Source organism: Pristis pectinata, chromosome 1, assembly GCF_009764475.1.
Source record: "Pristis pectinata isolate sPriPec2 chromosome 1, sPriPec2.1.pri, whole genome shotgun sequence".
Lineage (NCBI taxonomy): Eukaryota > Metazoa > Chordata > Chondrichthyes > Rhinopristiformes > Pristidae > Pristis > Pristis pectinata.
The window spans coordinates 69,944,686-70,233,043 of record NC_067405.1 but is presented as its reverse complement, the minus strand read 5'-3'; the positions used below and the strand labels follow the sequence as shown (position 1 = coordinate 70,233,043).

At 41.0% G+C, this 288,358-nt stretch overlaps 2 protein-coding genes across 2 annotated transcripts; both read right to left on the bottom strand.

Moving 5' to 3' along the window:
• Window positions 1-14,317: 14,317 nt before the first annotated feature.
• On the bottom strand, window positions 14,318-31,061 carry LOC127573223 (UDP-glucuronosyltransferase 1A1-like). The gene is made up of 5 exons (XM_052021239.1): window positions 29,593-31,061; window positions 28,928-29,059; window positions 25,701-25,788; window positions 20,236-20,455; window positions 14,318-19,119 (listed from the first exon to the last, which is right to left on the bottom strand). Exons 1-5 carry the CDS (start codon window positions 30,442-30,444, stop codon window positions 18,831-18,833), a joined length of 1,581 nt encoding a protein of 526 aa, XP_051877199.1. The 5' UTR covers window positions 30,445-31,061; the 3' UTR covers window positions 14,318-18,830.
• Window positions 31,062-59,894: 28,833 nt separating this feature from the next.
• On the bottom strand, window positions 59,895-262,230 carry LOC127568815 (disco-interacting protein 2 homolog A-like). The gene is given in 41 exon segments (XM_052013011.1): window positions 59,895-61,470; window positions 63,480-63,603; window positions 64,256-64,430; window positions 67,166-67,240; window positions 68,086-68,143; window positions 75,932-75,993; window positions 78,021-78,191; window positions 78,451-78,619; window positions 80,403-80,533; window positions 82,485-82,594; window positions 83,075-83,186; window positions 89,087-89,208; window positions 91,720-91,843; window positions 92,967-93,047; window positions 94,563-94,672; window positions 95,864-96,065; window positions 97,439-97,553; window positions 98,693-98,820; window positions 99,523-99,603; window positions 101,492-101,628; window positions 104,794-104,933; window positions 105,443-105,557; window positions 112,823-112,942; window positions 116,395-116,488; window positions 122,361-122,425; window positions 123,305-123,335; window positions 123,337-123,408; window positions 129,836-129,906; window positions 129,909-129,944; window positions 130,796-130,919; window positions 131,046-131,156; window positions 132,828-132,860; window positions 132,862-132,920; window positions 133,129-133,326; window positions 139,535-139,654; window positions 140,643-140,774; window positions 155,097-155,306; window positions 164,967-165,086; window positions 173,479-173,619; window positions 196,034-196,105; window positions 261,880-262,230. Coding segments are annotated over 41 exon segments (4,683 nt in total). The 5' UTR covers window positions 261,959-262,230; the 3' UTR covers window positions 59,895-61,217.
• Between the last annotated feature and the right edge of the window lie 26,128 nt (window positions 262,231-288,358).

The following is a 288,358-nucleotide window of genomic DNA, read 5'->3' as shown; positions in this document are numbered from 1 at the left end:
CAGTTGATCTAGATCCTGTTGTAAACTTAGGCAACCTCCTTCCCTGTCCACCACACCACCAATTTTGGTGTCATCTGCAAACTTACTAATCATGCTGCCTACATTCTCATTCATTAACATATATGACAAAGAACAGGGGATCCAGCACCAATCCCTGCGGCACACCACTGGTCACTGGCCTCCAATTTGAAAAACAACCCTCCGCTATCACCCTCTGACTCCTTCCACCGAGATAATATTGTATCCAATTTAGCTCACCCTGGTTCCCAAGTGATCTAATCTTAATGGTTTGGACATCTGGAAAATTTTCCTGCTGTCCATCTACCTGACTGGGCAAAAGAGGACTAGATTGTTATTGGTATTGGTTTATTAATGTCACTTGTGCCGAGGTACAGTGAAAAACTTGTCTTGCATACCAATCATACAGGTCAATTCATTACAAAGTGCAGTTACATTGAGTTAGTACAGAGTGCATTGAGGTAGTACAGGTAAAAACAATAACAGTACAGAGTAAAGTGTCACAGCTACAGAGAAAGTGCAGTGCAATAAGGTGCAAGGTCACAACAAGGTAGATCGTGAGGTCAGAGTCCATCTCATCGTATAAGGGAACCATTCAATAGTCTTATCACAGTGGGGTAGAAGCTGTCCTTAAGCCTGGGGGTACGTGCCCTCAGGCTCCTGTATCTTCTACCTGATGGAGGAGTAGAGAAGGGAGAATGACCCAGGTGGGTGGGGTCTTTAACTTCTCATCTTAAACAGCAGTCTCCAACAGTCCGGCACTATTTCAATTCTGGACTGGAGTGTCAGTCTGGATCTTGTGATCAAGATTAATGGTGATATTTAAAACCACGATCTGACTCAGCCACCACCTTTTAAAAGTAAAGCACCTCCTTTAAAGTTCAGTGATAGTTGTAATTTAGGAACATAACTTGGCTTTGTATCACATAATCAGGGAAACTCAAAGCATTATGCACTGTGTGAAAAAAAAACATCCTATCACTGACGCCAAGAGTAGTTTTGTCATAGCCGCTTGTCACGCAAGGGATTAATTATTCAGAGAAGGGTCAGGATAAACTGTGCACAATACTATATATCTTACAGGAGTATTTAAATTACTCCGAAAGATCTTCTTGAAAACCATTGTTATGTCTAGACGACAGCAGCATGTAACGTGATAATGTGTCGTATTAACCAAAGTAATTAGGAACAATAAGCACCTATTTACAATGGAAATCACAGAAGGTTAGTCTAAGTAAGATTAGAGATCTGCACACAGGAGTTGAATTTAAACTAATCATGCTATCATACTGCACGCTAGCATTCGTCTAAACATAATATTATGATTGGCAAGGAGATTGGACGTAGTGATTTGGCACTACTGAAGTAAGAGAGTATAGTGCACAGCTTAGAGATTTGTGTGTGTAATCAGAATTTTGTGTCATCTACTCCCTTATCTACACAATTTTCCATTTAGGTGACTAAATCACTATAGACTTCTGCATTTTAGTTCCCACATTGTTCAAGAAACCTTAGGGAACAGAGAACATAAACACACTGTTGAAAACTGGGATTCTATGGAACGGTCACAAACATGCACCTTGGAATTGGCTCCGATTCAGTTGTGTATAAAAGTCCTGGAACCAAACCTTGTTCATCAGGCTTAAATATTGTACAATTATGAATATAACCAACATCCTGCCTTGCAGATTTTGAGCTGCAGGCGAGGAACTGGTTCCAAAACATGACATTTTGTAATTTTTATGAAAACGTTATGTCACAGACTGGCACAGAGGTGCAGCTGTTACTGCTGCTGCTTCACAGCTCCAGGGACTGTTTTGATCCTGGCCTTGGGTGCTGTCTGTTTTGCACATACTCTCTGTGACCAGTGGGTTGACCCCTCGGTTGCTCCAGTTTGCTCCCACATGCCAAAGACATGCTCATGGGCTAACTGGATACTGTAAATTATCCCGTGGTGTAGGTACGTGGCAAAAAATGAAAGGGGAGTTGATGGACATGTGAGGGAGGCAAGTTACAGGAAAATAAGCAGAGGGAGAATGGGACTGCTGGGATTGCTGTGTTTGCAAGGAAGGAAGAAACACTCTTTGACTTTGGAACATAATTAATAATCCAGTAAAATGTTGAAAATATGCAGTTGGACTCCAGCCAAGAAAGAAACATAAGAATCTGGTAGCGTGCAAAGTGACAATGTGTTCAATTTATGCTTCGCTGCAACATGCAAATCTGAAATCTTACTTACTCTACCCTGCTGTATTAAGCATTATAAATGGGTTTTAGCATTCCCAATATTGTTAGAATTGTTATGTACTGCAAAATTTTAATGGCAAACAGCACTATAAAAGACAGACCAAAGGAACAGTAGCTAGATAAGAAATGGAATTTGACATACGGGATTAGGAATTTTGCCAATTCAAGCACAACCTGGATATAATGTCCCCATCTCAAGTGGTTGCCTCTTTTGAACTTCCCGGGACTCCTGTTACAGATTCCCTACCCTGAAAAGTTGCTTCTCTATGAGCACAAGCAGTACCTCATCCAGCAGAGAAAAGTTACGACCTGAGTCCAGGGACAGGACAGTTGTGTCCAAAGCATTCAGCAACGGTACTGTGTGGTGGAGAATCAAATCACTTTCTGTGCACAAAGAGAAATCTGCAGCATCCACTTTAAACAGGAACAGGAGGAGGCCATTTGGACGTTTGAGCCTCCCCTGTCTCTCAATATGATCATGGATAATCCTCCATCTTAGGATCATTTTCCTGCTCTCTCCCCATACCTGTCATCGCCTTTTGTGTCCAGAAATCCATTCATCGCTTTCTTAAATACATTTTGCAATTTAGATTCCACTGCCTTCTGTGGTCGAAAGTTCCACTGGTTCATCATCTTCTGAGTGAAGAGAATTCTCCTCATCTCGGTCATAAATATGCATCCCATATCCTGACTGCTGGTCCTAGAACCCTCATCCATCCTCGCTCCCAGCCAGGCGCTGCACTGTCCTGGCTTCCAGCTTGCCAAACTTAGTCAGAATTTTGTGGGTTTCAATCAGATTCCCTTTCATTCTTCCAAACTCCAGAGAATACAGGCCAAATCAACCCAATATATCCTCCTATGACAGTCCTGCCACCCAGTCTGGAAGAACCTTCATTTCACTCTCTCTTACTTAGATAAGGACATCAAAACAAAACTCCAGATGTGGTCTCATCAAGTCCCTGGATGACTGTAGCTAGACGTCCTTGCTCTGGCTCTAAAATCCTTTTCGCAATGAAGGCCGACATACCAGTTGCCTTTACTGCTTGGTACACCTGCAAGTTTGTATTCCAATTTTCTAGCTGTATCAGTATACTACACACATCCCATGTGCTTTAATTTTCCACATTAACCTTTTAACCAAAGGCCTTCTTAAAATCCAAATTTGCCACATCCACTGATTCTCCCTTCTTTATTCTGCTAGTTACATCCTCAAAAAATCTACAGTACATTTGCCAAACATCATTTCCCTTTCATGAATCTATTTTGACTTTATCTAATCTGTTGATATTTTCCAAATACCCTGGTATCACATCTTTTATAATAGAATGGAGCACCTTCCCTACTCTTGATACAGGTGATCCCTGTGTTACAGTCGTTCGGGTAACAGAAATTCGCCCTTACGGAAGTCACAAACCACAGCCCAAAAATTTGTCATATGGAAAAAATTCACTCTCGTGGAATTTTCATGGAAAAAAACTAAATAAATAAACATAGTGTAGCAACTCACCATCCAAGCAAGCGAACTGGCTCGGCGGTCGGGTCGCGCATCGTCGGAGTGGCAAGGTCCAAGATGGCGTTGGGCCTTCGTCTTCCCTGAGCGACGGGGAGAACCCGCGTGCGGGAAAAGTTTGATGACGTAGCGTATACGTCATTTCCGTTTTCGGTGGGCGGGAACCATTCCTCTTAAAAAAGGCCCGTGCAAGGATGGAAAATAAATGAGTTTTTGTTCTGCAGCCCACCGACTAGTGTCTTGCTTTCACATCGTGGTAGCAGCTGCTACATTGGTGACCCCAATGGTCCAAACGGATTTTGGACCCGCACAATGGACGACAACGCAGCAGCCAACGCAGTGGCACTCAAGCTGCCCACCTTTTGGATGCTTCGGCCCAGCGTCTGGTTCGACCAGGCTGAAGCACAATTCCTACTTCGGCAGATCACCTCCGACTCCACAAAGTACTACCACGTGGTCAGCTCTCTGGACCAGGAGACAACCGCCCAGGTCGGAGACTTCATCCAGTCTCCTCCGGAGGAGGATAAGTACCCGGCTTTCAAAGACCTTCTTATTCGGACCTTTGGCCTCTCCCGTCGCGAGCGCACCGCCCGCCTGCTTCATCTCGACGGCCTGGGGGACAGATCCTCATCGGCCCTAATGAACAAGATGCTGGCCTTGGCTGAGGGACACAAGCCTTGCCTAATGTTCGAACAGGCCTTCCTTGAACAACTACCTGATGACATTCACCTGCTGTTGGCTGACGCCGATTTCAGCAACCCACGTGAGGTAGCTGCCCGGGCAGATGTCCCGTGGAAGGCCAAATGCGAGAGCGGGTCGTCCGTCGGCCAAATCGCCAGGCCACGAGCCCAACACCTACATAAACCAGTTCCAGCAACCAAGCGACCACACCCCAGAAACACAGACGACGACACTGGCGACCAGCTGTTTTTCTACTATCAGAGGTGGGGCGCGGAGGCCCGTCGATGCCGCCCACCCTGCAAGTTTCAGGGAAACGCCAGGACCAGCCGCCACTGATGGCTACGATAGCTGGCCACCAACACAGCCTCCTATTCGTTCGGGACAAGCAGTCCGGGCGTCGTTTCCTCATCGATACTGGGGCAGAGGTCCATTTTGCCCCCAACCGGCCGCGACACATAACAGGCAACAAGATCCTGTACTTGATGCTGCAAACATCGCAACGATATGGACTTTCGGTACCCGTACAGTTCAGTTACAATTCAGCGACAGCCGTTTTACCTGGAACTTTACCCTTGCCGCTGTCACCCAGCCACTCCTGGGAGCTGATTTCCTTCAGGCTCACAGCCTGTTAGTCGACCTGCGAGGGAAGTGGCTAGTGCACTCCAGAACTTTCCAAATCTACCCCCTGGGAGAAGCCAGACTACCAGCCCTGCACCTGGACTCCATTTCCCTGTCTGGCAACGAGTTCACCAAGCTCCTAGCTGAGTTCCCATCGGTTTTGGCAACTCAGTTTACAAATTCGATGCCCAAACACGGGGTGCAGCACCACATCATTACCACAGGGCCACCCCTTCATGCCTGAGCACAACGACTACCTCCAGACAAGCTCCACCTGGCAAAGGAAGAGTTCTGTAGCATGGAGGAGCTGGGGATCGTTCGCAGGTCAGACAGCCCCTGGGCCTCCCTCCTGCACATGGTCCCCAAAGCCACCGCCAGGTAGAGGCCCTGCGGCAACTACCACAGGCTGAATGATGCCACCGCCACGGACCGTTACCTTATCCCTCACATCCAGGACTTCGTGGCGAACCTACACAGGGCCCACACCTTCTCCAAGATGGACCTCGTCCGGGGATACTGCCAAATTCCGGTCCACCCTGACGATGTCCCCAAAACTGCACTTATCACTCCATTCGGCCTCTTCGAATTCCTTCGAATGCTGTTCGGCCTTAAGAACGCCGCGCAGACATTCCAGCGGCTGATGGACGTGGTAGGCCGAGACCTGGACTTCGTGTTCATTTACTTAGATGACATACTAATTGCCAGCCTTGACCGCCAAGAACACCTTTCCCACCTCCGCCAACTGTACTCCCATCTCCGTGATTTCGGCCTCACTATCAACCTGGCCAAGTGCTAATTCGGACTTGACTCTATCGATTTCGTCGGCCACAGAATCACCAGCGAAGGATCAACACCCCTAACCGCCAAGGTAGACGCCATCTGCCATTTTGCCAGTCCCAACACGGTCAAAGGCCTGCAGGAATTCCTCAGGATGGTCAACTTTTACCATTGGTTCATCCCTGCAGCAGCCCGTATCCTGCGCCCTTTGTTCTCGCTGATGTCTGGCAAGGGCAAGGACACTGCCTGGAACAATGAGGCTGCGGCTGCTTTTGTTAAGGCCAAGGATGCCCTGGCAGATGCCACGATGCTGGTACACCCTAGGACAGACGTCCCAACCGCCCTCACGGTGGACGCGTCCAACACCGCAGTTGGTGGAGTACTGGAACAACTAATCGAAGGCCGTTGGCAACCCTTGGCATTTTTCAGCAGGCACCTTAGACCACCTGAACTGAAATACAGCACTTTTGATCGGGAACTTCTAGCGCTGTACCTGGCAATCTGGCATTTCCGGTACTTTTTAGAAGGCAGGCCTTTCACCGCTTTCACTGACCATAAGCCTTTGTCCTTCGCCTTCTCCAAGGTCTCTGATCCCTGGTCAGCTCGTCAGCAGCGACATTTGTCCTACATTTCTGAATTCATAACGGATATCCAACATGTCTCCGGAAAGGACAATGTCATTGCTGACGCGCTTTCCAGACCGACCATCCACAGCCTGTCCCTGGGTGCTGACTACACGGCCCTGGCTGACGCACAGCAAGCTGACGATGAGCTGCCCAGCTACAGAACCGCAGTCTCGGGCCTGCAGCTCCAAGATTTCTTAGTCAGTCCAGGTCAGCAGACCCTCCTTTGCGACATCGTAACAGGTCAGCCCTGCCCTATAGTTCCTGCAGTCTGGCGGAAACGCGTTTTCGACTCGGTACACGGGTTGGCGCACCCGTCCATCAGACCGACTGTTCGACTGGTCGCCAGCAAGTTCGTCTGGCACGGCCTGCACATACAGGTCAGTGAGTGGGCCAGGACTTGTCTGCACTGCCAGACATCAAAAATCCAACGACACACCAAGGTCCTGCCACAGCAGTTCGAGCCTACCCGTAGAAGGTTAGACCACGTCCAAGTCAACCTTGTTGGTCCTCTGCCAGTTTCAAGAGGAACCCGCTACCTCCTTACCATCGTGGACCGGTTCACGAGGTGGCCAGAGGCAACCCCTCTATCCGACCTCACGACTGATTCCTGCGCCCGGGTGCTGCTCGCAACTTGGATCTCACGTTTTGGTGTTCCGGCCCACATCACTTCAGACAGGGACACCCAGTTTACCTCCAGCCTCTAGTCTGCATTAGTGAGCATGCTAGGGACGCAGCTGAACACCACCACAGCCTACCACCCTCAATCAAACGGGTTGGTGGAATGTTTCCACCGCCATCTAAAATCAGCCCTGATGGCCCGCCTGAAGGGTCCTAACTGGGTTGACGAACTGCCTTGGGTCCTGCTCGGCATACGCACTGCACCCAAGGAAGATCTCCATGTTTCATCAGCTGAACTCATGCACTGTGCGCCCCTGGTCCTCCGAGGGGATTTCATACCCGCCCTTCGGAGCCAAGAGGAAAAACCCACGGCAGTCCTGGAAAGACTGCGCGAGAGGCTGGGCAGCTTGGCACCGATTCCCACTTCGCGGCATGGTCAAGCCCCATCCTGTGAGCCCAAGGAACTATGAGACTGTAAGTTCGTTTTCGTTCACAGGGGCACCGTTGCAACAACCATACGAGGGGCCGTTCCGGGTCATCAGGAATAATGGGGCCACCTTTATTTTGGACGTTGGGGGCAAGGAAGAGGTCTTCATGATAGACCGCCTCAAACTGGCCCACTTAGATCTACAACAACTAGTCGAGGTCCCAACACTGCGATGCAGAGTCCGACCTCCTAAGCAACGGCTAGCACAGCCCGCGAACGTTGGGGACCGTATCGCTGGTTCTGGGGGGGGGGAGGGGGGCGTTGTGTAGCGACTCACCGTCTGAACAAGTGAACCGGCTCGGTAGTCGGGTCGTGTGTCGTTGGAGCGGTGAGGCCCAAGGTGGCGTTGGGCCTTCGTCTTGCCCAAGCGACGGGGAGAACCCGCACGCAGGAAAAGTTTGATGACGTAGCACATACGTCATTTCCGTTTTCGGTGGGCGGGAACTGTTCCTCTTAAAAGGCCCGCGCAAGGCAGGAAAATAAATCAGTTTTTGTTCTGCAGCCCACCAACTAGTATCTTGCTTTCACATCGCGGTAGCAGCCGCTACAATAGCTTCTTTTTTTCAACTCGCGTTTCTTGATGCACGCGCTGAAGATACAGGTTTGTGTTACAGAAAATTGTGATATGGACTGTCTTCTAAGACCTCAACCCTCTTGTAATGTGGAGCGTGGACTGTATTAGACTAACCTGTCTGTAACTCCATTTTCTCCCTCCTTCTTTAAATATTGAGGTTATATTTGGCATTCTCTGGTCTCCAGGCCCGTAGATTAGAGAATCCTCTGTTACGCTGCTGCATCTTTCTCCACACCCTCTTCGCAAACCCACAGCCCGCAAAGAGATGGGCGACCATCTCATCCCCAGCACAGTCCTCCTGGGGGCAGGGGGCATTGGGAGTGATGTTCTGACCGTGTATGAAGGATCTGACTGGGAGGGCCCCTCTTACCACCAGCCGAGCGAGGTCTTGGTGCTTGTTGGTGAGTTCTGGCAATGAGGCATTCTGCCAGATGGTCTGGACAATCTGCTCAGGGAACCACCCCACAGTATCCATTGAGTCCTTCTCCTGCAGTGTCTGCAGGATGTTCCATGCTGACCACTGCCTGATGGACTTGTGGTCAAAGATGTTGGTCTGGAAGATGTTCTCCACGAAGGACAGGTAGTGCGGCAGCGTCCAGCTGACTGGGATGTTGTGTGGCCATGGGGCCAGGCCTATCCTTCACAACAGCAGGGACGGGTAGAACCTCGGTACGTAGTGACACTTGGTGCCCACGTACTTGGGTTCCACACACAGCCTGATGCAGCCACAGACGAAGGTGGTCATCAGGATGAGGGCGACATTGGGGACACCTTTACCCCCATTGTCCAGGGACTTGTGCATGGTGACCTGTCAGACCCGCTCCATCTTGGATCCCCAGAAGACAGCATGGGTGATTTCCAAGCTGGAGGAGCAAGGAACAGGCCACACCTGCGCCAACTACAGCAGCCCTGAGAGCACCTCACACCTGATGACCAAGTTCTTCCCAGTTACCGATAGGGAGCACCGTTCCCACAGTCCCAGTTTCTGCTTCACCTTCCCAATCCGCTTCCGTCAACTTTTGTTGCACGCCCCAGCTCCTCTGAACCAGATCCCCAGCACCTTCAGATAGTCGGGCTGTTCCCAGGGACACACACAGAGACGGACATCAACAGCTGCTGGAAGGTCATCAACTCGGTGAAAGACGCCCTTTGGCCTGCCCGAAACTTGTTGGTCTTGCAGCACTGCAAGATGTCCGTAGGGGAATGCTGCCGATTGGCACATTCCAGGCTGCAGGTGTACGTGCTGAGGGACGCACTGAAGCTGGGTGCAGCCAACGCAAAGGCTCGGTGGGGAAGGACTACAGTTTAGGGTTCTTCTGCCACTGGAGAGGGAGGGGTGGAGGCAAGTGAGAAAGCCCCTAAATATTGTAAATATGGGACTGGGTAGCCCCCAGGGAGCCACACGTGTGGCATCGGTGCTGTTTTTTTATATAAAAAGGTAACACTAATGAATGATCTGTACAAGAATGTAAAGGCTTGCACTGTTTTATAATTGTTTCTCTTTTATTATGAATAAAGTTTATTTTGGAATAAAAAAATTCTCTGGTCTCCAGTAACGATTCTGTACCCTGTAAAATTAAATAAAGTAGATGGCATCCAATGCATCAACTATTTCCATGACCATCTCTTTAAATACTCAGTCATGCAGATTATCAGGCCCTGGGGATTCATTGTCTTTCAGTCCTTCAGCAGTGCAATTGTTTTTACTAATTACTCTTGGCTCTCCAGCATTTCTGGGAGCTAACTGCATCCTTTTTCATGAGAACGGAATCAAATTATTTGATTAATTGATCTACCATTTCTTTGTTCCCCATTAGAAATATTTCTGTTTCTCATTTATATTTTTTTTCCTGCATATTTGTAGAAGCTTTGACAGTCTGCCTTTATGTCCCTTGCAAGTTTACTTTCGTACTCTTATTTTTGCAATCTCAATCTCTTGGTTCATTTTTGCTGAATTCCAAACAGCTCCCAGTCCTCAGGTTTGCTACTTTTCCTAAAAATTTTATATGACTCCTCTTTGGATCTAATACTGTTCTTAACTTCTTTTGTTAGCCAAGGTTAGAACACCAATAGGGAAGTCAGAAGCTATTCAGTCTTAAGCCTGTTCCACCATTCAGTTTTATCATGGCTGCTCTGTATCTTAAGCAGTTTATCAATCCTTATGACTTTAACCCCAAAAACATCTGTCGATGTCACTTTGAAATTTCCAGTTGCTTTCTAGCATCATTGGCTATTTGTGGATGAAGTTTCTGGAGTGTCAATCACTTGTGTGCTATGGACATTAACCTGAATGGCCTTTCTCTCTTGTTCTGTACATCCCAGTCAGAGAAAAAGAAGATTCTATCTATCCCATCAAACCATCCTGAATACCTCAACTAGATCCCCCCCATAATTACCTCTATTCTATATAAACCTAGTCCAGGCAACTTGTCATCATTAATCAATTCAATTATTCACCCCTATCATAACTCTGAGGGCACCTTCAACTTTTTAGCATCCTAGGTTTGCAGCGAGGATGTTCTTAGCTGGTGGTGTGTGTGGGAGCCGAATTGTGCATTCCCACTGCCCCTACACATTACCTGAGTTGGAGAAAAGTTGGGAATGTGTGCCAGTCAGGGTGCAGTGGAGTTGCTGCTAGAGTGAAGTGCGCGGCTATGATTTCAAGGGGCATAAAGAAGTAATGAGATAGAGGTGGGGGAGAGTCATAATCAGTGACCATGGAAACAGGCCCTTTGGCCCACCAAGTTCGCACTGGTCATTGACCACCCATTTGCATTAATCTTACTTTTTATTCTCCCCACATTCTCAATAACTCCATCCAGATTCTCCCACTCATATACATGCCAAGGGTAATTAACAGCACCAATTAACCCACTAACATCACGAGTTTGAGATGTGGGAGGGAACTGGAGCACCCAGGGGAGCCTCACTCAGTTACAGGGAGAAAGACCAAACACCACACAGGCAGCACCTGAGGTCAGGATTGAAACCCGTTCTCTGGTGCTGTGAGGTGGTGGCTCTACCAGGTGAGCCACTGCGGCACCCTTAGGTTGGTGAGTGCACAGATGCAAATGGTGCAGGTTTGCGCAGACAATTACAGAAGGATTATAACCTTAGCAACTTTGATTGCTTTTATTGGCCACACAGCACAAGTCCCGGTCACTGTTCTCTTCACTTCCCCCTGCTCTGTCACTCCATCCCACTGTCATTAGGAAGATTTCTCATATGTCCCAATGACATAGGAGGAGGTCATTCAGCCCATCAATTCTATGCCAGCCCTCAGAGCAATCCCATTCCCCCAGTTATTCCCCCATAACCTTTTCACTTTCACATGCCCATTAACTTAGCCCAGATTCTCCTGCCACTCACCGAAGGAGTGAATAACAGTTGACAATTAGCCTAACAACCAGCATGGTCTTTGGGATGTCGGTGGAAACTGGAGCAGCCGGAGGATACTCAAATAGTCACAGGGAGAACATGCAAACACCACACCACTGTGCACCAAATCATTTTGGAATCCACTGGAAAAAGCAACCCACCTCTACCTGGTACCCTCCTCCAGCAGCACTGGAGCAGTGACTGAACATTGGGGAGGTTTTGCTGCATTAGCTTTGCTAGTGATTATTCTCTTTAATCACAGCATTGAGCATTGCTCACAGCATTTATCTTCCATCCCTAATTGCTCTTGAAAGCAGGTGGTGAGCCACCTTCTTGAACCTTTGTAGATTTATGAACAAACTCCCATCCTGTTGTTAGGTCAGGAATTCGAGTATTTTGGACTGGTTACAATGAAGTAATAGCAATATGTTTCCAATCCAATCCAAAGTGCTTCTTGCAGATGGGACACACCAGGAGAGGTGGCAAGAAGTATTTAAACTGGAGAATAAGGAACCACACAACTGGGTTGATTTGTCCTGGATTATGCTGAGCTCTTTGAGTGTTGATGAAGCTAGACTTCTTTAGGCAATAGAAGAATATTCAATCACATTCCTCATGAGCCTTGATGATATAGTGGAGAGGCTTTGGCAACTCAGAAGATGATCCACATCACAGGACTCCCAGCCTTTGACATGCATTTGCAATGCATTGTTACTTGTCACACATTAGCCTAAGCCTGAATGTTGCCCAAGTCTTGCTGCTTGTAGGCTCATGAGTTGGGAAAGACACTGGCCATTACACAATCAGCAGCAGACATTCCAGCTTCTGATCTTATTTTGGAGGCAAGGTCTTTGATAAAAGAGCTAAAAGTTGATTGCTCTGGGACACTGAGATTTGAGACTAGGATCTGAGGAATTCCTGCCCTGACAGCCTGTTATTCCCCAATGCTCAAATTCAAATCAAATGAAAGTGGTCAAAGGAAACCTCCCATTTAATAGGTACAGGAGACGACTAAGTGACACCATTGCTGCCTGTTAATCTTGCTTCACCCTAATCGGTGGTATGCCTATAAACAACCAAGTGATGTTTGCTAATCTCGGCCAACTGAGGCACATGCTCTAGCTTCACACATACTCCTCACTAATGACACACGCTGAGGACCTTTCAGTTGCTGCAACTCTTTTTTTGTCCTCTTTGACTGGTTCCAGGTGAGCCTCAGTTCATGCTGACGCTTGAGATTTAGTGGAGGAAGAAATCATTGTCCAAAATTATGGCACTGCAGTAAGGCTTTCCCATATTAATATATAAGTTGACCGGCAGCTTGAAGGGAAATAGATGCCCTTTGAATTACTGAAAATTACTGGCAGTTTTGTAAAGTTTCACAGATAGCTTTAGGAGTTTCATGTAGAATTTGCATTTAGACATAAACTTTAGTTAAAGGGTAAGAATAGCATGGAGCCATTTTTTAAAATGACTATCTAACCTCTTCTTTTACACAGAAAATAAATATTTAAATGGGTGCTCTGATTGTTTTAGGTTCTTTTGCTGTTGAAGATGTAAAAAAATATTTTTAATATGTTTTTGTTTCCTTTTTTTCTTCTCTTACTCAGTTTATCTTTCCCTTTATTTTACTTTCTTATTGAGTTTACATCACCATATTTCCTTCTTCATTATTCCTTTTTTTCTTCAATTCTTAAATTTCAATAGTTAAGGGAATACACTGCTGGTTCCATCATTCTCCAAGCTTTCAGATGCTCTTTGCCTTCATGGTGACATTATCAGCTCACTTCCTATAGCTCCGTGGGGAAGATACATTTAAGCTGAAGTATGTGAAAGCAGCGCTCACTAACAATGAAAATTCTGTGCTATAATAACTTCAATTAGAACTTAGTTGGGTTTTAGTGAACTATGTGTAATGTAAAACAGAAGTTTTGTTTGCACAGAATTGTACTTTAATAATAGTCTGTTCTGCTAACTGGGAATGAATCTTTCATTACAATCTGTTAAACAGCTGTACATCTGAGTTCTTGAACAGGTTAGTATCTGTGAAGAGTGGGTGGAAAATATTTAACAACTTAAGCAGGTGTGTACAGAAATGGTCTGATAATTTAGTGGTACCATGTACTGTTCCTCAATGTTGATGAAGTCACAAGTATTCCATTTGGTTGAAATTAACTTTCATTCCAGCACAAATTTGCTACAACTTGTGCAACCCAAAGACATGAATGTTATTGACAGTACACATGTCTTCACAGCTTTTATTTTCATAAACATTAAAACAATAAATTGAAAAACAAAAAAGAATCAGCAGATGCTGGTGATCTGAAAATATGAATAATGATGAAAGGTCATCAAATGAAATGTTGATTCTGTACCCCTCCCCACCGATATTGCCTGACCTGGTGATTATTTCCAACATTCTCTGTTTTTAATTAAGATAGCAAATAGTTGTCGTGTTTATAAATTAAACCAGGGTTTGCAATTCATTTGAATGCTTATGGGTTTAATTCAAAATCCATGTTATATATTTACCGTGTAAATATGCTGTGATAAGGTGAAAGCCTTAGATACTTAGCAAATCCATTGCTCCCTCACACATTTTATCCTATTTTTATCCCAGATCTTAAAGTAAAATTAGCACTCCTTATTTTGATATTGTCAGAACATTTGTCGTGTGCAGTAAGTGTTGATTCTTGTGACTGATATTGACTGATACTGCTTGTCACTGATCCAGTGGAATAGCCAAAAATTAATGTAAAACAGAAATGTGGTTTGCACAGATTTATACTTTATTTGTTTAAGTATTAAGGCACAGATTGTTCTGCCAACTGGGAATGAACCTTTCTTTGCAATCTGTTACACTCAGAAGCATGCAACATAGGAACAGGCTATCTAACCCAGTTTGTCTAGGCTGTTGTGTAAGTGTCTCACAGGCCGCTTCTATCTAATCCTTTTAGCATAATATTCCTTTCCATTTTCCCTCATGTGTTTATCTAGAGTCCAATCAAATCCAACAGGCAGGTACATTGCAAAATGAAATAATGGCAGGTAGAATTCCCATATTAGTTCTGTCCACATAGCAAGCCTAATTAACAGCAAGATGTTTCCAAGTATCATTATTGGATAGAAAAACAGGCATAAAAATATCTTTTATAACAGTGCTGATTGTAACTACCCAGCTGCTTGTTTCCACCCTGTAAAATTGTCATAAAGAAACATCAACTGGCTAGATTTATCAATTCTACTAGAGTCAACTTTTCGTGAAGGAATTTGGAGGCTAGAATGTCAGAAATAGCACAACACTGGTTAAGATAAAAGAGGCAAAGATGTTTTTCTTGTCTTTTGGCGAAAGGGTCCTTCCTCCAAAAGTTTGGTGCTCCCTGTGGAAAACTTGATCATGTATAAGAATGGATTTGGACACTGTGATGAAATATCAAAATGGCAAGGAATTCATCACAGCAAGTTTGTAGTAGGAATAAAACTCAGCAATAAATACAGGGTCAGTCAGTTATCAATTTTTATCACAGCAAGCTCCTACATCAGTTTTGTGTTGTACAGCAAATGCTCACAAGTATTCTGCAACAGCTGTGGAAAGTTTCTAATATAGAATGTAGAACAGTACAGCATAGGAATAGGCCCTTCGGCCCACAATATCTGTGTTGACCATGATTGCAATTTAAACTGGACATCTGCCTGCATGTGGTCTATATCCCTCAATTCCCTGCCTGTTCATGTTAAAAATCAAACTAATTCTTTGGGAAAAAGACATATCAATGACATAACTTTGTTTCATTTTGCAAATATCTTCTCTGCTGTAAGACATTGGAAAAATCTTTGTTTCATAGGAAGAGAATCGGACTGCGGGCACATTCACAACCAGGACCTTTTTCTCCCCTCGAGTTTGTCCAGCAAAGTTTTCCAATTTAAACTGTAGCTTTGATTCACAAATACCACGTGCCTCCTTCCACAGAGGTATGATAAAAGAACTTACCAAGTTTTCCACTGCATGCACTCGTGAAAGGTGAATGCTGTCTTACAAAAAAAAGCTCATCAGCTCATTGACAGAAAAGCCTAACTCATCTGGTTGAGTTCTAATTCCCACTGAATTCAAGCATCTGCCAAATGTAATAATGGCAGGTATAGTTCCCATATTGGTTATGTCCACAATACAAGTTTTAAATCACTTAATTGCACAAATAATGACAAGATATTTCTGAGCATCATCATTGAATAGAAAAACTGCAGTCATAAAACTGTCTTGTATAACAGTAAGTTGCTAGAATACAGTGGCTTTAATGCAGTACTACTTCCCAAGAAGAGAGATACAGTGGAAACAGCCTTTCGGCCCATCTCAACCTATTGGACTAAATCCACACTGACCATCAACCATTCATTCTCACTAATCCTACATTAATCCCAATTTTTATTCTCCCCGTGTTCCCATCCACTCCCCCCAGATTCACCCCTACACTAGGGACAATTTACAGTGGCCAATTAATCTATCAGCCTGCACATCTTTGGGATGTGGGAGGAAACCACAGCATTTGGAGGAAGCACACACAGTCACAGGGAGAATGTGTAAACTCCATATCAATGTGAGGACAGGATTGAATCTGGGTCTTTGACACTGTGAGGCAGTGGCCACTGTGTTGCAGCAAGTCATGTGAGGAAATATTAGGACAAGACTAATAGCTGGGTTTAAAGATGGAGAGGGGTAGAGAGGTTCAGGAAGGAAATTCCAGAGGATAGCACCCAGATAGTGAGGGCATGGCAGCAGAGTGAAGCAAAATAGTTATCAACAATCAAAGAGCTGGAAGTGGGTGATTACAGGTATCTTTAAGGACCTAGGGCACTAAAATTACAAGGATAAAAAAGATGCAAGACCAAGGAAAAGTTTGAAAGCAAGAATAAGAATTGTAAATGTCATTGTTGATCAGTGATAGGTGAACTCTATAGTAGTTAGAATATAATAACTTAAATTAGCAAAGTCTCCCAAGGCACTTCGAAAAAACATAAAAACAAAATTTGAGAATGATTTTAGGGTGGATAAAAAAATGCTTAGTCACAAAGGTAGGGTTTTAAGAAGCAGATTAGGGGAAGAAAAAAGGGGGTAACAAGGCTGAGAAAGTCAGGGAGGGAATTCTTGCTTATGGCCCAAAGGGAAAAACATTTACACCATTGATACAGTGATTAAACCTGGGCAGGAGCAAGAGGCCAGAATTTATGGAGCACACATATGTCAGAGAGTTACAGGAGGAAATTACAGAACTAGAGAGGAGAGAGGCTGTGCATGGGATTGGAAACAAGCATGTGAACTTTAAAATTATGGCTTCACTTAAAAGGAAACATATGATTGTCAGTAAGCCAGGGGTAATGGGCAAACAGTTGGTGTGAGTTCAGCCACAGGTCACAGAACTTTGGACAGCCTTTACAAAGGATAGAAAAAGAAAGAGCAGTTATGAGTGCACTAGGGCAATCGAGTGCAGAAGATGAGGACAAGGTGTTCAGTAGCAGGTGAGTTGATTCAGAATTAGAGTCGACTGAAGTTACTAACTTCTTGTCAATGGTCATGGATGTATTCCCATGAGTACAAAGGCTTTCCTCCACTTGCTTTGTACAGATGATTGTCTCCTGCATCAAGTCAAACAGTGAATACTACCAAACTATCTGACCATGGGAGATTGTGAGGTGGTGGGGAGGCAGAGGATATTGTAGCTGAGTTTGTCCTCACCATACACCTGCATCACAATCCTTTAGTTACAAATAATGGGTTGGATCATTTAACCTGTGTTGAGACGGTTCCTGTTGTAATCACCTGAAGTTACTATAATTTCATGTCAGAAGTTGGATGGATTCAGGTCCTTTGGTGATCACCAAATTGCCAACCTCTGCCCTGACTGCCTGTCAGAGAAACTGAAGCCTTGCCATGACACGGGGAGCTGAATCTCCAAGAGCTGGCGCTAGCCAGTAGCCTCCTTTACCAACAGTCCATGTAGTACTCATTGATTGACTTTCCGCAGATGATCATCCGTATGGAGCGATTAGAGGAAAGCCTTTGTACTCGTGGGAACCACACTTATGTTGAAATTGACAAGAAGTCGGTAAACTTGGCCGATTTCCATCCTGAATCAACTCACCTGCTGCTGATCACCTCATCCTCAATTGTCCCAGTGCAATCCTGGCTACTCTTCCTTTCTCTATCCTTTGTAAAGGTTTGCCAAAGCTCTTCTGTCTGCGACCCAACTTACAGATGATTTTTCACTGCACCAGACTGCAGATTTTCAACCGGTAAACTATAGGTGCTACCCCATTTGTTTGTTTAGCAATTTAACCTACCATTTTTAATTTATGACCTCGTCATAAACTTAGACATAAGGTATACTTATCAAATAACAAACCCATTTTCTGACATTTTCCATTAAAATTCAGTTTACTTCTAAGTTATTTCATATTTCTATATTGCCATTTCTTTCCATAGGTATTTTTGGGATGCCTTGGCTCCCTGTTTCTTGCTTTCTCTTTTGACAGTGTGGCTATCATTTCTTCATACAGATTTCCCATTACTTTGGCCCTCAGTTTAAACTTAGCCTCAGTCAAGCACAATGCAATTGTCTCATCTTCACAGTAGCACAAGAGAGGGTCAGGTAAACAAGAATATCATGACTCTTTTGTGACTTATCTACAAAACTCATTAAAATGTAATAATAATACCTTTGAAAGTACATCTCATAGGGGCATTAAAAGAAAGAGCCATGGTGTCTAATGTAATTTATTTCTAAGTGCAGTTAAGAAATCTACGCAGAACAAAATCTTATGAAAGTCAAGTGCAACAGATTTTAAAATGAGAATTTGCTGAACTTGCTCAGTAAACCTGTTACTATTACTACTTACCTACTTTCCAAGTTCTTTTAATACATTATCTTGTGAAATATATAATGTCAAAAATTAACAATCACAAACAATATCTCAAACGCTTTGGTTCATTCCGCTCATTCCCATGGTAGCTATGTCAAACAGAAATTTAAAAAATTAGTTTTTTAACATATAAAATCTAACAAGAACAAAGAGAATCCTGATGCCTGAAACGATTACACTCCCTCAATCACCACTCCTACCACCAGCCTACTAATTCCTTTCCCCATGCACCCTCTATTCCCACATCCCAACCCTTCAACTCCTATCATTCATGAAATAGGAGGAATAAGCAGGCTTTATTTCTCATGGACTGAGTTATCTTGTAACCAATGATAGTGACAAGCTAATCTTCAGATACTTAGAAAATGATTAATCTCCACTTCACTCTGATTTTCTCTTCATCAAATTCCTGTCTCCATACAAATATCTCTTGCAACACAATGAGCAACATTTAACTATTATGTATATGGAAGCCACCATAGAGACAAGCAGCACACCAATGACATCTAGACAGTGGTACTGAATCCAGTTAAGGTCATGAGCTGCAGGACGTAAGTGTTCTGCCCCTTTGTGCTTCATCACAAATTCCACCCAATGGACAGAGAGTTCCATCGGCTCAAATAACCGATCCTTATGCCTTGCAGATAACATCATCATGTTTTCTTTGTACCTACAGTAGAGAAGGACAATCAATATTGGCTTGAAGTAATGGGTATAAAGTTGCCATACAGGGGAATATACTTGAAACACAGGAGAGATATAACAGACTGCAACCACAAAGCTCACTTTGACAAACAAGTAATGAAGTTAATCTCAAAATGAACCATGGCCTGCTGGGGGATCTTGTTGTAATGTAGCATGGTAAAATAATGCTTCATGGATCATTGTTTGGACATAGCATAATAGATTGAGTAACTGCAGTCCCTTTCCCCCTGGCTAAGGGACAATAGGCTTTCCCCAATACAGAGAGACTGAGAGACAATATACTTAAGATAGAGCATTATTACATTTCATAACTGGGTACCTACGAAGGAACCTACAAAATGATACCCTTATATTGATTGAGAATTAGCACAGTGCTTCTTTGAAATTTAAGGATTCACCACTAAAGTTATTCAAACTTAGAATGGATGGAATGAAACTTTGGATTAGCTTCTTACACATTTTATTTCAAAGAAATGGATAAAGAAACTTGCAGAAAAATCTCTCTGTTTGCACATGAAGATACCCAATTTACTCCACTATAGTTAAACAGTCTCCAGTAAATTCAAAGCAGCTTTTATTAATCTGTGTGATTCTATACTTACATTTTGTTTTAAAATTGAATCGGTTAGTTCCTTGTTACAGGGACCTTTTCACGCATGAACTATGGCTCAGTGGAAAGCATTCATGTGATAAAGCCACAAAGTGAAAGTTACAAAGACAAGAACCTCGGCTGGCAACCCACTGCAGTACTGGGGAAGGTATCACTTTCTGGGTAAGGTGCCCCCTCTGAACAACATGAAGGGTCCCAAGACATTACCTGAAGAGTGGGTTTTCCTCAATGTCTGAGCCAATACTCCTCAGGCAACATCACTAAGAAAACTATCCAATCATTATCACATTGTCATTTCTGCACACTTGCTTTGTCTTAATATGATGTTCTTTTTCCTATATGTCAACATCTCTAAAAATACTTCATCAATTGGAAGCAACTTGGTATGCCCCAAGGTCATGAAAGTCACTAAATGAATACAAATCATTCCCTTTTCCTAGAGTTAAGAATGGAATAATTCATTTCACTGACCTGGTATCGTTGATAACTGCGTTCAAAGCTTTTACTAGATCATGAGAGCTCATATGCTCTATATCCAGTTTGATTCCAGCACCATGATCTACCATGTGTTCTACATTATATCCTTGATCCCCAAATAGTGGTAGCATAACAGATGGTACACCATTGCAGATGGCCTCATAGATTCCATTGGTCCCTCCGTGGGTGATGAAGGCTCGTGTTTTAGGATGTCCTGGTTCATAGAAAAGTGAAGCAAACAGAGTCAAACATTCATGTGACTCATTAAATCCTGGCTGCACAACAACTTTCATTGGAAACACAAGAGACTGCAGATGTTGGAATCTGGAGCAACAAGACAAGCTGCTGGAGGAGCTCGGTGGGTCAGGCAGCGTCTATGGAGGGAAATGGACAGTCGACGTTTTGGGTCAAGACCCTTCATCTGGCGTCTATTTCTCAGGTGAAGAGTGTCAACCTGAAATGTTGACTGTCCATTTCCCTCCATAGATGCGGCCTGACCCACTGAGCTCCTCCAGCAGCTTGCCTTTTTGCTAGCGATTTTCAACAATTGATCAAATCTATTGCAGAAAGAGGCTGGGCTATGAAAAGTAGCAAGTACGTTTAAACTAAGTTAGAAATCTTATACAGTCAGCTAATAATTGTGCTTCCTCAGTCAACAGCTTCGCTAATTCAAGGCAGTGGGGAACTTACCCGATCCCTTGAAGCAAATTGGACATTAGTCATTCCAAAGTAAAGCTAGGCTATATAGTCTAGATCTTAGGCAATTCCCTGGAATTGAGGATGTATTGTTCCCACTCTGACTTTGTGTGTTGAGTTGGTTAATGAGGCCAGTGTGGGAACTGTAGACCCTTCCACAGCTGGGGCAGGATGTCATCAAAGTGTCTGAGTTCCTGGGCTATGACAGCAGAGCGGTGTTAAGGGCTGTTGCTGTTGGGACTGTTGGCAAGGCATCGAAGACAATTGGACACCAGGCTCAGCTGCATGGGTAATACGCTCATACATAAAGGTGGACACATGCAAAAGTGCCACCCGGTACATGCGCACTCGCTACAGCAACACTTGCCCACTGCCTCCCTCCTTGGTCCTCATACTATCACCAGCTTCCAGGTTCTGCCTCATATGGATGTCATTCCCATTCCCCATGTAGCCATGGGTACTCACATGGGCCCCAGCTACTCCTGTCTTTTAATTGGCTATGTGGAACAGTCCTTATTCCATACCTTCTCTGGTACCACTCCCCAACTCTTTCTCTGTTACATTGATGACTGCATTGCTGCTGTCTCCTGCACCAATGCTAACTTCCACTCTCAAGTTCACTTGGACCACTTTCAACACCTCTTTCTCTTTTCTTGATCTCTGTGTCTCCATCTCAGGAGATAAACTATCCACTGGCATTTGGTATAAACCCAGTGACTCCCACAGCTACCTGTACTACACCTCTTTCCACTCCATTTCTTGTAAGAATGCCATCCCTTTCTCCTAATTTCTCCGGGTTCGCCGCATCGACTCTCAACATGAGGCTTTCTACTCCAAGACATCTGAAGTATCTTCCTTGTTCAGGAAATGCAACTTCTCTTGCCCTGTGGCTGATGAAGCCTTCGCACATTTCCTGTACTTCTGCTCTCCACCTCCCTCCAAACAAAACAGAGATAGAGTTCTCTGGTACTCACCTTTCACCCAACTAGCCACAGCATCCAACACATCATCCTTTGTCATTTCTGCATTCTGCAATGGGATCCCACCACTAGCCACATCTTCCCCTCGCCATCCCTTTCCGCCTTCCACAGGGACCACCCTCTCCATAACTCTTTGGTTCACTCATTCCTCTCCACCCACCCCTCCCTGACCCCTGGCACTCTCCCCTGCAGTCACAGAAGGCGCAATACTTGTTCCTACACTTCTTCTATCAGCACTACCCAGGGACCTAAACAGCTTTTCCAGATGAGTCAAAGTTTCACCTCCTCCAATGTTGTCTACTGCATTCAGTGCTCCCAATATGGCCACCTCTACATCAGTAAGACCAAGCGCAGACTAGGCGACCAGTTCACAGAGCACCTGCACTCTGTCTGCAGTGTCAACTCAAGCTCCTGGTTGCATGTCATTTCAACTCCCCTTCCCATTCCCACACCTGTCTGTCCTCAGCCTTCCCCACTGCCAGGGTGAGACCCAACGCAAATTAGAAGCACATCTCATATACGGCCTGGGTAGTCTACAACACATTGGTGTGAACATTGAAGTTTCCAATTTCAGGTAGCTCTTACCTCCTATATTCCCCTCACCCTTTCCTTCCAATTCACCTCTGGTCCTTCCATTTTTGGTCCCTTTCCCATTCTCCCAGCTCAGGTCTCCCCATCACCCATTTTCATCCCCCTTCCCCTCCTGGTTCCATGCACCTACTACCCACACATTTCACCCACTGGATCCCCTCCAACATCTGGTTCCGTCTGCTCTTCATCTCTCCCCTAATGGTTCCCATTATCACCTTACTTACTTATCAGATTCTAGCACCTGTAGCCTTTGTGTCCCCACATCAACCTCTGTCTCTGCCTTCACCCTCCCCTCCCCTCCCCTCACCTGGCTCCACCTGCCTCTCCTTTTTTTCCCTTATCTGATTTCACTTATCACCCACCTGCCTCTGTCTCCCAATTCCAGCCATGGGGAAGCTGTCTATGTGGGGTTGCACATTCTCCCTATGACTGTGCACTCCGGTTTCCTCCCACATCTCAAAGATGTGCAGGATGGTAGGTTAATTGGTTGCTATAAATTGTCCCTAGTGTATAGGTGAATGGTAGAATCTGATGGGAATGTGGGAAGAACAAATTGGGATTAATATGGGATTAGTCTAAGTGGGTGGTTCATGGTCAGCACGGATTCAGTGGACTGAAGGGCTTGTTTCTGTGCTGTATCTCTCTATGACTACATGAGATTAAGTGCTAATTTGATACACTGCCCAGACATGCAAGACATCCTGGGGCACATTTTTGATGTGGGGTTAGGGAGCTGCCTTGAGTTCTCCTCCAATTGTTTATTTTTCAAGGGAAAACACCATGAGCAAGTTATTTGTTTAGTATTATTTATTGACTTTGTAAAGAGTAAAAGGATGGCTAGGGAGAGAGTCTGTCCCCTTATAGATCAGCAGGGCTCCCTATGCCTCGAGCTGCATGAGATGGGTGGGATTTTTAACGAATATTTCTCCTCAGTGCTTACTGAGGAGAAAATCATAGGTGCTCAAGAGATAAAGGTAACTAGTGGAGATGCTTTGGAGGAAATCTGTATTACCAGGAGGATGCATTTGCAGCCCTGCAGCACATTAAAGTGGATAAATTCCTAAAGCCTGACCGAGTACATGCTCGGATTTTTTGTGGGAGGCTGGAGAAGAAATTGCGGAGGCCCTTGCAGAGATAATTGCTTCATTGTTAGCCACTGGTGAAGTTCCCGAAGATTGGAAGGAGTCTAATGTTGCTCCCTTGTTTAAGAAGGGTAGCAAGGACAAGCCAGGGAATTACAGGTCAGTCAGCCTGACATCAGTAGTGGGGAAGTTACTGGAGGGAATCCTGAGGGACAGGATCTACCAGCATTTGGATAGACAGAGTCTGATGAGGAGGAGTCAGCATGGGTTTGTGCGTGGAAAGTTGTGCTTGACGAATTTTTTAGAGTTTTTTTGAAGAGGTAACCAAAAAGGTAGATGAGGGCAGGGCAGTGCATGTTGTCTATTTGAACTTTAGCAAGGCCTTCGACAAGGTCCCGCGTGGTAGGCTGGTCTGGAAGGTTAGGTCCCCTGGAGTCCAGGGAGAGCTAGTTAGGTGGATTCAAAATTGGCTCGGAAGTAGGAAGCAGAGGCTGGTGGTTGAAGGTTGTTTCTCAGAATGGAGGCTGGTGGCGAGTGATGTGCTGCAGGGGTCAGTGTTGTTATTCGTTGTTATTCCTTGTTATTCGTTATTTATATAAATGATTTGGATACAAGTGCACAAGGTTTGATCAGCAAGTTAGTGAATGACTTGAAATTAGGAGGTGTTATTGATCGTGAAGAAGGTTATCGTAGATTACAGGGGAATTTTGATCAGTTAGGGAAGTGAGCCGAGGAGTGGCAAATGGATTTCAATACAGGTAAGTGTGAGGTGATGCATTTTGGAAAGTCAAACCAGCGTAGGACTTATACTATGAATGGTTGGGTACTATGGAGTGTAATGGAACAGAGGGACCTAGGAGTACAAGTGCATAGTTCGTTGAAAGCAGCATCACAGGCAGACAGGGTGGTGAAAAAGGTGTTTAGCATGCTGGCCTTCATCAGTCAGGGCACTGAGTATAGGAGTTGGGACATTATGTTGCAGTTGTACAAGATGGTGATGACGACACACTTGGAGTACTGTGCACAGTTTTGGTCACCCTGTTATAGGAAGGACGTGGTTAAACTGGACAGAGTGCAGAAAAGATTTACAAGGATGTTGCCAGGACTAGAGGGCCTGAGTTATAGGGAGAGGTTGGCCAGGCTAGGTCTTTACTCCTTGGCACATGGAAGAATGAGGGGCAACCTTATAGAAATGTATAAAATTATGAGAGGTATAGATAAGGTGGACAGTAACAGTCGCTTTCCCAGGAAGTCTATAACTAGGGGTTATAGATTTAGAGTGAGAAGGGAAAGATTTAAAAAGGACCTGAGGGGCAACTTTTTCACACAGAGGGTGGTGAGTGTATGGAACGAGCTGCCAGAGGAAGCGATTGAGGCAGGTACAGTAGTATCATTTAAGAAGCACTTGGATTGGTACATGGAGGGGTGGGGCTTAAAGGGAATATGGGCCGAACGCAGGAATTGGGACTAGCTGGGTGGGGCACCATGGTTGGCAGGGACTGGTTGGGCCAAAAGGCCTGTATCCATGCTGTACTGCTCTATGACCACAGTGGTATTGTGGTGGGCAAAGTAGGGCAGAAGTTTGTGCCAGGGACGTGAGTTCAATCCTGACCTTGAGTGCTGTTTGTGTGATGATTGCATGTTTTCTCTGTGACCATGTGGGCTCCCCCCCGGGCACTTTGGTTTCCTCCCACATTCCCAAAGTGTGCTGGTGGTTAATTGGCAACTTTAAATTCCCCCTAGCTAAGGTGGGAGGTAGAAGAATCGGGGGAGTTGATGGGTACGTTTGGGAGAATAGGTTAAAGGGAAATAAGTGGGTAATGGGACTAACGGGAATGCTCTGAAAACCCATATACACTCAATGGGCTGAATGGCCTCCTTCTAATTCATAAGAAACTAGGAGTAAATGAGAATATCGTTGTTTGTGGGACATTGCTGTCTAAGTTTCCTATGTTACAATAGTGAATATTCTTCAGTATTATTTAATTGGGCATAAAGCGCTCAGGGACATCCTGAAGTTCCCATTTGCTAACCAAAATGATTTAACCAAGTACTTCCCATTAGAAAGATGTTTTGCTAAGTCCAGATAAATATTGGATTAGTATCTTACCCAGTAGATCATTCTGTGGTAACCACTTTACTAGTTTTGTATTTGGTGACAGCGTAGTGGGGACTTCTCCAGTATATCTCCACAGGACCTTTAACAAAGCAACACTGAGTTACCAACAAAGGAAAAGAAAAAAGAGAAAAATTGAATTAAAAAGGGAGCAATGAAAGTGAACAGATATGTTGGAGAGGAAGTAGAGGAAAAAGCTGGCATTAAAGAACATCAGCAACTTCCTATTATATAATACCTTGCATGTTGCAAGAATGCCCCAGGGCACACTAGAGAAGTGTCAGTAAACTAAAAAATCAACGGAAAGCTGCATAAGGCAACATTGGGGTAGGAAGAGTTGCGTCATCAGTAAGGTGGTGTTGCAAGGAGCAAAGTGGTGAAGAGGAAACTGCAGAACGGGAGAGTGGAGATTTGTGAGATTAGCAAGGAGCCGAAAGAGAGAAATGTGGCACAGGACGAGGAGAAAGCAACCAGGTCATGCAGATCCAGGACTGTTTCCTGTTTGTCACACCTACTCTCCTCCAACCTGACTGAATTGAACCAACATCAGTCTCAGGAAGGTGATGAGGATGTGTGCCGACACTGAGTCAGATCCGAATCTTGGCTGAGATGCAGACCTGCTGCCATTCTAAGCCTCTTCATGCTCTGAGAGTGGATGGCAAATCAAAGTAAACCTCAGCTTTCAGAGGAATCATGTTAGCATTTGATTTGCATTCCATGCCCTGCAGAACTTGGGATCATTTATCCATCATCCCTCCCATTTCCTGTACCCTGCCCTCTGCTTCCTCCCTTCTTCCTAAGCCCTCCCCATTCCCTCTCTCCACCTTCATCCTTTCTTTTTCTCTCTCTACTCACCTCATCTTTCTGTCTGACCTGACTCCTCCTCTCTTACTCCCTCAGCACAACTTCTGCCTTTCCTCACCCTTTCTCTCCCTGTTCTGCAGTTTCTCTTCTTGACATTTTTTCTCTCTGCCCTTTCCTTCTCTATCTCTTTTCACTCTTCTGTCTCTTTCTCCTTTATTATCCTTCCTTCTCCTTCTCTCTATCTCAAGCCTCACCTTTTTCTCTCTCTTCCTCCTCATCCCACCACAATATTCAAGAGAGGAAATATTCTTCAGGTGTTGCCTCACCAATGTGCCAAATTTGTCCATTGTCAGGTGCAAAGCAAAGCCTGCAAGTGGAGCTCAGTATGATCCCAAACCCTTCCTCGAGGAGTGGGCATAGCGAAAGGGGTTGTCTAGACTGCCACAAACGACAGGTTCAAGCCTCAGATACTACAGTACAGCTCCATTTGTGTGTCTGCTTTTGAGTAGCAGTCTTGTCTACAGCTTAGGCCCTTCCTGGGAGTCCATTTGTCCTCTGGAGTAGCTGTCATAGTGCCTATGCTCACCTCACTCAAGATCCCAATGCTACACCTGCCACATCTCCTCAGGGGATGTTCTAGAAGCAGTGCTGGCTGCCTGTATTGCCATGAGGAAGCTGCTCAGTTTTCTGCAATGACATGTCCATGCAGACTTTTTCTCATATCTTCTGTTTGCCGTTTCCTTTCTTCTTGGCCAGCCACAGCTTTCTTCAATGCCTAGTGATGCTAATCCAGTGGGGAAGTACACATATTGACATTCACTGACTTAAGGCAGGCAATGATAACTCTGCAGCTAACATTCAGCACCAGGTCAATTATTTTGTGTGGGCAAATTTGCCATACCAAGCAAGCATTCTTGTTACTGGAGTAACACTGGATCAATGCAGAGGAGGAAGTGAAGGACTAAAGGCCATTTCGCTTGACAGCACAGCAGGAAAAGTCCAAGCATCTAATAGTGGTAACATGACATTTAGAAAAATCATAATATGACAGGGCAGAATGAACATAGAATTGGAAATTATATTTGACAATTTTTTTCTGAGATTGTAACAAGCAGGTTCAATTATGGAGAACCATTGGTTGCAAATGTACTCAAATACATTCAATAAGGAGTACAGGCAAGCCCTGCATTACAGGGTTGGGGGTTACATTCCTAGAAAACGGTCTGTGTCATGATTTTCCGTGATGTGAAGTTGCGTCATCCACGCATGTGTCAAGAACCGCGAGTTGAAAAAAAGATTTTATGTTTATTTATTTACTTCTTTTACCCACATGAATTCCCTGAGAGGGAATTTTATTCCATGTCGCTAATTTTTGGGAAGTGATTTGTGAATTCTGCAAGGGCGAACTTCCGTTACCCAAACAGCCATAATATGGGGGTCACATATATTACACAAAAGAATGATTCATGGGTTTGAGTGCGATATACATGTGGTTTAAGGACTGGTTAACAGAAAAAACAGTGGGAATAAAAGGGTCATTAAGAATCAAATACGACATGATCAGAATTTGGCATTTATGATCCCTACCATGTGTAAATTATCCAAGTTTGTCGCTTCAAAGCTAGATGGGAAAAATTCAAACTGTGAAGAACAAGTTAGGGAAGTAGTCAAGAACATGGCAGATGGAATATAATGTGGAGAAATGTGAAGGTGACCACTTTGGAAAGAAAAATAAAAAAGTGGATTTTTTTTTAAAGGTAAGAGATTTGGAAATGTTGGTATTATAGAATATGAATGCACAAGAATCACAGGAAGTTAACATGCAGATACAGCAAGCAATCAGAAAAATTGGGATGCTTGCATTTATGACAAAGAAATTTATGTAAAAATATAAAGAATTTTTACTGCAATTATAATAGAAGCTTGTTAAGATTATACTTCAGGAACTGTGTAGTTTTGGTTGCCTTACCTAAACAAATAAGATATGCTTGCTTTAGAGGGATTACAGCAATAGTTAAACAGACTGATTTTTAGGATTGTTCTAAGAGGAGGGATTGAACAGCTCCAAGTTCCCTTGGTTTAGATGAATAAAAACAATCTCATGGTAACATGCATCTTTCTTAAAGGGCAGGACTAATGCTGTGAGAATATTTTCACAACAGCATTTTCATTAGTGCGGCAACCCTGCACAGCCAGAGAAAGTCCAGATTTGGTACCCAAGCCTTTTCCATGGGACTTGACTCTATGGTATTAGGAGCATTAGTAATAATACTAATTAATAATAATTAGTCATAAATTAGTAACAGCATTAGTAGTGTAATAGGATGTTTAGCGAGGTTGTAAAGAAGATTAGAATTGACTTGAATGCTTATCACTTTCATAAACTAGTATTTTTATTCAGTGTTACTGAAACTCACCTTCTGAGGAATTTGCCCAAATGCATCTGCAATACGATTGGCTATTACAAGAGGAATTTCTGATACCATTGACCCAAGGGTAAAGATCACAACCCCATGCTCTCCAGAACTGGTTACAAATTCTTCCAACTCCTGCAACAGGTAAAATGGAAATTTGGTTCATGAATAGTATTCACAAAGTTTCAGGGACATGGAGTTTGGCAGATGCTTTAGCATCTTCAGGCATAAAGTGATCATCAATGCTCGCAAAGGAAGATGTTATTATATATGGTTTCCAACAGGTCCATTATAACATTTTTTTTAAACACAGAGAGTGAGTAATATCTGGAACTCGCTGCCAGAGGTGGTGATGGAATCAAATGTAATCACTGCATTTAAGATATTTGGACAGACACTTAAAGAGGCAAGGCAATGAAGAATATGGTCCAATTGTGGACAAATGGGATTTGTGTAGTTGGGCAAAAAGGTTGGCATAGACATGGTGAATCGAAGTACAACTCTATGATTCTAATACAGTTTAGTGTCTAGTGTCCCTTAATATTAATTGAAGTACTTTCCCGGTACCTAGTTTCTGCTGTAATTAATAGTGGAAGAAATTCGGGGACAACCTCCCCTCTCCCCCCCCCCACCTAATTTTTCATCAATTTGACAAGCACTGCTCCCACCTGGGGCAAGGGTTTCCTCTCCTCGCAGTTGACGCCTCCAACAAGGACCATGTTTGGCATCAGGGGTCTCGGGTACTCCATGATGAAGTCGTATCGCAGTAGCCAGATGGAAGACTGGCCCAGCAGCTGGACGAGACTCACATCTCTCTGGAGGAACCTGGTGGCCAACTCTTCGAACGGTGAATATAGAAAATGGCACATCCACGGCTCCAAGAAACTAACCAGCAGGTTTTTTGTCCTTTGGAGAAAGTTCATTCGATCGGTGTTCCCCGTGAAAAATCTGGGCACGTACGAGGGTGGCCTGGGGCACTGAGTGGCTGAATAATCCAAGCCGCAAGGGATTCCTCGCAGTAAATTGACGGTGGGGAGAGAGAGGTACTCGGCAACGATCGCACCGCAGGGGACGAAGGGGTCCGTCAGCATAGCATCGAATTTTCTCTCGGCCAGCTCCCGCATCAGCTCCGTGCTGTTCAGCAGACTCTCACAGGTGGTCAGGAAGAAGTCCCGAAGACTACCCGCTTTTCGAAAAATACCCGCGACTTTTTGGAACAAGGACGTGTTGGTTACAATCGCTGGTTTCATGCTCTCTAGTTCTCTCCTGCCGTACGGGACGGGGTAAATCTTGGTGGTGTAGTGCGGGGACGGGCCCATTCTCATGTTCACTTCGGGCACTACCACGACCACACTGTGACCTCTTTTTCCAAGTTCATCCATGAGCGCCTTCATGCTTAACCAGTGACTTCCATCCACGGGTACCACTAAAAGATCTCCGCCCTCAGCTGCTCTCCAGAGAGAGACGCCGAGAAAGAGCAGGCATCCCGCTATGTGCAGACCGCGAGAAGCAATGGCCATTTTACCAAATAAAGTTCCCAAACAGGGCCGTGGCCTGCGCAGCTTTTCGAGAGAGATTCCGACTCAGATCAAACTAGATACAAGCTGCAGCCAAGCGAAATAAAGCCCCCATAAACTGCCAGGGCGCCTTCTTATCTTGAGATTCGCTGCGTTGCATCATCAGCTTTTAACCATCTGCGGACAGCTCATTTTTCACGAGCAAGAGCTGCAAAAACCAAAAACGAGGTTCCCACGGGAGTTCTTGGCGTGCTTACAGAAAAAAATTTAGCAAGTAGCTTGCAAGTAGAAGGTTAAGCGAAGCTAGAATGACCTGGCTTCCAAATTCAAATAAAAGGGTTAGTAAACAAAATCAAAACTGCTGAAGGAACTCAGTGGGTCGAGCAGCATCCGTGGAGGGAAAGGAATAGTTGACGTTTCGGGTAGAAACCGTCCATTAGGTCTCCTCCCCGCCCAGCCCCCCAAGATACTGTTCGACCTGCTGAGTTCCTTCAGCGGGTTGCTCCAGATTCCGGCATCGGCTGTCTCTTTTGTCTCCAGGATGCAGAGTTAGCTCGTCAATGGTTGAATATTCCGAACCATACGGGCTGCTTGCGAGAGTGCGAATGCAGCTTGGCCGGGCAGAAACTTTTAACGCGATTTTGTTTTGCTCTCACCTTGTGAAAGTACAACTGCGCGATTTCCCCAGAGCTATCTTCTTTATTCCGCTAATAAAAGGGTAAGTGCACTTAAAGACGTCCTGGAGGGCTCATCCAGCCAGGCCATATGGGTAGAACTCAGGCATAAGAAAGGAGCAATCACCACTATGGGTTATGCTGCAGAGCTCCCAACAACCAGCAGGACAAAGAGGAACGGATAAACAGGCAGCTCATGGAAAGATGTGAGAACAACTAGCTGATTGTAGTGGGTGATTTTAACTTCCCCCAATATTGACTGGGACTTCGTTAGTGCCAGGGCTTAGATGGGTTAAGTACAAACAGGAAGGTTTCTTAAAGCAGTGTGTAGATGGTCCAACCAGGGATGGGTCCTGTGAGACTTATATGGGGGAAATCAGACGGACCAGTTGATTGAAGTTTCAGTGGGGGAGTATTTTGGGAATAGTGATCATCATTCTGTAAATTTTAAGGCAGTTATGGAAGTGAAAGAGCTAAATTGGGGAGGTGGGAGCGAAGGGGAGGCTTATTGCAACAGGATTAGGCCGGGACTGGAGAAAGTAGATTGGGAGCGGCTGTTTGAGAGTAAATCCACATCTGACACGTGGGAGTTATTTTTAAAGGCCAATTGATTAGAGTTCAGGACTAGCATGTTCCTATAAGGATGAAAGGATACCAAGTTTTGGGAGTCTTGGATGACATGTTGTCAGTTTGGTCAAAAAGAAAAAGGAAGCATTTGGAAGGTTTAGGAAGCTGAAATCGGACATGGCCCTTGGATACAAAGGAAGCAGGAAAGAACTTAAGTAAGGAATTATGAGGGCTAAAAGGGGTCATGAAATATCCTTGGTCAGAAATGTCCCATGTCCTTGGGATTAAGGATAATCACAAAGCATTTATATTTATACTATATATTAAGAGCAAGGTGGTAGGAAAGGAAAAGGTAGGTCCACTCAAAGACAAAGAATGGAATTAATGCATGGAGCCATTGGAAGCAGGCAAAGTCCTAAATGAGTATTTTGCTTCAGTATTCCCCAAAGAGAAGGACATGGTTGACGGTCAGGTTAGAGAGGAGTATGTTGATATTCCAGGGCATGTCAATATTGGGATGGTGGTGTTGGGTGTATTGAAAAATATTAGGTGGATAAGTCCCCAAGGTCTGATAGAATCTATCCTAGGCTGAGGGAAGAGATTGCTGGGGCCTTGACAGACATCTTTGTATCCTCTTTAACCACAGGCAAGATCCCAGAAAACAAGAGAATAGCCAATGTTGTCCCTTTGTTTAAGAAAGGCAATAGGGATAATCCAGAAAATTATAGGCCAGTGAGCGTCACATCAGTAGGAGGGAAATTATTGAAGAAGATCCTCAGGGACAGGATTTACTCACATTTGGAAAAACATGGACTTTGTGGGGGGGGGGGGGTCAGTTCCTAAGGAAGTGACGAAGATGGACATTGTCTACATGGACTTCAGCAAAGCATTTGACAAGGTCGCTGTTGGTAGGCTGGTTAAGAAGATTAAGTCTCAGGGGATTCACAGTGAGTTGGTAAATTAGATACAAAATTGGCCTGGTCATAGAAGACAGGATAATGGTGGTGGGGTGTTTTTTGACTGGAGGTCTGTGACCAGTGGTCTTCTGCAAGGATTAGTGCTGGGACCTCTTGTTTGTAATATACACAAAATATATACAAAATAATTTGGATGAAAATGTAGGTGATCTAATTAGTAAGTTTGCAGATGACATGGAAATTGGCAAAGTTGTGGGCAGTGAAGAAGGTTGTCAGAGAATACAGCGGGATACAGATTAGTTGCAAATTTGGACAGAAATAGCAAATGGAGTTTAATCCAGACAAGTATGAGGTGTTGCATTTTGGGAGGTTTAATGCCACAGGAAAGTAGACAGTAAATGGCAGGACCCTTAGGAGCATTGATGTATAGAGGGTTCTTGGGGTGCAAGTCCATAGCTCCCTGAAAGTGGCAACACAAGTGGAAAGGATAGTAAAGAAGGTGTAAGACATGCTTGCCTTCATTGGTTGGAGCTTCGAGTATAAAAGTTGACAAGTCACATTGCAGCTGTATAAAACTTTGTTTAGGTCACATTTGTAGTATTGTGTGCAGTTCTGGTCGCTGCATTACAGGAAGGTTGTTGAGGGTTGGGAGACGGTGGAGAAGAGCTTCACTAGGATGTTGCCTGGACTGGAGAATATTAACGATAAAGAGACACTGGACAAACTTGGATTGTTTTCTCTGGAGGGTCAGAGGCTGAGCAGTAACCTGACAGAAGTTTATTATATGAGGCACAGATGCGGTAAATAGTCAGAATCTTTTTCCCAGTGTGGAAATGTCAAATACTAGAGGTCATAAATTTAAGGTGAGAAGGGGGAAAGTTTAAAGGACATTTGTGAGGCAAGTGTTTTTTTTTACACAGAGAATAATGGGTGCCTGAAATGCACAGTTAGTAGCAGATATGACAGCAATGTTTAAGCGGCACTTAGACAGTCACATGAAAAGCACAGGATAGAGGGATATAGACCATTTGCAGGCAGATTAGTTTAGATTGGCCTCATAGTCGATGTAAATATGGTGGGCTGAAGGGCCTGTTCTTGTGTTGTTCAATGTTCTGTGACTTTGATTATTTCATGAATTAATCTGGGCAAGTTTGTGAGCTGTGGATAGACTGCCACCTAGTGCTGAAAACACAGAAGACAGGCAGAGGCAGAGGACACAAAGTGCTCAAATGATGGCTCTGGAAATCACGAGTATCTCGATTCAAGGCTTCAAAGATGTAGCATGGGAGTCCCACAACTACCGAGTGACAATCTTCCATCTCATCCAGACACATTCCATGCAACACACATCCGGAATAAAATGACAGCAGTGTAAAAAATGATCACAGGCATATCTAAACCTTTCTCCTCAGAAATTCTAACTCCTGATTTTAATCTCTTACAGGTCTTCTGTGGTTCTGCTAGAAGGCAGTGGCAGCATAATGGCTTGAAGTTCACTCAGAGTACACACAAATCATGTCTGCTATCCACCAGCACAGATACTTGAGTGTTATCTTGCTCTTGCTGCAGGCAGGAGTGGACTGCTTTGTTTTCTGAGGAGTTGTAAATGGGACTAAAATTGTTCAGTCATGAGCAAATATCCACACTTCTGACTTTACGATGGAAGGTCAGTCACTGATGAAGCAGCTTAAGATGGTTCGGCCTAGGAACTGCCTTGAGGAACTCTTGATGTGAGGTCATGGGTTGAGATAAATGGTCTCCAAAAAAACCACAATCATCTTTCTTTGTGGTAGGTAGGATTTAGGATTCCAACCATTGGGCTATTGTCTCCTTGATGCCTACCTGGTTCCAGTTTTACCAGGACTCTTTGATACCACACTTGGTCAAATGCTGGCTTGATGTCAAGGGTGGCCATCCTCACCTTGCCTCACCTCTGAAATTCAGCTCTTTGGCCCATGTTTGTAGTAAGGTCATGAAGAAGCCTGCAGCTGATTGATCTTGGTGAGACCTAAACTGAGAATTGATGAGTAGGTTATAGGTGAGCATCACTTGATAGAACCATTGATGACACCTTCCACGACCTTGCTGATGATTGAGAGTAGACTGATTAAACAGTACTTAGCCTCATTAGCTTTGTCCTGCTCTTTGTAGAAAGGACACATCTGAGCAATGTTCCATATTGTCAAGTAGATGGCAGTGTTATAACTGCACATAAATAGCTTGATTCGAGGCACAGCTAGTTCTGGAGACCTAAGTACTACAGCTGGAATGTTGCTTCATCCCATAGCCTTTGCTCTATCCAGTGCTCTCACATATTTCTTGATATCATGTGAAGTGAATCGAATTGGTTGAAAACCAATTTCTGTGATGGGGGGGGCGGGGGGGGATCTGTTCGGCTGAGATGATCATCTTCTGGCTGAAGAGAGTTGTGAATGTTTCAACCTCAGCTTTAGCACTCACATGTTGGGCTGTGCCTATGTGGAGGATGGGGATATTCTTGGAGTCACTGACTCCCATTAGCTGTTTAATTGTCTACTAGCTTTCACAACTAAATGTGGCAGGACTGCAGAGTTTTAATCTGTTGGATGGTAGATCACTAAGCTCTGTCTATTGCATGCTATTTAGCATGCATGTAGTCCTGCAGTGCAGCATCACCGGGTTGGCACCTATATTTAGGTAGATCTAGTGCCACTGCCAGCATGCTGTTCTGCAATTGTCTTGAACCAGGGATGATCCGCGGGCTCAATCATAATGGCAGAGTGGGGGGCACGAGGTTATGGATTGTGGTAGTCCATTTCTGCTGCTGGTGGTGATCCACATGATTTCACAGTTTTGGGCTGCCACATCTGTTCTGATTCCAAACAGAGGGTGTGAAAATGGGATTTTGTCTCCACAAGGACTGTGTGGTGGTCACATCAACTGAGGCTGCTGTGGACAAATGCATTCACCACTGGTAGATCAGCGAGAGAGGATGAATGAATCGTGGATATCATGCACACCTCTGGAGAAAATGGTTGTAGGTCAACAAAACCTTGGAAGCAAAACTTAATAATTACTCCTGGGGTCTTCTTTATAGCCAGGAGGGAAACCAGAGGGAAGACGGGATTTAAATCAGGTGCTTACTTATTCTGTCTGGCTTCATCAGTGGTGGTGTGTGTTCCACTGATGAAGCCAGACGGAATAAGTTCTTGAAGGAAAGTCATTTATAACTTGCCTGATTTATTTACACGTGACTGACTTCAAAGTCCTACAAGTATCTCCAGTACAGACCTGGAAGAATTACAGAGCATGGAAGTTTGAAGCTGTAGTCACAGAGCGCTTACTCATTAGGTTCAGCAGACATCCAGCCAGGTTCTAGGAAGTGGAAAGACTTCCCAACGAGTGCCTGAGACATGGCTATTTTGTCTTGTCCGGAAAACTCTGCACCTCCTATGTGCAAGGAATGGCCTCTTGCAAGCAGCACCTCTATCGTGAGCCTCTTCTGTATGCAGCTGCGTAATGGTCAGAAGTGATTGGTTACTGCACCAATAGTCATTCAGCCCACTATTTGACTGGGTCCCACCGTACTGTTGGATAAGATAAAATAAGTTAAGATATCTTTATTAGTCACATGTACATCGAAACACACAGTGAAATACATCTTTTTGTGTGGTGATTTGGGGGGTAGCCGGCAAGTGTCGCCACGCTCCTGGCACCAACATAGCATGCCCACAACTTCCTAACCTGTACGTCTTTGGAATGTGGGAGGAAACCGGAGCACCCGGAGGAAACCCATGCAGCCATGGGGAGAACGTACAAACTCCTTACAGACAGTGACCAGATTTGAACCTGGGTCGCTGGCGCTGTAAAGCGTTACAGTAACTGCTACACTACTGTGCCTGCCGTACCGTACTGTACCGAGCAGCATCCAGTACAATAAAATTCCACTAATCCATCAACCTCGGGACTTTAGCACTGCCATACTAGCAGATTTACAGATTTTTGCTTGTTGCTCCTTTTAATTCTCAAACACATTTTTATTTTACACATTACACTTACTCAGGAGGCTAAAGAAATTTGGTTTGTCCCACTTGACTCTCAGCAACTTTTAACGATGCACAATAGAAAGCATCCTATCTGGATGTATCACGGCTTGGTACGGCAACTGCTCTGCCCAGGACCGCAAGAAACTGCAGAGAGTTGTGGACACAGCCCAGTACATCACAGACACCAGCCTCCCCTCCTTGGACTCTGTCTTTACCTCTCGTTGTCTTGGTGAAGCAGCCAGCATAATCAAAGACCCCACCCACCTGGGACATTCTCTCTTCTCTCCTCTTCCATCGGGTAGAAGATACAGGTGCCTGAGGGCACGTACCACCAGACTTAAGGACAGTTTCTATCCCACTGTGATAAGACTATTGAATGGTTCCTTTATACAATGAGATGGACTATGACCTCACGATCTACCTTGTTGTGACCTTGCACCTTATTGCACTGCACTTTCTCTGTAGCTGTGACACTTTACTCTGTACTGTTACTGTTTTTACCTGTACTACATCAATGCACTTTGTACTAACTCAGTGTAACTGCTGTGTAATGAATTGACCTGTACGATCGGTTTGTAAGACAAGCTTTTCACTGTACCTCGGTACAAGTGACAATAATAAACTAATACCAATACACGGTAGTATAATGCGTTTTCCAGTGAAGCTGGTTACTTTAATCAAATATACAAGCTCCAGACCCTGGCTCTAGCCACAGACCCATCCATGCTCCCGACTCCTGGTGTTCCAGACTCCATCCGCCGGCTCTGGTTGCACACCCTGTTTGCACTCTGGATCACCGGCTCACATTCTGGACAAGTGAGTGAACCAGATGCAGGACTGTCAGGATTTTTGAACAATCAGTTTTTTACTTGTGCTTTTACTTCTTGGAGCCCTGATAACTGCAGAATGTAACAGCACATTTACAAAAGGGTTGTAACTGAACAACAAAACTGACAAAGTTGTACTGATCCTCTTAAAATTTTCTCCAGAGTTTACCATGAACCAAGGCAGCAGCATTTACTGCCAGATTAGTCTGTCAGCTCACAATCCCTGTGCAATGCTGCTCTGTACCCATTATAGTTTCACCAGCAAATTTCACAGACCTCTGGAGTTAATACAAAAGCAGCTGCTAAATTCATTCTTAATAAGCTATTAAGATTTTAACTCAGCAACCCACTCCTCCGATTGCTGTCTGAGCACTCAGGTTAATTTCAGAAGCTGCTAAATTTACAGTATACCAGTTTTCTGATCTGCAGCCATGGAATTTATATATCCCTCTGCAAGACACACCCAGTCTTGGGATTAAAATTCCACACCAAAGTGTCACTGGTCTTTGCATCAAGTCTGTCTTGCGGGATGAGGAAAGTTTATATGCAGTTATTGTCACTTTCTGCTTCCTAGAACCTGGCTGGATGTCTGCTGAACCTAATGAGTAAGCGCTCTGTGAGTGCAGCCTCAAATTTCTATGCTCTGTAATTCTTCCAGGTCTCTACTGGAGATACTTGTAGGATTTTGTAGTCAGGCACATGTAAATAAATCAGGCAGGTTATAGATGCCTTTCCTTCAGGAACTTATTGTCACTGCACTGTGACCCAGCTTTGTATCATCAGTAAGCTGAGATATATCGCACTTTGTTCCCTCAGTCAAATCACTGATCTAGGCTGTGAACAATCAGGCTCCAGCACTACTCTGGAAAGTACTCCATATTCCTCCAACCTAAAAATTACCCCTTTATTCTTAATCTGTCTAATGTCCATTAACCAATTCTCATCCCCAGCTGGTATATTACCCACAATCTCAAATACACTAATTTTGTTTAATAACCTCTTAGGGCAACACCCTATTGAAGGCCTTCTTAAAGTCCACATTCATCACATCTGCTGGTTCACACTTTTCTATTCTGTTAACTCAAATTAACAGATTTGCCAGAAGTGGTTTCCCTTTCAGGAATTCATGCTGATTCTGCCCAATCCCATTATTATTTTCTAAGTGCCTTGTTCTACTTCCTTAATAATAGATCCCAATATTTTCTGTTACAGATGTTTGGTTAACTGCTGTGGTTCCTTGCTTTCTCCTGCCCTTTCGTAAATATTGAGGTTACATTTGTACAAAAACGGAAGGAATTTTGGGAGATGACAGTAAATCTACACCATCGTTGCTTCTTCTTTCAAACCTAAGTGAAGTAGGTCAGGTACTTATCAGCTTTCTATATTTTTTTAATTACTTTCAACTCCTGAAGCTCTCTCAACCTACTGTTCTCCATTCTCTCTGGGGAGACTTTTGTGTCAGAAACTGGATCAAAGTATTATGTTTGATTTTCTGCCATTTGCTTATTCCAAAATATAATTTTCCCTTTCTCAATCTGTAACTGTCCAAAATTAACCTTTGTTCATCTTTTTTCATATCTATAGAAACTTTTACAGTTTTGTCCTGTTTCTCACTAATCTATCCTAGCCAACTCATGCCTAACACCTTTGTTGTTTGCTTTTTTTTTAGATTTAAGACTCTAGCTTTAGACTGACTTTGATCAAAATGGTAGGAAGTGGTTTGTTCTTTTATTCTTTATCTTACATGTTTTAATTAATTTCTGTCTTTTAAAATTTATTTTTGATTTTTAGTAAATTTATTTTAATAATGTTTTCATTATTTAAATTCTTTTCAACATCTTTGATCATCAGAGACAATCAACAGCTTTTGATTGCAGCAAGCTGTCAGACGGCTATCAGGACTATCTGAGGGTGGGACATTAGGATCCTCCTCCTGATGGCTAGTTACTGATATTGGCCTGCACTGCTTTGCACAACAAGATCTTCTATATAGGGCAGCTAAATGTAAGCATGGCTGCTGGATAGCATAGGTGGCCAGCCAGACCGAGAACAATCAATCTCACGATTAAAACATTTCCATAAATTTCCAGCTGGCAGCAACAGAACTTAGGAGCATGTAGTGACATTTATTATTGGCCCAGCAGGTTTCTTAAGAATAACATACCTGCTCATCATGGATTTTTCTCCATACAGAATCTAATGTTTACTCAAGATCTATGTTATTTTGTACAATTTCTCGTAATTCCATTTGTCAGAAGCTAGTAAAATCATATGTTTTATTAAAATTGATAGATAGGAAATCTATCAATCTCAATAAAATATCCTGGCTAAGGTGATTTTTAAAACTTCAGATACATATAACTTTTCTTTCAACCTGGATGTAGGATACACTTTTGACCTGTTAACTATAAATGGGTGCTGAATCTAGTACACACTGTCTCTTGAGTAATGTAAAGCCACTTTATTTTTTTTTACAAATTTCTAATTACAAAGTAATTGCTTTACACAGGGTCAGATTTCATCTCCAGAGATGAGGGTAAAGACTGGTAAGCATGTCAAGTCTTAGTCTTGGGGAGTGATTATCACTAATTTTGATCAGAGGGGTGACCTATTTCAGTGTGGATCTTGGACATATATACACTAAGTAATGAATACTAGTCCACACACTCAAATGTTTACCAATCTTCTGAAAAATGAGAAATGGAGAGCAATAATTTGGCTCTACATTTTGCCACAACTGCTAGCAGCAAAATAACTTGCCCATTTGTGATAAAGGAGTCTTGGCATTTTTTAAAACTCATTTTTGGGATCTGGTATTTGCTATCAAAGCCAACATTTATTACATATCCCTGAATATCCTAGAGAAGGTGCTAGTGAGCAGCTTTCTTGAACCACTGTTGTCCTTCTCATGTTTAGATCCAGTGGTAAAGGAACAGCAATATATTTCCAAGTCAGGATAGTGATACTTGGAGGGGCATTTCATTGGTGGTGTTTGTGTGCATCTGCTGCCTTTGTTCTTCTTGCTGGTGGAAGGCACAGGTTTGGAAGATACTGTTGGAGTGGCCCAGGTGAGTAATTGCAGGGCCTTACGTAAAGAAAGATGAATGGAGATCAGAAATAATTATTTGACTTGAATTTCCCAGATCTTTGTCTTTCCATCAAAGAGGAAATACAAGTAGAAAATGCAGCTTAATTATAATAAGGTGGCCCCAGGAGAACATACTTAATACAAAGATTGTGAGCCCGAGTTTCAGTTTTTCTTTACTCATCCAAAGACTGTGGCTCATGCCAAGCTATAGGTGCACCACAGATCTGCCTTCCCACTGCCTCAGTGAACAGTCTGCTCTTCATGTGTTGAGACAGCTTGGTAGTGTAGCAAATTATTTAATCACAGGGAGCATCACTGCATAGCCTAAACCTATCATAAAACGATGTTTACAAACATGTGCATTCTCAGTGGAAATACCTGACAGTGATCAAGAACTGATTTTTTTTGTCTCTCTAAGCCAGTGGACATTCAAACCAATACTGGTACAGCATCCCTGCCCCAACATCAGGCAAATGGGCAGAGATGCTGTACCAGTATCTTAGAGCCGTTCTGGTGTACACAGGAACACGTGGGATTCATTATCTCACCAGTCCTCTTCTAATAATATAATCTTATCAACTAACAGCCACTGTCTTAGACATTTCCACAAATAGAATTTAGTAAAGTGAAAATTAGTGTGTTTACTCAAGAAGCATGTGAACAGTGTGATTACATTATTGTAAACGAGAGCAAGGAAAGGATTACATTTGCTTGTGGTTAATATTCACAGTTAACTATTTTATATAAAATTTCAGCTAAGCACAAAGGAGTAAGCATGGCTGGATTCAGAATATTGGTAGGATTATAGATTCGAGTATTTTATATACTGATAATTTCATACATTGGATAATTCTGGACATTGTCATGGTGAACAAGTGCCTGAAATATTAGTAAAGCTTGACCAGATCCCTTCATACCATAAACATAACTGGTCATTATATCATTGCTGTCTCTCTGAGAGCTTGTTGTGCAATATTTACCAGTGGTGTTCCTCATGTAACAACAATGGTAACATTTCAAAAGAACTCCATTGGTTATGATATTCTTTGGATGTCCTGAAGTTGTGAAAGACACTATGAATGCAAGTCTCTTTTCCTTTTGTACCTCTCAGACAGAGTGACCCTAGAACAAGATGGAGCCAACTTATTATAATTTAGCTGCATTTTTTTAATGTACTTTTTGTGATGGACAGACAAAGATCTGAGAAATCCAAGTTGAAGGGTAGCTGAGTGATTATTTCTGATGTCCATTCATCTCTGACATAAGGCCCTGGCATTGGTTGTCTGATTACATAGAACAGCACAAGGTTTGTTGTTTAATCTAGGCAAGTGTGAGGTATTGCACTTTGGGAGATCAAGTATAAAAGGGAAAGTACACAATTACTGGCAGGACTCTTATCAGCATTGATGTACAGAGGGATCTTGGCATCCAAGTCCATAGCTCCCTGAAAGTGGCCATACAAGTTGATAGGGTGGTAAAGAAGGCGTATGGCATGCTTGCCTTTATTAGTCGAGGCAATGAGTTCAAGAGTCAGGAAGTTATGTTGCAGCTTGATAAAATTTGGCTGCATCTGGAGTATTGCATTCAGTTGTGGTTACCCCAATAAAGGAAGATGTTAAGGCTTTGGAGAGGGTGCAGAAGAGGTTTAATAGGATGCTGCCTGGACTAGATGGCATGTGCTAAAAGGAGAGGTTGGACAAACCACAGTTGTTTTCTCTGGAGTGGCAGAGGCTGAAGGAAAACTTTCTAAGATTGGCAGGGGCATAGATAGACAGAACATAGATAGACAGAACATAGAACATTACAGCCCAGTGCAGGCTCTTTGGCTCCTGGTGTTGTGCCAACCTTTTAACCTACTCTAAGATCAATCTAACCATTCCCTCCCACATACCCCTCTTTTTTTTTTATTATCCACGTGCCTATCTAAGAGTCTCTTAAATGTCCTTAATATATCTGCCTCAACCTGGCAGCGCATTCCACGTACCCACCACTCACTCAAAGAACTTACCTTTGATATCCCCCTGTTCTTTCTGCCATTCACCTTAAAATTATGCCCCTCATGTTAGCCATTTCCACCCTGGGAAAAGGTCTCTGGCTGTCCACTTCGTCGATGCCTCTTATCATCTTATACACCTCCGTCAGGTCACCTCTCATCCTCCTTTGCTCCAAAGAGAAAAGCCCCAGCTCACTCAACCTATCCTCATAAGACATGCTCTCCAATCCAGGTAGCATCCTGGTAAATCTCCTCTGCACTGTTTCTAAAGCTTCCACATCCTATAATGAGGCAACCAGAACTGAACACAATATTCTAAGTGTGGTCTAACCAGGGTTTTATAGAGCTGCAACATTACCTCGCGGCTCTTGAACTCAATACCCTGACTAATGAAAGCCAACACACCATATGCCTTCTTAACAACCCTATCAACTTGTGCGGCAACTTTGAGGACTATCTATGGACTTGGACTGCAAGATCCCTCTGTTTCTCCACACTGTTAAGAATCCTGCCATTAACCCTGTATTCTGCCTTCAAATTCAACCTTCCAAAGTGAATCACTTCACACTTTTCCAGGTCGAACTCCATCTGCCAATTCTCAGCCCAGCTTTGCATCCTATTAATGTCCCATTGTAACCCTCGACAACTTTCTACACTATCCACAACACCACCAACCTTCGTGTCATCTGCAAACTTACTAACCCACCCTTCCACTTCCTCATCCAAGTCATTTATGAAAATCACAAAGAGCAGGGGTCCCAGAAGAGATCCCTGCAGAACACCACTGGTTACCGACCTCCAGGCAGAATACGCTCCATCTACCACCACCCTCTGTCTTCCATGGAATCCTAACCCTAACCTGAATCCACACAGCCAAGTGTCCCTGGATCCCATGCCTCCCGATCTTCTCAAAGAGCCTATCATGGGGAACCTTATAAAACATCTTACTAAAGTCCATATACACCACATCCACTGTGCTACCCTCATCAATGTATTTTGTCACATCCTCAAAGAATTCAATCGGGCTTGTGAAGCATGACCTGCTCCTCACAAAGGTATGCTGACTATCCCTAATCAGACTATGCTTCTCCAAATGCTCATAAATCCTGTCCCTAAAAATCTTTTCCAATAATTTGCCCACCAATTAATTAAGACTCACTGGTCTATAATTCCCAGGGTTAACCCTACTCTCTTTGTTGAACAAAGGAATAACATTTGCCACCCTCCAATCATCTGGTACTACTCCCATGGCCAGTGAGGATGCAAAGATCATCACCAAGGACTCAGAAATCTTGTCCCTAGCTTTCCGTATTATCCTGGGGTATATCCCATCCGGCCCCGTTGACTTATCTATCCTAATGTTTTTCGAAAGTTTCAGCACATCCTCCTTAACGTTGACATGTTCTAGCTTATCAGCTTGTTTTACGTTGTCCTCACAAATGTCAAGGACTCTCTGACAGGTGAATACTGAAGCAAAGTATTAATTGAGGACCTCCCCGACCTCATCCAACTCCAGGCACACGTTTCCTCCTCTATCCCTTATCAGTCCTACTTTCACTCTAGTCATCCTCCTGTTCTTCACAAAGGAGTAGAACGCCTTGGGGTTTTCCTTAACCCTACTCGCCAAGCCTTCTCATGCCCCCTTCTAGCTCTCCTAAGTCCTTTTTTAAGCTCCTTCCTGGCTACCTTGTAACTCTCCAGAGCCCTGTCTGATCCTTGCTTCCTAAACCTTAAAAGCAAGCTTCTTTCTTCCTCTTCACTAGATATTCCACATCTCTTGTCAACCATGGTTCCTTCCACAGCTGGTATCTTTTTCCCGGGGTCAAAATGTCTAATACTAGAGGACATGCATTCAAGGTGAGAAGGGGAAAGTTCAAAAGGAGACATGCGGGGTAAGTTTTTTGTTTTTGCAGAGAGTGGTGGGTACCTGGAATGCACTGCCGGGGTGGTGGTGGAGGCAGATACAATAGAGGTGTTTAAGAGACTCTTAGATAGGCACATGAATATGCAGAGAATGGAGGGATATGGGCCATGTGCAGGCAGAAGGGATTAGTTTAATTAGGCATCATTAGTTTAGTTTGGCACAACATAGTGGGCTGAATGGCCTATTCCTATGCTGTACTGTTCAATGTTTAACAAAAGAGGTCAACTTTCCACATAGCCTGTCTTGCATAACAGCCCCCTTTGTTGTTTGTTGTGAGAAAACTGTCATTTTGCCTGAAGGACAACTAACTTTCAAACTGCAAGTAGCCACCAAGCCAGAGCCCAGCCCACAACATAGTATTAAGTCAAAGAAAAATGCTGGTGATCTCTCTCTCTCTCACCAAGACAAGGAGTTTTTGTTGTTGATGAGGAAGAAAGTTGGACAAACTATCAATCTACTGGCTGGAGAATTTAAGTATCATGCACCCTGGGCTTCATTCCCAACACTTAAATGTGGATGCTGCCATTGCATGTATGTGTCAAAAACACACCTATTTATAAACTACTGGGCTATCCAATTATCCTGACTAAAATGATTCACAGAAAATGGTAGGCTATCTCATCTCCTGCTTTAAATGTTTAATTGTAAATACACCACAAATATATTGAACACAATTCTTCCCTGCAACCCCATGGCTGCCCATTTTCACTCTCCCCATTCACTTGGATGCTATCCAAGAATCAAGTGGTGCTGTGCTTAAAACTACCAAAGTAAGTAAATGCAGGGTAATACAAGTAGTTTCAGGAGTTCCAGAGGACAGTCCTTGCATTACGCCAAGGGAGTGCGAGCCAATGGCCTGTTTTTGCTCCAAACAATGATTTATTCTTCCCAATAGAAGAAGCAACACTTGTATTCAGTTAGTACAAAGCTGTCATGTAAAACAAGACACAGAGGTACATGATCTGAGGAATGTAGAAAAACAGACAAGCAGACTGCCTCTAGTGATGGCATGAATGGGGTAGACTGTGTAGAAATATTTAACAGATCATATGACAAAAAATGGGTTATCAATTGTAAAAGACTCTCTTGTAATATTTGTAGCCTATTTAGTATCTGCATATTCAAGTAAAAAAAGGCCCTTTATCATTATGATCTAACATCAGAATGTTTTGCACTCCTGGTATTTCACAGATATTGCTACTGTCCAGCCTGTGACAGGATAAACTTGTGATAAATGGACAAGCCAGCACAGTCCATAGTGTTCAAATTTTATTCAAAATCATCTACTCCCTTTCGTGATGCTAATACATCAATCTCATTTGCAACCACTAGATAACTCTAGATGAAGACAAAGTCAGCTTGTAATTATACAGCACGTAATGGACACATGGTAAAATATCTCAAGGTGTTTCAATGATTAATAACTAAATTTGATTTTAAGAAACTATTGTAGGATGGGTCAGCAAAACCTCAATGAGGTTTGTTTTAAGGAGAAGGGAGGGAGGTAGGCAGAGTGGTTTAGCATGGGAGATCCAGAGCTCAGGACCTGGGCAGCTGAAGGCATGAAAAGTGCATCAATATAAGTGCAAAGAAAATTAGGAAGGTGCAGGGGGCACGAATTAGAGGAGTTTGGATGTTGGACAGCTGGAGGAACTTATGGAGACAGAAAAAGCCAAGCCCATGGAAGGATTTGAAAACATGGATAAACATTATGAAATTGGAAGCCTTGCTGGTTTTAGGTGCAAGTTAGAGTATGGATAGACTTGCAGGTAAACTCAATTTTATGATGAGTACAAGGTGTAAGAAAGGCCAGAGAGCATTGGAATTGTCAAGTTTAGAGGTAACAGAGGCAGAGATGGATAATCTGAGGCTAGATGAAGATGGCTAATATTAAACAGGTGGATGCAGTTTGTTTAACAATGAAAATGACACAGATTCAGAAGCTCAGCGTGGTGTCAAATAGGATGCCAAGATTATGAGTGTCACAATTATCTCAAGAAGTAGCCAGGATGAGGTTGGTTAGGGGTCAGAGATTATGGCTGGGAGTTAAGGCAACGGCTTTGGTCTCCTTACTGTTTTACTGAAGGAAATGTCTCTTTCTGGACAAGGACTGAGGAGTACTAGTTAGAGACACTAGAGAGGTCATGAGAGTGGTGGTATTATCAATGAATGTATGAAAGTTGACATGTCATTCAGAAGCATGTAAACAAAATATAGGAAAGACCAAGGAGTGATTTGTTGGGAATGTGAGAGATCACGGTGTGACCTGCAGTGAAAAAAGGAATGTCACTATATTTTAAATTGCAAGACCTGGAGGGGAATTCTCAGGTGTCATTGTTCTTGTGTTATTCTTCACGAAGTGATAAAAGGTCCTGAGTTTTGGGGTGCTGGATTCATAGAGATATACAGCATGGAAACAGAGCCTTCTGCCCACACCAGCAAGCATCCACTTACACTGATCCTGCATTCATCCCTTTTTCTGTTCTCCCTTCATTCCCATCAACTCGTCCACCACAGACTACTATTCACCTGCACTAGGCACAATTACAGTGGCCAATTAACCTACAGACCTGCACATTTTTGGATGTGGGAGGAAAGCAGCACACCCTGAGGAAACCCATGTGGTCACAGGAAGAACATGCAAACTCCAGACAGACAGCAGAGGTCAGCATTGAACTAGGGGCATTGGAGCTGTGAGGCAGCGGCTCTACTGTCTGTGCCACTGTGCTGCCTGAGCAGTGATCCGAGTGCTGTCAAAGGAGAATTCGCATTGTATAGATGGTACACAATGTGGCCTCTGTACACTGCTGGTGAAAGAAGTAAATGATTAAATTGAGGGGATCTTAATCAAGTGGGCTGCTTTGTCCTAACTGTTGTTCTGGTCTTGTTGCTCGTGAGCATGAATTGCTTCAAATTTGTGAGCAGCAGCAAATCGAACCAAAAGTATAAGCAAATATGCATTTCTTATATTAGAGGGAAGTTCATTGATGAAGCAGCTAAAGATAGCTGGACCAGGACACTGTCCTGAACAACTGATCCATGTAAACTACTCATCACCTTTTCCTGGGACAGTTAATTCTCAACCTTAGTCAGTTTATGACCATGTCTCTGCAATGACTATTCCCATTTGCTTTTGTGCACCATTAATTCACCTATCTCACCATGATTGCTGTTTCAATTTGTCTTTTTAACCATAGTATCCCAATCTGAAGGCATTCCCTTATACATTATGTAGGATACATTATTTCATATTAAAAGGTATCATGACAAGGTTATCTTTTGTCAATGACTGGACAATTGCAAGGCTAATTACTTTTGAGGTGAATTTCGCAAGGTATATATTTCTTATATTTTTTTAAACCACTAGTAGTCTGCATCTTGTAGTTTGTCCAAAACCACCTTATCCAAATTAACATAATATGATAATTTCTTCAAAATATAATAATTGCAAAACTCAGCAATGTTAATTTTTGTAAAATTCACAGCTAATAATTTTCTTGCCAGAAGTCCCTTATTCATAAAGCTATCAAAACTGAGATCGACTGATGTTTGTTAAAGGTATTGAGGAATATGCAAGATAGGTAAAGATTACAGATCAGTCATGATCTTGTAGCAACTCACCGTCTGAACAAGTGAACCGGCTCGGCGGTTGGGTCACGCATCGTCGGAGCGGCGAGGCCCAAGATGGCGCTGGGCCTTCGTCTTCCCCGAGCGACGGGGAGAACCCGCGCGTGAGAAAAGTTTGATGACGTAGCGCATACGTCATTTCCGTTTTCAGTGGGCGGGAACCGTTCCTCTTAAAAGGCCTGCGCAAGGCGGGAAAATAAATCAGTTTTGTTCTGCACCTCATCGACTAGTGTCTTACTTTCACATCGCAGTAGCAGCTGCTTCAATCTAATATTATCTAAAATGTAATTTCCATTGTAGTCATGGCTGACATATGCAAAATCGGAAGGTGGCAAATACCCATCATCCTGCTGTCTAAGTTGCAACTCCTTTCCAAGGTCAGTTTTCAAAGGATTGGTTTTGAATTTACAAGGCAACGTGAAATCACAAACAGTCCAGCATATAATTGATATATTCAGGATACACAGAATTCTATGAAGTCGGGCCTTGCATTTTAAAATGATAACAAATTTACTTAGCACTTCTAATGTAACAGAAGTTCAAGGCACTTCGTGGCAGCATTAACAAACAAAATTTGACAGCAAACCACATAATAGGGCAGGTGACTAAACCTTGATCAAAGGAGGTGGTTTTAAGGCATGCCTAAAGGAATGGAGAGACAGAGAGAAATACAAGAAAGAGAATTCCAGAGCTCAAGGTTTTGGCAACTGAAGGCTTGTTTCAATTAAATTCAAAGGTGATCAAAAAGCCAGAAATGGAAGAGTACACATATCTCAAGACAGCTAGAGGGCAGGAGAAGATTATGGAGATTTGTGGTGGCAGACGGGAGAAAGGAGGAGGGAGGTGTTGTGAGGTGGTCCAAAAGCAGAGGATTTGAAGACTACTATCTTTCATTTTTACTAAAGTTCACAATGAGCAAGCATTTCAGTAAGAGAAACAACAATAACAAGGGCTGCAAGTGTTCAGGCAGAAGGCTCACTAGTTTTTCCAAGGATATGAGGATAGATAGGAAGTGGAATTTTGCCATGGATGCCCACATCCCAATGTTTAATATAAATGTTATGGAGATTTATGCATTGACTTTATAAAATTACATAATCTATTTCTGGTTCTATAGCATCTTATTGGAAATACATTTGATCAGGTTTACATTGTATAAACCAGGACCAGCACACATTTTCTGCTTTGCAGAGTGACAGAAAATAAGTATATGTGTAATCTTGCACTGTGTAACATGATCTGAGCTTATTATGGATTTCAGACAACACATTCAATACAGCCGAAAATATAAGATACAATCTCATTTTGTAAGATGTGGTTAACTATTGGCAATAATTGTCAAGTTGTTTAAGAAAGGCTGTGAGTACCTACTATTTACAACTATACTGTCTTATAGATGAAATTACACTTAAAATGTGCCACTTAAGCAATAGTGCATTATGCTGCTACCCTAGAAGACACCTGGTATGACCCTGTCTGTGCCCACATCTTGAGGTCTTAGGACACTGCCAGTTCTATAATGGTTTAGACAGATTTTTATTTTATTTATCCAAGAAATGGAACTTACTGTAATCATTCATTTTAAGCACATCATTTCAAATAAACTTTCCAAAACAGAATGTTATTTAAATTCAGAGCCAGTGCAACCTCCACTCAGATCAGGGGCCACTAGGAAAATAAGGACAATTGTGAATGCTGATTTTAGCCAGAAGAAAACACCTTTACATATCACAAGCCAAGACATATCACTCTCAGTTCATATAATTGTAAAAGGATATGGCAATTCTTCACATGTAAATCTGCGGCTGTTTGAGCTCAAGAATATGCCGACTGCTCCTAACACTTTCTGCAAGTATATAACCACCACCCCAGTAAGGTCACAATCTGCAAGAATCAAGGTCAGAGAGATTTAAAATTGATTTATCTGAAGTAATTTTGCAGAGATACCGTCTGGTATTCAGTAATTTTAAACAATTAAAAATATTCCTGTTTCTGGTGAATAAAGAACAGGACAAAATTTTATTTTAAGACACCTGAGGTGTATTTTGCAAGTTTCCTCAGACATCAGTTTCTAATTATAACAGTGTTTAGAATACTTCTTAATTCTACCAAGTGTTTATAATTGAGAAATTATGTATACACAATGGTAAATGCATGTTTAACTTCTCAATAGCCTTTTCATTTTCTGGGTGTATTTAATTAAGCTATATTACTGTGACATTTTTTTAAGAAGTATAGTTACCTGAAGTGGTGAAAAACACATGGAGTGAACTATCCACTTTGGTCCCCACCTATATGCAGCTGTCACCACTGGCTCCAAGTAGCTTCCACAACCTGGAGAGCCATTTTGTTAAACAGAAGAAAGAAAGGTATGGATATTGCCTTTGCCTAGCACGTGAAGACAGTGCTGGTGAACTAAATAGAAAATCGATGTGATTCAATGACCATGAAGGGAAGCAGAGTGCACAAGATATTGAAGATTGATTGGAAATATATTGGAGAATAAATTGCTGGAATTGCTGGTTGGAAAACTACGGACATGATTCTTTTATGTAAGGCATGTCCATGAAACCTGCATGGAACAGAACATTGTCAAGACAGAGCAAGCAGTGGTGAAGTGGATTCTAGGGAGAGGAGCAGATGAATTAGTTAAAACCTTGAAGATTGAAGCCCACCCAGACATCCTCTCTTCTTCCCCCTGCCATTGGGCAGAAGAGACAAAAGCCTGAAAGTACATACCACCAGGCTCAAGGACAGCTTCTATCCCACTGTTAAAAGACTATTGAACGGTCCTCTTGTACAATAAGATGGACTCTTGACCTCACAATCTACCTCATTATGGCCTTGCACCTTAATGTCTGTCTACATTGCACTTTCTCTGTAACTGTGACACATTACTCTACATTCTGTTATTGGCTTTCCCTTGTACTACTTCAATGCACTGATATGATAAAATGATCTGTATGAATGGCATTCAAAACAAAGTTTTTCCACTGTACCTCGGTACATGTGACAATAATAAGCCAATATACCAATTTAGATTGAGTGGCGGTACTGGGCGGGGAGGGAAATAGGAATGGTAATTGCAACCATTGTGTGTGTGTGTGTGTGTGTGTGTGTGTGGGTGTGGGTGTGTGTGGGTGTGTGGGTGTGTGTGTGGGTGTGTGTGTGGTGGGGGGTGGGGGGGGGGGGTGGTGGGGAGAACAGAGAATCCAAAATGTACTATCGCTGATTGATTGGTATCATAATTCATAAGTGGTCCATTCACACACCATGCATGTTTAAGTAAATGTTGTAGAAGCAGTATCCAAATGAGATTGAACATTCCATACTTCAAGCACCCCTGAGCACAAGCATGCCATGTACTTGGATAACGTGGAAGTAATTTGGTGACCGTCACGCAAAAAAAAATGTGCAAAGGCCTTACGTTATGTGAAGAAATTTCTAGGCCCAAGTATTTTGGAAATTGTTGGTATAAATCCATCTTCAACCACTCTGCCAAAAAAAAAGGCAAAAAAGCTCAGTTCGACAACTTTGTCGGCATGGATGAGTTGTGCTGAAGGGCCTATTTTCTGTACTATACAGCTCCAGGACTCTAATACCTCACATTGCTTCATTACTATCATGTTGCAAGTTATTGTTTTGAAAAGAACAGATCAGATCTCAGCAGAAAATACATTACAATCAATCCACCTTGACAACTTGCAATGATAAAAAAAGGTTGAAATTAATTGTTCCATTCTAACAAAAAGGCGGAATGACTGAACTTCAATAACAATGCCTTTGCAAAGTGTTCTATAACAAAATTGTCTATGAACGCTTATAATACTGAGCAGAACAGAGTGCTTAAGTGTTGCGCTATCTTGAGTATCAGAATGCAAGTGTCAGAAACCACATTTTTGACCACAACTGCAAGCTGGAAGGAGCAGTTAAGTATGCCTTTATCCAGCTGCTACTTATTCAATGAATTGTCTTCTTGAATATATAAGGAAGTTGGACACCTAACAGAAAACAATGTCACTTGTGAAAGCAGTACAATGCTTTAAAATAAGTTTCAGTTTTACATTTATGTAGAGACTGCAGTTAACTCTTCTAACATGTTAATAGAATAAAAATAGAAAAATGTCTCTCAGTTTGAAACAGATTAGCCAGAACAGTGTTTGACAATGGATTAAAAACATCCCTTTTTGAAATAGTATTACAGGCTCTTCAGCAAGGCAAGTAGAGCAATTAATTGTGGTGTAGATGTGTGAACTTGATCTAAAATCCAACTGCCCATAAAAGGAAATTGTCACGTTGGGAAAAATGGCTGAAAAATGGTCTTTTAATGTTTACAAGGGAATGCCACATCCACAGTTTGTTCACAAGAGTAAAGATCTCAATAGCTAAATAATTAAAATGTAGACTACATGGATCTACATTCGAACAAATGAGTCAATGATGGCTTGGCGATGATGGTGGGATACATCCCACCTTGCACCTCCACTAACCCACTCCCAACCCCCTTTATCCCCTTCCCCCACCCTGACCACTCCTCCTCCTACCTCTCGTTCCCTCCCCGACATCCACCTCCTATCCTACATTTCTCTTCACCCCTTAACCACCCCCAACCCCTCACCCGTTTCCTCTCACCAGCCCAGCCCCTCCACCACCCTTCCTCTTCTAGCCCCAACTCTAACCCCTACCGTGTCTTTACCATCCCCCTTGACCTCTTCCTCTGAGGCTGAGCAGTCTGTTCTCAGCAAAGGCCTCACCTTCGTATCTCTACGCCCCCTAGCTCAACGAATTCCGTGCCCAGCACGATGCTGAGCTCTTTTTCCGCCGCCTCCACGCCTTCTTGTTCGGTAAGGAGTCCTCTCCCCTTCTTAATGACCCATACTCGCACCTCCAGCCCTCTTCTTCCACCTGGACTCCCCCACTGGGCCTGTACCTTCCCTGGACCTATTCATAGCCAATTGTCGGCGTGACATCAGCTGTCTTGACTTTTCTGCCCCCCACACCCACTCCAACCATTCTGAACGCTTCACTCTCCACTCCCTCCGCACTAACCCAGCCGACAAAGGTGGAGAATGCCATGGTAGTCTGGCACACTGACCTCTACCTTGCAGAGGCCAGACTCCAACTCTCGGACAATTCCTCCTACCTACCCCTGCATGACTCCACCGAGGACCACCAGAACATTATCTCCCGCACCATCACTGACCTCATCAACTCGGGAGATCTCCCCCCCCCCCCCCCCCCCCACAGCTACCAATGTGATAGTCCCGCAACCTAGAACTGCCCATTTCTATCTCCTTCTCAAAATCCACAAGGAGGACTGTCCCAGCAGACCTATTGTCTCCACATGCCCTTGCCCCATGGAGCTCCAATCCTCATACCTGAACACTATCCCGTCCCCCGGTCCAATCCCTTCCCACCTACATCCGTGACACATCACACGCCCTCCACTATTTCATAGCTTTTTCTCCAGCACGCACATCCTCATCTTCACCATGGACATTCAGTCCCTATATACCTCCATTCCCCATCATGACAGCCTCACCGCTCTTCGTATCTTTCTTGACCAGACACAGAACCAGTCCCCTTCCACTAACGCTCTCCTCCGCCCAGCTGAACTTGTCCTCACCCTTAACAACTTCACTTTTGATTTCTCTCACTTTCTTATAGACCAAGGGCGTAGCCATGGGGAGTAGCTATGCCTGCCTCTTCGTTGGCTACGTTGAACAGTCTCTGTTCCAAGCCTATTCCAGCCCCATTCCTCAACTCTTTCTCCGCTATATCAATGACTGCATTGGTGTCACCTCCTGTACCCGTGCAGAACTCGACAGTTTCATAAATTTCACCACTAATTTTCACCCAGCTCTCCAATTCACTTGGACTATCTCAGACACCTCTCTCTCCTTTGTCAATCTTTCCGTCTCCATCTCAGGAGATTCCTTATCCACTGACATCTTCTACAAACCCACTGATACCCACTGCTACCTCGATTACAGCTCCTCCCGCCCTGTCTCTTGCAAGGATGCTATCGCTTTTTCTCAATTTCTCTGTCTCCGCTATATCTGCTCCCATGATGAGGCTTTCCATTCCAGGACATCCAAGATGTCAAACTTCTTTTCTAACCGGGGCTTCCCCCGACTGTGGTCGAGAGAGCTTGCACCCGTATCTCTGCCATTTCCCGCACCTCCGCTCTCACCCCCACCCCTCCCAGACCCAACAAAGGTAGGGCCCCCCCTTGTCCTCACATTTCATCCCACCAGCCTATGTATCCAACACATCATTCTCCACTTCTACCATCGCCAACGGGACCCTGCCAAAAAGCACATCTTCCTCTCCCCACCCCTTTCTGCCTTTCGCAGAGACCGCGCTCTCCGCGACTCCCTAGTTTATTACCCCCCCCACCCATCCCGCTCCCACCCCAGGAACTTTTCACTGCAACACCTGCCCCAACACCACCCCTATCACCTCCATCCAGGGATCCAAACAGTCCTTTCAGGTGAGACAGAGATTCACCTGCATCTCCCTTAATATCATTTACTGCATTCAGTGCTCCAAGTGTGGCCTCCTTTACATTGGTGAGGCCAAACACAGACTAGGTGACCGTTTCGCAGAACACCAGTGCTCTGTCCATAACTGTGATCTGCATCTCCCCGTTGCCAGTCACTTCAACTCTCCCTCCCACACTATCACAGATACGTCAGTTGTCGGCCTCTTCCACTGCCTGGAGAATTCCAAGCGCAAACTGGAGGAACAGCACCTCATTTTCTGACTTGGAACTTTGCAGCCTACTGGCATGAATATTGAATTCTCCAATTTTAAGTAATTCCCACACCCATCACCCCACACCGCACCCCGACCCCAACCTTGCTGCTTCTTCCCTTTCCTAGCCTCTCTTTTTTCTACCCCACCCCGCCCTTTTTTCTCTCCTTACCTTTGACCCATCCCCTGGTGGATCTGCTCTCCCCTCCTCCCCCGCACCTGCCTATCACTATCTCTTACCTGCATCTACCTATCACCACCCTGTGCCCACCCCACCTCCCCTCTTTTGTCCACCTATCACTGCTCTGCTTTTTCCTCCTATACATTGGGCTTCCCCTTTTCCCATCTTCAGTCCTGAAGAAGGGTCCTGACCCAAAATGTTGACTGCCTGCTTTTCTCCAAGGATGCTGCCTGGCCTGCTGAGTTCCTCCAGCATCATCGTGTTTTTCATCTGGATTCCAGCATCTGCAGTCCTTTGTTTGTCTAGTCAATGATGGCTCATCCACTCATTCACTGAAGCATGAGACCCTAGGCCTTGCACTTAACATCTGAAAGACTAATTCTATACCAACCTATCCCCCCACACCACACTATCCTCTGACGTTAAAAGTTCCTGGTGAGATCTGGAAACCTCAACCACTTCCCATATCACAGAAGCCACCTCTTGAAGGTAGATATCTATCCGAAGCCCTGTCATGGCAAGAGATTACCAAGCAGATAGAGGAAAAGATTCAAGGATGTGTTCAAAGCCTCCTCAAAGAAATGTAACAATCCCACTGACTCCTGGGAATCTCTGGTCCATGTCCACTCAAAGTGGAGGAGAAGCATTAGGGATGGCATTGAGAACTTAAGCTGAGAACTGGAGGACACAGAAGCTATGTGCAAGCAGGAGTGCACTAACTAAAACTCCCCACTCAGCTGCCATGTCTGGCACCTCCTGTGCCAATTGTGATTCCCATATTTTCTTCATCGGCCTCCTTGGTATCCACAAAACCCAATGGATTGCCTAACAGATTGCAAAAAAAAAAATCCCAAAACACCAACACCTTACCCTCAGTAAATACCCCAAATTCTAGGGTGGGATATCTTGTGGGGAGGAAAACATGATGGTGATATTCCTATGCCTCTGCTGCATCTGACAGTCTAGAACAGTGTTTGGGAGGTGCTGCTTAAGAAGCCTCAGGAATTTTCAGGAATGCCTTTTGTTGATGGTACACACTGCTGCCACCAGGCATCATTACTGCAGGCAGTGTACGTTCATGGTTTTGAGGCTATATTCTCTTGCATGCCTTGGAAATTCTTCAGTCTTGTTGGATTAAAACTCATCTTAACAAGCAGAGAATATTCCATCCCAACTCTTAGATGTTGGAAAAGCTTTGCAGAGTTGAGAACTGAGGCAGTCCCTGTTGAATGCCAAGACTCTCACTTGCTTGAGCCTCAGTAGTGTGTGTGGCTGGTCAAGTTAAGTTTCTTATCAATGGTACTCAAAGATGTTGGTTGGAGACTTGGCAATGTAATGCCATTAAATGCCATGGGAAGAGTGTTTTTTCCTTGTTAGAGGTGGTCATTCCCAGTCACTTGAATAATGCCAATGTTACATCCTGCTCAAATCTGAGCATGTCTAGGCTTGTTTCATCAAGCATAAATTGTTTCAATATCCAGCATGTTGCATGCGGACTTGAGGAGCATATGAATTCACAGCAGAAGAGCACTTAACTCCTCAAGCCTGTTCTGCCATTCAACAAGATCTGAATGCAACCACAACTCCCCATTTTCTTCTACTTGCAGTAGCCTTTCACTCCCTTGCTTATCAGGCACCAGCCTATCTATGCCTGAAAGAATATTCAAAATCTCTGCTTCCACCACCCTTTGAGGAAGACAATTCCAAAAACTTATCAACTTCAGAGAAGAAAAATTGCAATCACCTTAAATGGGCAACTTTTCATTTTAAAAGCAGGCACTAGTTCTAGATTCTCCTAAAGGTTTGGGAGATGTCTTCATAAGTTTCAGCAGTGACTTTTAAGCATTGGGCAACCTTTCTAGTGGGAATGAATGGTTAGGTTTTGAATGCCTATGTTCTCCTGCATGTTGTGGAACAACTTGAGTGTTATTGGACTAAACCATATCAAGGCAAGTAGAGAACATTCCATCTTAGCTCGCAGACACTTGAGAGCTTTGGAGACTCAGAGTGGGGTGGGTACTATTGAATGCCTAGTCTCTGACTTACTTAAGCCACTTACTTATTTTGTAGTCATAAGTGTAGATCCTCATTTGTTACCTTGTGATAATGGCAGGGTCATTGATTTGGCAGCAAATGATGATTGGACCTATGACAGCATCCTGACTAAATCACGGGGCAGAGGTGATTGGCCTCCAATTCTTTACTGCAGTTGGAGAATATTCTGCTTGATTCCCTCTAACTTCAATTTATATGTGCTCCTTGTTGTTGAAGGCCATCACACCCATCATTAGAATTCTGACTTTTCTTCATGTTTGGGCTAATGTTACAAGGAAATCCTGGAAGTCCCAGACTGATCATCATTACATGCTGTTGAGAAGTGTAACTTGATAGCACTGTCAACCACTTCCCTCAGTTTCTTGATGATTGAATAGACTCATGAGGTGGTAACTGATTGCCTTTGGCCTGTTTCTGTGGACAGGACATAACTTTGACGTCTATCTGACAAAGTGAAAGATTGCAAAGTTTTACCTGTGCTGGAACTGGACTTAAAGGCTCAACTAACCCTACAGCAAATGTTTGGTATGCAGCTGGGATGTTTTTAGAGCCTACTGTTTTGGCTGTACCCAGTGCAGTGTACTGGTTCTAGATATTACATGGAATGAATTGTATTTGCCGAGGATAAGGTTCAGTGACAATACCAAGATTGATAATCCACTCTGCACTTTTGGCTGAAGATATCTGCAAATGCTTCAGCTTTACCTTTTCCCTTCATGTTTTAAGTTCTGCTCTAGTTGAGGATGGCACAAATCTTCTTCTTTCTGTTAAGTCGTTTCATTATCCAACACAATCAGTGTCTGGATGCAGCAGGATTGTAGAACTTCAATCTGATCAACTGATTGTGGTTTCACTTAAATATGACCATAACATGAACTTTTAAGACCTGCTTATGGCTCAATTTTATCAACCTTTGTACCATCAGCAAACAGTGCTTTCATCTTAGGCATATATTTAAAAAAGCTGAGGTCCATTACTGATATCAGTACTAGCCTGCCAAACTCAAAGTTACCTTTTTCAGTCCTTTAACCAAACCAGTATCCAAGCTCCCAGCCCTTTTGGCTTGTGCATCATTTGAGGTAGAAATGCTCCCTGAAGACATGTTGTGAGCTTCATCTCCTACACAGAGACCTCCTTGTGTTCAAGCCGATCTTGTTCTCCCATGCTCCCAATCTGGACAGTCATATAAGATCATCTATAAAGGCAAGTCATCTATGCCCCAGGTACCAGGAAATGAGGTGCCAGGAAACAAGATGTTCCGGCAAAGCCCTCTCAGCATTCATCAGTGTTACTCTCACCCACAACATCTTGAGGATCATAATTTACCAGAATATTAACTGGACTTGCTATTTAGATACTGTAGCCACCAAAGCAGGTATCCTGTGGCAAGTGACTCATCTTCCAACTCGTGAAGCTTTTCCATCCACCTATAAGGCACGTCTCTGGATTGTGATATTATACTCTCTATTTGCCTGAATAAGTGAAGCTCCAACATCCAAGCAACCTGCCACTATCCCAGACAAAAATAACCCCGCCCCAATATTTTTGGCACCTAATCCACCCACACAAACATTTCATTCCTTCACCACCTGCACACTTTTATTGCAACATGCACCATCTACATAATGTACTGCAATTTACTCACCAAGGCTACTTTAACAGCATCTACCAAATCTATGGTAGTTACTGGAAAGCATTTTAGGTGCATGGGAACACCATCTCCTATAAATTTTTCCTCTATCACTTGGAATCATACCAACTTGGAATTTTACCACTTTCTAAAATCTAAATCCCAGAACTTGTTATACAACAGTACTGTGTGATCAACTTCGCCAGAAGGACTGCAGTGATTTAAGGCACTATCTCACCATCAGCTTCTTAAGGACAATCATAGAGAGACAAAAAATACTGGACTTGCAAGAGAAACCTCCATTCCACAAATAAAAAAGTCACAACATAGGTTAAAAAAAAGACTTTCAGGAATTAAAATTAAGTCACCTCAGACTTAGAAAAAAATACACCTATTGCCTCAAATGACAAACCAATAACTAAACTATTTGAAATAAAAAATATAAAATGCTGGAAGCACTTAGCAACTTAGCACGTTTAAAGTGTGTGGAGAAAGAAACAGTCAACAGAGAAAGTCAGAACTGATGTAGGGTCACTGACCTCAAAAGGTAAATGAAAATCAAAAATACTGCAAATACTGGAAATCTAAAATAAAAACAGAAAATGCTGGTCTTTGACCTGAAATGTTGACTTTGTTTCTCTTCCCACAGATGCTGCCTAACTGGCTGTTTCAGGAGTCTGTTTTTGTTTCAGATTTCCAGCATCTGCAGTTTTTAGCCTCAATTAAACAGCCTGCACTGCATGTGCATTTTCAAGTCATAGCACAAGTTTAACAGTGGACTGCAACATCTGATCACTGATCCATAAACACAGGAATCCTGTTGTTCAAATATCTGAGTTAGCCCGAGACCGAAAGAGGCTCACTGAGTTTCTAGATTTCTACATTGCAGTTAGAATTTGTGATGATGTTCCTGTATTGCTACTAAGTTATAGATTGCTTGGGTTAAAAGAATACTCTGACCAAGTTGCAAACATCACAACACTGTGAAGCATTATTATTTCATTCAGTGCTGATTATTCACTTAACAAGATTAAAAAATGACCAAAAACACAAGGGTGAAATGGTTTTCTTGGGAAATGCACAGTAAGGATTTAAGCAGGTCTTACTTGCGACAAACAAATAAAGCAGATGACTGCTTATAAGCTGTTGTTCCACCAGGAAAAAAAAATATTTTAGCAAAATCTGGAAATGTGTGAAATAACTTTATTTATGCAATCACCAAGTTGTGTTATATCTCAAGACCAAGAATGCAAGAAAAGCCAGCTGGGTACGCAAGTGCACGCCAGCAACATGGTGCAAATTGTAGCAACTGGCAAATGTTGGATATAATCAAACAGAAAGGATTCATTTCACACCAATTCAAACCCTTTGTAACTTTCTGAGGAAAGCTACTCAAGATTAGGGACCCCTCTGAATATCCTCATGACAGAAGATCTACTCCTGCGGCATTTCAAGGTCTGACATAACATTGACTGTTTCCTTCCATAATTTTACGATGGCAGTACTGCAGTTCGATTCCGTGGATGAAATGACACATGGAATGAAAATATTTTATAAAAGGTATCAGATAGGATATTCATTAAAACAACAGGATACTTATTTTATTTATTCTTTCTGGAGAGATAATGCTCCTAATGTAGGTAGGGGTGGTCTGATTGTGGCTTTCTGATGCTGGGGCCAGATTATCATGGTTAGTGGGCAATCACAACAATGAAAATTTGGGAAGATCCTCACCAGCTCTGCAGATCACAATACAATGGTGGGATTAAAAACTCCTCCAAAGTTCCACTCACAAGCCATTAGTGCGGACATCACAGGGCAACTTAGAACTCAACATAAGCATTGTCCTCAATCATTCTCCCATTACTTCTCAGCGATGTGAATTGTGGATTAGCTTGAAGATGAGCACAACTTTAAAATGCCTGCCCTACCCCACCCCTGGCTCTTGGATAGATCACCTGTCCATCTATCCAATTATATCCACTCATTAATAGAATAAATAGGTTTTAAAAAGAATTTCCAAATCCACAGCCACACAGAGAGTGTGACGATACAAACTGCGAAGAAAAGCAGGGATTTAAGAAAAAGGTAACACTGGTGACTCAAAACTCAGAACTTATTCGCCTCCCATTCTTGCAGGAAGTCTGATAATGTATGAAGAAGATATGTCCTTGTTGCAGATGCGTAGTCTCTTGAACGTGTTGTGATACAGTGGCGTTTCTAGAACACTACTTCACATTTAATATGGCACCAGCAGTGGTGTAGTAGGCTAGCCTGCTGTCTTTTGACGCGACAGCCTTTGGAGCTCTGCAGAACACATCATCATGAGAAATGGACGACAGATCATACTGGATGTATGGCTTTAATGCACGCAGCACCGCCTCCCAGCATGGTCTGGCTTTCTCTTTGTTCTCATTCTTAGTGCAGCATACAAGATCGATGTGGACATTCATGGCACCAGCAAATACTGTCACTGAGGCAGCAGTAGCGATAGGCAGTCAGAGCACTAGGCTCACATATTATAGGCCACATAAATGGGATCAAGCTGATCAGCTAGGAAACCATCCCGAAGGTGCATCCGCTGCTTCTCACCGCGAGAGTTGATAGGAATCACCCCAGGGTCCACCACAACTACCACTCCTACAATCAGGTAATGTTCTTCCAAAACAACATTGGTAACCAAGGCAACCAAGTCCAATGCTTCCTGCTCAGAACCGTCCAATTCAACCACAACAACGAGCAGGTTGGTCCATGTAAAGACAGCACTGCGGAAGAACAAACAAAAAAATCAGAAACATGCAAGAAAAGCATTGTGCTGCCTGCAGTGTTTTAAGGGAGCTATCTTAGAGCCCACAGAGTTAAAATTCAATTATCCATATCACATCATGAAATATCTTTTATTTATGATTGAGAAGATGGCTAGTAGGTTGGTAATTCATGATTGACTTCTCTGCTGTACCGCCATCCATTGGTATCCTTCGCAGCTGCTGAAGGAAGACCCTGATAAATGACAATGTAAAGCTCTCTTTAAGGGCGCATCACCCAATCATTTGGATCCTTTACCTGTACCTTTAAACAGTTGTGGTTGTGAACACATCTGCATTCCCAAACTCATCTGGTATGAGTGTGCTGCTTTGCTGAACTAAGCTGGAAGGACACATTAGATTGATTTTCATTGGCACTCAATCTCCACAAATGTAACTATTTCCTCCGGCATACAATATCAATTACTCAATTTTTGACTGAATTTCAGTTTTTATTGTGCTGTTGTGTTGTATCCTTGGAAAGAAATTTCTACCCTTCCAAATCAAATTTCACTTCTTCACTGTCAACACTTTGAGATTCTACTTTCTTTCAGATAGCCTCTAATGCACCAGATGATGAGCTGTGTAAGCTCAATTTTTGTTCCTCCACTCAAAGACTTCTCATTCCTTGCTGAGCTTGTTTTCATCCACTCTTGTCAGTTTCCATCTTGCACTAGGTTCTACTCCCAGGTTACTTCATTTCTCTGCTTTGCAATAATCCATTTGCTTCCCATGACCACTGACTCAGCACTGCTCCGTTCTCTTTAGAACTCTTCGATCTTACAAACAAAATTAATACAGGGCTTGACCAGCAACATAAGGAGTTGATCTTTTTCCCTGGGTGGGGGTGTGAAGGAATGAAGGGCCATGGTCTCAAAATATGAGTCAATCATTCAAGACTGAGATGAGAAGAAATTTCTACACCCTGATGGCAGTGAATATTTGAAGTTCTGTACAGAATTTGTACAGAAGAGGGTAAAGAAAGGTCAGTCACTTAAGAGCTTGAGATTTTTTTTAGCATATGCAATTAGTACAAGGAAATGGCACCGGAGATTTAAAAAAAAATCAGCTGATCTATTTGAATGGTGAAGCAGGCATGAAGGATCAAATGGTTTACCTCTGCTTCTAATTCTTATGGTCTTATCCCAACTCCTGGGGCTCTTTTCCCCGGGTTTGAATACTTTCCATAAAAAGCATTCTTCAGATGGTATCTCCCACATGCGCAGCGACATAGTGGGTTGACTTTTCACTTTCACTACAAGTCACTATTTCATTTCCAGTGCTCTGTATGCTAAAGGCCCAAGGAACCTATTGCTTTGAGCCCACACCTAGAGGCCTTGTTGCACCTCCATTAAAGAACACTTTCATTTTATGAATCCTTGTACTTGGATTACACTTGAGTAGCACAGGATTAACTCTCCACTTCTCCTCAGCCTTCTGGTTCCATAGAACCACCACTTATGATGTTCCCTGACACCGTCCTCCTTCGATCCATTAGATTACCACATGGAATAAGAACCTGGAAATTGGTTTATGCATACTTCAAGTGACAGTCTCCAAGCTGACTTCCTCCCACTCCAGTGCCTCAGAGATTCTTCCTAATATTCTAATTACATCCACAATGTTTCTCTTGACATCTGCCTTACCCACATAACCATGACTCTGCAGGTTCATTCAGCTAATTCTATATGCAGCTTTTCTATTCTCATCTCCTCCTCATTTCCGAGATGTGTCATCTTTTATTTCTCTCCTTTCACTTATTTCTCACAATTCTTTCCCGACTCATTACTCTCTTGTCACAAACCCACTCATTAAGCTACTGTCAACCAAAATAGAAGTTATCTGACATCCCAACACACAGTTTACACATGATTTTGAAACATGAATTTTAAAGCAAAACTGTTAGTGAATAAAGCTTCCACCAATTCATCATTCTGATAGATAGGTAATTCACATTATTTATGCCCTACCATTCAGCAATGCTCTTGTGTGATCTGAGCACCGAAGTCTCAATATCAATTGGATGGTAACGCATTCCTCTCAGCTCTAGAGTCTCATCCAAGGATCCCACCACGTATAGGGCATCATGACGTTCTGCAACAGGAAATAACCATCATGTATCTAGAGAATTCAGTTTGAAGCTAGCTCAGCGAAGCAGATGAAAATGTTCCCTCTGAAGTATATGAGTATACGAGTGGTTTTCATTTCCTCAATTACCAATGTCATATTTTGGTGTAAGCACTGATGCATCCTCCAACAGTCCCAAACTTCTACAGCTTATTGGTAGTTGCCACAGTACAGTATATCCCTCACCTCACACAACCCCACAAAAAATATTCCTCATAAATATATTTATGACTAATTAATTTAAAAAGCCAAACCCATTTCACATCGCATTTCCTTTGCCTTGTATAGATCTGAGAAAGGTTTGATACAAGGTCAACTGCAATACAAAGTGAATGGTTTCCTGTTTACTTCATATTGGAAATTGATGAACAAATTTTCTCTGAAAATACAATTTTTTTTAACAAGTTACTTACTCATCCATGTCACAGTCACAAATTTCATGCACTTTAAATCCTTGTAATAGTAGAAACTACTCTGAAGTTTTAATACCTAAATTTCTAATAATGGTCCCATTCTACCAAAATGCTTATTGAGACATCACTGAAATTTAAATTCATAAACTATAATAAACAAATTAAAGAAATAGCATTTATTTTTCTTGAAGCACACCAAGTCTCACCTCCAGTTGCGTCAGTCAGTTCTGTCCTGCGAAGAAATCCCAGATATCCTGTTCGCGCCCACAAAGTCTGTGTATCTCCAAAACTGAGTTTGGCATTGAAGTGGTCAGCATGCAAGGACTCCTCCCCGTAAACAGTGTAGTACCCGGTGGCATTATGTGGACTGCTCACCCAGATCTGTGCAAGAAAGATGTCACAATCATTAGTTCCTTCAATGAATCAATATGAATTTAAAGTTAAAAATCAGTTTAATTCACAGTCCTCCAAAAACTAAAGTAGGTACACTATGTTTGATAATAGATACTTATTTCTTCATTACAATTTTCATACATGAACTAATCCTGCAGGACAAATACAATCTCGGCCAGATTGAAGAGGATGCCAGCTATAGTGAATAGGTTCTGCATGCATTAACCCCACTGGTGGTGCTGTAGCACTCATGACTCTCAGGCTATCAATTTTATTCATGCCAAAATTCAGGTATTCCCTGCAAATTATTCCAGGTTTCCATTATTCCATTATTTTCATTTTACCAAGGTTTAATTAGGTTTCTTTCAGCAACAAAAAAATTGGTTCCCAATCAACACCTCAGTGAAGGGTTGTCAATTCCAGTTGAATGCTTTCTTTGAGCCTTTAACCATAAAACCACCAGTTTCCTAGCACTCCTCATTGTCAAACAGCTTTCCCTCCCCACTATTTCAGTGTCCCCAAGGGCTAAATGGGGAAAAGAAAGGATATTTTCCCCCACCCTGCTCACACTTGGATCTAGATTCATTTTCAGTTTGTAAGATTCCAGGGCAATAACGCTACCCTAGTGCCAGATATGTATTTTTGGAAGAGCTTGCAAAGGAATAAAACAGTAACTACAACTTGTTACTCCCCAAAATTCACTTAAAAAAATAAACTGGAAAGGTTTTTACCACCTCACAGAGTTTGATTTCCTCCAAAGCAATTGGTGACGACTCCCTCTGGCCTCCACCTCCTGACCCCTCAAGTAACCTGGTCAAAGACCCATTATAAGTTCTGCTGCCTAAGGTTGCTCATCCTGTTTAAACGTCTAACTCAGAGAAGGAGAAACACACAGTTTCTACACTTTATTAACAATGCCATTAGATTTCTTGGGTGCGCTCATTTCACTGGTGCTACTTTATCAGACGCGCAGGGGATACAACTTCCTGCCAAATGATACCATCAAAGCAAGAAGCTGGGGCCTGATAGATCTGACGAATTTCAAAACACCAAGTACAAATGATATAAATACACTTTATATTAAATGCCATTAAAGGGGAGCAGAATTAAAACTATTAAAGAAATAACATTGAAATAATGTGATTTACCAGTTCCATTCACACTAACATTAAAAGTGTAAAAATAGATTTTATTTTAGAAAGAGGCAAAGCTGTTCACACAGAGAGCAGGAACCTCCAAAAGGGAGAACAGAAAAAGTTTGGGAACGTTCATTCCAATCCTACATTTTGACACAATATAGAAGGCATACTCCATTAATGGACCAGACGCCTTTTGGATCAGATAATAAATTGATCCCCGATGTGCCCCACAATGACATAAAACATCTCATGCCACCATTTGTACGGGAGACAGTGAGTTCTCCCTTCATTCTGCACAGGACTCAGCCTATGGGCAACAGCCCAAAACTGATCAATTATTCATTCATCTTGCTGTTGTTTGTGAAATCTTGTTATGCCAATTAAGTGCCAGTGTGCTTTCATGCAACAGTGCACCTTTTGATGAGAACAACAAAACTTATAAGTAATTGTGGAAACCATACATGTAGAGTCACCCAGTCTCTAGATTCAAACCAACAAGGCAGTTTACAGCACCCTGTGATATATGACACAAGCGTCCAAATGCTGCAGGCGACTGACAATTAGGTGAAGGATGTCAGCAGGCATCAACTTGTAATGCCCAGAAAACAGAATTGGAACCAAGCCAGGGGTAAATTTTCATTGTGTTACTTGCTTTTGTTTCAGAAAATACACCGTGGTTAAGATTTGCTAGCTCATGCCAAAAGTAGTTGCATTACTCCTGCTCTTCCAATAAATTTTTCTGTTGTGAACAACCCCAAACAGGAGTTTCATTTTGGCAAGTTAAACCAGGGCAGGATTTGCACAGTAAATGATAGGGCCTTGGACTATGTTGTAGAACAGAGAGACCTAGGGATACAATACATAGTTCTCTGAAAATGATGGTACAGGTAGACAGGGTGGTGAAGCCACCATTTGGCATGCTTCCCTATCAGATAGGGCATTGAGTACAAGTGTTGGGATGTCATGTGACATTGGTGAGATCACACTTGGGAGAATTGTGCACAGTTCTGGTTGCCCAGCTATAGGAAGGATGTCATCAAGCTGGAAAGGGTTCAGAAAAGATTCACGAGGATGTTACAAGGATTGGAGGACCTGGGTTATAGGGAGAGGCTGGATAGGCTGGGACTTTTTCTCCCCTGGAGCGTAGGATGCTGAGGGGTGACCTTATAGAGGTATACAACATCATGAGGGGTGTAGCTAAGGTGGATGGTCACAATCATTTTCCCCAGGTAAGGGAGTCTAAAACTAGATGACATAGACTTAAGGTGAGAGGGGAAAGAATGAGAGGACCCAGAGGGCAACTTTTTCACACAGGTGGTGGTGGGTATTTGGAATGAGCTGTAAGAGGATGCTGTAGAGGCAGGTATAATGCAATGATTAAAACACATTGGGACAGAATACAAAAAATTTCGAGGGATATGGCCAAATGCAGGCAAATGGGACTAGCTCGGATAGACATTGTGGTCAGCATGGATGAGTTGGGCCGAAGGGCCTGTTTCTGTCCTCTATAGCCCTACATATTTTTAAGTTGTAGAAAATGTGGCATCTGGTTTTGATTGACATTTGAGTGTTTCCCAATCTCACCTCTCCAAGGTGTGAATCTCCCAGCGGGCCTTTTGTCTCTGGATTAGTTATGATAACTTTTACTCCGGGGAGAATCTGCAAAAGAGATAAAAAAAAGATTGAGTTTAAGATCATTATGTTAATTCAGTTGCTTTGCTTTTGATTCTGATGCTTGTTAATTCAATAGTACTTTAAATCTTTTAGGAAGAACTCAGCCAATCATAAAATTCAAGAGAAGCAGACTTCAGGCCCATGACCATGACATGTTGGAGCAAAAGTTAAGAGTTGATGCATTGGGTTTTATTGCCCATTTTAAAAATCTTTTCAATCTTATTTTATTAGTAACACTGGGACCTGCAGATATTTGCATCAATGTGCTAAATAATCAAGGTAGTGAAGTATTTATAAAAGGCACAAAAAAAGTTACATGGCCCAGTGTTCTCCTACTCAAAAGATACCCAGTGCATTTAAAGCCTTTCTTTCATCACAGCTATGCTTCCCACTGATTACTGGAATGAGCATGGCTAGTGCTTCTCTCAACTTAAATGAAAAAGAGCACATGGGAAACACTCTGCAAATCAGGCAACATTTGGAGGAAAAAAAAGTGAACATTTCAGGTCAAAGGCCCTTTGTTAGAACTGATGAGGGGTCCTTGACCTGAAACATTAATTCTGTTTCTCTTTCTACAGATACTGCCTGACCTGCTGAGCATTTCCAGAATTTTCTGGTTTTATTCTTGATTTTCAATTTTGCTTTTCTCAACTTGTCTCTTATTTCTCCTAAACATCTCATAATGTTGGCAGCACTTATTCCTGATTTATCTGCTCTCCTTTTCAACTCAACCTCCCACATTTTGAGCCTCGACTGCTCAGGCTTGTTTTAAGGTTGAGATTTTTCACTTCTGAATAGCTTTCTCCCTTTCAGGTCTCTCATGCACATACCTTTCCCGATTCCATTAGTGGAAGACTATGTGGGGAGCCTCTCTCTACCAAACGCACCCTAGAACAAGAGAAATTAGTTCTTTAAAAAGCCTTCCATTCAATTTAATAAAACATATTGATAAAATGTACCTAAACATTCTCTCTCACAATTGGAGTTACTGTTTTAAAAATAGCTTGCTTTTGATCATGGTATTTGGGCTATTCAATATAATCAGAGGAATATATTCAGCATCTTATGATCTGAATCGCAACACCTTTATTTACATTCCTTCAAATGCTACATAACAAAGCCCATGTGCTATATCCACGTACTTATGAACCAAAAGAATTTTCAAATGCAAAATGTATAGAACTGAAGAACAGCAAAGATTGGTTATATGAACAAACTACATATCAGGCATAAAGCAAACCATTTTAAAAGCCAGCACATTTGTTTTCTACAGCTAGTAATCTTCCACATATGAAGTGGAACTGTCATTGCTAGGCTCCAGTGGAGATAGTTATTACAATGTTTTTTCCATGAGACTAACATTAAGTAGTAAATGTAAAGTAAATAAACCCCCCTTTTAAGTGAACAACATTTATAAAGAATTCTTCCATTTGCTAATTTTATAAGCTGAGATGACGTGGAGAGGATGTTTCCATTAGTAGGAGAGTCTAGACATGGAGAGAATGCTTCCATCAGTAGGAGAGTCTAGGATCAGAGGGCACAGCCTCAGAATAAAGGGAAGTCCCTTTAAAAATGAGATGAGGAGCAATTTCTTCAGCCAGAGGGTGGTGAATCTGTGGAATTCATTGCCGCAGAGGGCTGTGGAGACCACACATTTTGGGTGTATTTAAGGCAAAGATTGATATGTACTTGATTGGTAAGGGGGTTAAGGGTTATGGGGAGAAGGCAGGACAATGGGGCTGAAAAAAATCAGCCATGATTGAATGGTGGAGCAGACTTGATGGGCTGAATGGCCTAATTGTGCTCTTGTATCTTATGGTCTCTAAGTGCAAGTCAATGCAGGACGACACAGTAGCTCCCAAGTTAATCATGACTTTCATAGAACAATTTGGTAGCTTTCTATCCATAAACTGAGAAAGGAAAACACACCGTGAATCCATTTAACAAGACACTATAAAAAATACTACCTATATCAAATATTTTATTTTCGCATGAAATGCCTATCCTTATTGGTCTGTGCACACTAAGCAGAAGGCCCTAATATGTCACATTCATATTGAGAATTTAAATGTAGAGAAGCTTCAAAGTACTTAACAGGATTATTAATAAACAAAATAGAATTTCAAGCTGCATGTAGGGATTATAGAACTGGTGATTAAAAGCATGGTTAAAAAGGCCATCATTAAGAAAGCAGAGAGAGAATTCCAGAACTTGGGACCAAGGAAGCTGAAGGCATAGCTGTCAGGTGTGAAGCAAAGGAAAATCAATAGACACAAGAAATTAGAAATGGAGAAATGTAAAGTTTCTAGAGGGTTGTAACAGGTTAAGGAGCTTACAGAGATGCAGAGAATAAGCTACAGAGCGATTTGAATACAACAGTGAGGATTTTAAACAGCAGTGACAGATCAGGAGCCAATGTATATCAGCACGAAGACAGTGAAAAAATGAATGGGACTAGATTGCACCCAGTGGCTGACACAATGCTGTAGTTTGCATAATGAGGGTGCCACACAAAAGTTTCCTTACAATTCCCTTAGAGGACTGCGACATTAAGATATTTATTTATTAGTCACATGTACATCGAAAAACACAGTGAAATGCATCCTTTTGTGTTACTGAGAATGTGCTGGGGGCAGCCCGCAAGTGTCGGCACTCTCCTGGTGCCAACATAGCTTGCCCATAACTCCTAATCTATATGTCTTTTGGAATGTGGGAGGAAACTGGAGCACCCAGAGGAAACCCATGCAGACACGGGGAGAACATACAAACTCCTTACAGACAGCGGCTGGAATTGAACCCGGGTCACTGGTGCTGTAATAGCGTTACGCTAACTGCTACACTACTGTGCTGCAAGGGAAAGGAATGCCAGGGAAGAATTCTTATAAACTTTATGAGCGGTCGCAAGATAGAGAAAATCTAGCGCAAGTATGATGTTGCTTCTGCTTTAGCAGGTTCAAAAAGGAATGTCACTCTTTTTTAAGCAGCAGCAGTCTCTGTACAACATTGGGATTGGAGAGAGAATATTTTGTCTTTACTACTTCACCTTTCGTTGTTTTACTTGCCCAATTATTATATAATTATTATTATAATTATTATCCCCACTTGCCTTGTATCATCGGTGTTTTAGTCATTTAATCATTTCTGCCCTTGATCCGTTCACAGACTTTCCCATTTGTTCTTTCCTAACCACTTTGGAAAGCTATACTGTGGCATGTGGCTGCCTGTTTACATCATCTCTATTCTAATATCCTTTCTAGTTGAGTTTGGTGGTGGAGCAGCAGCACCATGGGGGATATAACACTGGCTCTTCACTGTTATCTCACAGATAACCTATTGTCTCAGAAACCTTATCACAAGAGACAAGATTAGAGTTGTTATCATCTGAAAATGATAAAACTGAAAGGAAAACAGCAGGACATCTCAGAATTGGTTCTTTAACAGCATTTAATCAACCCCACTGTTACCCAAAATAGCTGTCACCATAGAACATTCAAAATTACAGAGCTATCAAAAGCTCCGTTTATACATCAAAGATTCTTACAAAGCACTGTTTAGACATTCATAGACACCAGAGCAGCTTGCACTTGAAAAGTCCCTTGATGTGCTGTTTATAAGGTATTTGAAAAAAGATCAACACTCCCTAATTTGTCAACATATCCTTGTTTTTCCTCTGACTATTAATATGACTACCTTTCCAATAGATTTTATGTAAACAAATAGAATAATATGTAGGGAAATTTAAGTTAAATCTCTGGGAGAGTTGTAATACATTTTCTGTTGTTTGGTATAGATTCCAATCAGATTTTAGATGCAGTCTTACAATAACTGAGGCAACACTTCCATGAAAATAGTCAGAAAGGAATTTCAATCGAGCATTAACTCAAGAATGGCCCAGATTTTAAATTTTAATCAGTGTAAAGGGAAGTTTTACTATTGACTGATATTTCCTGTTTGGAACAGTAATAGTACTGAGCATACCTTCAAGTGATCTCCCATTTTCTCAAGACATTAGGGCTGACAATCTAAAATGGATGAACCAGAGTAACTAGGTTTACAGGAGCTTGGGGCTGATGCACAAGCCAGCAGTGAACTTCCAGAGAACCCACATTTCACCACAATGATTTTGGATTATGGGTGCCTTTGCTTTTGCCATATTTTCTAAGCTTCTCTATTCTTCTGTTATCATTAACACCTTTCCCCTATTTCATCGCTTTATTAATCCTATTATCATTTCAACTTGCCTGCACCATCAATACTTTGGTCATCTAATCACTCCCATCTTTTATCTATTCACAAATTTTTCAATTGTCCCTTCCTACCAACATTCCCCATCCACCTACCCATCTTTTCCCTGCCTATATGCTTAAAAAACTGAACTCTATTTTAAATATACATCCAGAGTCTGACTGGGATCTCTTCCATGTCTGATGAAAGATCATTGACCCAAGTCATTAATGCTGTTTTTTTTAACTTTTCTCTCTGCAGATGGCTGACCTGCTGAATATTTCCAGCATTTTCTCTTTGTTTCAGATTTCCGGCATCCACAGCACTTTTGTTCAATTAACAATGTTTTCATATGAGCATACTGCACCAAAACACTCCTTGCTCCTAAATCTCTATGAATACATGAAACCAAATGGAGGAAAACATACAAATGCAAACTCTTAAGGCTCCATTTAGCTCGACCTCACAGCAATAAAAAGGCCAGAATAATTAAGTGATTACTGGCAGGGATATTAAATATTTTGCTTTTCCCAGGGAACAAATATGATGAGCAAAAGGTTTAAGACAGAAAAGGGGACAATAATTGATAAAATAAATGTAATAAAGTGAATAATATCCTGGTCCTGTGTCACAGCATATGCAATAGGAAGGAAGCAGCAAAGGCAGTATTGCACAATGTCACAATTCAATGGAAAAGTGAACAGTGCCAGAGGTTTGGCTGACAATTAATGGAATTTCTTTACATAAAGCGAAATGGAACAAATCCATGCAAGTGTAGATCAATTAGCTTAACATTTGTGGCAGGAAAGATAATTGAAACCTTGCTCAAACATAATAAGCAAGCAAACAAGCAGGAACTCCAACTGCAACAGATTAGAACGATAGACTAATCAAAAGAGAAGTCAAAATGGCAGTCTCACTGAATTCTTTATAATAACTGGGAGGTGAGAAAAGGGTAATGCAGTAATTGTAATGTGTCTGGAATCCAAAAAAACATTCAATAAGGTACAGCAGAGTTGAATCAATGAATGTGAGAACATGTTGAATCATGGGCTCAGAAGCAGAACAAGAGTAAACTGGCTACAAAATAGATGTCGAGAAAGTAGGGGATTAAAATTAATTACTCAGATTAGCAAAAGATCGTAGGTGGTGTTTCACAAAATTAGTTTTGGAACTATCTTTATTTAAAATTAGTGCAAGCAAATTGGACAGAAACTGTCAAGTTCGATTTAAAAATTTTTTACACAGTGCCAAAATTTATATAGCACCCAGGTTAGGCCGTATTTACATATAAAGCATTGGAAATGCAAAAAATTATCTACATAGATGTTACCAAAAATGAGGCTCTTTGCATCAGGAATGAGTAATCAGACTGGGTCTTTTCACAAGAAAAATCACAATCACATAAATATCTTAAGATTATGAGGTCTAGGAGATACACAGAGAAAGCTTCCACTTGCAGATGGGGCTCAGTCTAAGGTCTATAAATCTAAGATATCCAATAAGAAATCCAAAAGGGAATTCAAGAAACAGTTTTTTACTTAGAGGTTGGTTAGAAAGTAAAACTTACTATTATAAAGAGAAGCTGAAGTGGCTGTACTGAAAGGAATGAGAGCACAAGGCTACATGAAGGAAAATGGGAGGAGGTTCCTGCATAGTGTAAAAGCCGACTGGAACAACTTCCGTGCTATTAATTGGGAAATAACTTGTTCAAACTTCCAATCACTAGGATGCTGGAGGAAGTCAGCAGGCCAGGCAGCATCCATGGAGAAGAACAGGTGGTCAACATTTCGGGTCAGGACCCTTCTTCAGGACTGAAGATAGGAAAAGGGGGAGCCCAATATATAGGAGGAAAAAGAAGAGCAGTGATAGGTGGCCAAAAGAGGAAAGGCGGGGTGGGCACAAGGTGGAGAAACGTAGATGCAGGTAAGAGATAGTGATAGGCAGGTGTGGGGGAGGAGGAGAGAGCAGATCCACCGGGGGATGGGTCAGAGGTAAGGAGGAAAAAAAGGGGGTAGAAAAAAGAGATAGGCTGGGAAAGGGAAGAAAAGAAGAGGCATGGTGGGGGGGTGGGGTGTGGTTAGGGAAGAGGGGTGGGGATTACCTAAAGTGGGAGAATTCAATGTTCATGCCATTAGGCTGCAAGGTTCCAAGACAGAAAATAAGGTGCTGTTCCTCCAGTTTGCTCTTGGAATTCTCCTGGCAGAGGAGGAGGCCGAGGACTGACATACCTGTGATGGAGTGGAAGGGGGAGTTGAAGTGACAGACAATGGGGAGATGCTGATTGCAGTTACGGACGGAGCGCAGGTGATCTGCAAAACAGTCGACTAATCTGCGTTTGGTCTGACCAATGTAGAGGATATTAAGGGAGGTGCAGGTGAATCTCTGTCTCACCTGAAAGGAAGAGTGAACTAGGGAGCCGCGAAGAGAGCGGTCCCTGCAAAAGGCAGAAAGGGGTGGGGAGAGGAAGGTATGGTTGGTAGCGGGGTCCCGTTGGAGATGGTGGAAATGGCGGAGAATGATGTGTTGGATACATAGGTTGGTAGAATGAAATCTGAGGATAAGGGGGACCCTTATCTGGGAAGGGTGGGGGTGAGAGCAGAGGTGTGGGAAATGGCAGAGATACAGGTGCGAGCTTCTCTTGACTACAGTCGAGGGGAAGGCCCGGTTAGAAAAGAAGTTGGACACCTCAGATGTCCTGGAATGGAAAGCCTCATCAGGAAAGCCTTGATCAAGAAAAAGGGATCGCATCCTTGCAAGAGACAGAGTGGGAGGAACTGTAATTGAGGTAGTTGTGGGTGTCAGTGGGTTTGTAGAAGATGTCGGTAGATAAGGAATCTCCTGAGATGGAAAGGTTGAGGAAGGAGAGAGAGGTGTCAGAGATAGTCCAAGTGAATTGGAGAGCAGGGTGAAAATTTGTGGCAAAATTTATGAAACTGTTGAGTTCCGCACGGGTATAAGAGGTGGCACCAATGCAGTTGTTGATATAGCAGAGAAACAGTTGAGGGATGGGGTTGGAGTAGGCTTGGAACAGAGGCTGTTCAACGTAGTCAATGAAGAGGGTGGCATAGCTGGGGCCCATGCTTGTGCCCATAGCTATGCCCTTGGCCTGTAGGGGAATCGAAAATGAAGTTGCTTAGGGCAAGGACAAGTTCAGCTGGGTGGAGGAGAGTGTTACTGGAAGGGGACTAGTTCTGTGTCTGGTGAAGAAAGAAGTGGAGGGCGGTGAGGCCGTCATGATGGAGAATGGAGGTATATAGGGACTGGTTGTCCATGGTGAAGATGAGGTTGTGCGTGCCGGAGAACTTAAAGCTATGGAAGAGTTGGAGATCGTGTGATGTGTCATGAATGTAGGTGGGAAGGGATTGGTCTGGGGGGACAGGATAGTGTCCAGGTACGAGGATATGAGCTCCATGAGGCAAGAGCATGCAGATACAATAGGACTGCCGGGATGGTCCATTTTGTGGATTTTAGGGAGGAGATAGAAATGGGCAGTCCTAGGTTGCGGGACTATCAAGCTGGTAGCTGTGTGGAGGGGTGGGGGCAATCTTCCGAGGTCAGTGATGCTGCAGGAGATAATGTCCTGGTGGTCCTTGGCAGGGTCATGGTTCAGAGGTAGGTAGGAGGAAGTCTCCAAGACTACCACAGCACCACTTTTGTCAGCTGGTTTGAAGACAATGTCAGAGTTGGTGCAGATGGAGTGGAGGGTACAGCGTTCAGAATGGGTCAGGTTGGAGTGGGTGAGGGGAGCAGAAGAGTCAAGGTGGCTGATGTAGCGCCAACAGTTGGCTATGAATAGATCCAGGGAAGGTAGCAGGCCTGGTGGGAAAGTCCAGGTGGAAGAAGAGGGCTGGAGGCGGGAGAACGGGTCATTAGAAGGGGAGAGGACTTCTTACCGAAGAAAGCGGCACGGAGGCGGAAGCTGCGGAAAAAGAGCTTGGGATCGTGCCGGGCTCGGAATTCGTTGAGGTGGGAGCATAGGGGTATGAAGGTGAGGCCTTTGCTGAGGACAGACTGCTCAGAAGAGGGGAAGGTCGGGGGGGGGGGGGGGGGGGGAATGGTAATGACTCGGCATTGCTTAGAGTTGGGGCTAGAAGGGGAAAGGTGGAGGGGGGTAGGGGGCTGGGCTGGTGAGAGGGGTTGGGAGTGGTACAGGGTTGAAGAGTGTGATCTAGGATAGGAGGTAGATGTCGGGCAGGGAACAAGAGGGGGAGCAGGAGGAGAGGTCAGTGTGGGGGGAGGGGATAAAGGGGGCTGGGAGTGAGCTGGTGGAGGTGCAAGACAGGATGCATAATTAGAAGATTCCAGCATCTGCAGTCCTTTGTTTCTCTTCCAATCTGTCAAAATTAGATACTCCATACTCACCTGAACGGGATATTGCTAGAAATAAAGTAACAAATACAAGGAGAGACTGCAACGAAAAAGCAGCCCAAATTAACAGTATCAGTATACCTGTCATGGCGGAGGGCCCTCATATCCACAAAGACTGTAGTTGGATCAGGTCCAGATGTTCCCTAAAAAAAAAGAATAGGTATTGACATCAACATTAGAAGTGTTAAAGAGTAATGGATGCATTGTCATTAATTCAAGTAGTTCAACAAATGGAATGCACCATATTTCTCAAAATACATGGCTTATGGTATGGTGTCCTGCCAAACCAAGATTCCACAATACGTTTTAGTACAAAATATTCGAAATTACAGGGTACCATTTATATAACGAAGATCAAATATCCTTAGAAGCATAAATACATATTTAGCATTACAGGAACAATCAAAATAGATGATACATTCATGATGATAAGTCCCTTCAGCAATTATAAAATAACATTTGGATTCAGGAGCACGTTTGCCTTTCTATACTTGCTCCTCCAACTAAACCTTTGTTTATTTCTTTGTTGGAAATTAGTTTGTATGGCAAGTAGTCACCACCAATTTGCAGTGGTTAAATGAGATTGTGCTCTGTATGTAAAATAACTTTATTCACTGGGAAAGCAGTCTTCAAGAGAAAGAAAGCGTGAGAGAAATAGGTACAGACACCACTGAAAGATACTTGCTGCTGATCTAACAGGAGCTTGGAACTGAAATTGAAGTTGATATGATTTCCTGTCTAATCACACAGAACAGTATCTCTTTATAAGGCAAGTCCAAGTGGGACTGAAATGTTTGCCTGCCATGTATATTCTAATAATGTACCTAATTTAGTGTTCAGACACAACCATGACAAAATTCTGTGCAAACATATTTTTAGACTGTCAACAAAGTTATGGTATCTACCATTCATCAGTGGAAAAAAAGGAGGGTTAACATAGGAGGTTAAGTAACAAAATAATAGTTCAAATTGGCATATGCATGTATGATGACACAATAGAAGGACTATGATTGAGTGCAGTGTTAATAGATCGCTGTTACCATTAAAACAATGGATAAAAATTATTTTACCCAACGCCATTCTATCAGCAAGTCACACGTTTCCTTTTGCACAATGAATTTCCACTTAAATGTTTCTTTACCAAATTGTTCAGGTCTCAAATTAAGCAGTAATTCTAAGCTTTATCACTTTGCAACAAATAAATTTTAGATAAAACTTGCCAGCTGGCTTAGACAGAGATCTGGGACAAAAAAGACACAAAAATTACTCTACCTGCTCAGCCAGCTTGCCCAGCCTGTGTGGCTGAGTGTATGAGGGAGGAGGAAACGAGGAAAGGAGATGACACAGGTCAGCCCAGAGAGAGGAAGGGACAGCCAGATTTAAAAGAGAGAGAAGCATAAGCAAGAGACAAGAGACAAACAGAAACAGCAAAACAGTTACTGAAGACACTGGATTAGTGGTTAGCAAAAAAAAATTACACTGCTGCTTAAGTACAAGGATCCAAAGGAAACTATAGACAAAGCACAGCCATTAATTAAATCACAGTGGTGCTTTAGTGCTTTGCAAGAAGCCAATGACAAGGGCATACCACATTAAATAATCATGTACATCATAAGCAGAACTACTACTTCACAGCTCCTTAAATAGTTCCCTCTCTCAACCTCTATCAGCCGCCAAGTCCAAATCAATTGCAAATCGAGAACACAAATCTGGGACTTTGCTCCAAAATCCCAAATGTGTCCCACATGTAAAGTTCATTATATAGGAATGGCAGTGTCAATTATGCTAACATCACATTGACATGGTGGTGATCTGATCATTGGTCCTTACATCTACAACCCTCTCCCACACAAGGAAACAATGATCATTTTGCAATAGGTCCACGGCTCTGGATTAATCGGAGAAAAATGGTAGATATAATTTCCTAAGGTGCATGATAGTTTTACCACAGATTCATTTCTTGTGATTTTCTGGTTAAATCACTTTGGGCATTCAGATCAAACTTGCAGTTTTGCCCAAGATAAACTTGGAGCAGCTACGTATTCTTCAGAAACAGGACAGAGTTAGAAGGCTGCAGCACTGCCCAGGCAACGAAGGGTTTACTCTTCACTGGAATGTAATGACACAATGCGTTTTCGGTTTAATTTGGTTTAGATGATGAAATTCTCACCTGTAAGCAGATGGCCACATTGACCCTGCAGCCAAAGGTTGTACTGACAGCTCTCAGAGATAGTCCAAGGTCCTTAAATAACTTGGAGAAGGACTGCGTAAGTGCTATTCGTGGGCGCTCCTCTGCAACTACCATGCATGTTCGAACACAGGACAGATTCACACCTTTTGCCTTGGAAAAAGAAAATATGCACTGAAGATCATAACTGTGCACAGATTTTAAAAAAGATATCATTTCTTTGATTTTATAAACAAAAGCTGAAGTGGTTCCCATTTGCAAAATATGCCATCTAGCATAAATCTCAACAAGATTAAGTATGATTTGACTAGACAAAATGTTTGTCACTGAGCTATCACAGCATCCTTCAATAAATGACCCAGTCACTAACACAGTTTGCCCAGTAAACTCCAGACTCATTACTGGCTCCTACCTTGAGTGCATCTGTTTGTGCACCAAGTCCTTTGGTGCACATCTCCATTACAGAGTAGGAACAGAAAGTCACACGCACTTTGTACTGACTAACTGCAGACAGCCACAGAGAGACATTACTCTCCAATTCAAGTGGAGGGACCAGGATGGATTGATGACCAGAATACACACTTGGAAAAGAAAACAAAATAATTATGAAAATTTATATCTGGCATCTTAAATGTGTGCACAGTGCAACTTTAGACAATTCACCAAATAAATCAGTCAAAAAATAAATGTAAAAAAAGAGATCAACTTTACTTTTCTTTCACTTAATTCGTTCTTTCCATGCTGCTCAAAGCTGCTGAGAGGCCCGTCACAAGACCATCTTAAAGCTGTGAATATTGCTCTACATTTTTTTGATGTTTCCCCTCAGCTATGCAGCAACACCAGAAGTTCGGAAACCAAAGGTTAGTGAACTGAACTCACACCTCACCATTCTATGTTATCACAGGTTAAGTTTCAATATGCTGACTTGCCATGCTCTGAAATCAACCATATTTTAAAGTCAAACAAAAAAAGACAATTTTGACTTGGACTGAACATTGCACATTACTTGCAGCTCACTTAATGAAACCAAAAATGTGTTTTTTACTTGATGTTACATTGAATCATAAATATTGAACAACAGTAGTTAAAGATTATGCTTTAATAAGCATGCTTCTTCTCAACAGGAAGTGGTTGTGCACAGGTGGCATTATGATTTCTATTGTCATGACTGGTTTGCTCACACAAGGACTGTATATTGGCATAAGACAAGTACAAGTTTTAGAACAGTCTTTTGGTCTCACAGTCATTATCACGAATTTGCATGAAAATACAGTTTTTTGCACCTGCAAGCACTTGCTTTGGTATAAATTGATGTAATTGCCATGGTAGAATTCATTTCCTGTTGTTCAGTTCCTGCCACAGAGTCATACACCATGGAAAGAGCACATTCAGCCACCATGTCTACGCTGACCAGTGGGCACCCATCCACATTAATACCATCTTCCAATACCTGACCTGTAGCTTTCTATGCCTAAGCAATTCCGGTGCTTGTCTAGATGACTTCTTAAGTGCTTCCATCACACTCTCGCACAATGTATTCCAGGTACTCAGCACTCTCTGGGTAAAGGTGGTCACCCTCAGATCCCCTCTAAATCTCTTGCACCTTACCCTAAATCTATATCCTCTAGCTTCATCTACCTCTGATTTGGGGAAAAGTTTTCTGTAGTCTACCCTATTTTTACCCCTCAGTTTTATATATCTCAGTCATGTCTCCTCTTAACCTCCTCTGCTCCAGGGAGAGCAGACTCAGCCTCTCCAGTCTCTCCTTACAAGTAAAACACTCCATTCCAGGCAACATCCTGGTGAATCTCCTCTGCACCCCCTTCAGCACTATCACATCTTTCCTATTGAGTGGTGACCAGAACTGCACACAGTACTCCAGATGGGGTCCGATATACCTTCTTAACCATATTATCTACCTGCGCTGCCACCTTCAAGGACCTTCGGACTTGCAAGTCAAGGTCCCTCTGTTCGATACTCCCTAGGACCTTACCATTCATGGTGTACGTCCTAGCCTCATTAGTCCTCCCAAAATGCATCACCTCACATTTATCTGGATTAAACTCCATCTGCCATTTCATAGCCCATTTCACCAACACATTGATATCATCCTGTAGACTAGGACTACTCTCTACACTTTCAACTCCACCAATTTGAGTCTTCTGCAAACTTACAGATCATGCCTCCTACAACAACATCCAAATCATTCACATATATTACTAACAGCAAGAACCCCAACACCAGTCCATGTGGAACACTGCTAGTAACAGGCATCCAATCACAAAAACCTACCATCACCCTCTGTCTCCTATTGCCTACAAATAGTATCCTATGGATCAAAGACTTTAGGAACAGTTGTCTTACCTGCAGAGGCACCAGAGTGCAAAACCAAGACCACAGTAGGGATCAAGGCAAACTGCAATCTGACGTGAGGGGTAGAGTTCACACTGCAACTTGATGGAGCGACACATAGCACTAGTTGCTTCATGGGACATCTGTTGACGATAAAAGACAATTCTCAAATGAATATGTATTCATGATTGCATTAAACCATAAGAAAGCAGGGAAAGTTAAAAACATTTACAACTGGAGGTCTGCTGTGAGATTCTAATCACATGAACACTTAATCATAGAGTTATACAGCACAGAAACAGGCCCTTCGGCCCAACTGGCCCATGCTGACCAAGAGGCCCCATCCAAGCTCGTCGCATTTGCCAGTGCTTTACCCATAACCTTCTAAACCTTTCCAGCTGTCTTTTAAAAAAGTTATTTTTGTACTTGCCTCAAACACAAAAATGAATGCAGATGCCTATACTCTGTTGTGCAGCAGTCACAGGAAGAAATCAGCACTTAATGACACACTTCTCATGCCAGCCACATGCATTAAGGCTACCATGGAGGAGAGAGAAGCAACAGGGAAGAGGGAGGATAGGATAAAAGCTAGGAAAATAAAGCTTATTCAGTGTCTGCTGCCTCCTTCTTCTCCTTTCAGGCCAAGACAGTCAGGAATAGGCAGGAGACCACTACTATGCGGTTGGGGTGGGAGCAGAGCATGTCATTGCACTTAATAGTACCATCTCAGAAACTAGTACCACGAGGGATGAGCAAATTAGATTGGAAAGATACAGATCACAAGGAACATTGCCAGACACTAAGCCTTGGGGACCCTGTGCAAGGGCTCACTAGAAGGGAGTCTGGAGAGGTGGGGGATGTGCAATGGTGGCAGTCCAAATCCACACTGCCTTAGTGGATTCAGATGGGATGCTTTCCTGACAAGGTTGCATGCACAGTGAGATGACCAAATGCACAAGGTGACAAGGATCATGGTAAAAATCCATTTCCATGCCCTCCTCAGGAGGTTTTGCAGAGTCAAAAGACCATTACCTCCCCTCAGAAGTTTATTTCCCCCCCACCACTGAGGTGATATATTAAACCCCTACCCTCTTAGGCAGTACTAAAAGATTCCATGGCATTATTCATAACAGGTTACATGTTCTCAGAGTCCTGCTGAATGTCTACCATTAATATCATAAAGAGCAGACCATCTTGGACACTACTGTTTGCACGAGCTTGCTATATATAAATATTTTGTTGCATTTTCTACACCACAACAGTGATTACACTTCACTAAAATACTTCATTGGCTGTAAATCACATCAAGACATCCTGATGTAGTGAACAGCATGCTTAAATACAAGACCTACTTTAGAAATAGACAGCAGAAAGGGCTCCTTTGGCTCACAAGGTCCATGCTGACTATCAACCATATATGTACACTAATCCTACATCAATCCCATTTTAAAATTCTGCCCACATTTCCATCAACTCCCCCAGATGCCACCATTCATCTACACACTAGGGACAATTTACAGTTGCCAATTAACCTAGCAACCTGCACATTTTTGGGGTGTGGGGAAAAAACTGGAGCACCTGGATGAAACCCATGCGATCATAGGGAGAACTGAAAACCCTACACAGACAACACCCAAGATCAGGATCAAACCTGTGAACCTGGTGCTGAGAGATAGCAGTCCTGTTAGCTGCACCACTGTGCCACCCTTGCTACTTTGAAATTTTATCTCTTATGATGTAATTATGTACAGTAAATATAAAAGTTTGGGGGAAATAGGGACATGTAGCTGGAATTTAAAAAATTCACTTGAAACAAATCTTGCTTCATGAACAAGATTTTATATGTGTCCTTCAATCAGAGGTGTGATTATGGTTCAACATTGTTGCACTTACCAAACTGTCCACAGTTGAAGAGGCTTAAAAATTTTATTGTAAAGGCCTTAATGTATACATCTACAGAATGACTAATTAAAAAAATATTTTTATTCATTGATCGGCAGAGGTCAAACTAGATTGCAGTTTGTAGGTTTTTTTATATAGCTGTCACAGTGTCCGAGTTGAATATGCAGCTAATCAGTGCTTAAGACGGCATACCTTCACTCCTGCTAGGATTCCAGTAGTGGACACACTGAAGTCCAGATATGCCAACATTTCAGGTGTTGGTGCTTTATATATCTGGGGAGGCTTCTTTCGGGGTAGGTCATCTGATCAAAACACATAAATTTGTCAAAAATGATCAAAATCAGATTTCTTTAAAATATCTGTACTAAACTTAGAAGTTGATAGTCTTATTCCCACATAGCAGTGTTCTTGGATACTTCAGGCACTCTGAATAATTCTACATTGCCCAATGGGAGCAAAGCAGACATAGATCAGATCAGTTTAACGTACATGTCTGCCTCAATTATTTCTATACTGCAACAGAATTGGCATCTTCCTTAAATTGTCCCTTGCACTGAACAGCAAGCCTAATATTGAGCTATATGATAGCATAACAGCAGTATTCACCCTGATCAGAAATGGTTTATTCTCCAATTTTTTTCTGATTTATTCCAGATACAAAATGTTGAGCTATTTCAGTCACCAAGGAAAATGTGGTGTTAATTTTATCCAACAGGTTGATAAACATTATAGCACCCCATCATCCAACTAATAAATTGCATGTTTATTAAGTAAAGCCTTACCAGTATCTATAACCGTTGGCCAAGTCTTAATGTCCACTGCCGCAGCTGCCTCTTTTGAACGAAATAGTTTCAATATAGCTTGTGTTGTGAGTATGCAGACAGATTTGCTTACCTGGAAGGAAAAGGTGAATAATAGACAGTGGTTACATCCTCCACGTAATCACTACAGATACTCATAATGTGGATGCGTCATGCATAGACTTGAGCTGCCCCAAATACCAACTCATTTAACAAACCACCCATTGTTGCCCAAGCTTGGTTTCTGCTGTTAATTCTGCAATGGGACAACTTGCTTCACACAGACTAAAAGCTTCACTTTTCTTCACCCCTCCAGTATAAAATTCAAAATTAAAATCAAATGATGCTGGAAATGCACAGGATATCCTAATGGCATAAGAGAGAAATATTGCCAGTGTTCAGAATGGAGCTCTTTGATCAAATTAAGCTATTTTTACCCAAGAATTGTATTTGTGTTTTTTATTTTCATTTCTAATATACACCTTGATTTATTGGCAGTAAGACAGAGTGACGGATCGTAAACAATCCTCAATAAATGATCAGATTTCAATGGGTGCTGCCTGCTCCTCACTTAATATTGCACAAAATAATCTCATTCTTATTTTAGTAGAAGAAACTATGTAAAACAGAGGAAAGAATCCATCCTAAATTCACATATTCCAAGTTACTAGGAAACAAGTAACAGAACAGTAGGGTGTTGAGAGCCTGGGATTATACTTGTCTGAAGTGAAATATTATTAGATAAAGCTACTCCCTCAATTTAGGATTAACTACTTTAGGTTAAACTCTTCTTCTAGATTACCTGAAGCCAGGACTTCTACTCTTACAGGGGATGGTTTGATGAGTTCTTCTTGTTTTATGTAAATAAGAACCATTTGTTAAGCATGAAGTTGATGGAATAAGCAAAGCAGTTAGACTACCATACTGGTTTAATCTGCCTGACTGCACGAGTCCCATTCGTTTGAACTGGTTTTAATCCAGAACCTTATTCTAGCATAGACTACACCAACTTTGCTGCACATATAACAGCATAGCACAATACAGGCCCTTCGGCCCACCACGTTATGCCAACCTTTAAACCTTGCCTCAGGCTATCTAACCCATTCCTACCACATATCCCTCTATTTTAAATTCCTCCATATGCTTATCTAACAATCTCTTGAATTTGACCAATGTACCTGCCTCCACCACCACCCCAGGCAGCGCATTCCATGCACCAACCACTCTGGGTAAAAATCCTTCCTCTGATATCTCCCTTGAACTTCCCAACCATTACTTTAAAGCCTTGCTCTCTTGTATTGAGCATTGGTGCCCTGGGAAAGAGGCGCTGGCTGTCACCTCTATCATGTCTCCCCTCATCCTCCTTCTCTCCAAAGAGTAAAGCCCTAGCTCCTTTAGTCTCTCCTCATAATCCATACTCTCTACACCAGGCAGCATCCTGGTAAATCTCCTTAGCACCCTTTCCAATGCTTCCACATCCTTCCTATAATGAGGTGACCAGAACTGGACACAGTACTCCAAGTGTGGTCTAACCAGAGTTTTGTAGAGCTGCATCATTACCTCACGGCTCTTAAACTCGATCCCTCGACTTGTGAATGCTAACATCTCATAAGCTTTCTTAACTACCCTATCCACCTGTGAGGCAACTCTCAGGGATCTGTGGATATGGACCCCCAGATCTCTCTGCTCCTCCACACTACCAAGAATCCTGCCATTAACTTTGTACTCTGCCTTGGAGTTTGTCCTTCCAAAGTGTACCACTTCACACTTCTCTGGATTGAAATCCGTCTGCCACCTCTCAGCCCAGTTCTGCATCCTATCAATATCCCTCTGCAATCTTCGACAATCCTCCACACAATCCACAACACCACCAACCTTTGTGTCATCTGCAAACTTGCCAACCCACCCTTCCACCCCCTCATCCAAGTCATCAATAAAAATCACGAAAAGTAGAGGTCCCAGAACCGATCCTTGTGTGACACCACTAGTCACAGCCCTCCAATCTGAATGCACTCCCTCCACCACAACCCTCTGCTTTCTACAGGCAAGCCAATTCTGAATCCACATGGCCAAGCTTCCCTGGATCCCATGCCCTCTGACCTTCTGAAGAAGCCTTCCATGTGGAACCTTGTCAAATGCCTTACTAAAATCCATGTAGACCACATCTACTGCACTAGCCTCATCAATCTGTCTGGTCATCTCCTCAAAGAACACTATCAGGCTTGTGAGACATGATCTGCCCTTCACAAAGCCATGCTGGCTGTCCCTGATCAGACCATGATTCTCTAAATGCCCACAGATCTTATCTCTAAGAATTGTTTCCAACAGCTTGCCCACCACAGACGTAAGGCTCACTGGTCTATAATTCCCTGGACTATCCCCACTACCTTTTTTTGAATAAGGGGGACAACATTTGCCACCCTCCAATCCTCCGGTACCATTCCCGTGGACAACGAGGGCTCAAAGATCCTAGCCAGAGGCTCAGCAATTTCCTCCCTAGCCTCGCAGAGCAGCCTGGGGAATATTCCGTCAGGGCCCAGGGACTTATCTGTCCCAATATTTTCTAACAGCTCCAACAGATCCTCTCTCTTGATATCAACATGATCTAGAACATTAACCTTACCAACACTGTCCTCAGCATCATTAAGGCCCCTCTCCTTGGTGAATACGGAATAGAAGTATTCATTGTGAACCTCACCCACTTCCACAGCTTCCAGGCACATCTTCCCACCTTTATCCTTAATCGGTCCTACCTTTGTTCCCGTCATCCTTCTGCTCTTCACTTAAGTGAAAAGTGCCTTGGGGTTTTCCTTAACCCTACTCGCCAAGGCCTTTTCATGTCCCCTTCTGGCTCTCCTCAGCCCCTTCTTAAGTTTCTCCTTTGCTACCCTATATTCCTCAAGAAACCCATCTGACCCTTGCTGCTTACACCTTATGTATGCTGCCTTCTTCGTCCTAACTAGATGTTCTACCTCTCTCGTCAACCATGGTTCCTTCACCCTGCCATTCTTTCTCTGCCTCACCGGGACAAATTTATCCCTAACATCCTGCAAGAGATCCCTGAACAATGACCACATCTCCATAGTACATTTCCCTTCAAAAATACCTTCCCAATTCACACTCGCAAGTTCTAGCCTTATAGCCTCATAATTTGCCCTTCCCCAATTAAATATTTTCCTGTCCTCTTTGCTCCTATCCTTGTCCATGACAATGCTAAAGGTTAGGGAGCGGTGGTCACTGTCCCCCAAATGCTCACCCACTGAGAGATCTGTCACCTGATCCGGTTCATTACCTAATACTAGACCTAATATGGCATTCCCTCTAGTCGGCCTGTCAACATTCTGTGACAGGAATCCATCCTGGACACACTTAAACTCTGCCCCACCTAAACCTTTGGTACTAAGCATTGGTACTAAGCAGGTGCCAATCAATATTTGGGAAGTTGAAGTCTCCCATGATAACAACCCTGTTATTTTTGCACCTTTCCAAAATCTGCCTCCCGATCTGCTCCTCAGTATCCTTGCTGCTACCAGGGGGCCTATAGAATACTCCCAATAGAATAACTGCTCCTTTCTTTTTCCTAACTTCCACCCATGCTGACTCCAGTGAGGATCCTGCTACATTATCCACCCTTTCTGCAGCTATAATAGTATCCCTGACCAGTAACGCCACCCTTCCTCCTCTTCTCCCCCCCTGCCTATTCCTTTTAAAACACTAAAATCCAGGAATATTCAGTACTCATTCCTGCCCTGATGACAGCACATACAAAAGAGTATATCTTCTTTTCTCACAGTTCAGGCGAATTCTCTCTTAATGAAGATCTGCCAGTAAAAATGTTTGTATCTTTAATCAAGATGAGAAGTTTTTTTTTTACTTTAGACTTAAAGCATTTGGATTTAACAGCATCTCTAATACTTTTCTTTGCATATACAGCAAAGTGACAGAGCATACTATTATTAGCCCCTCTCGACAGTAGAGCAATACAAAGTATGGCTTAACAACCATCACGTTCCTTAGCACACCTCTATTTGATAAGTTTGCCATGTGGACTGCAGCAAAGCAGGGCACGGTTGTTGGGTAAGTAAATCAATGCAATAGACATTGCTTCTGTAAGCATGTCTCTCAGTTACTTCTTTTTCTTAAAAAAATGGAAGTTAGCACGTTTCATAACAGTTCCATTAACTACATCTTCCATATGGATGGTAATGACCCTTAATCATGAGAGGTCTGATGAAAGATCTTAGCCTGCAATGTCGACTCAGTTTCTATCCCCATAGATGCTGCCTGCAATGTCGACTCAGTTTCTATCCCCATAGATGCTGCCAGATTTGCCAAGTATTCCCAGAATTTTCTGTTTTTACTATAGATTTCCAGCATCCCCAGTTTTTATTGCTTTTTGATTTGGTAGTAACCCTTATTCACTTATTCGGACATAGCAACATACTGCACAAGATTTCAGTTAATTCTGAAACAAAATAGTTAATGGAATAACATACAAAATGCTGGAGGAAATCAGCGGATCAGGCGGCATCAATGGAGGGAAATGAAGAGTTGATGTTTCGGGTTGAAACTCTTCGTCAGGTCTGAAAAGAAAGAAGGGAGAAGCCAGAAAGGGTGGGGGAGAGGGGTGGAACAAGAGCTGGTGGGTGACAGGTGAATCCAGGTGAGAGGAGGAAGGTAGGCAGGTGGGGGAAGGGGAGAGTCAGAATGATGTAAGAAGCTGGTAAATGATAGGTGGAAGCGACAAAGCACCGAAGAAGATGGAATTGGATAGGAGAGGACAGTGGAATAAAGGGAAGGAGGTGGGGAGGGGAACTGGAGGGAGGAAGGTGTGGGTGATGGGCAGATCGGGGGGGGGGGGGGGGGGGGAGAGAGAGAAGGGAAAAGAGAAGGGGTGGTGGGGCCAGTGGGATAAAGGAAAACAAATGGGGAACAGAGGGGAGTGGTTACCGGAAGTTAGAGAAATCTATGTTCATGCCGTCAGGTTGGAGACTACCCAGGCAGAAGGGGCTGTTCCTCTAATCTCCAACTAGCCAAAACTTGGCAGTTGAGGCAGCTGTGGTCAGACATGTTGGTGTGGGAATGGGAAGTGTAATTAAAGTGGCTGGCCACTGGGAGATCCTGGCTGTTACGGCAGATGGAGCAAAGGTGCAGATTAGAGGAACAGCACCCCATATTCCGCCTTGGTAGTCTCCAACTTGATGGCATGAACGTAGATTTCTCTAACTTCTGGGAACCACTTCCCTCTGTCCCCCTTCATTTTCCTTTATCCCACTGGCCCCACCACCCCTCCTCTCTCCCCTCCCCCGCCCTCTCGAGCTGTCTATCACCCACACATTGCTCCCTCCAGTTCCCCTCCTTCCCATTATTCCATGGTCCACTGTCCTCTCCTATCTGATTCCATCTTGTTCAGCCCTTTGTCACTTCCACCTATCACCTCCAAGCTTCTTGCATCACTCCCACTCTCCCCCTCCCTCACCTGCTTATCTTCCCCCCTCACCTGGATCCACCCATCACCCACCAGCTCTTGCTCCACCCCCTCCCCCCACCCTTTTGTACTGGCTTCTCCCCTCTTTTTTTCCCCCCACTTCTGATGAAAGGTCTCCACCCGAAACATCAACTGTCCATTTCCCTCCATAGACGCTGCCTGATCCGCTGAGTTCCTCCAGTTCTCTAACTTCCGGTAACCACTCCCCTCTGTCCCCCTTCATTTTCCTTTATCCCACTGGCCCCACCACCCCTCCTCTCTCCCCTCCCCCACCCTCTCAATCAGCCCATCACCCACACATTGCTCCCTCCAGTTCTCCTCCTTCCCATTATTCCATGGTCCACTGTCCTCTCCTATCCGATTCCATTGTGTATTGCTCCAGATTTCAGCATCTGCAGTCCCTTGTGTCTCTAGTTAATGGAATAAATCATTGTCATATCCAAATGGTGCAATGCAAAATCATGAGTTTTGGAAAGGTGCCCGGTTATAGTCATTTGATATCATACCTCAACAATCATCTTGACAGTTGGTAAAGTTGTGGCAAGGTTCTGAGGATGAGGTGGTCGCACAGCGACAGGCACACATCCTGCATACAGACACCCATAGAAAGTTATTATAAGATCGATACCTGCAGGAAACGATAGAATAAGGTAGTTTGTTTAATAATGTAACCTCTCAGAAATCACTTACTTAAGTAGATACAACAGTATTTAACTATGTTTACAAGACAAAAATTTTAAGCAAATCCCTGCAAGTGGTTGGGAAATGAAACTGAGGGTACCAACGTTCATTCATTCAAATATTACAGAATATGCCCCGATGAAGCAAGAGCTGGTTGACAATTTTTTTTTCCAGGATAAACTGGCAGGGGACAAGATTTATTGATGCAGAAAGAAATCCAGTCATAATTGGACCATCAAACTGTGATAGTCTCACAGATGTCGACACATATAAACAGATGTTTTGTTATATGTTCCCTTATAGACCTTGCCCCTTGACCATACATGACTAAATTACACTATTTGCAGCTTCAAAGCACTGCTTTGGCACATTATTAAAATAGCTTTATAAAATGTGTGAAAAATAATATGATTGCAACTTGAACTGAGCAATTAAAAAGCTAAATACTATTAATTGAAGAACAAGTAAGAACCATTAACTACTGCAGTGATAATCCCCCAAGTGCCAATCACAATGAGCAAAATGTGCTGCTGCAGAGGTAGAAATATCTGCTCAAGAAATATTCTCAAGTTCAGCATTGTTCACTCATTGTATAAGCACACGGTGTCACTCATAGTCAAGAGTTAACAATACTGAGCCACCAAGACACAAAATAGCATGAGCTAAGTGTTGAAAACAATGGAACAGAGAATCAGCTGCAATTGTTTCTCAACCCATTCCTGCACCATCATCTCTCAAATCTCTCAACTTTTTTGTCACGTCCTTCTATTTCTCATTTCCATGCTGCTCTGCAGCAACGTCATTTGAAGAAACATCAAGTTCCACTTACGCGCTGATGGCATTCAAATCTTCACTCTCTGGACCATTCTACCATCCCAGACTAGTTATACAGCTAACCTGACATCCAATATTACTTGATCAAGAAATTCCTACAATTAAAGTTTGCAACCTAGGTGCTTTGCTTGACAGTGCAAAGCTTTAAGCCAGGTAGTCCTTAAAAATCTAAGATACTATTTTTAAATGCACAACATTGACTCACTCTGTCCCCGCATCAGCTCAACTGTTGCTGAACCTCTCATACATGCCTTTGTTACCTCCATTCTTGACTTTTCCAATTCTTTCTTCCTCAATTTCTATCTTCATAAGCTAATGCTCAACTAAAACACTACTATCTATACTATTTCCTCACTCCAAGTCTTGGCCAACAAACATACCTTTACATATTTAAATAAATAGTATCCATGTCCCTCCTTGGGCTCATATCCCCCTATCTGCACAAGCTCTACAAGTTCTTCCAGGCCCACAAATCTCATAGGTCTGTGTGCTCCTCAACCACCAGCCTCAGCATAGCCAATTTTAATCACTCCACCATGGTGACTTTGCTTTCTAATCCTTGGCCCCTGGCTCTTGAATTCTTTCATAAACTTCTCAGCTTCTTTACCCCTCCCTCATGCTTTAAAATACTCCTTAAAAATCATCTCTGTAACCAAGCATTTGGTCATCTGTGCTGATTATTTTCTGCGGCCCAATGCAAAATTTTGTTTGAAAATGAAATATCACAAGATGCTTCATGGAAATAAGAAGTGTTTTATATCAATGCAAATGGTTTTGATGAACTCATTTAGGAAATTTCATAGAAATAGAATAATGACTATTATGGGACTCAGATCAACAATAAAACAAGCTCTAAATTGATTTTACTTGTATGAACAGAATAACATACACTGGGAATTTTAATCAATTTCATAATGTGCCATAGCACAGGCTTAATAAGCACACATTCCCTGTTGGCAGGGGAAGTACAAATATCTGATTAGCATATTCTCCAATACTTGCTGCATTAAAGTTAGAACAGAGAATGCTTACGTTCTGTTCTTAACCTGCTTCACAAACCTACAGACTGTATATTTACTTAGCTGATAAGTCTAAAGCTTAATCTTTGAGCTTACTGTGCCCAGTCCCTAGGCTTGGATTGACCTGCCAAGCTGCTTGGTACACCTGCCATCATTCTCCTAGGTTTTGGCTCTGAATGCTCATTCCATTCAAGCTCACAATTAACTGAATCCAAGACATCATCTCTTAATCTCTTTTGTTTCAAATGACATAGTATACTGGAAGCATAATTTCTACAGCAAGCAAATCTAGATATAATCCTTCATGCAACGAATTCTATTCTGCAATCCAAATACTCATCTGCTGTGCAATTAGTATTTTATGAGCCAAGTTTAGCTTAACATCCAAATGCAAGTTAATCCAAAATCCTTTGTGGGCCAAAAAGTTAGAAATACCCCCCAAAAAAGTTCCAGAGTGGATAAATATGCATCAATTCTGCTGGAGTTACCCAACTCAACAATAACCTGCTGAAGCAAACAAGCCTTTTTTCCAATTAAACCCTTTGTGCAGCTGAATCAGATTTTGCTAACAATGACACCAATGAAGTAGAACATTGCCCCATTACCTGGTGGGTAAACCAAGGCCACATGGTCGCCAGTATTGAGACGCCCCTTTTCTAGCAAGGCTGCAGCCACTCTCTCAGCTCTCTTGTGCAGTTGTATACACGTAGCTGTATTCACCACAGTGCCCTGATAGGAAAATAAAATTTACCATCTCAGTAATTCATGACATAGAGGAAGCTGCTGTCACAAATCTATACATTTATCACTTTGGAGTCTTGTGATCAGTACTCGCAATACATTCTGACCAATATTTTGCATCTGTCTACTGCATCGCAAAAATAATTGCCTTGGCAATCCACATATTCACTGACCCACAACCTATAATATCTCAAACGATACACACTTTGGTAAAGGGCCTTCTGTGGCATTGCTCAAGGACATGTCACATGAACAGTCTCTAACATTTTGCTGCAAAGAATGTTACTTCTTTTTAAAGCTAGAGTTTAAATGCAAAATAAACAGAAGCCAAGGCCAGTGTCTAATTGTTGTTTGGTCAGAAAATAGTTCAAAGCAAAGAAAGCTGTTAACTTCAAGCCACCAGTCAAATGCACCTGGCATTAAATTTTAAATTATTTTACAACCACAAAAATAAAACATCTGACATCTGGTGTGTGATTTTAGGAGTACCATTTGTTATATACAATGTTAAGTGCCTCATGCTGCTGTTCATACAAATTCTTAACATCAACAGGTGCATTACACAGGTAAGGAGCAGGATGTTAACCCTTAGTGGGTTCAAAATTTAATTACAAACAATTTTTAACACCAGACTAATAGAGGTTGCTGGTTTTAAGAAGGTATTGATGAACTGACGAGGTCATCTAAGGTGGGATGGGTTTTCTGAGACCAGTAATTTGTGTACCTGAAGAGTGATTTTACTGCATCATATTTTTCATTTGGTATGAAAAGGATATTTGAGAGCAACACTTGGTTAAACAATGTGATGTTGGGAAATGTATACAACTCAACCACCTTAATAATATAGGAGAATTAAAAATATTCAAACCCACGATGCAATTCAAGCTCAGGGCATTAAAATTCAACTGAAATCATTGCACTACTACAGTTTCCACCAATTATTCTTCTGTGATAACCATGACCCTGACATTCCCATACAGCCAAATAGATAGTGTTCCTACAATTCCAAATGACATATCTAAAAATACAAACTCAAATAATTGAGTAACTCTTAGCTATCATATTTTCATTTTAATACTTCAAGAATTAATTTATTTGCTTTTTAACAGACCTTGGCATTTAGGAGGAGGAAAAGAGGATGGTCTGGAGTGGTCTGAGCACGCCAGTGTAGTACATCTGCCAAAAACAAAAACTGAGGAGAGAAAATAATACGTCACTTATCAGTCAAAGTCAATACAGACATCAAGTACGTGGTTAAAATACAGCAACAAATATTTGGTGCCAGCAAGCATTTTGGCAGAACAAAGTATGCATCAACTTGCAAAACAGCACCAAAAAAAACCCCAAAAATAAACACTGTAAAATAAACATATAAGTTACTTTTGTCAAGATTTACTAAAGCATAGAGAGAAGGAGGAAGGTGAAGAGAGGAGGAAGCTGCTCTGGCTTCTGGTATAGCAACACAACAAGTGTCCCAAAATACACATTTACAAAGTTATAACTCCAAATGCCTGCCAAAGGAACTATTGCTCCTAGGTGTAATAGGGAGCAATAGTTCCTCCTGACACATTTTGTACAATAGTACATCATGCAGCACAGAGCAGTGCCAGCTGCATTAACAACTTCAAACTAAGAAAAAAAGAGATGAATGCAATATGAACAGTTGGCATTCTTCTAGCCAGCATCAAGCCTTGTGCTTTTGGTAATGTCCCTCCACACTTACTGCTGTTTATAAAGTCAGGGCCAAAATAATTAATTTTTCTTGAGTGTGGAATCACAGGATTTTTTAAAAATGTTTTCACATTCTGACATAAAAATACTTTCCCCTAAATGTGTAGCCAGCAGATAGATTCAGTGTCCTACAGCACAAATGTTAGCCATTGATGGCCTTGTGCTTGCACTGACTCTTAGGAAAAAGCTGGCCAGTTTGTTCAACACCCTGCTCTTGAGATGGTGGAGGAGGGGAAGGGGGGAGTTATCCCAGTGTCCTGGTTAATATTTATCTAACAATCAACATCACTAAAAACATTATTTGATCATTGCCACAATTCACTCTGTGTTGAACTTGGCTGTTGCAATTCCTACATTTGCAATGCATGTATTACGTGACAAAAATATACAAAATGTAACAACAACAGGGACAATCTTCATGGATTGCTTTCCCATCTGATATTGTATCCCAACTTCAAATTGGGCACTATTCTTGCTATTATTCTTCAAGAATGTGAGAACATATGCACGTACAATCAAATGAGGGAAATAAAAACTTAAATACATTTCAGGCAAACATCTTGGGCTGTCAAATAGTACCTAACACTATGACACCAGATCCCAATCACATTCCTTGGTCTACGGTGCCTCCCTGTTCAAGTATGCCATGATTTTAAAACTGTTATCTTTGATTCCAGATCCCTACAAGAATTTGAATCTCCCTAGCTTAAATCCTTCAGACCTACAACCATTTAAGAACACCATACAAGAATGAGAACTGGAACTGTTTCTCTTTGTGCTTGTTATTCTCTTTAAATTTCTGTAATACATGCTAGAATGCTTATGTTATGCATGGTATACAGAACAATTTACCCCACCTCAAAGTATAAATCAAGTATGTTTCCTGTTGTAGGCTATAATTCACAAATCTAATAACATCCTAAAGCCCGAACAAGTGTAACATATAATTAACTTATCAGTACATAGAAAACCTTACCTTCCGAGCCTGATCATTGTCTTCGAACTGTGTGACATCCCTGCCTGAGGCCTGTGCTATTCGCTTTCCTGCCACAAGGTTACCAACTATCATGGAAGCAGGACCCACCTCTGCATGTAACAACAAGATAATACAAAAAAATAAAAAGGCATCATCATTCACTGGATCAACTCAGCATTTTAGCTAGGTAATCTGACACAGGAAAAAAAAAGACCATTTGACAGGCCCATATTTTAAATTAACTGTTTCCCAGAAATATAATACTCAAAAATAAAATCAAAAATTTAAGTCACAGATAATTGAAAAATGGAAGGCTACATTTTTCTTTTTGTGTAATATTTCTTGTTAATACACCTCCCATTAAAAAAGATGAAAGATGGGATTTGTATTATTTATTAATTTTGGAGATGTGGGCACCATTAGCAGCATTTGTTGCCCATCCATAATTGCCCACAGTGAACTGCAGCAGTCCTTCTGTTGGAGCTGTTCCCATAATGTTCTTGAGTAGCAAGTTCTAGGAATTAGATTCAGCGACAATGAAAAAGTGGTAATATATTTCCAAGTCAGGATAATGTGCAACTTAGAGGGGAACCTGCAGGTTCTGTCCTCCTTGTGGTAGTGGTCATGGATTTGGGAGGTGTATCTGTGATGGTTAATATGCATTTCCATCACACACCTGGCATGGAGTCTATGGCCTGGTGTCGGTGGCAAATCCGGTGCTTCAATTCTGGGAGTTCTGAGCATGTATACTCAAATTTAGAAGTCCTGAATTTCTCACCATTCACTGACACCATATGTTTCAACTCTGTGTTCCTAGGCTCCCTGTGGAGAAGTGCTACCTTAATGAAACTCCCCTGCACTAAAACTGGAGAAATCAGTTCCAAATTTTCAGAGACATTCTGCCAAGGGAATTTTGAGGGCATAGTTTCTCTAGAGGGTCTGTGTACCACTGCACACAGCCTTATTATAGGATGAGAGTCAGGGTGATATGCGACCTGATAAATTTATTTTCTACAATAGTAGGCAATTTCATTTTTCTTTTAAACAAATTTCTGGTGGAGAGGTGCAAGGAAGCCTTTCTGGAAATAAGAATGACCACTGAAATCAATTTTTAAAAAATATTTATATTACATTCATAAGGTTAATTCCTCTGCCTGGCACTTGTCATATCAACTTCAAACTCTCAGCCTAATCATGGAATATTACAGTACAAAATCAAGACCAGGAATAAGAAAAAGACCATTTTGCTAAACACACTCATTCCAACGTAAGCAAAATGGAATCTGGTGACTTATCCCTACCTGGCTGTTTCTGCCGAGGCTTAGGAAGGTTGGTGACACAGGTGTGGGGGCACATTAAGACATTGCACGGGTGCAACATGCCTTCCAGAAAGCGCTGTTTGGTCTCAGACAGGTGGATGCCTCCTAAAGGAGTTTTGGGAAGTGTATTAGCAGGTACCAGGGCCAGGCAGTAAATTCCTACCTGATGGATACTGTCAATAGCCTGGAAAAGATCAGCACGAGATAATTAGCATTCTCTTGGTGAATTCTCTTATTCACTTGTCGTAAACGTGATATAGCTGGAAGCATTTCTTTTTCAGGTTCAAAGCAATATTAAGCCAGCAATGTTAACATTAGTAGAACATGCAAATGTTTTGAATACAATATAAATATCCCACCCTCTGTATTTATAAATGTTTTAGATAGCTTAGAGAAATTAATGAATTAAGACAGATTATGATTGGGAAAAATATTAATACGGAGTACTTTGTACATGGTGAGAGACTGAAAGAGAGACGTGTGCCCTTGTACATGAATCACTAAATGTTAACATGAAGGATCCAGCAAGTAATTAGAAAGGCAAATAATATATTGGCCTTCACTGCAAGATTTTACAGGAGTGCAGTGCCTTGCTTCAGTGATATAAAACCCTGGTGGGACCATATCTGGAATACTGTGCAGAGTTCCTGTTTCCCTACTTAAGGAAGGATATACTTGTGATGAGGAAGTGCAGTGAAGGTTCACCAGATTGATTCTTGGGACGGAGGGTTTGCTGTTTAATGCAAACTGGGCCCATTCTTTTGAGCTTAGACGAATGAGAGGTGATCTCATGGAAACATACAATAGTCTTACAGGGCTTGACAGAATTGATGTGCAGTTTTCGTTTCTCCTGGCTGGGGCATTTAAAACCAGGGGGTCAGAGAAGCAAAATAAGGGGTTGATGAAAAGAAATCTCTTGTCCTAGAGGGTTATGTATTTTTGGAATTCTGTATCCAAGAGGGCTGTGGAGCTCAGTCGCCGAGTATAATCATGACAGAGATCAATAGATTTTTTTTCAGATATTCAGGAAATCACAGAATACAGAATTCACACAAGAAAGTGATGCCAAGGGAAAAGATATCCAGGCATGAGGGGCTGAATGGTTCTACTTCTCATGTTCTCATGTTTGACATTGCTCTCTATACTTTTTAAAAATAAACTGTTAAATCTGCATCATCAACAGAGGCATTTGTTGATAATACTGGAAACAGTAATTTATTTCAATACAAGGGAGAATTGTAAGCCGTGCTTTAAATAATTTCTAATTTTAATGTGAATTCAGATTTCTCTGTCATCTCAGAGCCAGGGAAATAATATTTTCAAACAACCAAATATCTGTGGGACAGATTATGAACTTTACAGTAAATAATATTTTTTGACTAGAATCCTACAATATACAAATAAGTTATCAAAAGAAAAGTAAAAAGCATATCTATAATAATTTCTGAGCCCAAAGCTCTCTGTAGGATTGAAGGCTTTTCATGGTAACTGTGTTTAAAGACCAAAACTGAAAGTAAAATCAAAACAGCCCTCCTCCTGAGATAATAGTTTAATTACTTGTAAGACTCTACTCATCCACTGGAAGCTGTCCTCCTCTGAAGCATCTGGTCTTTGCTCTGCCACCAATACAATGCGTTCATCGTGGAGTACATTCACTGAAAACACCGCAATCCTAAAATAGAACCAGAAGGGGGTAAAGCAAGAATCCTGCTTGCAAGTATTTGCAGGTTATACAATTTATTTTAAAGATTCATTGATTGCAGACATCATGAAAGCACTCACAGCTTATACACTTATCAGTCCTATAAAAGCACTGAAATATGCGTAACATTTTTGTTTCTTAGACTGCCTCTAAAAGACTATTTTAAGCCATGGAAACAGGAAGAGTTAATGTGTGATATGATACTGTGTTCATATTCTTATATAGCAACAGTAAATTTCCTCATCAGATTCTGAACGTTTTTATGATACCTCTTACATAAGCTGATCTGTGACAAACAAACAACTGCTGAAAATTACATTGTCATTTGATATACAGACAGCAAGCGATTTCTCAAGTGATTTATTGGGTTTATAAATTTCATCAGTATAAATAAGAATAAGATGGTTCTTCACCTTTTGCCTTGAAGTAGGTTCTCATAATAGCCATTTATACTCATGGCTCTTTCTGCCATAGCTGTATGTATTGTTTAATTTTTTTTAATGATAAATTGTATTTTTTCTATCAAGGGCTAGAGATAGAGACTGAAATGATGCAATAAGGAAATAAATAAGTGGATTTTTCAAATACGTCTACTATGAAATAGAAGGAAGGGAAGGTAGCTTGTATAATGAGGCTGAAATGCATTCAAAGAATAGGCTGTCTTTTATTAAATATAGATAATATTCATGAAGCATCTGCAGGACCAAATACATACTTCAATTTTACATTAGATTTTACACTGCCAGTTTAATTCTGTAAAACAGATATGATATATAAACCTCAATGAATAATATCAGTCCTGGCAATCTGAAAAGATACATTATTAACCTCTAGAGAATTTGCAAAAGTACAAAACTATCCGTTGTACTTTAATTAAAGAACCATTATACCAATATAAAAGCAAAGAATCTGGAAATACTTAGATACGGCAGCATCTGAGGTGAGAGAAAGAGAAAGAGAATGAATACTTCAAGATAATGACACTGCTGATTCAGTTCTGGTGAACTTGAAGAATTAAGTCCGTTGCTCTCTCCACAGATGCTGCCAAAGCTGAATACTTACAGTATTTTGATTTTGCAAATCACGTCCATGGCTGGTCACTTACTCACCTCCCTCTGTACACAAACTTCATGGGTTCCACTGCTAAAGCTGTTGCCACAACATCATCTGCATTGTGCCTCCGTCCACTGACCACCATCAGGCCATCCATCTTGCCTACCACAAATACTTGGCTTCCCTAAAGTTCAAAATGAAATATCACGACTATGGGGTAGCTGCGGTTAGAAATGGTGGCGTCAGAATGTCAGTAACTGGCTTTTTCATCTTTGATAGGGTACACTGTGAATACTCTCCTTCAGTGCAGCCACAGCAAAGATCAACCCCATTAATGCAAATGCCCATAATCCATCTCAGTTTCATCTTCATAGGGTCCACAGTGAATGTTGAGGACCCTGCCCATTCTCTCCCAATTGTATCTTGCTGCTCTCTCACCAATGACAAGCTCTTTTGCCAAAGGGACAAAGAGAGTGATGGAAAAATCTGGGATGATGGTGATGAGTCTGAGACAGCTCTACTTTTGGATATTATTCAGAGGACAGCAGGTTTGACTGACTGATTATACCTTTTATCATCCCCAAATGTGTTCCCTGTGCTAATATTAGAATGGTATGTCTCAGATTTTCATTATACTTTTGAAGGTATTAGTTTCAAAAGATAGTTAAGAATTAGCCACATTTCTAGGGATTATTAATAGTTCCTTTTATCTAAAAGGAAATTACTGAATTTGCCAGATGTTGAAATTATTTAACAGCTTCATTTTTGCCATTATTGATTCTATTTTGCCAATTTTGATAGTGATGTTGATATAAAACCAAGGAATACACATGAAAACCTCAGAAAAATTCTATCCAGTGATTAATTAAAAAAAAAATGTCCTTACTGATCCTAGAAAGCCCAGCAAGTTAGTTCTTGTGAAGACATGCTCACTGACAGGAACTCCTCCAGCATTCACCGGCACAGCCTGGCAAAATAGTAAATAGCAGATGAGTTATTCCAGTACCATCCAAAAGAAACCAAACAATACACAAATGTATCCCAACCCTTTAGAAAGCAGGTAAATACTGCATAACTAAGACAAGAAGTGAAATATCTCTGAAGAAATACAGAGTAACTGAAATAAAACAGAGGACATCAGATATTTTATTTAAAAGTTCAGTATCTGAATAGATACCCCTCAAATCCTTTTGAGCATAATATATTAAAAAAATTAAACATGTGCAGTTAAGTGATCATCCCCTCATCCTGTGTAGACTCAGTGTCTGGTGATGGCTGGATCTTCAACTTTCTCCCAAAAAGACACCAAGTATAGCTCCAAGTGTAATGTCAAACTTGCTTATCTTGTTGCACGTGATACTGTGGGTCATGAGGTCTTGGAGAGATTTTTTATAAAACAAAATTGAGAATTGTGTTTTTATTGCAAGCTTGGCACAATTTTTACAGCTGTTGAATGGAGGGCCCTGCACTCTAACACGTTTACAAAAAACTGGATATCGATGAGCTGGATTATGGCTCCTTTCCAATGATATCTAGTAGACTTTTGAGGAAATTCTTAAAAGGACAAACAGTAACTAGAGGAGAACCAATCAAGAACAAGCTTGAGATTCTAATATTATAAGTGCTCTAGGGCAAGCAGGATGAATAAAACCAAAATATGATATTCCTTTATTTATATCAGATTTTGTCTTTATTTCAACACCACCCATGTTTTCCCAGAAACCCAATTCTGTCTTTACCTAACCATTCTACAGGTAAATGATTCAAGATCTAGAACATTAACAGTTAAGTCAGCACTGTATTCGGGTTTATTCAAGCAAAGCATGTGCCTAAACCTAATCTTTTCAACTTTAGGGCAAAAAAGGGTGTGTACCAAATTACAGCTTGCGCAGTAGCCAGAGAAATTTACCGAACATTGAACAGAAAACAAATACTCAATAGAAGCAAGGTAACAATAGCAAAACAATGCCTCTCCTGTGATATTAGACTGACTCTTAAAAACGTTCTTTTACTTCATAAATGGCTATACGCTGCAATTGAATTGTTGTCCCATTCTTTATTTTCACTTTTTCCAAACTAACTACTTTTGAGTAATACAGCCAAAATATCGCTTTACATCTTAGTACAGGGAACTAAGGAGTTTATTTTACTTAACAACTATAGGTAATCAGGATGCTTTTATTTAAATTAAACATGCTGAACTTTGTGCAGGAACCAATTAAGCTGTTCCAATTGCAGGGAAAATTCAGGCATTCATACATTCATCATGTATACTTATGAACAGAATAATGCCTAGATTTTGCAATTAAGAAATGCAAAAATCATTTGCTGCATGAAGACAACCAACAGATCCATAATTATGTCTTTGAAATGGTCTTTTTCTGTCAGTAAATCTATTCTCTACACATTAGCTTAAAATAGAATAGCATTTCCCTGTGCCCTTTGGTTAAAAATTAACCAGCCAGGGAACCAAGCATAGTTCATTCTATCAAAAGTTCTGGTGCTTCGTTTCTGTCACAATGAGTATTAAAAATTGGACAAAAATGAGAATTCAGACTCTAAAATATGAATGCAAAATAGCACAGATCTAGTTTTAAAAACTTCTACGGTGAAATTAAATCTGCAAATTTACTTGGGAAACTTCATACATATATTTTATTTATATATACATATATATATATATATATATATATATATATACACACACACACACACACTATATATATATATATATATATATATATATATACACACACACACACACACACACATACATATTTGCACATGGACAGTAAGTGAACTTGAAGAATTAAAACCAAGTAATCTAGGTTGTTTTTCATAGTGGCTTCGCATACCTCAAAAACAGTCTTTGTCATTCCAGGAAGCCCATAGTACGATGTCCCTGAAGCACGCGAGCTCACACAGATCTCACCAATTTCATCCGTTTTGCAAAGATATGGGGTACCTTCAAACTTTACAATGCATACCAGTGCTGAAAGACACACAGGCAGAGGAGCATTCACAGTTATAGAGAGAAAGGAACAATGATCAGAAGGGAAATACAGCTTACAAAACAATGCCAAATTATCTGCAATGACAAGCCTTTGCTCTGACATTTTCTATAGTTAACTTTCAGTCCTCAAATAGGTTCAGTAAATGTTTCAGAGTGCAAATTGCCATACAGTTGGAGTAGCTTTTTTTGTCGGTGACAGTAGCTAAGAAATTACATTGATTTCTCAGATCACGTACTTTATTTCTTCAGTCAAAACCAGCCCACTTTGTTCAGAAAGAAATAGAAATTGGAACTGGATTACATGGTATCTTTTCCTTCCCCTCCCCTGCCAAATATAAAGGATCATGACTCAGAGGTCCAATCACAATTTGTCATTGCACAATTGTAGCATATCTTATACTAGATATTACATTGAACAGCATGGCTCCATGGAATTATGCACAATAAGTACTTGGTGACATCATACAGATTTACCAAGATAGCATTTTTCTCCATGGTGAGGGTAATAGGTTGCACAAATGCCCGACTGTGCATGCTGTTCAGGCACCTTATTTTTCAGGAAAAAGGCTTTCACTCCCTGAATGTTCAATTAATCAGTCAGGAAAATCATGATTTTGAAGCATAATCAGGCCTGTAATATATATTGGGTCAAGACAGCCAATTGTATTGCATGAACCCACAATCACAATATGACAAGGCAACATGTTTTAGTGGTTTTAACCGAAGGCTAAAAGTTGGCTAAGGCACTGGATGAACTCAGTAGTGACATGGAATGCTCATATCTATCTGAGGGATCAGACAATGCTTTTAATATATCTGAATGATGGCACCTTCCCAAGTGTAGTATTCCCTCATTACTATATTCAACCACCAGTTTAGATCATGTGCTCAGATCTGGGGTTCTTGTTGAAACCATAAGCTTCTGATTCAAAGACAAAATTGTTATCAATGAGCCAAGGATAACACCTGGAGACAACATGGCTGAGAATGACATCCAACTGATCAGGGGTCAATAAATTGGCCCGGTATATATTAGATGAATTTGAATACAGATAAATGAATTTTTTTTTTGAAAAAAGACAGAAAACAGAAGGTGCAATTTACATTTACATTTACTTTAAACAACTTTTAAAGTAGGAATCAGATTAACAAACTTCTACAACAAGTCATAGAAGCAGCAAAAAAATACTTTATATTCTAGAATTCATAAAGGGAACAGAGTGCAAAAGAAAACAGGTAATGCACAGTTGGCATAGTTGGTCCAGTTTTGACAATAGCAGAACAGGAGCTATGATTAAGATACTAAAATGGGTGTATGAAAGATTTACTAAGATAATAGCAGGGTTACAAGGCTTTAGATTATGAGGTGAGAAACTAAGAATCATGCAGTCAAAATTATGCAAGTTCTTAACAGTGAACATAGGGGAAACAATTTTGATAGGTTGGTGAACTTGTAATCAGGAAGCATAAAGTTAAGATAACCAAAAACAAAGAAGCAGAGAGTGTTTTCTAAATATAACCTGCTCTTAATACATGCCATACTGAAAACAGTGGTGCAAGGAGCATAACTAATAACTTTGCATAACTAATAACAGTGGGACATGCAACCTTCAGGCCCGACCTGCCATGCTGATCTGAATATTCACGATACAGATGAATAGGGTAGTAAAGGAGGGAATCTGGCATGCTTGCTTTCATAGGCCGAGGTATTGAGTACAGGATCTGGGACATCACATTGCAGCATGGTTAGACCACACTTGGACTATAGTGTACAGTCTGGGCACCACACTACAGGATAGTGTAGCAATTAGAGAGTGCAGAAGGCTCACCAGGATGTTGCCTGGAATGGAGGGCTGTCATTAAATGGAGGGCTGGTATAGGCTGGATTTATTCTCACTGGAATGTAGGAGGCTGAGGGGTCACCGTAAGGACTTTTACAAAATTATGAGGGGCATAGATGGGAAAAAAAAACTCGATCTATCCTAAGGGCAGGGGAGTCTAGAACTAGAGGGCGCATGTTTAAGGTGAGAGAGAGATCTGTGGGGTTAAGTATTTTCACATAGAGAGTTGTGGTTATTTGAGGAGGAGCTGCCAGAAGCGATGGTGGAGACAGATACAATTGCAATGTTTATAAGGCATTTGGACTGGTATTTGGATAGGAAAGGCATAGAGGGATATAGGCCCAATGAGAACAAATGGGATTAGCGTAGATAGGCATTACAATTGGCATGGACAAGGTGGGCTGAAAGGACCCGTTTCTGTGCTGTACGTTTCTATGATTCTATGATAACACTCTCCTGCCCATCCCCATAATCTTTATTACCCCCATATTCTAAAAATATTTCAAGTTAGCCTTAAAAATAGTTAATAACTCAGTATTCATAACTCTCTGGGATGGTGAAATCCAAAGATCCATAACACTGAGGAAGTAAAAACTTGTTTCTGTCTTAATTGGGCATTTCTCTATCCTGAAACTATCCTGGTTCTGGATAGAGGGATGCCCACCAGAAGAAACATGACCTTGGTTTCTGCCCTGCCAACCCCCTCAGAAGTTCAGTAAGATCACTTCTCATTCTTCTAAGCTTCCACTGGTCCATTCTTCATAGGACACCCCTTCATCCCAGGAATCAATCTTGTTCATTTTTTTTTAAGGGATAGGGATAAACATTTGAAGGGCAAGGGAATGGATCAAAATAGATAGCCAAATGGTGCTTCCTTCTATAGTAAAAATTTATGCCCTAAAAACTGGTTTTACCAATGCCAAAGAATACAGGGAACAAAAATCTGCACACAATTGCATGACCCCAGGTAGCTCACCACTTTTGATCTTTGACATGATGCAGAGTGGGAGGTGGGAGTGCTATGTAACCAGGAGGGGATACATCTGAGAGAGGGTGGGTGAAGGAAAAAAGTGGGGTAAGCAATGATCTGGAAGGGGAAAGGGCAGCTATGGGAAAAAACAGGAGACAGGACAGAAGAGGATAGTAGGCAACTGAGCAAGTAGTTAACAACAACCTTCACCATTTTAAGACTGTCAGAAATTAGCTGCATGAGTTAAAATAAGTTATAAAATTGAATTATTGTGGTGGTCCCTACAGGAATCACCATTTATATTAATGAATTTAACTAACAGGGTAAATCTACCTCCAGGCATAACAGCACCCACATCTTGGACAGTCAGAACAGAGAGCTTTTCTTCTGTGTCCATACGTATTACACCATAACTCAAGCCATTCATAGACAGCACCATCTTCCCTGATAGAGGTCCTCCTAAGTCACCAGGTCTGAAGTGAAGGAAAAAACAATTATAGTCACTGCGTTCTTCACAACAAAGGGTGTTCAAAATAATTATTTATCTTTAGTCCTTTGAAAACATCAACTTAGAATAATTTTGTAAATTCTGAAACCAGCATCTGCCTGGCTATTAACACCAGTGTGGAAAAACTCAGCTAACTGTTGCTTTTAGTTCTCTTTCTCGTGTATTGTTACACAGTCAAAAGCAAGGAGGATTCAAACAATTTTTAACTGTATTAAAGATTGGTACAAAGTCATGCCTCCTCCCTTTTTAAGATTTACCAAGTTAAACAAACACTGTTCTAAATCTTACTGTCATATCTGCTAATAAAAGAGAAATTATTGACTACAATATTGCTGCATAAAACACTTTCAAAGATTCACAGAAAATATACTACATATACACAACCTATTGGCAAAATAGTTTGGAAGCTTCTGCACACTCTGGGAGATTAAGAGTCAACGAATCCCAAAACTCTCATTATGGAGAGAGTCATACCTGCGAATAGCCACTGTCAGAGCTTCTGATGAGCTAGCACATGGGCAGATCACCTCAGGTCGTAAGCCACGTGATTGAAACACATTCACAAATGCATCACAAGATGATATTGACCCTGCAATAATACGATATTTTCAGTAAGAAACACATTTTTAAAGTGAGGAATCATGAAAACTGAGTAAATGATATGTTACCATGAAATTAGCATCAATTACAGGACTTGGTGTTGGTAGCTTCAACGTTATCCATAATGTATTAGTACAGGAAACACATGATCAAGCAGTATAATACAGTGAATGCACAAGTTCATTAGGCAATGAGATGTTGACCCCCATACACTCATTTCCTCATCATAGCCCAGCCATTAAATGATGGTGCTAAGTGTCAACCAGACAGCTCATTGCAAGGAGGGAAATGGGAAAGGCGATAGGGCTTGAAACAAAAACATCTTATGCCACCCTGATGCATTTCTAGAAGGAAGTATTAGAAGCTTGAGAGCCAACTGCTTACCTCTCATTTGTAAAAAAGAGCAAAATAATTTACACACTTACATGAATTGCCCCCACCCACAACTCCTACTGTTTAAACTGACAATAAAAGTTACCCTACAGTGATTTTAAAACAAAAATTAAATTCAAATTAAATCTACTTTCTTCTCACAGTTTCCTTTCCTTAATGAACAAAATGCATTGGTACCAGATATCATGTACAGTTGATGCTGCATTACAGATTTGCACATGTTCTTCACCCTGCCCTCTCCATCTGTGTTTTGTTCAGGTGTTGAATATAGTTGGTAATTCAACCCTTATTCACAGTTCACAAACTGGCTTATCCCAGATGGCATGGCAAGACAAGGCAGTCATGTAGTGAATCAAGGGCATGAATAACAATTCTATCACACCATAGGCAATACTTGGGGTGTTATTATGCAGGTTATTTCAATTTCTTGCTCATGATTAATTTGTGCATGTTCCATTCCCCATCCCCCAGCAATTCTTGGTAACTTGTTAACCTGCAGGACAGTTTTTTCCAGGAACCTTCCTGCAGTTTTTATTTTAAATGTGGGCAGGACAAGGGAAGAGTATTGCATTGGGGCCAATGAAATTAGGCTTAATATCTATTTAACAATGACATTGCTTTGGTGGGTAAAACTAGCTTGCAGGCCATATGCCACACATTACTTCTGGAGAAAATCCTAGCATACATGGATCCTAAAAAAGGCTGAAAAAGATCCTGAGAAGTTAGAATTGGAATCCAATTTCTCCCCAAGACTTGCAAAATCTACGCTATGCATTGTTGATGAAATCTGTTTTTTTTGTATTTGCAGATTTGTCAGTAGATATTCTGCAAATCCTTTCGGTTTATTTGTGCTCTTTCAGGAATTGAAGAGCTGTCAGTATACGTAGGAGTTTCCCCGGATATGTGTTAATATTTGAAGTGGTTGTACAATAGTATTTTTAATACTTACAGAGGTCAAGCTGATCAAAATTTATCAGGAGCTACCTCAAACAAAGTTATTGCAAGATATTTATGACAATAGCCCTTCCAAGGAAGGTGCATAAATAAGGACAGTGCTATCAGTTCATTAAACTGTACGATGCTCAGCTCCTAAGTATGAAAAAGATAGCTTGAAGATTTATGCTATGCATTAGAAGGTAAAATTTGTGGATGTTGACAGGTAGGTTTTATTGTAAACAATCTAATTGGATACAAAATATGCAACTGAAATGTATCCAACATTCATTCATATGATCAATGATATTGAGTTCCAGGGAAGAGGGATTGTATCTGTGGAAAATGTTAGAGATAATTTTTGAAATGAAAGAACAAGAAATTTAATTCAGAGACACTGGGAACCAACAGACATGCAATGAGATGTGAATGGAATTTTGGGTGGGTTAAGACGTCAGCAGAGTTTGAAATGATCTTAAATTTACGGAAAGCGTAATATAACAGGCACACTCACAAGGGAGGCTAGAAATCAGGCTGTAACTTCAACCTAAGACGAGAATCATTTACAATGCCGACAGCTTGGGGACTAATTATCTGTTCATCACCTACGTGGAATGTAGGTTAAAAGAGCCAGATACAAACCTTGTGGGCAAGATGAGTTTCAAGGGGGCATAAGTGGCAGCAGAAGAGAAATAGGAGGCAAACAAAGATCTCAGGCTATGGCAGTGGAAGAGAAGATGCAAGCAAAACTGGACAAGTGAACCAATATCATCAATGTCAGCAGCAATCTAGTACCTTAGATCTCCAGAATTTTTTTTTCATGAGTTTAGAACAGTGGAGAGCACTTAAAACTACTTGTAGTGGAGGAAAAGCCAAGGGATTTTCCTTTCTGCCATGGAGCAGCAGGTGGTTTTGATAGAGATTAGCAAGATGCCAAAATGCAATATTATCCAGTATTATTACCAATGACATAGGAAGGATAAGTGATGAGGTCCTGCAAAGTGAATTCAGGGAGTTAGGTGCTAAGTTAAAAGACAGGACCTCCAGGGTGGTGATCTCAGGATTGCTACCCATGCCATGTGCCAGTGAGGCAAGAAATAGGAAGATAGTGCAGTTTAACACATGGCTAAGCGGATGGTGCAGGAGGGAAGGCTTCATAGTTTTAGATCATTGTGCTCTGTATAAACGGGATGGTTTGCACCTGAACTGGAGGGGGACCAATATCCTTCTGGGAAGGTTTGCTGGTGCTGCTCAGGGAGGGAAGGGTGGGGGGGGGTTAAACTAGAGTTGCAGGGGGGTGGGAACCAGAGTGACAGGGCAGCAAGTGGAGAGGCTGTGGGGAAAGTAGATGGTACAAGTAGAAAGTACAAGCAAAGATGGAAACCGAATGGTTGCGAGTGGTGGGACTAATGTTCTGAGTTGCATCTATTTCAATGCAAGGAGTAGTGTAGGTAAGGCAGATGAACTTAGAGCATGGATCCATATGTGGAATTTTGATGTTGTAGCCATTAGTGAGACTTGGTTGCAGGAGGGGCAGGGCTGGCAGCTCAATGTTCTGGTTATTTAAGACATGATAGAGAGGGAGGTATTAAAGGGGGAGGGATGGCAATACTCATCAGGGAAAATGTCACGGCAGTGCTCAGAGAGGACATACTGGAGGGCTTGTCTACTGAGGCAATTTGGGTGGAACTGAGGAATAAAAAAGGGATGACCACGTTAATGGGAATATATTATAGTCTTCCCAAAAGTCAGTGGAATTTAGAGGAGCAAATTTGCAGAGAGATAACAGACAGTTGTAGGAAATACTAAGTTGTGATAGTAGGTGATTATAACTTTCTACATACAGACTGGAACCCCCATACTGTGTTCAGGAATGTGTTCAGGAAAGTTTCCTTAATCAATATGTCGAGGTCCCAACTAGAGAGAGCACGATACTAGATCTCCTCTTAGGGAATGAGACAGGGCAGGTGACAGCAGTTAGGGTCAAATGAGATGCTTGAGGAGTATAAGAAATGCAAGAGAACACTTGAGAGAAGTCAGGAAGGCTAAAAGAGGACATGAGGTTGCTCTGGCAGACAAGGTGAAAGAGAATCCAAAGGGTTTCTACGGCTATATTAAGAGCAAAAGGATAGTTAGGGACAAAATTGATCCTCTTGAAGATCAGCATGGTCATCTATGTGTGCAGCCAAAAGTGATAGGGGAGGTCTTAACTGAATCTTTTGCATCTGTATTAACTCAAGAGACAGACAGACTCTATAGAACTGAGGAAAAAAGAGCAGTGAGGTCATGGACCATATCCAGATTACAGAAGAGGAAGTGCTTGCTGTCTTGAGGTGAATTAGGGTGGATAAATCCCCAGGGCTTGACAAGGTGTCCCCTCGGACCTTGTGGGAGGCTAGTGCAGAAACTGCAGGGGCCCTGGCAGAGATATTTAGAACGTCCTTAGCCACAGGTGAGGTGCCAGAGGAATGTTGTTCCATTGTTCAAGAAAGGCTCTAAGAATAAGCTGGGAAATTATAGGCTGGTGAGCCTAATGGCAGTCGTGGGTAGATTATTGGAAGGTATTCTGAGGCACAAGGTATGAGTTTTTGGACAGATAGGGCCTGATTGGGGATAGTCAACATGGCTTTGTGCGTGGCAGGTCATGTCTAACCAATCTAATAGTTTTTCGAGGAGGTTACCAGGAAGGTTCATGAAGGGAAGGCAGTGGATGTTGTCTACATGGACTTTAACAAGGCCTTTGACAAAGTCCCGCAATGGGAGGCTGCTCCAGAAGGTTAAGTTTTTGGCATTCAGGATGAAGTAGTCAACTGGATTCAACGTTGGCTTTGCGGGAGAAACCAGAGAGCGGTAGTAGGTGGTTCTCTCTCTGATTGGAGGCCTGTGACTAATGGTGTGCCGCAGGGATCGGTGCTAGGTCCGTTGCTGTTCATCTATATTAATGATTTGGATGATAATGTGGTAAACTGGATCAGCAAATTTGCGGATGGCACCAAGACTGGGGGTGTAGTGGATAGCAACAAAGGCTATCAAAGCTTGCAAAGTGATCTGGACCAGCTGGGAAAATGGGCAGATGGAATTTAATGCAGACAGGTGTGAGGTGATGCTCTTTGGAAGGTCAAACCTGGGTAAGACCTACCAAGTGAATGGTAGGCACTGAGGTGTGCAGTAGATCAAAGGGAGCTGGGAATACAGATCCATAAGGTAGCATCACAGAAAGTCAGGGTTGTAAAGAGCACTTCTGGCACATTGACTTTCAAAAATCAGGGCACTGAGTACAAGAGTTGAGGTGTTATGTTGAAGTTGTATAAGACGTTGGAGAGGCCAAATTTAGAGTATTGTGTGCAATTCTGGTCACCTACCTGCAGGAAAGTTATCAATAAGCTTGAAAGAATGCAGAGAAAGTTTACACGGATGTCGCTGGGACTTCAGGACTTCAGTTATAGGGAAGGGTTGAATAGGTTAGGACTTCATTCCTGGAGTGCAGCAGAATGAGGGGAGATCTTATAGAGATATACAAAATTATGAGGGGTATAGATAGGGTGAATGCATGCAGGCTTTTTCTCCTCAGGTTAGATGAGACTGGAACTAGAGGTCACAAGAACACAAGAAATAGGAGCTAGAGTCGGCCATCCGGCCCATCGAGCCTGCCCCGCCATTCAATAAGATCGTGGCTGATCTGGCCGTGGACTTAGAACCACCTTCTTGCCTGTCCCCATAATTCCCCTACTACGCATAAATCTATAACTGTGTCTTAAATATATTTAGTGAGGTAACCTCTACTGCTTCCCCAGATTCACTAATCTCTAGGAACAGCAATTTCTCCTCATCTCTGTTCTAAATCTATTCCCCTGAATCTTGAGGCTCTGTCCCCTAGTTCTAGTCTCATCTACCAGTGGGAACACCCTTCCTGAATCCATCTTATTTATGCCTTTCATAATTTTATGTTTCTATTAGATTCCTTCTCATTCTTCTGAATTCCAGTGAGTATAGTCCCAGGCGACTCAATCTCCCCTCATAGGCTAACCCCCTCATCTCCACTGAGTTTGTCAAACAGAGCCTGCTTTCATGAATCTATGCTGTGTCTGCCTGATGGAACCACTTCTATCCCAATGTTTTGCTATTTTCATTTCGAGAGGTATAGTGTATAAAAGTAAGCAAGTGTTGATGAGGCTCTTTGGGGCACTAGTGAGGCCTCATTTGGAATATTGTGCGCAGTTTTGGGCCCCACATCTTAGGAAGGATGTGCTGACGTTGGAGAGGGTTCAGAGGAGATTTACGAGGATGATTCCGGGAATGAAAGGGCTTACGTATGATGAGCGTTTGTCGGCTCTTGGACTGTACTCACTGGAGTATAGAAGAATGAGAGGGGACCTCATAGCAACATTTAAAATGTTGATAGGAAAGGACAGAGTAGATGTGGCTAGGCTGTTTCCCTTGGTGGGTGAGTCCAGGACCAGAGGGCACAATCTCAGAATTAGAGGGTACAGTTTCAAAACAGAGATGAGGAGAAATTTCTTTAGCCAGAGGGTGGTGAATTTGTGGAACTCCTTGCCACGTACAACAGTCGAGGCCAGATCAGTGGGGGCGTTCAAGGAGGAGATAGATAGATATCTAAATAGTCAGGGTATCAAGAGATATGGGGATAAAGCAGGAAATTGGGATTAGAATAGCTTTTTTTTTGTCCTCTCTCCTCCCCCCCCCCCCCCCCCCGATTCCCCATTTCTTTTTTTTCCCTATCCCTTGGAGCAGACTTGATGGGCCGAATGGCTTCTGCTCCCTTGTCTTGTGATCTTGTGATAGTTTCAAGCATTTCCCCAACTATAGAAGTTAAGCCAACTGGCCTATAGTTACCCACCTTTTGCCTAAATCCGTTTTTAAACAGTGGTGTGACATTCCCTGTCTTCCAATCTGCTGGAACCTGCCCAGAGTCCAGAGAATTTTGATAAATTATCACAACCACCTCTCCTATAACTTCTGCCATTTCTTTCAGTACCCTGGGATGCATCCCATCAGGACCAGGGGACTTGTCTACCTTTAAGCCCACTAGTTTGCTCATCACTACCTCTTTAGGGACAGCGATTGTATCGAGGTCCTCACCTCCCATCACATCCATAACATCTCTCTTTGGCATGTTAGATGTGTCCTCCTTTGTGAAGACTAACACAAAATAGTCGTTCAAGGCCTCGGCCATTTCCACATTATCCAATGTTAATTCCCCCTTCTCATCTTCCAAGGGACCTACATTCACTTTAGCTACCCTTCTGCTTCATATAATTAAAAAAATTTACTATCTGTGTTCCGCTTTATCTTATCATAAAAAACTTCTACTATCTGTCATAGGTTTAGGGTGAAAGGGGAAATATTTAAGGGGAATCTGAGGGGGATCTACTTCACTCAGAGGGTGCTGCAAGTATGGAATGAGCTGCCAGCGGAACTGGTGAATGCAGATTCAATTGTAACATTCAAGAGAAGTTTGGATAGGTGCATGGATGAGAGAGGTATGGAGGGTTATGGTCTGGGTGCAGGTAGATGGGACTAGGCAGAAAACCAAGCTGGCATGGACTGGATGGGTGAAGGGCCTGTTTCTGTGCTGTAGTGCTCTATGATTCTATGATCCATCCAGAGCACAGGTAGATGACCAGATTTCTCATTCCTGGTTATGATGGATTCCATTTCACGAAAAATGAGAAATGCCAAATATTTTGTTTTTGGGCAAAAGCATCACAAGATGAAGGGATGGTTAAGGCATCCATAACTGGGAGTTTGGAAATGCAGTAATGTGACAAAATGGAGGTTTTCTTTTTCTATAAACACGGGGGCAGAAGAAAATGGAGTCAGAAGACAGGGCAGTAGAATGCAAGGGACAATGGTTAACTAAAAGCCAGAAAGTAGGGACAAGGGATAGCCAACTAACTGCATACTTACACGGGTTTGCACCATCTGCAACAATCAACATCCGCAGCGAGCTGAGGCTTACGTCCCTCTGATCCCGCTGAGCTAAGAGAGCCCAATGCATGTCCCGAGACTTCACCACAGCAATGTGAGCTGCAAGGAAATGAAGTAGTTTATTTTGCACTCTGGTGGAAAACACCTTAAGTATGATTTTAGAAAATCAGATCATTTAAATAGGTTTGAAAATTGTCAATGCACATACTACAGCTGTGGCTATGACAAGCACTGCTAAGGACACAACACAAAAAGATATAACTAGACTTTCCTAAACCTTGCACAATACTAGCAAGGTTTAGGAATTCTAATAAAACTGCAGGTAAAAATTCACTTGGACTGTCACAGTGGAAAGCTCCAGACATTTTATCGATGACTACAGATGTAGGTTGCAGAGTGACTGCGCAAAAGTATTCACATTGCTTTTATCACTTCAAATCCAATCATCAAATTTACCTCGGGTAAATCTTTCTTCCTTCTGACAAAACTTAATCTTTGGCAATAATGCACATACATCCCATAAAAAGTTAAATTCTTATGCCCAGTAGAATATCCTGACAGTACTCAAAATGATATTGCACTACAAATAACTGGCAAAGCAGAAGAGCTGAGAAAGACAAAAAAAAACAAAGTGGGAGATTCAATGTTAGAAGAACATAAAAATCTTTATGAAAAGTGGGTTAACAAGTTAAAACACCTATACTTTCTGGGCAGAAAACATGCATCAAGATCACTGTTTGTAAAGTTACGTCTGGGACACCAGAATCTTTATCAACTTTGAAAGATTTCCAAATCAGCCAAGGAACTATAAGTGATTACACCATTGTTTGTAATTTTAATCATTGAGGACATGGAAGAACTTTATGCATTCTCTCAAAGATTTCATCTAGGTTTATTAACCCTTCCCTGAGAGGGGAAATTATGTTTCCATTGCAGGGAGACTCCTAGGTGCCAACAATACCAGATTTATTAATCTTTCAAGAAATCTGGGAGTAATTTCTTTACTCAGAGCATTTAGAATGCAAAACTGATACCAGAGCTTGGAGGATATGACCAAACTAAAATTATAGAACACTACAACACCAGAAGAGATCATTTGGCTAATTCTGCCTCTGCCAGCTCTCAGAAGGAGCTGTCCAATTAGCTCCACTACCCTACTTTTTCCCATTGCATCATCATTTATTTTTCCCTTCCAAGTATTAATCTATTTTCCTTTTAAGTGATACTTTTGAATCTGCTTTCACGATCCTTGCAATCAACATACTCCAGATCATGACAAGTTACAGCGTCAAAAATAATTTCCTCAGGTGACCTCTGGTTCCTAAACCTGTGCCCTCTGCTAACCCTACTACCACAACAGGTCGACAGGAGACGCAATCTCGATTTCTACAGATGTATGGTGGAGAGCATTCTGATTGGTTGCATCACTGCCTGGAATGGAGGCTCCAACGTGCAGGATCGAGAGAGGCTGTAGAGGGTTGTATACTCAGCCAGCTCCATCACGGCACAACACTCCACGCCATCAAGGGCATCTTCAACAGGCGGTGCCTCAAGAAGGCGGCATCCATCATTAAGGACCCTCACCACCCAGAACATGCCCTCTTCACGTTACTACCATCGGGGAGGAGGTACAGGAGCCTGATGACCTTCACTCAACATTTAACCTCCACCATCAGATTTCTGAATGGTCCATGAACCCAACCTTGATATTCCTCTTTTGCACTATATTTATTTTTCTAACTCATAGTAATTTTTATGTCTTTATGTCTTGCGCTGTACTGCTGCCGCAAAACAACAATTTCATGACATGTCAGTGATAATAAACCTGATTCTAAACTCTGTTCTGTCACTGGAAACTATTTCTGAGAACTTGATCAAAACTCTTACCAATTTTGAACACTTGCATTAAATTTCCTCTAAGAAAAGAATAACTCAAGCTTCACCAGTCCACCCCTGGAACCAATCTTGTTCAGTCCTTCCTTGACATTCTGCCTAAGGTATGGCACCCAGAATCAAACAGAATGATCCAGGACAGCCTTTTAGAATCGTTTGTAAAGGCTTAGCATAAATTCCTGTTTTTGTACTTTATGTTTCTAATAATTAAGCCAGGGATCCCTTCTGGTTTCATCTCTCAGCTTAGCCTGCCTGCTTCAAAGATATGTGCACATAAGCACATGTTAATTAAGTATATTAATGGAATACATGAAGAAAGGTGGGGCAGTATAAAGGCGCAGCAATTAGTATTGCCACTTCAGTTCTAGTGACCCAGGTTTGATCCTGATCTCAGCTGCCATCTGCATGAAGTTTGCAGGTTCTCTCTGAGACGATATGGGTTTTCCCTCATCCCATGGAAGGGTAGAGCAATAAAGGACTGCAGATGCTGGAATCTAGATGAAAAAACAACAAGATGCTGGAGGAACACAGAAGGTCAGGCAGCATTTGTGGAGAAAAACAGAGTCAATGTTTCGGGTCAGGTCCCTTCTTTCTCCTCTCCATTGGCGAGACCATTCACAGACTTGGTGACCATTTTGTAGAACACCTACGCTCCATCCGTAACTGTGATCTGCATCTCTTCATTGCCAGTCACACCAACTCCCCCTCCCAATCCATTACTGATATGTCAGTCCTCGGCCTCCTCCACAGCCAGGAAAAGTCCAACACAAACTGGAGGAACAACACCTCATTTTCTGTCTTGGGACCTTACAGTTTAACAGCACGAACATTGAATTCTCCCACTTTAAGTAAGCCAACCTCCCCTCCACCCCACACTTTGTCTCTTCTTTTCTTCCCTTTCCTAGCCCCTCTTTTCTCTCAATGCCATTTTTTTCTCTCTCCTTTTCCTCTCCTCCCCTCCCCCCATGCCACCTGCCTCTTTACCTTTGACCCATCCCCGGTGGATCTGCTCTCCCCTCCTCCCCCGCATCTGCCTATCACTCTCTCTTACCTGCATCTACCTTGTGCCCACACCACCCCCAATCTTTTGTCCACCTATCACTGCTTTGGTTTTCCCCCCTATATATTAGCCTTCCCATTTTCCTATCTTCAGTCCTGAAGAAGGGTCCTGACCCGAAACATTGACTGTGTTTTTCTCCACGGATGCTGCCTGACCTGCTGAGTTCCTCCAGCATCTTGTTGCTGGAAGGATAACTGGCTAATGTAAATTACCCCTAGGGTAGATACATGTCAAAAGAATCAAAGGGGAGTTTGATGGGCACATGAGAGAGAATAAGTTGCAGGGCTATGGGGAAATAGAAAGGTTGAATGGGACTGATGGGATTGTTCTGTTGGGAGGCAGCATGGATCTGATGAGCCAAATGGCTTCCTTCCATGTTGTAATAAGCAAACAGGAAGGGGGCAAAAACATGGAATTTAGAATTCCACGTCAGCCATGGAATCTAAACATGAAAGCCATGGAACAACATGGAAATGGATCTAAATATTTTGAATCTATGAAAATAAAAAAAAATTGGCCACAGCTGACAGAAACAGAACTTGTGTTGACCCGAATGAATTTGCTTATTAAATTTCTTCCAATTAAATTTCTACCTTACCTTTGTAGGCACAAACTTTCTGTATCCAAGAAAGAGGATTCACTTTCATCAGAGCATAGGGAATGTTGATTACGTGCATCCTGTTCATGATGCTCTGTCAACAAGATTACATAAAATATTGGTATGTGTGACACCTCAAATTCCACACAGGTTATTAGCTGACAACAAAATGGTTGACCATTATCTGTAGGTAAGGGTAAAAGAGGTTACTTGGGGTCACTATGGTGAAATGGTATTTTATCCATAATATGCATAACTTAAAATTATCAACAGCAATTCAAAGCTTCATCGACTTTCTACTGTCAGTTCCGTAATCTGATATCCAAAACCAACCAGGCCCTAACATCATCAGGTTACTGGTAATAACTAAGCAGCTGGAATAATGCAGATGGAACATGGTTCAATGGATTGTGGGTTTCATGTAACCTTGGTTGCATATAATTCCTTGAACTAATACTTGGTAAAGAAGTGGAATACTTTAAAATCACAGCATTCTGAATTGTTTAAATTTATCTTCTGGTCAGAGCAGTGGGTTCTAATGATAAGGGTGCAAACAGCGTAACTGGAAGACGACAATAGCAGGAAATCTTGACAATAGCAACAAGTTGGAGAAAGCCAGAAAGAATTCTTCGTCTAACAATAGCTGGCTAATCACTTCAATGCCAATACTCAGAGATATCTTTCAACTGACACACAAATCATAGATGGATAATAATAACATGCTCTAAGGAGAAAAGACCATGGCTTTGAACTTTCCAATAAGTCTGCTGAAGAAGGTTAAGCATCATCTCAATGTCAAATTCTATTGCAACAGCTTTGACATATGGATTTGGAATTCTGAAAAAGCTACTGATCATAAACCAGTAAAGATGAGCTCTACCAATATTCAAAGCAGATAGCATAAAAAGTGCAATATCTACATTTAAAAGGTTCCACCAAACATGTTAGGAAAATGATTTGATATCTCATTACTCCCTTCAATCTGATCATCCAATTCACTCAAAAGTTGTGAATAAGTGTCAACATGCATGAACAAATCAAAAACAACACAAGTCAGACACAGTAAAAAGCAAAAGTATGATGCAATACAATTGAAAAGTTAAGATTGAAACAAAAATATGGTCAGATTATGCAATGTGCTGGAGAACTACCAATAAAAACTGAAAGATTATGTGACAAATGCTCTTGGGGCATGAGAAAAAGGATTAATATCCTATAGGTTATTCCCTTTCTTGCTTAACCATGATAGAAAGCATCACCTGAATGTGTCTTTTGGGCAAGAATAGGGTGACATCAAAACAATTACATTGGAAAGAGTCGACTTCCAGTCAAGCAACCAGGAATCTGAGAATAAGTGTGATTTTTAAATTTACCTCACGAGTTTGTTAAGAAATGGAAATAAAGTTCAGCTGCCCCATATCAGAACAAAGAACTAACGGCTTGATAGCTTTATTTGAAAAAACTGAATGGCTTTAGAACATGATACTTGAATGTAAATGCTAAACTAACTTCAGCAGAGTTAAAGAAAGTGCATTTATGCAAACATGATTTGTTTGCTAAACACATAGGTTGATTGTAAAGAGAACAAAAGAAATAGCTGTTGGCAATAGATGAACACTTGACTATTTTTTTTGCAGTTCCACCAGCAAGGGCAGCTGAGGGGAGGGGCCAGCAGCTTTTTTAAAAGTTGTTTTTCAGTCAAGACTTGTTCCTTTTTACAGTTCCAGCAGCCAGAGCAGCAAAGGGGAGGAGCCAGCAGCTTTGTTAAAAAAAGGTTGTTTCTGATTAGCTAAGTGTGTGGCAACTCAGTCAATAAAAGGCAAGTAGGGTAAAGTGGAGCGGCCATTGTGTGAGTGGGCCAGTGTAACAGTGGGGAGCTGAGGCTGAGGCATGTTCATTATTATTGCACAGGCAGAGCAGTGGGAATGACATCCAGTGCAGTGGTGTGCAAGATGTGGGAAGTGAGGGACACCTCCAGTGTCCCTGATGACTACATCAGTGAGAAGTGCAACTGGCTGCAGCTCTGTACAGACTGTGTTAGGGAGCTGGATGACGTTTGGATCATTTAGGAGACTCGGGGATTGATAGACAGGAGTTACAGGGAAGCAGTCACACCTAAGTTGCAGAAGGCAGGTAGCTGGGTGACTGTCAGGAGAGAGAAAGGAAATAGGCAGTCGGTGCAGGATACCCCTGTGCCCATTCCCCTCAAATAACAAGTATATTGTTTTAGATACTTTGGGGGGTGGGGGGGTTGGTGGATGACCTACCAGGAGAAAACCACAGTAGTCAGGTCTTGGACACTGAGTCTGGCTCTTTGGCTCAGAAGGGAAGGGGGGAGAAGAGGCAAGCGGTAATGATAGGGGATTCGTTGGTTATGGGAGCAGATAGGAGGTTCTGTGGACAAGAATGAGACTCTTGGATGGTATGTTACCACCCAGGTGCCAGGGTCAGATGTCTTGGATTGAGTCCATAGCATTCTTAAGGGAGAGGGTGATCAGCCAGAGGTTGTGGTGCACGTTGGTACCAATGACATAAGCAAGAAAAATGACGAGGTCCTGCAACGTGAATTTAGGGAGTTAGGTGCTAAGTTAAAAGATAGGACCTCCAGGGTGATGATCTCAGGATTGCTACCCATGCCACATGCTAGTGAGGCAAGAAGTAGGAAGACAGTGCAGTTTAACACATGGCTAAGCAGATGGTGCAGGAGCAAGGGCTTCAGAGTTTTAGATCATTGGGCTCTCTTCCAGGGCAGGTGGGATCGGTACAAACGGGATGGGATGGTTTTCACCTGAACTGGAGTGGGACCAATATCCTTGTGGTAAGGTTTGCTAGCACTACTCGGGGGTGGGTGGGGGTTGGGGGGCGTGGTGGGAACCAGATGGCAGGACACTGTGGGGAAAATAGATGTTATGAGTACAAGTAAAGATGGAAACCAAAAGGTTGAGAGTGGTAGGACTAATATTCTAAGTTGCGTATATTTCAATGCAAAGAGTATTGTAGGTAAGGCAGATGAACTTAGAGCATGGATCTGTACGTGGAATTTTGATGTTGTAGCCATTAGTGAGACTTGGTTGCAGGAGGGGCAGGGCTGGCAGCTCAATGCTCCAGGGTTCTGTTGTTTAAGACCTGATAGAGGAGGAGGCATTAAAAGGGGAAGGGGTGGCATTAGTCATCAGGGAAAATGTCACTGCAGTGCTAAGAGAGGACATACTGGAGGGCTCGACTACTGAGGCAATTTGGGTGGAACTGAGGAATAAAAAAAGGAATGACCACGTTAATGGAACATGGATTGGGATAGGTTGTTTTCCAGCAAAGAGCTGCTTAGTAAGTGGGAAGCCTTCAAGAGTGAAGTATTGAGAGTACAGAATCTGTATGTTTCCTTTAGGATAAAAGGCAAGGCTAACTGGTGTAGGGAACCTCGGTTATCAAGGGATATTGAGGCCCTGGTAAAGAAAAAAGAGGTGCATATCAGGTATAAGCAGTTAGGATCAAATGAGGCGCTTGAGTATCAGAAATGCAAAAAACACTTGAGAGAGAAATCAGGAGGGCTAAAAGAGGACATGAGGTTGCTCTGGCAGACAAGGTGAAAGAGAATCCAAAGGGTTTCTACGGCTATATTAAGAGCAAAAGGATAGTAAGGGATAAAATTGGTCCTCTTGAAGATCAGTGTGGTCATCTATGTATGGAGCCAAAAGAGATGGAGGAGATTTTAAATGGATATTTTGCATTTGTGTTTACTCGGGAGACAGACACTCTATAGAACTGAGGAAAAAGCGTAGTGAGGTCATAGACTGTATCTGGATTACGGAAGAGGAGGTGCTTGCTGTCTTGAGGTGAATAGGGGGGATAAGCACCCAGGGCCTGATGAGGTGTCCTCTCGGACCTTATGGGAAGCGAATGCAGAAATTGCAGGGGCCCTGGCAGAGATATTTAGAACGTCCTTCAACACAGGTGAGATGCCGGAGGACTGGAGTATTGCTAATGTTGTTCTGTTGTTCAAGAAAGGCAAGATAAGCTGGGAAATTATAGGCCGGTGAGCCTGTCAGCAGTCGTGGGTAAATTGTTGGAAGGTATTCTGAAGGACAGGATATAGAAGTATTTGGATAGACAGGACCTGATTGGAGATAGTCAACATGACTTTGTGCATGGTAGGTCATGTCTAACCAACCTACTAGTTTTTCGAGTAGGTTACCAGGAAGGTTGATGAAGGGAAGGCAGTAAACGTTGTCTACATGGACTTTAACAAGGCCTTTGACAAAGTCCTGCATGGGAGGCTGCTCCAGAATGTTAAGTCGCTTGGCATTCAGGATGAAGTAGTCAACTGGATTCAACGTTGGCTTCGCAGGAGAAGCCAGAGAATGGTAGTAGATGGTTGTCTCTCTGATTGGAGGCCTGTGACTAGTGGTGTGCCACAGGGATTAGTGCTGGGTCCATTGTTGTTTATCATCTATATTAATAATTTGGATGATAATGCGGTAAACTGGATCAGCAAATTTGCAGATAAGATTGGGGGCATAGTGGATAGCGAGGAAGGCTATCAAAGCTTGCAAAGTGATCTGGACCAGCTGGGAAAATGGGCTGAAAAATGGCAGATGGAATTTAATGCAGACAGGTGTGAGGTGATGCACTTTGGGAGGACAAACCAGGGTAAGACTTGTATAGTGAATGGTAGGGCACTGAAGTGTGCAGTAGAACAAAGGGACCTGGGAATGCAGATCCATAATTCCTTGAAAGTGGCATCACAGGTAGATAGGGTCGTAAAGAGCTTTTGGCACATTGGCCTTCATAAATCAGGACACTAAGTACAGAAGTTGGGATGTTATGTTGAAGTTGCATAAGACGTTGATGAGGCCAAATTTAGATTATTGTGTGCAGTTCTGGTCACCTACCTGCAGGAAAGTTATCAATAAGCTTGAAAGAGTGCAGAGAAAGTTTACACGGACTTGAGTACCTGAGTTACAGGGATAGGTTGAAATAGGTTAGGATTTTATTCCCTGGAGCACCGGAGAATGAGGGGAGATCTTATAGAAGTGTATAAAATTATGAGTGGTATAGATAGGATTAATGCATGCAGGCTTTTTCCCCTCAGGTTGGGTGAGACTAGAACTAGAGATCATAGGTTTAGGGTGAAAAGTGAAATATTTAAGGGGAATCTGAGTGGGAACTACTTCACTCAGAGGGTGGTGTGAGTGTGGAATGAGCTGCCAGTGGGAGTGGTGGACGCGGGTTCAATTGTAAGATTTAGAAGTTTGAATAGGTACATGAATGAGAGAGGTATGGAGAGCTATGGTCCAGGTGCAGGTAGATGGGACTAGGCAGAAAACCAGGCCAGCTTGGACTAGATGAGCTGAACGGCCTGTTTCTGTGCTGTAGTACTCTATGACTATATAGCTGTGTCTGGAAGAATTATTTAAATCAAGGGTGACCAGCTATTAAGGCTTTCAAATGTCACCCAAATATATTGCATTTTTACAAGTGACTAATTTAAAAAAATCTATTTAAGGCTTGACTGCTTCCTATCTCACATTTTCAAAAGCACACATGAAATTCAACCCTCCCCCCCCCCCCACCAAATACATTCAAGTATTAGCCAATTAAGTATAATAGCTAATTACAACTCAGCAATTGTGTCTGCTCAAAATAGCTGACATACTAAGCGACTTAATAATTGATGATAATATTAATGGAAAATGGTGTGCAATATTTGCCTGACTTAAATGTGGGTTGTTTAAATGGTGGAGAATGTAGTGACAGCTCTATTTATAACAGTAGCTTAATTTGTGTAACCCATGTGACTCGACTAACTTTTCCAGAATAATTAAATCAAATGATTCAAACTACAGTAAAGATGAGTGGACAGTGGATAGGAAACAATACAAGAACTACGTACCATTGCTAACCAAGCTTAGATTGTGAACAGGCACGTTGATTAACTATGCATTGAAAAACATGGAGACAATACTTACAGTTAATATGCCATGCCACAGTCCTGCATCCCTTTTAAAATCCAAAACGTTTGTTAATGTCTCCCCTGCAATACAAATGGAGAATTTTTTCTGTTGGAACTTAAAGTCACGGAGTCTGAGAGAGAGACACAGCATGGAAACAGCCCTTCAGCCCACTCAGTCCATGCTGACCATCAACCACCTATTTAACTGCAGCTCACTTAATACAGCTACTCTAACAAATGTGTTGTACTTTCCTGCTATAGTATTCAGCGATGTTTTACAACCATGTTCAGTATATGCCAATCAATTAAACTTAAACTTTTTAAAAAATACTTTGAATGCATTGTCCTTTGAAAGGGAGCTTAACCACAGACTCATCGAAAGCAATTTGGAGACCACAAGTTCTGATTTACTTATCAGTCTCCTGCAGTTCAATGATGTGTTTTTTTTCCTATAAGTCATCAATACATCAGCCATTAATCTCCAGAAAATCTCTTAAAAGTAAACATGATACTAGATACTACTTCAAATAACCTGCAGAATCCACACCAGAATGTGGGACATATTAAAACACACTGTATTATGCTGTAGCACTTTGAGCTTCCTTTGCTGGTTTACCGTCTAAAACTATGAACTGAAATAGCACTGAATGACACAGGAAGATCCCGACTTTGATTCCAGTATTGTGCTAGGGGATCTACTTTCTGCCAAGATACCAATGGGAATGCTGCAATGACATTTATCCTCTCATCTTATCTTAAGGTCTTAAAGGCCAAGTTTGATACCCAAAAAAATCAAAGTGCAATAATTTAATCTCATTCATGCATGCATGCATGAAGAATTGGAGCTTAGCATGGTGCCCAATGATTGTCACAGATTACTCATGTAACAAGGGGGGTGGGGTTACTAGTACCCTCCAAGATGACTTTCAACTAAATATCCATTCAGGACAACTTACTCACCTTCACTGTACCTACAGCTTTGACTAAGGACAATGGCAATGTGCCAACATTGCAGTCTGAGATACTGTGATTCCCAGTGAACTTCCTTCTTTACTGGTCTTGTACTGGAGGAGCAACAAATAAAAAAACACAAATTAAGAATACTCAAAAATTCTAGACTGGGGTGCACAACAACATTGGTTCCATCTTGAAACACCTTAGTGAGCGGAAAGCTACTACTTTATTTTAACCCCCAAAGCTGATTCCTGACCAGGGGAGCTCTGTGGGACACAGGGCATTCCTGAGAAAACAGCAAGAAACAGCCTGCAGAGATGTTTTGACAGTGGTATAGACTACACTCCGTCACTGACTAGTTGTCAAAGTTGCCAAAGGAATGAATATCTGTGGATTCACAACAGACTGCAGATTCTGGAATCTAGAGCAAAAAAACTGCTAGAAGAAACCAGTGGGGTCCAGCATCATCTGTGAAGGCAAAAGGATAGTCGTTGGGGCCTGCATCAGGACTGAGAGTGCAGAGGGGAGATGGCAGTAATAACGAGGTGGGCAGGGGGGTGGTGGGGGTGGGGGGGGGGGGTGGCTGGGGGGGTTGTGAGACAGATGGTAGGTGGAACCAGGTAAGGGAGGAATGATAGGCAGATGGAGTCAGGTGAGGGGGAGAGGAGGGGGAAGGTAGAGACAGAGGCTGGATGGTGACATAGAACCAGATAAGGGAAGGGTAACAGGCAGATGGAATCAGATGGGGAAAGGAACAGGAAGGGCAAAGCACAGGAAAAGAAACCCACGTGGATGGGTTTGTGGGTGATGGCCAGATGGAACCAAGTGGGAGAGGGTGGTGTATCTAGGTAATGACAGGGGGAGAAATCTAGGTAATCTAGGTATAGTACTCAAACACCAGGAAATAATTCATAATTAACTTAAAGTAATTTGTTAGAAATCCAAATTATTTGCATCTTAGAATTCCCCCTCACAACTTCCTTTTCCACTCCAAGAACTGGAATTGATGAAGTTGCATGACCTCATGTGGAGTTGGTTCAGTGGACAAATTTCCTAGTACAATAGAAGAAGATGCTCCAACATTGAACTCAACAAAAGCACAATGCCAGAGCACAATCAGAACAGTGGTGAAGACTGCTCAGCAAGTTTAGAACTTTCATGTTTGCAAGAACAGCCCCCAAGTGTAATGGGCTGTCAATCTTCCCCCCAACAAAAGTACATCGATCATTACAGCACAGTACAGGCCCTTCGGCCCACGATGTTGTGCCAATATTTTATCCTGTTCTATTATCACAAGATCACAAGACAAGGGAGCAGAAGCAGGCCATTCGGCCCATCGAGTCTGCTCCAAGGAAAAGGGAAAAAGAAATGGGGTGGGAAAAAAAAACTATTCTAATCCCATTTTCCAGCCTTATCCCCATATCCCTTGATACCCTGACTATTTAGATATCTGTCTATCTCCTCCTTGACCACCCCCACTGATCTGGCCTCCACTGCTGTGCGTGGCAAGGAGTTCCACAATTTCACCACCCTCTGGGTAAAGAAATTTCTCCTCATCTCTGTCTTGAAACTGTACCCTCTAATTCTAAGATTGTGCCCTCTGGTCCTGGACTCGCCCACCAAGGGAAACAGCCTAGCCACATCTACTCTATCCTTTCCTGTCAACATTTTAAATGTCGCTACGAGGTCCCCTCTCATCCTTCTGTACTCCAGTGAGTACAGTCCAAGAGCCCACAAACGCTCATCATACGTAAGCCCTTTCATTCCCGGAATCATTCTCGTAAATCTCCTCTGAACCCTCTCCAACGTCAGCACATCCTTCCTAAGATGTGGGGCCCAAAACTGCGCACAGTATTCCAAATGAGGCCTCACTAGTGCCCCGTACAGCCTCATCAACACTTCCTTACTTTTATACACTATACCTCTCGAGATGAATGCCAACATAGCACTCGCTTTCTTAACCACCGATCCAACCTGGTGGTTAACTTTTAAGGTATCTTGTACGAGTACCCCCAAGTCCCTTTGTACTACCGTACTTTCAATCTTCTCTCCTTCTAGATAATAATCTACCTGCTTATTTCTGCTTCCAAAGTGTACAACTGCACATTTCTCAACATTGAATCTCATCTGCCATTTCCTTGCCCATTCTCCTAAACTGTCTAGGTCATCCTTTCTATTTCCTCTATGCTCCCTACTCCTCCACTTATCTTGGTGTCATCCACAAACTTAGCCACACAACCATTTATTCCATCATCCAAATCATTGATGTACAAGGTAAAAAGGAGCAGCCCCAACACCGACCCCTGCGGCACACCACTAGTAACCAGTAACCAGTAACCAACCAGAACGAGATCCTTTTATTTCCACCCTTTGCTTCCTGCCAACCAGCCACTGCTCCACCCATTCTGCTATCCTACACATAATTCCATGACCTCTCATCTTATTAATCAGTCTCTTGTGAGGCACCTTATCGAAGGCCTTTTGAAAGTCTAAATACACAATGTCTACCGCCTCTCCCTTATCCACCCTACCTGTGATTTCTTCAAAAAACTCCAATAGGTTGGTCAGACAGGACCTCCCCTTCACAAAACCATGTTGACTAGGTCCTATCTTGCCTTGCGCCTCTAGGTATTCGGTAACCTCCTCCTTGAGGATAGATTCCAATAATTTTCCCACCACTGACGTCAGACTAATAGGTCTGTAATTGCCTTTGTGCTGCCTCCCACCTTTCTTATACAACGGAACTACATTCGCTACCCTCCAGTCCTCCGGAACCATGCCAGAATCTATTGACTCCTGGAAAATAATCGCCAATGCCTCCGCTATCTCTACAGCCACCTCCTTCAGAACCCGGGGATGCACCTCATCCGGTCCGGGAGACTTATCAGTCTTAAGCCCCTTTAGTTTTCCTAGCACCTTCTCCCTAGTAATCTCAACTGAACTCAGTTTCAATTCGTGAGACTCCTGACTAACCGGCACATTGCTTATGTCCTCCACGGTGAAGACCGATGCAAAATATTCATTCAATTCCCTTGCCATCTCACTATCGTCCATTATAATACCTCCTGCACCGTTATCAATTGGTCCTATGTCAACCCGTGTCTCTCTTTTATTCCTTATGTATTTAAAAAAGCTCTTAGAATCCTTCCGAATGTTGTCCGCCAGCTTCCTTTCATAACTCATCTTTGCTTTCCTAATGACCTTCTTAGTTTCTCTCTGCAGATTTTTTAAAACTTTCCAATCTTCTGTTTTCCCACTAATTTTTGCTACTTTGTACGCCGCCCCTTTTGCTTTTATTTTATCCTTCACCTCCCTCGTTATCCACATCTGTGCCTTTTTTCCATTCAAAACCTTCTTTTTTCTTGGAATATATCTATCCTGCATTTTCCTTATTTCCTGTAGAAATTTCTTCCATTTCTCTAACCCTTCCCTCCCACATAGCCCTCCATTTTTCTATCATTCATGTGCCTATCTAAGAGTCTCTTAAGTCCCTGATGTATCTGCCTCCACCACCTCTGCCGGCAGTGCGTTCCACCCACCTACCACTCTCTGTGTAAAAAACTTAACTCTGACATCCCCCCATACCTTCCTCCAATCACCTTAAAATTATGCCCTCTTGTGTTAGCCATTTTCGCCCTGGGAAAAAGTCTCTGACTGTCCACTCGATCTATGCTTCTTATCATCTTGTACACCTCAATCAAGTCACCTCTCATCCTCCTTCTCTCCAAAGAGAAAAGCCCTAGCTCACTCAACCTATCCTCATAAGACATGCTCTCCAATCCAGGCAGCATCCTGGTAAATCTCCTCCCATCCTCTCTAAAGCTTCCACATCCTTCCTATAATGAGGCAACCAGAACTGAACACAATACTCCAAGTGTGGTCCAACCAGAGTTTTATAGAGCTGCAACATTACCTCACAGCTCTTGAACACAATATCCCGATTAATGAAGGCCAACACACCTTATGCCTTCTTAATAGTCCTATCAACCTGCGTGGCAACCTTGAGGGATCTATGAACGTGGACCCCAAGATACCTTTGTTCTTCCACACTGCTAAGAGTCCTACCATTAACCTTGTATTCTGCCTTCAAATTCGATCTTCCAAAGTGTATCCCTTCACACTTTTCTGGGTTGAACTCCATCTGCCATTTCTCAGCTCAGGTCTGCATCCTATCAATGTCCTGCTGTAACCTACAGCAACCTTCTACACTATCCACAACACCACCAGCCTTCGTGTCATCAGCAAACTTACTAACCCACCCTTCCACATCCTCATCCAAGTCATTTATAAAAATCACAAAGAGCAGGGGTCCTAGAACAGATCCCTGTAGAACACTGCTGGTCACTGACCTCCAGGTAGAATACACTCCATCTACAACCACCCTCTGTCTTCAGTGGGCGAGCCAATTCTGAATCCAAACAGCAAAGTTTTCCTGGACCCCATGCCTCTTGACTTTCTAAATGAGCCTTTCATGAGGAACCTTATCAAACGCCTTACTAAAATCCATGTACACCATTTTCACTGCTCTACCTTCATCAATGTGCTTTGTCACATCCTCAAAGAATTCAATCAGGCTTGTGGGGCACGACCTACCCCTCACAGAGCCATGCTGACTGTCCCTAATCAGCCTCTGCTTCTCCAAATGCCCATAAATCCTGTCTCTAAGAATCTTCTCCAGAAATCTGCACACCACTTAAGTAAGACTCACTGGCCTGTAATTCCCAGGGTTATCCCTACTCCCTTTCTTGAACAAAGGAACAATATTTGCCACCCTCCAATTATCTGGCACTTCTCCTGTGGCCAGTGAGGACACAAATATCATCGCCGAAGGTGCAACAATCTCTTCCCTTGCTACCCTTATAACCTTGGATATATCCCGTCCGGCCCTGGTGACTTATTTATCCTAATGTTTTTTCAAAAGTTCCAGCACATCCTCTTTCCTCACGTCGACATGTCCTAGCTTATCAGCCCATTGTACGCCATCCTCACAAACGTCACGGCAAAATAGATTTGAATGAAGGATCAAGAATCCATTTAATTTTTATTCTCCTACCTAAAAACTATCTTCCCATAGCAGCATTTAATTGATTCTTATTCACATGTCTTGACCTCCATCACTTTTCCTGGCAATTCCTTTTAGCTGTTGATTGCCTTCTGTGCAAATAAATATTACTTGGCAAATTTAAACTTGCCTATCAAAGTTTGAATCCTTGCCCTTGATCCTCCTGCCACAGAAGTAGATTTTGGATCTACTTCTCTTATTAAATTACTTTATACATCACCCAGGTTACCTTGGAGACCTTGACTTTTGAGCCTCCACAATTTATACTTTGGCACCTTTGACTCTACTGACCAGCCAACCTCTTTCCTGGTTCCCACAATAGTGTTATTAGTTGTGCTTTCCCATCAAGCACAGGCACTCTCTCCAAATCATCTTCATCATTGTTGTCTCAAAACTGTAAGCCTTGAGTTGTTCATTCTTGTATATAACCACCTCATTTCCAAATAGTTCAGGAAAGCCTTTTTTCTAGAATTCTCTTTGTCTGAGTCGCTCCAGTGTCTTGTGTGCCTTGTCTCTGCAGTCTCCTCCAGTCTTCCAAATTGACAAAATATACAGCACTTTTGAGTTGATCCTAAATTTTATTTGCTCCACCATTAACGGCTGTTAAATTTGCAAATCCCTTCAAAAATCTGTGCCTTTCCTTCCTTGTTTAAAAGGCTTCTTAAAATCTACCTCTCACCAAGCTTTCGGCTTTCTGTATTGGGTACGCGTCAAATTTTGTTTGCTATTCCTTGTGAAGAACCTTATGACAGTTTACTACATTACAGATACTATATAAATACTACATGATCTCATGCTAACATAATTGATCAGGAGATAACTTCTTGTTGCTGAAATCTAAACATTTTAAAAACAAATCACGCTTATCAAGTTAATCATGTATCAAACAACATCATACAATCTAACAAACTTCTACAGATGTACTGTTGGAAGTATCCTGACTGGTTGCATCATGGTCCTGTACTGCAATTCGAATGCGCAGGAACGCAAAAAGCTGCTGAGAGTAGTGGATTCTGCCCAGTACAACAAAGGCACATCGCTCCCCACCATCGGTAGTATCTACAGGTGGCGCTGCTTCATGAAGGCAAATCTATCATCAAAGATCCCACCATCCGGGCCATCTTTTTCACAGCTACCATTGGCAGAGGCCTCAGGAGGTACAGAGGCCTCACACCACCAGGTTTCAAGAACAGCTACTTCTCGTCAACCATTTGGTTCTTGAACCAACCAGCAAAACCCTAATCACTACAGTTTAGCAACACTATGACCACTTTACACTAAAATGGACTTTGTTTTTCTGTTCTAATTGTGTTTTTCTTGTAAGAATTGTGTTTAATTTATGTTTTACTTGTGAATGCTGCTTATATGATGATATGTGCCTGTGATGCTGCTGCAAGTAAAATTTTCATTGCACCTATGCTTGTGCCATGACAATAAACTCTTTGACTTTGCAATGAGATTAACTTTGAACATACCTCAATGTAAGCAATATTATTACTGGCATCTCTGATCATTGGGTGCCAATCCTTAGGAGGTTTAGATAAGTTTTAACATCCGTCACAAACCACCCCAGTCGAGGCCAACCTGCAAAGAAACAGAGAATTCAAAAAAAACTAATATTGGAATTCTGAAATTCAAACTGAAACTCAGAAGGTCAGGCAACATCTATGGAGAGCAAAATAAGAGTCAAGAGTTAACTTTCCAGTTCAATGAAACACAGTTTAATTTGAGACAGGGCAACCAACAACCAAAATGTTGTGAAGTTTTCACTCCAATTAATTTAAGAATCATAATAATTGAGTGAATTCTTGACCAAGATCAATAAGAAAGTCAAAATTAAATGGTGTGTGGATTGGACAGGAAAGTGGGTTGAGATGCAGCATTAGCCATGATGCTGAATGGGGCAGGCCCATAAGGGATCTTATGGCCCTCTCCTACTTAAATTTTGTAACTTGCAAATCACATGCACGATTTGAAGTGTTTGTGCCCAATTCTATGGGTGGAAGTCCTACCCCTTGGGAAATTAGACCAGGCTCTCATCGTTTCCCTCATCATACTTGGCACAAGTGACCACATCATCTACATGCCAGGTGCACATTTCTGACTACCCAGAGAAATTGGATCAAAAGGTCCCAACCTAAAGCCTTCACTTTTCACATGATAATGAACGCATCACACAGAAAATTGTAATTAATATGTGAATTAAAGAATGACTGCTGGCACATTAATTTTATTTTGAACATTCCCTCACCTTCAGTCACTCCCAAACCTCCCCGTTGATTTACAAGTGCTACCTGTTTGCAAACAGGCAGCACCAATGAAAATCCTTTCTACCCTCTTGTGAGAACCAGTGGCCAGCTAAAACATCTCTTAGAAAAGAGGTTGCGATTATCTTGCATGTTATCCAGTGCTTATTGATGAGAGTGTGATATTACCTTTAAATTGCACAACATCCCCAGCTTGGGACTTTGGTAATCCTTTGTGACAGGCATCACAAGTTAGTGCAACTGATACACCACAGCTACCAAGTAGAAAGCCAATCTGTTGACTGCCAGCATCCTATCAAGAGCAAAGGAAAACATTACTTGAGAAATACATTTTAGAGCCAATGAAATGATGGCCCCCAACAAATTGCAACAGAACCAAGTTCAGTTTTGGATCAGAAATTTAGATATGCAGGATTACCTTTCTTGTTAGTGGTACTTCAATGGGCACAGGAACCAATTCTGCTAAAAGGCAACCGTAAAATGCCACAATAAATGCCACAGGATCATTGTTTGGATACACCAAAGCGACCTACAACAGAAGAGCCTTATATTATTCAAAATCTTAAATTCATGCAAGATGCTCCCATTACTTTAACACATTAAGCTGTGATAATTACACAAGTTTTAACCAAATAATCCATTTAAATTCAATGAAAAGCATTGGGACGGTGTTTGCTGTATTATCATTGAACTAGGCTAGTTGCAAATGCTTTACTAAATAGTTAGGTTTTTAAACAATTCTCAGTTAGCAAAGAGGCATTATTAAGACTTTGGCAAAAGTGGTAAAAGCCACAAAATTAACTTCTGCTTCCCCCCCACCCCCAAACAAGAGATTATGTCTTTTCCAATAAATAACTAATGCTCTTTTATAGGCCAAAACATATTTTCTAATGACACTTCCAAAGTCAGTTTTATGTTGCAATCAGGTAATTTCACATGGAATTAAACAGAATTTTACAGTACTAATATATGCTATTCATCCAAATTGGTCTTTGCTAGAGTTATCAACACCCATTTTCATTTTATCCAATCAGCAAATTTTCTGTTCCCTTTGTTTCAGATTCTTATTGAGCTACTCCTTAAGTGCATCCACAGTAATTTGCCTCAACTAGTCTATATGGTAATATTATTTTGTAGAACCTATTCGCTGGTTTACATTCTTTACGATTCATATCCTCCTGTTAAGTCACCAGCAACTTTTGCTATTGAATTCAGCAAGATTTGTAGTTTATCTTACTCTTGGTTCTCCACACAAAAATCAAGTTTCCTTCCTCACCTCAGATCATACCCTCCCAAATGTTATGACTGGTCTGAAATATTGTCAATGCTGATTGGCTTTTGAGTGTCAGCATAACTTACAAGCACTTAGGTCATAGAGAGAAAGAGCACAGAAACTGGCCTTTCAGCCCACTGAGTCCACACCAACCATCAAGCACCCATTTACACTAAACCCAGATTATTCTTCCAACATTCCTATCAACTCCCTGCAGATTCTACCACTCACCTACACACTAGGAGAACTTAGAGGCCAATTAACCCACCAACCCACACATCTTTGGGATGTGGGAAGAAACAGACTACTCAGTCAGAGGGAGAATGTGCAAACTCCATACAGACAGCACCAGAGGTCAAGATTGAACCCAGGTTGTTGGAGCCCTGAGTCTGCAACTCTACCAGATGTGCCACCACGTCACCCACTTCAAAGCTCCTTGTGAGTATTACAGCCAAGATTGTATCATTGATCCCTGTCCAGTATGCAGGGTTCCAGCAATGTCACTGTGTAATAAACAGGGACAGGAACTCCAACAAATTTCTCCACTCCCCAACATGGAGTCCAATTTCAGCCCCAAATCACTAGCAAGGCCAAATCAAATAATTCAATGGATACCAGGTTTTAAGTGGAGACCTGACTCTCTGTACAGTTAGGTTGCTCACTAAGTGCTGAATGAAACCATTCAACCATCAGGATAACACAATCTGTAATTGTATGCTCTGCATTAGTTTGGAAATTGAAGTGATGCAGAAGTTGTCATTCAATTTTCAATGCAAAGGTACTGTATACAGAGAAGGGGAAATATGGGGTTCTTTTGCTGCAGTTAGCTAGCTAGCACTGTTATATGAGCGTTGGCTTCCTGCTGTGTTAATATTTCTATTATTTTATGAAAAGGAACTCTAAAATTTCCAGACTTGAGTAACATACTCTATCACCAGGTCTCAGCTGTGGATCATTTTTTACTGCTCAGTTTGTTGAGAAGTGTGTAAGCTAGTTTGAGGCTCCGAGTCCAAAGCTTCCCTGAAACAGATAAAAAAAAGGAATCAACCATAAAATGAATTAGTTTGCAAGGCATACCATAAACACGTTCAACCTTTGAAATAATAAAAAAGGTATACAACAAACAGGATAAACACGTTCAACCTTTGAAATAATAAAAAAGGTATACAACAAACAGGATAGTACCAATAACAATTTCTACAATTACAATTAGTGAACAGGACCTTACCATAGGTGAGTGTATAAACTGGCTTCCCTGTCGTATCCAGTGATGTCAGACAAGACGCTTTGGGCTGGGTGGCTCCCCATCTTTGTAGAGCTGCCAGCAGCGATGGAGGCCAATTTGTCACTACTCCTAACGGTTCTCCTTGTAATGGTGTCGTCTGTAAACCTTCTGGTTTTGGCTGATTTGGGTCAGCTTGAGGGACTGAAAGTAAAGCAGGATAGTAAATATAAACAATATGAAAAATAATATTGAATAATAATTGGTCTTATAGCTCTCGTTCTTGAAACAGAAGTACCAGAAAGTCTACAGTATTATACAATGCTTTCATACACAAGAGTCATATAAAAAAACTGATTGTAGAATGTGATGAACAACTGTGTGTGATTGACATCACCACAGTAGTATACACAAAAATATGCTTTTGTAGCGGCTGCTACCGCAATGTGAAAGCAAGACACTAGTTGGTGGGCTGCAGAACAAAAACTGATTTATTTTCCCGCCTTGTGCGGGCCTTTTAAGAGGAACGGTTCCTGGCCACCGAAAACAGAAATGACGTAAACGCTATGTCATCAAACTTTTCCTTCGCGCGGGTTCTCCCCGTCACTCGGGGAAGACGAAGGCCCAACGCCATCTTGGGCCTCGCTGCTCTGACGACGCGCAACTTGACCGCCGAGCCGGTTTGCTTGCTCAGGCGGTGAGTCGCTACACAACCCCACCCCACCACCACCCCCCCCCGCCCCAGAACCGGCGATACGGTCCCCAAGGTTCGCAGGCTGTGATAGCCGTTGCTTAGGAGGTCGGCCTCTGTGTCGCAGTGTTGGGACCTCGACTAGTTGTTGTAGACCTAAATGGGCCGGTTTGAGGCGGTCCATCGTGAAGACCTCTTCCTTGCCCCCAGTGTCCAAAATAAAGGTGGACCCATTATTCCTGATGACCCAGAACGGCCCCTCCTATGGTTGTTGCAACGGTGCTCGGGGTGTGCCCCTGTGAACAAAAACGAACTTACAGTCTCGTAGTTCCTTGGGCTCACAGGATGTGGCTTAACCATGCCGCGAAGTGGGAATCGGTGCCAAGCTGCCGAGCCTCTTGCGCAGTCTTTCCAGGACTGCCATGGGTTGTTCCTCTTGGCCCCAAAGGGCGGGTATGAAATCCCCTGGGATGACCAGGGGTGCCCCATACACGAGTTCAGCTGATGAAGCATGGAGATCTTCCTTGGGTGCAGTGCGTATGCCGAGCAGGACCCAAGGCAGTTCGTCGACCCAGTTAGGACCCTTCAGGCGGGCCACCAGGGCTGATTTTAGATGGCGGTGGAAACGTTCCACCAACCCGTTTGATTGAGGGTGGTAGGCTGTGGTGGTGTTCAGCTGTGTCCCTAGCATGCTCGTTAATGCAGACCAGAGGCTGGAGGTAAACTGGGTGCCCCTGTCTGAAGTGATGTGGGCCGGAACACCAAAACGTGAGATCCAAGTTGCGAGCAGCGCCCGGGCGCAGGAATCAGTTGTGATGTCGGATAGAGGGGTTGCCTCTGGCCACCTTGTGAACCGGTCCACGATGGCAAGGAGGTATCGGGCTCCTCTTGAAACTGGCAGAGGACCAACGAGGTCGATTTGGATGTGGTCGAACCTTCTACGGGTAGGCTCGAACTGCTGTGGCCGGACCTTGGTGTGTCCGTTGGATTTTTGATGTCTGGAGTGTGGACAAGTCCTGGCCCACTCACTGACCTGTTTGCGCAGGCCGTGCCAGACAAACTTGCTGGCGACCAGTCGAACAGTTGATCTGATGGACAGGTGCGCCAACTCGTGTACTGAGTCGAAACCGTGTTTCCGCCAGGCTGCAGGAACTATAGGGCGGGGTTGACCTGTTGCGATGTCGCAAAGGAGGGTCTGCTGACCTGGACCGACTAAGAAATTTTGGAGCTGCAGGCCCGAGACTCCGGTTCTGTAGCTGGGCAGCTCGTCGTCGGCTTGCCGTGCGTCAGCCAGGGCCGTGTAGTCAACACCCAGGGACAGGCTGTGGATGGTCGGTCTGGAAAGCGCGTCAGCAATGACATTGTCCTTTCCGGAGACATGTTGGATATCCGTTGTGAATTCGGAAATGTAGGACAAATGTCGTTGCTGACGAGCTGACCAGGGATCGGAGACCTTGGAGAAGGGGAAGGACAAAGGCTTATGGTCAGTGAAAGCAGTAAAAGGCCTGCCTTCTAAAAGGTACCGGAAATGCCAGACTGCCAGGTACAGCGCTAGAAGTTCCCGATCAAAAGCGCTGTATTTCAGTTCAGGTGGTCTAAGGTGCCTGCTGAAAAATGCCAAGGGTTGTCAACGGCCTTCGATTAGTTGTTCCAGTACTCCACCAACCGCGGTGTTGAATGTGTCCACTGTGAGGGCGGTTTGGGACGTCTGTCCTAGGGTGTACCAGCATCGCGGCATCTGCCAGGGCATCCTTGGCCTTAACAAAGGCATCTGCAGCCTCGCCGTTCCAGGCGATGTCCTTGCCCTTGCCAGACATCAGCGAGAACAAAGGGCGCATGATACGGGCTGCTGCAGGGATGAACCCATGGTAAAAGTTGACCATCCCCAGGAATTCCTGCAGGCCTTTGACCGTATTGGGACGGGCAAAATGGCGGATAGCATCTACCTTGGCGGGTAGGGGTGTTGCTCCTTCGCTGGTGATTCTGTGGCCGAGGAAATCGATAGAGTCAAGTCCGAATTGGCACTTGGCCAGGTTGATAGTGAGGCCGAAATCACGGAGATGGGAGTACAGTTTGGCGGAGGTGGGAAAGGTGTTCTTGGCGGTCAAGGCTGGCAATTAGTATGTCATCTAAGCAAATGAACACGAAGTCCAGGTCTTGGCCTACCGTGTCCATCAACCACTGGAATGTCTGCACGGTGTTCTTAAGGCCGAACGGCATTCGAAGGAATTCGAAGAGGCCGAATGGAGTGATAAGCGCAGTTTTGGGGACATTGTCAGGGTGGACCGGGATTTGGTGGTATCCCCTGACGAGGTCCACCTTGGAGAAGATGTGGGCCCTGTGTAGGTTCGCTGCGAAGTCCTGGATGTGAGGGATGGGGTAGCGGTCTGGGGTGGTGGCGTCATTCAGCCTGCAGTAGTCGCCACAGGGCCTCTACCTGCCGGTGGCTTTGGGGACCATGTGCAGGGGGGGAGGCCCAGGGGCTGGCTAACCTGCGAACGATCCCCAGCTCCTCCATGCAGCGGAACTCTTCCTTTGCCAGGCGGAGCTTGTCTGGAGGTAGTCGTCGTGCTCGGGCATGAAGGGGTGGCCCTGTGGTAATGATGTGGTGCTGCACCCCGTGTTTGGGCATCGAATTTGTAAACTGAGTTGCCAAAACCGATGGGAACTCAGCTAGGAGCTTGGTGAACTCGTTGCCAGACAGGGAAACGGAGTCCAGGCGCGGGCTGGTAGTCTGGCTTCTCCCAGGGGGTAGATTTGGAAAGTTCTGGAGTGCACTAGCCGCTTCCCTCGCAGGTCGACTAACAGGCTGTGGGCCCGAAGGAAATTGGCTCCCAGGAGTGGCCGGGCGACAGTGGCAAGGGTAAAGTTCCAGGCAAAAACAGCTGTCACCGAATTGTAATTGAACTGTACGGGTACCGAAAGTCCGTATCATTGTGCCATTTGCAGCATTGAGTGCGGGACCTTGTTGCCTGTTATGAGTGTCGCGGCCGGTCAGGGGCAAAATACTGACCTCTGCTCCAGTAGCGACAAGGAAATGATGCCCGGACTGCTTGTCCTGAACGAACAGGAGGCTGCGTTGGCGGCCAGCCACCGTAGCCATCAGTGGTGGCTGGCCCTGGCATTTCCCTGAAACTTGCAGGGTGGCGACAGCGACGGGCCTCTGCGCCCCACCTCTGATGGTAGAAACACAGCTGGTCGCCAGTGTCGTCGTCTGTGTTTCTGGGGTGTGGTTGCTGGGACTGGTTTAGGTAGGCGCTGGGCTCGCGGCCTGGCGATTTGGCCGACGGACGACCTGCTCTCGCGTTTGGCCTTCCACAGGACATCTGCATGGGCAGCTATCTCACGTGGGTTGCTGAAATCAGCATCGGCCAACAGCAGGCGAATGTCATTGGGTAGTTTCTCGAGGAAGGCCTGTTCGAAAATTAGGCAAGGCTTGTGTCCCTCAGCCAAGGCCAGCATCTCGTTCATTAGGGCCGATGGGGATCTATCCCCCAGGCCGTCGAGATGAAGCAGGCGGGCGGCTCGCTCGCGACAGGAGAGGCCGAAGGTCTGAATAAGAAGGTCTTTGAAAGCCGGCTACTTATCCTCCTCCGGAGGAGACTGGATGAAGTCTCCGACCTGGGTGGTTGTCTCCTGGTCCAGAGAGCTGACCACGTGGTAGTACTTTGTGGAGTCGGAGGTGATCTGCCGAAGTTGGAATTGTGCTTCAGCCTGTCGAAACCGGACGCTGGGCCGAAGCATCCAAAAGGTGGGCAGCTTGAGTGCCACTGCGTTGGCTGCTGCGTTGTCGTCCATTGTGCGGGTCCAAAATCCGTTTGGACCGTCGGGGTCATCAATGTAGCGGCTGCTACCGCGATGTGAAAGCAAGACACTAGTCGGTGGGCTGCAGAACAAAAACTGATTTATTTTCCCGCCTTGCGCGGGCCTTTTAAGAGGAATGGTTCCCGCCCACCGAAAACGGAAATGACGTAAGCGCTACGTCATCAAACTTTTCCCACGCGTGGGTTCTCCCCATCACTCGGGGAAGACAAAGGCCCAACGCCATCTTGGGCCTTGCCGCTCCAACAATGCGCGACCCGACCGCTTAGCCGGTTCACTTGCTCGGATGGTGAGTCGCTACACTTTGCCTATATGAGAAGTGAAGGCTGTCGCACTGCTAGTTAAAGGACTCATCTCCAACTGAACCACTGTTATGATGAGCCAATGAAGCAAGACACTTTCATGAGTGACCCATTACCCATTTCAAAAACATATCATTCTTCAACAGTCATTGGCTCATTTGTCCAACATGATGTCCCATTGACCAGAGACTTTGCCCATCAATAATTTGGGCACAAATGTGACCCAAAGCAGCCCTACCACTTCAACTGCTTTGAGCTCCAGCCATGCAATACCTCACTGCAATGTTCATGTTTCACATGTGACTATCATGTGAATCCTGTGCATAACCACATTAAAGGAACAGGATTTGAGATTTTATTTTTGTAGGTATGCTGTGAACACTAGAATAGAATATCACTCTTTCACAGCCCCATATGAAACAGGTTTGGGTCCACCGGAGGACCATGGGTGGACTAATGTTGCCCCTCTCAAAAAGGTACATCATTATTTTTCTGTGGAAGGCTTCAACAATCTGCTTCAACAGGTCTCTGGTGAAATCAGATGTTTTAATGTACGGGAAAAAATTCTGGGCCAAAATCTTGTCACATATTACTGTCAGACATCATTACAGACTGTGGTTGAGGGAATGAGATACAACTCTTTGCAATAATGGTCAGAGAAGGAAAGAAGAGGGAAATGAACCAGGATTTGGTGCCAAGGGAGAAATACATTGAGAAATTGGTGACAATATAGAAGTGATAATCTGCAACTGAAAGTTGAGTACACTATGAAGATAGCAGCAAAGGATTTTTCCTTGTTCTTATCTTCAAATAGTTCAAGTTTACAAAACTCTTCCCCTTAGCAAACTCTCATCATATCAATGGACTAGCAATTTCTGCTAGAGTCAATGATTGCAAGTTGGTACATCAAATCAACTTTCACTACAATTTGAAAATATTGCTTTGAATTAAATTTTTGTGTGTAACTGACAACTCTGGCATTTACTGCAGACTCTCATAGCTGTCAAGAGTCAATGATTTGGAGGTGCTTTGGATGTGAAATTTGTGGTAATAGCATAAGACAATACGCTTCCGTGTTTCCAATTACACTTAAGACAAACAATAGCACTTCAAGAGCAGAACAGTTAAAAAAAAATGGTGAATGTGACTCATGTATTTATGCGCTGTCACAAAAGGAACAGTACATAGGTGACAAAGAGGGAAGGGGCAATGACAGTTTCCTGGCAGACTCTCAAGAAGATGGGGTAGGTTAAGAAGAAATATTTCCTTACAATTTTCTGGGTATGTCAACAAGAAGACTGACACAGAAGTCTGCTGATGCCTTCGCAAAGCTGCAAACATTTTAACCATTCATTCCCCCAAAGTAAATTAAATGCTGAAACTTAAGCTTAAAAAACTAAATCACGGAAGACAATTGCAACGTGGATCTCTAACTTTTCCACTGCACTAAGATGTGAACTGCCGAAAATGAAGAGGAAAAAAAACAAAATCCAGACACAAGGGTTGTAAAGATGAAAGGAAACAATCAACTGTTGTGCCCCAAACCACAAAACTATATTATAGAATCTCATATAAAAATAAAAACGTTGACTTGCACCTTCCAGCTGTTCTTCAAAGTCATCCACAAAGAACTCTTTCAAAGGTGGTCGCTTGGGTCTCTTGAGTGTGTTCAAGAGCTGTTGAATTTTTGATGAAACTCTGCTATTCACAGGTACTCCTGCCAAAATGAGCAAAATATTATTTTCCCCATATTTTCTCAGCTATGTATGGCATTCTAAGGATTTTATTTTAAAATACCATTGAACAATTTTCAAATATTACAGATGAAAAAGACACATCATTAAAGTCTCCTTCAAGAGATAATTCAGGTGTTTAAAATATTGGACAAATAGTTTTAATTTTAGTGAAATATGCATCCTTAATGCCACAACAGATTGTACATAGTATTTTCAAGATGATATTTGACATGTTATTAGCCATCAGATTGTTGCACAACTTATTATTCAAGATGACATCTATAATTCTCGCTCAGGAGTCTGAAACTCCCTGCAGACAACGAACATAAAATGACAATCTGAAGCAGTATTGAGGGAGCGCTACATTTTTGGAATCCATTTGCCATTACCGAGGATCCATTTGCCCACTCAGGCAAAGTTAAAATACACTACAAAGACAAAACATATTCTGAAGTGAGTTTTTTGCCATAGTATTGATTAATATTTACCCCTGAACCAAAGTAGAAGCTGATCATTGTAACATTGCTGTTTTGGGGCATTACTGTGCCTAAATGGGCTGCCCTATTTCCTGTATTACATTTATGGCTGTACTAGAAACATAGTTCTGTTTATCCAACACTTTGGACATTCCAATATTTTTGAAATTTCATAATAGGAGGTGAATCATGCCCAGACTGCCAAGATGAATGTCTCCCTCATAATGGTAAGTGTTCAACGTCAAACAAGTATGAGGATTGATTATAGACTATGGTGGTTGCAGGCCCACATTGCATTAAACACTGGCAGGTTTGGTGGTCAAATGGTAAGGTGTTTAATCAGAAGAAACAAAAAAAATAAGAGTAGACATTCCTCTTTTGTGCCTGCTTCTTTCATAGATAATTTGGGAATTATCTGTCAATGAATGCCTGGAGCTGAACTAGTTCCATTTCTGAACATCTCCCTACCACCCCCACTACTACCCTAACTCACCATCAGCAGTTTCCATTGAGCTACTGTTGAACCCTCGCGGTACGCCACGAACTGAGGACACTTGTGGCCTCTCAAAATGGGTGACACGCTCTGATACGCCAGTGGTCACATCTGGCGGTGCTGAGTGGTTGTCTGAACAGAAGGGAAAGGATTAGAACATTAGCTCCTTCAGAGAAAAGATTTGAGAATGCATTCCATTTAAAACAAAAAAAACTTCTTCAAATAATTATCTTCTCACTTCCTCCCTCCCCCACGTGCGCACCCCACCCCACCAGGTTTACCTTCCATAAGAGTTGTCTGCACTCCAATAAACTAGCTGAAATGGCTATCACAATACTGTAATAGATTTGATGATGTGGCAGCATTTGAGTGGGGTGCCAGGAAAGATCACAATATGCATCAAATCTCTTAACTGAATGTTCACACAACCAGCAGTACTCTCTGCAAAGTAGTTACAAATGATAGTCCTGCTAATTTTCCCCAGTCCAACTGAAGGAGTTTAAATCAAGCATTATATTCCTGCATCTTTATGACTGAGATCAGCTGAAACCATTAAAAGAGATCATGGATCCAAAATTAGGGGTCATACTTTAAAGATGGTAACAAATAAATCAGGAGCTTAGGAGAAAGTTTCTTGTCAAGAAACTGATGAGAATATGGTTTGGTTGCGGTAAATAACATTGACAAATTTAGCTTGAAGCTAAGTATGTACATGAAGGAAAGAACAGAACAGGAACGTTGCTAAGTTATTCAGTAAATAAACACATTATGATTCAGGAAGTATGCATGCCATTTAAAGCCTGAAAGCATGTACCACCAAGCTCAAGGACAGCTTCTATCCTACCGTTATAAGACTATTGCATGGTCCCCTGGTACGATAAGATGGATTCTTGGCCTCACAGTCTACCTCGTTGTGGCCTTGCACCTCATTGCCTGCTGGCACTGCACATTCCCTGTAACACTTTATTCTGCATTCTGTTATTTTTTTCCCTTGTATTACCTCAATGTACTGATGTGATGAAATGATCTGTACGGACGGCATGAAAAACAAAGTTTTCACTGTACCTCGGCACATGTGACAATAATAAACTAATTTACCAATATTTTTTAAATTTATCATTTACCAACACTTCATCTCAACTGATTTTATTCTTAACTGGTCCATGTTACAAAATCTACAAATAATAAGAGGAATACGTGCATTAGTTCTATTTTATGTACTAAGATCAGAAGCTGGCAGAGTTGATCCCAGATTCTCCCCATTCTGTAATATTCCATCTTGATGACTTCATGCAGATGTCTAAATAAACAGAAGATAACAAATCACGGCAGGTGATAACACCTTCTTTTGTTTTAGACTGGCAATATTCCACAATCATATAGAATCAAAAGTTGTTACACAAAGTGGCTAAAATATGTTTGAAACCCTCCAATATCCCATTCAAACCCCCATTTAAAACTTTAGGTATATTCACTGGCCTCTTTTTTTCTATTGAACCATTTAGAATTCCACATTTCATCTGGCATGTTTTGACCCATTTAACCAATACATCTATAAATCTACTTAAGCTGTTACTATTTATTGCATCATTTGTGAAATTTCCAGGCTTTTTTGTCATTTGCAACTGACATTTGAAATTTTGCCTAGTATATTCAAGTCCAGATCACATTTATGCATCAAAAAAGACTGTTTGATACAGTCAAATACAAGAGACAACATTGCATACTTTCATGCTGATCTGTTTAATCTGTATGCCAACTATTAATGACCATCTGTTGCTGATCTGTTGTTCTCCCTGCACCTTTGATTCCTTGTTTTGCTTATATTATGTGATAGAGCAAGAGCAATGGGTATGATGATATTACCAATGCAAAGTGTACTCAGGATTGACCAGAAATAGAGCAAATTCACTTTTCTGAAATCAGTACTCCACCAATCTGGAATGGTCAAGGAATTTTGTCAGTGCAGAGTAAAAGTATTCCACCAATCCAAAATAATCTGTGAGCAACGAAAAATCAATATAATCTCATTTTAAAAGCTTCCAGATATTCAGTATTCCAAAGGTTAGATTGAAGCTTGTGCACAATGTTCTGCAGGACTCTTCAAGCCAATCAATCAAACCCAGCAAGTCAGTTTTGCTGTTAAGTCAGATTTCCAGCAGCTAGCACAGGAATCAGCATTTTGGCACCTTTTATGCAACAAATCACACAGGAACCAACTTATTTTGGTACTGATGTCTGTGATGTCAGCTCTGGCAGATTAAAAAAATATTTGTTGACTAACTGCAATTTAAAATATCACTCAAGCCCCAATGACAATGCAGTCACACAGATTTTTCCATTCCATCTTTTACAAGAAAAATACACCTTGATTGTAAATGAAAGCACCCTAAATTTCAAGAACATCGATTATTTTTAAAAGGACCATTTGACAGCCAGAACAAGTGACATAAAATACACCAGTAAACAAATGTACAATGCTCACAATAACTTCTCACAGAGTAACAGAAAGAAGAATCTTCAGCCCACCAAGTCAGAGCCAATACCAAACACCCATTTACACTAATCCGATTTTTATTCTTCCCCCTCAGATTCTACCACTCACCTACAACTAGAAGTAATTTTTAGCAGCCAATTACCTACCAAACTGCAGCTCTTTGCACCTAGTGGAAACCCAAGTGGTAACAGGGAGAACATGCAAACTGCACACAGACAGCACCCAAGCTCAGGATTGAAGCCGGGTCTCTGGAGCTGCTAGGCAGCAGCTCTGCTAGCTGCGCCACCATGTCTCCTTGGCAGTCAGATTGCAAACACTTTTGACAAAGTACTAGTTTAAAATAAAGGCCTAAAACTAAACTGGCAATAAAGTGGAATAAGGTAGATAAATACAGAACGGTGTTCTAGATCCAATGATCTTCAGCTTCTTCATGAATGCCCTTCCTTTCATCATGAAGTCAGGAGCAGGAATGTTTACACCATGTTAATTTCATTTACAACTCCTCAGCACATGAATGAGTCTATGCCTGACTGAGGCAACGTTCAAGCATGGTTTGATAAGTGATAAGCAACATTCATACTACCAAAATGCAGGCAATGACCATCTCTAACAAGTGCTGACATTCAATAGTATTTTCATTGCAGAATCCCCATCTATCAACATCCGAGGGTCATCAATGACCACTAACTCTGCTGGACCAGCTACATACATAGCATGACTACAAGAGCATATCAGGAAGTCAGTATCCAGTAGCAAGTGATTCAACTGCTAATACCCCAAAGCCTTTCCATTGTCCTTAAGGCACAAGTCAAAAATGTAACAAATGCTATCTATTTGCATAAATAGGCTCTGACAATTCTCTAGAGGCTTGACACCATCCCAGAAAAGGCAGCTTGCTTGATTGGAACCCTATACCTAACCAGTACACAATGGCTGCAGTGTGTACGATCTACACAATGCACTGCAGTTAATCACCTCAGCAGCTCTGACAATACCAAACCTGCAACCTCAATCAATAGGATTACAAGGGCAGCTGGTACATGGGAATCAACACCAACAGGTTCCCCTCCAAGTCACACATCATCCAGATTTGGAAATTTATTGCCAGTCCTTCCTCTTGGCTGGGTTTACACACTGGAACTCCAAACCCAAAAATAACTGGATTTGTTAGATGAAGTGATACACATCATAAAGTTTAGATTAAGAATGGACATGGGAAAACAACAATCTGAAGTGGAACTTATGAATTGGAAGAGGGCAAACTTCAATGCAATGAAAGAGGTAAAATGGAACCAAACGTTGGCAGGAAAAACCATCAAAACAATTGGTTATCTTCGAGGGGGAAAATGTTTCAGGTGCAGGCTGAAATACTGATAGAAGCAGAAAAGGTTGACGTAAAGGATGGTGTGTAAAAGTACAGGCAGGATATACTGGAATACTTGGAGTGGATCCAAGCACTATCGTCTAAATAAATTTTAAGAAGGCATTTGACAAAGTACCACATGAAAGTTTGGCTAACAAAATTGAGAACCTCCAAATATGAAGATCAATGTCAACTTAGATAACACTGACACTCCTAAAAGTTAAGTGGTTGCCTTTCAGATTTAAGGATGGGAGGTGGTGGTGTTCTCCAAGGGTTAGTGCCGATACCACTATTTCTCTCTGAAGTGGAACAGAGCAAAATTTAAAAATTTGCCAATGATCCCAAATTTGGAGGTGTGTTAAACAGCAAGGAAAATAACAAATGAAAAGGATATGGGTACTGAAGGATTGCAAGACAGGTAGTGATGGAATTTAACACAGAAGTGTGAGATAGTGTATTTTGGCAAAAGGGATGGGGAGAGGCACAGTTATAGTATAAGAAGATTCATGTACATTGATCTTTGAAGTTGACGCAAACATATTGAGAGAGCAGATATGGGATCTTGGGCTTCATAAATGGAGGCCGTGAATACAAAAAGTAGGAAGTTATACTGAATCTTAATTAACCTCTGGTTAGACTACAGCGGGAAGATGGCACCTAGTTCTGGTTGTCACACTGATGATTTACAAGAATGATCCCAGGGCAGAGGGCTTCTCAGCCTAAAATGAAAGCAAAAAACACTGGAAATACTCAGGCAGCATCTACATGACCAGCTGAGTGTTTCCAGCACTTTCACTTTTTATTTCAGCTTTCCAACATCAGCAGTTTTTTGGATTTTCAGGGATTATAGCTCATTAGTTTAACCAGTGGTGGGTTGAAATGATGATCAGGAAAAAAATTAAAAGGCAACATAAAAAACAGGAGTAGGAGTAGCCCCAAGTATGACACCACTGTAGTAGGCTGGATTTCAAAAAATGACAAGACAGAGTACAGGAAGGAGACAAAGAACCTCGTGGCATGGAGTTAAGACAACAATCTTTCCCTCAATGTCAGTATAACAAAAGAGCTGGTCATTGACTTCAGGAACCAGGGTGGAACAGATGCCCTTCAATATCAATGGTGCAAAGGTGGAGATGGTTGAGAGCTCCAAGTTCCTAGGTGTAAATTTGTCCTGAAGGCTAAGGAAATTCAGTATGTTCCCAAGAAGTCTCACCAATTTTTACAGATGCACCCATCTGGAGGCATCACAGCTCGACATGGCAACTGCCCTGCCCAAGACCGTAAGAAATTGCAAAGAGTTGTGAATGTAGCCTAGTCCATCATGCAAACCAGCCTTCTCTCCATGGACTCTTGTCTACACTTCCCACTGCTTCGGGAAAGCAGCCTACGTAATCAAGGACCCCTCACACCCCAGTCACTCTCTCTTCTGCCCCCTCCCATCAGGGAGAAGATACAAAAGTTTGAGAATATGCACCACTAGGCTCAAGGAAAGCTTCTATCCCGTATTATGAGACTCATGAATGGACCTCTTATTCACTAAAGATGAACTCTTAACCTCTCAATCTACCTCGTCATGGTCCTTGCATTTTATTTGTCTACCTGCACTGCACTTTCTCTGTGACTGTAACACCATATTCCTCGTTCTGTTTTGTTTTCCTTTTGCACTACCTTGGTGTACTTGTATATGCAATGATCTATCTGTTTGGTATTCAAACTAAAGTTTTGCACTGTATCTTGGTACATGTGACGATAATAAACCAATTACCAATAGGATCATGGATGATCTAATCTTGACCCAAACATCACTGGCCCACGCTCTACCCATTTCCCTAAGTTCCCTTGAACTTGAAATATCTATCAAACCCTACCTAGAATATGTTCTATAGCTCCACCTCCACAGCTCTCTGGGGTAGAGAATTCCCAAGAGTCAAACACTCTCAAAGTAAATTCCTCCTCATCTGAATCAAATGGGCAACTGCTTATTCTGTTGTTCTATACACCTCCTTGATCTATGTACCCACCAACCTTCCCCCATGGTGAACCATCCCATCAGCATCAATTCCCCTTAAAATCTTATGTTGCATTAAGATCACCTCTCATTCTTCTAAGCTCCAATGAATATAGTCCCAACCTGCTCAACCCCTCTTCCAATGTCAACCCTTTCATTCCAGGAATCAATCAAGTGACTGTTCTCTGTACTGCCTCCAATGCAAGTATATTCTTCCTTAAATATGGAGAGCACTAAGTAAGCAATACTCCAGGCATGGTCTCACTAGTGCCTTGTAAAGTTGCATCAAAATATCCCTACTTTTGTACTCCATATCCCTTACAATCAAGGCCAACATTCCACTGGCCTTCTTAAATAGTTGTACCTCCATGTCAATCCTTTGTTTGATGTACCAGGACCACCAGATCCTTTTGTGCCATAACATTTTGTAGTCTCCCTCTATTTAAGTAATTTGCTTTCACATTCATCCTTCCAAAGCAGATACCCATCGTGGTTAGAGAGGCTGGTGCTGTTTTCTTGGTTGCAAAGAGGTGGAGGGAAATAGATAGAGGCTGGAGTTACAAAGAAAGCAAGGAAGAACTTCTTTGTTTTTATGGAGTGTATGGTAGAGTCCTGGAACTTGCTTCTCAAGTGAATGGTGAAAATAGAGATGATCAATGATTTCAAAAGGAAATTGGAAAGGCACTTAAGGGAATGAAAGTTTCTGAACTATAGGGATAGAGCAGAGGGATGGGACTGGATTGTTCCATAGAGGGGTGACATGGCTTCAGATGGGCAGAATAGCCTTCCTCAATATTATAATAACTCTAGTGACTCCAAACCATGATAGACTCATAAGGTTTCACAATAATATTTATCTTAAGGATATGATACACAGACATGTTTGTGCTGTTAAGGGCACAACATGCACACTGTTTTCTACTTACCACTTCAGAGAAATAATGTACTTACACACAAATGCCAAACCTTGTTTTATAAGAAGAATACATTAAAACTATCTTATACTCTACCAAAGCAGCAGAAGTATATATGGCACCTCGAGGAAAAAAATAAGCACTGTTTTGCCAACAAATAAATGCAAGCAGGATTAAGACTAGGAAATCATGACAGAATAAATGGATGATGCAGTTTACATTAGTGGCGGCAAGGAGAGTCTGATTTATGAAATTTTAAATAATCATCAGCATCCACTTGTACAGATAGACTGTAGGCCTCATGTTCCAACACAGATGTGACATCGTTTAACTGAAGCATTTTCCTGTATACAGATGCTAGGCCTTGAAGTAATCCAGTTCCATATTTTAACGTTAATATATTTTGCTTGCAATTTACGGCAGTGCTCTTGGAACAGGAGACATACCATTACCTTTCTGTCTCATTTTTCACACAGTGCTTCTCTTTTCTCTCTAAATTTTCATTACTGTCAACTGCATTTCTTTTTCTTTTATAAAGAAAATGATAAAACTTCAAATTCAAACCTTTAAACCTACCTTCACATACAAACTCAGAATAGACAATGTAGAAAATAACTTTTTAAAAAATATGCAAATATAGTAGGACAGTGAAGGATGTTTGATTATAGAAAATGCCCACACAATGCTCAGGTTACAAAATATTTGTAATGGATCTTTTTCAATGATGCTGTTTGAACATTACACAGATGGAAGTACTATTTAAAGCTGCTCCCACCCACTGCATTTCAGAGTAAAAATTTGCATCAACCACTTCCAGTTCACTAACCACTGATACAGACAAGAATCACAGATTATTTTCTTTAAGATATTTAATAGGATGTTTAATATTAAACTGATTAGTGTGATTCACAGTTCTATTTCCGAATTCTTTCTTTTTCACCTCCCACACCGTAACTTTAACCTCTCCACCAATTTACCTGCAACGTTGTTAATCTTTATTTTCTAAACAACAGGATCAAGAGGTTCTGCTTTAAGTGTGACAGAAAAATCATAACAAAAAGATATTAAGCTCCAAATGCCTGTTAAATTTAATTTACATAATCATAAAGTAAAATTCCATCTGAATGAGCAAACAGTGACACCATTAAAAATATAAATCTTTCTTTTCCCTTCAGTTTAAACATATTTTTTGATTATTTAATTGTGATACCTTGGTGTGGTTTTAATACAGCTGAAATGTATTTGATTCCAAAACTAAAAGCATTTTTAAATGAGGGTGGCCACTCATTTGATTAAAGGAAACCCAAGGATAATGTGCTAAAATTATACAGATCATTTAATAGCTTTATTGATGTACATTTGTCAGATTATTTTTGGTAAATATTACTAAATATTTATTATTAAAAAAGCCCACAGATGGCTGTGCTTCTAAAAAAATGAGTGCCAATGGAAGAGTACTCTCAAGCAAATACTATGATGTTATTTTGAGCAAAAAACAAGGATATTTGTGCATGAGACCCAACTTGTGCAAGTCACATCTTCAATCAGCAAACAAAAGTAGCTGCACACATAATGTTGGCCAAGATATACAATTAAATTTCCCCAATCTTGCTGTGCTGTGATGGTCAATTTAGCTTGTATTAAGCAGATATAACAGTGATATGTTCTGATCACAAAAGTCATTCCAAGTATCTTATAAATTTCATCACAGGTGTCGTTGAATGTTTCCACATCATCAATGCAGACAATGCTCAGATCATCTTCCACTGATGATCAATTAAAAGAAATTACAATATCACCAAATTTCTCATGAATCAAAGAGGAATAGATCAAGTGGACAGCCAGCACCTTTTTCCTAGGGCACCAATGCTCAATACAAGAGGGCATGGCTTTAAGGTAATGGGTGGCAAGTTCAAGGGAGACATCAGAAGGAGGTTTTTCCACCCAGAGAGTGGTTGGTGCATGGAATGCGCTGCCTGGGGTGGTGGTGGAAGCTGATACGTTGGACAAGTTCAAGAGGTTGTTAGATAAGCATATGGAGGAATTTAAAATAGAGGGATATGTGGGAGGAAGGGGTTAGATAGGTTTAGGTGTCGTTTGAAGGTCGGCACAACATGGTGGGCTGAAGGGCCTGTATTGTGCTGTATTGTTCTATGGTAACTCAACTATATTTATTGGCAAGGACCATAATGAACACTTTGGAATGTTCAGTGCACATCAGCAATTTTTGGTGCATTATTTGCACAGTGATACACTATGAATATCAGAAGGAAATAGAAAAACTAAAAAAAAGTAAAAAAAAACATTAACTGCTGTTGATCTGCTGAGTGTTCTGGAATTTTCTGCTTTTTTCCCTCCAAATACATTTTGAATGTTTTGAGTTATTCTTGGCTGTAATCACATATACAGGTTATTTCTGTATTACTAAAAATGTTAATACATGTGTGTGCTATTTCAGAATGCCTGCTACATTGCAAAATCTGTTTCATTATTCTAAACTAAATCCTTTGTGGCAAGATATTGTAGGCTATGATGACAAAATCAATCACGGAATTAAAGAACTTTACAGCCTAGAGGATGACCATTCAACCCATCACGTCTGCTAGTCAAAGAAGATCAACTCACACAAATCATGCTTCCCAACTCTTAGCCAAGAGCCTTGTAGATTATGGAACATCAAGTGCCTATCCAATTACTTTTTATGCTCTGAGAGTTTCTGCCTGGCAGACATGCCCCCATTCACTCTCAACATTACCCTTTCAGGTAGTGAGGCTCCAGACCACTATCACTCTTGGGATGATAACATTCTTTCTCAAGGCCCCTCTGATCTGTCCAACAATTAACATAAACCTACATCCCTGGAGCTGATCACTATTATTTCTCCTATCCATGGTTTTATAATTTTATATACCTCAATTAAATTTTCCCCAGCCTCTTCTGTTTAAAGGAAAGTTATATAGTAAAACTGATAATCAGCTATCCAACTATTCAAACATCCCAACGGTTTGGCATCTGGCTCACCAGGTGATACTTGCCACACTCCCCATCCATTCGCCAGGGCCGAATTCCTGTATTCCCTTTAAATGCGCGGGGTTCAGTTGGTCATGTTCCCTTGAAACTTACCTGGTTCTGCTCCCCACCTCCTTTTGGGCATACTGAGAGCCATGCTTCCCACAATCCATTTAAAATTACCAGGTTCACTGGAACTTTTTTTTACTGTACATCTTTAAAAAAGTGAATTCGAAGTGTGCTGGAGTATTAATGGAATAACATCTTACTGTCCAGAAAATCTGCAAGCCTGATGCGCCCGATTAATGGAGTTTTACTGTACATGAATTCAAAAGGGAAAGCACACAACCCACTGTATAAAGTTGCCAATGGTTGATGGAGGTCAGCTTAATTCGCTAGAACAAGGACTCCATATATGCAAATGAGCTCTAAATTCAGCACAAGTACAACTTTACCCAATATTTTCAAATAAGGCCTCTGCTGTTTGTAATATATATTGGGATGAAAATGTAGGTAGGTTGATTATTAAGTTTTCAGACAACACGAAAATTGCTGGAGTTGTGAAGGTGAGGAAGGTTGTCAAAGGCTATAGCAGGATATCGATCAGTTGGAAATTTTGGCAGAGAAATGGTAGATGGAGTTTAATCAGGACAAGGGGGGTGGGGGGGCTGATGCATTTGGGAAGTCCATAGCTCCCTGAAAGTGGCAACACAAGTGGATAGGGTGGTAAAGAAGGTGTATGGCATGCGTGCCTTCTTCAGTAGGGGCATTGAGTATAAAAGTTGTCAAGTCACATTGCAGCTGTATAAAACTTTGGTTAGGTCACATTTGGAGTATTGTGTGCATTTCTGGTCACCGCATTACAGGAAGGTTATGGAGGCTTTGGAGAAAGTGCAGAAGAGGATCACCAGGATGTTGCCTGGATTAGGGATTTTTTGCTATAAAGAGAGAGTGGACAAACTTGGATTGTTTTCGCTGGAGCATTGGAGGCTGAGGGGCGACCCGATGGAAGTAAATAAATTATGGGAGGCATAGATAGGGTAGATAGTCAGTCTTTTACCTAGTGTGGCAATGTCAAATACTAGAGGGCATTGGTTTAAAGTGTGGAGGGGGGGTGGAGTTTTAAAGAGATTTGTGAGGCAAGTTTTTTTTTTGTTGTTTTGTTTTCCACAGAAAGTGGTAGGTACCTGGAATGTGTTGCCAGAGGTGGTGGTAAAAGCATATACAATGGCAATGTTTAGGAAGCATTTAAAGTCACACGAACAGGCAGGGAACAGAGGGATATGGACCACGTGCAGGCAGATGGGATTAGTTTAGATTGATATCATGGCGGCATAGACCTGGTGAGCTGAAGTTGTGTTGTGCTGGTCTATATTCTATGTTTTCCGGTTTATACAGATTCACTGAATATCAAGTTATAGATTCATGTAACTAAAATTATGAACGTAATTAACAGTTGAATGTAATTCTTTCCAAACCTCCAAATTTCTCTCAATTAGAAAACAATATTAAGTACAAATTTCGATTGTTAAAAGAGCGAAATGATTGGTTAAAGGTAAACACATAAGTAAATGAAACAAAGAAAATATAAAAATAACTAGTGAATTATACAATCTATATGACCAAATTTTGATACAAAAAATACAAGGTACACCTGAAGCAGCGATTAATGGTATTAAAATTGAGAAGATTATTTCATGGCTGAATAAGTACTGGCACATAGCCAATGATCTCAAGTGCTGACACTTCTAATTCACTAATACAATAGTACTAATGGGCCTCAAAGTACCAGATGGATTCCAAACCCAAACTTCCTCAAAGTATTCAGTACATGATAGTTAAAACAGTGATAATCTGGGTGAAACTATTGCTAACTGTAAACACCACCAAAAACTCAAAGCAAATCTCCAAAAACAGATCACTTTTACCCCTTGTACCAAGACAGAAAGAAGGGCGTCACTTTCCGTGCCTCCAGTATGAAGAGAGAAATGTTAGGTAGGCAAGCAGTAAGTTGGGAACATTCTATTGCAGTGACTACTAAAAAAGCCAACATAACCAAGACAGCAATAGATCTATTCCTGTGCTGATGGAACATCCCAACAATAATAATTAAGTAAACATGAAATCTGAATAAGGAAGAGTCCAGCCTCAAACTCCTCAACTTCATTCACTTTAGAAAAAACACAAACACTTACCACTTTGATGCCTCGGAAGTCAAGCTGTCCTCGCTATTATACAAATAAATGCTCAGTCATCCCATCCTCCGAAGTATAACATAGCAGACGGTTATTAGTCCACATTCATTCTTCTCCAAGTTAACCAACTGCCCCCACTGCCAGTGCCTCAGTCATTCTTCTGCCTCCAACTGGCAATACCATCTCTGATTTCTATTCCAGTGTATCACTTTAAGGTTAGGCTAGTGGGTTGTGAATCAGAGTGAACACATTGAAAGACAAATTAGGAGACAAAGAGTAAGAGGGACAAGCAAGTAGGAATGGAAAATTATTTAACAGGAGTAAATGCACTAAGACTGGTGAAGTGATGGGAGTAAAGCAGTGGTGAGAAGGGATGATAGTCAACAGAAGATGACATTTGGTTTATGAGAAGTGGAATAGTGAAAAGAGGTCGATTACTTAGGATGTGATGCAAAAGGTAGGGAAAATGATGAGGGAGAGCGAGTATCATGGCAAAACACTATATTGTGTATGTTGACACAGGACAATAGAAGAAAACCTCCAGGTACAAGATTTGAAGCACAATTGCTTTCACAAAGCTTTTTGCAGTCCAGACAAACCCACAGTTGCAAACTTGCACAAAGAACATAGAAAAACACCAATAAAATGAACAAGCACAGATTCCAAAAGGGAGGTCATGCTTGACCAGCATTATTTTACTTTAAATAACTTAATACATAGAAAAAGCAATTTCAGCAGATGTAGCATATTTACAGTTCCAAAGCTTTCAATAAGTTATGGCACATTGGACTTGTGGAATTGCCCAACATATCCAAGCTGGTAATTATGCTCCCCATGACCCTCCACCCAAAATTATCCAGCCAACAGCAACAAATTCATCAGGGAAGAGGGGTAGGGGTGGGGGTTGGGATAGGAATGCTGGGTAAGAATACTGGTGTGGTAAAATCATGTAACTGATGCAAAAGCATGTGATCATGATATCAAATAGGAGGAGAAAAAGGACAGGGAGCAGAACAAGGCAACCAGCAAGGCAGAAATAAGAAAAATCATACACCCAAGAAGGAAAATGGAAGCAAGAGCGTGTGCACAGCAGTGAAACATAGTACAGTTGGGAGTTGAAAGAAGCACACAACTGAAAGACAGCAAACACATGCATGAGACAAGAATGTGAGCACACATGCAATGCAAGAAATGTAAACAGAGAATAAAATGCGCTGACGTGAATGTACATGTGCACAAACATACAATCGCAACCAAAATACCAAATTAACATATTGTGTTTCTCTCATTGGTTAATACTATGCAATACATCTCCGTTTGATGTTGCATATTATCATGATAAATTCTTCAGTTGTTCAAAGAATAAGGCAAAGAAACAATTTATTGAAATTAAAAAACATTTACAACAAAATAAACTGATAAGATGGGAAAACAATGAAATATCACTCCAAAAGTGTGTGAGAGTGCAATTTTTTTGATTTGCTGATAATAACGTGAGAACCAGTAACTTCACATACCTTATGTCATGACTTCCACTCAGGAATAAAATGCTAGGATAGTATTTATTAGGAGGCAATTATGATTACAGAAACAAGTTTTTTTAAAAAAAATTTGTCAATACCATAAGTTTGCTGACCTACTTACAAGGTATATGTAAAGAGTTACTTGATCTATATATCCATCCATGTTCCACAGTAGCTATCACCTTACTAATCACATTTGACACCAGCAACTGAAATGATTCCCCTGAACAATTTCAACATCTTTCTCCAGTAACCTTGCAATATTTTGGTACAGTACAAAAAAGACAAGTATACAAACTAGAAATATAAAAACAAAAATATATCAGCACTACATATAAAAACAACAGCTTTCAGATGAGTTTTAAAATTAGATGAATATCATAGAACCCCAGTAAAAACAAAGTATTAGCAAACTTTTCCAGTTCATAGGAAGGACCACTGACTGAAATGTTGGTGTTCTTTCTCTCATCACAGACATTGTTTGAACTGCTGAATGTTTCCTACAAATTTTTTAATGTTTAAAGTAAGCAGGTAATGTTCTCCCAAGAATTATCCTTCAATCATCTCCAAAAGCAGATGTTAGTTTTCATTTTGTTTGCAGGATATTGCTGCCAAACTGACTGCCATGTATGTACTTCAAAAATAATTAATTTTAGGGTGCTATGGAATGTCCTTAAGTTGTGAAAAGAGCAATGCAATGTAATGCAAGTGTTTTTCTTTCCTTTTTGTAATATACGGTTTCTGTACTGACGGTTTCGAATGAGCAACCTTAGCCATACAATGACTTTTTATTTAAATTTGAGACACGTAACAGATCAATAACCCTGACTGGCCTACCTGACTCTGCACTACTCAGTTGTGGCAATTTAGACAACAGTCTTTGTATAGTAAAGGTTTTCTCTGATAATGCTGCAGAGGAAGTAAAATTAATAAAGGTTTACTGACCTAAATGGGTATGCGCCATGAGGTCAGCTAGTGAAGCAGTAGGTTTCCCTCCTACATGTGATGAGGTGGACGATGCAGAGGATGAGGTGGAGGAGCTCTGGATAACCTTGTTAAGCCAGTGCTCTACGTTCAAATGGCCCTGCTTTGGAGTGGACGTGATCCGGCCCTGACGACGGAGTGAGCCCTCATCTTCTGACGCTGAGGATGTGTCTGCATTCAATATAATACTAACGTTAGGACAGTGTAGTCTCTATTCTATTAAACTCAGTAACACAACCTCACAGGGAGTATTTGACACATACAGGACAAAGGATATGCAGGACACAATTTGCATCCCACAAGTAGCCTGACTTGATAAATTCTAATCAGAACATTATTTTTAATTCTCAGATCCTTATTAAGAATAGTCTTTATTTTACACATTACACAAGCAACATAACAATAAAAACTAGGTATAAATAATTATTGAAGTACAAACTTAATTCCATCAATTTCACAAGGAATTCAATTTCCCACTGCTTAATTGCCTTATATTCTCTGTTATATTCCTCACATGCTATCTAAATTATGTCCAGAAATGATAATGAGAACTAAAAACATACTTTGAGCTTCATTTCTTCTCCAGTGCTGTTCCATTCAAAGTCCCTCTACTCTAGTTTCCCTCACAGATTTTATCAAACCCTATTAATTCATTTAATTTATAACTAATTTCAAACACCAAAAAAAAGAGGCTTTTTATACATTTTGCACTAATGTTTAACTGCACCATATTCCAGTCTACATAATTCCGCTATGCAAACGGGAAAAGGGTGCAGTTAACTAACACGATCATAGGTTGATAGCAATATGTTAGGATGGACAAAGAATTGGTTGAAGAGCAAAAACAGAGTGGAACTAGGCAGGTCATAATGAGGTTGACAGGCTGTTACCACGGGGGTACCAGAGTGGTCCCTCCGTCTTTTATGGTCTATATAAATGATTTGGATGGAACAGCAAACAGTAATGTTTCCAAGTTTGCTGATGATACAAAGCCAGGTAGATGAGTAATCTTTCAGGAGGTAATGCAAACCACCTGCAAAAGGGATATAGTAAGCAAGTTAGAAAGGTATAATGTGGGGAAATGAGAGATTAGTATTTTGAAAGGAAGAATGGAAAAATCAGATTAATTCTAATGATAAGGAACTAGTATTCTAACTAGTGGTACACTGTGGGACCTGGGATTGCTGAAATTCAAATTACAGCAAGTTAACTTGCATGTACCATAGTGTATAATATATTTCAACAGTGTTAAAGTTCAACAGTAAGGCAGTCTTGCTACAGCTGCCAAGGGCTTTGGTAAACCTACATCAGCATTACTGCATTCTGCTTATGTCTCTGCATCCAAGTAAAGATAATACTTGGCTTCGAGGAGTGCAATGCAGATTCACTAGATCAATCACAGGGATGAGGGGAGTGTCCTACTGAAGTAGAATACATTAATGTTCATTGGAGTTTAGAAGAGCAAGAACTGATTTTATTGGAACAAGTGAGATTTTAAAAGGAATCGACAAGAGCCTATCCCCTCTAGCTGCAAAGTTTAGAAATATGTATGTATAAATTATGGTCCATTGGTTGAATCTTGTTTGAACTGCTGAACATTGTCCTACATCCATGGTCTGCCACCACTATCCCAGTGAACCAAGCTAGATGAGAATTGGGGAGAGGATTGTTGGGTGGTAAGGGGTGCAGAGAAAGCAAGGTTGTTTATTAAGTTGGAGATAGGCTGAAAAGTTTTTTGTGCATGTCAGAAAGTGGGTCACAGGTAAAACAGCTGAGATTGAAGAGGGAGTGGCCAGGGACTGCAGGTGGAAATGGGAGTCAAAGGGCATGGTCAGAGGATGGTAAGGAGTTGGAAGTCAGAGGCAACATGGCAGAATGGGGAAGGGTCTGTTTCCTCCAGCACAGAGCCCTAACAATGAGGTTAAGTCTCCAGATAAAGAATTGGCCATTTTGGGCTTAGATGAGAAATAACTCTTATTGCTCAGAGGGTCACAAATCTTTTGAATTCTCGACCCCAGAGTGCTCTGGATTCACAAGCATCAAGTCTATTCAGGCAGAGACAAAGATCTTTGGATACAAAATGATGTGGGTTTTGGCAAGAATGCACACTAAGTAAATTATCAGGTTTGATCCAGCTAAAGAAGGAGGTTTAAGTGGACATGCTGGGTTCTGATTCTACTTGTGCTCATTTAACATTTAAAAAAAAATCTTAACCTTAAACAAAAATACAATTGATTATAATAGAATAACTGCATAATACAAAAACTACACTACATATATACTTCATCCTTTAGACAAGGTTTAATTTCCTCATGATTTAATTTTAATTTCAGAATAATTATTTTGTTACAATTCCTGAGAAGCAACAACATTATCGTGAGAATATCCGTAAAGAAACATCATAATCTAACTATTCTTTTAATGTCATTACTTATGCCTTTTTGCAGAGAAGGAAAATTATACCTTGCGGTGTTACCTGTTTATCTCAATGGCAGTGTTGGAAAATTAGTTATGCCAGTCACATGAATAAATTTCCATAAAACATCAATCCCTGAAACATATTCATACCATGTGTGGAAAAATTAACATTTTAATTTCTTTTGAGGTTTCTAACTTCAAACATGCTTCGAAGTATGGTTTTTGGATTGATGGATTGATAACTCTTGTTGGCTTATGCGATTCTATCCTGCATTTTTATTTCAAAGTTCTGAACAAGTTGAAAGACTGTGACAATGGACAACAATAAAAAATTATGGCTATGCTTCCCCTAGCTCCAGATTTTTAGTCAATCCTAAAATTTTGTTGTTGTTGACCCCATTCAGGTTCAATAGTAACAAGTGAAAACTACATCATCCTCAAACCAAGTTTTAGATTTCAAATATGCCAATCCACCTGTCCTCATCCTGCCTGCAATATACTTTGGCTTGTAATAGGGGCAATATTTGTTCTTCTAACACATTTGGTAGCTGTCTTGTTGATCAATAACAGGATTCTTGCAAATATTCAAAGATAAAAATCAAACTCTGCAGATGCTGGCAACCTGGAAAAAAAATAGAAAATGGTAGAAACACTCAGCAAATTGTGCAGCATCTATTAAAAGTGAAAAAGTTAATGTTTCAGGTTATAGATCCTTCATCAGAACTAGGAAAGAGAAAAAAATAGTAGTTTGTTATAGAGGAGGGATTGATAGGATAAAGGGAACATCTCTGATGAGATGAGACCAAGGGATACCTGGCTACACAAGAGACTGCAGATGCTGGAATATGGAGAACACACAAGATGCTGGAGGAACTCAGCAGGTCAGGCAGCTACAGAGGGAAGTGGACAGTTGGCATTTCGTGTCAATACCCTTCATCTGACTGGAAGTAGCATCTATGCAATCGTCAGTCCAGATGAAGGGTTTTGACCTGAAACGTCAACTGTCCACTTCCCTCCACAGATGCTGCCTGACCCGCTGAGTTCCTCCAGCATCTTGTGTGTTGCTCCATTGTACAAATTGTTGAGACTGGGGAACCATTTGCAGAGCATCTGTATTCGGTCTGCAGAGCAACTCACAGCTCCATGTTGCTTCCCACTTTAATTCTCCACCCCACTCGTAGTCAGATTTGTCTGTGGCCTCTTATGCAGTTCTCCATCACAAGCTTGGGGAATAGCACCTTGTCTTTCATCTGGGTACATTGCAGCCTTCCAGACTTGCAAATCTAAATCTTCAAGTAACTTGCTTTCTCTATCTGCATCAGAACTGACCATTTCTGCTGAAAGTCACTTATCTGTGATTATTGACTCCGTTTTTTTTCTATTAGCACCACCTGACCAGCTGGGCACATCCTACAGCCCTGAAATTTGTAAATTTTAATGTTCCTTTGTCTGTATTCATACAATCAAACAGCGCTCATCTCAGCTTGTTCCATTTTTTCCCCTCTAAATGCCCTATTAACCCATCGACCCAATGACCTCTACAATTTATCCCTACATCAAGCCCTGACCTCTCCCTATTAGCAATGTTCTTTGTCGTATCCATCCCTTCAAGTCTCTGCAACTTAAACGTTTTCTCTTCATCATCAACTATTTCCTTTTCCATGAATTGCTTCATGTTTCTAGCATTCCCTGCTATTATTTAATTGTAGATAAAGCACAAGTCTAATATTTCAACCACATCAATTTCAGTTAATTAAGCACAAACTATATCTACTGATTTTTACAGTTTTCAAGGCACACAAAATATACAACATAAGTAGTGCAGTTTTAATCTTCAAAAGAAATGTTTTTTCCCCCGTTGTTACATTAGCCATGCACCATCACTGCACTAGTCCTGCTGTTGAACATTAATTCAAATTTCCCAAAACAGAGCAGAAAAGGCGAGCAAAGTATCAGATTTCTTTCTAACGTTAGGACTGGGTTCAAAAGATCATTCTGCTGAAATGAAAATCTTCATCCATTGCATGCTCACATTCAGCAGAAGCCCACTGCACAAACTGATCCCAAACATTTGGCATAAAATTATCAATTTCATTCAGCAGACACCTGATGAATTCAATAAGTCTGTGATGTGTGAGATTGAGCTAAAAAGAATAACCAACAAAACACACCAGATAGTAATAAAAATACAAATGGTTCATTTGAGTTTCTCTAGTCCGGCCATTTTTACTTGGTCTAGCCAACATTACATTCCAATTCTGCATTACATGTCTAACTCTTAAGGATGTTTTGCAATGGTCAATCAAGTCATTAATATTCAAAAATAATTGCTGAGAACATTTAAAAAATCTTTTATTGCAAGCACTTCTGAAGATTTACTTTTTAAACAAAGTCTGATAATAGAAACTGCTTTGGCACATGCAACCCTTCGGATATCAAACTGATGCACACAAGTCATGGAAATGAAGAGATCTTCAATCTGGAAATGGCTCTACTTCTAATTGACCAAGAGAGCATAATGCTAACATTCAGTTTTAGGCATCACATCATATTATGCATCATGGAAAAAGCATGGATTCACAGAATGATTCGAGGACTCCAAGGGTTAACTTTTAGATATGGCTTGCAAAAACTTGCTTTCTTCTTCCTTGTGTTCAGAAAATTGTAGGGTGACCTAATCAAGTCGCTTCCTATAATTAAGTGACCCTGATAAAGTAGGTTGAGAGAAACTATTCTATCTGGTTGGGAAATCCAGGAGGAGGACCTTCAAAAGAACTAACAGTGAAATCATAAATGATTAATTCAGAAAGCTCAGTGAAAATAGAGAACTTGCTGCCACAATAAACAATTGAGTGAGGCTATTTGGAACTTCTGTATGAGAGTCGACAGATGTGAAGCAAACTTGGGTAAATGGAGTGGAAATACAGATCAGGCATGATCTAATCGATCTGCAGAACAGGCTCAAGTTGCTCAATGATCCATTCCCATTTGGATCTATTTATGAAACTGCAGATTAATGTTAAAACCTGGTTCTCAAATTAACATTTCAAAAAAAAGATAGTTACACTTTTTCCAGGAATATACAAAGTACAAATACACTTTTTGAGTATACATACCTGACTCAGTAAATCAGGCAATATATCAGAATAAATTAACATGCATTTTTAATTCAAACACTATTAAGAATTCTCAAGGAGCAACTCCTCATTAAATACTTGATATTTTGAGACGGTTGCAACAATGTGGCTTAAGTTCTGCATAAATCTGCATAAATTTTCATCGATGATAGATTTTGATTTATAGCATTTATTTCCCAAAATCCTTACTTTCAGGAGCAATTATTCCTGCCAAGGCTCCATATCAATGACAGCAATAATTAAAAGATAGTTTATGTGCTTCCCAGCAAAAACTCAGGCTCCAGTATACTGCTTGTCTACAATGCTAATGTATATGAACTAACAACAATAGAATAATCTCCACTGATTACTAGGTGGAAGCTGTTCTGCTCTGACTGGCTGAATTGGGCTGTGATCATTCTCCCAGCAAACCAAATAACTAGGGCTGTAGATAGGGCTTCAAAAGGAAATTGAGGTTTCTGGCAAGGGGAAATTTCAAAAAATAAGGATAAATGACAAAATGATAGTGCAAGGTAACAAGCTACATAATGATAACTAGAGTCTGATGGGAAGGGGCAATACTTGTACTTCCAAGTCAGAGCAGGAAAAAAACTGGTAAAAAAGGAAAAAGTAAAGGCTCTTTATCTGACTGCACACAACACTCATAATAAAATTAGTTAATTACTGGCACATATAGAAATAAATGGGCACAATATAATAGACATGACAGACACTGGTTGCAAAGTGACCAAAGATGGGGTGTAAAACAGACAATTTTCTAGATCGGCATTCTGAGAAATCAGAAAGGGAATAAGCTTTCTTCAGAACTAATATTGTATAATGAGAAAGGTTTAGCTGGCTCTGGAAGTTAAGGTGCTTTTAGGAAACAGTGATCACAATATAATGGGAGTTTTATGTAAAAATCCAAGTGATTTGGCTCACTCTCAGACTAGGATCTTACACCTGAAGAAAGCAATATACAAATATATGAGGCATGAGTTAGTTATGGTAAACTGAGAAACTGCATTAAAAAGATATGGCAGGAATTTAATAATACATAACACTTAAAGAATAATACACATTATGCAAATAATATATAGGTAAAAACATCCAGCAAGAGAAATAATCCAACTGTGACTATCAACATTAAGTTAAGGGTAGCAGTAGATCAAAAAAAAGGTGTATAAAGTTCCCAGGAAAACAAGTCTGAGGATTGGGAAATTTTCAGAATTTAGCCAAGGCATCGCTAAAAGAAAGAGAAGGTTTCAAGAATATAAGAGTAGGCTTGTGAGAAATATAAAATCAGACAGAGAACTTCTATAGAGGTTCTAAAAGAAAAAGATTTGCAGAAGTTAATGACTGGTGAATAAGAAAATAACAGAGAAAATGAAAAAATTTCTGTGTGTTCTTGAAGATTGACAACATCTCCTGGAAGTAGTGGAGAACAACCACGGAAATTAAATGAAATGCTCAAACAAATGAGCATTATTAAAGATTTAGTTCTGAAGAAATTAATGGACTGAAAAGTGATAAAACTCCAGGGCCCAATGACCTGCATCCTACCGTTTTGAAGAAAGTGGCTATATAGAGACTGGAAACATTGACGATCATCTTCCAAAATTCCACAGACTGGAACTTAGAAAATGTAACACCAATACCGAAGAAAAAAAAGAGAAAAAACAGGGAGTGATAGACCAGTTAACCTGACATTAGTAGCAGGGAAAATGCTAGAATCTATTATCAAGAAAATGGTAACAGAACACCTAAAAAATAATACTGAACAATGTCAAAATGGATTTATGAAAGAGAATTCATGTTTGAGATTGTAAGTAGTGGTATAAATATGTGTAAATCAGTTGATATGCTATATTTTAAGTTTCAAAAGGACTTCTATAAGATGTCACACAAGAGATTATTAGATAATATTAGAGGGCAGAATATTGGGTGTAGTATAGTGGTATGGATTGAGGTTTGGGTAGCAGACAGAAAACAGTAGGAACAAACAAAAAATAAAAATACATATGCTGGCAATCTGAAATAAAAACAGAAAATGCTGAGAACACTTAGCAGGTCAAGCAGCATCTGTAAACAGCCAAACAGTGTTAGAGTATCAGGTCATTAGAACGAGCAAAGAAAGAAAATCAAGTTAGCTTTCAGTTGTACAGTAGGTGGGGGGGGGGGGGGGGTGGTGGCAGAGGAGATGGATAGGACTATCTGTAAAAGAGCGAGACCAGCGTTGCCATGGCGATAGGTTGTAGAGATCACCTGGTCAGTTAGAGAGTGGGGAATAAACAGGCCATTTTCACCCTGGATCTCAAGGGACCATTAACTACAGATGAATGACAATGATGGATGAAGATGATGATGCTTGCAACAGAGTGAATGCCTGGGATAATGGGTTTGTTGTATGATATTAAGAATGACACTTAAGAATGCAAGTGATCTCAATGAAACAAATATTTCACAGGGCTTGACAGAATGGATGTGCAGTTGATGTCTCCCCTGGCTGTTAGGTCTAAAACCAGAGGCACAATCTTAGAATAAAGGGTCAGCCATTCTGAGCAAAGGAGAAATTTCTTCACCCAGAGCCTGGTGAATCTTTGGAATTTTCTACCCAAAGGGTTTGTGCAAACTCAGTCAATACATCAGTATATTCAAGACAGAGCTTGACAGGTTTTTAAAAGCACACAGGAATCAGGGGATAGGTGGTTAGTGCAGGAAAATGGCTCTGAGAAAGTGGTCAAGCCATGATCTTACTGAATGGCAGAGCATGTACATTGGGTTGAACGGTTTACTTCTGCTTCTATTCCTATGTTTTAACAAGAGGTCGAGTGGAAGAGGGATGGTTGTTTCTATCCTTATTCACCAAAAGTAGCCATGGCTTGACAATACCACAAAAACATGGTATTAGCTTCCATATGTACCCTGTGAACATCCAGATCTACCTCACAGCACTCTCTTGACCCCTTCATTCCCCCTCAATTTTTAGACCTGCTTATCCAACAGATAGCACTGGATGAACAGAAACCTGTTCAACTAACACTGGAAAGATCCAAGCCATATTCATTTGCCTTACCACAAATTCCATTTCTTAACTACTGGCAACATCCCTCATTTCCAGATGGATGAAGATGAACCAGACTGTTTATAATTTTGATGCTATACTTGGCTTCCAAGATGAGCGTGAGACCACAAAACTGTGCCATCACCAAGCCGACTTCCTTTGTGAAATCATCCATACCTAAGCTCACCTGCGGCTGCCAAGGCTCCAAGCCCTCGAATTCCCTCCCTTAATCCTTCCACTTCCTTTCCCCCTTTAGGGAACTCCTTTGAACCTACCTTCAACCAAATGGTAAATCAAGATCCTACTACCTTGATATGTGGCTCAACTGCAATTTTTGGATGGTAACAATGTTGTCAAGTCCCTTTGGAGCACTTTGCTACCACAAAGGCTTGATATAAAAGTAATCTTTGCTTGGGAGAAATTTGAACTATGATGCATCTCATCATTTGGATGCAACTCATGTGACTATGAAGTTAATTACAATTATTTTATCAAAGAGTAAAGGGCAAAGCTGACGAATACTATCTGTATCACAAATACATGATTTGAATGGGCAAACTATGTAATTTTTTCTTAATTTCTGTGTTGGTTTTCATACAAAATACATTACTTGTGTAAAATAATGAAATGGCCTCTGCCTATTACAACTGCACTATTTAAAATGCGGAATAACTTAAGATCACACAATATTTGTCTTGCATTCCCATTCATTTTCCTTTTTTAAAAAAAGCTAGCCTTTCTCTATTGTATAAAGCTGTGGGTAGTCCAGCAACTGTGGGTATTCCTAGCTTACATTAGGAATCTATCTAAAATTATATGTAGTTGTTGTAAAGGAGAGGGAATTTCAGAAATAGATGAGAGCTCAGAATATTCATGCTTTTATTCCAGTTTTCTCAATTGCAATTTAAATTTCTCCATTCATGGTAATCCATTTCCGAAATACTCCTCCCTTCGCAGTGAATCAGTTCTGCAACAATTAGTTTTTAGAAAGTTCCTACATACACTGCCTGCTGCTTGGTACAGCTCCACTGTTTGTGGGGGAAGGGAGAGAACAAACTTTTAAGCAACAAAATATCAGTATATGAACTCCGTAACATCAAGCAGAGTTCTTTATGATGTGTCTCAGCCTAAGTACAGCAGTGGGTCCAAGTTTACAGCTTGACAAATAGAACCAACAGTAGAATTCGCATGTAGATTATACCAAGATTGGGTTTGTTACTCGGAGATGTGTACCTGGAGGAGTGTATGCATCTAGTGATGAATGAACAAGCACAGAGCGCCTCTTGGAAGGCATCGGCATTTTTCTCTCTTTGTATTTGGCGAGTGCGGCTTGGACTGCTTCTGTGTGCAAATCTGTGGAAACAGAAAGATGAGCAAACAATATGATCAAATTTGCAACTGCCAACCTCTGAGACTTAAAAGAACACATTAAAACTCAGTCTTCTGAAGCAAAGTACTGAAAGCAATGTGTGGTGCTGTGAAACTCTGGGATGAAAATCTATCCTCTAGGCAATGAGTTTTAGATTACAAGTACACCACCGCATGGAGTCACCGGAAACCAGCTGCCACGGATGGGTGGGGGTTAGGAAGAAAACAGAGATAAAGTTATCCCAAGAAACGTGCAAAAACACAATGGGTAATTCAAGCCCCTTTCATGAATCAAAATACAAGAGAAGTTTTCCCAAAGGGAATTGCATGGAAATTTACAAAAGCAACAATGAACTGCAATAAACTTGGTTATAATAATTAAAATCAGCAATCATTGAAAATATTTTGAAATGTATGAATACAGATAATCCTTCAATTGCCAAGACAAGGCGTGGCATACTGAGTCCAGATGAAACTTCTAAACGGAAGCCAAGGAGGAAGATAATGAGATAATTCTGCCACAGGTAAATACTTGCAACTACAGGAATCTCAATTTCTATGACACAAGGTTATTGGAATCACAGTAGGGCTCCTCATCTTTATTTTCTGCATTACCTTGAGAATCACGTCATATCAACAAGCACTATCTCAAGTGTTACAACTAAGGCAGATTAAAAAACCTACTTGATTAAGCTAAACCTCTAAAAGTCATCTTCAATTCTTACATTCTGTATAAACAACTGTGATGTCAAATGGGAAGATGTCTAGAGTTCCAAATATAACTGTCAATCCAAAGAGTATTCCAGCACAAATAATTTGTCCTCCATATTTTCGTGAAAGTGTGGTTTTGCCCAGCCAGACAAATACATATTTGTATCACAAATACACGATTTGAATGGGCAAACTATGTATTTTTAAAAACAATTGACTGGATACAGACCTTCCACTTACAAGACTTTGCAAGACATCAAAGGATTAGGCATAAAAGAAAGGTATTATATTTGTTAGGTGAACTCAATATTTTGCCTTGTATGACAGACTTAAACCCCTGATCTATTCACAATTATAAAATAATAAAAACAGCTGGGAACACCATTTGATTTGAAAACTAATTCCTGGTTGAAGCTGTTAATTGAGGAATAAAAAAATCATGAATTTTTGGGAAGCTGAGGTGTTCAATTCTCAGCAATGGCTCAACTGCAATGTATCAATTGATATAGTATTGAACCAATTACAATTGTGAAACTAGCCAATTTCAGCTGAGTGCAGTGCAGGCTCAATAATAGTTAACTTGTCTGTCCCGGGATAGGAAATCACAGCAAACAGCAGGAAAGATTCATGCATAAATAGCCTTGATTTTAATTGTGGGGTATCTCAGCGAGTACACCTAGTTATAATAGAATAATCTTCAGGTCAAATAGTTTGGCTTTACTTATTGCTGGAAGTTTAAGCTAACCAGCAAAGGCATCCGTATTCTTGGTTCGGCAGTCCATTTCTTTAAGTTAGGGGAATGAAGTAGTGAATAAGAATCTAACTAATTCAGAAAGAAATAAAGAGGAGAAAGTAAAATGGCATTGATTTTTATTATTAAAATATACATTTACCATCTTTAGAAATTATTTCCACAATTATTCGGTTTGAATGAGGTTAAGTGGCAATGATGGGGCATAAATATAATCACTAAAAAGTTTGTAGGTCCAGAGTTCAGCACAAATTTAACTTGTAATCAATGCACAAAATGCAGGAATTTCTTCAAAATCTTGGATAGGTTAACAGGAAAATTCTGTTTTTGCAAGGTTGGCGATGGAGCAGGACAAAACATACAGCGATGTGCGAGACTTACAATTCATTGGGTAACACTTCCTTGCACTGAACACTTTACATGTCCCAAGTCAGGGCCAGCTCCATAAAAGTCTCCATTGGCTTTTCCAGCAAATTCTGGCCTTGTACCAATGATAATAAATAGAAGCTCACACTTTCATCTGTATCCCTCCTTATTGTCCCACCACTTTCTAAGTATCAGCAACAGTGACCACAAACTCAGATGAAAACTACAGCTTCATTTTCACTTTGCTTGGAACCTTATGTAAAATGACCCGAAGGTTCCATATTTCTGAAAGAAAGTTTGAAGATCAGCCACATTTTCAATAAAAGCAATATCAGCTTTAACCACTCCCATTTACTTAATGATTACTTTTCTGTGCAGAGAGCTGCAAATCTTGAATAATTTTGCTCTGGGTTATTACTCTCAAAACACACAACCATGGTGATAAAACTACTATCCCTCAGAGCAGTCTCCCTTTTCCAGATGGCAACTAAAAACAGCAACATCCAATGTTAAATATTCTTTTACTCCCTAACGAAATCACACTGCCACTTTTAACTTGTGACGGAAGGGAGGCATCTTTAAATAGTTACTTTGAAATTTAGCAATGTTAATGCATTGAACCAAACACCATTCAGCACTGCTGCAGGGCTGGCATCCTGTGCTGGAGCCAGGAGGTGATGCAATCCTATGCCAGCCAGATTTAGAAGTAGGATTGGAATCTCCATTCCTTTGAATGAGGGTTCTCGTCTTGGAAATTGTGAAGAAATAGGCAAGTTTAATTACTTATTTTGTTTTAATATTCAATTATTTATTAGTTTTTTCCAAACAACAATAATTTGAATTAATTAATTTAGATGCAGTAGTATCTTTTTTTGTGAACTGTTACAAAACCATGGTAACTTCAACAGGAACCAATATTTTGCCTCTTGCCTTGCTCCTGTCAAAGGCTGACAGGGTGTTCCAGCTGCTAACATCTTGCCACCTGTATCTAAGAGGTCAAGAGTCAGTTTATCCAGCCCTCTAACATTGCTCAGGTAAGTGCAATGGATGGAAACTATGGGCAACAAATCTGGTCAGAAGGTGAACCCAGTTCTATTTGTCCCAAAAGTGGAGGTTAAAAATCACTCAAAGGTCATCAACTTGAAACACCAACTCTTTCACTTTGCAGTGTATAATAAAATGCTCAAGGGACCATGATAATCCCAACATTTTTATGACCATGGAACGTTATTGCCGAAAGACAATAAGCTTTTATTATATATAACATTAATTACAGGGTTCCTCCAAAAATATAAAACAATTTTAATGCAGTTGATGTTTTCCAACTTCACTAGTTTCAAAGATTTATTTGGTCTTTCAAAGGAGAGAAGGGAAAGTGCTTGGAAATCATATTAGTACCAAGAACTCATCTTCATGGACAAGAGCCCAAAACCTAACCATGTAGTTCAAGACTGTTCATACCTTATAAGCGACTTCATATTCCACCTCAATCTGTCAGAGTAATTTACTCTGCAGCAAGGAGGTAGAAAAGACCATTAATAATTCTAAATCCACCATCTCAGAGCCAATGCTCATAACCTCACATCTTCACTTGCTGGAACAAAACCCAATTGGAGAAACACTAAAAGTCATTAGCATTCATTTTAATAATAGGCCAGTCAACCCTTCAAGCCTATTCTATCATTCATTAAGAACATAGTTGTTACTTACTTACCTTGATTAAGTAACTTAAGACATTTAACTGACAAGAGTCTACTAATTTCATTTTTCAAATTTTCAATTGACCCACTTGCAACATCTTTTTTGGGTTGGGGATGGCTTTCCCAATTTCCTGCAAACATCAGAGTGCAGATGCTGCTTTCTAATACTACCACTGAACAGCCTACCGCTAATTATATTATTCTTGTGCAAATGGCTAGAACATTGATTACAGACGTTTGAACAAAGAGAACAGGCATGAAGTTGTACCCTTAGAGATTACACTTTCCTTGCAGGATAACAAGACTGACATGAAGAACTGCATAGCACATAATCTCACTGACAATTCTTAAAACTTTACGAAACCTGAATACTTTTCAAACTATATCATGTTTAAACTTGGAAAAAATTAGGAGTGGTACTGTTGATCCTTCGCTTAAATTTGAGGAAGTTTGGAATCCATTTATTCAATATTTTCACATGATATAGATCCCCTTGTAATAACCTTTCAATTTAGAGGAATGGAGTTGACGACATAATATTGCTCTGTTTCTATAGAGAAATTTTAGTCCAAGTTTTTTTTTCTGTTTTTTTTTTAATTTTATTTTTTTTTAGCTTAGTTTGGTTTGATATACTGTTTATAAATATTCTTATTGTTTTGGGGATATTTTTTTCTTTCTTTTATATTATATTCATTCACTAAGAGATCGTTGGATCTATAGATTTTTTTTATATACTTTATTATTTTTTATGATTATTCATGCCATGATTGTTCTTCCGATCTCTTTGTATTACATCTACAAACATTGATGTTATATATAAATCTGTATTAATTTGAAAACTAATAACAAGATTGAAAAAGAAACCTGAATACTTGGAAAGTAACTGGATTTGATGAACAAGTGCACAAGTAGTCCTATCATGATAAACTAATCAACTAACTCAAAGAAAAATACAGATGTGCTATTACTAAAAGGATATATTGCAGTAAGGCATTTATAGAGCAAGCGAAAAGTAAATGCTACAGATACTGGATATCTGAAATAAGAACAAAAAAATGCTGGAAATACTCAGGTGGTCAAGCAATATCTGTGGTGAGAGAAACAAACGTTTCGGGTCAATGAAATTTTAATGAAGGATCAATCTGAAATGTTAATTGCCTGATCTACTGCGCATTTCCAGAATTTTGTCCTCATTTCAAGAATACTTGGAAGACTGAGGAAAAGGCAGGAGAACTTCCTTTACTGGAAATGGAACTCGAGAAATTCTCTGTAACACCACTGAATGATGACATAAAAATGAGAAGTCACTGTTGAACAGAACACTAGAATTGAACACTAGCATTTGCTAAACTCTGAATAAAGCTGCATGACCCAATTGGAGCTCTAAATAAGGTTGTATGGCATTAGGAGTGCTACCCAAAGAATGCCAACTCCAGTTAAGGCTTCAGACAGGATTGGTGGACAGAAGGGCTTTTAAGCATTTTGTCTAGGGGAACAAAAAGAGCTCTGTTTAAGGTGACAAACTGCTTTTCCTGACAAGCAGTGATTGTCAAGGAGGGAATAAGGACTCCAAGAGGGTCCTCCTCCTCACAAAGCCATAAGGCATGTTCTTGTCATACGCAAGACCATTTTACCAGAGAGACAAGCACAAGACCACACAGCACTGGACCGGCAGCAGTGTTGGTGCTAGGATTTTTCATCATTCAAGTGAGAGACTACAAGGATGCTTGCATCACCCACCCAATGACAGTTCACTTCCTGATTCTTGGTCTTCTCTATCAACCTGGTCCCAAACAACAGTGATTATAGATTTGAACAGAACAGAAAATCAGTGGCAAAGGTTCCTTAAAGATAGCTTCTAGATAGTGTTTTACAGAGAACCTGACAAGTTCAATGTCCATAGCATCTGGAGTGCACCCTAATTAGCACTTAAACTCTTTGCTTTTTAACAGGAAAAAAACAACATTGGTTTGATGAGAATAACCAGGAGATCAAAGAACTAAGTAACCACAAATGCAAAATGTTCCTGGATTGGAAGCTCCACCAAGACACATGGAGGAAAAAACCTTCTACAGGAACCTGAAGGCCAAGATCCAACAGAAAACCAATGAACAAAAGGTCATGTAAGGCGGGTGGAAAGAACACAAGACGAAGAAACTCACTGACAACCATGATGTACGCAGATTCTTCAGCCCTGTCAAGGACATCCAAATTTTTAACACCCAAAGCCCAAACCAGCTAAGAATCAAAAATGGAGCTGCACTCCTGAAGGGCAGAAAGACAGTCAGAGCCAACTGGAAGGAGAATTTCAAAAATCTCCTCAACTGCAACTGCGACCTTGATGCAAGAGCTCTTGACTCCATCCCACAGCCATCTATTTGCTCCAGCCCTGCTGCTACCCCTGGCCGACAAGACGAAAAGGCCGTATAGCAACTAAAACACAGCAAGGCCTTGAGAGTATTGGTATCCCTGCCCAAGTTTTGGAACTTAATAATGAACTCCGGTGGCAAAAACACAACTTTGTCTACCACATCCAGAACGAATATATGCCAGGAGACCTCAGATCTTGTAAACATGACCACCAAGATAGAAGTCAAATCCAAATGCTGTAACTGCAAAGTGGTCCCCCTGATGTCTGCTACAGGCAAAATCAGTGCCAGGATTTTCCACAACTGCCTCCTCTCAGTGGCCAAAGAGTTCTGAATCAGTGTGGATTCTAGCCCTCAAGCAGCACATTGGAGATGATCATGCCTGCGTGACAACTCCATGAGAAATGCAGGGTGGAGCACAAACCACCATTCATAGCTTTTTTCATCCTCACCAAAGCCTTTGACTCTGTCAATTAGGAGAAACGATGAAATAGCCACCCTAAATATGGCTACCTGCAGAATTTCATCTCCAACTTACCTTAGCATCATGATGGTATGCAAGCCATGGTCCCAACATACAAGTCAACAATAGATTCATTCTCCACGCAGACCAGTGTCAAGCAATGCTGCTTCATCACCCCAACATTTTCCTTTCTTTCTTACCGCAATGCTGCGCCCCACCTCCAACGAACTTCCTGCTAGAGTTGAACTAATCTAAAGGAAAAAGGGAAACTGTTCCACCAACGTTACCTCCACCCAAGTACCAAGATTGCCTCAACCTCCGTAATTGAGCTCCACTACACAGACAATGTTTTCATATGTGCACGTTCAAAAGCTGAGCTCCAAGTAATCATTGACCCATTCAATGAACTAAATGACAGCAGAAGCCTTAAACCCAATGCCAGCTAAACAAAGGTCCTCTACCAGCCTGCCCCTGTCATACAACATGATAAACCAACAACAGAATTCCACAATAAAATCCTGGAAAATGTGGACTATTTCCCATACGTTGGGAGCCACCTTTCAGGAAGGCAGAAATCAATGATAAAATTCACCATTGCTTTCAGTACACCAGCACAGCCACTGGCTGCCTGAAAAATATGTGTATTCAAAGAACAAGATCACAAACAGCACAAATTCGTGCATGACCAATCTATCCTCCTGTATGTTTGAGGGACTGGACAATTTACAGCAGCCATTTAAAAGTACTGGAGATACAGTATGTGATTAATGTCTCCACAAAATCCTCCAAATCTGCTGGCAGAATAAAGTCAGTCATATTAGTGTCCTCTCCCAGGTTAACAACCCCAGTACCAAGGCCCTAATTACACTGTTAGCTCCACTGGTTGGGGTATCTCATTTGTGTGTGTAACATCAGACTTGTGAAACAAATGCTCTATTCTGACCTCTGTCACAAGAAGAGATTACTGGGTGGCAAAGAAAATATTCAAGGATGTTCTCAAAACAAAAAAGTGCAATATCCCCACCTACTCCTGGGAATCCTGGCCATAATCACTGGAGAAGTAACATATGGATTGACACCAAAAACTTCAAGTCTATGTATTGACCACACAGAGGAACAGTTCAAACAGAGGAAGGGACATACCATCTAACGAACTTCCCAACTAACTGCCTGCCAAACACCTTTCTCCACCTTTAGCAAAACGTGCTGGTCCCACACTGGCCTTAAAAACTGACGAAAACAGGCCCTTCGGCCCAAATGGTCCATGCTGGCCAAGATTCCCAACTTCTCATGTCATGACTCAGAGATAATTTTTTTGGGGGATAAATGGGGGGAGGCGAACACAAGGTGGAAATCAAGACATCTTTAATGGCTTTTAGGAGATCATAACCATAAAATATAAAAGAAACACAGAAATTAGGTGAAGGCTATCATTTGATTTGCTTTGTGTAAAGTGGCACCCAAGTTACACCTGTAGCTATACTTCATTGGCTGCAACACATTTTGGGACAATCTGCAGTTGCAAATGGCAATATAAATGGAATTTCTTATTAATTTAATAAAAAAGGAAAGAAATTTTAAAAAGAAAATTGTAAATCCTCCAGAAAGGGATAGATTCAGACCATCTTTCCTTTTCTAATGCATGGAAGAAATTTCTGTGGACCATTTCTCTTCCACAGGTAGATCTGAAAAGCATTAGGAAGTACTAAAGGCCGTCTTTTTAATTCCAGTGCAAATGAGTGTGTGTTACGAAAAAAAAGGTCTACATGTTTCTAAATGCAGAACTGAATGCACCCAATTCATTACAAAAATATGTTGGATTGGGCAGTATTGTAGTTGATGCTGAACAACTTCTACATGGAACTTAACAAGCCATTACTGAAAAATGGAAGATTTGCTCAATGCAAGTAATTTGAAATCAATTAAAACACTCAAAAGAAAATGTCATTCACAGTAAAAGACCAATTCTATTTTGTTCAATCTTTCCTCACCTCTGCTTAGCAGAACCATTACTTACCAGATCGATAACGTTCATCTCTAGAATTGGAGGCTCTGGATTTGGGCTGTCTGGATGCAGCCACATAAGGGACAGAAGAGGAAAAAGGTGAAGATTGAAGGGGACCTGGAAGCCTGGGCTCAAGCTGAAAAGGATCCACACCTGCAAAAACAGAAAGAAGTTTAATCTTTAAAATATTTCTTCCCCCTCTTGCTCTTTCTCTCTTATCCATATGGAATTCCTGTTTATTATACATGTACCTATACTAGAATTCAATTTATTCAGAAGATACAAGATAATTCTTTTCACCTCAAATTCAGAAAATTATGCTTCTCTTTTTAAAAACAAAGCTGCACCTTGCAAAACATCTTCTAAACCAAGCATGTCATTCAGACTAAATAACAGTCACTAAAACTGCATAATGATCACCATCCATTTCAGTAATAAAACTTCATATCCCTCCCCAAACAGGGTAACATTGTGGAGAATCAAAAAGCATAATTCTCCCTTGAATTATTGCAAGGTAAAATTTCTTTGGCGTACCCTGGGTTACACATTTCCACCTGCTGATAACCACCTCCCTACTTCCATTTAGACATTACCAACTTACATTAATGCATTGACAACCCTTTTTTTTATTAAATATCCCTACAAGAGTATGCAGAATATTACTCATTAAATTTCTTACTCTTTACTAATAATGGAATAGACTAGCCAAATCTGGAAAAGCTCTTTATGGAGGCAGAACAATTATCAAACTACCAATGGGAGAAAAATGCTCAATGCTATGGATTTCAAAAGGTCAAAGGATATTCAAAAGCATTAAATACTATATAATCAATCCTTTATGCCTCTTGCTCATTAGAGAGAAACAAGCTGTAGACTGCAGTAAGTTCCAAATGTTAGCCTCTTAAGCAAGTATCTACCCCTTTAAAATCTAATAAGAGTATGTCTGTCAGATATGTATTTCTGGACACTAACATAGAGCAGTACAATATGTCTTTGAATCATCTAGATGAGAACTAGAACTGCACATCCTGTTCCACAAGCATAACAATTCCAACTTTATAATGGAAATCCAATGATGGGAAGGTTTACACAATCTGTGTACAACTGAGATTTACAATGAATAGAAATACATGTAAAAATGTTTTTGGAATATATTATTGTACATCATAAAAGCTCATTACACGTCATTTCACAAAGTGCATAAATCTTTTTTTGAGCACCCCTACACAATTGCCTTTCTTCAAATCCAATATACCACAAACAGCAATGAGATGTATGATCAGTTAATTTTTGTGCTGATATTGGTTGAAAGAGAAAGGCAATCTCTCCTTTGTACTTACGTAAACTCACATCTTAGATTAAAAAGGTCAAATCCTTATTTGGCAAACAGACTCAAGTTCTTGACTAAACCTCACACTAAGCTAAGCTGACAGTTTGCAAATACAGAATAAAAGGTTAGTTCATTTTGATTGAAGTCATGCTCATCTCTCATCTAATTGGTGTCCATTTTAAACTAAGCAAAGTCAAGATATCCCTTACTGAGTAAATATGAACTAGGCCAAAAACTCAAAACATAATAGGACAATTAAACAAGACATTGCAATGGCTTTATTTCAGAAGTTTGCGGTTTCGTTAATTAAACTAACAGGATATAATTTTGAAAATTTAACTGTAGATCAGGCTACATATAACAACTCACTTTAAAATGGCACAGTGACGCAGCTAGTACAGCTGCTGCTTCACAGCTCCAGCGACCCAGATTCAATCCTGACTTCTGGTGGTGTCTGTGTGGTGGTTGCACTTTCTTTGTGATTGTGTGGGCTTCTTTTCACATCCCAAAGATGAGAAGCTCATAGGTTTGGCCACTACACGTTTCCCCCAGTGTGTAGCTAAGTGGTAGAATTGGATGCTGGTGGAAGGTAGGGGTGTAGCTGACAGGAATATGGGGAAAATAAAAATAGAACTGATGTGAATGTGTGTTCCATGGCCAGCACAGATTCAGTGGGCTCAAGGGCCTGTTTTTGTGCTGTATGACTCTAACCAAGAGAAGAGTGATGAATGCAAAAGACAATGATGTAGTAGCATTAATTACCTCATATCAGAAGACATGTCTCCAGATAAAATGGTCAAATTTAAATGAAAACTGATGCGATTCAAAAACGTTAGGCACATATTAACTTATTTATATATAGTTTAACCGCAAATAGAAAAGTATACATTGGGAGCTATAAAGCTTCGAGCATTCTTTGGAGTGATTAAGCTGCAATTGAATTCAACGAAGAGTGAGGCAAAGCACCAACTGACCACAATTAGTCCAGATCTTGGAAAACAAATCCAACTCCAGATGCTGGGATCTGAAACAACAACAAAAATTCTGGAAGGACTCAGCCAGTCATGAAACATCTGTGGAAAAGGAAACCAGGTAACATTTTAGATTGAAGATCGACCCTTCATCAGAACAGAGCATCTGATTGAAGAGTCTTTGATCTGAAACATTAACTAGTCTCTTGCCACAAATGCTACTTGACTGGCCAAATTCTTCCAGCATTTCTGTTTTAGTTCATATCTTAGTATTCATCTCCAACTTCTTATCCATCACAACACTCTCTATCGTGCTCTACAATTATCATTCATAATTTTCCCTTATTTCACATTTTCTGTTACTCCAACTCACTTTGCCTCCCTCTCTTCCCCCTTGCTCCAAGCAAAGTGTATCCCATCTTTTTCCTGGCAGTTGCACTTTACTCATCTATATTTCAAAGGACTCAAATTTTCCCTCTTTTTTTCTTACCCATTGCACATGCCATCTGCATTCAATCTACAGTTGCTCTCAATCTATCACATGTAATCACACTTGTGATTTTCTCTAGTCACTCAAGAGTTTTGTTCTTCTGGAAGTTGTTTAATTAAAGTTGTTTTCATGCTCTTCTTTCAATCTTTCTCCATAGTGACATCATCAAAGCAAATAGTATTTTACAGCATTTCAAAAGTGTTTTCCTAAGTGTGCTCAGACGCTGCCTTGGATACAAGGTCCAGCCTCCATTTATTGTAGATCAAAGTCTGTGCCCCACAGAAAGCTCTACTATCCTTTAATGTGTTAGTAAAACTAGAGTAGTCTTGGTTTTAAGTGCGACCATCAGATCCACGTCTAAAACAACTGACAATTGCACAGTATTGGTAATCATAAAAGCACCTACTGATGAAACTATCAAGTCTTTGGCAGATAATTCACTGCTACATTCTGTATAATCACAAATTACCACACAGAAGTAATGATTCATTTCAGGCAACTATGATTTAAAAAGAAGTGTCTTTGGAAGCAGAAGGGGACTGAGTTTTGTTTCCTTTTACAAAAAAAATATTGAATTTGGACATACAGCCCAACCAACAATCTGGCCAGATATTTAATCTGGAAAAGCAAAAGCACAAATCATTCTGAACTTGTTACATCTTTCTTCTCCTCATTTAACATGAAGCAATATCCCAAGTTAACTGTCATAATATTCAAAAAATCTCCCTTTAAATGTTTCCTATCCTAATAACTCTGAATCAATCTTGTGCCTCTGTGTATTGGCTACAGTGCATGAACACATCCCCTATGTTCTGATGACCAGAACTAAACAGTAAACAACTGGTCCATTAGTCATAACATCCTGTGACTTTTGTTTTACTGCTTTGGCTATGCAGGATTGTCTTTCCAGATGGCTACTCCACGTTGGTGGCCTTTTCAGTGTCACGTCTTACAAGTTCCTACATCTCTTTCATTCTTAGTTACTTTAATACAATACATGTGAGCATACATGTCATTTTCTTTGTACATAATTTACATTATTCTCCATTAAATTTCATCTGTCATTTGTACCCACTTAAATAATTCATATTATTCATTCTGGAATCTGAGTTCACTATTCCAATTTCACTACATCTAGTTCACAATCATCTGGCAATTTGACAACTTTGAACTGAGGTTTTAAACCAGTGAAAGATTAATAGGAATGATGTCAAGATTTTTTTTTAAAAACTGAGAATAGGTTGTCAAAAAGAAAGTCTGGCCTCTTGAGGAGCAATGAGATTTTGAACTCCAATGAATTTGGGACCATTCAGAACTAATTCAGTCTGTTTGGGTATGGAGTTCTGAACTATTGTGTGTCCTATTAGGACAGGCAAAATTGAGAGATGCTGAATACACAAACATGGTTAACAATAGCTGAACCATGTAGCTAGCATTGGAACAAACACTAGAAATATATGTTGTTCACTTGTCTGGGTTTCTTGCAATCCCAAAATAGCATCTGCTCTATAATGTGAAAAATTGCCCAAATATCTTGTTAATGAAAAGCACAATGAATCTGATTCAGCTAATTATAACTCTTTACTCAATCAACAACACAATAATGGAAGTTCTCATCAACGATGCCATCATGTGGCACTTACATTTCAATAACCTGTTCACCAATGTCCAGTTTGGGTTTCTTGAGGACCACTTGGCTACAGACTTCATCACAGCTTTAAGTTGAAACAGGAAGTGCAGGAGATGTTACCTAACACATCACAACGAAATCAACACTTCAAAACTTTCTCTTTCCACAGATTCAGCCTGGCCTGCTGAATGTTTCCAGCATTTTCTGTTTTCAGATTTCCAGATTCTGCACTTTTTTGGTTCTCTCATCACAACCTTGGACCAAAGGGACGAGTTCCAGAGGAGAGGCAACAGTCAGGCCCTTAGCATCAAGCCAACACTTGACCAACTGGGGCATAAAGACTGAAGGAACTAATGTCAATGGACATCAACTACAAAAATTTTAATAGCTGGCATCATATCTCAGACATAAGGAGGTAGTTGTTGAAGGTCAAACATCGAGTCCCAGAGTCTAGTCATCTGCAATTGCTTCATCAATGATTTTCTTCCATCACAAGTGGAAACATTTGCTGATGACTGTTCAATTCTTTTTGCAAATTCCTCAGCACTGCAGCAACTCACCAAGAGTCCTCAGATAGCACCTTCCAAACCCACAACCTCCACCAATTAGAAGGACAAGGGAAGCAAAGGCATGGGAACACCACCACCTGGAAGTTGCCCTCCAACCATTCCTTCACCATGATTGGGTCAAAATCCTGGAACACTCTCCCTAACAGCATTGCGAGTATACCCACATCACATCTCTGCCTGCAGCAGTTCAATCTCAGCGTACCACCACTTTCTTAAGGGCAACTAGGGATGAGCTCAGCCTGCAAAGCCCACATCCCTTGAATGAATTAAAAAAACATAATATGCAGGCATGGCTGATAAGTGGCAAATAACATTTGAACAACAAAAGTACCAAGTAATGAAAGTCTCCAATGAAAGGGAGTCTAACCACCTACTTATGATAAACATTGGCATTAGTTTGCCATGCCCTCCTACCATCATAAGCCTGTGGGTCACCATCATCCAGAAACTCAATTAGTCCAGCCACACAAGTACAGTGGCTGCAAGAACTAATCAGATGTTGGGTATTCTACAGTCAGTGACTTGCCTTCTGACGCACTAAAGCCTTTCAGCTGGCTACAAGGAACAAGAGTGTGATGGAATACCCTCCATGTGCCTGAATGATTGCAGCTCCAACAATATTCAAGCAGCTCAACAGCATCCAGGTCAAAGTAACTAACTTGATTGACATCCCATCCACCATCCTGTAGATTCATTTCCTCCACCACCAGACCATAATTGCTGCAGCGTATACCATCTATAAAATGCATGCAGTTCTTGTCTAGGCTAGATCAATGGCACCCCTCAAATCCATCTTCTCCACCACCCGGAACAAAATGGTCAACAGATGCATGGGAACATCACCTGCAAGTTCTCCTCCAAGTCATTCGCCATCCTGACTTGGAAATGTATTGCTGTTCTTTCACTGTCACAGGTCTCAATCCTGTGACTCTCAATCCAATAGTTCATCAAAAGAACTGCAGCTGTTCAAGAAGGTGGCTCACCACCACTTAGGGCAAGTAGGAATGGACAAATAATGTTTGCTTTGCCAATGATATCTACCTTTGTGATTCGACAGGTGCAGGGTCCGTCTGACAATTTTGAACATCTTACTGAATTACAGGCTTCCCCAAAATAAAGCTGATCGTGGACTGCACATGTTCGTAGAGACCTCCTGCCAGAAGGTGTTCCCTGAATGGTCCCCGTGATACCCTTGCACAAAGAACATGCCTCCTATGGACACTGTCCCTCACCAGCCTGTGCAAGTCCCTCTAGTCCCCGGGAACATAACCATACCTCCATTCATTTCTTCATGCAACTGTAAAAATGTTGGACCTAAATTCTGATAGCTGAGCAAACTTGCAAGACATCAACAATAATGTTAGCTAGATGTAGCATTGTACAGGGAAATCCAACACTGCTGTTTTGAACCTGAAGTTCTTACTCTTAATGAGACTTTCACAAATACCAGGATAGCAGCTCATGTCATTTTAACAGCTTTAAGAGGCAATATTGCAATTTCTAGCCTCCTGCTTTTAGCCAGTGAAGTACAATGGAGAGCAACAATGTAATAATGACACTACTCACAAAAATAATCTCAATCATTAAGTGCAGCTAAAGATATAGGGTCTTATATTGAGTTTTATGGTAGCTGGATCCTCATTTCCTTTCAATTCATGCCCTATGGGAATGAGTGAGATTAATACGACAATCTAGTCCTACAAAATTGTCCAATAATCATATTCAATAATCATAGTTGGGCAGGCACGGTAGTGTAGCAGTTAGCGTAACACTTTTACAGCACCAGCAACCCAGGTTCAATTCCTGCTGCTGTTGTAAGGAGTTTGTATGTTCTCCCCGTGTCTGTGTGGGTTTCCTCCGGTGCTCTGGTTGCCTCCCACATTCCAAAGACGTACGGGTTAGGAAGTTGTGGGCATGCTATATTGGCGCCAGAAGCGTGGCGACACTTGCGGGCTGCCCCCAAAACACTCTACACAAAAGATGCATTTCACTGCGTGTTTCAATGTACATGTGACTAATAAAGATATCTTATCTCCATCTCTACCTGTGCATGAGAAAAGGCCAACACTTAAACAATGGTCAAGAGGAGAAGGGAAAGGGGGCAAACAGAATATTGAAGTCAATTACAAAGCACAAGAAAAATCTTCGTGCATGGCTTCTAGATACTTAGGAAATGTGGAAAAGTTTAATATAAAAGAGATAATGTGAGGGGCACCAAAAACAAACAAGTCTTTCCACTAAGGAAATCCAAAGCTAAAACATGTGTGCTGAGCAGATTACAAAATAAAACCAGTGAAAGTTGACCAAAATCTAACAATGACAGTATCAAATAACAAACTGGCAGCTGGGTCAAGACTGGGAATTTAACTTTATTAGATGTAAAAATTCCAAGGAGGTACATAATGGCATGAATATCAATTAACTAAAAAAATAAGGAATAAATTAAACAAATACTTATAACAGATTCCCTTTGCATTTAGCAAGGCATAAGATTGGTTTTACTGCAGAGAAAGTAATATGAGCACACAATGGAAAGGAAGTAGAAAAAAATTGCTGATAAAGATTCCAGGGGAAGGTGGGGGATGGCAGAGAGTGACTGTGGAGGAAAACTGACACAGTTCCTTTACCATGGGATTTCAAACAAGATTTCAATGTGGCTGGCAGGGCAAAGATTCAGGAGGTAGAGGCAATGCAAATTATTTTATTAAAAACCTCTGATTAAAAAGTGAAAGTGATTTTTTATATTAAAAAAAGAGGTTTTAGTTCATTTTAAAACCTCTTTCTCGCCAAATGTCACACTCTTAACTTTGCCATGTATCAAAGACTGTAGGGGCATAGCCTCTTCATTGTCCTGCCCAATGCTGTACTGCTGCTTAGAATAGACCAAAGGACTGCAGAGTGTAGAGAGTCAGCAAGATAGGTTCTCAGCATCCAGACAAGGGAGCTGTGGGTATGAAGTGACTGTAGACAGTGATTCTAGCTTGGGGTACTGGGCATGCCAAATCTGAACAATGTTTGTTCAGTGATCTGCTTACTTACCCCAAATTATATGTGTAGCCATAGAAAATTGAGTGGGCCCCAAGTCATAGGTCTAACTTTGTGGGATACATAAAACATTCCTCATTTCAATCCAACTCACACCTCCTTCCTCACCTTTTTCACGTATATTGAAGAAGTATTGCTGTGATGCCCCACTCTCTGAGAACTTGGAAACTTCATTACCTTTGCTACAATGTTTCACCCTGCTTTCACTGTCACTCAAGAACTGAGTGGAGTTAAAGGAGGACCAATATATTGATTGATTATCCAGACTGTGCTGGCCCAATACCACCATCTGGAATTGCTGTCAATGGTCACTGCACATACACAGTTCCCTTATCCAGTTGCTGAGCAACTCGCTTTCATTTAATCCACTTCTGACTTTCTCTTTCTTCCTTTTCCACCTCAGGAAACAAAATAGTGACCAATATCCATTACAAGTCCACAAACACCCACAAGCTACCTTAACTACACCTCTTCCCACCCTGCTTCTTTCAAGGGCACCATTCCATTCTCCCAGTTTCTCCAGTTGTTCTGATGACACCTTCCACAATAATATTTCTAAGATGTCTTCCTTTTTCCTTAACTGTGACCTTCCAAAATGTGCTCAGAAAACATGAGAGAGTCAGAGGGAGTCGAGGAGGGACACTGGAAGGTAAATTGCCAGCAAGCCTTGCTCTTTGGATCGAAAGATGATCTTTCAGGACTCTGAGGCAGAGTCTGCTCCATGGAGCAGGATGAGATGTGCTCACATTACTTCTTCTAACAGTTTCTCAGAGGGAGCACTGTAATACATAGCCTTAAAGAGTATTGCTCAGTAACATCTTCACAGCCAGACATATTGAGGTTCTGCAAATTCTGTGCTGGTGTCCATAACAGAAAGGCCATAGACAGCACAGCCCCGGGACTTGCTGTTATCTTTCTCAGGAGGTTTTGGACATCCGATTATTCCCTTGAGACAAATAAAACTCCTTCAAATGATGGCATACCAGCCGAGTTTTACTCGTAACCGGTTAGGCCCAGATCTGCTGTAAGTGTATAGCACCATGCTTCTAGCTGGCAGAATCCATGGGAAAGGATATCATCACCCTCATCCATAAGCAGGGGGAAAGAGGGAAAACATCAGAAATTTCACTGTTGAATGAGGATTAAAAGATTCTTTCCAAGGCCATCACCAACCGAGATATGCACCATACCCACAGGACCAGACTTGCACTGTACCCAGCAAGAATATCTCAGACAGCCTTGCATAAATCAGGTGTACTAACGCCTACTTGCAGGATATCCAACTTAGCCTTCATCCCAATAGCCACCTTTACATGCAACTACATCAAGCTGTGCAGAGAACTTGAGTACACAAACACCAAATGTCACCACCTGCTAAAGTTTGACCTGACCCAGCATTGCGAAGGATGGACCCGACCTTGTTGTCATGCAATATTCCTTGGACACTGCTGCACAGACCATCCTTCATAGAAGAAGTTCCTGCAATAAAACACCTTCAACCACAAGTCCATCAGGCAGTAGTCAGCATAGGGGAACGAGACTGTAGAGCCTGTGAGATGGATCCCCGAGCAGACTGTTAAAGTCATTCAGCAGAATGCCTTGCCACCATAATTTTCAAACAAGAGCTTGCTTGGCTGGTAGTGAGGGACCCTCTTTATCAGCATGCACAATTGGGTTCTCAATCCCACTGCACACTACCCTCAAAATCGCTGTGGTGCAGACAAGACCATCGCCCACCTCATGGACCATGCATTCACCAAGGTCTGGAAAGAGTATTACAGATCCTTGTCGAGGTTTGATCCAAACAGCTATGTAACACAGGACTCTGATCTACAGGTTAGTCCCAGGGAAGCATACTGGAACAAAGATCAACTGCTGCTGGAAAATCAACAACTCAGCTTACGACTCACTTTGGTCTGCCTGAAACTTGTTGGATTTCCAGTGTAAAGAATTGTCCACAAGTGAATGCTGCAGACTGGCACATTCCAAGGTGCAGGGGCATATGTTGAGAGATACACTAAAGCCCGGTGCAGCCACCACAAAGGCTCTATGAGGAAAGCCAACAGTCTAGGGTCCTGCCACCATTAGACACTGGGGGATTAGACCCTGTACAATAGCATCTCCAAGGACTGATGGATGCGTTTCTTGAGGAGGAAACATTAGTGGTGTTGACTCATTGTCAGAGAATGTACCAAAGCGATGGTACGATGGACATTGAGAAAGACATCTTTATTTACTGTATATATTATGAATAAAGTACATTTTTGGGAAAAAAAATTCCATGGACGCCGACATTTCAAGTAATGTTTCAGGTTTTTTTTGAACAATGTTTAAAATGCCGGGTATGGTTCATTTGATATCACTTCAGTCACTGATTTTAGATTATGTGTTCAGATCCCAGGACCAGAGCACAAAATCTTGAACAGTACTTCAGTGCAGTACTATTGTATTCATTAGCAGGGATTTAGCTCCTCAGCTGAGAATGTCTCCAAACTCAAAAGACAAAATACAATACACCCTTTTTTTGAAAAGAAATGAACTATTCTGATATGTCCCCCATTACTGGCTCCTCAAACACGATTTAATGACAGCACTTCAAAAATGATACAACAGGTATGAAGCAATTTGGGTACCCTCAAGAACTAGTTGAGGTGCTCAATCATTTCTGTGTTTAATTCAACAATAAGAGGACTTGACTTTAAGCAATTTTCTAAAAGGTAAAACATCTGACTACGTGATTACAATGTTTTCAGGAGCTGGCCCAAACTCAGATGCTGAATATGGGAGATAATGTTGACCACAATTTAGCACCAAAGCTTCAATATGACTGAAACTCAAAATGAAGCAAAAAAAAATGATGACAATAAATATGCAATCTGCTTGGCATTACCACAATTAGATTTCAACCTAGCGTTTTCAAAATTCCAAAACAAAAATTAATACTTAAAAGCCTTTGGTGGCCAATAAATTATTCAACCGGTGCTTCTACTTATTAACGGCACCACTGACGAACAATAGCTGCTCAAATAAAACTGCGACCCTGCCTGAATGAATGCCAAATTTAAGCACTAAATCTCAGTTTCTGTATGTCAGCAACATCCATGGAATTCTACCCATTGCTTCTTCTCTGCAGCAACAGCACAAAGTATGCTGATCCCAATGGAATAGTTTATTTCTCGATGTATCATGCACTCTGCCAAAAGAATCAATACAAAAAAAAATCAGCAAAAAAGCTGCAGCATCCCTCTGCATTAAAGCCAAACACCAACTCGGATCGACCAGATTCTCAAAAGAAATATTGTCCAACATACAAAATATTGTCGAGAACTCATGTTCATAAATCAACACCATCAGCTCTATATGCATCCAGCAAAGATGTAGGGAATTATCTACTTAATAAGTCTAGTGTATACCTTTCTGCTATTTAGGACCCACACTGATGAAACATGTCACCAAGTAAAATTCGATTTGACCTGGATCATCCCTTGAGATGAAGACATGATGGGTAAACAAAAAAAAGTGGACACAATGTACAAGGACCCCTAGAAACTTTGGTGTATTAGCACAAACGAGCCTATTTAATACTATGCAATTCAGATGGCAAAAAACTTGGTTATAATGGAGTGAAACAGTTGTGCAAAACTTTTCTTCAGTGGCTATTGTCAATGATTTGGACACTGGGCTGGTGTAAGTGGTGTCCAAAATTGCAAGTACTGTAATAAGGTTAACCGTGTATAATTGAAGTTGAATAGAACCAAGAAGAAGATTTTGTTAGATGATTAAAAACACAAAAGCAGCAAATGGAATTCATTAGGAGTAAGCTAGCATTTGTACAATGCCTTTCATGGCCACAGGATATTTCAATACAATTTACAGCTAATTAAACACTTTTAAAGTGCAGCTCCTTGTTTATAATAAAGCAAAATCAGCATACCAAGCCCCCACAAATGACAATGATATAACAATCAATTATCAGTTTCAGTACCAATTGCTTTAAAAGTAGCATGGGGGGGGGGGGGGGGGGGGAAGGTGGAAGAGGGGAGGAAAGAGAGGTAGTCCCTGCAACGTATGTAGATGGGATTCAAGGTGCTGTTCCTCAAGCTTACATTGGCATCGTTGGAGCAATGTAGGAGACCAAGGTCTGAGTGCCACTGGGATGCAGAATAAAAGTGACAGACAATTAGAAGCTCTTGTGGACTGAACAGGGCATTCTGCAAAGCAGTCACCCAAACGGCACTTTGTTTCTCCAATGCAGAAGAAACAACATTGTGAGCAGAGAACAGAATACACTAAAAAGGCAGTAAAAATGAATTGCTGCTTCATCTGGAAAGATTGTTTATATCCCTCTGGACAGTGCGAAGCAGAGGTAAAAGGCAGATGTTGCATGCAAAAGTGCCAATGAGAAGAGAAGAGTGCAGATGGAAGAGTGGACCATGGAACTGCAGAAGAAACTGTCAATTTGTAATGCTGAAGGCAAGAGGGAGGGGGCGAAGATGTGCCCTATTGGAAATGGTGAAAATTAGAATGATCGTTGATTGGGGAAGCTGTGTGGTGCCAGGCGAGGACAAGCGCAACCCCATCCTTGTTCTGTCTGGAAGGGGGGTTGAGTGCAGAATTCAGAAAACAAAAGGAGGCTTATCAACTGTGCCAGAGGAAGCCACTGTTAAAGAAAAAGGAAATTTTTTATCTTCTAGAACTGGTGAGGGAAGACTCAGAGCTGTTAGAACAAAGACAGAGAAAATGGGAAATAGAATAGGGTCCTCACAGGTTGCAGGTAGATGGAGATGCAGTTGTCATAGCCGTGGGAGTAAGTGGCTTTTCATGGATGGTAGCTAACCTTCCGGAATAGAGATAGAAATGTCAAGAAGGGGCAAGGAAAAGTCAGATAGGGACTATATGATTAGAGAACAAGGTGGAAATTGACAGTCAAGGCAAGGGAATGAGTCCTGTGAGAGTAGCACCAATGCATTCATTAATGGGAGAGGGAGAGGGAGAAAAAGGAGGAGAGGGAGGAGAAGGAGAGGGAGATGTGGGAGGCTTCAACAGAACTGAAGAAAGCACTGTTATACATATCCAGTGAAGAGACACCATAGTTTAGGCCCAAGCAACTTCCTGTAGCAATAACCCTGATTTGAGGAAAGTAAGTAGAGTTGAAGAAATTCTTTGTAAGAATATGTTCAGCCAGATGAAGGAGAGTTGCAGTGAAGGGGAGTTGGTTAGGTCCCAGTTCAAGCAAGAATTGAAAGGCTCTCAGACCATGCTGTTATGGGATGGAGATGTAGAGGGACTGGATATGCCTGATGGAATGCATTTTAGTAACATTGCTTGAGGGCCAATATTAAAACCAAGACACGGAGGAGAATTCTTCAGTTCTTCAAAAAAAGAATCAATCCATAGGTTATTCTTCTTGCGTCCATCACAAAAGGCTGACTGTTTAATGTCTCGTGCAAGGAGGCATCTCCAGCACACCCTCAGTAGTGCAATAGGCTATTAGTCTCGATTGTAAGCTCAAGTTTCTAGAATGAGACCACAAAGTGAGAATACTAGAATTAAGTCCAATGTAACAAAGATGTTAAATATTTCAGTTTAATTATAGTAGCAACTGTATTTTAAGGATACAAGTCATTGATAGTTGCAGGAAAGAAAATAACACAAAAATAAACACAGCATTGCCACATGGGATAAAGTTTGTTGTTTGGGTAAGTAACACCAATGTAGAATGGTTCTGCTTAACACATTTTCCATGTTTAATTTTCCCATAATTCTATGCTTGCAAGATTCTATTTATTTGTCTTTAGAAAAATAGCATTGCTAGATTCCAAAAGCACCTAAATAATCTTGCATTATTCTTTTCCCATATTCTATCTTTGTTCCAATTTATCACAGTCAATAAAACTCAATAAGAGCTCTGCATCAGATATATTTTGGCTGTGTATTTCTCTGCAAATCAAATCACAGGAATCTATTGCACACATAATTTAAACCAACTGAAATTCACTACATCTCTGGCACACCTTGAAATCTGGGTTAAAAAATTTCCTGTACAGTAGGGACGTGTTGTCTTTAGCCCACTAGCACCGCTTAACACACTTACAGCTAAGAAATCAAATTTACTGAGAACCTCATATTGCTATACTTTCACTGACCTGACTTTTCAATCATGGAATAGTTGTGATACCATGGTTATTGTGCTGAGGTGGTAAACCACATATGATGAACTGATAATTTTCATAAACAGCACCATTGAGAGCTAGGGATGTGCGAAACAAAATGGAAAGAATGCACAACAAATGAAAGTGAGGCATGTTTGCAACAGATTCAGTTTTCCTCCTGGCATCAGTCAGATAATATGCCAACATTTTCACTCTCCATCTAAATACATTTACATTTGTCAAAGGCTTCCAACGTCAGTGTTGTTCAAAGGCTCAATATTTCTACATAAAACTATTAGTGGTAAATTAGCATTATATCAGATTCATATGACACAGGCCCAAAATATTTTTTCACGAAATGCATTCTCAGTTAAGGACACAAAACACCAGTTGCTGATTCCCATTCTGTTCTTACCCAGTTATAATAAAAGTTCTCCTTCCAAATTCCCCTGTTGTCAAATGCCAACCTTGCAACTGACTGCATATGACTTCAGTAGTTTGGAATAACAATGACAAGAGGTGTACAATCCTTCATGTGATTGTCTGTTGCAAGGGTTCCTGTTACTAAGATAAAACAGACTGCAGATGCTGGAATCTGGAACAAAAAACAGAAGGCAGGAAGAACTCAGCAGATCATGGAGCATCTGTGAAGGCAAAAGATGCAAGTCAATGTCTCAGGACAAGACCCTGCATCAGGACTGATAGGAAGAAGAAAGATTGCCAGTATAGCAGGGGCGGGACAGAGACTGGTAGGTGATAGATGGAACCAGATGAGGGGGGAGGATGATAGGTAGTGGAGCCTGGTGGGAGAGGGAACTCAATAATTTGTGTGTTGAACTAAGTTGAGCATTGAATGAAAATTGGAAAGTGAGGTGCCTAAAATGCATAGTCTCATAGGTAGCATAAAATTAACTGAAGCATGCCAGAGGATATTAATTCTGTAACGATGCATCACTGAGATACAACATTCTATGCAATACTGTCATTGAACATTCACTAACTGAGGTTTAAAAACCCACAACATAGTTGGGTTCCAAAATAGCAAACAAACATCAAGACCATAAGACATAGGAGCAGAATTAGGCCTTCATGTCTGCTCTGCAAGCCAAAGGATGCTCTCTAATTTAACGAGTGAATTCAAATTTCTGGTTTCAGTATAATTTGTCAACATTTCTTTCATTTTTAAACATTTACCTGATTTGCACAAATTTTATCTGAGACTTACAGCAGGCAGAATTCTGGCAACATATGCAAGACCAAACTACATTGCTGTCATTAGTCGCAATGAAATTATATTCGGCATATTAAGGTCTAAAGTGTTTTAGTTTACATTCCGTGGGATAATCACGGTGCGCAAAACAATGAAAAATTTATGCAACATTAAATTTTAAATTTTTAAATTTTATTTACAGCGTGGTAACAGGCCCTTCCGGCCCAATGAGTCCACGCCGCCCATTTTTTTTAAACCCGTATTAACCTACCCGTACGCCTTTGGAATATGGGAGGAAACCGGAGCACCCGGAGGAAACCCACGCAGACACGGGAGAATGTACAAACTCCTTACAGACAGCGACAGGAATCGAACCCCAATCGCTGGCGCTGTAATAGCGTTGCGCTAACCGCTACGCTACCGTGCCAAGAAAAGAACCATTGTTCCATCCAGATACAACATGGCGTAATATATTTTAAATTGTGTCCACTGTTGAATGGACATTTAATATACATCAACCATATACAAAGTGTTGAGAAATTTTACAATGTAATCACTTAGGTCAATTCTCAAGTTATCAGCAGAAATCCTCATATTAGTCACATGAAGGCTTGGACAATTCGGATCACTCAAGTTATATGTATTCAATTGCAAAGGTGCCATTTGACCATGATAATAAAACTGGAAGGTTAGGTATGTGTCATGTACAGTCTGGTAATCAGCAGGAAATTAACTCTGGCAAAGTTATTTGACAAGGGATGATAATTGTGCAATGGCCAGCTGTCGGTGCACTTAGGTGCCAGAACATCAAGTAAAAATTGACCATTTAGCTAACCCATGATATGATTAGCTCAGGGTTCTAAAACAATAAATAGAAATGTCTATTTATATAAGAGTCAGCATTCTTGGCCATTACAGTCAGCAATGTCATAAGAGATAATGGTTGTGCTTTGGCATTCTCAGCTCTGGGAAAGGTCAATAAAAAGCAAGGCTATTTGGTCTCATTTGGAAAAATGCTACATTCTTATGAAGGTGGTCCTTTGTGAGTCAGATGTAGAGACTCCGTAATGAGTGAAATGTCTGAAAGTCATATTACAAAGGAGTCTGTTCAACCACCAGCATTCTTTCATGATCTCATCTAGATATGCAAACCTCACATAAAATCACCAGCGTTACAAAGCACCCTCAAGGAATGTGTATACTGCCATCTTCAAAAGACAATACTCTTTTGATAAGTTGCCTTTTGGTAATAATTTGGGTACTTCACACCACCTCTCATGATCCTTTCCATCAGTCTCCCTTAATTGCTTGTTAAAAGGGCTATTTTACACAACAAAACCTAAAAACAAGCCATTGGGGTGGAAATACTTGTGTTTAATTTACACAAATGCAGCACATATTCCTTAATAGAAGACTGACATTCACTTAATGAGCAAACAGGCAGTTTTGAACAATTATAAATCAAATCAGATTAAAGCAAATTTCCCTGTTAGTGAAACTTTCACCACTTTAGGTTTAGTCAGCAACCTCACAGATTATATTTTTGCATATATTTTAATTTTGAACAGAACAGGTAATTCTTTAAGTGACTAAGTCATCAGTATCTGTATCTGCAACCTGTTCCCATAATCACCACCCCCTCAAGCCAATGAAAACAAGGCTAGTGAGTATTATTTATCACTAATCCAAACACAAACACTCATGATGCAGTTACTTTGCAACACCCAAGGTGAATTTCAAATGCCCCGAGCACATTAAAACACAAATATGTGCCTTATAAATCACAAACATTTTCAGAACATTAGAAAATAAATGTTGTGTCTATACTATGCTGCAATAGGCAGATACAGACAATGGGCATCCTGATGTGCGCACAGACAATTAGCCAACAATAGAAACACACAATAATTATTTGAAACATATGAGCAAGCACACATACACAATTACCTAGGAAATACCTGATGATTGCTGACTGTGGACTTCCAACTTAGTTCTTGATTACTTGAGGAGAATGAATCCAAGTGAATGTCGTAAAAATAGTAACTATAAAATGGTGTCTATGAAGGGAACACCATTTTATCATAACTTTGCTACTAATGATTCTTTTGCAACAACATTTTTACACCTAGCTTTTTCCAGAGGCTATACGCTTTTTACAAATACTTCGTTAGCTTGCTTTTCCCCCCTCATGTAGTCTATTCAAATAGTTTTACTTTACTGTGCACCTGAACTAGTTTTCGACCACACAAGCTCAAAGATCCTGCACTCCAGTTTGACAGCCTCGTAATGAGCAACAAAACAGCATTCATGCTGCCCTTCCACCAAGCAAGTACCTCGGCAGAATTACAAAATCCACCAGCAAAGACCATTGCCACATCAAGTTAAAAGAGGATAGAATAAAATCTCCAGATTGGTCAAAAATTAAGATCATGGGAAAAAAATTGCATGGATGAAAAAAATAATATAAAAACACAAAATTAACCAGTAAAAAGTTATTACCATCACAGTTCCCTGTAAAGTTATTGTAAGATCTTCTATATGTTTAAAAATCAAAAGTCAGCCTGTCAAAGAGATTCTATGAGTATAAAGGTAACAAGAATGCTTTCATATTAACATTTACTAATTTCACAAAATGTTCAGCAGTATTTTATGGTTTACTGCTGATTTTTAAATAATATTTTTGGGGAAATATACAACTTTAATGTTCTGCAAAGAGTTTTTAAAATATGCAGTGCTTCTGTTAATCGTTTGTTTACTATATAATTCATCTTTTTGCCACAGCTCAAGAAATTTTAACTTTTCAGCAAAGCATGGTTTAATAATTCAACTGTTTGGCTACTTAAATTCTTTACTTTGATGAGCAAAATATGTATTGGTGGAGAAAGGCCTATATGCCAAAAGTGCCAATGATTTTGTAGAGGTCCATACTTCACAATCTTTTATGAGGCACTCCTTGCTCTAGTGGAGCTCCTTAAAATTAGGTAACTGTGCAGAACAAGTAGTTGACAATCATAGTGCATGACACATTACACAAATGATGGGAGGTGTGGTAAAAAAATTCTGTAGCAGGAATTTAAGAACGCAGAAGCGGCTATTTCCATGTCCTGGTGCACACATTCAATAACAGGAACCAGTAGCTGTTAATGATAAACCTGATAAAAGCCTTTAAGCTACCATTTGTGTTTATATCATTGTTGCCCAAAATGGTAGCCACATTGGTTTAATTATGAATATAGATGTCTTTAATTACATTTTTTGATTAACAAATAAACAAAGACTTATCAGTGTGTAGTCTCAAATGACTGTATACTTGGTTACCTTTCAATGAATATCCACTAAAGTGGTGATTAAAACATGTTCAAAATGCCCTGCATCAGCATTATGGAATCATTTAACAGAGTAAGGAACTGTCATCATAGTCAAACCAACCAGACAGATTAACCACTCCAGGCTATAAAGACACAACCCTAATCAATAATGAACAGCTTCAACAGAACATATCAAGACAAAGGATAAGCTGCACTCTGCAAAATTCTGAATGGTTACACAAGGTTATTCTGGGGCACCTTGTTACACAGGTCAACATTTTTGGCAATCACTAATAACATTTCTTTCATCAGGAAATAACACAGCTCTGCAAACTGATAAAGAACAGAGGATTTGCCAAGCATCCTCCCGCTGCGGAACTAACAGGAATCTGTAAATTAGGAAAACCAGGCCACTGAGGCAAGCCCCACAAAGAGCAAATGATAAAAGCTTATCAGGAAGATCTATAAACAGGCTGCAGCCACCATTTCCTGGTCAGATGCAAGTGGCTGGGTGGCACAAGGAAACAAGCACAGCAAATATGCCCTTTTAAAGGAAAAAGTGTATTTTTATGGATAAATGAAGATCAGCTAATTAGAGGTCAAACGTAGCCTCCAGGATACTCATACAAGAATGAACAGTATCAGAAGCCATTAACAGCTGAGGAACAACTGAGCCTCAACAGTCATCTTACCCACTAGACAGTTGAATGGGACTGGAAGTGAACAACAGAAGCCTCACTGACCAAGCTACACCCCATACTATATGAACTCTCAATCCATGTGATCTCATGGACTAGATTCAAATCATCTAAAAGGGTCACCAGAATGCTTTATTCCCCTTATTCACTATGGTAAATGAAGGAGAATGTGAAGTGTTCAGTAATAATATTATAGGCGTCAGGATACTGGGCAAAGTTGATAGATAAGCTGAAAAACACGATGATGCTGGAGGAACTCAGGCCAGGCAGCATCCATGGAGAAAAGCAGGCGGTCAACGTTTTGGGTCAGGACCCTTCTTCAGGCCTGCTGAGTTCCTCCAGCATCATTAGTGTTTTTCATCTAGATTCCAGCATCTGCAGTCCTTTGTTTCTCTTGATAGATAAGCTGGTCCTTTCTCATGAATCTGTTTCATAAGAAAGAAAACCTGCATATACATGGGGAGTACCTTAAGGAAACACATCTGTCTTCCAAAGAAAACTCATCTATATGACAACCTGTATGCTCTAGAAATCTGAATTTGCCCAGTTTTGAAGAACCAGGCAGATTTTTTTAACATTTTATTTACAGTGTGGTAACAGGCCCTTCCGGCCCAACAAGTCCGTGCCACCCATCTTAAACCCAAATTAACCTGCCCGTATGTCTTTGGAATATGGGAGGAAACTGGAGCACCCGGAGGAAACCCACGCAGACACGGGAGAACGTACAAACTCCTTACAGTCAGCGACGGGAATCAAACCCCGATCACTGGCGCTGTAATAGCATCGCACTAACCGCTACGCTACCATGCTGCCCTCAATTCCAAACAAACAAAAACAGATTTCTCTCCACTCCCCACCCCCCTCCTACCACCCGCTGGCCACTGTGGAACTATTAGCATTATGATACTCTCCAGCATTCTAATCTTGTGGATGATCTTCAGTGTAGAACAAACAATTCAAATACACAGATAAATAAAACACATTTCAAAACTTTCTAACTCAAGGGAACAGAAATCTCTTAAAATCTATACTGGCTTGTACAGTCTTTGATTTTTAAAGATCTCATGGTAACCTAGCTCTTTCACAAGACAGTATGATTTCATCACAGCTCAAAGTACTGAAATAATCTCTATACCTCCTCAACACTTTACAGAGACAAGGAGTGTTTAGCTAAGAATTATGACAAAGGGGTCTGAATTAAGTCATTGAGCTATTTCCAGCACTAGGTCTAGATTCATTAATTTAAGAGAATTCAAGAGCTTTAGCGTAACACAGTTAAAGGTACAGCTACCAGTTATTAGATGCAGAAAATGCACAAAAAGTCATACAAGGGAGAATGCAGAGTTCTTTGAGGGTTAGGGGTGAAGTTTTACAGATAGAGGGTCAACCCTAACTGAACATGAGAACAGGAATTTTAAAATCTTTGAGTTGGTGGACTGTAAATCAATATATGCTAGTTAGCATGAGTGATGGATAAATGCATGTGGATACAGGAAAGAGTTCTGGATGAGCTCATGTTCATCTAACTAAATGAGCACAGAATAGTTGAGAATAGCATTAACAGTATATTCATGACAACATTGGCAGCAAATGGGTGAAGCAGAGGTGCAGAAAAGTAGCATCACAGAGCTGGAATGATAAAGAGAATGGGGTTGCAAGCACAGTTGAGGATGAAATTAAACACCAAGATTAGGAATTGCCTAATCCCAGTCAGCAACAGTTAGGGAGGGAAAGGAGTTTGTGGCAGAAAGTGAAGACAACACTTGGGTATTGCAAAGTTTAAATTGGAAGTCGTTCTCAGACTGTTAGTCAGACTGTTGAGAACACAGAGCAATGGAGCAGTCAGAAGAGGTGGAGGACTGCGCTGGGGATGAGACGGTCACCCACCTCTTTGCGGGCTGTGGGTTTGCAAGGAGGGTGCGGCGAAAGATGCCAGGGTCCTTGTCACGGTTCATCCCCAGCAGCTGCGTAACAGAGGATTCTCTGATCTACGGGCTGTTCCCAGGGACACACACAGAGACGGACATCAACTGCTGCTAGAAGGTCATCAACTCGGTGAAAGATGCCCTTTGGTCTGCCCAAAACTTGTTGGTCTTCCAGCACTGCAAGATGTCCATAGAGAAATGCTGCCGACTGGCACATTCCAGGCTGCAGGAGTATGTGCTGAGGGATGCACTGAAGCTGGATGCAGCCAACGCAAGAGCTCGGTGGGGAAGGATTACAGTTTAGGGTTCTTCTGCCACTGGAGAGGGAGGGGCGGGGTCAGTCGAGAAAGCCCCTTAAATATTGTAAATACGGGATTGGGGTATCACCCCATGGAGCCACATGAGTGGCATCAGTGCTGTGTTTTTTTATATATAAAAAGTTAACACTAATGATTGATCTGTACAAGAACGTAAAGGCTTGCACTGTTTTATTATTGTATATAGTTTGTCTTTTATTATGAATAAAGTTTATTTTGGGTTAAAAAAGTCAGGAGAGGTGGTTCATCACTGGGCCCTTGACTTTGCTTAAGGGCACGTAGATGTGATAAGGTTCTTGGGAATGGACCATTCTAGGCAATCTCAGGCTACATCTGGACAGGTATGTAGAACGAGGCATAGGCAATCCTATTAAATTGGATAATAGACAAGACACTAGATGAAGTTAATCATAAAAGCTACAGATAAGTTGAGTAGTACGAGAAATGACAGTGCATCACAGTTGCAATGATTAGGGACGGTTCAGTGCTGTGGCACAGACAAAAATCTGATTGGAGAGTTGAGGGAAAGATGTGCATGGATTTGGAAGGTAACAGATTCAACAATATATGAAGATTAGATACAAGATTAATACCTTTTAAAAAAAACATAGTGGCACTTCTGAAGGAGAGTGGGTGAATTTGAAAGCAAAGGGAACCGTTTACAACAAAAGCAGGTGCAAGGACCAGAAGACTGTATATTCAACAGTTTAATTAAAATATGATGAAGATAACAAAGATGCAGCTCATGGACATGATGAGCGTAGAGGGCAACATGGCTTTTAAACAGAGAAATTCCATCAAGTGAGATGTTTGTGATGGGGAGAGGTGTAGCACAGGTAGCTGAATAGACTGTCACAATCCGAGTGACAAAGACCATCGCATTCCTTTTAGTCTGCTATTTTGTTAATCATTTACACCTTACCTACAGTCTGTGGTATGTATGGAGCCAGCAGTTTGGCCTTTTTCTTTTCATAGCCCTTTTGAGTGATATCACCTGAATGGAAAGAAACAAAACACAGTCTGAATCTCTCATTATTGAGCAAATGGTCTACACAATACCAAGACAATGCTTTTCCAAACCTATTCTCGGTTGTTATGCAGTAACAAAGCTGACAAATAAATGATGAAACAATATTCAGGGATTTATGCTGTCGAATTAAAAAGAAACTTAACATTCCCAGGCATGAGCAAACAATTTTGTCCATGAAATTTTGTCACAGAAAATAATTCAACTAATGGCCCATGTTGATGATTTGCCACGTCACTTTGAGGGTCAACATCTCATAACTTATTTAACAAAGCCATTGGAATTGGGGTTTGGAGAGGGCTGGAAGGTGCAATGAGCTCAAGTTATTTTTTAAATTTCTCACTGATCTGGCCCTCAACTGATCTGGCCCTCAAGTTCATGTCAAAATAATAGGATGCAAAGGTGTCTTCTCTTCCAGTTGTCAGAAAATGAGATGAAATAGACTACAACCCAGAGATGACAATACATGAACAAATGTATAAGTTATTGGATATCAATGGACATCAAGGACAAAAATTATGGGATATGGAGACACTGGTGCAAAACATGATGCCTCTTCTAACTTTCCAGTTCTTTTACTAAAGCCACAGCATTGAGGCAGTGAATATCCATTCTACACTTCACAACACAATATCCTGGGCTCAAAGCATACAAATTGATCTTGGGTTCCTAATAACGTATGACTATTTCAGTTTTTTGAAACCAAAATTCACACAGAAATATTTAAAGGACTGAACTCTTAAATGGTTAGCATTTGAAGAATAAAGAAAGTTTATTTTTCTTTTAATACATCCACAGCAATACATTGGCTGTTATCTTTGCACTGTTAACCAAACCTCTTAATAAAACAATTAAGTTAGCTGCACATACTGAAAAAAATACAAAATAAGTCTCAACATACTCAAGAGATTCAAAGTGGGAGCATTTAATCTATTTTTAATTTGTATTTGCACGTACACAGGAGATCTCGGGCTATATATGGACAGGTATCAAGCCAAGCAAAGGCAATCCATTAAACTAGATCACAGATGAGAAACAATGAAGGATGATGAGGTTCTTAACCAAAAAAAATTGCAGACAGGTTGCATAGTATGAGAAAGGACAATGCACCACAGTCACATCAAGTAACCAAATGAAACTTCTCAGCAGAGACATTCACCAAACAAAAAGATAAAACTACTTTGTCCTCCTTCTCTCCCATACAATAACCATATATTCCTAGATAAATTGCATGTGTCAGTGTTAGCATCACCGCATAAAAGATAGACTAAAAATCACTAGAGCAGCTTCACATCATCAGCTTGTCAACCCAACACTTTTCCTGCCACAGTAAATGAAGTAAATACAATTTTACCACACAAATAAAACATCCATCAAGGGGTACTAAATTAACCACATTAATCTCACAGGCTCTTTTTACAGGGGAGCAATTTTCACAGAAGTCCTGTAAACCTAATCTACATTCTTTAATAGCATACATCTACAATCTCAGGTATCAAAAAAGATCACAAGGCACTTCAAATAATAAGGACAAATGTTGATACCATAGCTAAGGCATTTACTTTATCTGCAACTTCCAGTAACTTTGCAAGGAAAACCTGTTTCTGCCTTGATCAGAAATAGGTTTTCCTTGCAAAGTTACTGGAAGTTGCAGAAAAAGTAAATACCTTAGCTATAATGGATTTATATTTAGTCAGCACACCTGATAGGTATATTTTGATACTGATGATATTGATCAGCTAGTAAGGAGGCCAGAGCAATGGCTAATGGAGTTTAATCATGATAGATGCAGGGTGATGCACTTTGGGAGGACTAATAATGGTAGGACATGCACAATGAATGGCAAGGTCCAAGGAAATATTGAGGGACCTTAATGTACAAGTCCAGGGATGCTCAAAGGTGGCGGCATTGGTAGATACAGTCATGAAGACATATGGAATACTTCATTGTAAGCACAAGGAGGTTATGGTATGACTTTATAAGCCATGTTCTGCTTCTAACACTGTAGGAAGGATGTGATTGCACTGGAGTGCAGAGGGGATTCACCAGAATGAGGCTTGGAATGGAGAGTTATGAGGAGAATGGATAGGCTGGGTTTGTTTTCTTTGGAGCACAGGAGGCCAAGGAGGGGGATATGAGAACCATAGATAGGGGAGACAGTAGGAAACATTTTCCCCATAGCAGAAATATCTAAAGCTAGACAGTATAGGTTTAGGGTAAATGATAAGTTTAAAGGAGATCCAAGGAAGAGATTTTTCACCCAGAGGGTGGTTGGAATCTGGAGTGTACTGCCTGAGGGTGGAGGCAGGTACTCTCACAACATTCTGGTAGTATCTAGATGAACACAAATGAAGTTCTGATGAAAGGTCCTGGACCTGAAACCTTAACTGTTTCTCTTTCCATAGATGCTGCCTGACCTACTGAGTGTTTCTTGCATTTTGTTTTTATTTCAGATTCCTGGCATCTGCAGGATTTTTATCTTGACACACTTGAATTACCAAGAAAGCTATGGACCATTGGAAGAATAAGTCAAAAAAAGGACTATGCCACTGAGCCCTCAGGTATCTCTGTTGGAATAAGATTGATCCCATGGAACTATCACCAATTGCAGCACATCATCTATCTCCAGTTTCTGGCTAATAGTTATCCCTCAATCAAAACCTTTGGGGAGATTATTTGGTTATCACATCCTTTTATTACTACAGTACTTACATCTGAAAAGCAATTATTTAGATGTAAAGTGCTTTAGCAGGTTATGGTGGTGGTAAAAGAATATTTCTACATTTTTTCCTCAGATTTTAATTTAACCCATTTGATAAGACAGTAGAGTAAAATATGGATACATCAAAACCAATCATTTGTCTTAAAAGTTTTTGCAATTTTAGAATTATGAAGTAGGACATCAAAATACATAGTCAGCAGGGAACTAAAATGAGGTCTGTGAAGAAAAAAGGCAGGAAAAAAAAATGTAAGTACTCCAACTGAGCCAATGAAAAACTAGACAAAAGTAGAAATCTAAAAGCCTCACAGTATAAATCTCCAAATGCAGAGTTCATTGCCAGTGTAAAGGAAAGACAGAATATGAAATAAACAGACCCTAAGGTGCAATCAAATGGCCAGCTTCAAAAATAGCCACCTCATCAAAAAATGGAAACAATTTCAACAATTCAACAGCAGATTTGCAGTTATTTTAATAATTGAGACCACATAAATGCAACTTAAACATTTCAGGTATTTTGTGGTACCATCATGCAGGGTTGCTATATTTAGTTGTCAAGACTTACAAGAAACACAAGAAATATTTGCAAACTGAACCTTAAAAAAATTGAACTAAATGGTGGCATATCAAATGTATTTTGCATTGCTTTCCATAAAGTAACATAATAATAGGTAGGGTAAAAAACTATATTTTCAAACTATTGTTGTTGGACACAAAAGGCAGTTTTCCATACCTGACAAATGCCTCTGGAAAATCAGTGTAGCTCACAAATCTCCATATGCCGATCCTTGCAGAATGTGGGTTATATTTTAAAGGTAATTTTGGTAACCGATTACAATTTCCAACCTATCCATACAGACTAATTTGCCATTGAAAAAGTCTTCGCCATGTAGAAATTTGAATGCTCTCCAGGCTTTTCATAATCAAGGTTAAAAATAAAGCACCAAGGCCAAGACTACAACACAGTAAGAAAGGGAAAAAATGAAAACAACAATGAGGAAATTACTGTGTCAGAGACAGAGTAGAAGACAAGTGGCTTCGATGTGCAGCTCTGGCCAATCAATCCTTTCAGTCCGAGTCAGGCAATACAGAGTGAAGCCCCTTTGTTTCCTGTTTCAAAGGCTCAGAGACTGAATGTATGCCTCAGAATGATTCCCTAAAGACAAAGCACCAAGACCCTCTGTGATCAGACTATCATCCAGGCATTTTTCAAATCCCACTACCCATCCCCCACACCACCCTCCGCCCAAAACTGATCTCAGCCCCCAGGCACATCTGGTACACTTGGAAGGCAGCTGTCGACCCTCAGCTCTGGCAGCTTTCTCAAAGTCTATCGTAATGTGACAAGGCAGTTTGATGCAGCTACTTCTTGGGCCTAGCTGAGGACATTGCTGAATGAAGTAAGGAAAACAGCTGAGCAAGAAGGCTGATAATACGAGTGAGCACTAGGTCATTATTTTATCATCCAAAGCCTCCTGGCATGTTGAATATTCATTAATTGCTGAATTACATTTCAATCAGCACTGGGATAACCTTTTATTCATTGAGAAATATTTAATTTGCTTAAAATAGTTTAACTTTCAAAGTCCCAACTCAAGGATAGCAGGGCCAAACTTCTCAATACAGACCTCAGCATCCTTTCTTCCCCCAGCCCTACCCTGTATTATTTAAACTTCCATCCACATGATGTTGCCTGGAATTTCAGCTATGAGGAGAGAATGGATAGGCTGGACTTGTTTTCCTTGAAGAAGAGAAGGCTGTGTGGAGTGGGGGGATCCGACTGAGATATACAAAATTATAAGGGGTGTGAATAGGGTAAATTGTGAGAAACCTTCCCCTCCTACGAGAGGCATTTATAACTAAGGCCTAGATTTAAGGGAAGAGTAGGAGATTTAGAGGGAATGTGAAGGATTTTTTCCACCCAGAGGATGGTTAAAATCTAAAAATCTCACAACATTAGTAGCATGTACATGAGCACTTGAAACGCCGTGGCATAAAAGGCTACAGGTCACGTGGTAGAAAAAGAGTTTGTATAGAGAGGTTCTTGATGTTTGGAATGGGCAGCAGGCCAAAAACCCCATTTCTGCACTGTATGACTATGAGGTGCAGAACCATTAAGTTCGCAGCTCAGAAAGACCAATCTATTGCCACTAATACCTGATGTTTCATGCTTTTTACATCTTACTAAAACTGGCTTACAACTCATCGGGCTTTAATAACTTTAAAAAAAATTATTGCTCAGGAGATTCACAGAGAGAACAAAATAACTAACTATCCAGTTATAAAGTCAGATACACCACAGAAACAGGCTCTTTGGACCATCAAGTCCACACCAACAATCAATCACCCATTTTACACTAACGTTATATTACTTCCATTTTACTTTTATTTTTGAGATATAGAAACCAAAATATTTGTTGTGTGTTATATATTGATCTATTTTATGTTAAGTTAACTTAGAAAACATTGTTAAAACAGTTATTAACATTCAAATTTTTGTCTTTTTGATCTACTGTTTCAATTGTAAACTTCTCTTCAGGGGACCATGCCCATTCCACCTCATCACTGTCAGCGTATCTGTCCTGCATTGTTAAAGGACACACTCAAAGATGGTGATATATTCTGGGCTAATGACTGATACGATTCCAAAAAACATTACCCTACCATATCAGAGGTAGATAAAACCAGAAGACATAGGTTTAGGATTAGGTGGAAGAGATTGACGGGATACAAGAGGGACTTTCTTCACCCAGAGAGTGGTGAGTACCTGGAATGCACTGCTCGAGAGATGGCTGAAGCTGGGTCTCTGACAGCATTTACATGTCTAGATGAATACTTGAATCATTTTAGGCATTGAGGCCTATGGAGCAAGGGCTGGGTGATGGGATTAATACAGAAAGGTGCCCTCTGGTGAGCTTGAACGAGATGCAAAAAACAAATGGCTGGAGGAATTCAGCAGGTCAGGCGGCATCTACGGGGGTGAGGGGGTGGGGCTGCAGGAATAGTCAACGTTTCAAGTAGAGGTGCTGCATCAGCACTGAGAGTGTAAGGGAGGGTAGCCATTAAAAAGAGGTGAGGAGGAGGGGTGAGACAGGAGATGGTAGATGATAGGTGGAAACAGATGGAGCCAGTGGGAGGAGAGGGGGAAGGTAGAGACAGAGGCTGAAAGGTGATGTGGAACCAGACAAGGAAGTGATGCTGGAGATATAGAGCCAAGTTGGGGAAGGGGATAGAAAAGTCAAGCCAAAGGAGAAGAAACCCAGGTGGATAGATGTGTGGGTGATGGGCAAATGGAACTAGGTGTGCGGTAGGGTGACAAATCAATCATGGGGGGGCGGGGGGGGGAAATGAAAATGAAAAGGGTGAACAAAAGAAGAAGAGAATCTAGGTGGACTGATAGGAGTGGGAAAGAAACAAAGGGTGTAGATTACCTGAAATTAGAAAATTGAATGGTCATACCACTGGGCTGTAGACTACCCAAGTAGAAAATGAGGTATTGCTCTAGCTTGCAGTTGGCCTCACCATGGAAGGTCAAGGTCACATGCACACTTAAGAGTGAAGGAATTATGCAAATTGCTCAGAATAGCACAAAACTTGTTCACACAAAACATTCTCAAGTAGTGGTTCCCAACCTTTCTGCAAGCCCCATTTAGCAAAACATGCAGTCTTAATATAAATGTCTCATGCCACAGGCCACTCCCTTTTAAGCAGGTGAAGCCGTCTTGGCAATTCCCAGGGACAGCAAGAAGCCCTTTGGCCAAGGCAACTATCAGGTGAAAAAAAATGTTTTTGGAACCTTCCTACTAAATTACCTTAATTTTTTTAAAATCCTGTTGGACCCCTATCAATCTTCGCATATCCTGAGTGTGTCATGCATCCCAGGTAGGGAGCTAATGTTCTAAAAGTAACATAAGCTTACATAATATCTTAAACCACATTTAATCTGTTGGAAGTTCAGATAAGCACAATACTTAAATCAACTGTAATCAGTCATTTAAAAACTTATTACAGCAATCAGCAACTTTGTTAACCAGAATCCAAAATGAGTACCATCATCTCAGGAGCAGACTCTATGGGGCAATGAAAGAAAAACAAGCAAAATTAATGTAATTTTTCTAATGTAGGAATATATCACAAGGACAGAGCAATACAAAAAATGATGCCAAGTCAAAGGACAGAGTAGTACAGAGGCCTAAAGACCTAATCAGAGTGGAGGGTTTTAAGGAAGATCTTAAAAGGAAACTGGGGGGCAGACAAATCCAGGGAGGGATTCAGAGCTTAGGAGCTGGAAAACTAAAGCCTTAGTCACCAATAGTGGATCTAGAAATTGAAGCATGCACAGAAGTACAAACTAAGAAGTATGTAAAATCAGAGTTATACAGCATGGAAACAGGTCCTTTGGCCTAACTTATCCATGCCAGCCGAGGTGCCTTCCTGAGCTAGTCCCATTTGCCTGCATTTGGCCCATATCCTTCTAAATATTTGCTATCCATGAACCTGTCCAAATGTCTTTTTAATGTTGTAATTGTACCTGTTTATACCACTTCCTCTAGGAACTTATTCCACATACCCACCACACATCCTTGAAAGATTCTTGGGACAAAGGGGCTTTGAGATAGGGAGCAGTGATTCACATGAAGGATGGGACACGGAAATAATAACTTTAAAATTGATCTGTTGTGGGGGTTGGAGGTATCAGATAGGTGCATTGGGCATGCAGCATATTTGGGATTATGGAACAAACTGGATGAGCAAGGACACAGCAAATGGACAATGGGAGCCCAGACAGGAGAGGGCCAGGATAATCCCATCTAGATAACAAAATCATAATGAGGGTTCAACAGTTTAAAAACTGAGATGGTCTCAGATGTCATGCAAGGAAGATTTGTCCCATGATCAGAAACATTTACAAATAGCTCAAAAGGAACAAAATATATTTTTTAAGAAAGCTAATTACCCACATTATATAGTATTTTTTAAAAATTACTTTACAAGAAAAAAAATCCAACTGCTTAATAGCACTTATTCTTTCAATTTAGCTGAGGGACCCTGATCAAATAAAGGAGATCACACAACATATGCCAGCTACGGGTGGCACAAAGCTAAGAGTATACCGAGAGTATCAGACCCCTTCAGGTCAGCACGGCTGAGTTATACCCCTGGGCTAAAGAGCTGGATCCAGGAGCACAGCAGAAATCAGATGCACAAGTGTTTTATGTTTAATGTTCCAATGCACAAGTGACCCCTATGCCCACGAAGAGCACCCTGTAAGCAGATAATGACTGAATTGCCAGTAAGAATACATTTTAGCCCACTGATCAAGATATTGTTTGGATGTTAGGAAACTCTGCTCAACCAAGGCCATGTCATCTGGTTCACTATGGGTTTAAAATCAGTAACAAGGCAAAGTTCTGGCAGGAGACAGACAATGGCTTTCATGTTCCTCAGACCCAACTAAGGAAATTACAATGCATTGACAACATTATTGAGAATGTATAAGATTTGTCTAATGCAGGGGAGCGTACTAGACAACAATCTCTTTAAAGTGACAGTCTTTAAAGACAATCTCAGCTCTCATTCTTCAACTGCAGGAAATGCATGCATCTGCAGTATGCATAATTTCAAAGTTATCCAACAGAAACTTGCTTGCCTATAGAAAAAAATTACATTAAAAAAAATCAGAAATGCATTCAACCACAAACTAACCACAACAAGTATTTATGATTCCCCCCAAAAAATTCCAGTGCAAAGCATGTTCTGCTCATAAAATTAAAAACTTTGACCTAAATACATTAATGTTGAGTCTCACATTATGTGTTCAAAGCCACAATTATTGGCATTAACCAAGTGTTAAAGAAACTTTACTGCAGACATCATTACTTTCCACCCATGTACTCAGGTTTTTAACCAAAATTCCATTCCAATGGCAAAATCTACTGGTGAAAATCCCCACCAAACTTAGTGACAAGTAGAGACGCGTTCCCAGCTCAAACCGGTACGGACACAATGACAACAATTCATCAAAATGCCACCAACTTATGGAAGATTCATTGGTAAATTACAGCTTCAAAGTTCAATCCCTTTCTACCCTCCCCTTTACAGCAATTTCCATGTCAATCAATGAGAGTCTGAGATACCTTATAGTTCCCAAAAGGGAAAGAAATAAAAGGCACAAAACAACTGTAAATACTGATTGTAGTATTGCATATACATTTTTATTTCATCATTTTTTTGGAATATGGGATTCTCTGGCATTTAGTCCAGATTCAGTGGTAAGTCACTTACTTGAACCACCATAGTCTTTCAGGTGGATGTGTGTCACCTGTGCTATTGGACAGAAGTTTCAATGATCTAGACCCAGAGACAATAAAAGCACGGCAATTGGTTTCTAAGACTGGATTGTGTGCAGTTTGGGAGGAAAGCCTTCATGTGGTAGTGGCCCCATATATCTCCTGCCAATCCTTCTTAGTAGCAGAGGTTACAGGTTTGGGGAAAGCTGCAAGAGTAGCCTTGGCAAGTAACTGCAGTACATTCTGCAGATAACAAGAATTGCAGCCTAAGGGCAGTGATGGATAGGGTGCCAACTGGGCAGGCAGTTTTATTTTTCTAGATATTGTCAAGCTTCTCAAGTGTTTTGGAGCTGCGCTCATCCGGGCAAGTGGAGTATTGCATCAATAACCACATACAATGAGCAAAAAGTGGAAGTATGAAAGCAGAGAACCTCATGGATCTTTTCTAAAAAGTCAACTCCCATTTAATTTTCCTCCATCACTTTTCAACATCCAGTCTGACTGGGCAAGCATCAGATACTTCACATATCTAACTAGCTATGCCAGTTCAGAAAAAACTACAAATAATGAGAATACAAGAGACAGGGAGTGATGACTGGGTAATTTACTGGTCTAGAAAGCTTCTGCACATGGCTTTAAGTGACAGATTGAATGAATGTGCATAATTAAAGTGAAATTGACTATTTTTCCAAAGAAATCCCCTGGTTTTATTGGAAAGTGTCTCTGTGTTGTCTGATGCTCATTAAGTATGCATTTTTTTTCCTAAATAAATTGTTTGCTTCCACAGAGCAGTTTGCTGCGAGTCAAATGTTCCAGACACTAACTGGTTGGCTTACATGACTTTGTCGGAAATCTGCTTTAGGGGAAAATGAGTGATCAAGGAACTAGAAGAATAAAGCTCTCCAAGGGAAGTAGGACTAATTGGAAATACACAAAAAGCATTACAATAATGCAATACACACAAAATGCTGGAGGAACTCAGCAGGTCAGGCAGCATCTATAGAGGGAAATAAACAGTAGACGTTTCGGGTGGAGACCCTTCATCAGGACTGGAAAGGAAGAGGGCAGAAGCCAGAATAAAAAGATAGGGAGAGGGGGAGGGAATGAAAGGGAATGATGCAAGGAGCTATGAGGTGATGGAGAAGGAGGAGTCTGATAGGGAGAGGACAGTAGACCATGGAATGTGGGCCTTCCATTCCTTGACATCCGAGATATCCTCTTTTTTCAGTAAACAGGATTTCCTTTCCACCACTATCAATGCAGCCCTCATCTGCATTTCCTCCATTTCCCATATGTCTGCCCTCACTCCATCCCCCGACATAACAGGGGCAAGGTTCCCCTTGTCCTCATCTACCACCCTATGAGCCTCCGCATCCAAAACGTTCTCTGCAACTTCCGCCATCTCCAACAGGATCCCACCACCAGGCACATCTTCCTCCTTTCTCCCCCCACCCCCCCCCACCACCTCGCTTTCCTTTGGGATTGCACTCTCTCTGTGACTCCCTCTTTCCCTCGTCCCTCCCCACCAATCACCCTCCTGACACTTATCCCTGCAACCGTGCAAAGTGCTACACCTGTCCCTACACCATTCCCTTCACAACTATTCAGGGCCCTAGATAGTACTTCCAGCAGAGGCAGTGCTTCACCCATGAATGGGAGGGTGTCATTTATTGTATCCGATGCTCCCAGTGCGGCCTCCTCTACACTGGTGAGACCAGATGCAGACTGGGTGACCGCTTCGTCGAGCACCTTTGCTCTATCCACCGCAACAGCCAGAATCTCCTGGTGGCCAGTCACTTCAATTCCACTTCCCATTCCCATACTGACATGTCGATTCACGGCCTCCTCAACTGCCACTTTGAGGCCAGATGCAGGTTGGAGGAGGAACACCTCATATTCAGTCTTGGTAGTCTCCAACTCAACAGCATCAACATCAATTTCTCTAACTTCCGGTAACCCCCTTTGTCTTGCCTCATTCCTGTGGTCCCTTCACCACTTTTCTTTCCCCTCCCTCATGTCACGATCTGCCCATTACCTCCCTCTGGTTCCCCATCTCCTTTCCTTTATTCCATGGTCTACTGTCCTCTCCTATCGGATTCCTTGTTCTCTAGCCCTTTGTCTCTTCCACGTATCTCCTCCTAGCTTCTCACATCATTCCCTTTCATCCCCCCTGAAATATTTACTGTTTATTTGAAAGGGCAAGCTTAAGTGTTCCACATTGGCAGAAGCCTGGCAAACTGAGCATTATTGTAATGAGGAAGACACAAGAGATCCTGCAGATGCTGGAATCTGGAGCAATACACAAAATGCTGGAGGAACTCAGTGGGTCAGGCAGCATCCATGGAGGGAAATAAACAGTCGACGCTTCCTACCCACCTACCTTCCCCCCTCACCTGGACTCACCTATTACCTGCCAGCTTGTGCTCCTCCCCCCACCTCTCTTTTCTGGCTTCTGCCCTCTTGAAGTGTCTGATGAAGGGTCTCAACCCGAAGCGTCGACTGTTTATTTCCCTCCATGGATGCTGCCTGACCCACTGAGTTCCTCCAGCATTTTGTGTATTGCTCCAGATTCCAGCATCTGCAGGATCTCTTGTGTCTTCCTCATTACAATAATGCTCAGTTTGCCAGGCTTCTGCCAATGTGGAATACTTAAGCTTGCCCTTTCAAATAAACAGTAACTATTTCAGTTACTGTATTTATTAAACAAACATGATTGAAATTACCCAATTTCACTTTCATATGTCTCCAATTTCCTTCTCAGATATATTAACCAAGCATTAAATGACTGTGCATTGGGCATGTTTTCTACAAGAGAGCTCTTTTAAAGCCCAGTCACTCTCAATTACACTTGTCCATGACAGCTGTTGCAATTATTCCTTAATCTTTGTGACACATAATGACAGACATTATCCACAAATAACAACTATTCATTCATTGTCCAAAGAAATGCTTCTGGATATCAGAGTAAATGACATAACTCCATTGATTTTGTTTCACTAATCAAATGTAACATTTCCTTCCCACCTTCACAATCTTATTGCCCCCATATGATGACATAGCAGTACCAGTTTGATTATGACAATGGTGCACAAGAATTGGACTGCAGGCCACATTCATCTGCCATCATCTTCCTTTCCATCTCAACCCAGAATCTCTAAGAGGGCACCAGGGGCCAGCCAGGCAGATAGAAGGCCCCAAAGCAGCATTTGTCTTCCTTCCATGCATTAACACTCCAAGTTAATTATCTCTGCGGTTTTGGTGGCTAAACCGCAGATAGCAAGCCACACATGGCTCTTTTATATTTCAAATGCTGCTCTCAAGAAGTTCATCAAAAGTCCATTCAGCTCTTGTTCGTCAGAGAAAATGAAAGATACAGCATAGTAACATGCCCTCTAGCCCACTGAGTCTACGCTAACCATCAACTACCCATTTATATTAATCCCATTTTTTATTCTCTTCACATTCTCGTCAACTCCCCCTAGATTATACCACTTACCTGCACACTAGGCGCCATTTGCAGTGGCCAATTAACCTATCACCCCCCACGTCTGTGGGCATGGGAGAAAACCCAGTCGGTCACAGGGAGAATGCAAATAACACACAGGCAGGACCAAAGGTCAGGATTGAACCCGGGCCTCACACGCCGTGAGGAAGCAGCTCCACTGGCTATTCCATTGTGCCACCCTTTAATCTCATTGGACTGGCCATAAACACACATTACATGAAGCAATACAGTACCATGATACCTGCAATCAGACTGAATTCAACCATTGTGTATGCCTATAATCTCCTATGTTAGACTCCTGCAGAATAACAGTCGAGGTTGCAACTTGTAAGGGTTAGCAATTCTATGTTAATTTTAGGACGACAATGATTTTAAATGGTCAATAAAAAAATACTGATATGAATAAAACAACACAAGAATGGGGAAAAGATTTTGCATTCACTGACAATGATAGCAAACTGCTGCCTCAGCTACAAAACACTCACTCACTACAAAACATTGTTATTTTACTACAAAGCAACCAACTTAATATGTCACCACAAAACGCATCACATCAATTTTTCATATAACTATCCTTCTGGATCAGAATTATGGAAAAACAAGATAATGACATTAAAATCAGATCTAAACAACACCAGATTCTAACCTGCATTCAGTAAGACAAGAAAGATAACCAAATAGAAATAGGAAATGTAGGAAATGAAGTTTACATTTCAAGTTGATGACTCTTCTTCAGAACTGGGAAAATTTGGAAAACAGGCATGTTTAAACTTGCAGAAAAGGCGGAAGGTTGGAGAGATCCAAAGGAGTCTATGATACGGTCACAACCAAAAGAAAACGCATAATACCGGCAGGTGATAATGCTGAAAGCTTGGTATTGTCAGCTAACCTGTCTGGAGTAGGTATGAAGAGAGGGAGGACCTGGGGCAGTGGGAGCAAAGGGAGACCTTGCTAGATCCATGAGACAAATAACAATACAGTTGTACTTAAGTAAAAAAAATGTTGCAAAAGTACAGAATGTCAGTGAAGTGAGTAAAACTGCTAGAAATTTAAAGTTAAAAAACCATAAAATACTAGAAACACTCAGAGTTGGGCATGACACCGATTTTGTTGCTTGGAATTTCTATGGGATAGAGAGGTCATGTTTTCAGAAAAGAGTCAATGGAAATTCCATCAGTTTTCAAAGCAAATGCCTAATTCTGCCTTTTGGACTAGTGTTTACTTGTGTTCTGCAAGGCTTAAGAAGTTTGATTTTATTTAATTAAACCTGTTCAACCAGAACAAAGCACAGGTTGGGCATAAAGTGGAATTTGAAACCATTTCACTTTAGGAAAGATATAAAAAGATACAAAAGTGAGAGCATACAAGATTTACCAAATGGAACTAGGAATGAGCAATTTCAGCCTCAGGATTCAATTGAAGCAGCTGGGATTGCTCTTCCTAGAGCAAAGGAGGTTGACAGAAGATTGGACAGAAGAGCGCAAGCTGTCCCCATTAGAGGACAGTTCAAGAACTGGGAGCCACAGATTGGTAACTTGGGAAAAGGAATACGGGGGGCATGTGAGGTGGAACTCTGCCTGTAAGATAGTAGAATCTAAGTCAAACTGTGCTTTCAAAATGGAAAGACACTAAAAGGGAAATAATTTAGAGCTACAGAGAAAGAGCAAGAGACTGGAAGAGATGGGATTGCTCTTCTAAAACAGAATGTGGACTCCTGTGTTAAATGGCCTCAAAATGCACTGAGAGGATTCTATAAACTATTGGCAGCCCCATGCACATGTAGTGTTCCCAAACTCCTCTGTAAACCTCTCTAAATACACTGGACTAAGTGGCAAAATAATAACCTGTAAAGTGTCAGGACTGGCACTGCGAGGTGATGTAATGCTTAGGTATGCCATTAAGTATAAAGACATTTTTGGAATTTCAATCTTCTAAGTAGTTTGATTTGGAAATTTTTGAAAGATAGCAGTTTGTAGTCAGATGGTTAAGAGACTAAAAATAACTTGCATTTCTTCAGATGCAAGTGATGAAAGATTGTTTGGACAAAGATAGAGATGTTTATTGAGGTTCCTGAACAGATGCAGAATGAAAATGAATTCAAACAAATTGTCAAATGGGTTGAGCTGGAACGTGGTGCAACAAACAATCTGCTGGAGGAACACAGCAGGTCGAACAATCTGCTGGAGGAATTCCAGTAGTGATCATGTCTCTTCAATGTGTACTGACTTTGAATAAGTTTTCCTCCCATTTGTTGCTCCAGATTCCAGCATCTGCAGTCTCTTGTGTCCTCAAACAAATTGTTCTGGCAATAACAAAACCAGAAGTCAAAAATTCTCTACATTTTAAATAGTTAGCCTCCTGCTGTTTGGTGGCAGTCTTAACAGAAACTAGACTGTTAATAAACATTAGCATATATATCTTCATATACATGACTAAAATAAAAAAAAACATAGTTCATGTGATTTGTCCTCTGCGTCGTTAACTTCACCTTCCTCAGAAGGAAATTGTGGGCACCACTGGACTGGCTATAAACAAACTTGATTTAACACAATTCCACACCCAGCAAGCAAATCATCCATCTTTCCACTTTTACATAGCATTAGTTTCTCAGCCCAGAACAACATCAAGAGGTTAATGCTCCATTCTTGGACTTCATTTAAAAACATGAGAATTTCTGGTTATGAAATTATTTTTAAATTTTCAACTGCAATGTTTCGTTGAGACATGCAATTTAGACTGACAGTTCAGTGCTCTTCTTAGGGAGAAGTGCATTTCCCGTTTACACATATTGAACTGAAGCCTTCAGTCTGTTTTGAGGGGCACTATTAGAAAAGCAGGGAATTCTCCTGTATCCCGCCCAACAGGCTCTCAAAGGCCATCAAATAATCATTCAACTAACAACAGTCTATGGTATACATGCTATGAAGCAAAATATTTCTTGAGAACATTAAAGGATATTACAAAATTTGGTCTTTATTTTTGTTGCATAGAAACACTTCAGCATGGACATCTAATATTCCAAGTTTATCATAACTAAGGAACTCAATGTCAACAGCTTTGATTCTATACTTCAAAGAATTTGAGGGAAAGCAAGCTGCAGAGCTATGAGGAAAAAGCAATATATTTTGCAGAATCACAATGCTGGTTCAGAAAGATCAGGTTATAACAGGGTTCTGTTCCCAAGAACTGTTCACAACGGCTGTTTGACGAAACCATTCAGGTTTCTCTGCAAAATGCCATGATAATGCCGTGAATCAGGTTCCCATACAGCAGCCACAAAATCCATCTGCCAGTCTCCCAAACACCCGTCCATATGTACGGGCTGTTCATAAGTCAGGCATTTGCAACCAGGGAGAACCTGTAGAGTAATAAATCTGCTTGTCCTTGTTCTCACCAATCTAGCTGTGGAAGATGCATTTTCCATGATAGCGGTTATAGAAGTCATCACTGCATAGTCCTTGTGAAGATCAAGTCCTATCTTCACACTGAGGGCCCCTTCTATCATGCCATGTAGCAATGCAATCATGATAACTGGGAGGTCAAAACCAAGCATTCATGAGGTGTTGTGGACCTCAGCAGCAGAAATATACACTTCCACAATCAGTTACCTCATGGTCCATCATAATCCTCTCCCTGCCATTTTACCATTAATGCAGGGACCAACTCTGGTTCAAGGAGGAAAGCAGAAGGACATGCAATGAACAGCAACAGGCATATCCAGAGTAAGTGTCAACCCAGTGAAGCTGCAAAACAAGCTTACAGGCATGGTAAACAACAAAAACAGCAAGAATTGACAGAGTTTAGTGATCTCACAACCATCAGATCACATTGAAGAACACCTAAATACTATTGGTGGTGGACAATGACACAACTAATGGCAAGAGAAGCCTCCAAGCATGTTCCCATCCTCAATGATGGCTGGGTCAATCAAGACAGAAGCATTCATTGTCATGTTCAAGCAGAAGTTTGGAGTGGATGATCCATCTGCACTCCAACATCACTAGTTGGTCTTCAGCCAATTCAATTCACTCCCTATGATGATATCAAGAAATATCCAAGAACACTGGATGCAGCAAAATTATGGGGACCAGAAACATCCCTGCTCTAGTAATTAAGTCGTATGCTTCAGAACTATCTAGTTGCACCTGTAGCCAAGTTGCTCCAGTCCAGTTACAATACTAGCACCTCTGCAACAAAGCAGAAAAATATCCAGTTGTGCCTTGTTCTGGACTTCTACTCTTACACACCACCACCACCACCACCCCCCAACACCACCCCCCCCAGCCCCCTGTCCTTGCCTTTCATGCTACCAACCTTCACATCATCAATTCCGCTTGCTGAAATAGGATCCCACCACCAGTCACATCTTTCCTTCCCTTTTCTGCAGGGACCATTTTCTCTATGACTCCCTGGATCACTCACCCCTACCCATCCACTGGCACTTTATCCTGCAACCTTAGGAGGTGCAACACTTAGCCACATACTTCCTCCCTCAACAAACCAGTGACGCAAACGGCTCTTCCAGATCAGACAAAGATTCATATGCAGCTTCTGCAACCTCATCTATTGCATTCAGTGCTCTTGATGTGGCCTCCTGTGCATTGGCAAGACCAAGCAATCATTTTACAGAACACCTACACTGTCCGTATGGCCATCCTGACCTCCTGGTTACATGCCATTTCAACTCCCCTTCCCATTCTGACCCATCAGTCCTCAACCTTCTCCACTGACAGGGCAAGACCAAACACAAACGAGAAGCACAGCACCTCCTATTCCACCTCAGGCCCAATGGTATAAACATTGAACTTTCAAACCAGATAACCCACGTTCCCTGTACTCCTTTCTCCCTCCCCCCTTCTGGTTCCCCCCACTGTCCCACTGTCACCCAGCTTCATTCCCCTCCCCTACCTGGTTCCATCCAACCAAGACCCACACACTACACCTTCTGGTTCTCCAATCCCCTCCCCCAACTAGTTCCATCTGGTCTTCATCCCTTCCTTTTCTGGTTCCACTTATCACCTCCCTTTCTTTTCACCTTCCAGTCTGTCTCTACCTCCACCCTCCCCTCCCCCCACCTGGCTCCATCTGCCCCCTTTTCCTCCCCCTGTCTCCTTATCTGTCACTACCTATTACCCACCTGTTGGTATGGGACTTCAGGCTTCTATACCTCCTGCCCAATGGTAGCTGCGAGAAGATGGTATGGCCTGGATGGTGGAGGTCTTTGATGATAGATGTTGCCAACAAGAGGCAGCACCTCTTGTAGATACTACCGATGGTAGGGAGGGATGTGCCCATGATGTATTGGGCAGAGTCCACTACTCTCTGCAGCTTCTTACATTCCTGCACATTCGAACTACCGTACCAGACCATGGTGCAACCAGTCAAGATACTTTCAACAGGACATCTGTAGAAGTTTGTTAGAGTGTTCGGTGACAAACCGAACCTTCTTAACCTCTTAAGTAAAGATGGTGGTGCGCTTTCATTGTGATTGCATCTATGTGTAGGGCCCAGGACAGGTCATCTAATAAGTTAATGTCCAGGAATTTAAAGCTGCTGACTCTCTCCACCAGTACTAAATAATGATACACCATTAAACAACTGATTACTGCAGAGCCTAGCTTTCAAATACATGAGGCTGAAGGATTTGTAGTTGCTTATAGCTGGAACACTTAAAGAGGATAAAAATGATCTTTATCCTGAGGTTTTCACTACCAGAATATTCAGTCTTAAATCAACTTGATTCACTCAAACAGATATCAATAGCCAAGTGCTGATTACTCCCTATCTAACAGCACTTTAGGAGTAATTTCAACACATGAATTGCAGTGGCTCAAGGAGGAGCTTGGCATTACCTTCATTACCTTTTTAACCACTCTAAAGGCAAAAATTAAATTCTGGTAATGCTCGAATCTCACAAAAAAATCTAAGTTAAAATTCAAGCACGTTAAATGATTATTGTCTGAACCAAATCTTCTTTAAAAAAAATCCTCCTGAACAGTTAATCTGCAACTACTGGTGTTATCATTCCTCCAGCTGAAGATCTTTATTAGAAATCCTCTAACCATCTGCTACTTAATCAATAACTGATGACAATTTGAACCTACAAGTTCCAAACACATTCATTGCTCTGTAGTCACATGGTGCACTACTGCCGCACTAATGCCCTTTCTGAATCTTAACAATAACTGCAATGCAGGAACCTAAATAAGCACTTTTCCTTCGCACCTTCACTAACCAAACTACTGCTGTTTTTTGACAGAAAATATGAAAACATTCATTAAAGTAAAATGATGCATGGTTTCCCTTAATGCTGAGTACAGCAGAAAAGTGCACCAAAAATAGTTTTGCCATGCAGAAATGATTTTGTTGCTTGAAGTTATTTCATTTCATGTATTTCATATTGAGGTCATTTCTTAAACTGACCTCAATGTGAAAGAAATTCTGTTCCAAATCCAATACTAGTCACTGGTCAGCAGCTCAGTTTGAATGCAACCTAACAGGCACTATTTCAAGAGCTCACACAAGAAGATATTTCTTTCCACCCAAAAGATTATTCCAGTTTTACAGAGGCACATCATCAAGATGTAACTCAAAACCCAAGGCATTTTGCACTACAGGGACAGAAATGCACAGAGGTAACCATATGCACCAGAATTACAAGTATTATGGCAGAAATGCTTTGATCTCTGCTTTAAAATTTAAATAAACTTTAAGTAAACTTTAAATATTTACTTCAATGTAGGTTCAGACAAGCTGAAATTCTTGCTACATGCAAGAAATCAAAGTTCAAGTTCAAGAGAAAAGCATAGAAGCACTAGATCGGAGGCAGAGAAATTCAAGATCTGCGCAAAAATACTGGACTGGCAGAGAATTCAGACTGGCTTCTCTTGCGCCACCCCTTCTCCTCGCCTCTTTAGACCGGACATCTCCCCTCTATCTTTTAGCCCAGATGAAGAATCTTGACCAAAACATCAACTGTCCATTTGCCTCCAGAGTTGCTGCCTGACCCACTTGAGTTCCTCCAGCATTTTATTTGTTGCCTTCAAATGATGCCCACTGAAGCTTTCCCTTGGGTGCCTGTTTACCAGTCCCTGCCATCTTTGTCAGAAAAGTTGGAACAACTGGACAGAGAAAGGTTCCTTTATAAATCTTTATTCAGCGTCTTTAAAGAATAAAAAAAGTCTGCATCAATTTTGCCAACCAGGCAGATCCATCGGAATAGGATTAAACCCTTAGTTCTTCCACTGTCTTGCCATTCAACTGAATTTTGGATGATCTTTACCTCAATACCACTTACTAATCTTTGATCTGCATTTATTTTATTCATTTTTTTGTTGAATCATCTTAAACTGCTCAACTGGATCACCTGCCAACTCTCTATGTTTAATAACGTTACAAACAAGTTATGCCACGGGGCCTTGTAATTTAATTCTTTTAGTATCTTTCTGTAAAAGTAAATCATACCCTCACCAGGATCAATATTTCCTTCTAAGGTATGGAATCCAGAACTGAATGTAATGCTCCATACAGATTCTGAGCAAGGCTCTGAGCACACGAAACATAACTTCCTACCTTTTTGTCATCCAACTCTTGAGATAAATGTCAACATTCCATTAGCGGTTTTGATTGGCTCAGATTTTATTGCTGTAGGAAGAGTGATACTGTCAGAGTTCACTGCAATTACATGGTCACACACTGCAATTTTTAGAGAATGTGTACAATTTCTTGTGAAAATCCAGAAGTTACTCTCGGTGATCCTTTGCCCCACCACAGGCTTTGTATCCTTCTCGTTTCATTGTTTATTTTTGATAATGGTGGAGCAATCTTTCTGGTATTGAACAAACCATCCTCATTGTAAAATATCCTGAAAATATTGCTTTACTGCACAAGTTTCCAAGTGAATTTTAAAGGAACATCAAGAAATAGCAAACTGGCTCTAAAAAGTGTAATTAAATCTATTTAATTCCCTCAGATAGCTTCAACCTCAGGAACAGAATTTAATCTTTATTTTATGATCTGTGAAATATTAAAAATCTTTGTTTAAGTGTTGTATTAAAGTTTGTTTACTGTGAGTAATTTTTAACACTAATTTTATAACTAATAATTCCTTCTGCAAAACCTTATTAAATGTACAAGAGATCATCATCAAAATAACATTAGTCAGGCATGACCTATCCTTCGCAAACCCATGCTGACTCTCTGATTAGCTCATACTCTTTCCAAGCTCAAATCACTAAACTTCTGATGGATCCCAGGAACATCCCCACCACAAAGATTAAAGTGAAACATCATTAGTCTCCTGGCTTGACTCACCATCCTGTCTCAAATAGAAGCAATTTTCCATTCCATGGGCAAAATACCTCTGCAGCTGGAATTTCACCATGCTTCTTTTGTTAACTTTTTGAATCAGATCCTGACTATTTTTCCCATCAAAAATCCTGCTTTTTTTTCTGAAATAACCATTTATTGCTCATGATACATCTATTTAATTCCTCCCTTCGATTTGAGGTTTTCTCACATCACCTTACTTTTTCTTTAGAAGAAGTTCTCTTACACAACTGATGCCACGAATGAAAACTAGTCAAAGAGGATGAATGCTTGCAACAACTATTATACTCAACAGCTTTCACAGAGCATGGACAATGCAACATTCCCAAATCTGTTGGCCAAGTTCTGTGCTACTTTCCTTGGTGTACTCCAAAGAGTATAGCAGTGGGCACACAAATTTATTGGAATTATCTGGCTTCTACATGGGGTATTCCACTAGATGATCTTGGGAGATCTGCAATCCCATTCATCTGAATAGTGATTGTACAGCTGCAAATAAAAAAGACAATTCACTTTCTTAATTATTTGTTTGCTATAATGTTTTAATTTTTTTAAGTTTTATTTTTTCCAAAAATATGATTAAATTCTTAAGTGCTTTAAAAGAATTAGGAGGAAAAACCGACAGCTGAGACAATATGAAACTGGGTGCATAGCTTTCACAACTGTCAAAGGTGTCTGCAGCCATTTTACAGGTGGGGTTTCTTCTGGCCCAATCACATGACTGCATGACATCATGCAAGGTCCTGGTGCCACTACACAGGGCCTCACTGAATGGGATGTGAATGTTAACTAGGAAGTTCAGCTTTACAAAAAAGCCAGCAGGACAATTATGTAATCTTAGCTACAGCAAATTCCAAAGTGTTATTTAAGTTACTGAACTAGCTTTAACATTTGGCAACATGAACATTGTGGTGAGGAATCTTGGACATAATATCACTAGTCATTCTATAGATCAATAATTTCATTTTATACTCTGAAGAGTTCAATGTAATACTAAATTTACAATGAACTGCAGACCTAAAAGCTGATTTCTACTTACAGAAAACTAAAATGACTGAAAATTAATTTTATAGGCAAAATTATCCTCATACAGTGATGCTGTGAATTTCTTGGTCTCTAACTGACTTTCCAATATCATTAAACATGAAACTTATAAATGTACATCGTTTCCTCTTTTCCTAAAAGACAGCTTATTTTCACCTTGCATCATTTAAAGATAAAATTGTAAAACTGCAATAAGTAATTTTTTGATTAGACAGCAATCATTTGGTCAATCTGAACAAAGCTTGTAACTGAATGGATGGTTTCAAAGGAAGTCCTGACAACAGGCCTCATGCATTCCATTCACCAACACAGAAGGAACTTTAGTTCACAATATTTGAACTAGCAATTACTCACAAGCCTGACTAACAACAGATGTTGCCAAGCAACTGTTTGCTATGGAGATTTTTAAAGGAACCCTTATAAGGATCTCCTTTTATTGCCAGAATAACAGTCATCATCATTCTCTTCAAGGCACTGAATACAATGCTGTTTATAATTAGTAGTGACCGATAGATGCCCTTATTTTAATGTCATACTCTTTATTTATTTGCAGATATTCACTGCTCGTATCCTTCACAAGGTTAAGGATTTAGACTCTTCTACTGGAGGGTACACCTCACTTGTGAGCCTGGGGGGAAAAGAAACTAACCCACACTTTAATATCCCTCTTGCAGCTTTGACAACCAGTTCTATTTCTGTATGATAAAGCTGAATGGCATTTCCTTTGCACATGCTCAGCAATGAAGTAATGTGGTGATTGGTTTGTTGAGGAATCAACTTTAATCAATGCATCTGAACCTGTGCCAATCAATTACTTTGTCTTCCACCATCTCTTCATAAAGTTTGATGTACATGCAGACAACCTAAGTATGGCAGTTAATAATTCGCTTTAGATAATTCACAATGACTTTAGTAAACAAATCTAAGACAACACTTGAAATGCATTGTTTGATGTACCATCTTTCAGTTGTTAAACCAAAACCTTGCCTGCTCCCCAAGTATTAAAAAAAAATTTGCAGGTACTTATCCCCAACATCCTGAACAACAATTATCGCTATATCATTATCTGTGTCATCACCACTTTGTTGTTTGTAGATACTTGCATTTGTAATATTACAACAGTGACTGTATTTCATAAGCAGTTTGTTAACTGCAAAACAATTTGAGATACCCTGAAAGAGGGTCAAAAGGTACTACATAATTGCACTTCTCTTTTAAAAATAATTCCAAAAATATATCCATTTCAAATTGACGCACTTTGTCCCATGATGAAATCTTGAAAATGAGAACAAATGTCCTAACAAAAATAAAATATTCGATATTCAATGTTAAAACTTGTAGTACGGCATTGGAAAAACAAAATGCTTCCATGCAAAGAAAAGGTGAGGCAAGAAGCAGAGAATTCAATAACAACCTGCATTTAAAAGGTCTCTTTAACGTGGAAAAAGCCTCCCAAGTGTTCATTCAGAGAAAGATTAGTCACCTTGCTGAAAGTGGCAATATTAAAAAAGATGATTGCAAGCTTGTTCAGATGTAAATTTTCTTAAGTATTTTGAAAGGAAGAGAGGGAATGAGAGGTTTAGAATGAGAATTGAAGTGCTTAATGGCTATATGACTGATTGTACAGCTGATAATGGTAGGGAAATAACATGGCAGTTATATCAGAGACCAAAGTTCATCATAGTTTATGGAGTGGGAATGAAGAATGAAGCCATAGAGAGACCGAACACAGACTAAAATTTTAATCTGTAGGATTAGGGAGAACCATGAGGCAACAGGTCAGTGGGTCGAGCAGTGATCAGTGAATGAGATGGAGTGTATGATAGGATCCAAGCTACAGTTTTGATGAGCTGAATACATGGGGGATGGGTAGGGGTTTGGTTGAGTCTTGAGGGGACTAAGTATGGATCATCTTTGTTTATTTTTGTTAAGGATCATGCACAAGAAATTAAGAACAGAAGCAGTTTATGAATTTCTGTAATAACCTAACTGAACTGCAGGACAGGCACACAGATCTCAAGAGTTGCACCTGTATCTACGCACGGGCAAAAGTGAAAGTCCAATAGGATTTGAATGTTAACTCCTTGTTCAATCACACTGTGGATATTTCCTTTCTTTTTCAATCTTTTTATTAGTTTCCAAATTAATACAGATTAATATATAACATCGATGTTTGTACATGTAATACAAAGAGATCAGGAGAACAATCATGGCATAGATAATCATAAAGAATAGTAAAATATTTAAATAAAATCTGTAGATTCCACGATCTCTTAGTAAATGAATATAATATAAAAGTAAGGAAAGAAAAAGATTTATTGTGTATATAAAAGAAAGGGAAAAAAATCCCCAAATCAATAAAAATTATAAACAATATATCAAACCAAACTGAAAAAAAAATTTAAAGAAAACAAAAGACTGGACTGAAATTTCTCAATAGAAACAGAGCAATATTATGTCGTCAACTCCGTTCCTCTAAATTGGAAAGTTATTGAAAAGGGATCTATATCATGTGAAAATATTGAATAAATGGACTCCAAATATCTTCAAATTTAAGCAAAGTATCAACAGTACCACTCCTAATTTTTTCCAAGTTTAAACATGGTATAGTTTGAGAGAACCATTGAAAAGTAGTAGAGGGTATTGGATCCTTCCATTTAAGCAAAATGGATCATTTGGCCATTAATGTAACAAAGGCAATCATACGGTAAGCAGAAGTAGATAAATGGCCAGACTCTATCCTTGGTAATCCAAAAATTGCAGTGATAGGGTGAGGTTGTAAATCAGTATTCAATACAGTTGAGATAATGTTAAAACACTGCGGATATTTCCTATCTGACTTAACTCAAACTGAAAGTAATTGAAAGTGTTCATTGCAGTCAAACTTATCAATGATGTCAAGTTCAGAACATGAAAAAAAAATTGCCCTAATGTTACACTTCCAAGGTATGCCATTCCATATTTATATGAGGGTAGCCTGGACACATTCCTGAACATAACACACTTATTTACAGGAGTGGCCATACAATTATATCAGAATATCTGAGCCAAACCATAAACAATGGTAGAGAAAAGGAATGAATGCATGAGGCAAGCAAGTCTTCTAAAACTACTAAATCTCTATTTAGTTGGTGCAATAAGTGCATCTACCAATAATCTTTTTTGCCAAGACCAACACCAAATAAAATCCATGGTGTTTACAGGCATCATAGATAATTATCCAGAATGCATCATGGGGCAAATCTATTAACATTCCATTTACACATTAAGGTTTAATTTTTTTTGTGATAAGTTGCTAAGAGCTTGTTGAGAAAATTGCGACAAAGGACACAACACATCTAGGACCTTGGTGAAAAGGGCACACAACTTTGCATTCTTTTTACCATTCAGATTAGGTAGTCGCGAAAATAACAAGAGGGAAGTGTAAACTGACGCGAGAGAAGGCACAGAAAGAAATAATTAAAAAGACAGCAGACATAAAAGTCAAATAAAAAAACAAATCCAAAGGATGACCAGGAGGCCATTCCCTCTGGAAGCTTTGATTCATTCTTCATCAATGCCTACACCCTTTTTATGTCCACCTTCCCACCGGTTCCAATGATTCACATGTATTTCTTCCAATTTACTATAATGCATTCAGTGCTCTGATGCAGTCTCCTCTGCAATAGAGGAGACAGAAGTCTATTGGGTCTGCTGAAGTCTACTGTATTCGATGTTCTCGATGTGACCTCCTCCATATTAGCAAGACCAAGCGTGGACTAGCAAACATTTTGTGGAGCACTTGCACTCTGCCTGCAATGGCCATCCTGACCTTCTGATCTATGCCATTTCAAGTCCCCTTCCCATACTGACCTGTCAGTTCTCAGCCTTCTCCATTGCCAGGGTGAGGCTAAACACAAACTAGAAGAACAGAACCTCATATTCCACCTGGGTAGTCTACAACCTAATGTTAAGAACACTGAATTTTCCAATTTCAGGTAATCCGCATTCCCTGTGCTCCTTTCTCTCCTTCATGTCTCGCACCTCCTTGATTCAGGTTCATTCCCCTCCCCCGCCTGGTTCCATCTACCCGTCATCCCTCTCTTACCTGATTCAACTGATCCCCTTCCTTCCTTAATAAAATTCCAGCAATTGCAACCTCTTGTCTCCAGTTATCACAATCCAGCCTCTATCGCTACCTCCATCCTCCCCTCTCCCCACCTGGCTCCATCTGCCCATCTCCCTCCTCAACTAGTTCCATCTATCGCCTGCCATCCCTCATCTCAATCCCCCCCTCACCTCTTTATATTGGCCTTCTTCCTTGACATTCCCAATCCTGATTGCAGGGTCTCGAACCTGAAATGTTGACCATCCCTTCACCTCCACAGATACTGCTCAATCAGCTGAGTTCCCCTAGCATTTTGTTTTTTGCTATTGGATAACCACCTTGCTGAACACCTCCGTTCAATTTGCAAAGGAGGCCCTGAGCTTAGGTGTTTAACACATTAATTTTTAAATTCACTCCTGGTGATTTTTGTCTTCTTTCTCTCACATTGTTCCAACAAAAACTCAGCGAACAACATCTCACATTCCATCGAGGCACATGACTGACTTACAGACTCAATACTAGATTTAACAATTTCAGAAAATTAGCCATTTCAACCTTATACAATCACAACTCCAGATGTCACTGATTTTTCTTCAGGTAATTTTAGATCTTATTCATCTCATCCTGTTTATACCTCTCCCAGATATACCTTTACTTATTCATTAGGCCTTAATCCTCCTTCAAATTCTGTCACCAATTTAGACATTCAATCCCTTCTGCCCTCACCTCATCAAGGACTTGCACTTTTGCCATCTCTGCAACTTGCCCCTTTCTCTCCAACTCTCTAACTTTACATGATTCCGATGTAAGGACATCTATCCATGTCTCTCTCCACATAGGCTGCCTGACCTATTGTATTTCATTTTCACCTAGTCACAGCTAGCAGTTGGAGTTGTCGACCATCCCTATGCTTCCACAGATGCCATTTGACCCACTGAGTTTTTCCAGCAGTTTTTTTTCCCACAGCCAGTAATTGCTTAGTTTTTTTTTACGCCTGTATCATTACACCTGGTGGTCTCCCAAGGATCTACTCTTAGACTCCTCCTTTTCCCAACTACACAATGCTCTTTGTCATCATTGTCTAAAGATACTGTCAGTCAATGACATCCAGCTTCACCTCAATTCCTCTCTTGACCTGCTATCTTAAGTTGTCAAACTGCTTAACCATATATTTCCTTTAGCAGAAATTTCTTCTAGTATTGGGAGAAACAAATCATTCTCTTTGTCTCCAGACAGAAACAATCCAGAGCCTCCATTCCCTTGCCTGGCATCTATTTAAAAATAAACTATACTGGTGAATGCAATTAGGCAAAACGGCAATTTTTAAACCAAAAAATTTGGAGTTTGAGGAAATTTTATACCTGAAGTTTACAATGCAAATAGAAACCTTTCCATTACAAAGCTGAATAGTTCATCTCAAGGATGACTTCAATATGGCCCCAAGACATTTTTATAAAGGCACAAAGATTTGGTTTGATGCACTGATCAATTCTGAGACATTAAAAACAAAGCACTCTTTCCCCTCCTCCCCCACCCACCCCCCACACCCCCCACCAGTTTACACTTCAGCTTGGTCATGTCCTGATCCAGTCAATATTGCTTCTTATTTTTATAATTACCCACATTTGATCCAGATAATATAACTAAAATACTGCTTTCCAATAAATAATTCAGAGCTTGCATTTTTTAAAAGAACAAGCTCAAAAATGCACAAATTGGCTAAAAGGAAGAATAGCTAGCAACTCCAACAGGGCAAATGTTGTTTAAAACCCATATGCACTCACCATCAAGTAAGCAAAGTACATATTATGTATATTTGATAGGAGATTTGGTATTTGCTTTCTTCAGATTAGTTGAAACAGTTTTAACCACTTCCGAGAACGCAAACATCAAACCTTGCATTTTGTTAAGCCAAGAAAGGAAGGAGGCACAAAAGCCCCAGTATATGTTCTGCTAACAATGACGTATAGAAAAACATTTCAGAGGCGACGCAGCAAAGAAGCCAGGAAGATCCCCAAATTGAGATCATAATAATACGTCAACAATAACTACTAAAGTTAGCCATGACCACTGGGGTTATTAAAGGCCAATTACTTGGCAAAATACAGATTCTACTCATTGTAATATGTTTAACCAATTAATAGCACTGACCACATAAAACAAAGTTAAAGGAAATATTTGTTAACATAGTGTCACCTTAATAAATTTTGCTTCTTGAGCAAAATGTTCAAACAGTTTCAAGTTCAATAAGCTTCTGAATTGATTGTAATAATGGAGTTTGATTCTTCTGCTCATAATGAATGTTGATTGTTCACTTTAAAGGCTGCTTTGACTTCTGGATTTTAATTTAAGTGTCTGCAACGTAACCAAGAGTCCATTCTCTTGCAGATTTTACCTGAGGAATAGCACAGCTGAACCTGAAACTTTGTCCACATTCAATTTCTTGCAAAGATCACTCAGTAATCTAAGCTGAATTTCTTGGGCTTTCCCCACCCTCCACCCCCACCAAGGAAACTTGGTCCAGTTGGAGATTCCCTATTGCGATCTGAGATAAGAATGGATAACCCAAGTTCTCTGGGTTCCTTGTCTTCTGTTTGTTTATATGATGCATTACCAGCTGAGTTATTGAGCACTTTGTTCTGAACTTTATTAAAGGTACTATGGTGTTAAGATTTAATCATTTGCAAAATGTATCTTGATGAATTTTAAAGCTGCATACTGTAGTTCATGTTACATTCAAGAAAATATTTCAAAATCATAACAATTTTGTGCTGCATTGAAGTTGAATACTACACAAGTTTGTCCAACCTTTCCTTATAGATCTTATCTTCTAATCCAGATAGCATCCTGGTAAACCTCTTCTGCACCCTCTCCACAGTCTCCACATCCTTCCTATATACAGGCGACCAGAACTGCACACAATACTCCAACTGCGCTCTGACTAAAGTTTTATATAGCTGCAGCACAACTTACTTACTCTTATACTCAACACCTCTACCTATGAAGGCAAGGATGCCATACGCCTTCTTTACCACCCTATCCACTTCCGTAGCTACTTTCAATGAACTATGGACCTGGTCCCCAAGATCTTTCTCTACCTCAATGCTATTAAAGGGCTCACCATTAAGTGTATACGTTCTCCCTTCATTTGACCTCCCAAAGTGCAACACTTCACACTTGCCCAGATTAAACTCCATCTGCCATTTCTCTGCCCCTATCTGTAACTGATCTATATCCCACTGTATTCTTTGACAGTCCTTCACACTGTCCACAACTCCACCAATCTCTGTGTCATCTGCAGACTTGCTAATCCACCCATCTACATTTTCATCCAAATCATTGATATATATCACAGACAGAGGTACCAGCACTGGTCCAGGCAGAATACCACTGGTCACGGACTTCCAGCCAGATCAGCAGCCTTCCACCCCTACATTGTCTTCTATGGGCGAGCCAGTTCCGAATCCAAACTTGCAATTCACCCTGGATCCCATGCATCTTTATCTTCTGAATCAACCTACCATGAGGGACTTTGTCAAATGCCTTACAAAAGTCCATGTAGATAACTTCCACTGCCTTACCCTCATCAAGCTCCTTTGTCATCTCCTCAAAAAACTCAATCAAGTCTGTAATACCTGGCCTGCCCCACACAAAGCTATGCTGACTGTCTCTAAGCAGACCATGCCTTTCCAAATGCTAATAAATCCTACCCCTCAGTATCCTCTCCAATAGCTTCCCTACCACTGACGCGAGGCTCACTGGCCTATAATTACTTGGATTATCCCTATTTTCCTTCTTGAAGAAAGGCACAACATTTGTTACTCTACAGTCCTCTGGGACCTTGCCTGTTGCTAGTGAGGACACAAAGATCTTTGTCAAAGCCCCAGCAATCTCCTCACTTGCTTCTTTCAATATTCTGGGATGTATGCCATCAGGCCCTGGGGACTTATCCACCTTAATGATTTTCAGAAGTCTCAGCACTTCCTCCTCCTTAATCTCAAAATGTCCTAGCGCATTAGCATGCCCCACTCTGCCTTCACTATCCTCTAACTTGTTCTCCTCGCAAAGTACTCATTTACTACTTCAGCCACGTGCACTGACTCCAAGCACAAATTCCCTCCTTTATCCTTGAGTGGACCTACCCTCTCCTTAGTTATCCTCTTTTTCTTAACATAAGTGTAAAATGCCTTGGGATTCTCCTTGATCTTGCTCACCAAGGACATTTCGTGGGTTCTTTTGGCCTTCCTAATCACCTGCTTGAGCATTTTCCTGCTGTCTTTATATTTCACAAGGGCCCCAGTCTGATTTTAGCTTCCTAAACCTTACACATGCCGATCCTGATCAAGTGGTCTTTAAACAACTCCCACATATCAGATATGGACTTGTCCGACAGCAGCTTCTCCCAATCAATGCCCCTTAGCTCGTGTCTCATCCTGTTATAATTTGTCATCCCCCAATTTAGTACCTTCTCACAAGATCCAATTTCATCCTTTCTCATAACTATCTTAAAACATAATGAGTTACGGTCACTATTCCCGAAATGTTCACCCACTATCAGGTCTGTCACCTGGCCTGGCTCATTTCCCAAAACCAGGTCCAGTATGTTCTCTCCTCTAGTTGGATTCCCCACATACTATTTCAAGAACCCCTCTTGGATGCACTGAAGAAATGTCACCCCATCTAAGCTTCTTGTATTAAGGAAACTCCAATCAATACTGGGGAAGTTAAAGTCCCCCACTATGACGACCCTGTTGTTTCTGCACCTTTCCATAATCTGTTCCTCTACCTCTCGGTGGCTCTCAGGGGGGCCTGTAGTATAATCCTATGAGTGTAATTGCACCTTTCTTATTTCTAAGCTCAACCCAAATTGCTTCTGTAGATGAACCCAACAGCGTGTCCTCTGAGTCCTGCTGTGATATTCTCCCTTATTAATAGTGCAACCCCTCTAGTTCTTTTACCCCTCTTCTCTATCACATCTAAAACAGCAAAACCCAGGAACATTGAGCTGCCAGTGCTGTCCCTCACACAACCAAGTCTCTGTAATGGCAACAACATTGTAATTCCATGTACTAATCCAGGCTCTAAATTCATCCTCCTTACCCATAATACTCCTCGCGTTGAAATAAACACATTTCAGCCCATCAGTCCCACCATGTTTATTGGCCTGTCTCTTACTGTCCTTCCTTTCAGTCTTACTTGTCACACCACCTTTCTTGCCCTCAATCTTACCACCTGCTGCTGTGGTTCCCATCCCCCTGCCACCCTAGTTTAACCCCTCCCGAGCAGCACTAGCAAACCTCCTGATGAGGATATTGGTTCCCCTCCAGTTCAGATGCAAACTGTCTTGTTTGTACAGGTCCCACCTGCCCTGGAAGAGAGCCCAATGATCCATAAATGTAAGCCTTCCCTCTTGCACCAGTTCGTTAGTCGCATAATGAACTGCACTATGTATCTATTTCTCACCTCACTAGCACGTAGCATGAGTAGTTATGCTGAGATTACAACCCTGGAAGTCCTGCTTTTTAAACTTTCTACCCAACTCCCTAAAATCCCTTTGCAGGACCTCATCCCTGCTCCTGCCTAAATCATTGGTACCTATATGGACTACGACCTCTAGCTGCTCATCCTCCCCTCTCAGAATGTCTTGTACCTGATCCCTGATCAAGGAAGGCAACACACTATTGATTGCAGCCACCATTGACTTTGATTGCGCCCCTCACTATCAAGACCCCTATATCTTTCGTTCTGCCTGACTTCACCCTTCCCTTCTTTGACTCATTTTTCTTATTCTGTTCCTCATCACTGTTAGTTTCAGGTTTAATTCCAACACTGGAATATTTTCACCACCTTAAGAATGATATCATCCATTATCAAATCAATTCTAATGGTATTGTAAAACTATCCACCCTACAATACTGCAAATTTTCATGATTAAATATTAACTTGACCTGTTACCCTACTTAACTATATTCTGAAAGAACATAATTAGGATACTGAATTCAAACAGTATCCAACTTTGGCTAAATATTTGATTATGTGAAAACAAGAAGATAAAACTGTACCAGATACATAGGAAATTTAAGACATGTCAAAACTTAAGATGCTTGCAACAATTGGGTGGAGTTAGAAAATGAAACCATACAGTGATTACGTCAAGCTCCTAATATTGTCCTTAATCCAAAATACTAACTACAGTGCGAGATCCACTGGGCACTTTACAAGCAGAGTTAAGATGCACAACTCATCAGCATGAAAATATAATGCTGACTGGGTAGTTGACCAGTTTTAGTTTTCCATTTGGCACTGCACAAGAAGATTGGCTTATACCTTCTTTTCAGTCCAATATATGACAGGATTATGAAAATTATCACAAACTTCTTTGACTGCTACCCAGCTGGCAAAATTCTCACAAGCAAATTTAAGTCACTGATTCATCTGTTGACTTGCACAGCTTCAAATGGGGATTCCAACAAAATTATTAGCATTCCTGTAAATCATAGCTCATCATTTACAAAGCCTCATCTTAGCAGCTTTAGCTATCAGTTGAACTAGGTTCACATAATTGTTCTCCAAATGATTGATATGCCATTTCATTACAAACACCAAATTCAATAAACAGTGGTGATCACATTTTGGATTACCACCACAACCCTTTCCAAATGACAAATTATTGATGAGATTCAATTTATCACAATACCATTAACACAGCACACTCAAATTTCCTGCCATTAGAATGACAAAACAGGATTCTACCCAAAAATCTAAAAACATTTTATTTCATACTTCCAGCATCTGCAAAGTACTAGAAATTAGTATTCCTGTAATAGGATGGAGTCCAGGAAACAGGATATGATGGTGTAAGCTGAGAGAGGTTGGTGAAAGTTTATTAATCAAACCTGAGCTGTCTGCTGGAGATGTAGGTCAAAGATGAATGAAAACAGAAAGCAAAATGAACAAGTACTGGAACTGAGAATACAGATACTGGAAATGTGAAATTAAAGGAGAATGTTGAAAATAACAAGGGAGACAGCATCTGAGGAGTGAGAAATGAAGTTAACATTACTGGTTAATGACACTTCATCAGAATTGATTAGTTCTAGCACAAATTTGCTAGAAATTTGCTAGATTTGCTACTGTTACCCGAAATTGTTGAATTCAATATTCGTGACCTCCTTCACATCTCCAACAGCCACTTCTGTTTTCACACATCATTTACACCAGTATAGGCGACCTGGAAAATTACTAGTCTCTTTCATGGAAGACAGTGTTAATTTCAAATTCCAAGACAAAATGACATGTTATTAAATCTGTGCCAACTGCAGTTCCTGTCAAACTAAGAGTTAAAGTAATCCATGTAACAGATTTTGTTTTCAAAGCAATGCACCTACTACATTGTGAAGTAACCAGAAGATATTATTTCTGAAAATAAAAGATAACAAAGCTTGTTTGAACGTGCCCATATTGTGAAAATTCAGAAGGCAAAGTCCAACACTCAAATAATCTGAAATTTCAAAGCTATACAATTTCAATTATAGTTATGTACTACATCTCTTGCTCTGTTCCCTAACTATTATCCACTTTGAAATACAAGCATTGTAACAAGTTTTCATGCTTACGCAGGGTATCTGTTTTTTTTAAAGAGGTACTTCTATAGAGGTCTATTGATGAATCAGCAAGCGGAAGACAAATAGCAAGTTTTCCAAACATTCACAGGATTTTCCTAACCAACAGAAATCTGACATCTCATTTCAGCATTAACTTTAATTTGAAATCATTGATTTTACAAGGAATAAGATGTCAATAAACAGGTTAGATGGCAAGTGTTCAGAAAACAAGTATTTCATCTCAAACTCAGGGTTACTCTCAAAAGGCCAGCCCAAACTTAATTCACAGACTGACTTTTGCAATTGTTTGGCTCAATATATAATTTGTATCCTCTTGCAATTTAAAAATCAGATCACCATTATTTTTGTTCTGGTAAATGAAAAGGGTGATCTTGAATAAAACTTACAGGAGTCTGGGACTTGGAGCGAGAGTAGGAGAATTGAAAAAGAGGTGAAGTTGGTTGGTTGTGAATTTCACTTGCAGGAATTTAAGGGGAAAGTCAGCTAATTGTTAGTTAATAGGTGATTGGCTAATTAGCTAATTAGCAGCAGCTAATAAGAAGTTAGGCTCAAGCAAAGTGACCATTTTTGAGAGGGGCTGCTGTCTACTTAAAGTGCTGCTTGCTGACTAAGTGTGGTTTTTGGTGAGAAGGGTGAGTAAAACTAAGGGAAGGTGAGGGTAGTTTTTTTTTTGTCTCTTTAACTTCCCTCAAAGCTTTTCAGTCATGGCAAGTGAGCTCAGACCTGTGTCATGCTCCTCCTGTGCAATGTGAGACCTCAGAGGCTGCCAGTGTCCCTGATGACTACATGTGTAGGGAGTGTGTCCAGCTGCAGCTCCTGATAGACTGCATGACTGCACTGGAACTGTGCATAGATTCACTTTGGAGCATCTGTGATGCTGAGAATGTTGTGGATAGTATGTTTAGTAAGTTGGTCACACTGCAGTTTAAGGGCCTAGGGAAAGACTGAGTGGGTGACCAATGGGCAGAGCAGTAGCAGGAAGGTAGTGCAGGAGTCCCCTGTGGTCATCTCCTTCCAAAACAGATGTATGGCTTTGGATACTGTTGGGGGAGATGGCTCATCAGGAGAAGGCAGTAGTAGCCAGGATCATGGCACTGAGTGGCTCTGCTGCACAGGAGGGTAGGAAAAAGAGTAGCAGAGCTAAAGTGGTAGGAGATTCCAATGGTAAGGGGAATAGACAAGCATTTCTGTAGCTGCAAATGAGACTTCTAGTTGGTGTGTTGCCTCCTGGGTGCAAGGGTCAGGGATGTCTTTGAGTGGCTGCAGGGCATTCTGGGAGGGGAGGATGAACACTGTTGTTGTGCATGTTGGTACCAACAATGTATGTAAAAAATGGGATGAGGTCCTACAAGCTGAATTTAGGGAGCTAGGAGATCAAAAAGCAGGACCTCAAAAGGTAATAACATCAGGATTACTACCTGTGTCACATGCTAGTCAGAGTTGGAATAGCAGCATAGTTAGGAATGAATAAGTGGCTTGAGCAGTGGTGCAGGAGGGTTTCAGATTCCTGGGGCATTGTAAGTGGTTCTGGGGAAGGTGGGACCAGTACAAATGGGGTGGTCTGCACATAGGCAGGATTAGGATCAATGTCCTGGGGGGGATTGTTTGCTTGTGCTGTTGGGGAGGATTTAAATTAATATGGCAAGGGGATGGGAATACATGCAGAAAGACAGAGGGAAGCAAAGCTGAGACCAGAACAAAAGCTAGAAGAGGAGTGGTGTACAGAAAAGTCAAATGCTAAAGACAAAAGGTGGAGGACAATGAGGGTAAGGACACTATCTGAATGCCTGTAGTATTCAAAACAAGGTTAGTGAACTTGTGGCACAAATCTGTACAAAGGATTATGATGTAGTGGCCATCACAAATATGGCTGCAGAATGGAGATAAGTGGGAATTAAATATACAAGGGTATCAGGTAACAGGAAGGTAAGGGAGGTGGGGTAGTGCTCTTAAGAATGAGATTAAGGCAATAGACAATATAAGATTTAAGGAACAGAATGTAGAGTCCATCTAGGTAGGGATTAGGAATAGTGAAGGAAAAATAACTGGTAAGAGTTGTCTATAGGCCACTGAATAACATTACAGTGACAGGCAATAAACCAAGAAATATTTGATGCATGTAAGAATGGAACAGCAGTCATGGGGGACTTTAACTACCACATCGAGCAAATCAAGTTGGTTGAGGCAGTCTTGAGGAGAACTTCATAGAAGGCATCCATGATAGCTTTCTTGAACAGCATGTCAGTGAACCTACAAGGGAAAATGCTATCTTAGATCTGGTCCTGTGCAATAAGACAGGTAAAATTAACAATCTTGTAGTTAGGGATCCTCTTGGAAAGTGATCATTGCATGATTCAATTTCTCATGCAAATGGAGGGTGCAATAGTTTGATCTAAAACCAGTGTATTATGCCTAAACAACTGAGACAACAATGATATGAGGAAGGAGTTGGCTAGTGTAGACTGGGAACACAGGCTATTTGGTGGAACAGTGGAAGACTTAAGATTTTTCAGTGCTCAACAAAAGTACATTTCAGTTAAAAGCAAGGGTGGGGAGAGCCAGTCTTGGACAACTAAGGAAACAAAAGGTGGCACCAACTAAAAGCTCATGCATGCAAAGTTGCCAAGAGTAGGGAAACTAGAAGATTGGGAAAACTTTAAAAAGCAACAAAGAACCACTAAGCAAGCAATAAGGGAAGATACTTTATGAAAGTAAACTAGCACAAAAGATAATGTTTTCAGAATTATAAAACAGAAAAGGGTGGCTAAAATGAATGTAGGTCCCTTGAAGATAAGGGGAATTAGTATTGAGTAATGTGGAAATGGCTGAAGCTTTGAACAACTATTTTCAGTCCTCACTGTGGAGGACACTTCTAACATGCCAAATAGAGATGTTATGGAAGTGATGTGAGGTGAGAACCTCAATACAATCACTGTCTCTAAAGAGGTAGTGATGAGCAAACTAGTGGGCCTAAAAGGTAGACAAGTCCCCTGGTACTAATGGGATGCATCCCAGGGTACTGAAAAATCACAGAAGTGATAGTAGATGCACTTGTAATAATTTACCAAAATTTTCTGGACACTGGGCAGGTCCCAGTGGATTGAAAGACAGGGAATGTCTCACCACTGTTTTAAAAAAAAAGGATATAGGCAAAAGGTGGGTAACTATAGGCCAGTTTAGCTCAACATCTGAATTCGGGAAAATGCTTAAAGCTATCATTAAGGAAGAAATTGCAAGACTTTGGGATAGAAGTGGTTCCATCAAACAGATGCAGCATGGATTCAGGAAGGACATGTCCTGTTTGACAAACTTACTGGAGTTCTTTGAGGATATAATGAGTGCAATGGATAGAGGGGAACAGGTGGATATTGCCTACTTGAAGTTCCAGAAGGTGTTTGAAAAGGTGCTGCATAAGACAAGGATGTATGGAGTTCGGAATAGTGTTTTAGCATGGATAGAGGACTGGTTAACCAATAGAATGCAGAGTGTGGGATAAATGAGTTTCTGGTTGGCAATCAGTGGTGAGTGGGGTGCTGCAGGGGTCTGTGCTGGGCCCACAACTGTTCATGATGTACATTAACAATTTGAAAGAGGGACCAAGTGTAGCATATCTAAGTTTGCTGATAACACTAAGTTGAGTGGAAAAGCAAATCACGCAGAGGATGCGGAGAGTCTGCAGAGAGATATAGATTGGTTAAGTGAGTGGGCATGGGTCTGACAGGTGGAGTACAATGTTGGTTAGAAGTCATCCACTTTGGAAGGAAAAATAGATCAGATTATTTAAATGGTGAAAGATTGCAGCATGCTATTGTGCAGAGGGACTTAAGAGTGCTTGTGCATGAATTGCAAAAGGTTAGTTGAAAGTGCAACAGGTTATCAAGGTGGCAAATGGAATGTTGGCCTTCATTGCTAGAAGGATTGAATTTAAGAGCAGGGAGGTTATGCTGCAACTGTACAGGGTACTGGTGAGGTGGCACCTGGAGCACTGTGCAGTTCTGGTCTCCTTACTTGAGGAAAGATCTACTGGCTCTGGAGTTGGTGCAGAGGAGGTTAACCAGGTTGATCCCAGAGATGAGGGGGTAAGCCTATGAGGGGAGACTGTCACCTGGGACTATACTTGCTGAAATTCAGAAGAATGAGGGGATCTTGTAGAAATAAAATTATGAAAGGGGTAGTTAAGATAAATGCAGGAAGATTGTTTCCAATAGTAAGTGAGACTAGAACTAGGAGGTAACCTCAAGATTCAGGGGAATAGATTTGGGACAGATGAGGAGAAATTGCTTTTCCCAAAGTAGTGAATCTGTGGAATTCCCTGCCCAAGGAAACAGTAAAGGCTACCTCAAACATTTAAGACACCAAGTCTACAGCCAGATCAGCCATGATCTTATTGAATGGCAGAGCAGGTGTGACAGGTCAGCTGGCCTACTCCTGCTCCTAGTTGTTCTTAAAGGCTTTGACTTATTAAATTAGAGGTACTGCTCAGAACTACAATATTAAAATGAAATAGTTTAATAAATATAAAATTCATGTTCCAAGTGATACTCCATCCATTCAAAAGTATGAACAGCTGAAGTAATTTACAATGATAGTTCTAATCAGTCACTAAGAAACAGGATATGCAATAAGCTTGTTGCACAATAATCCAACAGACTATCACATCATAAAACATCAAAATAGCTGTAGTGGATGGGGAAGCAGGACAAAGGGAAGGAGTACATAAGGAGGCAAGGATTATTGGTTTGCAATTAACTCTCCAGTACCCCTCCCTTCTCTGTGCTGCAGTTACTCATGTTTGAAATGCTACCAGTAGTCAGAAGCTTTGGTTGTATTTGAAGTATTGGTAAAATCTAGTTGGAGCATTTGGAGGGGGCAGGAGCAGTCTGACTACAAGATGTCTGTTACATCTGATCATAATTCAGACAACATGGCGATTTTTAATGAACCTGCCTCAGTCAAGTCCCATTTAGTTGCTATACTAGAAATTCCTTAAAAGGAGGCCTCAAGGGCAAGAACAAAAGACACCAAAAGGAAAATGGCAATGATTCTCTCCACCTGAATGCTAGGTCTCTGACAATCACATGCTCCCTGGAAAATTTTAGCCGCCACCTCCATAAAGTTCAGGCTGCTACTTTTGATATTTGGCCCCTTTGACTGGCAGTTCCCAGCTAGTGTAATATAATGGAGACTTTTTTTTTTAAAAAATTATTCATCAAGAGCAATGCATCTCATTGTGGCAGGGTTGAGATGGAGGAATGCCTACCTGAGTGCAAGCCAAGAGATCTTCACTATACAAAAGGATGTGACACTTTCTGCTGCCACAAACTTGCTTGTTTATCTTGTTATAAGCTGTGAACAAGCTTCTTGCATTAAAGATGTCCATAGTTCCTATAACTTGCAAGGGAGTTTATGTAACTTATAATTTGTTTTTAAATCGGTTTCTATTTCTTCACCTATTGTTTCAATTGAAGCATTTTCTGTTCATCTAATATTAAATTCAGATAACCAGCAAGTTAAATTTGAGACACAGGAGTTCAGAGACCTGGTGCAGAGCACAAATGACATTGTGTTGTAATTTCAGATGTTGCTGCCAAGGTTCACATGCAAATTAGATCTTTGACAACCCTCAAAGGGTTCATCCTTCCCTCCAACTCAATTCTCAAGTTGTTGTTGTTGTTTACCCACAAGCTGGAAACATCACCAGCTTCCACATTGATGCCATCTAGTTCCACTCTGTCACTTAACTTAAAGCCTCAAAGGGTTTAAAACTGTCAGACTGCTTGTCAAATCTTCATTAGGCAAGCATGAATTTCTTGCAGCTACATTTTTAGATTAACAAAACCACCATATTCAGTCCAGGAAACAAATCCCACCTTTTATCCAAACACCTTCTCTCAACAGCCCAAGCTTGAACTTGCCAGTTTGCAACCTTGATTGCACTTGAACCAGATTGTTCCTAAACTGAGTTTGCAAACTGGCTACAAGCTGAACACAAAACCATGAATCAGTCTAGAACATTCACAAGAATTGGTTCACAAATCTGTAACCAAGCAGTCAACAGTAAAAGACAAACCCACTTGCTTTTATGTAGCATCATCATGTGAGTTGATGAGGGTCATGAGATGAATGTAGTCTACGTGGACTTCATCAAGGCCTTTGATACAGTTCCATATGGTAGACTGGCCCAAAAATTAGGGCAATTTGCTAAGTTAGTTCCAAAACTGGCTTGGTGATGGAGGCCTGTCTTTATTATTGGAAGCCTGTGACCAATGGTGTATCATAAGGATTTGAGCTGAATCCTTTAGCTATTATGTTATATACATTAATGATCTGGATGCAAATCTAGAAGATACAATGACTATGTTCACAGATGACATAAATTGGTGGTGCTATTGATAACAAGGAGGGAATCTTTGGTCACAGAATAATATTGATGAGTTAGTAAGATATGTAAAGTGACAGATGGCATTTACTTCAGAAAAATGTAATGAATGGGATAGGACCCTGATAAGTAATGAGGAACAAAAAGGGACATTGTATATACATCCAAGGCTCCCTGAAATGCAGCAGGTAAGGTGGCATACAGTATACTTGCCTTCATTAACTGGGGCACAGCATTTTAAGAGGTCATGGTATAATTATAAAAATAATTAGGACACAGCTGGAGTACTGTGCAGTTGTGGACATCACATTATAGGAAGGCTATGATTGCACTGGAAAAGTGGCAGAGGAGACTCACCAAGATGTTGCCAAGGATGGTAATTCAGTTTTAAGTAGAGACTGGATAGGCTGGGTTTAATTTCCTTGGAGGGCATAGATAGCTATGTGGTACTGGGATATTATAGCCATTACAGAAACATGGCTAAGGGAGGGACAGGACTGGCAGCTTAATGTTCCAGGCTACAGGTACTGCAGGCAAGATAGGAGGAGGAAAGAGGAGGGGGAGTGAAGGAAAACATCACAGCAGTAGGAGATGAAATTTCTGAAGGATCATCCAGGGAGAAATAAAGGGGTGATCACCTTGTTGGGATTGTACTATAGGCCACCAAATCATTGATGGGAATTAGAACAAATATGCAGGGAGATTGGAATGTTGTAAGAATAATAGGACTGTGGTGGTAGTAGTAGAGGATTTTAACTTTCCTAATCTAGACTAGGACTGCTGTAGTGCAAAAGGCTTAGATGGGATGGAATTTAAGTTGTTCAGGAATATTTTCTCAGGTAAAATATATGGAAGGCCCTATTAGGGAGAAGGCAAAGCTTGACCTATTGGGAAATCAGGCAGGACAAGTGACTAAAGTGTCAGAACACTTTGGCACTAGTTTTAAAATAGTTATTGAAAAGGGCAGAGCTGGTCCACAAGTTAAAGTTCTAAATTGGGGCAAGGCAAATTTTGATGGCATTAGACAGGAACTTGCAAAAGTTGATTTGGAGTAGGTTGCTTACAGGCAAAAGGACATCCAGCAAGTGAGAGGCTTTGAAAATGAGATAGCAAGAGTTCAAGATCTTTATGATCCTGTTAGTGAAGAGCAAGGCTGGCAGGAGGTGGGAACCCTGGAAGACAAGGGATATTGATGCTCTGGTTAAGGAAAAGGAGGTGGCATGGGTCAGGTACAGACAGCTGGGACCAAATGAATCCCTGGAGGAGTAAAGGGGATGCAGGAATATATGTCAGGAAATCAGGAAGGCAAAAGGGAGACATGATAGGATTCTCCTTAATATTCTCTGCCAAAGCTAAGATTTTAAGTATATCACTGGGGAAAGAATAGGGCTCCTCATAGACCCAACTGGACATCTGTGTGTGGAGCTGCAGGGGATGGGCAAGGTCCTCAACAAACATTTCTCCTGTTTTTAACAGTGGAGAAAGATGTGAAAACTAGGGAACTTGGGAAAGTTAATGGGGAAGTCATGGGGATAGTTCACATTAGGAGGTGGTGTTGGATATCTTAAAACATGAAGGTAGATAAATCTCCAGGGCCTGATCAGGTATATCCAAGGACACTGGGGAAACTAGAGAAGAAACTGCAGGAGACCTGACTGAGATATTTATATCATTAGCAACAGGTGAGGTACCAGAAGACTGGAGAGTGGCTAATGTTGTGCCTTTAGTTAAGAAAGGTTTGCAAAGAAAAACCTGGGAACTACAAGCCATTAAGTCGAACAGTAAGTAACTTATTGAAGGTGATTGAGGGATTATACACACATTTGTAAAGATGGGTTGATCAGGATAGTTAGCACAGCTTTGTGCTTGGGAGAATTTGAGAGCTTTGTATAAGTAACCAAGAAAGTCAGAGTACAGGGTGGCAGATAGTCTGTATGGACTTAGTAAAGCCTTTAAGGTTCCACATAACAGGCTGCTCTGGAAGGTTAAATCACATGAGATCCAGGAACTGGATACAGAATTGGCTTGAATTGATGGGAGGAAGCAAAAGGTGATGGTGGAAGACTGTTTCTCAGACTGGAGGCCTCCTGGGACTAGTGGTGTGTCTCAGGGGTCAGTGCTGGACCCAATGTTTTGTCATCTACATCAATGATTTGGTTAAAAATGTACAAAGTATGAAGGCAAGTACATAAATGTCACTAAAATAGGTGGTATCATTGACAGTAAAGAATTAGTGATCTTTATCAGCTAGAAAAGTGGGCTGAGGAATGGCAAATGGAGTTCAAATTTGGTTAAGTGCAAGGTGTTGCATTTTGGAAAGTCAAACCAGGGTTGAAGTTTCACAGCCAACAGCAGGGCCCTGAGGGCGTTGCAGAACAGAGAGGGCCTTAGAATATAAGTACACAGTATAGGGAGAGGCTGAGCAGGTTAGGATTTTATTCCTTGGAGCATAGAAGACTGAGGGATGATCTTATAAAGGTGTGTCAAATCATGAGGGGCAGAAATCAGTCCTTTTTCCTCGACTGGAGAATCAAGAACTAGAGGGCATAGGTTTAAGGTGAGAGTGGAAAGATTTAATAGGAACCTGAGGGTCAACTTTTTTCTCTTTCCCACCCCCACCCCCACTGCAGGTGGTACATATGGAATGAACTGCCAGAGGAAGTGGTTGAGGCAGGTACATTTAAGACACTTGGACAGGAAAGGTTGAGAGATATGGGCCAAAGGGCCTGTTTCTGTGCTGTATGACTAAAAATTTAAGATTAATTGTATTTTTCCCCATATACCAATATTGTCAATAGATGAAACACATTGACAAGGATAAAATCTTAACCAGCAAAAGGACTATTCTGCCTGGTTTTATCAACAGCAGGAACAAAGTTATGCTTCACCAATCTTTGCTCACTGGACAAGACAAAATAGATTTTACCACAAACTCAGCAAAACAAATGAACTGGTAGCTAGCCAGAGCAAAATAGTTTGAGAGTGAAACTACAGTAAAGATTGCAACAGAGGCCAAATTCAAGAATATGGAAAAAATGCCAAATCAAAATTACTTTCTGTAATTCTGTGATTACATTTCAAAATACTTATTTGCTATAAAGCATGTTGAAATATTGAGGTTGTAAAAGAATCTGCAAAAATGCACTCTCCCTCAAAACAATCATGAATTTTTCCACACTGTACATGACATTAAAAAGAATTCAACTTAGTCTATTTGAATGTCTTAAACATACTACTTTACCATATTTTTCAGGTTAGTCCCATGTGATTTATTTCTCTGCATACCATGACTAGTTAAACAATGCCAAATGACCTGTGAAATTGTGTGACCGTTCCATCAGTACATTTGGAGGAAGAAAGATACCCATCACAAGCACAAGACATCCCATCTCATTATGTATATTACCCCTTGTTACTTTGACCAAATGCTGCATTAAAGTGGATTGTCAAAATGCAAATTGCCAAAATCAGTCTCAATATTTTGAGAAAGCCAATCACATCCTTTTCATTGGAAGAGGAAAAGCTAAATGATATATCATGTTTAATCTGCAAATACCCTCAAAAAAAAATCACCAGTTCCATTGTGGAACTGAAAGTTTCAGTACAAGCTAACAAATTGAACAGCTGAGACAACTAGTTTAAAGATATAGGAAATAGTAATTGGTGCCATCACAATAGGTACCCTCTCTCCAATCCAACTTTACAGGGAAATGGGTATTAAAGGAATTAAACAAAGAAGCTTTGCCATACACTCTGGAATTCACTCCATTGGTGCCACTTCTAAAATCTTCTCCCCAAGAGTCCATCCCCTAAATTCAATTCTGACTAGGAAATCCTGCCTAAAAATCTCCTCTTGACTTTGACATTCCTGAAACAGAATATCAAAATTTGTTAAACAGGCAGAAGCCATTTGGCCCACTGTCTGTGATGGTCAAAGAAGATCTAATCAACCCAATCCTACTATCCAGCACTTAGAGCACAGCCCTGCAGATCATGATCCTCCAAGTACTTATTTAATGTGGTGAGGTTTCTGTCTGCCCTTTTTTTTGTTCCAGGCAGAGAGTTCCATAGCTGTGAGTGAGAAAGATTTCCTTAGCTCCCATCTAATCCTTCTACTAATTATTTTGACTGCACTGCAAAGCAAAACAGGTACTTCCTGATTACTCCATCTGGACTCTTCATAAATGTTGTACATCTCAATTAAGTAGCCCATCAGCCTCTTATGTATCAAAAAAAAACAACACTGTCCCATCCAATCTTACCTCAGCTACCACTTTCCAGTCCTGACAACATCCTCTTAAATATCCTTGCCACCCTCTCCACTACAATTACATCCTTCCTGTGATATGGTGACCAGAACTGTATGCAATACTCAAGCTGTGGCATATTATTCTTGCATAATCTCCTTGCTCTTATATTCCTTATCTCAGCTAATAAAGTATTCCATATTCCTTGTTAGCATTTCATTAACCTACCCTGCAACCTGTAATGACCTTGTAAATACACACTCCAAGCTCTCTGATTCTGCACACTTCTGTATCCTGTCATCTGTTGCATATTCTCTGGTCTCACTGCACCATCCTAAGCAAAATACTTCACATTTTTTCTAGATTAAATTCCATTTGCCACTTTTCTGACCAACTTCCAGAGTGTTCATCTTCCTGCAGTTTAAAGATGTCTTCGTTGTCAACCACAGCTGTATCATTTGCAAACCTTCTCAACATGCCCCCTACATGCAGATCATTACTGTCTATAGCAAAAAAAATCTAGGAGTGACCCCTGTGGAACCCCACTACCAGTTTTCTAGTCACAAAAACTCCTGTCAACCATTATTGTTCTGCTTCCTGCAAATTCCTTGGATCCCAGGGCTTTTACTTTTCAGGAGACAGGGCAGATGCTAGAATTTGTAGCAAAAGGTAAACTGCTGGAAGAACTTAGCAGGTCAGGCAGCATCCGTGGAGACAAAGGGACGGTCGATGTTTCAGGTCAACATCCTAATACAGGACTTTTCTGACCTGCCTGCTTAAGGAACCTCATCAAAAGCCTTACTAAAATCCATGCTAACTGCAGAAAACACATTGCCCTCATTGACCGTTCATGTTAGCTCCTCAATCATTAGTCAGACAACCTTCTTTTAACAAATCGATGTCGGCTTCCCCTCATTAAGCTGTGCTTTTTAAAGGCAGGTTGACCAGTCTTCCAATCCACTGGCACCAGTCCTGTTTCCATGAGGGTTGAAAAAGCAGTCTGTGCTTCCATAATGTGGTCCCTAGCTTCTTTTAAAGTTTGATATTTTTCATCCAGGCCAGGCAATTTATTAATTTTCAAAGACAATACTTTGTTACTTTTTATCCCATCCAATATTTTACACTTTTCTGCCTCATGTCCAACTGCAATATTATCCCCATCTTGGTGAGAACATTCAAAATATTCATGAAGGGTCCTGCCAACATCCTGAATATCCCCACAAAGATCACCAAATAGGTTTTCCTTAATACCTCTTGCCCTTAAAATCAAAGGAAAGTATTCTGAGTACTTTATTTTCCCAATACAGGTTCATACTCTATTTTCCTAACCTTCTTAACCACCTTCAATTCCACTCTTGCTGCTGTATTAAGCTGTGTCTAAAATAAGATTTCCATTTTTGCTTTGTTTTATGCACCATGTCATCCAGGCTCCAAGCTAGCTTTGACAATCCCACCCTTTTTCTTGAAGGAAGTTGTTTGAAGAGCCATTGAAATGTTGACGGTTTCTTTTTCCACAGATCTTGTATGACCTACTGTGTGTTTCCAGCATTTTCTGTTTTTCTTACAGGTTTTCCTTGAATCCCTCAAAACTTTCTTAAATGCCTCTCATCGCTCCAACTGATTTACCTTCAATGAATTGTTTTCAGTCAAATTCTACCATATCACTTTAGTAAAATTGGCCTTACCAATCTAGAACTTTTATTCCTATTTTATCTTTGTTCTTCATAACCATGCTACATCTAACTGAATTATGATCACAAAAGAAAAACATGAACTCTTTGCACCTGCTCAGTTTCATTTCCCAAAACTAAATCCAGAATTCCTCACCCGACACTTGTGGTTGCTGCACACATACTGGATTAAAGCAAATATCTTCTCACTGCTGTATAGAAATTATATGCCCTTTAAAACTTGGAAACTCTCTCTACTCCAGTTAACATTATGAAATGTGAAACACCCAGAAGTGCTTTTGCACTTTAAAGATTCACTTACTTATTTGGTCTTCTATTCCCCAGACTTTGCATGACAGCACTACACTGTGAACAGTGTGACTGCCCCCTTTCTATTCCTTAGTTCAACCCATCTGGCCTCATTTGATGATCCCTCTAACATATCATCTGACAGCTGTGTTACCTTCTCCAGGATGTTGTCTAAGAATTTTTTTCTGCAATAAAGATGATACATAAATGCAATTTGTTGGTGACGGTTCCACATAAGTTCACTTAGAGAAAGTCGACTTTCTTTGGAGATTACTAAAGAAAGCATACTTATTTCTTCCCCTTAGATGAAAAGCTAAATATTTCAATGGACTAGAAACATAAATCTGACATTAATTAAGGAACCATCTTCTTACCGTACAAGGGAAAGAAAACATTTTTTTCCATTCACCCAATGGTAAAACTACTTAGGTTTTGGACCATATCTGCCTTTTATCACTTTTTAATTACTTTTCACCCACACATTTAGACACCAAACCAAGTTTATTATTTATAGGGCCCCAGAAGTAATCTTGCTGCATCAATTACATTGAGTTTATTCTGTATTAATTAAGCCTCAAATAATTAGAATCAAACTAGAGCATCACATAGTACCTTCATATTTTGGGGGGGGGGGGGGCAGCAGGGAGAGAGAGAAAAACAGGAAGTATCTTCAACAGGGGAACTCAGAAAAAAGCCACAGCACAGAGCATTTGCAATGCAGCAATCACTTATCTAATAACAATTAAACTTAGTTTGAACTAAACATCGGAAATCTAAACCACACTAGCATATTAATGTTTCCTCTTTACTTGTCCCAGTGAATGATTCACAGTTCATTCCATTTCATCTGAGCAGCAGACATTCTTGCCATGATTTCAAGTTGACAATGCCAATGACTTGATGTCCAGCACAGCCATCACTTGCACATACAACCCTCTTCCAATTTAAGGCCTATCTTCCCAGCCTCTCCACCTACCTCCATTAAACTGAAGCACATTTATGTTCAATTTTCAACATTATAAATTACAATAATAACTCAAATGGAGGATAAGCATTTCTTCATTCACTTTGGTGATAGCTAACTTCTTCAGGTGGGTGTCCAAAGAACCCCCTCCCTTTCCTGAAAAAAAAACGCTTTCCTTATACCTCTCAGCAGAATTGCAACAATATTAAGCAGCAAATATAATATATTAAATCTGTAGTACATAAATCATTTCTTTAATTGGAAACTGTTTAGAGCCAAAGATGGGGACAGAGGAGGTAACAGGGTAGGTGCTGCACCTTCAATGATGGCATAGAAGGGTGCCATAGGAAAGTGGATAGGTATTTGTAGAAATTGAAGAGTGAACTAGGGTATCCTACAAGGAATTGTCCTTTGGGAAAGGCAAAAGGGGTGGAAAAGGGAAAAATGTGTCACGTGGTAGCATTTTGTTGGAGGTGTCAGAAACTGCATTGGATTATCCGTTATTGAATGTGAAGGCTGGTAGGATGGAGAGAGAGGACTAAGAATTCAATCCTGGTTCTGGGAAAGGGAAAAAGGTATGAAAGCAGAACATAGGAAATGGAACAAACACTTGATGGCCCCACAGGTGGAAGATAAAGGAAAACACGTTGGAAGCATTGGTATAGAAGGTAGATCATCAGAACAAATGTGAGGAAGGCATAAAAACTGGGGAATTTTCGATTTGCATTATAGATTTCTTACATCCCCAATACTTGCACTGAGTTATGATATACTTGACATTTGGCTCTTGTACTTAACATGCATAACATATTATGCTGATGGAAACATCTCAACAAAACTTTTGCCAGCAGTTACACTAAACATGATATTATTTGGTTACCAAATGCATGAAAACAGTCCAATGACGTTGTTCCACAGTTCATTTATAAAAGTAAGTAAAACTTGCATTTATAAAGTACTATTCAAACTATTTCTAACTTTTCTCAATTCTGATGAAAGGTCATTGACCTGAATCAACAACTCTGTTATCTCTTCATAGACGTTGTCTGACTTTGAACAATTCTAGCACTTTCAAATTTTTTTTTCCAGATTTCCAGCATCTGCGGTATTTTACTTCTGGAATGCAGAGTCAAGTGATACAAACTATACTGTCATTTTGATGCATTCAATTTTCCCACCATTTCTCTCCTCCTCAGAGAATTGGGGACCATACATGGGTGCCTGAAACTTCAATGCCCCATTGATTCACAAAACTCATTTTCCAGCAGGTAGTTAGTAATTCATGTACTACGGTTTGCTATTTAAAGATCCAAATACTCAGCACAGTTAAATCACCTTTATTTTAATTTCTCCTCATGCTACCAATGAAACTGAATATTAAGTTCCAAAGACACAAAATGTTTGCAGTTCAATCCCTGCAATTTTCATCCATACAATATTCTCTTGATGGAATAATTAACAACCAAAAAAACTCTAGAGTCTGCGATTCCCAATAAATTCTAATGTTATATAAATTCCTCACTCTTCAATTCTTCCATCTTTACTCTTGTGTAAAAGGAAACTTTCTTCTACATACATTACAAGTTTATTACCCAAACCATTCTATACATAGAAACAAGGAGCTACAGCTTCATATACCACTTTACACACAGTTGAGTAATCTGAAAATTACACATAACGAAAAGGTAGTGCAATACTGGAACAAATTTATAATCATTCTGATTATACAAGATCTGTAAACAGGCAAACCGCAGTACAATGCATTCTTAAATACAATTATTTTTTTAAAGTAAACAAAGATGAATGGTACTGGCAGTTCAGTGAACCAACTGGTACGAATGAAGTCTCATAGCAACAGGTCTCCATTCTCAACCAATGGAAGATTATGTTACTTGTCAGAAGAATTTTACTCAGACTATATATTACTTTTAACATATTACTGCCCTGAAATAGATAACTGATTTACATTTTGCATTGCAACCAGATCATCCTTCTCCTCCCTGTGACTATTACTAAGTGAATAAAAAATTGTTTCTTGCATTTCTAGTTTCCATTCCCCCACCCCCACACCATAAGACAAAGATGAAATTAAAATGCTGAATTGAAATTTGCCAGTCTAAACAAATCATAAATCAGAACAAAGGATCTCAAAGTTTTGCTATTATTTTTGGAAATGAATTCTAATCACTTCATTCCTCATTATAGCAGAACAGTGCTTTATTTTCACTAGCATATTGTATGATAAAGCATCACAGTATTTTATATTTGCCCATTTACTGAAAGGCAAAATTAGAGCATTTTAAAACACGAGGGATCAACCATCAACAGCAGTGTGGAACAGAAGAACTTGGGTTGAAACCCCACTTCCAGAGACCTGAGCATATAAAGACTAACATAAGTGGACATGCTTTCATGTTGGGGCTGCTGTCTTTCAAATCAATTGAAAATCTCTGAGATCAATGTAAATGGGCAGAGTATTTCAAGAGTCCTGGCAAACATTTCTCTCTCAACCAGCTCCATAAATATATTTGTTTTCGGGCATTATGATTTCATGCTATACTTGCTCGTTACGATGACCAGACTTCAAGAACATTTCATTGACTGTAAAAATTACTACATAAATACAAGCTTTCCTTACAGTTTTTGGCAAGGAAAAGAGAGCCTTTCAAATTTTTAAAACAGCACTTGGTCCCATGGCAACAAATGAACTTGGGTCAAAACCAACCTATCAGGAGATGGACTTTGCCTTGAAAACTGTTTTTGCCACTTTGGACACAAATTTGAGCTCCACAAAAGGCAGCTGGAGTATTTACATTCAAGCAATCAAATAAAAATCTGTAAATTTATTAAATAGGAAAATAATCTCATGAATGGTAACCATGAAACTACTGGATTCTCAAAAACTCATTTGGTTCACCTACACCCTTTTGGGAAGGGAATGTGCCATCTTTACCCAGTCTGGCTCAAGACTGTAGGCAGAACCATAGCAATATAGTTGATTCTTGATTTCCTGCTTAAATGATAACCAACTCAAGAAGGGCACCACCAGCAATATCCACATTCCATGAACAAACTACAAAAAAAAAACCTTCAGAGTATTTTCATAGTAAAAGCCACATATCATTTATTTAGATATTTACTCAAACAACAAAAAAGCTTTTCTTAAAAAAAACAATTCCCCACTTCTCAAAATACCTATACAGGTTACCACAAGCACCATGTGGAAAAATGGACTATTCCATACTGCATCTGATGGTTTGCTTACGATGTTAAATCAGGATGTATGAAATTGTGTATTGAAGGCAGTGCTCATGCCGTGGGCACAAAATCATTGGGATAAGTTGATAAGAGTGATGGCCTAACGACGAAATAAAATTGACTTGCATTTATATAGCACCTTTCATGACCTCAGGGCTCCCCAAAATGCAATGAAGAACTTTTGAAGTGAGTCAGTTACAATATAAGAACCTAGTCAGCCAATATGAATGTAGCACAAGTAGAAAAGTCACAATAATCAGGGGCAAATTTAGTAGAACCAGGAGAAAATTTGGTCAGGGTTCTACTGAGAACACAATTTACCCATTTTGAATAAATGTTATGGGATGTTTTATAGCTACATGAACAAGCAAACTTAAAATCTCATTCAAAAAGTTTCACCTCCAGCAATGAAGGATTCCCTTAGTACTTGGGAGTATCAATGAGAATGGACTCTAACCTACTACTTAGGCTGTATTAATCCTGTAGCAACCATGTTTATATAGTTATGATTTATTAATGCTAATGCAGTTATTCACTGGTATAGCCCTATCTGCATCGAAATAGTGTGTAAAATTCATTTGCACAATAAACATAATAATTTACTAGTAATGCTTGCAATGTTAATTTTTTCCCCCCAAAGTTAGCAATCACCTGCTGTATCACATCTCTGAGAAAGTGCACCAAGACCAATTGCTTCTTAGCTGACAGTGATGTGTACTATACATTAAAGCTCACCAACGCATCCAAGTATTAAAACATCAAAACTGCAGATACTACAAATCTGAAACAGTTATAGGATAAGCTGGAAACATTAGCAGATCAGGCAGCTTCTGTGGAAAAGAGGAACACTTCAGTCTGAAGTCCCTTCGTCAGTACCATCCTCTCCAAATATTCAATGCTTGAATTCAAATAGAAACCAAATCACAACAGAGTTAAATCAGTCATCAACATAAATTGGGCAACTAACTCAAACTAAACTCAATGTACATCTCTACAACTACAGCTATTTTCCAGAAGCAGTTGTAAAAACTCCACATTAGAAATGTGCTTTGTGTGGGAGCACAATGCATCACCCATAAGCTTGTGGATGGTGTGCAATGACAGGAATCAAATGCTGACTTGCAGAATAAGAGTGACCACTTTTCAAGACAATCGGGTCAACTCAAGTGATATTGCGACATGCAAAGAACTGTTAATCAACAGAAGGAACCCACTTTGCTTCATTATACCAACTGGTCTGCATCTATTAAAGTCAGACCAATGAAGCTGCCGCACTGCAGACCTGTGCAATTTTAACTCCAACCTTACTATAGATTCAGTCAAATGAATGTCAGCCGTTTACCTGCTGTGCTTGATGTTCTTTTAGAAAAGATGCTTTTCAGCATATTTCACTTTCAAAATGCTATCCAAAAGATAACTGCATGTGAGCGGATGGGACAATGCAGTGTCCTCTTGCCTAAATATGATTAGCAGCAGCCTTATTTTTCAGCTGAAGATACAAGCACACACCTTTTCTCTTCTATGTAATTCCTTCAAGAAGAATTATGCTAGGAACAAAAAAAAACAAACTGGAATCCTCTACAGACAAGAGAAATTATAAATAGTAGTATACAACTAAGGGAACTGTTCAAATGTATTTCTTGCTGAACACATCCAAGATTGGCGCATCCCATTATTTATAGAAAAATCTAGACTACTTTTCAATTAAAACAGCTCCAAGGCTGTCAAATCATTCTGAAGATTTCATTTCTGCAATAAATATAGGCTCGATTACTACAGCAAGGCATTATTATTTTTTCTTCAGTATTAACAAACACTGCAAAAGAGTGCAAAGTAATCAATACACCAAGGAGCTGGGTTGTTTCTGTTAAGGGAATACAATAAACCTGTATCAACGTCCAAGAAAAACAAATGGCAGAAAGGAGCTCCAGCAAATGTCTGTACCATTAGGGATTTGAAACTACTGTCAAGATGCTGTTAGTGTAAAGAACAAAAAGAATTCACATTTATTAACTGTGATAAGATCAAGTGAAAAAAAAATCAAAAGGTATGGTTCACCAACAAGGCAGATGGCAATGACTTGTGATAGTCAGCAACTGGTTCAAGAACTAAATTTCATTCTTCTGAAAGGTTAAAAATCTCATTATGGCAAATTCACTTTAATACTATTCTTTAATCTCATGGCATCAAATAGACAAATCAGCAAAACAAAAACCAGATTCAAATTAAAGCTTCCCCAAAATATTCATCCCATGGGAAAACAACCAATCTCCAGTTCCGCAGCACAGAAAAATTGCTCAATCCATACATTTAACATAAATGAGTCCATTATCTACCAACTTTATCAAGCAGTTCAAAATATTTTATCTATGGATACAAATTCCCCACTGGACAAGTGTATTGCTGGAGTCAAAGTGTCAAAGAGATGCATTCAGGAAGGTCAGCAAAACAAGTTCCATTATCCATGTTTAATACAAGAAAAAGTCAGATACAACCACAGTACATATTACTCTGCCTGATGATATACTCAAATACATTTTGAACACTTTCTAGCCAAATGTTAATACAGGTTATTAATTACTTTTCATCACATCTGCATATTAAGTTATATAATGGTTGAACACTAACTAGCCACCACTCAGCACAACCTTTTCCCCATATACTGTCAAGAACAGGATAGCCTAGCCCCTACCACTGAGCAAGTATTGGCAATTCAAGTTCCTCTCTAAACATGAGCACAAGATGAATACAGAGGTACTGGAAGTGTTTTGAATGTTATGGCACTGCATACCAGTGCAAGGGAACATAAACATGTATTCTCATATTTAAGTTTGCAGTCTGGGCCACGTGGGAAACTTCATAACCAAAATATATTTTAGCTTTATGTGGAATAATTGGAAATTGCTTACAATGGTCATCTTCACAACTCAATGAAACATGTTGGGTAACTTGTCTGACTTTTTTTCAGCAAAAACACCGGAGCAATAATATTAATGGGGCAATGCTTTGAGGCAGCAATCTTTAAACATGAAAATACTTGTCGTGTCATCTGGCTTTCATATAAAGAGTAAAATGTGAAATTTTTATTTCACATCCACTTGCATCAAGAAAATATTCAGCAGCTTAATTGTAAATGTATACTTTCCAAACTTCAGATATGACTGGAGAAAAATTATAGATTTTGTTAAGTTTTAATTGCCGCCAGATAAGAACGAAACAAGTTATTGACCTATTAAAACAAGTTTGTTTACCAAACTTAGTAGCTAGATAACTAAATGATTACTGTGTCAAAATACCAAAGTTAGAGTTCAAAGCCCCAAACATCAACATGCCTCAGGCCCAGAGACTTCAATTTACCTTGACCCCAATTTCTAATCTTTGCCACACCATTCACACATAATGAGAAATGAAAATGAAAAAACATCAGTCATAACAAATCACATTGTCTATTTAATTTTGAATGGCAGAAGTGGAGTCACGGAAGGCAATGCACAGGAAGCAGTTGCAAAAATAGGAAAAGGTTCAGGTTTCGACGCAGCATCGTTACCAAGAGCAGCAGCCAAAATATACTGAAACGGATGTACTAACAGCAACACTTGTATTTCATACACAATAGAGAAACAAAAAGGATTTAGCACATACCATTGTACATATTAATGAAACTATTTTTTCTTTAATCAAAGTTATTTGATTACAACCCAAATGCATTCAATTTCCCACATAGCCCAGGTTAGAGGTAGTTTGGACTCAACAGCAGCTTTCACCTGTCTAGTGCCAGGCTACAGCACGTAAATAGGTATCTCTGTCAATCCAATACAACACATTTTAAAAAGAAAATCAAGTTAGTTTTAAATTTTTTTTAAAGAAAGTATGGCCATTATTGTCTTGGATTAACTTTTCTCAAGTCAGAAGAGTAGAGTTTGCAGAGTGAGGAAATAAAAGTACAGTTGAGGTGGCCATACTGGGACTTGCAGTGGTCGACATGTTTGAAATTATGGAAGGGCCAGGACATGAAAATGGGTAAAAAAAAGTGTAAATAAATTTAGAGACATGGACATTTCCTCAAACTCCTTCAAATCAGGGATACATCAAATAGAGATAGTCACGAATTGAAAATTTATAGAAGGTAGAAAAGAGACAAAGCAGAGAAGCAATCAAGACTGGTAAATAACGATTTGCATGGCAAATGACCTAGAGAAACTGCAAAGCCAAATAAAGTTCATGGAGATGGGAGTGTAAGATATTTGTAATGGAAAGCACCTGTGATTAGAATACATGGTTATCGTCAGTGCAAGGAGGTTGTAGTTGATAGCATGAGTTTCTGAGTGGAAACGACGGTAGTTCAAATACTTCCAGTGATTTACAGGAGGAATTTCAAGTTTAGCCAAAAATGAATATTCATCAGAAACCTATCACACATCCCCGCCCTCCATTAGTCTGACTGCAGTAAAGTGGTCACTGGCCATTGGCCTTTTGAGCTTGGTATCATAGACAAGTATTTGGGCCGGGGAGACTTGCACAACCCAATAAAAAGGATGTGGAGACAGCAACTTCCATAACATCCCATAGTGCTGATTAAGAGACGTAGGATCCAGACAGTCTGTCAACACATAGAGCAGCGCTGCTACTCCTCAGCAAAGCCCATGCTCACCATGCCAGAATGTATCCCAGAGCACAATGCTTGCTCCAGCCCACCCTACAAAGTCCTTTACAGGCAGCCCTTCCTCACCAAGCTGCGAGTGATGTATTCCTGCGGGCATGCCAGCAGATGGAGGACAGGGGTTCACACCAAGTTCCTGAAACAGCAGGAGTGCAGTAACACCACATATACAGTGCTGATTCCATTAATGCTTATTCCTGGGAACACATCCCAATCTCTCAGTGAGGTAATAGTGTAATAGAATTTCTAACATACAAGCAGTTTTACACGAATTGTAAATGGGCCTTCATTTTGTCCCTTCTACCTCAGGAAACCTAAAACCCCCAAGGTTTCAGAGTTCAACTGATATTGAAACCTAACGCTCCGATTACACTTTTGCAAGCCAAACAATTGCACGCTATATCCTCATCATGTCACAACACCCACACTGTACACAATACTGCAACATATGCACTGCTGAACATGCCTTCATTTAGTCAACACTACAGAAGATGGTGTTTTCGTTTTGATTTCTGCATCCCAGTTCAGTTTAAAACACAAGGCAGCATGCCCGGCAGAAACACATGGAATCTGCAAATAGAAGACCTGATAAGGCCATCAACCCAAGACCCATTCCAATACTCCAAAGATGCTGCCTAACTTGCTGTTTGTTCTAGCACACTATTTTTCTTTTGTATGTGCATTTGCACAATGCCTTTCATGACCTTGGAATATTCTAAAGCACTTTACATCCAATGAACTCATTTTCATTTATAGTCACATTTCAGTTCTCATTAGATCAGGAAATTCCAGAACAGAAACCCTATTTCCATATGCAAGGTGGAAAACAAAACAAATGAAGCAATCACTCTTGAGACACCCTGGAACAATCAACAACAACACTGATCACTGCTGAATGGTGTGAAAGCAGCAAATAGAAGTACAGGAGGGTAAATTTTCAGTTCTGGCTAAATTCTGCCCAGAATGCAAAACAGCTAGAATAAAGCTAGCTGGAAGCTGTCAGCTGACAAAGCAGTTTTCCCTATAGTCAAACAAATTGAGAATTATTCAAAGAACCCACGAACAGATTTGGCTTTGTAAAAGAAAAGGCTATAATTCAAAAGCAAAGTACAGTAGATGCTGGAAATGAGAAAATGAAAAAAAATGCTTTAAAATACTCAGATCAGACTAGATCTGTGGACAAAAAAAATGGGTAACATTTCAACTTAGCTGAAAGACAAGTTGCTATTTATTCCTCAAGCATATGTTGACGTCATTGGAGGGCGCCTGAAGACAAAATGGTAATAGTGAGAATAGGGCACAGAATTTTAAAAAAATACTGGGAACTGGAGTTACACATTGAAACATAAAATAATAGGAGCAGGACAAGGCCATTTGGCCATTCAATCATTCAGTACAATCATTCCACCATTCATTACAATCATAGCTGATTCTCTATCTCAATATCATATTCCCACCCTCACTATATACCACTTGATGCCTTTTGCATCTAGGCTTTTATTCATCTCATTCTTAAATATCTTCTGCATCTTGGCCTCAACAGCCCTCTGTGGCACCAAATTCCACAGGCAATAAGCTAATAATCCATTCTCTATTTGGTCTTCCAAATGTATAGGAGTCTGCTTCATGAACAAAATCTGAACCAACAGTATGGAGTGCTAGAGGTGGGAAGGAAATAAGAGCAAAGGGCAATTATGGCATCCCCAAGGGTTGCACAGGCAAGTGACCAGAGGAAAACAGCAGGGACAAGTTAGCTCGAATGTGGGGAGTGGGACAGCAAAAAAAAAGTGCCTTTTTCTTGACGAAGCTAAAAAAAAAAGGCAGAGCTATTAAAAGGATGAAAAAGAGTAAAGTTTCTTAAAGGCACTTCAGATTCCAGGAACTCAAAAGGGAATTCATCTCATTAGTAACCTTCCCTAAATGCAAATTAGGAACAGTGAGAGAAAAGCCAACAAAAGCAACACCAAAGAAAAGCTAACATTAAGCACAGAACAAATCATGTGCTGGACTGCTATTTATATAGCGAGTTAACCTGCTTGAGATCTTTCAGTGTCCCCTCCATACAGCAATAGTTCAGTGTCTAGAACAAATGAAAATAAAAAGGTTGAAGTGTTCTAAAGCTACTACCAGTCATATGGTGACATGATGCTTCAAGTCACACTTTGGATCACATGTTTAGAACACTAATAAAATCTCAATTGCTAATGGATGAACTCTCAGGTGACCATTTCAAAAAATGACCAAAAATGGCAATATTAGCAGCTAGCCTCATCCACTGGAAACTGAGACCAACACTGATGGGCATAGCACAAATAAGACTAGAAGAAATTGCTGATATGAAAATAAGCAACAGATAATTAGAATAAACACCAGAACTTGAAGATCAGATCATTCAGAGTAATGAAAAGCCAATTCCACAGATTATGAAACACATTGCTGTGGCCCTTCCGGAATCAGGAGATTACCACCGATGGATACAATTCCAAGTCAAACCGAAACTAAATTACCATACTGGTCATCTCTATTTCATTCATATCTAAGCATTTCAGTTGTCTTCATAGGTTTACTCCAATTTGTCATCTCCCTTAAGACAAAAAGGTACTTCACTTCTGTTATAACACAAGTGCTGCACTAGTGAAAAGATATTAGAAAAACACAAACACACTTAGTAGATCAGGGAGCATCCATGAAATAAAAAGGTAAAGCTGTATTCTGATATGACAAAGTATGCAGCACTATAAAATAATTAGAGGTTATAAGGAGGAATAAATTAATTAAAAAAGCACAAAAAGCTACAGGAAATCTGAAGTAAAAACTTTGGAAATACACAGCGGGTCAAGCAGCATCTATGGAGCTCAAGGCTCTGAATTCTTAAGATTTAAAATTCAGGTGTCAGAAATTAAAATGTACATTTACTTGACTAACTGTACACTGCCCATGTATTATGGTGGAAACATAGGTGAAGCTGTCGACAAATTGGACAGCTACTAACATCTGTATATGTATGGGAATGTGGTTAAGGATATGACCAAGGACTGGTACAGAACTGGGGTCAGCAGCTGGAGACCAAAGCAGGAGGGAGGATGAGGGGAATGATAAGCAAGGGAAGAAGGTGGTGGGCAAGGATTCCTGTGCACAAGCAAACATGCATGTGCTGGGTGGCACCTGTGTACCCACCTATGTGTGAGCATTAATGCCCATGCAGCAGAACTTGGTCTCCTTTGCCACTGGATCAAGACCTTGCTCTACAAAACCTGTGTGGTAGTTGGGGTATCCCACATCATATAAAATAATCATGCACAGGTAACTTCCATTCACAATATGAAGTTTGGGACCTGGAATATCAGGACCCTCATGCACAAATCCAGAAACATCACTCTGCCGTAACAGCTCAGGAAGGGCGGCACAGTAGCGTAGCAGTTAGCGTGACGCTATTACAGCGACAGCGATCGGGGTTCGATTCCTGTCGCTGTCTGTAAAGAGTTTGTACATTCTCCCGTGTCTGCGTGGGTTTCCTCCAGGTGCTCCAGTTTCCTCCCACATTGCAAAGACGTAGGGATAGGTTAATTTGGGTGTAAAATGGGTGGCGCGGACTCATTGGGCCGGAAGGGCCTGTTACCCTGCTGTAAATAAAATTTAAAACTCAAATTATTTTGACATGCATTGCTACACCAAGTGAGACGTGACAAACCACTGATTGAGCTAGCAGATTCCTGCAGGACACAGCTATCAGATGAGGTCTACATTCCTCAGCGAGTGTATTATAGCAGAGTGATGTTAGGCACGTTTACGCCATATTGTTTTATGGCAAAGATCTAAGGGTTTGTCGATGCTTCTGAATGTCAACATTTAAAAAAAATACTCTGTACAAGTGCAAAAAGGCAAATTTCTCAAGTAACACATCAACACTTAAAAACTTTAAAGCAAACAGAAATTTACATCCACTGTCAAATCATAAATTTCTAGTTTTTCCAAGCATACAAAACCTATACACTGCTCCAGCTCTGGCAATTCATTCACTTCCAAACTTAACTAATGGTTGTACCTCCAGCTGCTAAGGTCCCAAGCTATGGAATTCTCCACAAAGACTTTCCATTTCTGAACACCTACTTAAAAACAAATGCTTCTTAACCCTTGGTTCCATGGCAAACCATTCCAAAATTTGCCCCCAAGATCTTATTGAGGTTCAGTACCAATATTTGCCTACAGGGGGATTAACTTGTTTTGCTCTAAATGCTTCATAAATAGAAGTTATCATAGTTATCACACAGGTTCTAAGATCAACATCAACTGCTGCAGGTAATAAAATCTTTCCTTAGGTTGACCCTCAGGATGACTTGCTTCCACTCTCGATTTGTGGGTTCTGAGGTGATTAATGAGATTAGTGTGGTACCTGCCAAACTCCACCACAAATGGATAGTTTGGGACTCAAGGCCCTGTGCCTTCCCCAAAGCTCCTTCACCAGTAAGCAGTCAGGGATTCACAGGAGTCAGTGGTATTTTTTGGCTGGGGTTTGTATTTTACTTCTTCCTACAAGATTAGGACTGTTTTTGTTAATAAAACCAATACACATCAATTTATTAAGATGATACGGCACAAAACATTACTAATTTTCCACTTAGCACATCATTGGCCTGGCTACAAATAATAATTATAAAGACTTTCCAGGGCACCTTATTCTTTGGAATTACCACTTCAACATTCATCAATACAGAAAAGTTCATTGTCAATTAGTGACATAACTGGATGCAGGCAAAGGCAATTGTAACAAGGAAAATTAAATGCTATAAATTGAATAAATGAGAAATTATATGCCAATTCTAACAGTGAACTGGCATTCTAAAATTCTCCATCTGAAAGTGCAGGGTGAAACACAACTTCTATATATAGGAAGCAATGTCTGAGATAAAATTCAAAGTTACCAAAGCTGTCTGAAACTTCCTGGCTACTATTCACCATACCATAAATCCAAGAAAATTGCAACATCAACCACCATACACCCTTCATCAACCTGATAAAGTCTTCATTTTGATCAACTGAGGCGAATACTGGCATGCCGTACTCAAATTTGTCTCTCTTCCAAAACTCATTAGTTTTCCACATGATGACATGCAAGCCATGATCCTAACTGATAGATTAACAACGGGCCCAATCCTAAACGAAATAGAGTTAAGCAAAGTTGATTCTTTGCTCCAATCCTCTCATCAACCCTCCTCACTACATTACTTTACCTCAGAACCAAAAAGCTATCAGGTGGATTGGGGTTCATCTGCAGAAGTGGGAAACTGTTCAACACGTCTTCTCCAGAATCAGGACCACCCCAACATCCAGGAAATTTCAATACATAGATGTTACTTGTATATGTACATACAAAGGGGAACAAGCTCCAAGTCATCTTGTACTTCTTCAGTGAAGCATATGGAAGCTCAAGTGTCAGTGATCTTAGTCCTCTTCTATACTTCAGTCATGGGCAATCTACAGGATACACCACAAAGCACTGGAGAAATAATCACCAATGCTGTCACCTCTAAATCCATTGGCAGAACAGGCAAACCAATGTCAGCACCCTCTCCCAGGACAACATCTCCAGCTTTGAGCCTGTGATCAGCTCAATTGCCTCCAATTTGTGGGCCAAATTGTACAAATGCTTGATACCAAACTCTCAAATCAAGCACTGTACACTGAACTGTTGTGGCAAGAAATTTCCAGGAGGGAAACCATCTTAAGTCTCATTGAAAAACACACAATATCCTCACCAATTCAAAATGGAGGAGCACCGGGGAGGTACTGATTACATTGAATTGACAATGAATGCATCATCTGAAGGCAATTCACAAACAGCAGAAAGAGCACACGCCAACTATCCACCCACCTGATCAAGCAACATTTGTTACAACTGTAACAGAGTGTGCAAATCTTGCATAGGGCTCTTCAGCCATTACAAAGCAAGAGTGGAAGTAAGTCATCCTCAACTCCGAGGAACTGCCAAAGAAGGTGGTATTCCTTATCAATCTTTTGGACTTGTATAGAATGGTTAAGAGCCAGTGAGGTATCTTGTGAATCAAAGAACATCCAGATATACAACAAGAATGTCATCTTAATGTTCAGAGCACTCTTAAAAAAAAGTTTGACTAAGGCAAAAGCTACAAAAAGATATTGTTATTTTCAATTATGTGTGGTCTAATCATTTTAATTCCAGCCTAACAGTGTCCCAACTACAATCAATAAATGTAATTTGTTCCTGAATTTCACATTTTTTCTTGGTTTCCACACTTGAACATGTTGCACAAGATCCCTCTCATGACAGTTTGATGCCATTGTTGCAAGCTTCCTGATTCGAAACTATCACATCCGAAATAAGCAATCATGTTGTTTTCAAAGATTTGCAGCTCTCTATGTGCATTTCTTGCATTAAAAGATTCCCAATATAGAAGGTCTCAATTCCCACTGTGACCTTCCACTGGCAAGTAAACAGCAGTTCAATACCTACATGGATGGATGGCTAACCCAGCCTTTAGCTATGCTTTTGCCCTGATATTATTAGGGGCAACACAGGTAGATGTCCTCTGGGGAACTGAAGCAGCTTGGGGAGTAAACTGATTCAGCTGCCACTCAATCTTTGCAGCCAGATGCACAAAACAGAATTGAAATGAAAACCACCAAGTATTAGATTAGATTGTGCATAGGTGGAACAGGCATTAAGAACATTACAATAGGTGGCTCACATTCACACGTTTGCTTGCATGTCAAAATACCTACTTCCATTGGTTTGGATTCCAACCATTATCACTCCTTCCCCAACACCACCCATACACCCATCCCACAAGCAAATTCAACTGGATTCTGGAAACAGTTCCTTCGCAACTTCCTTTCAGACAGAAAATACCAAAGCCCCTCCTTGAGAACAAGCTCTGATAAATCATGACATTTAATGCAACAAGTCAACCTACCACAGTTTTAAAAGAATCCACCGTCCCCATTAAGAATATATTTTAATTACAGCATCACTTCACCTTACTGTAGGCTTAAATATTGTACTGCAAGACACTTGCAAAAAAAACGTTCTCCAAGTTGCATCATACCACAATGAGAGCATATTGTATAAATAGTTGAGATTAAGATATGGAGAAATTCCTTCCTTTTTGAATCACATCACATTGGACCTGTTAGAGAAAGAACTACTTTTCAAATCTTTCATCGAACTAAGTGGAATCCTCATTACCATACCTGGATAGAGATATTTATTAAAATTTTCTATATTTAAGTTGGCACAGATCATTAAACTACCACATTCGGAAAACTTCTGTTAAAAATAACAGAAGATCAGCAACTGCACCCACATGTATTTATAACCAGAATAATAAAACCTCTCAAGCTGTTAACAACAGCCCTGGGTTGCTTTTCTTGAAAATGCAAAAGGCAGAAAATTCCACAAGTAAATCATACAAGATAACATTCTGAGACAGATAAACAACCTCCCCAATCCTTTACCAAATAAATTTTGTTTAAAAATAAAAAGCTGCTTACTCTTCATCCCCTCCTCCACTTACTCTTCTTTTTGATGTGGGACTCTCAGAGTTTTCCACAGATGGGGCAGACAAGTGGTTATTATGCCAGGTGATGCACTCTTTCCAGTGTTTATGCTGTGCTTCTGTGAATCCCCAACAAATAGCTCTGTGGTTCTCATTGCTAACCCTAATGCTCCTTCTCCATTTTGATGGTCATGGGCCTTCAATTCTCACAAGTCAGAGGGTATGTTATACATTTTCTCAAAGAGGCTGCAAAGCATCATGTAATGGTTTCTCTGTCCACTAAGTCATCTCTTGCCTTGATGGTACTTGGAATAGATTATTTGTTTCTGAAGACTAGCAGCAGGCATGCCTACCAAAGCCAACTGAATAATTAAGGTACCTATGCTAAGACAGTAAACTGGGAGAAGACCACGGCATTGCTGAGGATAGGATTAATGCTGCTCAGTACACAATGAGTTTTGTGCCAAATTGGTGGCCTTTAAGAAAGGAGACAAATCAATTTGCACTAAGGAGAGAGGAGACTCCCTGTTGTCTGCCACAGGGAATATCGTGGCCAAAGTCCTCGTCAATCACTTACTCTTAGTGGTTGAAGAGCTAATCCCAGATGAATTCAGTCCTTTGAGACAGAATGGACATCAGCTTTATCAGGAGTCAACTCTAAGAGAAATAAACAAGCAGCACCAACCACTATACATGACCTTATTTTGTCCTCACCAGACTTTCAACTCCATTAATCAAGGTGGACAGTGGAGCAACCTTCTCAAATTTGACTCTATGCAGAAATTCATATCTATCTAATATGTGCTACATGATGATATGCACGTCATAACCTTAATTAAAGGTGCCACAGACCCAATTTCACTGCAGCTTGACATCAAGCAAGGCTGCCTTACCACCGCAGCATTTTTCCCCAATCTTTCTCATTGCAGTGCTGCACTTCACCAAAAGTTTCCTGCTGAAGTGGTGTTAATCTACAGAACAATGGAAAACTGTCCAACCTATGTCACCTCTACTCCAGAACTAATATCACCCCAATTTCAGTGGTTGAGGTGCAGTACACAGACTTGCTGTGTCCTTTATGCACCAACACTGCCTTCAGATGTCAGAGATAAAGTGTTGAAGATCAATGCTCCATTGAGTCTTAAACACAGGATACCAACAAAAGCAAAAGGTAATTCCAAAACAGATACAGCAATTTCCTATAGAATTAAAAAACAAAGTTACTTCAAGTCAATAATTGACATTCGGAGATTCCGAAGATAATTTTAAGCTTGTGATGCAGAGTTATGGCCTCAATTAAGTGACCTGAACTTGCATCAGTTATCTACTATTATGATACACAGACATAGCAAGATGCAATCCCAGAACATTGACCAGAAACATTACCAATTGAAAAATCTTATTTACAGATTAACACAAGGGCAGAAGCAATATGGTCTTCAACATATACAATTCTCAACCACTGGTCTTTTGGAATAGGAAAAGCCTATTTAGTCATGTTCCACTATTCAACGAAATCATGACTGTTCTAACTTAAGTCCATCTGTCTGTTTACCTTGTAATGTTAAGAAAAACTTCCATTAACACAGAGGTCTCACTCATATATCAAAATGTCAATTGACCCACTCTGTCATTGTTATGATGTGCCCCCAGTACTAGACTCCCTATGTGAAAATAGTGAGGATAGAGAAATACCACCAAGCTCATTCTCCAACCTTCAAAATTCTGGGAAAGATAATCTTAATTTGTGGAAGCACTCACCCCTATATTCCCAATATCATTCTAGTAAATCTATACAACTCTGCTTCCAGGGTAATGTATCCTTCACAAGATGTGGCAGCTACAGATGTACAGAATATTCCAGGTGTGATCTAACTGTTGCTTTGTAAAACTGCAACATGAATTGTAGAATTTCAAAATTATGGCAACTGATTTTAAGAAACCTTACAACTAATAATTAGAACTGAGAAACCCTCATCTATGTCTTTGTTAGCTCCAGACAATAATTCCAAAATATTCCTGTCAAACTTCCCACACACCACCTTCAGTAAACTTGAGGTCATCCAAAACACTAATGCCAATGTCTTAGCTTACACCCAAGTCCTACTCACCCACCACCAGTGCTCATTGACGTTTAACATTCCTAATTAAACAGTTTGACTTTAATATCTGATCCACTTTTACATTCATCTATGGCCTCAACCCCTACTCTCTTTCAATTTCAGATCATCCATCATTGACAGCCATACCTTCAGCTGCCAAGGCCTTAGTCTTGGAATTCCCTCTCTACACCTCTTTCCAATTTTTTAAGCCCTACTTCTGACCCGATTTGGTTATTTGCCAAAAACATCTCTTCATATAACTCAGTATTAATTTTTATTCCATAACATCCCTACAACACACCCAACAGCATTTCATTACATTGGAGGTTGCCTACACAAATACAAGCTGATGACGTTGTTAACTTACAGTAAGCAGTAAAGAACAAGTATCATCTATAGAAACAAGCTAGGGTGGCTGTAGGGCGGTAGGGAGTGCTGAATTCAATCGGCATCTGGTATCTAGAACCAAATCCTAAAAGGAAAAAAAGCTTAATTCACCGCAAACTAAATTTGGAATATAATTATTACCATACCATGGTGATCTTTAATACCCACTCTGAATATTTAACCCCAAATTAAAATGTTTCCCCCTCACCCTCTCGGGGCGCTTTTCCCTGCTGAAGCAAGTAACTGTCTTCAGCAAGTGAGAACCACCAGAAGGCAGACAGCTAAAGCTCTCCAACTAACAGAGTAGGCTGCCTGCCATCCAAGGGTAGTAACTCCCAGCGACACGGCAGACAGACAACAGCTTCCTTCTGTGTATCCGCACACTGCAACTTGTCAGTCCGGATGCCCTACGTCCCTTTCCACCAACACGGCCCACTTTTACAGACATTTAAATTTTTTTTCTTGCTGCAAGGGCAGATGAAGGGAAAGGCGATCACAGCGCCGGCGAACACGAGCGGAAGGGCACCGGCCCCGCCATCCATTCCCGATGCCGGGTATCGACGGGCTGCACTCGGCCACCTGCGGCGGGGAAAAGGAGAAGAGAAAGGAACGCCCTTCGGGGCAACGAAACTCACCCTCGGAGAGCTCAAGTTCGAGCTCGGCCAGTTTCACCTTCACGTCGCGCGGGAGGCTGGGTGTTTCCATGCCGGCCATGAATTTTCTCTCTCTCTCCTTCTCCCTCCCTCTCTCTCTCTCTCGGCGTTCTCCGTTCCTCACGCGCCGCTCAACGCTGCCATAGCGCCAGCACGCGCTACCAACGGCCCTTCCTCCACTCCATTCCCACCCCCGCGCCCGCGCCCGCGCCCGCCAAGCCCACACTCCGCCCGGCGCGCGCGACCCGCACGACCACAACCAGACAAGACAGCGCGCGCGCACTGACGGCGGCACCCTCCGCGTTCCAATCCACGAGCACGAGCGCACATGTCCGTCGCTCGCGCTCGCTCTTCATTGGTCTCCAATTGCTTCTCATCCCCCGTCGACCGCCTCCCGCGACGGCTGTGATTGGACTAGTTTGTATGACAACCCGCTCCCAACCGCCGTGCAGGTGCCCGACAGCCAAGCCCTCCCATTGGTCGGAGGGGGGGGGAGATTGAGATTTTTTTTTGCCACGCAACGGGCGGAGCATGAAGGACGCCGGGCGGTTGACTGTTGAAGGCGGGGCTGTGGGGGTGGAAGGAGAGGAATGCGCAGTAAACAGGTATAGCGAACGGTTAGAAAACTCATCACTGCAGAAACACAAGCACAGCCCCCAGTTGGGGCGTACGGTAGAGATGAATGGAAGCTGTCAGGATGAGATAAATACGCCGCACGGTTTGGTTGGTGTTTCTTGCGCGGGGACCGGAGTGGAGCTGCTGAAAGTTGAGGGCACGGAGGGCCCATTCCTCACCAGAGAGGGAAGAGTGGGGCTCAAATATTCGGCGGTGCACGGGAATTCGCTCGCACACACGGTGAGCCGCTGAATGTCAACGGCGTGAACGCACCAGTGGACCTGCTTTGGTGTTCATTAATAGGGCTGCAGCCATCAGAACTGTCCCTCTTCCTTCAAGTAGGTGCCTTTCCATCATTACTGAACGCCTCCATCATCTCACGGCTGGATCCACAATCAAATGCTTGAGCCGAATTCTTTCCTCCATCTCTGCCCGACTGCTCAATCCTGCCTTCCCGTGACATCTTCCCAACGCTGATATCATTTGTTCATTCCACCCCCAATTGATCAAAATACTGTACGCGGTCTGCCCGACTCTTCCACCATGTGCCTGACCATCCAGCGCAGTCCTGTCTTCAGTAAAAACACGAAGAAAATAGGAGTATGCCACTTGGCTCCTCAAGACTGTCCTGACGTTCAATATGATCGTGCCTGTTGAATGCTTGCCTCAACGCTTCTGTTCCAGTTTCCCTTAACCCTCAATTCTTTGATATTTCAAATAATTATCTCATTATATCTGATGATCTGGCCTCCATCAGCCTCTAGGCCAGAGAATTCCAGAGGTTCACTACTCTCTGAGAGAGGAAATTTCTATGCACCTGGGTTTTAAATAATCAGGCCCTTATTTTGTAGCTATGACCCCTTGTTGTAAATTTTCCCACTAATGAAAACATCTCAACGCCTACCCTGTCAAGCCTTCTTGGAATCTTGTATGGATATGCAAGAAACTGCAGCCCTCATTCTTGTATACTCCAAGGAATAGAAACCCAAACTGTCTAGCCTTTCTTGATAGGACAACCCTCTCATCCAAAGAATTAATCTGGTAAATCTCATTTGGACTGCTTCCAATGCTACTCTATCTCTTTTAGGTAAGAGGACAAAAACTGTGGTGTGGTGTGGCCTCACCACCACCCTATACAATTGTAACAAAATCTCCCTATTCTTAAACTCCAACCCCTTTATAATAAACGTCAACAAGCCTTTTGCCTTTTTAACTACTCGTTGGACCTGCCTGCTAACATTTTGTGAGTCATGCACAAGAATATTTGGATCGCTCTGAACTTCACTTATTTGCAGTGTCTCCAGTAAGATAATAATCAACCTTTTCATACAACACATATTTAACTCCTTATTTGCATTGCCCAAGGCCTTTACTAAACTGCAAATTAATCTTCATGAAATTTTAAAACACTATCTTCAATAGTATTAGTGCCAAGGACATGGAGTAATTTTTATTAGATTTTATTAATTATTTTATTAGATTCCCAAATATTTTTCAAATTGGAAAAACATTTTTTTGTTCGCATGTTTCAACAAGAACCACCTTCCTGGAAGACATAACAAGATTTTATTTTAAGAAGATGGTCTTGATTATGAGCTTGCACTTGCCCCACTTTAAACTCCATTTCCCAGGTTTTTGCCCATCATTCAATTATATCCTGCTGCAGAATCACAAAGTCCTTGCAACTTGATCTTCACCAGATTACAGACCAGTCATCTTGACATTCCAAAGACGTACAGGTTAGGATCCATGGGCATGTTATGTTGGCGCTGGAAGAGTGGCGACACTTGCGGGCTGCCCCCAGCACATTCTCAGTAATGCAAAAAGACTCATTTCACTGTGTGTTTCGATGTACATGTGACTAATAAATAAATATCTTAATAGAATCCCTACTGAAGGTAATAATAGAACATTTAGAAGCAAAAAAGGTATAGCGTGTCAGTATGGATTTCAAAGCAGAAAATCTTGCATAACCAATCTTGCTGATTTTATTTTAACAAGGCAGCAGAGTGTACAATGGTAATGTAGTATGTGAAATTTATCTAGATTTTCAAAACATTTTCAATATATTACCCTATGATAGACTAATGGAAAAGGTCAGAGAATACAGAATGAGGAAACAAGTTGATTGCTAGCTGCCTTTAGTGCAGAAAACAGAGAGAGAATAAAAGGTAGCTTTCACTGTTGAAGATGGGAAAGTATCATTACCTGAGGACCAGGGTTGAGACCACTACTGTTCACAATTTGCATTAATATTAGAGTCTGGAATCAAAAGCACAGTTTTTTTAATTTGTAGATGTAGATATAATAACTGTTGCTGACAAGAACGTCAAGTTACAGAATAACATTAATAAACTTTCAGAATACACAAATAATTGGCAGATGAAGAACAAAATAGGTAAATGTGCCGCAGTTTATTTTGATAGGAAAGATGGAGGGGTTACTTACTACTTGGATGCTATGAGAATAAATGACGTGAGGAACAAAGGAAGTAAAAAGAGGTTAGGTGAAACCTGTATCAACCCTTAGTTATAGCACATTGAGATACTGTTCAGTTCATATTACCACTTTATAAAAACAATACAGAGACACTTGAGAGGTTGCAGTGGAAATTTGCAAGAAAATGTCCTAAACACTAAAGTAAAAATAAAGGGAACATTGGATATCTTTAGAACAGGAAGCCATGGGTCGACTTAATACAGGTGACCCCCTTGTTACTTGTGGGGGCGGGGGTGTTTCATTTCTAGAAAATGGTCCGTATCATTTTTTCCATAATGCAAAGCCATGTCTACTCATATTTCAAGAAGTGAGAGTTGGGGGAAAAAGAAGTGTTTATTTTTTTCATGGAAATCCTGTCAGAGCAAATTTTATTTTGTATCTTAAATTTTTGGGTAATGTGGGGGTCGCCTGGATAGGTCTTTAAAAATTATGAAGATTACAGGAGAATGAATGCAGAGAGAATATTCCCACTTGTGGGGAAGAACTATAACACAGTCGCCAAGAAATCCAATAGAAAATTCAGAAGAAACCCAGAGTGGTGAGAATGTCAAACTGCTGTCAGAGACAGTGGTTGAAGTTATTAAGATAGATGCATTAGGGAGGGTGGAGAAATGCATGAGAAAAAGGAATAGAGTCTTGCACTGAAAGATTTAAATAAAGAAAGACAACAGGAGTCAAGAGTAGAGTATAAATACTGACATAGACTGTTTGGGCCTGTAATGTATACCTTGTGAAAAGGCCTGTGCTGTCTCATACAGCAGCTTTGTTCTCAGTCACAATTAGAATACCGGTGGCCATTCAGCAAGCCAACCCAAGAGCTGCAATATCAGGCAAGTTAATGCTGGCCACTCTGAAACAAGGGCATAGAATATTGGATGTGTAAGGGAAGGTCAATTCATTGCTCAGACCTCTTCAAAACTGCCTTTTCACATTGGATCCACCCAAAGGTATCAAGTGCTGAACACTAAATGTTCCTTGACCAGGTACCGATACCCATGAAACATAACTTCTGATATCTTGGATGACCATCCCCTAAGCAGCCAACATTCTATTGCCTACTAGGATGTCTTTTAAACTTGTAAATGAGCTTTAAGTAATTTATTTAATTAGGCCTCCGCAATATTATACACTATTCTCCAACCAAGCAAATGGACAAGTGTATAGTAAACTAAATTTTACAGCTAAACCTATTTGCTTATAATTAATAGGGACAAAAATATAAGCAACTATTATTCAGGTAGGGGAGTCCAAAACTAGAGAGCATAGATTTAGGGTGAGAAAGCAAAGAATTAAAAGGGACTCGAGGGGCAACTTTTTCACATAGAGGGTGGTGAGTATATGGAACAAGCTGCCAGAGAAAGTGGTTGAGGCAGGTGCAATAGTATCATTTAAGAGGCACTTGGATAGCTACATACAGGGGCAGGGCTCTTAGAGTGATATGGTGGAACACATGAAATTGGGAGTAGATGGGTGGGCACTATGGTCAGCATGGTCTTGGGCTAAAGTGTCTGTATCTGCTGTATTGCTCTATGACTCTATAATAAGCATAATTGTACATAATTCCTTCAGTGTTCTTAATATCTGCCTTCTCCAATAATCAAGACTGTCTTCTTAAAATAAAATCTTGTTATGTCTTTCAGGAAGATGGTTTTTTGTTGAAATATGCGAACAAAAAATGAATGGTGTTTTTCCAATTTGAAAAATATTTGGGAATCTAATAAAATCTAATAAAAAATACTTCATGTCCTTGGAACTAATACTATTGAAGATAGTATTTTAAAATTTCATGAAGATTAAGTTGCAGTTTAGTAAAGGCCTTGGGTGATGCAAATAAGGAGTTAAATATGTGTTGTTTGGATTCTTGGCTGGTTTAAGACTTCAATATCTTTCGCCAAGGACTTGCTAAATATGTCTCCTACCAAAGCCGTAATAGTCTTAAGATGGCAATCCATATCACCAATGACACCAAAAGATTGTTTGTTGGGCATAGTGCTTTGAGTTTGCATAATTGATTTCAGAAAAGATATTGAGTTGTTTGGGTCTCTAAATAAAATAATATACACCTGTAAGAACAACAATCCTATTTTTATCATTGTTGGAAATGAGTAATAAAGGACCTTGAGGTAATTGCTGAAGGGGAAAGGAAGGAAGAACTTGTAATTCTCCAATATTGTTTTCATTCTCAGGATATTCAATGTACTTCACAAACAATGAATTACTTCTGAACTACAATTACTGTAAAATGAACAAACGTTGAGGCCAATTTTCTCACAAAGAAGTAAGGAAAAGCATAAATGAGTAAGTGAGGGCTGATTGAGGGAAAAATGTTGCTTTGGACACTGGGATAAGCTACCATTTGTCAAAGAATGTTCTGGGATTTTTTTTGTCCTCTTTTCCAACGAGTTCCCTGGTATCAAGGATATTTCACTACCACTCCAGTTCTGTGGGTTCTGAAGAGATTATGGCCAACTTCAGACCTTCTGAGTTGCTCCAGCTTTTTGTGTTTTGCTCCAGATTCCAGCATCTGCAGTCTCTTGTGTCTCCTGAAACACACAGTCTATTTATGTGCTCATGACAATACAGAGCCTCAATTTATTATCTCATTGGCAAGTTGGTGCTCTCCATTTCTGCTCTGAAGTTTCTGTCCAAATTACCTGCTCATGTCCTTGAATATAACTCTAATCCAGAAATGTGAACTCTCCTAACAATGTTAAACATACTTATTGTACAGCTACACATATTAATTGAAATATAGGTGATAGAAAAGTATTTTGAGTATTTACAAGTAACTAAATAAATGGGAATCACCAGAAGTGGAAATGGGCAGTATGTGCACAATGTGAAAACATGACAATCTTGATTATCGATCAGAAAAAAGATAAGACATACTGCAAGGCAACCATCAGAAAGAGGGAGACATATTGTGATTGAAAGTAAAGCAGATAACATTTAAGGGAAGGGTTAGATAGATCTTAGAGCAGAATAAAATGTCAACACAACATTGTGGGCCGATGGGCCTATACTGTGCTGCAATGTTCTATAAATTAATCTTCTGGCAATGCTGTTGCCAAGAACAGGTATCAGTAGTCCTGAAAACTTCCTCCCACAACAGCAAGAATGGAAATGAACCTGGGCTCCAGTATGACAATTGTGATGAACAAGCTCTATATGTAATATTAATATGCCAAGGTATGATCAACCTTTGATGAGGCAAAAAGCCTACTGTCCAAGCTATTCCCAGGCAAACAATTAGCCAATCAAGCCAGATCTAATCTTATGTATTTTCTGAGGTTAGTCGTTGTAAATACCTCTCCCATTTACCCTAGTGACTTTAGGAGGAGGAAAGTTAGAATCTGTGGGATCTATTTTGTAAACAGCATTTGTGAACTTGCATAATACAGAATTATTCAACACTAGTACAAAAATAGTTATTTAAACATTTGAGAAGTAATAGTTTCAACTAACCACATTATTGTAGCAGTAGATCTGCCTTTACAGTACCTTTCTCAGTTCATTGAATCAAGATACAAATTGTAATCTTTGTCTAAAAATGCACACGAGCTATGATAAGCTTGATAAATTGAGTTATTAATACTCTATATCAAAATAGATAAACTATAAAGTATTATACTTTTCTGTGTCTGGGTTATGCTTTCTCTAATCGGTTCTTACAAAAATTGAATTCTCAGTTTTTCTCCTTACTTCTGATGAGGTAATTGAATTTACAACACTACTCTGCAGTCCTGAAGATGAGAGTTGGCAATGACTGCTATTCCAGGTGGCACAGCTGACATTTCTCGCATGTTTTCTACCATGAACACCCAGGAGTCCTTGTATCTTCAGCTCACTTTCCTGAAAGCACTATGCCGATGAGACAGTGAAATTATCTTCCGCTATCTGTACGTTGTGGATTGTTGGGTGATTTGGCCATGTGCCAGTTCCACCAAGGTAGAAGAAAAAGATTGATGAGACACACAATCAAGTTAACTGCTAACAAAGTGAGAACCCAACTGTTGTTCTTTAATTCAAATAAAGCAAAATGCTACAGATACAGAAAATCTGAAGTGAAAACAGCAACTTCCGGAGTGCTCAGCAGTTAGGCAGGATTTCTGAAGAAAGAGTTAATGTTTCAGGACTTGTTAGTCTCTCAATAACCTACTTGTGTTCAGCTAGAACTAGCATGTTAGAGGCTGCATTCTAATTTCAGTGGCGCCTAGTCAAGAACAGTTGTCTTAAAGATTTTATGCCAGTACTCCAATAGTAGTACAATTAGACCATGTAAGGTCTCGTGTAAATCCTTTACTTGTCTATTAGTTGTGTTCTAAGTACAGATATTCCTCAATATATGAAAAGATTATGTTCCTTGAAATGTTTTGTTAGACAAAAATTTGTAAAGCAAGAACGTTTTCCCATTTGTTTCAATGAAGAAATAATGGGTTGCATTCCAGAGCTCAAGAATTTCAGTCATAAAAATCAACAGAGGTATCTTAAACAATAAAATATATTTTTCTTAATAATTAAATTTTAAATTGAGATAATAACATGAAGTACCCTTACACGCTACTCATTAAACGAAACATACAAGATCCTAAGGGATCTTGATTGGGTAGATGTGGAGATGATGTTTTCTCATTTCAGAGAACCTAGGTCTAGGGATTACTGTGTTCAAACAAGGTTTGGCCCATTTACGACAGAACAAAATAAGGGCTTGCTCATTTATGGTAGAGGAGGGTGAAGGTACCTTGGAACTCTGCTTAAAGGCTAGTGGAAGCAGAGGATGAACCTTCTCTGAGGCAGATTCTCGATAAGCAAGGGGGTGAAAGATTACCATGAATCAGTGAGAATGCGGAGTTAAGGTTGTAATCTAATCATCTGTGATCTTATTGAATGGCAGAGCCAGGCTTGAGTGCTCTACCACTTCTGATTCTTCATAAATACGTGATAGTAATGCCTTTACATGTTGAGGTGGAGGTGGATGAGTTGTCAAAGGTGTTTGCATGGTGGAGATGGTGAATTTGAGCTTGATTGAGTTTACAACCTCCATGAAGATGGCTCTTCCTGTGGATAATGAATGAGTTTTAAAGAAAGTGTGGATGGAAATCTGGGCAGCTCTTTTTTTTCTAATGAAGCTCCTTAGAGCAATGCACAGGATTTTCTTTCATGTGGTCACACCCAGCACTGTGCTTTGTATTGGGATTATTTTTTCTCGATGTGGAAGAACACCTCCAAAAACCTTTCTTATAGTGAATTGTTTTGGTGCTCATGGTGCTTTGTTCCTCATAAGACTCTGTTGCTTAAGCTCTTACAAATCCTCATTTATAGGATTTCAGCATGAAATTCCATCAACACTTCCATGTAATCCTGGTTTGCTTCATCAAATCCATCCTCGTTTGCCAATTTAACAATGTCTTTGGCGATTATTCTGGTTCATTAGCCTACGGAGTGGTGCATACACCTGGCCATAATTTCCACTACACACCATTATTGCATGGATTATATCATTCAAGAGGTACTGATATGTCTTATGGCTATTTTGACATTGTATCTCTTCCAAATTTCCTGAACGTCAGTTCTTCATTGCCCTTTCACTCTGAAGTATACACTGCAGATAGTAAGCTTTAAAACACCCCGATCCATGGATTTTAACAATGGAGTGGTATTAAGTAATGCTGCTTGGATGTTGTCAGCTGTGTTCTCAAACTTTAAGAGATGTCTGGGCATTACTGATAATGAAGAAGGCTCTGCATTACAGGTTATTCCTCACGTAACGTTGTTTGTTGAAAGAGAAGAGAAACAATTTGATATAGTCTTGAAAGAGCAGAGCCATCATCCAGGCTCTGGGTTGGATGATAGCTCACCAACACCACTGGAACGGTGGCCTATGAATATCCCTTTAGATTCTCTGAGTGATAGATTAAGAGAGGCTTAAGTTTACAGTCACCCTCTGCAATGTCTCCAAGGACATTGGTAAATCAAGGAATATCTATAGTGCAATTCCCTGCTTCAAAATATTTTTCCATTAATATGCACCCATAAATCTATTCAATTATAGGGCCCTGACTGATTATCATTAGAGATGAAAAGGAGAGGTTTTGTTTTGCAGGATGAGGTATGTTCCCCTTGGACACCAAAGGAAAAAAAGATTGCACATTCTTTAACAGGGACATTGTCTTCCTGCTGACTTTGCCAGATGATTTACTTACCTTTGGCAGTGTAGAAAGCACAATTGTAAAAGAGCCAGATGCAAAATTCAGTGAAGCAACAGAATTAGGTCACCTTTTACATTCTAGTCATGGAGTCATACAGCACAGAAGCAGGCCCTTCAGGCCATCAAGTCCATATCAGCCATCAAGTCCATATCAACCATCAAGCACCCATTTACACCAACACCTTGTTCCTTCACAGAAAGGTTTCAGTGGTTCAAGAAGGCAGCACACCTCCAGCTTCTAATAGCAAATGGGGATGGGCAATAAATCCTGCCCTTACCATCAAAGCCCAAAAAATGAATTAAATTTCTGTTGCACCCTCTATTGTCTCCACATCTTTCTGAAAGTGTAGTGTGCAGAAATTGACACAATACGCAAGTAATGGTTGAAACAATGTTGTTTGAAGCTTCACCATGACTTACATAGCCCTGTTGTTTTTGCCTGTAAAGCCCAGGATACCATATGCTTTTTACACACATTCCTATCCTGTTCCCCTTTTAGAATTGTGCCCAATAGTTTATATTGCCTCTTTACATTCTTCCTATCAAAATGTGCAAAGTATTTCTCAGCACTCTCTATTTGCTACCTGTCCATCCACTCTACTCTTTCTTTACCTCCTTGGAGTTTACTGTCATCTTTCTCACTGTTCACTACACCTCCAAGCTCCGTGTCATCAGCAAATTTGGAAAAGTAGTCGGGTCCATATTATTCAAATATATAAAGAAAAGCACAGGTTTTAAATGCAAACCTTGGGGAACCACTACATTCTTTCCCCTAATTTAGCCCCTTTTATTCCTTTAATCTTGATGACAATAAAAGCTCTCTTGCGCCCTCTCTACACCTTCCTGAACATCCTCCACATCTTTCTGAGAGTGTGATGTTATATGGGATTTTATCAGGTATCTTTTGGAAGTCCATATAAATTACAAAATATAATTTTCCTTGAACAAATGCATAATGGATTTAGAAAACATCCTTTTTTAACATTTGCAATTCTCCAGTCATGGCATACCACCTGAATCTATACAATTGGGAATATTATGGCCAAAGCCTCTGCAATTTTCTCCTTTACTTCCATCAGCAACTTAGGTTGCAGCCTATCTGGCTACTTTATCCACTTTCAGCAACAGCTAGCCTTTCCTAGCTATCCAGAATCTTAACTCTCTTTAAGAAAGACTCATGACCTTTCTGCAATATCACACTTCAGAAAGGAACTAAGTACAAATAACGATTGGGATGTCATTGCTGCATAAAGCACGCTGGTGTCCCACTTTGCCTCTTACCTATATTTTGTATGTACAACAGCAACTGTGTATTTTGTTCATAGGTACTCCTTGAACTGGAAGCTTTTAGATGTTAAATTGTTTGCTCTAAACAATAACTTTCTTCCACAAAATCTTTGTGAAGTTCTATATGAAATCATAAAATGATAGAGCAGAAGGCAGCTGTTCTGTCCATTATGACTTTGTAGGTGCTTCAGTAGAGCTCATCAATTTCATCAACTTTGCCACCAACTTCCACCCCGCCCTCAAATTCATTTGGTCCATCTCCGACACCTCTCTTACCTTTCTTGATCTCTCTGTCTCCATCTCCAGAGAGAGATTATCTACCAACATCTTTTACAAACCCATTGACTCCCACAGTTACCTTGGCTACATCTCTTCCCACTCTATCACTTGCAAGGATGCTATTCCCTTCTCTAAGTTCCTTCGTCTCTGCTGCATCTGTTCGCATGATGAGGCTTTCCATTCCAGGACATGCGAGATGTCCTCCTTTTTCAAAAAACGGGGTTTCCCCTCCACTGCTATCAATGCAGCCCTCACCTGCATCTCCTCATTTCCCGCATGTCTGCCTTCACACCATCCCCCCCACCCCACACCCTGACATAACAGGGATAGGGTTCCCCTTGTCCTCACCTACTACCCCATAAGCCTCCACATCTAACATATCATTCTCCACAACTTCTGCCATCTCCAACGGGATCCCACCACCAGGCACATCCTCCCCTCTCCACTTTCTGCAAAGATCGTGCTCTCTGTGACTCCCTTGTCTGCTCGTCCCTCCCCACCGATCCCCCTCCAGGCACTTATCCCTGCAACCGTGTTAAGTGTTACGCCTCCTCTCTCACCAACATTTAAGACCCTAAACAGTCCTTTGAGGTGAGGCAGTCCTTCACATGTGAATCCACCAGTGTCACTTATTGCATCCGGCGTTCCCGGTGTGACCTCCTCTATATCAGTCAGACCCAATGCAGATTGGGTGACTGCTTCATCGAGCACCTTCACTCTGGTTGCCACAACAGCCAGGATTTCCCAGTGGCCAGCCACTTCAATTCCACTTCCTATACTGACATGTCTATTCACGGCCTCCTCTACTGCCACTTTGAGGCCAGACACGGGTTGGAGGAGCAACACCTCATATTCCGTCTCGGTAGTCTCCAACCTGACGGCATCAACATTGATTTCTCTAACTTCCGGTAACCTCTCCCTTCTGATTTCCCTCCCCCTCCTTTGTTTTCCCTCTTTCCTGTGGCCCCCTAACCCCTTCTCTTTCCCCTCCCCCACCGTCATGACCTGCCCATCACCTCCCTGTTTCCCCACCTTCCCTTTATTTCATGGTCTACTGTCCTCGCCTATCAGATTCCTACTCCTTAAGTCCTTTGCCTCTTCCACCTATCCCCTTCCAGCTTCTCTCATCATTCCCACTTCCCGCCCTCCCCTCCCCCACCTACCTACCTTCCCCCTCTCATCTGGACTTGCCTATCACCTGCCAGCTCATGTTCCTCCCCCCAACCTTTTATTCTGGCTTCTGCCCTCTTTCCATTTCTGATGAAGAGTCTTGGTCCAAAACATCGACTGTTCCTTTCCATAGGTGCTGCCTGACCTGCTGAGTTCCTCCAGCATTTTTTGTGTGTTGCTGCAGATTTCCAGCATCTGCAGAATTTCTTGTTTATCAATGATTTCTATTAGCGTTCTTTCCCTATACCACAATGCTTGTCATTGTTGCAATCCCAACTAGGATTTGATATGAGTTTCCATTGAAGCAACAGGTGACCACGTCTTTTAGATCAGTTTATCACTAATTCAGAGCTGAACATGTATTGTGTGAAGGGTCCAGTCCAGGTACTGGTTCTGTAGTATTGGTTATAAAATCTTTGGTATCTTGTTGTTGTTCCAATGAGATGTTCATTATGTGTCATCTGAGTCTTTTCCAAGGAAATTTCCTTGATTTGATCAGATGGCTTAGCATGACTTCCATCTGCCCATATGATGAATTTATAAGATACTATTAGTAAGCTGGGGAATTGAGCTTTCTCTTCAAATGGGAAATGGTGTTCACCAGTGCCAGGAACAAGTTAATAGATATCAATTCAATGCTTCAATAATGGTATTCATAGTTATGTTTAGCTATAAATCCAATTCCTTTGCATGGCAACTGTCATTCCATGCTGGAGCACAATACCCTGTCGTGAAGTACAATGAAGGTTAAAACAGTCATTCCGGAGGTCTTTGCCCTGAAACCAGTTTGGTTCCTGCAAGTTTCTGCAGAAGATTTGTTTGTGCCTTCATCTTTTCTTTGGTAAATTCAGCAAATACTGCTTGAAAATGAAGGAACAGGCCAGTCATACTTCAGTTGCAAAGTCCACATGCTCCCCCTCCTTTCACAAAAATTGATGTTCACTTTTTGAAACATTAACTTTACTCTTAAGTAATATTGTTAGTTAAGTTTTGCTAATGGATTGAAATGTAATTTACAGTAATGGAAGTATCATTCAGTTCTTGAAATTATTTGTTCAATATAGCATTGAAGAAGCTGAATTTGGAGGACTGTATGTGTCTAGGAATGTTGTATGACTGGAGAAGACTAGAAATGGAACTGGCATGGCCATGGAGAGGTTTAAAAATATTGTTGAGAATTTTAAAATCAACCCTTTGCTTAACTGAAGCCAATGTAGGTCAGCATAAACAGCAATGACAGATCAAAGGGAGTTGGTGCAAGATAGGATTCATGAAACATATTTGACTATCGTGTTTACAGAGAGCAGAACAAGTGAAGCCAGCCAGAAATGCATTGAAATAGTGAACTCTAAAGATGTAGATCAGGGTTTCAGCAGGAGATAAACTCAAGAGGTGGCGGAGATAGAGATTGGCTGTCTTAGTGATGATGTCACTATGTGTTCCATAGCTCATCTTTGGGATCAGATATAACACTGTCTTCTGCACTGTGTAGTTCGCTCTCAGGCCATGGAGAGAAATAGAATCGAAGATGAGAGAATGGTGTTTGTCGAAGGGATTGGCTTGGGTTTTCTCAATTTTCAGTGCAGAAAATTTCTCACCTCACCTCTGACAGATTCATCTGGTTGAAGATCCTTCTGCCACAGGAAACAGCTCCTCCTCACTTCATTAAAACCCTGAATGATTTGAATAACACCATTAGATATTCCTATAGCCTTCCCTAGTATGTGGCTACAGCTTTTCTAAAACAAATATCGCTGCTTATAACTTAAATCATGCATCCTTATTAATAGTCCAGTAAAAATCTCCTCTGCACCCTCTCCAAAAGTTTGCCTTCTTTCATAAAGTATGAGGATCTGTAATCTGTAAAAGCATAACTTTTTCCTGCCTTTTTCTATCAAAGCAAAAAAACACTAAATACCTTCCTTATCATGTCCTGCCTCCTTCAAAAGATTTCATAAGTTTCCACTCAGATCTTTGTTCCTGCACTGCTTTTAAAATGTCATTTTTATATCTTCTCTCCTTCCCAATGGCCTTGGTCCTTTTCCTTTTAATGCCTTTCACTCCAAAAAAGAGACTGTCCTCATGCCACTTGCACATTGTTCTCCAGTTCCATGATTTCCTTACTACGTACTACAACCTCTGAGTCTCATGTTGATGATTGGAGAAGAATCATCTATTACACAGATTGGTTAATTTCATTTGACCTCTGCTTTTCAGCAGAATGCTGTGCTCCTTTAGTTTGTCCAATGACACTTATTTGCTCAGAAATACAATCCTTTGAGGTGCTGCTACTCTGACTGATAAAGGCCATTGAAAACCAGTTTGTGAACACCACATTCTCAGTATTGTGCTGTTTGCCTTTGCAGCCTTCCAGAAAACTACCCACTTACCATTTCCTGAACTCTCGATGGCTGCAGGGTAATGCATTTCCTGAACAGTCTATGACTGCAGGGTAATCCCCTCTAATGTATGATCCAGGAAATTTGCCACCTCCAATACACCTTGGTGTGACTTCAGCCTCCCTGATGCCAATAGAAGTAATTCCTGTACAACTGGGTTTTCAAGGTACAGAGGGGTAACAGGAAATTGAGACTATGGCCTTAGCTCTCCAATCTATTAATATTCATGTATTCATTTACCTCCTAATTGTTTGTTATAATTGCTTGATATTTACTGTATGTCTACTAAATTGTAGGCATATGGTATGTTGCCTCCCAGGTGCCAGGGTCAGAGAAGTCTCAGATCGAATCCATAACATTCTTAAGAGAGAGGATGAGCAGCCAGAATTCGTGGTACATATTGATACCAACTACATAGGATAGGATAACGGATGAAGTCCTAAAGATGAAATACAGGGAGTTAGGAAGGAAGCTAAGAAGCAGGACCTCGAGGGTTGTAATCTCTGGATTGCTGGTTGTGCCATGCACTAGTGAGGATAAGAATAGGAGGATGTGGCAGGTGAATGCGTGGCTGAAGAGTTGGTGCAGGGTACAGGGTTTCAGATTTGTGGATCATTGGGATCCCTTCTGGGTAAGGTATGACCTGTACCAAAGGGACAGGTTGCACCTGAACTGGAAAGGGACCAATATTCTTGCAGTTTAGCAGGGCAATGGGAACCCAAGTGATTAGTATTATTGGTGTTGGTTTATTATTGTCACTTGTACCGAGGTACAGTGAAAAACTTGTCTTGCATACCGATCGTACAGATCAATTCATTACACAGTGCAGTTACATTGAGTTAGTACAGAGTGCATTGAGGTAGTACAGGTAAAAACAATAACAGTACAGAGTAAAGTGTCACAGCTACAAAGAAAGCGCAGTGCAGTAAGGTGCAAGGTCATAACAAGGTAGATCGTGAGGTCAGAGTCATCTTAAGGGAACCATTCAATAGTCTTATCACAGTGGGGTAGAAGCTGTCCTTAAGTCTGGTGGTACATGCCTTCAGGCTCCTGTATCTTCTACCTGATGGAAGAGGAGAGAAGAGAGAATAACCCGGGTGGGTGGGGTCTTTGATTATGCTGGCTGCTTCACCAAGACAGCGAGAGGTAAAGACAGAGTCCAAGGAGGGGAGGCTGGTGTCTGTGATGCACTGGGCTGTATCCACAACTCTCTGCAGTTTCTTGCGGTCCTGGGCAGAGCAGTTGCCGCACCAAGCCATGATACATCCAGATAGGATGCTTTCTATTGTGCATCGATAAAAATTGGTGAGAGTTAAAGGGGACAAACTGAATTTCTTTAGCCTCCTGAGGAAGTAGAGGCGCTGGTGAGCTTTCTTGGCCATAGCATCTACGTGATTTGATCAGGACAGGCTGTTGGTGATGTTCACTCCCAGGAACTTGAAGCTCTCAACCCTCTCAACCTCAGCACCATTGACGTAGACAGGTGCATGTACACAGCCCCCTTTCCTGAAGTCAATGACCAGCTTTTTCGTTTTGTTGACATTGAGGGAAAGGTTGTTGGTCTGGAGCAGTTGATGTAAATGTAGATGCAATGTTCAGAGAACCTGTGAGGAAGGATAGGCAGTGGATAGGGCATAAATGCAGTCAGTTGGAGGGGTTAAAATGTGTTTAATGCGAGAAGTATTGAGAATAAGGGTGATGAATTTAGCATGGATCAGTACATGGAATTATGATGTTGTAGCCATTACGGAGACTTGGATGTTGCAAGGGCAAGATTAGCTGATTGATGTTCCAGGGTTTAGATGTTTAAAAAGGGATAAAGAGGGAGGGGCAGTGGCATTGCTAATCAGCGATGGTATCACAGTTGCAGAAAGAAAGGCTGTTGTGGAGGGATCGAATACTGAATCAGTGTGGGTGGAAATCAGAAACAGGAAGGGAGGATTACTCTATTGGGAGTATTCTATAAGCCCCCCCAATAGCCACCAGGACACCGAGGAGCAGATAAGTAGGCAAATTATGGAAAGGTGCAAAAATAACAGGGTTGTTGTCATGGGTGACTTCAACTTCCCTAATATTGATTGGCACTTCCTTAGTGCAAACAGTTTAGATGGGACAGAATTTGTTAGATGTGTCCAGGAAGGATTCCTGACACAGTATGTGGACAGGCCGACTAGAGGAGAGACCATACTAGAACTAGTACTAAGCAATGAACCTGGTAGGTGATAGACCTCTTGGTGGGTGAACATTTTGGAGATGGTGACCGTGACTCCCTGACCTTTAGTATAGCCATGGACAAGGGTAGGAGAAGACATTATGGGAAAGTTTTTAGATAAAAAACACTATGATGCTGGAGGAACTCAGTAGGCCAGGCAGCATCCATGGAGAAGAACAAGTGGTCAACGTTTCAGGTCAGGACCCTTCTTCAGGACTGAAGATAGGAAAAGGGGAAGCCCAATATATAGGAGGGAAAAGCAGAGCAGTGATAGGTGGACAAAAGAGGGGAGGCAGGGTGGGCACAAGGTGGTGATAGGTAGATGCAGGTAAGAGACAGTGATAGGCAGGTGCAGGGGAGGAGGGGAGATCAGATCCACCGGTGGATGGGTCAAAGGTAAGGAGGGGTAGAAAAAAAAAGAGATAAGAAAAGAAGAGGCGTGGAGGGGGTGGGGGTTACTTAAAGTGGGAGAATTCAATGTTCATGCCATTAGGCTGCAAGGTTCCAAGACAGAAAATCAGGTGCTGTTCCTCCAGTTTGCGCTTGGAATTCTCCTGACAGTGGAGGAGGCCAAGGACTGACATATCTGTGATGGAATGGGAGGCGGAATTGAAGTGACTGGCAATGGGGAGATGCAGATCGCAGTTACAGATGGAGCACGGTTTTTTTGCGAAGTGGTCGCCTAGTCTGCGTTTGGTCTTGCCGATGTAGAGGAGGGCACACTTGGAGCACAGAATGCAGTAGATGATATTAAGGGAGGTGCAGGTAAATCTGTCTCACCTGAAAGGACTGTTTGGGTCTCTGGATGGAGGTGGTGTAGGGACAAGTGTTGCACCTATGGCAGGGGTAGTGGAAAGCTTCCAGGTTGGGAGTAGGATGAGTTTGAGGGGGAGGAGTGAACTAGGGAATCACAGAGAGAGTGGTCCCTGCGAAAAACAGAAAGGAGTGGGGAGGGGAAAATATGCTTGGTGGTGGGGTCCCGTTGGAGATGGCGGAATGGCAGAGAATGATATGTTGAATATGTAGGCTAGTAGGATGAAATGTGAAGACAAGGGGGATCCTATCCCTGTTGGGTCTGGGAGGGGTACGGGAAATGGTCGAGATGTGGGTGTGAGCTCCCTTGACCACAGTAGGGGGAAGCCATGGTTAGTAAAGAAGTTGGACATCTTGGATATCCTGGTGTGGAAAGCCTCATCATGGGGGTGGAGGAGGAGAAATTGAGAAAAAAGGATAGTGTCCTTGCAAGAGACGGTGGGAGGAGCTGTAATCGAGGTAGCAGTGGGCGTCAATGGGTTTTTATAGAAGATGTCGGTGGATAAGGAATCTCCTGAGATGGAGATGGAAAGATCGAGGAAGGAGAGGGAGGTGTCAGAGATAGTCCAAGTGAATTGAAGAGCAGGGTGAAAATTTGTGGCAAAATTTATGAAACTGTCGAGTTCCGCATTGGTGCAAGAGGTGCCACCAATGCGGTCATCGATAAAGCGGAGAAAGAGTCAAGGAATAGTGCCGGAGTAGGCTTGGAACAGAGGCTGTTCAACGTAGTCAACGAAGAGGGAAACATAGCTGGGGCCCATGCGAATGTCCATGGCTACACCCTTGGTCTGTAGAAAGTGAGAGGAATCAAAAATGAAGTTGTTTAGGGTGAGGACAAGTTCAGCCAGGTGGAGGAGAGTGTTAGTGGAAGGGGACTGGTTCTGTCTCTGGTCAAGAAAGAAGCGGAGGGTGGTGAGGCCGTCATGATGGGGACTGGAGGTCTCTAGGGACTGAACGTCCATGGTGAAGATAACGTTGTGCGTGCTGGAGAACATAAAGCTATGGAAGAATTGGAGAGCATGTGGTATGTCACGGATGTAGGTGGGAAGGGATTGGACCGGTGGGGTGGGGGGGGGGGGGGGTTGGTACAGGATAGTGCCCAGGTACAAGGATATGAGCTCTGTGAGGCAAGAGTATGCGGAAACAATAGGTCTGCCGGGACAGTCCTCCTTGTGGATTTTGGGGAGAAGATTTTTTGAAGCAAAAATCAGACAGGGCTGTTGAGAGTTATAAGGTAGCCAGGAAGGAGCTTAAGAAGGGACATAGGAGAGCTAGAAGGGGACATGATAAGGCCTTGATGAGTAGGATTAAGGAAAACTCCAAGGCATTCTACATGTATGTGAAGAACAGGATGATGGATAGAGTGAGGGTAGGACCGCTCAGGGATAAAGGGGGAAACGTGCCTGGAGGTAGGGGAGCTCCTTAATGAATATTTTGCTTCAGTCTTCACCAGGGAGAGGGACTTTGAATGTGAGGTCAGTGTAGAACAGGCTAATGTCGAGGTTAAGAAAGAGACTGTGTTGGAGCTTCTGAAAAACATTAGGATAGATAAGTCGCCAGGGCCAAACGGGATATACCCCAGGTTACTACGGAAAGCGAGGGAAGAGATTGCTGGGGCATTGACAATGATCTTTGTGTACCAGGAGTGGTACCTGGGGATTGGAGGATGGCAAATGTTGTTCCCTTGTTCAAGAAAGATAATAGGGATAATCCTGGGAATTATAGACCAATGAGTCTTACGTCAGTGGTGGCCAAACTATTGGAGAGGATTTTTAGAGACAGGATTTACAAGCGTTTAGAGAAGCGTAGTCCTATAAGGGATAGTCAATGTGACTTTGTGAGGGGCAGGTCATGCCTCACGAGCCTAATTGAGTTTTTCAAGAAGGTGACAAAACAAATTGATGAAGGTCGGGCAGTGGATGTGGTGTATATGGATTTTAGTAAGGTGTTTGACAGGGTTCCCCATGGTAGGCTCATTCAGAAAGTCAGGAGGCATGGGATCCATGGAGACTTGGCTGCGTGGATTCAGAATTGGCTTGCCCACAGAAAGCAAAGGCTAGTAGTAGATTAAGAATATTCTGCCTGGAGGTTGGTGACTAGTGGTGTTCCACAGGGATCTGTTCTGGGACCCCTGCTCTTCGTGATTTTTATAAATAACTTGGATGAGGAAATGGAGGGGTAGGTTAGTAAGTTTGCAGATGGCACAAAGGTTGGGAGTGTTGTGGATATTGTAGAAGGTAGTCGTAGGTTACAACAGGATATAGACAGGATGCAGAGTTGGGCGGAGAAGTGGCAGATGGAGTTCAATCTGGAAAAATGTGAAGTGATACACTTAGGAAGATCAAACTTGAAGGAAGAGTACAAGGTTAATGGCAGGATTCTTAGCAGTGTGGAGGAACAGAGATCTTGGGGTCCAAGTCCATAGATCCCTCAAAGTTGCTGCGCAAGTTGATTGGGTGGTTAAGAAGGCATATGGTGTGCTGGCCTTCATTAGTCGGGGGATTGAGTTCAAGAGCTGCAAGGTACTGTTGCAGCTCTATAAAACTCTGGTTAGACCACACTTTGAGTACTGTTTTCAGTTCTGGTTGCCTCATTATAGGAAGGATGTGGAAGCTTTAGAGAGGGTGCAGAGCAGATTCACCAGGATGCTACCTGGATTGGAGACCATGTCTTATGAGGAAAGGTTGAGCGAGCTTGGGCTTTTCTCCTTGGAGCAACGGATGATGAGAGACAACTTAAAAGAGGTGTGTGTATAAGATTATGAGAGGTATACATAGAGTGAACACCCAGCACCTTTCTCCCAGGGCAGCAATGGCCAATACCAGAGGAGATCCGCTTAAGATGAGTGGAGGAAAGTGTAAGGGAGGTGTCAGAGGTACGTTTATGACACAGAGAGTGGTGGGTGCCTGGAACGCACTGCCAGGAGTGTGGTAGAGGCAGATACATTAGGGACATTTAAGAGACTCTTAGATAGGCACATGGATGTAAGAAAAATGGAGGGTTATGGGCTGTGTAGAGGGAAGGGTTAGATTCATCGTGGAATAGGTTTTATTGGTCGGCACAACATCGTAGCCAAAGGGCCCGTACTGTGCTATACTGGTCTATTTAATTTAATGAAATTCGGGTCCTTCTGATATTTGGATCTTTATTTAAATTTACCTTGTTAGATTTAATGGATCACCTTGGTGATTTATTTTCTTACTTGCTTGCTATTATCCTTGGGTTTAAATTATTTAGCACTTCATACCCATCTGAATCCAATTTGAACTTTTGTTACTGCTATCCACTTTTCATTCTCAAACTGTATTAACATTTTACTGCCATTATGTTGTTATCTGTTGTTTTGTATTATAACACATTATTTAGTTTTTCAGTATTAGATCCGAGCTTCCATGATTAGTTGCTTTCACAGTTCCATCTTAATGCTGTTTAGTAATAATTAATTTGCTAGCAAACTCTTGAGTAAATGTCAGTTGATTTTTGAAGAGCTCGATCTTTTTGAATATGCATTTGTCAGTATTTATGGCTTCTATCAGAAATCTACTTTGTCTGGAAAAACGAGGCTGAAACAGAAAAACCTTGAAGAGAAAAATTCTCAGAAGTGATCTTCAGTGTGCAGTAATTTTAAAACTCTTTTGAAAATGGAGCCTTCTCATTTTTCTCATCTGAAGTAAGAATATGTCTTTCTTGTACCTTTTCCTCTGAACTTTGTCACAAACTGGGATATCTTATTTTCTGTGCTTAGGTACCACAATCATTTAAGTTGCAGGCACGGTAGCATAGTGGTTAGCATAATGCTTTACAGCGCCAGTGACCCGGGTTCAAGTCCAGCCACTGTCTGTAAGGAGTTTGTACGTTCTCCCCGTGTCTGTGTGGGTTTCCTCTGGGTGCTCCGGTTTCTCCCACATTCCAAAGACATACAGGTTAGGAAGTTATGGGCATGCTATGTTGGCGCCGGAAGCGTGGCGACACTTGCGGGCTGCCCCCCACATCACTATGCAAAAGATGTATTTCACTGTGTTTCGATGTACATGTGACTAATAAAGAGATCTTATCAACTATGACTATGAGTTAAAGCTCCACTTGAAAGGTTTAAGTGTGTAACCTAGATCAGTGCCCCACTGCTGTGCTGAGAAAGTCCTGCACTGAAAAGAAGCCCTATCTGCAATATTGGATGGATGCATACTACTATTTGGAGAAGGGCAGAAAAGAGCTCTCATTGTACTAGATGATACTTATCTTTCAACTAGCATCACTGAAACAGATTATCTGGTCATTGCTATTTGTGGGAGCTTACTGTGTGCAATTTGGCTGCTGTATTTCCTACATTGAAATAACTTTTAAAATGGGACGTTATTGTCAATAGAATTCAGGGAAATCCTAAAATGGTAACAGGTGCCAAGGAAGCCAAAGGATTGCATATTTTCATTATTTATTTGTGCACAGTTTGCACTATTTTACCTGCTTAGTCACATTCCATCAAAACAATTGTAAATTTACTTCTGATATCATTTAATGTTATGTATACACAGTAACCTTCATATCTGCTTGAGGGTCAGAAAGCTGTTGGGTGATGTTTATAGCATCCATGAGGTGGCAGCATTAGTCATAGAACACTGATATCTTTCCAATAAACCAGTTCAGATTAGGCTTTGGGCACATATCCCTGAACTGTAATTAAACTGACAGCACCCTCTAGTGAACAGTTATCTGAAACACGGAGAGTCAATGGTTGTTACTACTTGCCAAAGATCAAGCTCAGTACTCATTTCATTGGTCTACTGGGATTTTAAGAACTTTTTTTTAGGCTATGAACAAAATACTTGGAAGAGGATGTTTTCTTTGGCTGGAACCTCCTCAGCTGCTCTAAAGGGTTTGTGGAGGGTAGGCAATTTATGTTGCCTGATTTGCATTTGCCTTGGACTCCCCAATGCTTAACAGAAGCAAATTGCAGCTCCCCAGACTTGAGTCAAAGAGGCAGTAGAGATGTTGATAGAAATGGAAATAAAACTGGGTATCATCAGCAATCATGTGGATACTGGCATAATGACCTATAACGTCTATTATGTTGCCCAGTAATTTTTTTGTGTGCACATAGAGGTTTTTGTTCAGGTTGCAACATGCATACAATGCATATTTGCCTGGTGAGATAAAATAAGTCTCATTTCAATGCCACATGCATACTAGTCTCACAAATAATGTGTACCTCGTATGCCAAATCAAACCTTGACAGTGGGTTAAGGCCTGCTTATCCCTTATTTAAAGGAGGCTTCATTATATATCACTACTGACGGGCAGTCCAAGGTGTCCATCTTCCTCCAAGTAGATTTTTGTGCTTTTCATGCAGAATTCTCCCACCATGCCCCAATCCTCTGCTCCTAGTGTTCAGCTTTTCCAATTATCTGCTTGTTGATCTTCCTAAGGACGTAAAGGAGCAGGGCATGAGGGCAGGGTCGGATCTTCAGAAAACATAGGGATCTGGTAAAGGAAAATTAGATGGTTGGCCAGTGGAGGAGGGAAGGTGGTTCGAGATTGGTGTATCTTTATGGAGCTTTGGGTATCATTGGATTGGGTTCATGGCCACCAGGGATCACGGGATCAGAGAATTGGCAGGACCTTGAGAAAGTCAGGACATTACAGAGGCCTTGAAGGATAGGAATACTGACGAGATCTTGGAAGGTCAAAGGATAAAAATGCCTTGAAAGATGAGAAGATAGGTTTGGAGGGGGGGTCTTGATTCTGGGGAGTTGGAAGGTTTGGGGATAGAAACATTGGGTAAAGTGAATTTTCAATTGTAAATCATTGAAGAAAGGAAGAATGAATTTACAGGCCAATGTACACAACTTTTGGAACAACTTGGGTCTAGTACTATGTTTTGAAAATTGAATAAATGCATAACTGCAAACTTGTCATTATGATGGTCAATAATCTTGAAAACCAAATGCAAGAGTCCTTTAATCATATTGGAAAAGATTTCCCAGTATTTCATTGCTATTAATGTCACAGGTTTTCTACTAAAGAAATGTTATCAAATTTTGTAGTCTCTCTCATAGACACTTCTGTGGTACTGGAGAACTATATGATGTACCATATAATGTAGCTAAAAAGTGAAGTTACTTGCCTCTACTGAGGAGATGAATTCCTGTCTGGAGGTGAGTGGCTGTTAGTAAATGGTTGTTTCATCTCTTATGTTTGCTTGCCTTTGACTCTCCTAATTTCTTTTAGGGAAAATCTTCTTTTAAATGTTTTTCAAGTCTACTTTTGTTCCCAGCTTGCTCACCTCTGTATATTCTTGATGGTAATAACAAAAACTATCTAGTTCATTCATTCTCATTTTTCTTAGGGTATGTCTATTAAGAAACACCCATCACTCATTGTCCCCCTGATTAAAGGTACTCACAAGAATGTAAAGCAGTCACCTCTTTCTCCTCCTCCTTCCCTCATTGCATTTCCCTCTCTTTTTGTCCTACTGCAGTACATGCTTTCTCTTGTTTTCTTATATCTATTGCTTACTCTTGTTCTCCAACTTTCCTTGCTTACCTCCTGTTTTCCTTCACTGACACATTACACTATTCAAAAAACTGAGGGAGGGATGAGGATTGTGCAAAAAATACAAACGTGGAAATATTGGCTTAAAACATAATGGGGCAGATCTTCTACGAGGATTTGCCCAAATCTCTCAGCAGATAAGCAATGCCATTTTAAACTCATACAGGATTTCCATTAAGGTGACAGGGAGAATTGGCCGCCAGGAGAAAGAGAAGTACCGCTTCTTTGATTTAATTAGTTTAAATGTCTTTTATTTGGCACGTGTGAGGTTTTGACTTTTAAATTAAAAATAACTGTTATTAATTTTCTGGCTTTCTTTAAAGACCTAAGTGATTCTTAATGTCAGACATTCAGTAAGAGTGATAAGATAGAACAGAACAACACAGGAACAGGCTCTTCAGCCCACGATGTTGTGCCAAACTAATCAAACTAGTAATTAACCACCTAACTACACTAATCCTTCCGCCAACACAATGTCCATATCCCTCCATTCTCTTCACATTCATGTGCCGATCTAAGAGTCTTTTAATGCCTTTGTTTACCACCCCTGGCAATGCATTCCAGGCATCTGCCACTCTGTGTAAATCTCCTTTGAACTTGCCCCTTCTCAGCTTAAATGCATGCCCTCTTGTGTTAGATATTTTGACCCTGGGAAAAAGATACCGGCTGTCTACCCAATCAATGCCTCTATTAATCTTATAAACTTCTATCAGGTTTCCCCTCAGCCTCTACTGCTCCAGAGAAAACAACCTAAGTGTGTCCAACCTCTCCTTATAGCACATGCCCTCTAATCCAGGCAGCATTCCGGTAAACCCCTTCTGCACCTTCTACAAAGCCTTCACAACTTTCCTATAATGGGGTGACCAGAAAATGAATACAGTACTCCAGATGCACCCTAACCAGAGTTCTGCAAAGTTGCAACATAACTTTCCTGACTCTTGAACTCAATGTCTCAACTGATAAAGGCATGCCATACGCCTTGTTTACTGCCCTATCAACCTGTGCAGCCACCTTCAGGGAGCTATGGACTTGGACCTCAAGCTCCCTCTGTACATCAACACTGTTAAGGATCCTGACATTAACTGTGTACTTTCCCTTTACATTTGATCTCCCAAAGTTTAACACCTCACACTTGGCTAGATTAAACTGCATCTGCCACTTCTCCACCCATACCTGCAACTGATCTATATCCCACTGTATCCTTTGGCAATCTTCTACAATATCCACGATGCCACCAATTATTGTACTGTCTGTGAACTTACTAACCCACCCATCACAATTTTCATCAAGTCATTTATACATAGCACAAACAACAGAGGTCCCAGTACAGATTCCTGTGGAGCACCACTAGTCATGGACCTCCACCCAGAATAAGTCCCGTTGCCACTACCCTCTCTGAATCCAATTCTGAATCCAAGTGGCCAAATTACTGTGGATCCCATGCATCATAACTTTGAAAGTTTATCCTCTCAGTCACCCCAGTTTTACCCTATCGGAGATGTCCCCCCTCCCCACCTCTCTTTGCGCTTAATAAGCTTATTTTGCCTCCCTTTCGGTTCTGACGATGTGTCTCTGACCTGAAGTGTCAACTCTGTTTCTCTTCCTAGAGATATGGCCTGTCCTGCTGAGTATTTAAAGTATTTTCTGTTTTTGTTTTAGATTTTCAGCATCTGCAGTTTATTGATTTTCATCTCGGATGAGGTTCTATGCTTATATATACATAACTTTGTTCTTTTTCTGGTCACTGTACATTGAGAACTGTTCCAGGGAAAAATAATGACAAATGGTAACTACAATGTTTTTCTTTATTCTGGATACATTGTGTTAAAATCTGTTCTTTTTTTTTTATTTTACATTTAGTATTAGCTTAATGAAGGCAAAATAATTTGGATCAGTATTATGCAATAGGCAACATGAATATATCTAAAGCTTACAGAGAGAGATTCATTCAACACAGTTATTGTCTTCGAAGTTCTTTGTTCTTTTTAATATACATTGCTTGGAGTTTCTTCCTGGATTTACAACTTTGCTTGAGTTTTGCTTGATAGTTTGCCACATAAAAGTTTCACTGTCACAGTTATCCACTGACATCTTGAAGTGCTCTGTGTGGCATAGTTTGGATAACATGTTCAATCCCAGAGACACTTGCAGTTGACCCAACTTTGAGTGCATATGGTAGCATATCAAATTAGTTCAAGACAATGTATACATCTTAACAATAACAACATTAATTTATATATCACCTTTAGTATTGAAAAAATCCCAATATGCTTCATAGGATTATTATCAAATAATAAAATTGCACTGAGCCACAAAATAAGATATTAGGACTGATGATCAAAAGCTTGGACAAATGGTATATATTAAACAGTACATGAAAGGAGAAAAGAGTAGCAAGGTGGAAAGGTCTTGGGAGAGAATTTCAAAGTT

Bases quoted from the DNA above. Each gene is read 5' to 3' on its own strand.
- LOC127573223 (XM_052021239.1), bottom strand. From the start codon at position 30,444: ATGGCCATTGCTTCTCGCGGTCTGCACATAGCGGGATGCCTGCTCTTT. The intron at 20,456-25,700 runs GTAAGATACTAA...TCTATGAACCAG, and splicing joins ACCACAGAATGATCTACTGG to GACATCCTAAAACACGAGCC. The intron at 19,120-20,235 runs GTCAGTGAAATG...TCTCTACTGTAG, and splicing joins GCAGTTATCAACGATACCAG to GTACAAAGAAAACATGATGA.